Source organism: Lacerta agilis, chromosome 15 (assembly GCF_009819535.1).
Source record: "Lacerta agilis isolate rLacAgi1 chromosome 15, rLacAgi1.pri, whole genome shotgun sequence".
Lineage (NCBI taxonomy): Eukaryota > Metazoa > Chordata > Lepidosauria > Squamata > Lacertidae > Lacerta > Lacerta agilis.
In genome coordinates this window covers 29655228-29943585 of record NC_046326.1, presented here as the reverse complement: position 1 = coordinate 29943585, position 288358 = coordinate 29655228, and the positions used below count along the sequence as shown (strand labels likewise).

At 47.7% G+C, this 288358-nt stretch overlaps 1 protein-coding gene across 1 annotated transcript; it reads right to left on the bottom strand.

Annotated features, from left to right (window-relative positions):
- Positions 1–108585: 108585 nt before the first annotated feature.
- Positions 108586–228414, bottom strand: TMEM132E (transmembrane protein 132E). Its single transcript, XM_033171623.1, has 9 exons — positions 228058–228414; positions 139783–140683; positions 135360–135500; positions 122367–122559; positions 121287–121430; positions 117428–117633; positions 116554–116833; positions 113511–113702; positions 108586–109734 (listed from the first exon to the last, which is right to left on the bottom strand). Exons 1-9 carry the CDS (start codon positions 228131–228133, stop codon positions 108700–108702), a joined length of 3168 nt encoding a protein of 1055 aa, XP_033027514.1. The 5' UTR covers positions 228134–228414; the 3' UTR covers positions 108586–108699.
- Positions 228415–288358: the final 59944 nt, after the last annotated feature.

The following is a 288358-nucleotide window of genomic DNA, read 5'->3' as shown; positions in this document are numbered from 1 at the left end:
CTTCATTCAGTCCTCACATCAACCCTGTGAGGCAGGTTAGGTCAGCACCGCCAGCAGGACCGGCGGCCTAGGCGAGATCACCTTCTGGCGCCCCCCACTGCCAGCCCCCCCCCAAAGCCTGCTTTAGCAGGAGGTGGGGGTGGTGGAGAGGCAAGCAGCAGTTTCTCCACTGTAGCGGAGAAGCTGCCGCTCACCTGCACCGCCCCCCCGCCCAAGCCTGGCCAGCGCCCCCTCCATTTTGGTGCCCTAGGCAATTGCCTAGTTTGCCTTAATGGACCCACCGGCCCTGACTGCCAGTGCCGAGGGGGGACGAGGAGCCGGCATTTCACCCAAGCAGCAGCAGAAGTGGCAGTGGCAGCTGCAAAGGAGCACCCTGTTGCCTCTCCGTGGCTGTTGCTGCCGGCCTCATCCCTTGGGCAACTCATAGTGGCTGCTGGAGAGTGGGTGAGGAGGAGAGGCTGCCCCTGCTAAGGCCCAACCCCTCATGATGGGCTGGCTCTGAGTGGCAGGCAGAGGGCCGGGCTGCCCTGGGCAGGAAGAAAGGGGGAGCAGAGATTTAAAATAAATTTTAAAAAAGTTTAATTTTGCTCCATTCTAAAATTTCTTTATTGGTGTGTGTTTCTCTTTTTGTAAATCTACTGAAGAATAAAACACAGTGGTATCTTGGGTTCATAGTGCTCAACTTTTCCCTTTTCTTGCGAGGAATCCTATTCGGAATAAGGAAATTTCCCTTTTTTTTAAAAAAAAAGGGAAAAGTTGACAGCCATGCTTGGGTTACAAACACCTCGGGTTACAAAAACTTCATGTTACAGACTCCGATAACCCGTAAGTAGTACCTCGGGTTAAAAACTTTACCTCAGGATGAGAACAGAAATCGCGCGGCAGCAGCGGGAGGCCCCATTAGCCAAAATGGTACTGTACCTCAGGTTAAGAACGGTTTCAGGTTAAGAACGGGCCTCCAGAACGGATTAAGTTCGTAACCAGAGGTACCATTGTAAAATAAAATCGGGATTAAGGGGTTTTCTCAGGGTAGTGGAGGGTGTGTGTGGCGGCACTTGCCCTTCTTCTGAAAGGAAATGTTCTATGTCGGGGACAGGGGCAAAAATGGGCAGTCGAGGAGGGTCAGTTTGGGGAGGAGTGAGAAATGTCCCTGTTTTGGAGATGCAATGAGACTGAGGGTACGTTCTGTCATATGTGGTGCACTTGTAAAAGGGTAAAAGAGTATTGGGAAATAATTTATAATGAATTGGGGGGGTGTTTAAAAGTACTTTTCAAAAAAAACAAAAGAGTCCTTTTTGTTTGGGGATAATTCAGATGGAAATTCGTCAGTGTCAAAAAAATGTTATTTATGTATGCCACCACTGCAGCCCGTGTTTTGTCAGTTCAAAAAGGGAAAAGGAGCGAGGTCCCAACCAAAGCAGAATGGCAACTTAAACTGATGGAATATGCACAGCTTGCTGACTTAACAAATAGAATAAGAGAACAAGAAGAATGTACGTTTAAAGATTGGAATAATGTTTATTGAATATATGGGGGGGGACTGTGTACGCATACTTGAAAACATTGGCAGCATTAAGATGAATTCAATAAGTTTTGATGGATGCATCAATGGAATACTGAATGGCTTTGTTTATATAAAATATGCAGGGATTTATGTTATGCAAAACAAACCATTGGGAAGAAAAGAAGGGAAATCATTGATATTTTAAGGTTGTTTAAATTAATATTCTAAAATGTAAAACAGAAAAATTATTATATATAAAAAAGAGAAAGGTCCCTATTTTCATCTGAGGAACATTGGAAGGTATGCTTTCTATGTATGGTGTAAATGTGGCACAGATTTCTCCAGAGGTTTCCGTGCCCTTAGTTACCCACTCTCGTTTCTGAAGAGTACTGATGCGTTCAGATTTCCCCATTGTTCTTTTCTTCCCATCGCCAAATGTTCTAGCGGAGCAACATATGCTCAGGTTGACACAGCTATCAGTTCCTTCCCATACCCCCCCTTTCTGTTAAGAATAGGTGCTTGTGTACATTGATACATGCTGCAAAAAGTGGCGGAGGGGGAGGGCGTGATAAGGACAGCTATCTGCAGGGAATCATATGCATGAGATTGTACAAAGACTCAAATGAGCTGAAGGAACAAGAAGCCTACTCTGGCAAACAGCGCGTGCCCTAATTACAAAAATCGGTTTCAGGAGTTCTCTCGTTGACTCTGAATTCAAGAGCAGTGGATCTCCGGGCAGAGCAAACCCAGGGGGAAATAAAGGAATGGGGTGATGGAAATTCATTCCATCCCTAACAGCACAGCTTAATTAACATGAGGTTTAAAAAAAAAAAGGATGTCTTGCTTGATCAAGCCAAAGGCCCATCTACTCCTGTAATGCTCTCTCCATGAAGCTGCCTTTGAAAAGTGTTCAGAAATGCCAACTGGCTCAAAGAATTGCAGCCAGACTGTTGGCCAGGAATGCAGACCCGCCAAGCCTCCCTATTTTCCAAGGAGAGTCCCGGTTTCTGATTTGATCCTGAAATGTCCTACCCTTCCTTAAAGGTAAAGGTACCCCTGACCGTTAGGTCCAGTCGCGGACGACTCTGGGGTTGCGGCGCTCATCTCGCTCTATAGGCCGAGGGAGCCGGCGTTTGTCCGCAGACAGCTTCCGGGTGATGTGGCCAGCATGACTAAGCTGCTTCTGGCGAACCAGAGCAGCGCACGGAAAGGCCGTTTACCTTCCCACCAGAGCGGTACCTATTTATCTACTTGCACTTTGACATGCTTTCGAACTGCTAGGTTCTTATTTTCATCAGAGAAAAGTTGGAGGGTATGGAGTTTTGTGACCCCTTGGCCCAGGAGGTATAAATAATAAAATTATCTCAAGAGTCTCCTCCAGCACCATAATTCAAAAGCATCAATTCTTCGGTGATCAGTCTTCTTTATGGTCCAGCTCTCACTTCCATACATCACAAGCAGCAGGCGTCTTTCCATACATCTTTCCTCCCAAGAAGCAGGCGTCTTTTAATTTCGTGACTGCTGTCCCCATCTGCAGTGATCATGGAGCCCATATACATGTAAGAATAAGCAATCCAATGCATTAAACTCCATGAAAACTCTCCTCTGTGAAATGCATGCATATTAGTTAAACTACGGAACTCCCTCCCACAATAGGCAGTGAGGGCCACCAACCTAGATGACTTTCAATGAGGGCTGGAGAAAATCATGGAGTAGTTGGCTATCAGTGGCTACCAGCCACAATGGCTGTGCTTTGCCTTCACAGCCAGAGGCAGCAATGCCTCTGAATACCAGTTGCAGGAAACCCCAAGAGCGGAGGGGGCTCATGGGCTCAGGTCCTGCTTGCAGGTTTCCCATTGGGGCATCTGGCCGGCCGCTGTGAGAAAAAGGATGCTGGACTCGGTTGGCCGCTTGCCTGATCCAGCAAGCTCTTCCTATGTCCTTACGTTGGAACTGCATTAGATTCATGGGATGTTGCGATGGATGAAGGCACAAGCTTTTGGAAATCGGCAGATGCCTTGCAATGCAGTCTTTGCTCCCTGCGCATGTTGGAGAGCCCTAGGTGGGTGGGAGCACAATTATTACGGGATCAGAACTTTTCTTTCTAGATAAGTTCCGAGGTAATCGACAATGATGGAGGAAGGAAGCCGTGCCCAGGCGTCCGTGGATGACGGCATCCTCAACTTGGCCGCCTTCTGCCGGGGAGAGAATGTCAAGCTCCGGTTATCACGTTAGCCTGTTGCCTGTTGTCAGTCAGCTTTTGGGAGGAGAGAATATATCTCCCCCCTTCCAGGCAGATTTCTGACAAGCAGGAGCTAATGGAGGAGTTTTCTGCACACAGGGGTTACGCCAATTTAACAGCATCAATTTGCAGAGTGATTGAGGAGAAACCGGCTCACATTTTCCAATCAGAAGCTTCTGACACAGGAGGAGCCTGGCTTCGCTTCGCTTTCCTCTCTGTCCACTCAGCTCATGTGTACGTCCTTCTCGATATAACAAGGGTTGCAAATTTTAATGGGTTTAATGTAATGCTTAATCTGCTAAAGTCAATGCCATCTTGTTCTGATGGGGCTATTGTTTGCAGAGCAACAGAGATCACGCTGTCTCTACACACACACGTGCCACCCCAGTCTCCAAGCAGCAAGAGACTCCAGGGGTTCCTTATCCAGGGTTTGGTTCCTTTGGAGTGAATGTCATCAGAGACAGTGGTGTCTTTAGAATAATGGGTTTCATTTGCACATACAGCACGATCACGTCTTATGTTTAAACATTTCACTAATTTTATACATTTCACTAATTTTACATTCATTTTGACATTTCAAAACTTGACCTAATTTGCTCATTTATTCATCTTCTTTAAATATATACTCTTATGAAACAGCAGGTTGTTACAATAATCCTGCCAGTGTTCTTATCTGTTTACAATTTCCATATATACATATATATATATATATATATATATATATATATATATATATATATATAATCTTGATTTCTTATACTTCCGGTAGATTTCGACATTTCTGCATATTCCATAAGTTTTTGTATCCGTTCTTCCTCTGCTGGGACTTCTGCTTCTTTCCATTTTGGGGCAAGTAACATTCTTGCCGCTGTAGTTGCAAACATGAATAAATTTCTATAGAATTTAGGTAGTTCTTTCCCTATAATTCCCAAAACATTTTATGTGCATCTAATCTAATGTTTACAATTTCAACTGTACATGGTTGAAGGCAGGCTACTTGAAACTGTGTGTGTTTAATCCAAGCAAGTTTACCAAACTTGGGTTACCTAGTGTGAAAAGTGGCTTTAAGCTCTCCACCTCGCAAGGCCCGTTTTGTGGGAATGTTCAGGGAGGCAAGAGAGGATATATTGTTTAGTAATATCCTTCCTAACTTGTGCTAGCAAGTTCTCTAACTAAGCAGAGTTTTAACATTCCCCTTTTAAATGCACAGCGGCTAGCTTGTTGTAAGCTCGTTTGAGCTTCTCAATAAGGGATTCCTGGTAATTCCCTTTTCTCCCACTTATTAAAAGAATAGACATGACACAATCTTGTATAAAAAGTATAGAAGTAGAAATGTTAAATAGAAAACAAAATTGATGATGGATGTTAAATTAGAGTTAAAGATTTAAAAATCTGGAATTATATGATAATTTGGAAATCAGTAAGGGGGGGAATGAGGAAGCCATTGTAAGAAGTAAGGACTGGAATTTAATTGACTGGCCTAGGAAGAGGGCCAGCACCACACTATGATTCGCAAAATATGTGGTTAAATGTAAAATGATTTTTGCTACCTCTGTGAGGGGGGGGGGTTGGTATTTGTTGCTCCCCTCGGTGGGAGAGGGGGGAGTAAGGAGTGTCTAACCATGTATTGAATTGTAATGGCTTAAATTGGTTTTTTAATTGGAAAATCCAATAAATTCTTTTTTTAAAAAAAGTATAGAAGTAGTTTACTCATATTCATTCACTTCACAGGTGGATCCCTGAAGGCAGACTTAGGTCACCAAAGTATATACACGTGGAATCTATCCCATAAGGAGATAGTTCCTTTGTCCCAGCTAGGGCACCTCTAGCTGAAGAGCTGTTGCTTCTTCGAGGAATGGAGTCAGAGAGAGAGAGAGAGAGAGAGGGATTTGTTCCTGGTCCTTTTTCACCTGGCCAGGTAAGGTCACACCCATCTCTGGTCACATGTAGAGGAAGTTTGTCCCAGCCCAGGAGGAAACAGGAAGTTTTCTACTGGCTAGACCAAACATCCCTCCTCATGTCCACTCTAGGAACGTTGTACTTGACTGCTATGTGTTTCACATTTGACATGTAGGCTCTGGGAGTGCTTATTTTCTCCTGCTCCAGAAAGGAACGATCCAAACCAGAGGATTCAAACGGCAAGAACGACTAAACCCTAGGAAGAACTTTCTGAAAGTTAAGAGCTGTTTGACAGTGGAACTGTCTACCTCAGAATGTGGTGGACTCTCCTTCACTGCAGGTTTATCAACAGAGGTTGGATGGCCATCTGTCTTGGATTCTTCATCTGTGCTTCCTGCATTGCAGTGAGTTGGACTAGGTCACCCTTGAGGTCCCTTCGGACTCTACACTTCTATGATTCTATGAGCCTAGGTCTACGCTGTGTGTGAAAGAAGGAATAGGAAGCCACCCAGAGCCTCTCTGCTCATACACACGGGTTACACACCACCCTGCCCCCCTGGTCACATTCTTGATGCAAAGAAGCTATTAGTACTAGGACATTTGTTCCCTCTTCTCCCCCTGTTTTTTCTTTTATTTATTACCCATCCGCTATTGCAATTATACATCCATAACAGGCATTTAATATGCTGCCTAACTAATCTGGAAAGGGCTATGCTGCAAATTCTAACATAAATTAAGCAGTTCCATAAATCAACCCCCACATAGCTTTGATGCAGTGCATGAAGGCTACCAAAAGTTCTCCTTCTCTCTCTCAATGGCAAACATTTCCTTTGCAGCCTCTGAGAAGATCCTCCTCAGCAGTCACACAGAGGGTGAGCAGGAACGGAAGCAAAAAAGGGGGTCACTTCAGCTGAGGTTTTTCCTCTTACAAACCTTGGTGCCTTGGGAACAGCTTACCTGTAGGGTTGCTTTGGCCCTTATACCCCATATATCCCTGCCCGAGAATTGGACTTCTCAGATACAGATAGAAGAGAGACCTGCTGGATCAGGCCAATGGATCGGGCCAGCATCCTGTTCTCACAGGTGCCAATCAGATGAACCAAGGTGAAACCCCCAAGCAGGACCCAAGCACAAGAGCATTCTCCGCTCTTGTGGTTTTCAGCAACTGGAATTCAGAAGCATTAATAACTCTGGTCAAGGAAACAGAGCATGGCAACGAGGACTAATTAAGAGCCTTATCCTCCATGAATTTTTCCAGAGTTGGGGGAGGGGGGAGGCCAAGCCATCCAAGTTGGTTGCCATCACTGCCTCCTGAGCGTGCGAGTTCCATAATTTTAACTATCACTGCATAAAGGCTCACTTTCTTCTGCCTGTGTCCCTAATTTTCCAACATTCAGCTTCATTCGTGAGAGAGGAAAAACTTGTCTCTATCTGCTTTCTCCATGCCATGCACAAAATTCTATCATGTCACCTCTTAACTTGCCTTTTCTCTAATCTAAAAGCCCCAAACGTGGCACCCTTTCCTCCGTCCCCAATTCACCACCTGGAATCTCCTGGAGTTTCTCCTCCTGAAAGACAAATGGTTGCAATTTTCCCAGCAGCCTCTGGGCCACAGAGAGGGAGGCAAATCTGTTAGTGAGAGAATGGGCAGCTGCTCCCATCTCTCTCTCTCTCTCTCTCTCTCTCTCTCTCTCTCTCTCTCTCCACAATAAAAAACTAATGTGACTGTAGATCATAGTGGCATTATGCAAAGTACCATTTGCATAATCATTATGCAAATCGGGGCAGATATCCAGCTTAAGCCAGACCCAAGTTGCTTTTTCAAGTGTCTCTGTCTCTCCAAGGCAGTGCAGGATCCTTGCAGAACAATTGCTCCCAAAAAGGGTCATTAACCCACACACCCATCTGCTTGCACCTTGAGCTATCTTTCAGAGTTCCTCCTTGTGGGGAAGTTTGCACATAAGGCTAAATGAAAATGCCTCTCCTCAGATCCCTTTGGCAGAGATAGCATCTCTACAACCCCACTTTTCTTCCTGGCTGCGTTGCCCCACCCCCAATCCCAAAAGTTAGGCCACATTCGCATCATACACTCCAAGCACTAGGGTACCACTCTAAACCACCAAGGCTTCTCCCAAAGAATTATGGGGTTCATTAAGGATGCTGAAAGCTGTTAGGAGACCCTTGTTCCCATCCCAGATCTACAATTCCCAAAGCTCCCTGTGAAGAGGGATTGACTGTTAAACCACTACACTAGAGGTGGGAATCCCAGAAACCCAGATCAGGGCTGAACATCTTAGAGAAAGAAAGAAAGTGGTAAAGGGGAATCGAGGGGTGATGCTGTAGAACCACATAGCTAAGAGGGACAAAGTTCCGGAGAGCTAAGAACATAAGATCCTAAGAAGCGTCTGCTGGATTAGGCCAATGGTCCATCTAGTACTGCATCCTGTTCTCACAGTGGCCAACCAGATGCCTGTGGGAAACCTGCAAGCAGGATCCAAGCCTTCTCCCCTCCTGTGGTTTCCAGTGACTGGCATTCGGAAGCACTACTGCTTCCAGCTGAGGAGGCAGAGCATAGTGGTTGTGGCTAGTAGCCATTGAGAGCAAAGTGTCTCCTGCGCATTACGGTTTTTGGAGGGGTTATTCATCTTCTGCAGGTGCTCAGTGGTGACCACGAGCCCCGGTCTGCCCTGGCTGGCAGTGGCTCTCCAAGGTTTAATGCTGCTGGAGATCCTCTTTCGATGGATCGAACCCAGCCAGGGGGGATCCACTCAACCAATGAGCTGCTGCATCTCTTCATTTCATTTCTGAATCGCATCACATAAGGCATCCCAAAGCGATTTAGCAATAAGAAACCTACAGAAAAACAATTCGGAGTCCAACACAGAGTCTAAGTAAAAGACCCTTATGTATTGTAGAAAAGTGCATTTCAAGTGTCCAAATGCTTGGCAATTCTGTCTTTAATAATGATTCCCACTATTTCTAAAGGGCACCTCTAAGACAGGAGAAGTTCACCGCGCAGAATTTTGTACGGGTTTTCATATAGAGTTTGTTTTTCACAGGGGAAGCAAAAGAGGGGGAAAGGATTGGTATGAGACTTGAGGGGGTGAGAAATAGAGAGAAGCTGAAATTTACCGTGTTTTTTTGTCGTTCTCTAATGCCAGGTATATTTTGGAGGGAAGAAAATGGAAGTATAATTCCCTTTTCCATATATCCACAATTCAAGTTAGACTTGTGCCTTCCCCCTCCTACTGAGTTTCTTTTACTCACCTTTCAAAATGGAGTTGAAATATCTGGCATTAAAAGAAAATGATGCCTCATTATCTACCCCTGACCTGGTTTATATTCAACAACAACAAAATGTGCATTTTAATTGATTGAGTTTTTGATCGTGCAAAAACCATGATGAAAAATGATCTGGCCCACTCCTGCAATAAACCTTTTTCTCTGGAAGTCCATTGAGTCTTATTTTGTCTTACATGTGAACCTGGAAAGGGAGTAGTGAGAGTCAATAGGATTTAATAATGTGAAAGTGATGGATGGATTAAGAATGGGGGGGGGGAATGGTTGAGACTTAGAAGAAGAAAGAATAACAGTTTTTTAACAAAACGAAACAAAAATCAGATTTCTCCTAGTGGGAAATGGATTTCTTCTGTTTTTTCCATCAATAATTTTTAGATGCAGTGGGTGATTGTCACCCCCCAGAAAACATTAGACTTCCTAAAGAGACATTATAAAGTTCTTCCTAAAGTTTATTGGAATCTCTTTTCCTGTCATTTCAATCCATTGGTTCAGGTCCTACCCTTTGGAGCTGCAGAAAGCAAGCTTGCTGCATCTTCCACATGACAGCCATCCAGATATTTGAAAGTGGCAATCATATCTCCTCTCAGTCTCCTCTTTTCCAAGCTAAACATACCCAGCTCCCTCAACCTTTCCTCATAAGGCTTGGTTTCAGGGCCGGCGTGTCCATTAAGACGAACTAGGCAATTGCCTAGGGCGCAAAAATGGAGGGGGTGCTGGCCAGGCTTGGGCGGGGGGGCGAGGGGGCTAGCAGTAGCTTCTCCACTGTAGCGGAGAGGTGCTGCTTGCCCCCTACACCACCCCCTGGCTCCCACTAAAGCAGGCTTTGGTGGGGAGTGGGACAGGCGAGCAGCAGCTTCTCCGCTACAGCGGAGAAACTGCTGCTTGCCTCCCCCCCACCCCCCCACCTCCCGCTAAAGCAGGCTTTGGCGGGGGGCGGGCGGAAGGTGGTCTCGCCTAGGGTGCAAGAAACCCTAGCACCGGTCCTGCTTGGTTTCCAGATCCTTTATCACCTTGGTCACCCTCCTCTGTCCATGTTCCAGCCGTCAATATCCTTCTTAACCTGTGGTGCCCAGAACTGGACACAGTATTCCAGGTATGGTCCGTCCAAGGCAGAATAGAGTGCTACCATTAATTCCTTTCATCTGGACACTGTTATTCTGTTGATGTAGCCTAGAATATTTGCCACCATTTTAGCGCAGGTGTCTTAGACACCTTGAAATGAAGGCACTGACTTTAGCCATGTTCATTCAATGGGTCTTTTCTGAGCATGGCTGGCATGGGATACAACCCAACTCACTCTTGCAAGACTTGGCAAGGATGACTACCAACTTGGATAGGTGTAAAAGAGGATTGGACAAATTTCTGGAGAAAAGGACTATCAAAGGCCACTCATTGGCCATGATGGTTATACTCTGCAGCAATGCTTCTGAATATCAGTTTCTGGGAAACTGCAGGAGGGGAGAGGGCTCGGGTCCTGCTTGCTGGTTTCCCACAGGCATCTGGTTGGCCGCAGTGAGAAGAGGGTGCTGCACTAGATGGGCCATTGGCCTGATCCAGCAAGCTCTTCTTGCTTTCTGGCCATGACTCCTCCAGCACATTATGCAACATTACTAGGGCTGAAACAAATATACTTGAACCTAGACTTTTTAAAGCATCTCATGTCATACCTGTATCTCTCTTTTGTGTGTCTGATTCAGTTCAGCAGACCCTTTTTGTGATATTCAACTTTCTGAATCCTTACCACCTCTGCCACCACATTCAGAGGCTGGGTTTTGTTATCTAATGTGTTTGCTGCCTACTTGGACATTTCAGCTTCTGTAACAAAAGAGGTTGTTTATGGAACAATCTGACAAATTGTCTGCTAGATCAGAGCCTCCAGCCTAGTGCAAAACCCTAATAGCCGTGGATCCAGACAGCCCAGTTATCAGGTGTTTTGGACAACCATGGAGCAAATAATGGGCTTTCTGTCATAACCGGATAACCGTGAGGGTGGGTGGCGGGGGCACTTCTGTTTCCAGATTCAGGATCTTCATGAAACCAGAACTATTATTGCTCTGCAAAAAGAAATCCAATTAGCATTTGGTGGCCTAACTTCTGCTCATTACCACGCGTGAGATAAGAGGCCAAGGAGCCGTTCCTCTAAAGCATTTCACAGCCGAAACTGCCCACACATATTTCAAAAATAAATATGTAGGTGAGAAAAGAGCCGTGTGCTGATGAAAGCAATCTAAGGTCATGGTATTTTGACCAGGATGAATGTGCAGTAGCTTGTGGGTAGCTGGCCTTGAGAGTTGGGAGGTCTGTAGGCTTATGGTTGGATCAGTGATGGAGGACCCCTGTGGCTATGTAGATAGGCCACAACTGCCATCACCTAGATGCTCATCGGGTCTGAAGTGGCAGTGATGGACCAGCAATGAGACCTTGGAGTCATGGTGGATAGTTCAACGAAGATGTTACCCCTGGCTGCAGAAGCTGTGGAAAAGGTAAATTCCATGCTAGGGGTCATTGGGAAAGGAATTGAAATTAAAACTGCCAATATAATAAAAACCCATGGTGCAACCGCACTTGGAATACTGCAAACAGTTCTGGTGGCCCCACCTCAAAAAAAATATTGTACAGTTGGAAAAGGTTCAAAGGGGGGCAACTGCAACGATCAAGCAATGCCCCTATGAGGAAAATGTTGCAACATTTGGGTCTTTTTAGTTTAGAGAAAAGGCAAAGAAGGGTCTGCCCACACTTCTCTCGTCCCATGCCTAGAAAGTGTGAGTCCGAGCAGTCATTTTGGACTCACAGCTGTCCATGGAGGCGCAGGTCAATTCTGTGTCCTGGGGAGCTGTCTACCAGCTCCATCTGGTACGCAGGCTGAGACCCTACCTGTCCGTGGATTGTCTCGCCAGAATGGTGCATGCTCTAGTTATCTCTCGCTTGGATTACTGCAATGCATTCTATGTGGGGCTACCTTTGAAGTTGGAAACTACAACTAATCCAGAATGCGGCAGCTAGACTGGTGACTGGGAGCGGCCGCCGAGACCACATAACACCGGTCCTGAAAGACCTACATTGGTTCCCAGTACATTTCCGAGCACAATTCAAAGTGTTGGTGCTGACCTTTGAAGCCCTAAATGGCCTTGGCCCATTATACTTGAAGGAGCGTCTCCACCCCCATCGTTCAGCCCGGACACTGAGGTTCAGCTCCAAGGGCCTTCTGGCGGTTCCCTCACTGCGAGAAATGAAGTTACAGGGAACCAAGCAGAGGGCCTTCTCGGTAGTGGTGCCTGCCCTGTGGAACTCCCTCCCATCAGATATTCAAGGAAATAAACAACTATTTGACTTTTGAAAGACATCTGAAGGCAGCCCTGTTTGGGGAAGTTTTTAATGTCTGGTGTTTTGTCATGTTTTTAATATTCTGTTGGGAGCCGCCCAGAGTGGCTGGGGAAACCCAGCCAGATGGACGGGGTATAAATAATAAAATTGTTGTTGTTGTTGTTGTTGTTGTTGTTGTTGTTGTTGTTGTTGTTTTCTGCTTGTTTCATGCTTTCTAGGTCAGGGTCTGAGTGGTTTTCCACAGAAAATCCAATTGATGTTTGCTCCAATTCAGAGGTTAAAAAGTGGGTTTTCCCAGAATGGAAAGGGGAAGTGTGAACAAGCCCTAAGAGGTGACATGATAGAAGTTTTAAAAAAAAAGTGTGTGTGGAATGGAAGTGGATGGAGAAAAGACTTTCTCCCTCTCTCATTATGCCAGACATCACAGACCTCCAATGAAGCAGAATGTTGGAAGATTCAGGACAGAGAAAATATTTCTCCATGCAGCGCATAGTTAAACTATGGAACTCCCTCCGACAGGAGGCAGGGATGGCCACCGACTTGGATGGTTTTAAAGAGGAATGGAGAAATTCATGGAAGATAAGACTATCAATGTCTACTTAGCCATGACGACTGTGCTCTGCTTCCATGGTCAGAGGCTGTAATTGCATGGAAACAGACCCTTAGTTAGTGCTTGGAAGCCCTGGAGTCTCTCCCCACTCAGAGAGCCAAGCCGTCCACCTGCCATCTAGAGGGGGTCATCAAGCACAGATGCTTTAGGTCAAACCTGGAGTCCTGGCAAGTTCACCCCATATTTAATCATCAGCCCAGGTTTGGGGGGGAGTGCCTTCTATTGTGGGGCTACACCCTCTATGCCCCTCAACTGTCCCATTTAAATTGGGATAGTCTGTTTTGGGTGCCGCAATCTCATGTGCATCATGTGACTCACCCGGGAGCACGGCCCCGGAATCTGTGTGTCCTGGTTTTCCCCGGCAACATGTTGAACAGTATGCATCCACATCTGCCCCTTTGTCTCCCCATAATCCCTTTCTCGAATCCGCGACCCTGCCCTTTACTGGGAGCAGAGACGCAGGAGGCTTTTGGAGGTCACCCCATTTGCACGGAGCGGCTCGATACAGCTGCATTCAGCAGAAACAAAGGCACCACCAGAAAGATCAGTCCGGTCTGCCTCTAACCCGGCCCTCCCTGATGCAGTAATTGTGAGCCCCAGCTGGAGACTGCCCAAAGATCAGCAGCCGACAGAGACGTGGAGGGGTGGGGATGATGGCTGTGAGGAAATGGGGAGGCAAAATCCTGATAATTGTGGGCGATCAAGGCCTTTTAACCAGGCCATAAATCAATGGCAGCTGCTGAGACAATGGGAGACAGCATTGATTTTCCATTTGCAGGCCTTGGGGATGGAGAGAGGCATTCTGGCGGGCAGACTCCTGTTTGCAGAGCGGGCTTGGCTGCCTGCTGGCTGGCATGAGGACCTTGAGGGGAGAGCAGGAGAGGGTTCAGCGCATCTCAGCGACAGCTCTGGAGGGATGCAAGCAGAGGCTGACCAGAGGCTTTGATCATTGGCCTTGAGCTTGCAGTGGTGCAGCTAAATACCTGGCTGGTCTCCAGAGGTGGCTCTATGCTGGCAGAAGGGCTGCAGGAACTCAGTCCAGCATCCTGTGCTCACAGGGGCCGACGAGACGCTTGTGGGAAACCAGGAAGCAGGACCTGAGCGCAAGAGACCTCTCGCTCATGAGCTTTCCATCCACTGGTATTCAGAGCACAGCCATCATGGCTAGCAGCCACTAGCATTGCACCCACCCCTATAAAAACAGGATCACCGTGTTTTGGGTCAAAAGCTTCCTCTGTCCCATTTGGACTTCAAACAGGATGCATTTCCCCCCCCCCATATTCGATGTTGGCCAGCCCCAAATAGTTGCTGCATTGCTGTTGGTGCAGCTGATGAGCCCGTCACAGGACGAGCGGCAATAGAGAGAAGGGCGAAGGTGTGACCTCCTCTCCCTCCAGAATAAGGACATCAGAACATAAGAGCCTTGCTAAATCAGGCCAGTGGCCCATCTAGTTCAGCATCCTGTTCTCACAAGGGGCTGACCAGATACCCTAAAGGGGAGCCCAAATGCGGGACATGAGAGTAACAGCAATTGTGATTCTCCAGCAACTGGCATTCAGATGCATTACTGCCTCTGACTGTGGAGGCAGAGCATAGCCATCATGGCCAGTGGCCTTATTCTCCATGCACAGGAGCCAACTCTTACGGGCTGAGGTCCTTTTGCTCCCCCCAATAAAATATTTGAGGAGGCCACCCCAAAAAGATGAGCATTGCCATTCAAATGGTGTATGTTTGCCGCATCTTGTGATTATGTGGGATGGGGCTTCCCTGCCCCCCACAATATTTTATTCAAGTTGGCACTTGAATTTGCCCGATCCTCTCCTAAAGCCATCCAAGTTGGTGGCCACCGTACCTCCTGTGGCAGGGAGTTCCATCTATCTCTGTGCTGTGTGAAGAAGAACTTTCTTTTACCTGTCCCAAATGATCGTGGAGGATGCAAAATGGCAGCCAAGTTAAAGAAGCTGTGCTTCTAATGGTGAGCCTCTCACTGCCACCCAAGAAATGTTGGAGGGCAGTCTGGGGCTGATGGGAGTTGTAGGCCAATAGGCTCTAGAGGGCAGCAGCTTGGCCAAGGCTGAGCTAGGCAACAGAGAAGACGGCATCTCTACCAACTCTTAGAGAGGATAGCCATTTCCTTATGCGTTCTTTTGGCATTTTCTGGAACACATCCATTCATCAAGGAAATGGACCGGCATCCCTTCTTGGCTTGGCTGGAACTCAATATTTGAGCTGCCGAGTGTTGGGCACTCAAGATAATGATGTCAGGAAGTTCCATTAATGTTCTGCAGAGGTAAAGTCTCCAGCTACACCTGTTTGAATTAAGCATCTCTAATGAGAGGGGGACAGATCAGGCTAGTACCAGTCTGTTCCGCATTCATGCACAAATAATTTTATTTCACCTGCATGCATGCAGAATTTATCTATGCGCCGTAACCCATTTTTGAATGCATTTGGACACAAAACATATATTTATAAATACATTATCTCTTGCGGTGTGCATTTCTAAACCTATTTCCTCCCCCCCCCCAAAAAAAACCCAAATATTCATTTTGTGATGCATTTTGGCACATCTTTTGAGCCAAGAACTCTCTTGCAAAGCCCAGCAGAGTGCACTCCATAGGATAACTGCACTTTGGTCTAGGAGAGGTTTGCTTTATTCAGCTCATATTTGTCTGTAGCCAGTTAAGTCCTACTCAGAGTGCACCCATTGAAATTAATGGATATGGCTAACTGAGATTAACAGGGATCCATTAATTTCAATGGGTCTACACCAAGCAGGACTTGGTTGGCTACCACCTGTAAGGAATAAAATTCTAAGAATATTGTAATTTCATTGCGGGATCGAAAACTTCTCAGTTGCCAAGCCTTTTAATGGATTTGCATTCTTTCTGTAGTCGGTAGTTCCATTTTTTGCTTCTCTGCCAATTCCGTTGTTTCTGTCTGTGGGCCCTGTGTTGGCTTTTCCCTTTTAAAACAAAGAATTGTCACCATCTCGCTGTGAGAACAGCAATCATGTAGGCGATGCAGGTTTCAGAATAGGTATTCAAACCCTTTAAGTATGGGTTTGGGTGACAATTTCCCAGGGTTATCCACAGATAAGAGGGTTTTATTTTTGGAAAGCAGAAAAGTAAATTCATGCTTAACTGAATTCTCTGAAGAATGCGATCGGAAGGAGCAATCTCCTAAACCCACACCTTCTCACCCCACCCCACCCCAGATTATCCCTCCAGCCCCCTACCTTACCCACTGTCAAAATTGAGAGGCAGTGTGGCATAGTAGTTAGAGTGCTGGACCAGGACCTGAGAAAGACCGGGGTTCAAATCTATACCTAGCCATAAAGCTCACTGGGTGACCTTGGGCCAATCCTTGCCTTTCAGCCTAGCCTACCTCACAGGGTTGTTGTGAGGATAAAATGAGGATGGGGAGAAGAACTATTTACGCCACGTTGAGCTCATTGGAGGAAAAAGTGGAATATAAATACAATGAATGAATGAATGAAGTTTTCATCTCCCCAAGCTCTCTGTCCTTGATGTCTTTAACCCTTGTCACAACATTTCAGATTTCAAGCAATCTCCTCCCAGACTCTTAAAAAAATAAGCAAAGCATGTTATTTTATTGTCTGAGGTTTGGATCCAGACCAGGGCCATTTTCAAGGGTTCAGAAGAATGTGTGATAGACTCATCATGGCAAGAAAATGGAAATCAGATAAACCAGCTAACATTCTGCAAAGGTGTATGGTAAAATGTATTATAAAAGAAATATATTGACCGATATGCACCAGACACATGGACTGGAAAAACCAGAATCTGTTAATTATCAGAATCTAACATTCTAGGACAATGAAGAGCCTTGTCACTTGCAAAATCTCATATCCTGCTTAAAGTATAATACCAACCAAGGAAAGCTAAGAATTGTCCACGAAACTCTTCTAAAAGCATAACTGACTTTGTATGAATGCATATTGTGAAATTATATTTCATGTTTACATATATAGATAGTATGTTTTAGGTCTTTTGCAATGGTTGTTTGTTTTTGTTTTTGCATTTTTTAAACAAGAAAAGAATGCATGGAGCATGTGCAGAGGAGGGCGACCAAGGTCATGAAGGATCTGGAAACCAAGCCTGATGAGGAACAGTTGAGGGAGATGGGTATGTTTAGCCTGGAGAGGAGAAGACTGAGAGGTGATAAGATACCCATCTTCACATACCCAAAGGGTCATCACAGGGAAATCAAGCTAGCTCGATTTCTGCAGCTCCAGCAGGGATCAACTCAGGGGCATGCTCTAAACACAAGTAAGCTTGGATCCATCCTTGATTAGAATCATGGAACTGTGGTGTTTTGGAAGGGGCCCTGTCCAACCCTCTGCAATGCAGGAATCTGCAGCTTTCCCATATGGGGATCAAACCTGCAACCTTGGTGTTATCAGTACCATGCTCTAACCAACTGAGCTATCCGGTTGTCTTTAAACATGTTTGTGCATCACTTTTAAGGGGCTGAAAGCCCATGTATCCAAGGTCAGGCTGCTCTATGGAGCAATTGCAAGACGGATGTCTCCGACCCAATGGGCTTGCAACCTACAGTTTGCTTCTCTTCAGCTGCCCAGCATCCTCCAGAATGCTCTGACCCCTCAATGATGGTTCCTCCGCCCACCTGCACATACACACTATTTCCTTGCGCCTCCGAGAGGCTCCAAGCGAGTCAAATCTCTGTCATGCGGCTGGCAAAGAGAACCGAGGTTTAGTACCTGAGCGGCATAAGGAAATTAGTAAATGGAAGGATTAAATGGATGTAAATTGGAGACACTTCCCAATGTGAAGTATGATTTCTTTCTCCCCCTGCCCCGCTAAAAAGTACTTATTCCTCCCGCAATATAACTGTCAGAGAGAGCTTAATTCATTACCGTTTGAACAGCGCGGAGGTTCTGTAAATTTGGAGTTCAATTTAATTTTCTCCTGGGGTGGGGGGTGGGGGAAGACGTTTGCTAAAAGGGCCTGCTTTTTTAAAAGAGAGGTGTTGGGAGACATGTAGGCATGGAGACAGCGGCACGCACAGATTGTGCAAAATTGCAAAGCACTTTCCTTCCTTCTGCATGCTGCAATTCTGTTTCCCTGTAAGAAAGGCACTTTGCAGGTGCTCAGGGAAAGGTACCTGGCTCTGTATGATTCTTGCACCTACAGACCCGTGAGTCTGAATCGGTACCGGGCAAAACTCCTGTTTGCTCAGTTCAGAGTCAGCTCGGCCATTATGAATGTCGCTGGGGCGCACTTGGGGAAAAGCGGGGAATCTCCTGCTGCAGCAGAAGAACAGAAGAGATGGAGAGACAGGCCAAAGTGTCAGGGTGGCTGTCAAAGGGCTCCTCCACCACCACCATCAATGTCATTTTTAAAATTGCATTTATACCCCACCTTTTTCTCCAAAAAGCTGAAAGTGGCACACATGTTTCTCCTCTTCATTGAATCCCCATAACAACCCTGTGAGGTAGGTTAGGTTGAGAGAGAGTGACTGGCCCAAGGTCGCCCAGTGAGCTTCATGCACTTAGGCAGGAAAACCAGCCTCACAAATATAAGATGGGGGGCACCTGGCTTGTCAGCAGTACGTGTTTCACAAGAGTCAACAGTGTGATGCAGCAGCAAAAAAAGCTAATGCTATTCTAGACTGCATCACTACACACTAGACATACAGTGTCCAGATTTTATACATACTGTATAAAAGTAGAGTTGGCATATGTCTGCGATGTCCCAGAATCCAGCTGACTCTATCAGCGTCTGGGCAGAAATCGAAAAAATGTCTGCTGTTTTTGCTGATATTTTTTATTTTATATTTTTGCTTAAAAGTAATTAAACACTAATAGAATTTTTTTTTAAAAAAATGTTTTTAATCTATTAAAACAAAGATAATAAAAACGATGAAAAGCCCTTTAAAAGGCCCGTCAGAATGAAACAGTCTTCACCTGCTGACAAAAGGGCAGCAAGGAGGGAGCCAGTCTGGCTTCTCTAGGGAGGGAGTTCCAAAGCCTGGGAGCAGCCACCGAGAAGCCCTCTCCCAAACCCTACCAGACTGGCCTATGAAGGCGGAAGAACTGAGAGATGGGCCTCCCCGGACAATCCCAGAGCCTGGACAGGTTCATATAGGAGATTGTGGTCCTTCAGATAGTCTGGGGCTAAGCCGTATAGGGCTTTATAGGTCATAACCAGCCATATATCTAAACTATCTTCCCACAATCATTAGAATTGCACATACCACCACAACCTCCTCTCCAGAAGATCTCACTGTCAAATAAACCATACTTTTTTTTGTATATTATGCCTTGGGTAGAATGTTCTAATTTTCATGACTAATTCCTCCCCCCCCCCTTTTTTTTCCTTTTTCAGCTTGCTGGCCCTACACTTAAATTAGCCAGAGGTCAGGAGAGCTATTTCTTCAGCTGTGAAAAGCCTCGCTGGTAATTTTCTCTTATTTCTTTTCTTTCTTTTCTTTTTTCAAATAAACTCTCTTAACGGGTGCTGTGGGCAATGCTTTGTAGGAAAACACATCCTAATAGGCGTAATTGAATGCGCCACAGACAGTCTGAAGGAAGCAAATGAGTAGGAGAGCGAGGGAAGGAGATCTGCGCAAAAAAAAACACTCGCATGGACACAAGCGCATTTCGACAGGGGCCAGTCTTCAGTTGCAGCCGCATTTGAGGTGGGCAGAAATGTCTCAGTCATTTTTGCCAGCATCCCAAAAAATGCTCTGGGATGTGTGTATGTATCTCCACCCCACTCAGCCTAGCTTGTGGTGTTGGTGGGAAAGTATTTTGTTTATTTATCGAGCAAATTTATATCCGATGTGTTAATGGAAGACCTCAAAGGGATCTGCAATCTTTCCAAAATGCATGGATTACGTTCAAATACATCATATTGTATGTTAAAAAGGAAAAGGTAAAGGACCCCTGGCATTTAAGTCCAGTCGCAGATGACTCTAGGGTTGCGGCGCTCATCTCGCTTTACAGGCCAAGGGAGCTGGCGTTTGTCCGCAGACAGTTTTTCCGGGTTATGTGGCCAGCATGACTGAGCCGCTTCTGGTGAAACCAGAGCAGCACACGGAAATGCCATTTACCTTCCTGACAGAGTGGTACCTATTTATCTACTTGCATTTTTGGCATGCTTTCGAACTGCTAAATTCAGGAGCTCACCCCGTAGTGGGGATTCAAACCACCGACCTTCTGATTGGCAAACCCAAGAGGCTCAGTGCTTTAGACCACAGTGCCACCCACGTCCCTCATATTGTATGTTATCTACACCTATTTCCCTCTCTCTTCCATCTTCATATGGAAGATGGCGCAAGCTTGTTTTTCCTCCTTCTCCAGAGTGCAGGACCCAAACCAACACAGTCAAACAGATGTTTGATGGCCATCTGTCAGGGATTCTTTGGCTGCAATTCATTTATTGCAGGGGATTGTACTAGATGATCTTTGGGGTCCCTTCCAACTCTACAATCTGATGTTGTTGTTGTTGTTGTTGTTGTTGTTGTTGTTGATAATAATAATTTACTTATACCCCGCCAATCTCACTGGGTTTCCCCAGCCACTCTGGGCGGCTTCCAACAAAAGATTTAAAATACATTAAAACATCAGTCATTAAAAAACTAAGCCTTCAGATGTCTTCTAAACGTCAGATATTTGTTTATTTCCTTGACATCTGATGGGAGGGCGTTCCACTGGGCGGAGGCCACTGCCGAGAAGGCCCTCTGCCTTCTGTAACCTCACTTCTCACAGCCCTCGGAGCTGGACCTCAGTGTCCAGGCTGAACAATGGGGGTGGAGACGCTACTTCAGGTATACTCTTCCCCAAACCCACAACATACAGCTGAAGGATGCAGCTCTTTAGCCTGTCTTTAGACATTGAAGGTGTCTGTTTTTAAGACTCACCTTGTTTCTGTGATTGATTTCTAGTTTTCATATTGGGCTTTAATGTTGCAACGTGCAACTTAGAGTGAAGGGTGGGTAAATAAGAATAAAGAATAATGCAATAAATATATTCTGTTTATATCAAATATTCTATTTATATCTTAAGTCTTCTCCATGGCAGTGGGGGGACACCCTGGATATCGTATCCTCTGCTGTTGATAGCTAGCTTGGAAGTGAGTGGCTATCGGTGTCTGAGGGGTTGGTGGAAATCCCACATTCCTCCGTCGTTTGCTCAAATAGTTACACAGATAGCTTAGTTGCTAGAGCATGAAATTCTTGATCTCATGGCTGTTGGTTCGAGCCCCACCTTGGGCAAATGATTCCTGCCTTGCAGGGGGTTGGACTAGATGACCCTCGTGGTCCCTTCCAGCTCTACGAACCTGTGATTTTGAGAGTCCATGCAAGAGAAGCTATCATGCAGCTGGAGCTACCGTTCCATCTTCCAGCAGTGCATGAGCGGTTTGAGCATTACCGGCTTCCTGAGGCAAAAGGCAGTCCGCTGCCGTCAAAGCTCGCTCAGAACTCCCAAATCCCATGCATAAATCCATTAAAAACAGATCCCCGCTCCATCCCTATTCTTTGCATATGTGGGCACCATCTAGGCAAAAGGATGGGCGGGAGGATGGGGGGGGATAGAGAGAAGCCTACGGACGCAAGAGCGAAAAATGAAATATACGTAGCATCTTATTAGCAAAGGACATCTGAGCCTCTAATTAAAATTTGCCTAATGACCCAGCTTCTTCGTCATTTTCACTATCGCAGACATTAATTTGCAGTGACAAGTACTTAGGCAAAGGCAAAATTAATTCCTCTTTTGGAAAAAAAGGGGGGAAGAAAGCATTAAAGGGGCTCTGCATCCATTTCACATTTGGCTGGGAGGAAGATTTGCAGCGAGAATGAGGAGTTTGATGTTGTGGAAAGGGGCCCCTGGCTTATCCTTGGAGTCCTGCTACACCCAGACCGTGAAAATCCTGCTATAGCAGCATGGCTAGGTGGAGACAGGCTTGGGGGATGAGGGAAGGGCTGGAGGTCGTTGGTAAGGAGGAGAGAGGGGAGCGGATTCAGCTTGCAATTAAAAGTGAACTTTTGTGTGGCAGGAATATGCGCCTTGAACATGTGGCGCAACTGCATTTGGAGTACGCATTTGGTCATCTCACCTCAAAAGGGATATTCTAGAATTCGGAAAGGTTCAGAAAAGGGCAACCAAAATGATCGAGTGAGTGGAGCAACTCCCCTGCGAAGAATGGTTGCAGCGTTTGGGGCTTTAGAGAAAAGGCGAGTAAAGAGGCGAAACAGGATAGAAGTTTATAAAACGATGCATGGCACAGAGAGAAAGTGGATAGAGGAAAGTTTCTTTCCCTCTCTCATAACACTAGAAGTCGTGGACATCCGGTGAAGCTGAATTGTTGGGAGATTCAGGACAGGTGAAAGGAAGCCCTTCTTCACCCAGCACATAAACTACGGAACTCCCTGCCACAGGAGGCAGTGAGGGCCACTGACCTGGATGGCTTTAAAAAGAGGATTGGAGAAATTCATGGAGGAGGAGGAGAAGACTATTGATGGTATTAGCCCTGATGGCTGTGCTCTGCCTCCACAGTTGGAGGCGGGGATGCTTCTGAACACCAGTTGCTGGAAAACACAGGAAGGGAGAGGGCTCTTGTGCTTGGAATCTGTTTGTTGAGGGTTTCCCACAGGCATCTGGTTGGCCACTGGGAGAACAGGATGCTGGACTAGAGGAGCCAGTGGCCTGATCCAGGAGGCCCGTCTTACGTTCTTAAGAAGAAGTGCTTGGCCATATGGTCGCTACCGTTTATTCCAAGGCATGGATTTAGTGAAAGTATATTTAGGTAGTCATATGCTCTTTATAATTCTGCTGGACTAATAGTGATAGGAAAGTGAGGGGAACGATGATGTTAAAACTGCATCGTCGTTGTTGTTATTTTTAATTTGGCATGTCTGTGTGTGCATTGAAATTTGCAAATTTCTCCTGGAAAGCAGCAGGAGGCATAACTTTCTCTTGTTTGTGCCTTTCATTCCTATCAAGAAGTGCTTTGAAGGAGCTGCTCATTTGAAACCGGCCAGGATTCCGCCCATCGCTTCTGGGTCTCTCGTGCAATCCTGGCTCATTAAATGACTCTTTTGTTTGGGTCTGACGGCTGCTCCCTCTGACTCTTCCCTGAACCAGAAGCAAAAGTTAGCAACTTGAACCGGCTCAGCCAAGTAGAGCTTGAGATCCTCAATCTCAGGGTTGTGGGTTCAAACCCCACATTAGGCAAAAGATTCTTGCATTGCAGGGGTTTGGACTAGATGACTCTCGGGGCCCCTTCCAACTCGACAATTCTATGATTCTGTGAACCTCTCTCTGGGCGATGGCACCAAGTCCCCAGAAGGTCCCTGTCAACCTGTGCTAAGCCAGTAATCAGCACCTTCCTGCCAAAAGAAGTGGCTCAGATAATTCAGTCACCCAAGGCTCTGGTCAGACCCCACCTGGAATACTGTGTCCAGTTCTGGGCACCACAGTTCAAGAAGGATACTGAGAAGCTGGAATGTGTCCAGAGGAGGGCAACCAAAATGGTCAAAGGCCTGGAAACGATGCCTTATGAGGAACGGCTTAGGGAGCTGGGTATGTTTAGCCTGGAGAAGAGAAGGTTAAGGGGTGATATGATAGCCATCATATCAGACATCATAGACATCACCTTGCCAACAAAGGTCCGTATAGTTAAAGCTATGGTTTTCCCAGTAGTAATGTATGGAAGTGAGAGCTGGACCATCAAGAAGACTGATCACCGAAGAATTGATGCTTTTGAATTATGGTGCTGGAGGAGACTCTTGAGAGTCCCATGGACTGCAAAAAGATCAAACTTATCCATCCTTAAAGAAATCAGCCCCAAGTGCTCACTGGAAGGGCAGATCCTGAAGCTGAGGCTCCAGTACTTTGGCCACCTCATGAGAAGAGAAGACTCCCTGGAAAAGACCCTGATGTTGGGAAAGATGGAGGGCACAAGGAGAAGGGGGCGACTGAGGACGAGATGGTTGGACAGTGTTCTCAAAGCGACTGGCATGAGTTTGGCCAAACTGCAAGAGGCAGTGAAAGATAGGCATGCCTGGCGTGCTCTGGTCCTTGGGGTCACAAAGAGTCGGACATGACTGAACGACTGAACAACAACAAATGATAGCCATGTTCAAATATATAAAAGGATGTCATATAGAGGGGGGAGAAAGGTTGTTTTCTGCTGCTCCAGAGAAGTGGACGTGGAGCAATGGATTCAAACTACAAGGAAGAAGATTTCACCTAAACATTAGGAAGAACTTCCTGACAGTAAGAGCTGTTCGACAGTGGAATTTGCTGCCAAGGAGTGTGGTGGAGTCTCCTTCTTTGGAGGTCTTTAAGTGGAGGCTTGACAGCCATCTGTCAGGAATGCTTTGATGGTGTTTCCGGCTTGGCAGGGGGTTCGACTGGATGGCCCTTGTGGTCTCTTCCAACTCTATGATTCTATGATTCTAAGGCCCCCAATTTCTTCCATCATGGCTGGAGGCAGCAATGCTTCTGAACACCAGCTTCTGGAAGCCACAGAAGGGAAGAGGGCTCTAGGACCCAGATCCTGACTATCCAGTTGGCCACAGTGAGGATAGGATGCTAGACTAGATGGGCCATTGGCTTGATCCAGCAGGTTCTTATGAATATAATGGCTTTTGCTGGATTCAAGTAGGAGTCTGAATTTCATGATGTAGCCTGTGCTTTTGTTCATGTTTAAGGCTTATTGCAACAGCCTTCTTTGAACGCTCCATGCATCATCCCCGAAAGCAGTGGCCAAGCCGGGGCTGGCGGAGAGAGATCAGTGCATTATTAATGTTTATTTACAGAGGTCTTTGCAGGGAGCACGCTGGGAGAAACTCATAATCATCTTGGATGCTTTCCCCTCTGAAATGGGAAGACACTCAAAACATCAATAAGTGAGCACACTGTACATACAGACGCACTCTCTTGCATTACACAGAGCGACCCTTGGTGACTTCTGTCACTGAGCACTAGCAGCGCATGGTAAACATCTTTGTCCTCATTCAGCAAAGCACCGGCCTCTTATTCACACATGTGAAAATGGGAATCTGGAAGGGGAAAATACCTTGAACCATCCCTCAGACCTGGGTAGGGGGTACGGCTCATTTGCTTGGCAAGAGATGTGGAGCTCACTTACATCTCTCAGACCGAGTCAATGAACAAGTTGCGTTAGAGACAGGGAAGAAATCCCATCACGACACATTTTTATGTTTGAGCTTTATGGAATCATAGGGTGGTAGGGATACCAAGGGCCATCTAGTCCAACCAACTGCAGTGCAGGAATCGCAGCTAAGGAATCCCTGTGAAAGATACTCGGAGTCGAGTGTGAATTTCATGCTCTTTATTCAGCTCATAGTAGTGAGGAAAGCAGTTCCCCCAAAATGTTTGCTTTATATACACTATTTACACAATGGGCCCCACGTGATTGGCTAATTCCGGGATACTCCTGTATGCCAATCAGAATGCGGATTCACTTCCACCTGGAGCTGGATTGGGTGGCTCCTGCAGACCAATCAGACTCCTGCAATCTCAATCCTATTGTTCTGGGACCAGTCAGACTGCTGCAATCTCAATCCTATTGTTCTGGGACCAGTCAGACTGCTGCAATCTCAATCCTATTGTTCTGGGACCAGTCAGACTGCTGCAATCTCAATCCTATTGTTCTAGGACCAATCAGCCTGCTGCAGTTTGGATCCTATTCAACTCAGTACATAACACCCTGACAGATGGCCACCCAACCTCTGTTTTCAAGGAAGGAGAGTCCACCACCTTCTCGGGGAGTCCATTCCACGGTCAAACAGCTCTTACCATCGGAAAGTTCTTTCTAACATTTCGGCAGGATCTCCTTGCTTGTAACTGGAATCCACTGGTTCCCGTTCTCCACTCTGGAGCCAGCAGAAAACAATCCTGCTCCATATTCCACGTGACAGCCCTTCAGGTGTTTGAAGACGGCTCTCACATCACCTCTCAGTCTTCTCTTCTCCGGGATAAACATAGGCATCCCCTTCAGCCATTCCTAAGGCATGGGTCTGCAAACTGAGGCCCGGGGGCCGGATCCGGTCCAATCACATTCTAAATCCAGCCCACGGACGGTCTGGGAAACAATTTTTACATGAGTAGAATGTGTCCTTTTATTTAAAATGCATCTCTGGGTTATTTGTGGGGCATAGGAATTCGTTCTTTTTTTTCTTTCTTCCAAAATATAGTCCGGCCCCCCACAAGGTCTGAGGGACAGTGGACCGGCCCCCTGCTGAAAAAGTTTGCCGGCCCCTGTCTAAGGCTTGGTTTTGAGACCCTTCATCATCTTGGTTTCCTTTGTCTGCACACCTTCCAGCTTGTCAATATCCTTCTTAAACTGTGGTGCCCGGAAATGGATAGTGTACTGGATTTATCTTTTGCATTATATTGTAAGTCACTTTAAGGGGGGGAAAGTGGCAAATATAAGTCCAATTAATTAAAATAATCCTAATTCCCATTTGCACTTCCAAAATGTAAGCACAGCTATCCTTCAAAATGCACACAAAAGCTCTACGAAAACCTGTATATTCCTAGAGAAGTTTGCACAAAAATGCATATTAGCAAAACCTGGCTCAGGGTCACCCACCCATTCTGACTCTACAATTCTATTATTCTGCAGTGGTACCTTGGTTTACGAACTTAATCCATTCTGGAAGTCCGTTCTTAAACCAAAGCGATCTTAAACCAAGGCGTGCTTTCCCATAGCAGTGGGGGACTCAATTTACAAATGGAACAGGAAGTGAAACATGTTCTTATTCCAAGGCAAAGTTCACAAACCAAAACACCTACTTCCGGGTTTGCAGCATACTTAATCCAAGTTGTTCATAAACTAAGCTGTTCTAAAATCAAGGTACTACTGTATGTCTGTCCACAATGTTTTCTTCTAGTCTTCCCCTCTTTCCGTTTTCTTCTTACCGTCCAATACGCCAATGCCCTGGACTCAGCCTGGCTCACCTTTGGCCCAGGTGAACCCTCCTCAGGTCATATCAGTATAAAGGTAAAGGGACCCTGACCATTAGGTCCAGTCGTGTCCGACTCTGGGGTTGTGGCACTCATCTCGCTTTACTGGCCGAGGGAGCCGGCGTACAGCTTCCGGGTCATGTAGCCAGCATGACTAAGCCGCTTCTGGTGAACCAGAGCAGCGCGTGGAAACACCATTTACCTTCCTGCCAGAGCGGTACCTATTTATCTACTTGCACTTTCACATGCTTTCGAACTGCTAGGTGGGCAGGAGCTGGGACCGAGCAACGGGAGCTCACCCCGTGGTAGGGATTCGAACCGCTGACCTTCTGATCAGCAAGCCCTAGGCTCTGTGGTTTAACCCACAGCGCCACCCATGTCGTATCAGTATATCTGGCTGTATTTCACTGGTTGTCTGCCTGAAAAAGCACATAAATCCTACCAGCAATGAAAGAGGACCACAAAAAGATTGATAAAGATTATGCAAAATACGTCCTGGTTCCTTTCTCCCTCCCTCGTCTGCCTGTGCAAATTACCCCATTATTCTCTTCCCTTAGGATTCCTGATTGTCCTTATTTCTTCTTTTGAGCTAAAACCATCCATGCATTAAATTAGTTCTTGTCTTCAAAATAGCTTGATTGCCTCCTCCAAACTCCGGCTAATACAGGCTTCCCAGAGAGCACCAGGAAATAAAATTGGGGAATAAGGCAGGGGACCTGGGAGCAATGCAAGAGGGGGAAAGGGAACCCCGCTGTGAAGGAAATCAGTTCTGAAGAACAAGCCTCGCTTGGGTGAGGGATGGGAAAGCCAGTCGATTCAGTTCACTTTCAAAACCGAATTTATTGAATTTGTGCTTTCTGAAGCAATGCCGGAACTGAAGTGGACATGTGGTACCCAGAATGGGAACAGCACTCCCAGTTTCCCCTTTTCATAGAATCACAGAATTGTAGAGTTGGAAGGGATCCCCAAGGATCATCTCATCCAACCCCCTGCAGTGTAGGAATCACAGCTAAATAAGTCCTGGCAGATGGCCACCCAACCTCTGCTTTAAAACCTCCAGTGGAGGAGAGTCCGCCACCTTCTGAGGTGTCCCAGTGCCGAACAGTTTACCCCCCCCCCCCAGAAAATTCTTCCTAAGCTTTTGTTGGAACCTCCTTTCCTGTGGTTTTGTCTGGCCTGATTCGGCAACCCTGACAGGAGCTCAGTCCCACAGCTCCTACTGTAGCAAAGCCCTGACAACCCCTTCCCTCCTAAGCATTAGCTTGTGATGAAGAAATTATCAGTCAATCACTGCTAACTCCTTGAAAGCAATCCACTTAAAAGTCTGCCAAGGTTCCCCATTTACTTTTGTAGCTCAATCGACTGTGGGGACCCTTTACGCAGAGCAAAATCACAGCTCCCCTGCTGCAAGTTGCTTGCAATCCAGATTCGGGGGGGCTGGGGGGAAGTGACACAGCAGGGGGAGACAGAAAGGAGAAGGCCATGGAAACGAGGGGCGAATGTGCACAAATGCATTTATCCCCATTTAGATATTTAATCGGTCATGAAAATCATTCCTCGGTTAATCATACCCATTTGATACACTGCGGCCCTGGGTGGTGTGCATATCTGAGAGCGTACCCCCCCCCCCCGCACCCAACCCAGGAATTCCTCTTTTTAATTGGACGGGAGCTTGTTTGCCGACTGCGACATAAGGAAATGTGTGGGTATGTTCCTCATGGGGGCAACAGCAACCTGCTGGGTTGTTCGTTGTCACTGTTCCCCCACCCCCAGAATAGGAGCAAGTCTGCAAGGTGGGTGGACGCACAGCACAGGTGTGCTTTTGTGACAAGTCAGGTGCTTGCATTGACAGGATTTTGCTGGAGATGGAGAGAGGCCAGAAAACACTCTCAAATAAGGGGTGGGGGGGTGGGAACTCATAACGCTAACCTCAAAAAAGACGCTGCCTCGCCTCAAAAATGATGTTGTCGAGTTGGAAAATGTTCAGAAAAAGGGAAGCAAAATGATCAAGCAGTAACAGCCCTGTGAAGTTGGGTTGCAGCATTTGAGGATTTTTAGTTTAGAGAAAAGGCAAGAGGAGATATTATTATTATTATTATTATTATTATTATTATTATTATTATTATTCAACCATCATCTGAAAGACACAGGGTGGTTTATAGTATAAAAACACAAAATACATCGCATAACAGCAACAACAAAAGACACATTTAAAAGGTCATAGGTTGTTTAATCAGTCCCAATTTTATAAAATTATGTGTGGCACGGAGAAGGTGGACGGAGGAAAGTTTTTCTCCCTCTCTCTTAACACCAGAACTCATAGAGACCCAATAAAGTGGGATGTTCAGCTCATAGTCTGTGGAACTCACTTCCACATGAGGCAGTGATGGCCACCAACTCAACTGGCTTTAAAAGGAGAGGAGAGGGCTACCAAGGGCTACCAGCCATAGTGGCTATGCTGTTCAACCAGAGGCATTAACCACATGCCTGAGAGTTGATGGCGCTCTTCGGCTCATCAAGGGAGGGATGGACATCCAGCTCCTCTTGGTGTAGCAAGTATCTTTTTGTAGGGTGCATGCTTGCAGTTCACATGAGCCTCACTCTTTGCAGTGATAACAAGCTCCATGCCCTTTATTCTGGCCTCAGACCAGTCAGGGATCTGTTGCTCTCTTTTGCCAAAGGAAGACATAGCTGTGTTGTAGATCACCTCTTTGGTGTGGTTCCACCTTGCTTTGACACTGTCTCTGGGGCAGCTCAGTACAGGTTGTTCATTGGCAAAGCATTTCTTATTAAGCAATCCACAAGTTGATATAAACCTTTGGGACAGGTCTTTAGAGTTGTTGTTTTTTAGAGAATTTGTAAATGCAGTAAAACTCCACCATTCTCTTGCAAAGGTGTTCCTATGATTTGCCAGTCTGAATTTGAGAGTCAGTTTTTTCTTCAGAGAAATAAGTCACCCTGTCTTTTACCAATCATTCACATTCACACATTTTAAGTCCTTGTGGCTATAGCCATCCATACGGCCACTAAGAGAAATCCAGTTAGTGGTTTATCCACCAATACAGATTTAAATACAGATTCATTATTGCAAGCTCTGCAGACTTCGTCCCATGCCGATGACTGGTCTTATTTATCTCGTTAAACACTTGTTCTCCCAAATTTTCTACCTTTAGGCATGTCCACCACAAGTGCCTATAGCTGCCTCTGTCCCCACACCCTTGCCAGCACAGAGGTCAAGTATGTTTATGCATAGATGAAAGTTTAAAGGTAAAGGTAAAAGGACCCCTGACCATTAGGTCCAGTAGCGGATGACTCTGGGGTTGCGGCGCTCATCTCGCTTTACTGACCAAGGGAGCTGACATACAACAATCCAGGTCATGTGGCCAGCATGACTAAGCCACTTCTGGCAAACCAGAGCAGTGCACGGAAACGCCGTTTACCTTCCCGCTGGAGCGGTACCTATTTATTTACTTGCACTTTGTGCTTTCGAACTGCTAGGTTGGCAGGAGCAGGGACAGAGCAGCGGGAGCTCACCCCGTCGTGGGGATTCGAACCGCCGACCTTCTGATTGGCAAGCCCACCCACGTCCCTAAGATGAAATTTTAACTGGAGTTAAATGCCATTTCTGCATTATCTTCAATCTTTTCTTTCTTTCTTTTTGCTGTATACATTGGATCCCTCTTTGTACCTAATATGGAGTTGTTTTCCACTTTAACAATCAGCCATTCATTTCACCTTTGACTGGTTCTTACCAGTTTTATGGTCACATGGCATTCTTGTGTACGTGACAATGGCCTCACTAATAGTGGACTTAACAGTATTTGCACCTCACCTTCAAGGCCTTCCAGCTGATGCTGTTGAGAGCAGCTACAGCCTGCAGTGAGAGGAAAGGGGAGAGCTCTACCCCTCCCCTCCTGAGGCATGGTGCTGAGCAGGTAGTCATTGTTTCAGCACCATGGAGAGCTCCCAGGGAGAAACTGTATGAGAGCCAATAAACTAAAACTCAATCCAGACAAGAATGAGGCACTGCTGACAGGTGTTTCACTAGACCAGATCGGTGGAAGATGATCTGCTCTTAACTTTTTTTCTTGATCTATTTTTATTTCATAGAAATTATGTGCTGCTTGATTGTAAGACCAAAAATATAAAAAACATTGAAGGGGTTTACAAAAGAGAGGAAACAATAAAATTATCACCAAGGAAAATGAACAACAATAATTTAGACCTTCGGGAAGTTAAAATAACAATAGACTAAAAGCAGATTAGAACTCACATCTATTTTCTAAACATCTGGGGAGACTTGTATAAACAAAAATGTTTTTAGTACGTGCCAAAAAGAGTACAGGGAAGGCACCTGCCTGATATCAATAGGCAAGGCGTTGCAAAGTGTACGTGATGCCACACCTCCTCGCTTGGGGGCACTCCTGGATCCATCACTGGCTTATGTGACCCTCGGCGGCACAGAGTGCCTTCCACCAGCTTGGCTTGGTGCCCAGCTGCACCCCTATCTGGACAGGGGCGGCCTAACTTCTGTTGCCTGTGCTCTGATAACCTCTAGCTTAGATTACTGTGATGCATTAGATGTGGGGCTGCCCTTGAAGGGCGATCCAGAAACTGCAGCTGGTGCAGAATTCAGCAGACAGGTTTCTCACCAGGGCAAGATGGTCTGTCCGCACAACGCCCATCCTTGCCTGACTGTGGTGACTACCAATTAGTTTTCGGGCACAATTCAAAGTGCCAACTGCTGACTTAATACCTTCCTGGTGTTTCATTTCAACACAGCTGACCAAGCTGCAGTCACCGTCAGGTGTGTCCCCCCCCCCAGCAGCCAGCAGCTTTTCCTGAGAGCTAGCTGCTAATTCTGAACCCATTGGAGCGCATTTAGCTATTTCAGACATTACAGTGAGGGTTTTCCCCAACCCCCTTGTTTCATAACCCTCCGAAAGGTTCCGCACGTCGGCAAGTTTTCCGGTTTGTTTTCTTTGATTGTGCTGGGGCTGCTGCTTTTACGAAGCTACTCTCAATAATTTAGCATCATAGAGCATTTTTTTTTTATTTTTATTTTTTGCTGAGGCTGCCGTCTGATCCTCCTTGCATGACATTAATCCCATCCAGGTGTTAATCATTTGTTCTATCCCACCTTTTTCTCCAAGGAGCTCAAGGTGGTGTGTGTGCTTCTCTCCTCTCCTTATTTAATCCCCACAACAACCCTGTGAGGTAGGTTATGCTGAGAGGCAGTTGGCTGCTACTGATAACACCAAGATTGCAGGTTCGATTACCGTATCAGACATGCTGCATATTCCTGCATTTCAGGGGGTTGGACAAGATCCTCAGGGTCCCTTCCAGCTCTAAAATTCTATGATTCTAGGACTGACCACTGTCATGTGACAAAGACACATGTGAGCACGAGCAGCAAGGCAGGCTGGGAAGTTCTGGGACTGCACAATCATTCGGGCCTACTAAAGTTATTCAGGCCTAACTGCTGAGTCACTCTGACATGTGACTCATTCTCCAAAAGTAGCAGCCATTTTCTCTCTTGGGATATCTGCCCAAGTCTCAAATGTTTTTGAACATCTGCTTTCAGCCCCTCTCTTCTGACAGATGGAAATATGGCTGCCCCACACTGTTCCTTCTCACTAGGGGGCAGCATCTTGGCCAGTCTGCTTGGAAGCAAGGGTGGCCTCTCTGAGAGATAAAAAAGGGGCGATTTTATTGCATGCTCCTTCTTTTAATTAAAAATAAAATGTATCCACTAAAATATCATTAATTACTAATGACACCATTAGAAACAGAGAATAAGAGGAGTTCGCCCTCCAGCAGTTTTAGACATTGTAAAGAGTGTCAGTGAAGAGAAATTGCGATGGTGCGGGGCAGGGGGGTCATTTCTTGAGTTAAGCTTTCATCCTTTTTCTCCACACCTTGCCAGTTTGGGGTGGCATGTAGTGGAGGGGTGTGTGTGTTAGCTACCAAAACGATTTTGGGAGGGAGGGTGGCTCAGTTTCACCATTCAGAAAATTATGCAAGGCACGGACAAAGCGGACAAAGGAAGTTTTTCTTTCTCATAACACTAGAACTCGTGGGCATGCAGTGAAGCTGAATATTAGGCGATTCAGGACAGAGAAAACAATGGACTTCTTCTTCACACATGGCACAGTGGCCACCAACTTGGATGACTTTAAAAGAGGAAAAGACGTGGAGGAGAGGGCTGTGACTGTCAATGGCTACTTGCCACGATGGCTCTGCTCTGCATTCAGAGGCAGGAATACTTCTGAATTGCAATTGCTGGAAATCTCAGGAGGGGACAGGTCTCTTGGGCTTGGGCCCTGCTTGCCGGTTTCCATTAAGGGCAGCTGATTGGCCACTGTGAAAACAGGATGCCAGATGACGCTCGGGGCCCCTTCCAACTCTACAGTTCTATGATTCAATGAACCTCTCTCTGGGTGATGGCACCAAGTCCCCAGAATGTCCCTGTCAACCTGTGCTAAGCCAGTAATCAGCACCATCGTGCCAAAAGAAGTGGCTCAGATAATTCAGTCACCCAAGGCTCCCAATTCCTCCCATCATGGCTGGAGGCAGCAATGCTTCTGAACACCAGCTCCTGGAAGCCACAGAAGGGAAGAGGGCTCTTGGACCCAGATCCTGACTATCCAGTTGGCCACAGTGAGGATAGCATGCTAGACCAGATGGGCCTTTGGCCGGATCCAGCAGGCTCTTCTTACATTCTTATAGTGGACACACATACACCTCTGAAGCAGACCCCACCCCACCAAAGGACCGGTGGTCAGGGCTTCGTGGCAGTCGAAGTCCAGAAACATATTGAGGGCACCAGTATGCAAAGGCCTTTTTTCATTGGGAAGAACTGATTGCTATCCTTCAGATCTGCTGCTCTTCTTCAGCCACCAATCTTGCCATGCCCCTTTAAAGCCAGAGTGGGGAGCGTCGGGCCACTCTTGGCAACTCTCCCCAGGCCACGCTTCACATCCAGCCTTGCTTCACATCCTCCTTGAGATTTTTCTTCCTGGCTGGGATGTGTCACTGAATTCTGCTCGTGTTTCCTGCTTGCCTGCATGGAGGACAGAGTGCAGGGAGCAGGTGTAGAAACTAGTCTACTGAGCAAAGGTAAAACAGACATTCCTTGCTCCGCCCACTTTTGCCCTGCCCATCGCTACAGACCCTCCAAGTGTCCCTATTTTCCATGGACAGTCCCGGATTTACAGAAGCCGTCCCGGTTTCTGGTTTGATCCCAGAATGTCCCACTTAGGACATCCCTGTTTTTATCGGAGAAATACTGGAGGGTATGGAGTTATGCAACACACACACACACACACGAAGCCAAGGAGATAAGTACAGCCTTCAGAAAACATCTGAAGGCAGCCCTTTATAAGGAACTTTTTAAAAAAAGTTTAATGCTTTATTATGTTTTTATATACCGTATTGGCCTGAATATACGCCTCACTTTTTTCCAGTTTCCGACTGTGAAAAGTTAAAGTGCGGCTTAAATTCACAACCTTACAAAAATCGGTTTTTACGATATCGCTGCTGAAACAGAAGTACGGTAAAACGGAACGGGTGTGAGTGCCTGCGGAATTTTAAGGGAGCAGCTTATATTCAGGTATTGTCTTTTTCCCTCCCCCCCCCTTGAATTTTAAAGGTGCGGCTTACATTCGGGTGCGGCTTATATTCGGGACAATACAGTATGTTGGGAGCCGCCCAGAGTGGCTGTGGCAACCCAATCGGATGGGGCACATATAATAAAATTGTTGTTGTTGTTGTTGTTGTTGTTGTTTTCAGGGCGTACTCAAGGGTCTGTAGAAGTGGCACCTCTCTTTTTTGGTTAAGAAGTGTGACACTTACTGTAATGATGAGTACCGGGACCTCTTTTTCTATAAAAAAGCACTGATTATTATTATGAAATATGGCATCCCTATTTTCATTGGAAAAATGTTGGAGGGTATATCACTGACATATGTCCCTGGGAGATTGCCCATGTGAGAATGTGCCCCCCCAGGCCAAAAATGTCCCTCCCATCTCTGCTCAGAAGACAGGGGTGTGTGCGGCAGAGCCCAAGGCTGCCGGTAGGTGGTGGTGTTTGCTTTGAGGCCCAGGAAGACCTCATGCCTTGAGCTGGATGCCAAATCGCAGCCAGTTTTCTGGAAGCGCCGTCACCCAGAGGCAGCTTCCCATTCCTGACCGGGCCAGTTGTGGTAATTAAGATCCTGTGTCACTTCATGCCACCATGCCTTGGCACCGATCCAGCCAGCGTAATTATTCCGGCCTGCCCCGCACGCCTTCCTCGCAGCTGCTATTCTTATTTATGAGTTTATATTTAGCCCAGTAATGAGTCTAACATACGGTACATAATGGGGAGGACATGGAAACAAGGAGGAGAGACGGGAAAACAAGAGGCAGGAAGCAGGAGCAATCCTGGCTGGATGCTCACTTCCCCCGGGGCCCCCATCTTGAGGAGGAGGAGGGCAGACGAAGAACAAGCTGGAGCGTCCTCCAGCAATTAAGGAGAAATTGCTAATCACCAGGTCAGAAAAACCCATTAATTAGTCCCTGCAGGTTGCAGGAAAGATGGGTTTGGGTTCCCCCTCCCAACCGCAGTGGAGATGCACCTGCGGCAGGCTTTTCCGCATTAGTATGGGATGGAGAGGAGCTTTGGAGAGTTTGCCACTAGAATTCCACGTTCTGCTAATTCCCAGATTGGATTGTTGCAATGCCCTGTGTGGGGCTGCCCTCGAAGACGACTCGGAAACTTCAATTGACCCCAAACATAGCAGCCATATTACTGGCTGGGGTTCCCTTTAGTGGCAAGGGGAGAAGCCCTCTGCAATTTGGTGGTTCTCCTAGATTCAACACCCCACCCCCCACCCCCCAATGACTAGCAGTGCCTTTTTCTAGTCCACCTGGTTCTCCAACTACAGCCCCTTTTGGATAGAGGTGGCTTGGCTACTGTAACTCAATGCTCTAGTAACTTCTACATTGGACAACCATAACACGCTCTATGTAAGGCTGCCCTTCAAGATGGGTCGGAAACATCCAAAATGCAGCAGCCTGGTTACTGGCTGGGGTTCCTTTCAGATCTTACAACACCCCTGTTTTAAAACACCTGCGCTGGTTGCCTGTTCAATTCAAGCTGCTCACATCGGCATTTAAATAAAGTGTGGTGTAGTGGTTAAGAGCGGTAGACTCGTAATCTGGTGAACCGGGTTCGCGTCTCCACATGCAGCTGCTGGGTGACCTTGGGCTAGTCACACTTCTTTGAAGTCTCTCAACCCCACTGAGTGTTTGTTGTGGGAGAAGAAGCAGGGGCGTTGCAAGGGGAGCGTAGGGGGCAGGCCACCCCAAGTTCCATAATAGAGGGGGTGACAAATTATCACAGAACAATTACTGCCCTACTAGGGCGGTTCATAAAAAACTTTAAAAAAAAAAAAACCAAACGCCTGCTCCAAAGGTCTTATCTTACTATACTAGGGATTATATAGCTATATATGAAATTCCATGCATATCGGTTAATATCTTGACCCTCCTCCAACAAAATAGCTGTTTACTTGGCTGTTTTCCTATGTCGTGAAGGCTGAAATTTCAGTTCAGTGGAGCACTTACTGTTCCCAACCCTATCCCTGTGGAAAGCCATCTAATTAGACTTTAATTTGATTTTGAGATGTTTTAAGGAGGTAATTTAATTATTGTTTGATTTTATACCAATGTTATGTATCTGATCAAAATAGAAAATTCTTTCCAGTAGCACCTTAGAGACCAACTGAGTTTGTTGAAAGAATTTTCTATTTTGTTTCGACTATGGCAGACCAACACGGCTACCCACCTGTAACTGGAAATATGTATCTGATGTTAGCCACCCTGAGCCCAACTTCGGCCAGGGAAGGCGGGATTTAAACAAAAGTTTTTTATTATTATTACTTGTTATTATTCCTTTGTAAGAAAATATGAAATAACGTAAAACCATTTTTGCAGTGGGGGGAATCCATGGGGGGGGGGGGGTGTGACAAGAAATTTTCTGCACTGGGTACCACCTGACCTTCCTACGCCTCTGGGAGGAAGGGAAAGGAGAATGTTAGCCGCTTTGAGACTCCTTCAGGTAGTGATAAAGCGGGATATCAAATCCAAACTCCTCCTCCTCCTCCTCCTCCTCCTCCTCCTCCTCCTCCTCCTCCTCTTCTTCTTCTTCTTCTTCTTCTTCTTCTTCTTCTTCTTCTTCTTCTTCTTCTTCTTCATGACTCAGGCCTTCAGTACCCAGAAGGCCACGCATGTCCTTCCCTACAGACTTTCTTGGGAGCTGAGGCCAGTTCCTCCTCCTCCCTCAGAGGAATTTGTCCCATCCTCTTTCAAAGCAATCCAGCTTGGTGGCCATCACTGCCTCCTGAGGAAGGGAGTTCCATAGTTTAACTATGAGCCGTGTGAAGAAGTGGAATTCTTCCAACGCCTTCCCTGTGGCCAGTCCCAGCTTGCCACTGGTCTGATGCATCCTGGACCAGCTGCGATTTCCAGACGACCTCCAATGGCAGTGCCCCTCCCGCGAAGCCTAGCTCCTAACTTGCAAGGGTTAACCTTGGCAGGGCGGGTTCCTCTCTCAGCTGGGCAGTTGCTGCATCCGCCAGCTGAGAATCTTACACTGCTCTTCCGCAGTTTAAAAAAAGAACTAAATCACCCTAAATCTCCCCGAAAGAGCTTTAAGTCGTAATTCGCCGCTAAGCAGCCGTGATTGGGCTTAGGGTGGAAGCATTTGACGTTGGCGGCTGGGGATGTGCCTCTTGGGGAACGAGCAGGAGTCCTGGAGCACTATCACTTCCAGTCATCTAGACATCTCCTCCCATAAATCAATCGATTGAATCCATTTATATCTCCTGGGAGCTGGTACATACTTCTCTTCCTCATTTTATTCTCACAACAACCCTGCGAGGTAGGCTAGGCTGGGAGGCGGCGCTTTTTGCTGCTGCATCGCAGTGTTGACTCATGCTGAGCTTGTGCTCTACTGAGACCCCTAGAACCCTTTTCACTAGCAAGCCAGGTGCCCCCACCCGCACCCCCACCCTACACTTGGGCATTTGCTTATTCTTGCTAAGTGCGGAGACCTTACATTTGCTCCAGAGAGCCAGTGTGGTGTAGTGGTTAAGAGCGGTAGACTCGTTATCTGGGGAACCGGGTTCGCGTCTCCTCTCCTCCACATGCAGCTGCTGGGTGACCTTGGACTAGTCACACTTCTCTGAAGTCTCTCAGCCCCACTCACCTCACAGAGTGTTTGTTGTGGGGGAGGAAGGGAAAGGAGAATGTCAGCCGCTTTGAGACTCCTTCGGGCAGTGAAAAGCGGGATATCAAATCCAAACTCTTCTTCTTCTTCTTCCTATTGAAATTCATTCCGTGAGTTTGGGCTGAGTACTCCAATCTGTTAAATTCCTCTCGAATCTGAATGTGTAGAAAACTCTCTCTCCCCCCACTAAATCCTGAAATTTGGCTTTTGTGAACAGGATGCTGATTGGATGCCCATTGGCCTGGTCCAGCCCCCTTCTTATGTTCTTCTATCCTTAGCTCAGTGTAGGGTTGCCACCTGTCTCTAGAAAAACGCGATTGTCCACCCCGCCCCCTTTTTGGGGGGAGAAAAGGGGTCCTGTTATGTACTGAGTTGAATAGGATCCAAACTGCAGCAGTCTGATTGGTCCTAGAACAATAGGATTGAGATTGCAGCAGTCTGACTGGTCTCAGAACAATAGGATTGAGATTGCAGCAGTCTGACTGGTCCCAGAACAATAGGATTGAGATTGCAGGAGTCTGATTGGTCTGCAGGAGCCACCCAATCCAGCTCCAGGTGGAAGTGAATCCGCACTCTGATTGGCATACAGGAGTATCCCGGAATTAGCCAATCACGTGGGGCCCATTGTGTAAATAGTGTATATAAAGCAAACGTTTTGGGGGAACTCCATTCCTCACTACTATGAGCTGAATAAAGAGCATGAAAATCACACTGGACTCCGAGTATCTTTCACTGGCGACGAGGATGGGATCCCGCTGAGCTGACTGCCACACACAGCACCGCAGCAACGCCACCTGCCGCACAGCTGCCTCGCACCGCGTATCCAGGCTTCAGCTCCGGGTCCCAAGGAACTCAAGATGGCAACGGACAGCAGCTTCTCGCCATTCAACCCAGCATCAGGAGACTGGGAAGGATACGCCACCCGTTTCACCTTTCTTCTAGAAGCTAAAGGGGTCACCAACGATGCCAAGAAGAGGGCGATATTCTTCAGCGTCTGCGGAGAGGAGACATTCGAAATCGCCCGGGCTCTCCTTGCGCCTGATGATGTCGCTACCGTTCCTTACAAAACAATAGTGGAACGGCTGAAGGGGCACTTCTCGCCACAGCCCTCGGTGGTGGCTCGTCGAAATGCCTTCTATGCAAAGCGGCAAGCCCCTGGGGAAACCATAACGGGGTTTGTGACCTCCCTCCGCCAAGCCGCTCGGTTCTGCAACTTCTCAGAGTTGGAGAACATGCTGCGTGACCGCCTCGTCGGTGGCCTGAGGGATGAGAAGCTGCAACGACGCCTCTATGCCAAGAAGGACCTAACATTCCAGGTCGCTCTGGAGGAGGCCCTGGCAACAGAAGCCGCCGAGAGGTTGATGCAAGAGGCACGGCCGAGCGTGCCGTCCCAACCAAGGGTCCACCACGAGGACCTCATCGATGATTCAGGATCAGACAGGGAGGAGGTGCACAGAGTACAGCGGCGCACTCAAGCCGTGCACACACCACAGCTGCCTCGACCAGAAGGAGGGAACTGCGCAAGCTGCGGGGAGAATCACGAGAGGAGGACCTGCCGTTTCCGCAATGCCGAGTGCAGGCAGTGCAGAAAATCAGGCCACATCGCCCGGGTGTGTCGGGCTCGGCCCATCCGACGCCAGGCATCAGATGACCGCCCCAAGAGCCCCAGGTCCCGGGGCCCAACGCACCAAGGCAACTCGACGGAGACCACGGACTACCAGGTATACCAGTTGCCCCACCCCAACATAGAGAAAATTTATGTAGAGGTACAGATAGAGGGGGCCCCGTGCCGCATGGAGCTGGACACAGGTTCAACCCTATCCATAATCTCGGCACGGACTTTAAGGAAACTGTGCCCTAGTGGGGGTCCCAAACTCAGGCCAGCCCCATTCACCCTCCGGGACTTCCAGAAACGTAAGGTCCCCACAATGGGGGTGGGGACCTTCAGGGTGCAATATCGAGGGCGGACGCGGCAACTGGACTTGCTCGTGGTCAAGGGCTCCTACGTTAGCTTACTGGGATTGGCATGGTTTGGACCACTGGGGCTAGCCGTCACCGGGGTGAACCGCACTAGCTTACAAGTGGATGTGGACGCCATATGCAAGGAGTTTCCGGGGGTTTTCGATGGGAAATTGGGACAGTATACAGGCCCCCCATTGCCCTACAGCTGGACCCCACAGTACGACCTGTGAGGCTCAAGGCCCGCCGGGTCCCGTTTGCCCTGAAACCCCGCATAGACGAGGAATTGGACCGGCTCGTGGAGCAAGGAGTGCTGGAGCCTGTGCCTAATGCCACCTGGGAAACCCCGATCGTCACACCCATCAAGCCTAATGGTTCTATCCGCATCTGCGCAGACTACAAATGTACCATAAACAAGGCCCTCACGGCCCACGCATACCCAGTGCCAGTGGTCAGCCATGTCCTCGCCACCCTGGCTGGGTCAAAATTTTTTGGCAAGCTGGACTTGGCCCAAGCCTATCAACAGCTGCCAGTAGATGAAGCCACAGCAGAGGCACAGACGATTGTGACACACAGGGGAGCGTTCAAGGTAAAGCGGCTGCAATTCGGTGTCAGCGTGGCACCAGGCATATTCCAGAATCTAATGGACTCTCTCCTTAAAGGGATTCCTGGCGTCACCCCCTTCTTCGATGATGTGTTGATTGCCGGGCCCACGGCAGAGGAGTTTGAGGATCGCCTTCGCACCGTTCTGCACCGTTTCCAGACAGCGGGTCTCAAGGTGAAGCGGGAAAAGTGTCTACTGGGAGTGCCTCAGGTGGACTTTCTGGGATTTATGGTGGATGCAGAAGGGGTCCACCCGACTGGGGACAAGGTACGGGCCATTTGTGATGCCCCAGCGCCCAAGGGCAAGACTGAACTTCAGGCCTTCTTGGGGCTATTGAACTTTTACCATGCCTTCCTTCCCCATAAGGCAGCAGTAGCAGAGCCCCTACACAGACTCCTGGACAAGCGGGCCCCTTGGGTGTGGGGCCAGCGCCAGGAGGCCGCATTCCAGGCAGTCAAGGACTTGCTCGTCTCAAACTCGGTCTTGGCACACTTCGACGAGAGGCTGCCGGTGGTGTTAGCATGTGACGCCTCACCCTACGGCATCGGTGCTGTCCTTGGACACCAACTCCCAGATGGAAGAGAGGTGCCAGTGGCATACTTTTCCCAGACACTCACCACAGCTGAGCGGAACTACTCGCAAATCGACAAGGAAGGTCTGGCAATCGTGAAGGGAGTAAAAAAATTCCACGATTTCTTGTACGGGCGCCCCTTTACCGTGGTGACTGATCACAAGCCGTTGCTTGGTTTGTTTGCCCCCGAAAAGCAGACCCCCCAAGTGCTGTCTCCTCGCGTCCTCAGGTGGTCAATTTTCCTTGCCGGCTACCAGTATGCACTGATTCACCGCCCTGGGAAAGCGATGGGCCACGCAGACGCCCTCAGCAGGCTACCACTACCAGAAACAGGCCCCGACCCAGCACCCGCACAAGAGGTTATGAGCCTGGAGCTGCTTCCCGACCGCCCTATTCAGGCACAAGAAGTTGCACACCATTCCAAGAAAGATAGGGTCATCTCCCGGGTCCTGGACTGGGTGTGGAGGGGATGGCCCAGCAGCAGCCCCGGGCCAGAATTCGCTGGCTACACAACCCGTAAACATGAACTGTCGGCCCACAAGGGGTGCCTGTTATGGGGAAGCAGGGTCGTCGTTCCTGAGCCCCTTCGCAAAAGGGTCCTTGCAGCCCTACACGAGACACACCCAGGGGTAGTGAGAATGAAGGCCCTCGCCAGGAGTTATGTATGGTGGCCAGGGATTGACGGAGAGATAGAGACCTGGGTCAAACACTGCCAGGCCTGCCAAGAATCCCGCCCAGATCCCCCAAGGTCCCCAGTGCAGTCCTGGGAGTCCGCCCGAGCACCATGGTCACGCCTGCACATGGACTTTGCGGGCCCCTTCCAGGGGAAAACATTCTTCATAGTGGTGGACTCCTACACCAAATGGCTGGAAGTCGCACTGGTACCATCCACTTCTACGTCCGCAGCCATCCGGGTACTACGCAGGCTGTTTGCAACCCATGGACTCCCTGACACTCTCGTCTCAGACAATGGAACCGCATTTACGTCAGAAGAATTCCAGACCTTCACAGCGCAGAATGCCATCCGCCACATCCGCTCAGCACCATTCCACCCTGCCACCAATGGCCAAGCAGAGCGCATGGTGCGGACCACCAAGGACACCCTACGCCGTATGACGCAAGGGGACTGGGAGTACCGCCTTGCCACATTCCTTCTAGCACAGCACAGCACCCCCAGCTCAACGACTGGCCGGAGCCCCGCTGAACTACTAATGGGCCGGCGCCTCGCAATCAGACTGGACCGCCTCCACCCTGACAGAGCTCAGGATGAGGTAGTGGTGGGGGAAGGCAGGAACCCCCGGACCTTTGTGGCCCAGGATCCAGTGTACGCAAAGAATTTTGGGGCAGGCCCAGCATGGGTACCCGCCACAGTCACCAGGGTGACGGGCCCCGTCTCATACGAGGTGCTAACAGAGGGGGGGCAATGCTGGCGCCACCACTGCGACCAGCTACGGCGACGATTCCCAGGAGAAAACCAGGAGGAGGACAGGTCAGAGGAGTCCCAAGGGAACAGTGGGGCATTGAGACCCGTAGAACAGGAGGGGCCGGCAGGGGAGGCAGAATCAGTAAATACTGAGAGGACCCGTGAGGCCGAAAGGGCACCGGAACCAGAGCCACGACAGAGCGAGCTGGTTGCGCCAGACCAAACAGCCCCATCACAACCAGCAGCCTTGGAACACGAGCCTGAACCAGAACCCCTGACCATGGAACAGCCCAGGCCGCAACGCACACGTAGGCGGCCCGCGTACCTTGAGGACTATGGATGCAACCTCCCAGGCAGGACTGGAACTTAGAGGGGAGGGGTGTTATGTACTGAGTTGAATAGGATCCAAACTGCAGCAGTCTGATTGGTCCTAGAACAATAGGATTGAGATTGCAGCAGTCTGACTGGTCTCAGAACAATAGGATTGAGATTGCAGCAGTCTGACTGGTCCCAGAACAATAGGATTGAGATTGCAGGAGTCTGATTGGTCTGCAGGAGCCACCCAATCCAGCTCCAGGTGGAAGTGAATCCGCACTCTGATTGGCATACAGGAGTATCCCGGAATTAGCCAATCACGTGGGGCCCATTGTGTAAATAGTGTATATAAAGCAAACGTTTTGGGGGAACTCCATTCCTCACTACTATGAGCTGAATAAAGAGCATGAAAATCACACTGGACTCCGAGTATCTTTCAGGTCCCTTGTCCTGTTTGGACTTCAAACGGGACGCCTTTCCTACCGGCATTTTAGCTCCTCCTCCTCCTCCTTGAAACTGAGCGGGCAGAGGGTGGGAGCAGGAGTTTGTGAGCAAGAGTTATTGCAGGGCGCAGGCAGAGGGTGGAGTGAGCCCGGGAGAAGGCGTTTGAGAGAGGCAGAGGGCGGGTCGCGGAGAGAGAGCGGGGGGTTGCAGTGCACGGGCCTGCTATGGCGGAGTCTCAGATTTGGCATGAGCAATGAGGGGTTGGGGTGTCGAGGAGTGAGAGGGGGAGTTTCAGGGGCCTGATCTGGTAGAGGAGAGGAGAGCGGTGATGGGTTGGACTCGGAGAGTGAGAGAGGGGGTTTGCAAGACCCTGGTGGAAAAGGGGAGGAAAGAGAGTTTTTGCATGGGCAGAGGCGAGTTTGCATCGAACCAATTAGCATTTCAAAGCCCAGCTAAACATGCAATATGCAGTATTTTTCTTACGGTTGTAAATCATAGCGCTTTTGTTGGTTTCTTCATAGAATAAAACCACTGTGTAGACCCCATGTGCCATTGTAATGGATTGCTTGGAAGTCATTACTGCACCGGGCAAAGTAATTTTTAACCCCCCAATTCTCCACACACACCCCCACCTGTCCCATATTTTGCCCGGCCCAAAGCAGCAACCCTAGCTCTAACCAAATGGCGGGTGGGAAGTAAAGTGTAGGTGGGTTCCCACGAGGCAAGACACAGTGATAACAGCAAGAACTTTTATTGAACTAACAGAACTGGACAACAGGGGCAAAGCATCTGCTTATATACATTAGGCCTGGGCCACTCCCAACGTGATTGGCTGTCTAAACTTCCAAGCTGCGAATCATGACTCAGATTTTAAGGGCCAATGGCAGAGGCCCAAATCCTGAAATGTTCTGTGACTGGATATCATGTATCAAATCAGAACACAGGAGTCCAGTCTCAAGCTCAGCCAAACACGGACCACTGAATACTTAACACCAAGCGCATGGGGCAAGAGGACACCTAACCCTCTGCCCCATCCCCCTCTTGCAAGACCTCCTCTCACGGAATCTCACAGGAGCCCTGACAAGAAGGTGGCCCTCTGCCCTCTTCACCCCACTCTGGGCCATGCACTGCTGGGCAATGCTGCCCCATGCCGAGCATGCCCAGAATGAGACTCAGCCCAGAAGCACTTACAGGAGAAGCAACAGCAAAGGGAACGTGCCATTTTCAGTCGCCCAGAATTATCCTTAGCAATCAGAGGCTGATTGCTCTCCTTTCCTTGTGACCATCCCGCCAGGAGGCATTTATATAACTTGCCGGCAATTATTAAGTTTTGTGAACCTGCTCCGGTGGATGGCTGAGTGAAATCATTTAAGAAGCTGGTCGTTAGCCGCTGAATGTCACTGGGCCGCAGATCCCTCCACACTGCAATGTGCGAGCCTAGGAAAGAGGCAGTAAAATCCCCAAAAAGGTCAGGTGCTGGAGGAGGGAGGGGAGGGGGATAATTTCAGGCACAACAGCCTGAGGAAGCCCCCAGCCCAGCTGATTGCTCAAGGGTGCCCCTGACGAGTGTTATTACCCGATATCGGACTATGCGCATAGTCAGTTGCGTCTACATGTGGATCCCACAGCAGGGACCAAGAGAAACAAATGCCAGTGGTTTTGCCCTCTAACAATGGCATACAGGGCACAGGCAAAATATGCATTTTCTTACTGAGACCTCCAGGTATAGGGTGGTATGTAAATTAAATTAAATTAAATACATACTTATTTAGCCACCCAGAGTGGCTGGGGCAACTCAGGTAGATGGGCAGAGCACACAAAAATTATTATTATTATTATTATTATTATTATTATTATTATTACCATCATCATCTACCTGCAAATTTATAATCTGTAACGGGGGGGGGGGGGGGGTAAATGCAGCAAGGCAGAGTATGACATATAAGGATAAAATCATCAAAGGATCCATAGAACATCGTTAAAACATCAACATACCCTCCAACACTTTGAAGCCAAAATCTGGAACGCCATTTTCCCAGATGCCATCTTCCTGTTGTTGTTTTTATCATGAGAGCACAGTGGCCATTTTGGTTGTCACGATCTCGCTTGATTTCACGCTGCAGTCCCTCCCCCAAAAAGCACTTGGGGGAGGGGGCACTGTGCAAGATCATTTTTGAAGGGAAATAGCCCCAAACCCTTGTATGTGAGGCCTTTAAAACGCCCCAGCTCCTCCTCCACAGAGCCAGTGTGGTGTAGTGGTTATAGTGGTTAAGAGCGGTAGACTCGTAATCTGGTGAACCGGGTTCGCGTCCCTGCTCCTCCACATGCAGCTGCTGGGTGACCTTGGGGAAGTCTCTCAGCCCCACTCACCTCACAGAGTGTTTGTTGTGGGGGAGGAAGGGAAAGGAGAATGTTAGCCGCTTTGAGACTCCTTAGGGCAGTGATAAAGCGGGATATCAAATCCAAACTCTTCTTCCTCTTCTCTTCTCTTCTTCTTCTCAGTCACCCCACAGGATCATTCTGTCCCCTGAGAGCTCACGAGAGCCTGACAGGAACCACTCTCTGGGCAAAATTGCCCTGCGCATAGTGTTCCTTGAGCATAAAGCAAAAAAAATCTACGTGGGGCTTGCAGACTCTCTCTGCAGGGCAAAGTTGGTGGGTTAGAAGTGTGTGCCCGTTCCGATGCCAACCTGGTTAGCTTTTCCTCCCTGGGTACAAACTATCCCGAGCGTTCTCCTCGTGACAGCCTCTCTTTGCAAATGATTAAACAAAATAAGGCATGTTTCTAATTAGATGTTTGCCTCGTACCTGTCATAGCTCCTCGTTACCTTCTTTGCCATCTTATGTGTTACTTTGTGTCCTACATAACATTACTGGCACAGAAACACTTTCCCCTTCCCCGTGAGATAATTGCTGTCAGACCTCCTTAATATCATGTTTTTACAACCTGCCGGCTAGATCATTCGCTACGCCGTTGCCTTGGTGGAATTCTCATTTACGGACCGCAGTTAGGTGGGCTGTTTGGAGATGGTTTATTACACCTGGATCACAGCGGTCCACTTTGGAGTTGAACTAGGACCCAGCTTCTGAGGTGGAAAGGAAAATTGCCTTGCTATTTGCTCAGTATTAATAAGGCCATAAACAGAGGCTGCTGAATCAGGCCAGTGGCCCAGCTAGTCCAGCATCCTGTTCTCACAGGGGCTGACCAGATGCTTTTTTTCCTGGAAAACCCAAAAACAGGAGCTTACTCTCCCGTCCTGTGGTTTTACAGCAACTGGTATTCAGAAGCATGACTACCTCTGACTGTGGAGGCAGAGAGCATAGTCTCCATCCTGGCTGTGCTAGCATTCATCAATAGCTCCAAGCCATCCAAGTTGGTGGCCCTCACTGCATCCTGTGGGAGGGAGTTCCACAGTTTAACCATGTGTTTCCTTTTATGAGTCCTGAACAGGAGCATATGTGTCTTTTCGGGTGGGTGCCCCTGTGGGTCAGTGCTACCCCCACCCGTTTCTTGCCTTTACGTACTTCTGAGAAGCTCAAAATGAACATTTCAAGTCAAAACAGAAACTGACCAGCATGTGTGAATCCACTCTTTTTTTAAAGATCTATGACTCCACCTAGCTCCTAGACGCTCCTAGCCACGATTGGTCAAGCTATGGGGTGGGGCCAATTTGGATTTCCTTTTCTTCCAGTTCCATCCATATCCTGTGTGGTGAAGACAGGTTTGCTTTCCAGCCAGGCCTCTACCATTTCGCGCGCACGCACACACACACACAGACAGACGTTTGTACGAGGGCCCTTCTGAGCTGCCCTAGCTATCCGCCTGAATCTAAGAGAATGAGGGAGATGGGGGCGCATTTATTTGACCTGCACAAAAACCAGGGGTAACCCTCCCTGAAAGATACTCGGAGTCCAGTGTGATTTTCATGCTCTTTATTCAGCTCATAGTAGTGAGGAATGTAGTTCCCCCAAAACGTTTGCTTTATATACACTATTTACACAATGGGCCCCACGTGATTGGCTAATTCCGGGATACTCCTGTATGCCAATCAGAGTGCGGATTCACTTCCACCTGGAGCTGGATTGGGTGGCTCCTGCAGACCAATCAGACTCCTGCAATCTCAATCCTATTGTTCAGGGACCAGTCAGACTGCTGCAATCTCAATCCTATTGTTCTGAGACCAGTCAGACTGCTGCAATCTCAATCCTATTGTTCTAGGACCAATCAGACTGCTGCAGTTTGGATCCTATTCAACTCAGTACATAACACTCCCAAACAAGCTAGGAAGGCAGCTTGCTGTGGTTTTTACCACCTCCATGGGCAGTGAATGCTGTGTTATCAAACCAGCATCTGTTCAGGGCTGCCCAGAGACTCACGATAACAACTTCCGGCACCTATTTTTCTTGGGGGGAAAGCGCTGCCTGAACCTTCCAGCATTCAGCTTCATTGGGTGTCCATGAGTTCCTAGTCTTATGAGAGAGGGAAGAGAAAACATTTCCTCTTCCCACTCTCTCTATGCCATGTATCATTTTATAAACTTCTGTCGTGCCGTTTCATTCTCACCTTTCCCCTAACCTTCAAAGTCCCAAATGCTGCAGCATATTGTGGGTATGTGTTTGGTTTCCCTTTCCTTCCTTCCTTCCTTTTTTTTTTTTTAAAAAAAAAACAATTTTTTAAACATAAGCTTTGACTAGCCCCCACATAAGAGGCTTTGTGGCGAAAATTATTTATAGAGATTAATGGCTAATGTGTGCTCTGCCTCCGGGAATTGACTCACCATATGGCGGGGCTTCTTTCCAAATGTCTTCTCCCACCCTCTCTCCTTGGATTTCCTTGGCTTTCCCCACCCACCGCTCTCCGGGAGATTCCAACTCCAGCCACACCCCTCCTGCACACAGTCAGCTGTGGCTAGTGCCCGTTGAGGCTGGTAGGGTGGAAGGCAGGGAGCCCAGCAGTAGGTGGCGCCATTGCCAATGACAGGTAGGGCCTGATCTCATGCAGGCAGAGCCAAGCAAATCCTGCTCCCTGCGGAGTTATCCTAGGGCAACAGTGAGTGTAGAGTCACCCACTGGCTGGATGTAAGGCGGATAGGGGGCTGGCTGAGGGCAGACTGTTGTGGTGCGGCAAAGCCCATTTGGCCTTATGGACTAGCACCTATTGCTCACAATTTGCTGAGCTCGTATTCTCTCTCTCTCTCTCTCTCTCTCTCACACACACACACACACACACATACACCTGTTCATATAGCCTCTGAAATCCATAGCATAAAAATAAAAGCTGGCAAAATGACTGAGCGGCTATTCCAGGTGCCGAAAAGGCAGACCAGAAAGGGAGGGCATGGGATGCGAGAGTTGCCATGGCGATTGCCAGTAAAGAGCTATTTATGCTTTCAAGAGAGGGGCGTTTCGCTCCGTGCCTCTAAAGCAACGGAGGACTTAGACGCAGCAGCGCCAGAGCAGAGGGCGAACTCTCGCATTATGTTGATCTGAAGGGGGGGGGGGTGGTTTTATTCTCAGCGAGAGGAAGTAGGGAGAGGAGGGCAGACCGTTTTAAATGGATTTATATTCAGAATTTGATGGTTCTGATGCGATTGAGCTGCACCTGCATCAGAGCACCTCTTGCCTCAAGCACCCAACTACATCCATGTCCAAGCTGTTTGTGCACAGTCCTTATCTTTTTTTAAAAAAGGCCGACCAATTATATGCAAAATTATGCACAAAATTATAATATTATTGTGATTATTATATAATAGAATTGTAGAGTTGCAAGGTTTCCAAAGGAGCCTCTGCAATGATGCAGGAGGAATCACAGCTAAAGAATCCCTGACAGAAGGCTATCTAACCTCTGCTTAAAAACCTCCAGCAAAGGAGAGTCCACCACCTTCTGAGGAAGTCCGTTCCACTGTCAACCAGCTCTGACCAGCCTAGACAGCTCCATTGGTTAGAGCATGGTGCTGATCATACCAAGGTTGCAGGTTCGATGCCCATATGGGACAGCGTCAGCTTCCTGCATTGCAGGGGGTTGGACTAAGATGCCCCACAGGATATCTTCCATCTCAACAGTTCAATGATTCTATGACCATCAGAAAATTTCCCTGATGTTTATCATCATCATTATTTACCGCCCTCTCACCTTAAGGTCCCAGTGTTGGTTGCAATGCTCATCAGAAGCTGTATAATGAAAGTGCCAGGGAGCCCCACGACATAGGAGCCTCCATAGAGAAGGTCCTCTCCTGGGCCACCCCAACACCAAGCTTCTTGGCAGAGGAACAGCCAGGAGAGCACCCACCACCAACCTTAGCACCCAAGAAGTATGTAAGAATATTGAAAACTGACGTATACAGGGTCCAGTCTATTGATCCATCTAGCCCAGTGAAATTCCCTTATTCAGAATAGGATTCCTCGCAAGAAAAGGGAAAAGTTGACAGCTATGCTCCAGAGTTCCAGGCAAAGAACATTCCCAGTCTTACCTGGAGATGGCATTGGGGATTGAATCCTGGTCCTTCTCTGTGCAGAGTAGGTGCTGCTCTACCGCTGAGCTATGGCTCTTCCTGATATGGATTATATGCATAGTATGTGTAAAAGAGTCAATCGCTGTGCAGGGCTGTATTTCTGCAGATTGGTTTTAAACACATCCATGCATAAGGATTTTTGATACAGTTATATGCATTTATGCGCTGGTTACTTTAGGAAACCTGGAGTGTAAAGGCATGCAGTATTCATATATATATGCGTGATCATGCGTAAAAAAAGGTATAAAATATTGCATTACTTAGCGGGACCAAGTAGAAACCTCGCTTTTTATTGAGATCAAGGAGTGACGTAGGACATATATATATGAATAAACTTGACATTGAGATTTCTCCTTCATTTTCAGGCAGGAGTTGGATGGCCACCTGTCAGGGATCCTTTGGCTGTGATTCCTGCATTTGCAGGGGGTTGGGCTAGATGGCCCTTGGGGTTCTCCCCCCCCCCAACTCGACAGTTCTACGACTTTCAGAAAATTCTGTCCCAAATTGCTGTGGCTGATGTGCCTATGTCACTGATTGGCACCCACAGCACAGGTGAAAGATAGGGACAGACAGGTGCTCCACTCAGCAACCAGGCCACAGCTTTTGACCCAGTCTCAAGGGACATCCCCAACAGAGAGCATTACAGTAGTCTAGCTACTGAGGTCACTAATGCATGAATCATGGTAGCTGAGCTGTCCCTGTCAAGGAGAGGGTGTAGTTGGCACAGAAACCTAAGTTACGAAGGGCTTTTCATTGCCACAAAGAGGTTGTCTGGTGACAACGATGGATCTAGGAGCACCCCAGTGCCGGATTTATGTATAAGCTAAACAAGCTATATAGCTTAGGGCTCCACTCTCTTGGGGGCCCCAAAAAAAATTAAAGGAAAAAAACTGGATGTACGTTTCCAAAATATAAGATATAAACCAAATAAAATAAAACCTACATACAGAAACAGTGTTGTGTAGGCTCCTATGATGTAAGTAATGCTAGCCTGCTCCCTAAAATATCACTGGTTTGCTCATTTCTATATATAGGATGCCTACATTCTGTATGGACTGGTTGCATGGTAACATGTGCAAATGGCTTTAGATACCTATTAGGTCCATAAATAACCATATAGCATATATTCAACACGAAAAAACAGTGACAATTTGTTGTTGGCAATGGACAGCTGGGCGTATAAAGGGCCCCATTACTTTCAGTAGCTTAGGGCCTCCTCAGACCTAAATCTGGCCCTGGAGCACCCCCAAAACAGTGTGCCTGCTCCTCCAGAGGGAGCACGACCAAGTGCAGAACTGGGGAACTCCCCAAGCCTTGGACCTGTTGTAAACCAGGAATCAAAAGGGGAAAACATGGGAAATGATGGATCCGTGCTTTAATGGGATTCAGGAGCTGATTTGAATGGCAAACAAGGCCTTGATTCACCTTCCACTCTGCATCTCAAAACAGCCCACATCAAGTTGCTGACCAGGAACTAATCAAAAGACAAATCAGCCAACAGTTCCATTGAATAACGGTAGGGACCAATTCCAATCAATAACGGCCAATTTTCATCAGCAGCATGGAGATTTAAAGTACATGCTTGTTTATCTTTGTGGCTCCTTTGGTTTTTTTGGTGATGAAACATGGATGATTCCTTCTCTCTCAATCAATGCTCAGTCCTCCAAGACTGCTTCTCTGGAAAAGAAAAGAAAGAAAATGCCAAAATTGAAGATTCAGTTGTGTACCTATTGGTTCCAGTGCAAACAACCAATTAACCAATTAGTCAGTTAAAGGTAACTGATGGATCCATTAGAAATACTTTGCTCAGTTGAGAGACCGAGCACGTTTTTAACTCCCGACTGCATCGCTATTTTCTGTATGGTCAAGAGGTGGGTGAAGAAGACATGCCTACGGCCAGCAGAGGACAGTGATGAGACTAACAGGGGGAAATGCGTTTTGTGATTTCTCACCAAACTCCCAAGCTTGGAAGAGGGATTGATGGTGAAACCATTCTGGGAATTGTAGATCTGGGAGGGGAATCGGGGTCTCTTGTTAAAACTCCCAGCACCCATAACTGACTATAGCTCCGAGGATTCTTTGCGGGGAAGCCATGGTTGTTCAAAGTGGAATCATGGTACTTTAACAGTTGAGACAGCTCAGTTGGTAGAGCGTGAGATTCTTAATCTCAGGGTCGTGGGTTCGAGCCCCACATTGGGCAAACCATTCCTGTGTTGCAGGGGGTTGGACTAGATGATCCTCGTGGATCTCTATGTTTCTATGAAATGTGTTGTGTGAACCTGGCTTGAGTCTTGCCAGGTTCGCCTTCCCATTGTTTTCAAATGTTGTATGATGGATTTAGGGGTGTGAATTGCAGCCATGTTTTAGATAGGTCTTTATCATTCCTCCTCTTTGGCTCCAAACCTTTTCAAATTTGAGTAGAAACATTAATTTTGGAGCACATACATTTAGAGTTATTTTCGCTCTTGTGCTTCGGAGCAACTTCCAGCAAGTCTGTTCAAACACCCTCCATATGTGAGGGCATAATACACACATATGACACCTTAAAGACTGGCAGATTTATTGTGGCAAAATGCATTTGTGGATTAGATCCCACTTCATGAAATGGGCTCAGGTCCACGAAAAGCATCAACCATAATAAATCTGTTACTTTCCTCAGCTCCACAAGTCTATTCATTGCCTTCGAAGCACAGCTGAGCCAATATTTCTCCAATAGGCATCTCCCCTGCCCCCCGAAAACATTTATGAGATTTTCCTTTTCTCGCGCGCTCCTGGGGAGGAGGGCCGCTTTGCAGAATTCCCCCGAATATTCACTGCTGATTACGTGACGGCTTTTTCACACTCACACATGACTCCAGCATAACACTAGGTCAGATCTGTCTGTCTCATTTATATTCCAGCTTTTTCTCAAAGCAGCACATGGTCCTCCTCCTCCTCCTCCTCCTCCTCTTCCTCCTCCTACAGTCCCCACAACAACCCTGCGAAGTAGGCTAGGCCGGCTGGCCCAAGGTCACCCAGTGAACTTCATGGCTGGGTGGGGATTTGAACCCTGGTCTGCCAGATCCCAGTACAGCTCTCTAACCACTACACCGCACTGACCCTCATTGAGAATGTAGGGATTTGCACCCCAGTAAACATTTGGAGTATTTTCCTTCCTCCACGCCTTTATTGAATGTCCCCAGCCCAGCCCCAATTTCTCTGCACGCAAGTAGGGTGGAGAGTTCTGCAGACTTAATGGGGATATGGGGGAAATGGGACCAATGATGGAGAAAATGAGAGAGGAGCTTCTCATTTCATGGAGGATAAGGCTAGCAATAGCTACTAACACTAGAACTCATAGACATTCAATAAAGCCAAATGTCGGAAGATTTGGGAACTATGGAACTCTCTCCCCCAGGAGGCAGGGATGGCCAGGGACTTGAATGACTCTAAAGGAGAGTTGCACAAATTAATGAAAAACAAGGCTATCAATGGCCATGAGCCATGCTGGCTAGGCTCTACCTCCACATTTGGAAGTAATATGCCTCTGGGTGCCAGTTGCTGCTGTTGCACTCAGATCCTGCCTTCTAAGTTAAAATACTGCAATGAGTTATCCATAGGGCTGCCTCTGAAGACGGTTCAGAAACTTCAGCTGGTGCAGAATTCAGCTGCCATGATGCTCACTGGGGCTAGATGGTTTGAGCACGTAATGCCACTCCTGGCTTGATTGCACTGGCTGCCAATTAGTTGGCCCAATTCAAAGTACAGTCGTTCCTCGTGTTGCGTTCGCTGTGGGTTATGAACGGCGCGGGTTACAAATGTGCTGAACCCAGAAGTACCAAAACTGATTACTTCCGGGTTTGGTGGTTCGCGCATGCACAGACGTGTCAAATGACGTCACGCGCATGCGCCGAATTGCGACCCGTGCATGTGCAGAAGCGGCGCTGGGGGTTGCGGACTGCTCATGATGCGAATGGGGCTCTGGAATGGATCCCATTTGCATCCAGAGCTACCACTGTACTGGTTTTGACCTATAAAGCCTTAGTAGGCTCATGGCCACAGTACCTCAAGGACCACCTCTTCCCCCTATGAACTGACCCGGACCCTGCGATCGTCATCTGAGCCCTTTCTTTGTGTGCTTCCGCCATGAGAAGTCTGGAGGGCAGCAAAACGAGAACAGGCCTTTTCTGTGGTGGCTCCCTGCTTGTAGAATGCTCTCCCCAGGGAGGCTCACCTTGTGCCTTCGTTAAATGTATTTAGGTGCCAGGCAAAAACATTCCTCTTCTCCCAGGCCTTTGGCTAATTAAACAAGCTACGGCATTTTAAACTGTGGGTACAGATATTGTTTTTGTTTGTTACTTTGGCTTGTATTTGTGTTTTTATATCATTAACTGCCCAGTGAGCCTCGGATGAAGGGCAGTATAGAAATTTAATGAATAATAAATATGCGGGTAGACAAACAGCTTGTGTTCGCCCTGTACCTGTTTGTTCAATTTCCCTGTGCTGTCAGATTAAAAGGTCTCAGCCAAGGTGATGCCCTGCAGATGCTATGTTCCTCCAGCATCACTGCATCTGCCCCTCTCTCATTTGTCTGAGAAATAAGCGGATTAACCTGGGGATTTTTTTGTCGTTGCAAAGATCTAATAGGGAATCTCTGATGATGAAACAGTGACACCCCCAAGTCCCCTTATCATGATGAAATTAGTTGAAGAGTTGAAGAGTATCAAAAGGTGTTATCCCACCAAATACCAGCTTTTGCGGACAAACACGGGCTGCATTCAGGCATAAGAACAGCCTGCTGGATCAGGCCAATGGCTCATCTAGTCCAGCATCCTGTTCTCACAGCACACATGCAGGACCTGAGTTCAAGAGCCCTCTCCCCTCCTGTGGTTTCCAGCAACTGGTATTCAGAAGCACTGCTGCCTCTGACCATGAAGGCAAAGCATAGCCATCGCGGCTAGTAGCCATTGAGAGACTTACTGTTCATGAACGTGTCCAATCCTTGTTTACAGCCATCAAAATCGGTAACGATCGCTGCCTCCTGTGGGAGAGAGTTCCATTATTTAACAATGTACCGCGTGAAGAAATGGGGCTGCCTTTGAAGATGGTTTGGGGACTTCACCTAGCACAGAATTCGGTGGCCGGGTTGCTCCGCAGAACAAGATGGTCCGAGCAGTGTTGTGCAACATTTTTTGGAGGGGGGCAGTTAAGGCCAGAGGCGCCAGCTTGTGAGGGCGATGGGGGAGCCAACATTGCATGGGTGACGTCTCGACATCCTGATGTCTCATGTGTGTGAGCATGCCACCCTCTTCCCTGAGCCAGGCAGAAGCTTCCCAGGCTTTGGGAAGGAGGCTCCAGGGGAACATTTAGGGGACTAGTCTAGTCCCCCTAGTCCACTGACCGCATGCCACTGGTCTGAGCACATAGATAGCACCAATCCTGGCCCAATTGCACTGAACGTAAGAGGATGCTGGATCAGGCCACTGGCCCATCTAGTTTAATATCCTCTTCTCATGGCTGACTGGGTCTCCCCAAGCCCTAACCAAACACACTAACTACTACACCACACTGTCTCTCTCTGTCGCGTTAAGACATACAGTGGTACCTTCGTTGTTTAACTTAATCCGTTCCAGGAGTCCATTCGACTCCCGGAACCAGTCGAAAACAAAGGCGCAGCTTCCGGTTGGCTGCAGGAGCTTCCTGCACTCAGTCAGAAGCTACGGAAGCCGTGTTGGATGTTCGGCTTCCAAAAAATGTTCGCAAACCGGAACAGATACTTCCAGGTTTGTGGCGTTCGGGAGCCAATTTGTTCGGGAGCCAAGTCGTTCGAGAACCAAGGTACCACTGTATAGAAGGGACTTTCTGAGTCTGAACTGAATGCCGCCCCGAATCATTCATCAGTCCTGGCATGAAGTCCGACGCCCCACCTGCTTCAGAAGGTTAAAGCTGCTCCTTAGCATTCTGTAGCTACCGTTGCATCTCTTCTGAGAAGGGGTATTGATAAAGAAGATCAGGGCTTTGCCTCTGGCTTTTGTGGGTATTTACGATGGGAGATTAACAGCCCCATGTGCCTTCCAGCACCTGTTAAATGGGATATTGATGGTTGGCCCTAATTGTCTGGCTGGATGCAGGGCCCTCCAATGACTCCTAAACATCAGCCGGTATTCTCATCCCTTCGCCCGACAGCGGGTCATAACTCACTCCCAAGTTATTGCCACTTGCGCGATCCAATTGCCCATAAACAAGGAAGCCTTAAACCAATTCCATTAAGGAACAGCTCACCTTCAGGAGGCTGCCGCGGCTGCCCTTCCCATTTCCTGCCCATTAATTGGGGGGCCATCAGCCCAACAGCTGCCGGAAATGGTCTCCCGGGGCTCTCCATTGCCAAAGCCCATCTGGTAGGGGAACGATTGGCCAGCAAGTTTGGGCTGCAGCCAATCAGGGGCTGGGGAAGTGAAGCATTCTGGGAAGACTCTTCCTTCTGCCTGCCATGTGATGAATGCTGATGGGATGCAGGTTGGCAGATCCTTCTCTCTCACCCTCTCTCAATTACCTTTAATGCATTTTTTTTCAACCCTAATTTGCTTTCCGTTGGAACCTTTCCCTTTATGTGAGCATTTAAGATTTTCAAGAGCAATCCGTTTTTCATTCTTACCTTCAGCATGTAAATGTACATAGTGTGTGTGTGTGTGTGTGTGATACACACACACACACACACACACACACATATGGAAGATAAAGGCAGCAGAATTTGCAGGTAGCTTGGAAATTTTGAGAGCAAAGGGGAAATGTGTCAGGGTCCAACCCTGGCCTGACCACAAACCTGAGGTCTACTCAGAGGATGAGCAAATGGAACAGGACCCACACACACACACCATGTCATAGAATTGTAGGGCCGGAAGGTACTGGTTGCCTGAAAATATATAGGTACAAAAGGAGAATTCCTGGATACCAAGATCCAGGTTTAGGACAAGTAATCCTTGGTGAGGCAACCCCAGCAGAGATTTAAAATCACAAAACATGCAGTGGAATTATAGGCTGTTAGACCTTTAAAATATGCCCCATATATGAGTTCCAAATGTCCCCTTATAAAGGTTTCTTTCATAAATTCGCCACTTCCCCCAGCAAAGAAAAAGACCACACATTGGGTAAGTTAAAGTTTGTTTACTTACAAACTCTCCACAAGGTTTAGAGCAGGCATAGGCAAACTTGGGCCTCCATATGTTTTGGGACTACAACTCCCATCATCCCTAGCTAACAGGACCAGTGGTCAGGGATGATGGGAGTTGTGGTCCCAAAACATCTGGAGGGCTGAGTTTGTTTACGCCTGGTTTAGAGTCATATGCTTTTCCATACAACATTCAGAAAAATTGCCCAGACAGTAAAACTTGGTGGAAAATCCAAAATTATTGGTATAGGAACTCAAGAATGGCTTGCGAGAGTCATGCGATCTGAACTAGAGCAACCAGTTCAGACATCCTCACAGACTGAGGGCTGAACAAAGGCTTGATTATCTAGTTCCTCCCAAGGTGAGGGGAAGTGGACATACTAGCTAAGCATGACAAGACTCTGTGGTATTAACTCCTTAATGCATTAATTTGACTTCAGCATTTAGGTTATATGAGGCTGCTTATCCCACAGAAGGATCCTCAGTCTACAGAAGGATCTGCAGTAGTACAACCCCCTGCATTGCAGGAATCACAGCTAAAGAATCACGGACAGGTGGCCATCTGTTCCATGTCTAAAAAATTGCAATGGAGGAGAGTCCACCACCTTCCAAGGGAGACCGTTCCATTGTTGAATGGCTCTTGCCCTCAGAAAGTTCTTCCTGATGTTTGGTTGGAATCCCCTTTCTTGACATTTATCAATTCATCTCCCACCCATCCAAACACTTCAATTCTCCATCAATTAAAAAGAAAAGAAGCTGCACTTGCAGATTGTGGAAGCAGAAGGGAATGAAATTTGGTGAAATTTTCTGAGATGGGTTGAATCTGGGTTTTTTTGTGGGCTTACTTTACTTTTGAGGTGACCAATGAGTTTTGCACCTTGCTTTCATCCACTGGTGATCTGCGAAGGATAGTGTACAACTTTTACCTTCTAGTTAAATACCTGATTTAGGCTAAATGGGGATTAACTGCCATGAGTGGACGAGCAGGCATTTCCATTGAATTCTGATTTTATCAGAATTGCCCTTGGTTACTTGCATGCCACTTAGAGGTGATTGCAACCAAGGGGTATAGAAATTGTCAGAATAGAAAGAAACAAACAGAAGGGAAATCTCCTGCACAAGCATGACAGCATAAAACACGCTGTTCATATCAAAACACTGCTGCGGTTTCTATGTGTGATATATATTTATCATATTCCTTCATGTGTTTATATTTATTTAGACAGCTTCTGTCCTATGTTTGGGCTGAAGGATGTTCAAGGCAGTTTACACTAGATTGCAATTGCACACACAAGCCTCCAACCCACACAACCCATCAGTCCCAAGTCTCCAAGTAATTAAAAGTAGATGCAGTCTGCATTCTTGCTTTCCCCTCCCCTCCGCTGCTATTTGCAAAGGAAGGGAAATGAAGGAACATCCATCTTGCATCTGGAAGCTGCCTTGGACTGAGTGGGACCATTGGTCTGTCTAGCTCAGAGCTGCTGCCAGTCAGTGCGGACTGCATTGAGCTGGATGGTCTGACTTGGTGTAAATTGCCGGATTAGATTGGATGGATCCACCAGGGCATTTCACAGGGTTATAGAGTTGGAAGGTATCTCCAAGGGTCATTCAGTCCAACTTCCTGAATGGCAAGAATCACAGCTAATGGAGCCCTGACAGGTGGGCATCCAACCTCTGCTTAAAAACCTCCAATGCAGGAGAATCCACTGCCTTCCGACGGAGCCAGTTCCACTGTCGATTGACTCTTACCGTCAGAAGGTTCTCCCAAACATTTAGTCAGAATCTCCTTCCTTGTCATTTGAATCCACTAGTTCAGGTGTCCTGCCCTGAAAACAAGCTTGCTCCATCTTCCAAGCCCTTCGGATCTTTGGAGACGGAAGCAATTTCTTGTGCTCTTATCTGCAATCTGAATCAGGCTCAAGGCTCTGACCAGATATCAATATTTTCCTTACCACTGTGCTCAGGCCTTAAAACAGTTAGCAGCTAGCGTGGGTTGGTATTGGTCAGGAATGGGGACATACACCACAGCTCGTTGCTACGCTGGGCTTCTTTGAGAGGAAAGCAGGGATATCAATGTAATCAATCTATTGACTGCCTTCAGGGGCGCCAACTGGAATAAAATATGGGGGGGGGAGTAATCCCTGCCTTGCATAATGAAGCACATGACATGGTGCATGAACATCATTTGAATGGCAATGCCCAACAACTTGTGGGGTGTCCCCCTCAAATATTTTATTAGGGGGCCAAAGACCCCACGTCTCCTAGGAATTGGCTCCTATGATTGCCTTTCCTCTCCACGCCTTGCACCTTTTACTCTTTTGTTACATCCCAGCATCCACCAGTACCATCTGCCTGCAATAGTGAAACTCCCCACATGTTTTGGCAAGCAAATAGGTGAGCAATGGTTTCCAGTGCTCTGAGTCTCCTTGAATGGCAGCTGAGGGCTTCTTATCCCAGCTTGCCTTCACTTCCCCTGTCTCCTTTTTCTCCCATCTCAAATCTCCATGCAGTGGCAAATGTGACTCCCTTGTTTAAACACACACACACACACACACACACACCACAAACAGAGACAGAAGGGATTCCTGGAGTTTCTTTATTGCAGCGAGACCAATTAAAAAGCAATTTGTCAACACATCATTCAGAATCGTGCAACAAAGGAGGGGGTTGGAGAGCACATGGTTTGATTTAAAATTAAACCAGTGTGGTGGTGGTGGGGGGGGTTGCATCCTGGCTTCTATCAGGCTCTTCTCTTTCAATGTGCAACATGTTGGATCAGTGGCAAAGGCGATTTCATAGGATCCCATGGGATTGTTTGTGCCTTTTCCCACGCCTGCTTCGTTGCAACACAGCCTGGCGAAGATCCTTCAGCACCTTGGACAGGGAAAAATATGGTTAAAGGCAGTCCTTCCGTTTGAAATCAAACTGAGACCTAATTGTATGCCAGCCCTCATCCCCTTTAACCAATTCATATTATGCTTAAAACACAGTTTGGTAGAACTTCACACACACAAAGGTAAGAATGAGTTCCTCGTGCTTTGTGAGTGGGAATAGATTTAGGCAGCAGGTTGCAATGCAATAAATAGTTTTCTTATTTCCCACACAAGACTTACCTTACATTTATGGTTAACTCAAATTCAGCAAAGCCACTCTTACACCCTCATAAAAAATGCTGTTGCTGTTGTTAACATTTGTTTATTAATTGCAAGTGACTGGCCCCCAGTCACCAGGTGAGCTTCCAGGCTGAGTGGGGACTTGAACCCTGGTCTCCAAGGTCCTAGTTGGGTGATTGAACGATTACACCAGAATTTGCATTTTGCATACAGTAGAAACCTTCCCTGAGGTGTACCCCAGCCATTGACAGAATTGTTGTTGTTGTTCAGTCGTTCAGTCGTGTCCAACTCTTCATGACCCCATGGACCAGAGCACGCCAGGCACGCCTATCCTTCACTGCCTCCCACAGTTTGGCCAAACTCATGCTAGTCGCTTCGAGAACACTGTCCAACCATCTCATCCTCTGTCGTCCCCTTCTCCTTGTGCCCTCCATCTTTCCCAACATCAGGGTCTTTTCCAGGGAGTCTTCTCTTCTCATGAGGTGGCCAAAGTACTGGAGCCTCAACTTCATCACTTTATTTGTTTTGTTGTTGTTGTTTAGCATTTGTAAAGACAGTTGAAATGGTTTTATTGGTTTTCAGAACTTGTGTTTTCATGTTGGATCTTGTACTCTGTTTCAGTCTATAAGCTTGTTGAATAATAATGATGGCAGGTAACTGGGAACTGTGACACAGGGGACTTTGCTTACTGGGTGGTGCAGAAACATTGTAAATAACATACATGCATTCTTTTATTCGGCCGTCAGTCAGAAAAAATACATTTGTACAGAATTTAAAAAAAAACCTCTGAAGGAACTTCGAAGAAAAAAAAAGGAAAACATAACCCTCAATGGAATGGAGCTAAACAGATAGCCCCATATCAATACAATCAATTAAAATCTTACGGCGCTTAGAAGCTAAAAAAAAGAAATTTAGCCACCTGGGAGGCTATATTTCTAATGACATTGTTCAGTAAGGATAAAACCTGTCTTTCTCTGGATAGAAAGCTAGATTTGTGGGATGTAAACACAGAGCAGTCAAAACATACCATTGCTAGAGTGACATGAAGAGTATCTCAGTCCTCCAGCCAAAGCTTCCTGTTTACCTGGACTGAGATAACTTCCTGTGTAACTAGAGGTGGGTGTGGTCTCACCTGTATCATCTATCTCTCTTTTGGATTTGTCTCTTCAAGGAACAAGGATGCTCTCTTGGCTTCCAGCCAAGAGAGGCCAGGTGAAGCCTGCTCCCTTATGGAGATAGCTTCACACATGTAAATACATTTATCTAAGCTAGCCTGCCTTCTGAGACTGTACTGTAAATCAGGATGAAAACTGTGAGTAAACTCATTTTTATACTTTTAAAGAGCAGTGTTGTGTCTTTACTTTTAAGGGGAATATACCAGAAATATATATGTTACTCTGAGGCTTTGGCAAGCCTGTGCAACCATTTTCTGCTGTGGTTTAGAAAGGGAATGCAACTCTGTTAAGTTTGAAACTTGTTAACACAAGCTGGGATAGGGTATCTTAATCAATATATCCTCATCCACATTCCTAAGCATTCCCACAAGATTGACGTAAAAGTGGAGCTATAAGGTTTTGCCTGAGTTCTACATAGAGAGGACAAGTCAGAAGAATATGTTCGGTAGACTCAACCACGCCCATAGTACAATGACAGGTTCTCTGGGTGTATGGAACTCCCTTGTACTTTCCCCACAATACCGCGGAATCAAGGGCGTTTAGTCTAGCCGCTGTAAGGAGTCTGCAGTATTTCACGTAGTGGATTTCCGCGAGATAAGGGGCTGGTGTCATTTGATATATCTGGTCCCCTAGGAACATCCCTGGTTTCACTTGGGCTGTGTCCTCTTGTCTGGCAATATCGCTCAATCTCCGGGAAATTGCAGTTCTAGCTTGATTGTACGTCATAGACTCCAGGTAGAGGTGTGACAATCCACAGGACCAACTACCTGATTGGGACCCAGTAACATTGTAAATGAAATCCAGGGAGAAGTGTTTGTATGTGTGTAAAGAAATTCAGGAGCCTTCCCAGTTATCATTCCCACCTTCCTTTCATCCCCCACCCCCCAAATATATTGTTCCCCTATTACATCTGTCATATACCGAAAATAAGATCATAATAAGAGCCTGCTGCATCAGGCAAATGGGCGGTCTAGTCCAGCATCCTGATCTCACAGTGGCCGACCAGATGCTCCGATGGGAGGTCCATCTTGCTGTGAGTCCTGCTCCATGCCTCGCAAGCCTTTCCGACCTGGCCTAGGAGAGAATGAATAAATGAATGAATCTATATTTGCGTCAGCCATCAGCCATAGCAACAAAACAGCAATGCAATATACAAAGAACAGACATATAAAGTCGATTATATAAAACACACTTTAGGGTCCCGAATCAGCAGTCAAATAGTGGACCTTATTCTGATTGCCCCAGCTAAAAACCTTGCAACCTTTGCTGTCATCTGCTGCTCCTGCCTGGTCTGCCAGGAGAAAGGACACTGTGGCAGCGGTTGGGCAACCCGGAACAGACAACAAGAAAGGGGGGATAATCTCATTCCTGGGAAAGGAGTGCCTGCCTGACTCCAGCTCCAAAAGCTGAGGCTGCTGAACAGACACTTGGGTTGGGGTATCATTGTTGCTGTTATTGATATTAATTTTGGTACCTTTATTTTATATTATTATTATTATTATTATTATTATTATTATTATTATTATTATGGATATGGAACAATTGGGTTCTGGTGTTTTATTTATTGTTCGTGAGTACTTTTTTATGCTGTAGTTATGTATTTTATTCATGCTGTAAGCGGCTTGCGCATTGTTTGAACTGTGGGAAAGGAGCATACAAATAAGAGTCTGTATGTCCAAGCAGGATTTGAGCCCTCCCACACTTTCCAGCAACTGGTATTCGGAAGCAATGCCATCATAGCTAGCAGCCATCGATAGCCATATTCTCACCCATTAATTTGTCCCATCCTCTTTTAAAGCCATCCAAGTTGGTGGCCATTGCTGCCTCCTGTGGGAGGGAGTTCCATAGTTTAACTCTGCGCTGCAGGAAGGAGCGCTTCCTTTTGTCTGCCCCAAATCTTCCGAAAAGCTGCCTGCATTCCTCGACAATTCCTTTGGGGGTCTTCGAGATTGTTCCGTGGGAAGCTTCGCATTCTCTAGAATCTGCCCACCTGGCTTTGCCCAGTGCAATTTCCGCGATCGCTTCGTAATTGTCTGGCCCATTTCGCTGCCATCCTCCTTTGTCAGCTCCCCACCATCTCAGTCCATTTAGAAGCGTCGAGCATTTCATCAGCATTGTCTAACAAATGGCCTACATTCTGCCGAGTAGCGCCATGGTCCCGGGAGACCTCCATCAAAACTCCACTATTTCCTCTTAAGCTAATTTCCTCTGTGCTGCTTAACTCTTTGAAGTTTGATGACTGCTGCTTCTTCAACCGCAGGTACTGCTTCTTTACCACATTGCTCCAGACCTTCCAAATGCCCCTATTTCCCAGGGACAGTCCTGGATTTACCGAAGCCGTTCCAGTTTCTGATTTGATCCTGGAATGTCCTGCTTTTTCCTACGACATCCCTGTTTTCATTGGAGAAATGTTGTAGGGTATGGAGTTATGTGACCCCAGGAAATAAGTAACTATACAACCTTTAGAAGACATCTGAAGGCAGCCCTGTATAGGGAAGGTTTTTTTTCAGATGGGTGGAGAATCATCATCATAATACAACCCTATTTTCAACGGAGAAATGTTGGATGGTATGTTGCTCTCCTGTAGGGGATGAGGTCAGTGCTTGCATTGTAACAGCACCATTCCATCTTTAAGGGCTCTAATGGACAGGTGGCCAGTGAGCCACAGAAACTGCACATAGGCTGGGACATGGGCATTGCGAAGAAAGGCCCTGATCCGCCCCACCAGTTCTCCAAGCCACTCTGTCACATGACTCCAGCCACCTCTTCAAATGCAAAAAGATTACTTAAGATGCCTACCTGAGAGGCATGAGGTACCTGAGCAACTGGCTCTGGCCTCCCACTGGTCAGAAAGAGCCAGGGGTCACTCCTCCCAGGTGAGGGGAGAGATGCTTCAAAAACTGGGCTCCCCTTACAGCGCTGTTGCCTCCCACCATCAGGGGTCCTGACAAGACTTTCTATGAAGCTGACTAGACTGAAGCGTAGAATGGGGTTTTTTGTTTTTGTTTTTTCTGTAATACTGAATTTATTCCTTGTTTCCTGAATTGTTGGTTTTTTGTCATTTTTGAATTTTGAATGTTCTCTGCATTTTATGTTTGGAATTTCCAATGCTGTGTATTAGGATGTTTTGAATGTGAGCTGTAAGCCGCTTTGGGTGCAGCTCATTGTGGGAAAGTGGCATATAAGTGAACTCAATCCATCAATCAGCCGTAACACTGGAGTGGGGGGGGCGCTGTGGTCTAAACCACTGAGCCTCTTGGGCTTGCCAATCGGGAGGTCGGCAGTTCGAATCCCGCTGCTCTGTCCCAGCTCCTGCCAATTGTATGGAAAATGCATCCGGAAGACAAAACGTATCAAAGAGTTAAGTGGTCTGACAAAGAGTCCTTCCTGCCGCTGTTCCTTCTCCCTCCCTCGCTCTTGTTAAGTTTTTTGATGGTTTGAGAACAGTTTTTATTGTTCTAAGACTGTTGGGAGGAGGTGAAGCCCCACACACAGCTGCCTTAATCAGTTGTGGAGGATAATGCCGGGGACCTTCTTGGATGCTGGACAAAGTGAGGCATTGGGAGAGGGTGGCTAGTGGATGGCTATCTATAAAATTGGACAGTTTGGGCAGAGTTTCTTTGAAGCTCGTGCATGGACTGATCAGCCGCAGGGCCATGCAAACTGAGGCTACCTGGGGGAGTCACTTCGCCGCTTCTTGGGGGCTTCCAGGTGGCAGATTGAAGTGCTTGTTTGGTATGTATACGTCGCTTGCTTTTTTTTAGAGGAAAGTCATTAATCTTCTCACTCACTTGTGTATTTTGTATTGCTTCTGAACCTCATTTTAAAAGGACCACATTGCCTTTGGCAAGACACCAACCTAGCAGTTTGGAAGCACACCAGCGCAAGTAGATAAATAGGTACCACTGTGGCGGGAAGCTAAGCGGCGTTTCCATGCGCTCTGGCACTCGTTCCTGCTGGCCACATGACCCGGAATGCTGGCCGCAGATAAACACTGGCTCCCTTGGCCTGAAAAACAAGATGAGCGCTGCACCCCATAATCACCTTTGACTGGACTTAACCGTCCAGGGGTTCTTTGCCTCTACCTTTTTGCTTTCATTCCTCAGATTGTGCACTGAGACTTGGCGGAGGCCATATGGACTGTCCGCCTCTGAGGCATGGAGGCTAAGTGCCAGTTGTAAAAGAGACAGTCTGTGGCCAAGCCAGAATCGTGGCCCAGTAGCAGCCTCGTTCTCCTTCCCTGCTCCCCAAGGCATCTCAGGAAACGCTGTGGTGCTTCATTAAGTGCAGATCTACATTGCCATCGCAGAAGAACAGAGCAGCCGAATACTAGCGGGGCTCAGGGAAGGCCTTTTAACTGACACTTCCACTTAGATCTCTGCCTCCTCCCCATCCCTGCCAAGGGACAGAAACTCTCACGATGTCTTCGGCCTCTGAATATCATTTATTAAACCTCCGACTGAGGCAGAATCTTCCGTCTGAGAAGAAATACTTAGAGCCCTAAAAGAAAAAGAAAAAGAAAACATAATGGAAATACTGATTAGAAACATTTGGAAGCTAACGGGGGGTAGATTCTCCTTCCCCCTCTCTCTGAAACTTTAATCTCTCTGGTGGTCTTTTTCTGCTTAAAGCAATTTGTCTTAGAGCGGAGAGATTGCCTCTCTGCTCTTCCCAAACTCTTAAAGTCATGTCAAGTTAGCATTTCCAGCATCCTGTAACAGCATTTCAAAGGAGAGCCAGTTTAGTGCAATGAGTAGCGTGTCATACTAGGACCTGGGAGACCAGGGTTCGAATCCCCAATTGGCGATGAAGCTCACTGAGGGGCCAGTCCCTGCCTCTCGCCCTACCTACCTCACAGGGTTGTTGTGTGAATTAGGTGAGGAGGTGAGGACCAAGTACACCAGCTTGAGCCCCTTGGTAGGTGGGAAGGTGGGTGTAAATAAAATAAAAGTGAAATGAGCTAATCCTCAGATCAGAATGTGGTTCACCGTTGCATGGTGACTGTGTTGTTAAATAAGCTGCAAAGGACCACCAGGCAGCCACAAAGCCCTATAGGCCCCACTTCCCCTCTGAGAACCCACAATTGGTGAGTCACTTTCTCTGATGTGACTATAAATAAGGCTTTTTAAAAACCAGTTCATAACAGAGAACATAGAAGGTCCTTCCAGTTTTGAGCCACAACTAAACGGGTGGCTGATGGCAAATGAGTTATCAGTATCTTGTTCTGTTAATTGGAGTTACTTCCTACAAAACATGGAAAATTAACACAACCTGTGCTCTTTGGCCTGGACATGGTCCCCAGACTTGTTGACAGGCACACAATCCTGGCCTTGAGATTATGTGGAGATTGGAAAGAAGAGGTTTCAGACTCCTTTGGGGTAAGTAGAGAGGGTCCCAAAAACTGAGCGCATTCATTGCACACCCCTGTGTGTTTAGAGTCCGTTTCAATATTGTCAAATCGCCAGCTTCTCTGTGAAGCAACGGCCCTGTGAGATAGGATGGCTGTTGGTTTGTTTAAGGCCATACATTTCAGAGGTACGCCTGTTTCATCGAAAAGCAAACGGTGCCTCTATCCCCCCAAACAATGGGGAATCTGTCTTCAAGCCAACGTTGAGTTCTCTTTGTTGGGTAGAAAGACAGGGAGTCCGTTTTCACGGTAACCGAATGAAAACAGCTTCCCAACTTACAAAACAAGCAGGATAGTAACAAGCTCGTTCTGGCCATGGGGTGCAAGCCAGGGACTCCCAGGGGCCACGAACACAGACGGCTTCGTCTTGAATTTGCAATAAACCAGAATAAAAGATTGGGCACTTTTTTCTGTTTTAGCTCCTCTCATGTCTTATTTATGATTCTATTTGGGGGGGGGGGGGGAATACGTGGAGAGAATAATGCAGAGCCTGGCATGAGAAAGAAAGAATTAAGCAGGAGAAGAAATTCTGGGGAGTAGAGAAAGGGAAGTAGGAGACTTCAGAGGTTTCAACAATTGCTGGATCCGGTGTGAAGCCATGTGAAGTTCATGGGCAATCTCGCTGTTGAAAGAGAAGCTGTGAGCAGCAGAAGGTTGACAAAGAGCACACATTGGCTCTTTTTCAACGGCTCTATATGCACCCAAATTATCAATGGAAACCTAAAGTTAAAAACAAGTTGACCTACAAATCTCAAAATATAAATAAAATCACCTCTTAAAAATTATGTGTTATACAATATTACAATGCACGACAACTATACAAATCTGGGTAGGCTTGGGCAAAATGGACCCCTCCATCCCTGATGAAACTGAGCACATTCATTGCACAGGGTTGGGCTGGATGGCCCTTTGGGTCCCCTTTCAACTCTACAGTGTTACGATTCTAAAAGCTGTGTAACACTCTCTCCATTTGCATCTGGGGACAGGAAATGTTCCCTTTTTTTTCCTCACTCAAGGTTCAGGTGGCTCCACAGAAAATCATATTTGGGCCCGCTGCCAGAACTGCATTAGGGATTGCGTTCCAATGGCACGTGGGACAAACCCCAACATCGATCATGGCTTGCACATCGACACTCATTTCATTTAGTCCGTGTGGGGGGCTGTGGGCGAGATTTGGCTCCCTAGTCCCTGGGATTCAGAGTCACTTAGATGCAAGAGGCAAGAGTACCTAATTCAATTAAGGGCCTAATGATTTCAGAGCTACTGCCAAGGAAAGCTATCTTGCACGGTGATGGGCTGTCAGGCATGCAGGATGATAAAAGGAGCATCATACGAGGAGGAGACGGTCTATTTTGAGGGATGGTACTTGGGCACACCCTCCTTTTCATGGAGAGTTCAAAAACCAATCTCCAGTGGCAAAGCTGAATCCAATAATTGGTGAAGCAAGAAGGAAGTCCCACCGTGCAGAGGATCCTTGCTGGGACAGGACATGGGTGGCACTGTAGTCTAAACCACTGAGTCTCTTGGGTTTGCCGATCAGAAGGTTGGCAGTTCAAATCCCCACGACGGGATGAGCTCCTGTTGCTCTATCCCAGCTCCTGCCAACATAGCAGTTTGAAAGCATGCCAGTGCAAGTAGATAAATAGGTACAGCTGTGGCGGGAAGGTAAACAGAGTTCCTGCGCACTCTGGTTTCTGTCACACACGGTGTTCAGTTGCACCAGAAGTGGTTTAGTCATGCTGGCCACATGACTCAGAAAGCTGTCTGTGGGCAAATGCTGGCCCCTTCGGCCTGAAAACGAGATGAGAACCACTACCTCATCGTCTCCTTTGACTGGACTTAATTGTCCAGGGGTCCTTTACCATTTACCTTTACACAGGGGCGTAGGAAGGAGGGTGCAGGGGATGCGGTTGCCCCGGGTGCCATCTCTGAGGGGGTGACAAAATGGCACACCACAGGGGGCAGCACTTACCGCAGGGCCTAGTCTGCAGCGTGCCCGAGCCACAAGTCTCTCCTGGGAATGATGCGGTGGCTCAGGACCCCACACTGCCCAAAACGGCAGCGTGGGGCTTGTGTCCGCCAGGCGGACTCCGTGGGCAGCTCACTGGCCACCCCCCTGGGCAGATCGCCATGGCGCTCCCTTGGGCAGCTCTCCCCTCCCCCGTGGGTGGATCGCCCCGCTCCCACCGTTCTAGGTGCCGAAGCAGCTAGCTACACCCCTGCCTTTACCTTGCTGGATCATAGACTTTTCAAGTGTCCGTATTTTCCAGGGACAGTCCTGGATTTAGAGAAGCCGTCCCAGTTTCCAATTTGATCCCGGAATGTCCCGCTTTTCCTTAGAATGTCTCTATTTTCATCAGGGAAATGTTGGAGGAAATGGAGTTATAAGACCCCCTGAGCGAAGGAGTAACTATACAGACTTTAGAAGACATCTGAAAACAGCCCTGTATAGGGAAGTTTTTTAACGTTTAATGTTTTATTATGTTTTTATATCTGTTGGGAAATCCAACCCAGGGGCAACCCAGTCAGATGGGTGGAGTATAAATGTTGTTGTTGTTGAATAGGATGTCCCTGTTTTCATCAGAGAAATGTTGGAGGGCATGGGATCAGACCAACAGCCCATCTAGTACAGCATCCTGTTCTCACAGTGGCCAAGCAGATGCTTGTGGCAAACCCTCAAGGAGGACTCGGGCCCAATAGTCTTGTCCCCTCCTGTGGCTTCCAGCAAATAGCATTCAGGAGCATTGCTGCCTCTGACCATGGAGACAGAGCACAGCTGTCATTGCTGGTAGCCATTGGTAGCCTTGCCCTTAAGGCGAGGCACGAGGCCAGAAAAAACAACAACACAACACACATTGATATCTTAAGGGTGTAAAATGAGTTTTTTAAATTGTAAAACAGAAAATCTAATGAAAATTATATATAATAATAAAAAAAGAGCGAGGTCCCAACCAAATAAGAATCGCAACTTAAGTTGACAGAATATGCACAATTTGCAGACTTAACATACAGAATAAGAGAACAAGAAGAACATACATTTAAAGAAGACTGGCAAACGTTTATTGAATTTATGGGAAATAATTGTGTACAGCTGAAAACGCTGGCAGCATTAAGATAAATTAAACGGTGTAAATAAGTTTTGATGGATGCAGTAATGGAATACTGAATGGTATAGGGTTTTTTTGTAAAATATGCAGGGGTTTATAATATTTAAAATGAACCATGGAAAGAGAAGAAGAGAAGTCATTGATGTCTTAAGGATGTAAAATGAGTATTTTAAATTGTAAAACAAAAAACCGTGTGTGTGTGTGTGTGAAAACAACAATCAGAAGCAGAGAAGGTATTCAGATGCACCTAGGCAGGTCTGGAGCAGTTGGACTCTGGAAGGACGGCAGCCCTGGGATGAGTCAGCAGAAACCTTCAGAAGGGAAAGCTCCGACAAGAAGCTCAAAGGACGGCAATTCAGCTGGGATTTACCGCAATCAGCGTTGCAAGGGGGCAGTGAGCCAAGACAAGCCGCCACAGCCAGGGAGCAATGGAGCATCCCCTGTCTTGTACTGCCACGCTTGTCACTCAAGCGGCGGTCAGGTGGAGAGACGTTAACAGGGGTCTCCTGCACCTGAGATTGTGCAGCGACACAGAAAAGAGAATTTCTGGGGTCTGCTGCTTTGCTGACCTCTGCAGCACAATTCTGCAGGCTGGGAAAGAATTCTCCTGCGGTTCCCACCTGCTCCCAATCAATGAACGGGAGAAGAGGTTGCATTAGGAAGATATCAAAGGGGAGAGGAAATTTTGCTGGAAAATCCCATGGGTGGGTTTGCAGGGGTTTTGCTATTCGTCTGTTATTTTTGTCTTGGATGGTGGGTTATGTACTTTTGCTTCGTTTAACAAATCGTCTCCCATCACCATTTGTAGTGTGGAAGAGTGGTTAGAGGGCCCAGCTAGGGCCTGGAAGGCCTGGGTTCAAATGCCTTACTAGGCCTTGGAGCTCACTAGGTGATCTTGGGAGTCAGTCACTGCCTCTTCTGCTTAACTTACCTCACAGGGTTGTTGCAAAGATGAAATTTGGAGGGCAAGGACCACACACACACCACCTGGAGCTCCTTGGGGGAGAAAAGTGGGATAGGAATGTAATAATAAAATTAAAAATAAAACTCCCCTGTGGTGTGAGCTAAGCAGCCTACGTGGATTCTCACACTTCAGTTTAAACTTTGGAGAGGATTTAATGAGATGTTTCTCTCTCCATGAGGGTATCACAGGTCAGGCAGCGTGGGCAGATGGGGATGCAGAGAAGCTATCCAAGTTAGAGGCCATTACTGTCTCCTGTGAGAGGGAGTTTCACAGTTTATCCTTGCGTGAAGGGCTTTATTTTCTCTGTCCTGAATCTCCCAAAATTACATTATTTTTATTATTGTTGTTCTTTCATAGCATTCATTGTAGAAAACTTCAAAGCGGTTTTTAAAAAAGAATAAAACAACAGGATTACTAGTACAGCCGTACCTTGGATATCAAACACCTTGGCTCCTAAACAAATCAGCTTGAAACCTGGAAGTGAGTGTTCCGGTTTTCGAATGATTTTCGGAAGCTGAACATCCGGCGTGGCTTCCACAGCTTCCGATTGGCTGCAGGACACTCCTGCAGCCAATCAGAAGCTGTGGCTTGGTTTTTTAACAGTTCCGGGAGTCGAACAGACTCCCAGAACACATTCTGTTCAAGAACCAAGGTACGACTGTAAAATAAAAACAATTTAAAAGAGTTCAAAAATTTAAGAGCAGCAATGAACGAAGAATACATCGGTATTCTAAATACCTGCCTTGTCTAAACAATAATGTTTTTCACAAGTGCCGAAAGAGTACAGCAAAGGCGGATGCCTGGTGTCAATAGGCAGGGAGTTCCAAAGTACAGGTGCTGCCACACTAAAAGATCAATTTCTTATGAATACAGAATGGGTTTGATGTGGCAACCATAACAGTGCGAGTTGTGCAGATCGAAGGGGTGGAGTGGGCATATATGGGGTAAGACACTCTTCCAGTATTCCATCCTGGATAGCTCAGTTAACACCAATGTTGCAAGTTTGATTCCCGTATGGGACAGCTGCATATTCCTGCACTGCAGGGGGTTGGACTAGATGATCCTCAGAGTCCCTTCCAACTCTACAATTCTATGACGTTCAGCTTCATGGGATGTCCATGAGTTCTAGCATCATGAAGTTTCTTGCCTTTATGCCATACTTATGGGTGTCCCAATTTGCGGCTTTGGGAGTTCAACGGCCAGGTCTACAGGAGGATGTTCTTCTGTGCCATCCAGGGAATATCCTTGTGCTAAGCAGAGTTTGCGGCAAGATAACGGCAGATTTAACTCTGTGCCATTTTGAAGCGAGAGAGAAAGTAGCTCTCCTTTCTCCAGCACTATCTAATTGCAACTCAACCGCCATTACCTTCTGCCCCCAGTGGGATATAGTCTTTCAGATTCCTTTTGATGCAAACTCAGCTCTTCCAGACACTTAGTGGAAAATTGCCGGCAGGCCGTAGTCACTGGCTGGTAATTTCCATGCTGAAAGGAGCGTCCAGAGAACAAAGTGTCCCCTGGGAATACAGCTGTTGGCTGTTCCCGCTGGCCACGGCTGGGCATTGCTGCCTCATATTGAATCCAGCCATTGTTCTATCAAGTCCCTGCTGTCTCTTCAGATTATAAATAGCTTCAAAGCTTTCGGAAACTTGTTACTCAAAGAGAGAGCAGGAGATGGGGCCTGGGACCGTCTTCATCCCATGACTTGTTTCCAGGTGGGGTGAGAAGGTGCGCCCCCTGCTGATTGCTCAAGAGGGCCCTGATGAGTGGCATTACCTGGTGTCAGGCCGTGTGCAAAGTGAATTGGCCATAACTACAGACCCCTTAGCAGGGACCGAGAGAAACAAATCCTGGTAGTTTTGCCCTTTATCAGCGGAAGACAAAGCACAGCAAAATCCGCTGGTTTTTCCCTATTACATAGAATCAGAGAGTTGTCGAGTTGGAAGAGACCCTAAGAGTCACCTAGTCCAACCCCCTGCAATGCAGGAATCTCAACTAAAGCATCTATATGACAGGTGGCCATCCAACCTCTGCTTATACACCTCCAAGGAAGGAGAGTCCACAACCTCCCAAGGTAGTCCATTCTACTGTTGAATGGCTCTTACGATAAGAAAGTTATTGTCAGGAACTGGGCAGATGAGGAAGAATGGTGGGGCAGTTGAATGAGATGCTGTCCCTGGAGAGTATCCCAGAGCCCATACCCTCCCCCCAAAAAACCAGGTGTCTGCTGAGTATAGCAGAACAGAGAGCTCAGAGGCAACTGTCACGTACCTGCGATCATTAGAGGCAGGAGGAGGAGTCAGGTGAATAGGGAAGTAACGGAGAAGGGGGTGGAGCTTCTCTCGGGGCAACAGTGCATCTTGAATTTGTCTCTGTACATTGTATTAATAAACAGAACTGAAAAGCTTGCTGTTTCTCTATCTCACTGCCTGCCTGAGAATCGGCCAGCAGCTGCCAACAACACCCTGACAGTTATTCCTGATGTTTAGTCTTGTAACTTGAAGCTGTTGGCTCAGGTCCTTCCCTCCACAGCAGGAGAAAACAATCTAGTTCCAACTTCCATGTAACAGCCCTTTAGATATTTGAAAATGGCTATCATATCTCAGTCTCTTCCTTTCCAGGCTAAACATACCCAACTCCCTCAAATGTTCCTCATCAGGTGTTAGGGCGCCAACAAGTTGGCGTGCTGAAGTGCAGCAGTCAGTCAGATAAGCTGAGGTCGAACAGTCCGGGTCAGAAGCCAGCTGAAGTCAGGTATCAGCACAGGGTCAGGAGAAGCCGAAGTCAGAAACAGTCCAAGTCAGGAACCAGCCAAGTCAGTCAGGAACAAGCCAGGAGTCAGGAACACAGGAACAGAACAAGCAAGAGCAACCATGTTCTCAGCATAGCAGTTGCAGGTGCTAGCGAAGGGAGCAGCCGGCCTTTCTTAAGTAGCCGGCCTGTAACCACGTCTCTTATGAGTTGCAGCTGCCTCTAATTGTTCCCTGCGTCTCTCAGCTCTACGCTCTACAGCTGTGAAGGGAGGAGTGGAGGGGCCCTGCCGGATTCTCTCCTCACAAGGGCCTGATTCTGGCTCGACTTCTTCCTCCTCCTGTTCTGGTCTTTCCCCCTCTCCATCTGACTCTTCCTCTTCCAAGGAGTGCCGCCACCAGTCTTCTCCAGGTATGAACTCCTCCATTTCCCCAGGTTCTTCTGTGGGTGCAGCCTCGCCAGGGGGGGCTTGCCACCACTCCTCCTCATCTGGCTCAACCCTGACATCAGGCTTAGTTTCCAGACCCGTGAACATCTTGGTTGCCCTCCTCTACAAGCGTTCCAGCTTGTCAATATCATTCTTAAATTGTGGTGCCCAGAACAGGCCTGACCAATGCAGAACAGAGCAGTACTGCATCACACTGTTGATTCATGTTAAGCTTCTGGTACCTTAGATCCTTTTCACATGTACGACTGGCAAGCCAGGTGCCCCCCCCCCCGTCTTATATTTGTGCAGTAAGTGTAAAATCTTACATTTGTCCCTATTGAAATTCATTTTGTTTTGGCCCAGTTCTTCTGTCTGTTAAAGTCATATTGAATCCCGATTCTGCCTTCTGCGGAATTAGCTACCCCTCCCACTTTGGTGTCATCTGCAAATTTGATTAACTTCCCCTCAATTTCTTCATTCCAACATTCATAGAATCATAGCACCAGACCTGTAGGTAGACTCTGAGCAAGGACTCTCATCGGCCCTTAGTCTGAGGAGGCTAACACCTTCAACAGTGCACTGGGCACAGCAGGTAGGAGACCACGGAACATATGAAAGGGTGTCTGACTTCAGGTTGGACAACTGGCCCAGGTTGGACAACTCTCCTCAAGGAAGTATAGCCCAAGGATGTATCCTCTGGGCAGAGGCTTACAAAGGCCAAGTTTGCTTTCCACCCCTCTCTGAACAAATTGCTCTCTTGGAGCTGTCCTTGGTTCTGCAGTTCATAACTTCCCTTGCACGGTAGGTTATTAGCTGCAGTACCACGGAGAGCTCCTGTCGCACAACAATAAAATTTGTGGACATCCAGCGAAGCTGAATGTTGGGAGACTTGGGGCAGATAAAATAAAGTAATTCTTTATGCAGCACATGGTTGAACTATGGAACTCACTCCCACAGGAGGCAATGATGGCCACCAACGTAGGTGGCTTTAAAAGAAGTTTGAGCAAATTCATAGAGGAGACGGCTATCGTTGGCTACTAACCGTGATGGCTATGCTCTGCCTCCATTGTTGGAGGCAGCAATGGAAACCACAGGAGGGGAGGGGGCTCTTGTGCTCGAATCCAGCTTGCAGGTTCCACACAGGCATCTTCCTGGCTACTCTGAGAGCAGTATGCTGGACCAGATGGGTCACTGGCCTGATCCAGTAGGCTCCTGTTATGTTATATTCTTAGGATCTGGAACCAGGAACAGATCTAACTGATTCTTTAGTTGTGCTCCCTCCATTGCAGGATGCTGGACTAGATGGCAACTGGGATCCCTTGCAACTCTACGATTCTGTGATTCTATAGCAAGGTTGTGCTCTCTGTGGAGGTGCCTGAGAAATTGCTACAGATGCCCACCAGGCCAATTGAGCCATGCTGTTTTATTGCCCAGGGGTGGGAAGTCAAATGGAGGCTGATCAGCAAAATGTCAGTGCCATGAATGTTCATAACAAAGCAGGGCATAATGATTCCTGATTGAAATTACTTCTTTCTCCCTCACTCACCAAATCCGTTGTAGGGTTGAACTTTCCCTGTTGGAAATAAAGAGCTGTCTTGCTCTTCTCCAGCAATGAACAGAAACCTGCCCTCCAGAAATTGAACAAGCAAAGTCTTTTTCCTAGCATAGAGAGAAAACGAAGAGGGGAAAGTGGATTTTATTTCATTGCAGTGTCTGAATTTTGATGAATGCAGTTCTGTGCAAAATGGTTTTGGGAGTGACTGTGGTTAAAAGTACCCCTCCCTTTTTCTTATCCCCTTGCTTAATTTTTTATAAGGTTTTTCACCCTTGCTTTAACTCTCTGTACACTGCAGACAGAGAAGCGAACTATAAGGGTAATCAATAACGGCATCAACAGCAATAGGAATAATATTTCATCTGCTGAAAGTCTTCGCAGGGTTTTTTCAGGGGTTCAAAAAAAAATTTGACGAGGGTGTGGGAACAGAAAGGACAATGTGTCCCAGCCTCCAAGTAGCAGAAGCCGATGTGACTAAGGTCAGTCATTTTCCCACATTTTTGATTCATCAATCTGGCTCTCCACTCACTGCCCTGCTGTGATCCAGCATGGGATAACAGCCTAAGTCTCTCTAAATTGTTTATCAAAGACTGGGAGGTGAATCAATGGATTTAAATGGGGTTGCTGAGTAGAAGTTCCAAGCAAGATGACAGCAAGGAGAAGGAAGAAGGTTGAGGAACTATCTCCATCCAGCCCCCCAAGTGGACTCTTCTCCAGTGTGGTGTAGTGGTTAAGAGCGGTAGACTCATAATCTGGGGAACCGGGTTCGTGTCTCCGCTCCTCCACATGCAGCTGCTGGGTGACCTTGCGCTGGTCACACTTCTCTGAAGTCTCTCAGCCCCACTCACCCCACAGAGTGTTTGTTGTGGGGGAGGAAGGGAAAGGAGAATGTTAGCCGCTTTGAGACTCCTTCGGGTAGTGATAAAGCGGGATATCAAATCCACGCTCTTCTTCTTCTTCCCCGCCCCAACTCAACTGCCACCATATTGCCCTGAGGGGAAGTGAGAAGAAACACGAATAGGTTTTGCTAAACAAACACTTGTCTTTTCTTTTCTTTTTAAGTGATACTTGTAATAATCTTCTGTAAAATGCTTTGGGAGGTCTGCCTTAAAAGTAACATATAAATACAGCAAGTCAGTAATAAATAAACAATCAGGGCTAAAGAAAAATATGAGGGCTAAAGAAAAACATGGTTCTGGAGGAAACTGAGTGCATTTACAAATGTGATCTGTTGCACCCTGGTGTGGCGTATGCACCCGGGAAGCTGCCTTATTCAGAGTCCACAGGAGAGGAGAGGGCTCTTGTGCTCGAATCCTGCTTGTAGGTTTCCCCACGGGCAGCTGGCTGGCCACTGTGAGAACAGGATGCTGGACTAGATGGGCCATTGGCCTGATCCAGCAGGCTCTTCTTATGTTCTTAAAAATAGTTTGCTGCATCAGGGCAATGGCCCATCTAGTCCAGCATTCTTGTCTCACAGTGGCCAGGCAGATGCCTGTGGGGAACCTGTAAGCAGCAGCCAAGCGCCAGTGCAGTGGAACATGGCTGCCACTGTCTCAATGTGTGCATTAAATGTGTGCCTGCTGTCTGTCACTCCCAACCTTCTAGCTTTAAGCATCAAAACACTAGCCACAAACCCACATTTCTGGCTTTTTCACACACACACACACACACACACACAGAGAGAGAGAGAGAGAGAGAGAGAGAGAGAGAGAGAGAGAGAGAGAGAGCACCTGGCAATTGGCCCAGAGCCCCCCAAAGTCAGCCAGGGCAGTTTTCTGTTCTGGTTGGCTGGCAACTTGTGTCTCCTCGCCCCCATTCCCGCTGCAAATCAATGCGCCCCTGTCTCATCGATTCTACAGGCCGGCAGGCTGAGGCAACCTCCCGAGCCAGAAATACGAACTTCCTTCCTTCCCTTTTAATTTGTTCATTACACTGAGAGATTATGATCGCTGATTAGCTCATCTTCAATCAGCCTCACTGCCAGGCTGTGACCATGGAAATGCTAACGCCATTAAGTGAGGATGTCCGATGGGCAGCCAAGCCCTCCTTCCTCTGCCATATATCCCTGGTTCCTAAGAGCAAGGCCATTATTAGGCAGCAAAGTCTCAGACGGAGCTTTCGGTCCAAACCTACCAGTCTCCTTGGAGCCAGGATTGGAGGGATGAGAGATGACTCTGTCTGGGCTGAGGAAATTACCACCCCAGAGAGAGAGAGGGATCTCGGGCCAAGCAATCTCCACACCAGAGGAAAACAACAAGTTTCAAGTCTGCAACAAGGAAAGCTGGGCTCTGCAGAGTTTTGCATTGGGAGGGGGGAGGGTGATTTGGCACCAGCTTCTGTCCCATTCCCAACTTGACCACAGCAATCTCTCCAGCTGTGACAAGGGTGGGGAACCTCTATCCCAAAGGCCAAATGTGACCCGCTCACCAGGCCTCCCCATTTGGCTCACAAGGCTTTTTTCAAGAAGTCCCACCGATCCACCCCACACCTGGTGATTGACTGAGGAACTATCAAGGCTGTCAGTGGCTACCAGTCATGAGGGCTCTGCTCTGCACCCACAGTCGGAGGCAACCATGCTTCTGAATGGAAAAACGCAGGTTTCCCACAGGCATCTGGTTGGCCACTGTGAGAACAGGAAGCTAGAATAGATGGTCCTCCTTTGGCCTGATCCAGCAGGCTCTTCAGATTTTGGCACTGCACAGGGCGCCACTGAAATGTGAGATGCCAAGGTCCACCACTGACCCGAGGCCCAGAGTAACAATTTCCCTAGTGTCGCGTCCCTCATCAAGCCTTTCTCCCTGCAGCTGTTCCCTTGTGATGCAATCTGGGACCGGATGCTGGGAAAGAAGATTGATTGTGTCTCCCAAGTCCACTGAAAGTGCAGACCTCAGGATGAAGACCCTTGATGAGATCGCCTTACTGCTCTGCCGGCTCAGTGCTCCTTTCACCCGCGACGAGGGGAGAGTGCGGCTGCCTCTCTAATTGGTCCTTGCCTGCTGCGTCAGTCTCCATTTCCTCTCCACCTCGTCTCCTTCCATCTCTGGAGACGGGATGCTAACGAGATGGGACAAGCCTGACGAAACAGTTTCGATGCAAATTAACCAACGAGCCCTCTGGCGTGGAAATCTCTAGAGCGGGATTTCTCTGGATGGGGCCTGATCCACCTCGGAAACTGCCGTCCACGCTGGCTGGCAACAGCTCTCCAGGATTTTGAGCCCTACTTGGAGATACCACTGGGAATTAGAAGCCTGGGGCTTTCTGAATGGAAAGCAGGCGCCATTCAGGTTGGCAGCCATCGCTGCCTCTAGTGGGAGGGAGTTCCATAGTTTAATAAAGTGCTGTATTAAAAAGGTCCTTCATTTCATCTGTCCTGAATCTTCCAACATTCAGCTCCATGAGATATGCCAGAGTTCTAGTGCTAGGAGAGAGGGGAGTTAAAATTTCTATTTCCTGCATGCATGCCATGCATAATTTTATAAACTTTGTCATCTCGCTTCTTAGTCACCTTTCCTCTATAAGCTAAAAAGCTCCAAATGCTGCAAGCTCTCTTCATAGAGGAACTGCTCCATCCCCTTGATCATTTCATGGAATCAAAGAGTTGGAAGGGACCCTGAGGAACATCTAGTCCTGCAGTGCAGGAACATGCAGCCATCCCATATGGGGATTGAACCTGCAACCTTGGTATTATCAGCACCATGCTCTAACCAACTGAGCTATCCAGGCATGCTATATTTTGGTAGCCCTTTTCTGATCTACCCCGAGCTATAACTCCACTCCACAGGTCTTGTCCATTATGGGATACATCCCCCCCATTTTTTTAACTCTTGCCCAGGCTTATTCATATACACTTACAGTAATACCATAACATAAAATAATAAATGTGTGTGGGAGTCTTTTAGCAACCTGAACCTGAGAATTTCAAATTGGATTGCCTGATATATTCTTAAAGGTGGGCATCTCTTTTATGCTTTGTTATGGCCGACGGCTGGAAAAAATCAAGCACACTGAACTTAATAAGCATTTTAATAAAAGATGTTACCTTAATAAATGTGGTTTATTTCACTGTGATAAACATGGTACAATGATCTCACAAGCATGCGGGAGAGAGAGAGAGACAGAGAGACAGAGAGAGAGAGAGAGAGAGAGAAGCATATTAAATCTAAATACAATATTCTTATCAAATGCTGGCTGAGTCAGATGCTAGAACTGCATGTTCCAAAGATCAACAGAAGGAAAAGTTTGCAATACAAAAAATGGCTTGATCCCACCTGGAAATCTTTGCTATAGTTACAGGAATATAATGGAGAGGCGTATTTGTTTTTAAATTAATAGGCAAGTGGTGCACAATACTGTATTTGCTTTGGTTTTTTGGGGAAACATTAAGAAGCTGCTGCAGACTGAGTCAGACCACTGGTCCATCAATTGGCTCTCCAGGCCAGTGGCGTAGCGTCGGTTGCTGGAACCCGGGGCGGGCACGCACACACCAGGTGGGGGGATTGAAAGCCCAGCCCTTGCCGACGGAGTGACCCCCCACCACCAGAGCAAAGCAGGGTCATGCTGAGCCGCCTGACTGCCCAGGCAAGCATGAGCCCTGCTAGCCGAGGTGGCTCCTGGTGGGTAGAGAGGAGAACTGGGCCAGGACATGCTGGAGGTGCATGTGGGGAGGGGGCACCTGGTTAGTGCCTGCTCAAAAATTGTGCACCCGAGGCCATAGCACCCCTGCTCGAGGCTTCTGAATGCAAAGCAAAGGCTCTGCCGCCAAACTAAGATTCCAGTCCTCATGCGCCCAACTGAAGGGCTGAAACAGGGCTGGCCTTAAACTGAGCTGCCAGCCCTACCTGGAAGAAAAAGAAGAAGAAGAGTTTGGATTTGATAGCCCACTTTATCACTACCCAAAGGATACTCAAAGCAGATAACATTCTCCTTTCCCTTCCTCCCCCACAACTCTGTGAGGTGAGTGGGGCTGAGAGACTTCAAGAAGTGTGACTAGCCCAAGGTCACCCAGCAGCTGCATGTGGAGGAGCAGAGACGCGAACCTAGTTCACCAGATTACGAGTCAACCGCTCTTAACCACTACACCATGCTGGCTCTCCCACCTGGAGATGCCGGTGGGAACTGAATATGAGACCTTCTGTGTGAAAAGCAGATGCTCTATCACTGAGCTACAGCCCTTCCCAAAGGGCCTTTGCTTCCAATTTGCTATTTGACCTTTATTAATTGCAAACGACATGCCTCTCGGCAGGGCCAGCCCAAGACATTACGCTGCCTCGGGCAAAGGAAAGGATGGTGCTCCCTTTCTCATTCCGAATACAGAAGCCGGCTTTACCCACAATTGACTGTGGCATCAACATTTCTGAAGGGAAAGGGATCGCTGGGCCACCTGAGATCATCAGGCCAGAGCAGGCTATGTAACAGATACAGCTCTGTCCTCCAACACAGGAAGACCCAGGATGCTTAGAAGAAACACACACACACACACACACACAGAGAGAGAGAGAGAGAGAGAGAGAGAGAGAGGGGGGCATCTTGTCATGCCTCAGTCAAGGGATTCCTCTTCAGAGGAGGAATAGCAGCCCTGTTTAGGGAAGTTTTTAGTATTTAATGCTGTATTAACAGTTGATTGAGAGCCGCCCAGAGTGGCTGGGGAAACTCAGCCAGATGGGAGGGATATAAATAAATTATTATTATTATTATTATTATTATTATTATTATTATTATTATTAGCCCTGGTCTTACACCAGGTCCAGGGGCAGGTTCTGGGAATGAGGAGCAAGGAGCCAGGATCCTGCAATGAAGGCCAAGGACTCTGTCTGCATCCAGAGTGAGTTCAGACGGCTGTGTTTTGGTTCTCATGCCATTTTGGACAGAGCAAATTTTGCAGATTCATCTTTGAAGACTCAGCCCCCAAATACACAAGAGGCTGCCTTCTTCCTGACAGGCCCTCTCAGGTGCTGAGATAAGCAGAGGGGGCTCTCTTGGCAGTTCCTCCACCCTCAGAGGCTTGGGAGGTGGCAGCCCAGGACGGAGACGGCCTTCTCTGCGGCAGCCCCTAAACTGTGGGGAATTGTTTCCACAGCGGTGTATCTGGCACCTTCATTATGCTTCTGTCAGAGGGTGATGAACACACAGCCTCTTTAACCCTGGGGGTGTGTATTTCAAGCACCCACTTGATTTCTTTGCGGTTGGAAGTCGTTTTAAACTGTTTTTAATATTGCCATTTAATGTTGTCACCAGTCCTGGGACCTTAGGGTGAAAAGTGCGTAATTTATGAATTACCTAATTGTTGCTATTACTGTTTTTATATATTAGGGTTGTGCCAGAAATTCATGCTGCATCCTGCCAACTCCATCAACTGACAAGACAAGAAGTTGCATTAGCACATTTCAGGAACCACCTAATTTTTGTGGTCGTAAGTTGTTCTAAACTGTTTTCAATATTGTCTTTTAATGTTGTAATCCACCCTGTAACCTCCCCTGGGACCTTATTAGGGCAAAGGGCATGTGATTAAGAATAATAAATAAATGCATGCAAACTATATCAGATTTCTCCCCCACCTCCAGCAGATTCACCCAGTCAGGCTGTACTCCGAAAAACCCTAATTCTGGGTGGGAGTTGCGGGAATGTTTTGGGATGCAGGAGAGGATATATTGTTTAAGATACCCTATTCCAACTTGTGTTTACAAGTCCCAGAAATTAGCAGAGTTCTCATTCCCCTTTTAAACACACACACACACACAACGGAAAGCTTGCTCAGGTTCGTTAAAACCTCTATAATGAATGTCCTGGTATTTTCCCCATTAATCCCTCTCAAAATAAGACAATACACAGTCTTCTATGAAAGCATAAAATGTTTACTCACGAGAAATCATCTGTTCACAATTGGATCCCAGACAGCAGGCTTAAACTTAGTAAAAGTAACATTTACTCATAAGGGAAAAACAGCTCCTTTGTCCTCTCTTGGCTGAAAGCCAAGATAGCATCTTAGCAATACAGCTTGTTTGAAAGTGTCGTCCAAAAGAGAAAGATGGAGCCTGGTCCCTGTGGTTTTGTATTAACCTGCCCAGGTGAGACAACACCCATCTCCAGTTACATAGAGGAAGTCCATCCCAGCCCAGAATAAACAGGAAGTTCCGGCTGGTGGACTAAGATGCATTTTGTGTCCACTCTAGCAATGTTGTGTTTGACTGCTCCTGCGTTTTACATCCCACAGGAGTTAGTAAGCAAAGACTTCTGTTGTATTTTAAAGAGGAGTTTTCAGGAATCTACCCTGCACTCCAAAGGGAGGCTCTAGATTTAGCTGTGAATCCTGCATTGGGGGTTGGGCTAGATGACTGACAAGCTGGAACGTGTCCAGAGGAGGGCAACCAAAATGGTCAAAGGCCTGGAAACGATGCCTTATGAGGAACGGCTTAGGGAGCTGGGTATGTTTAGCCTGGAGAAGAGAAGGTTAAGGGGTGATATGATAGCCATGTTCAAATATATAAAAGGATGTCATATAGAGGAGGGAGAAAGGTTGTTTTCTGCTGCTCCAGAGAAGCGGACACGGGGCAATGGATTCAAACTACAAGAAAGAAGATTCCACCTAAACATTAGGAAGAACTTCCTGACCGTGAGAGCTGTTCGACAGTGGGATTTGCTGCCAAGGAGTGTGGTGGAGTCTCCTTCTTTGGAGGTCTTTAAGCGGAGGCTTGACAGCCATCTGTCAGGAATGCTTTGATGGTGTTTCCTGCTTGGCAGGGGGTTGGACTGGATGGCCCTTGTGGTCTCTTCCAACTCTAGGATTCTATGATTCTATGATTCTATGACCCTTGGGATCCCTTCCAACACTATTGTTCTATAACTCTGTGTGTTCATCCACTGTATCCCCCCCCTCCCTCCCCAAGCCTCCCAAGGATGCTGGCTTTTAAGAGCACCATCAGAAGACAAAACTGGGATGCATCCTCAGGCTTGTGAGCAGCTAGTTAAAATCCAAGGCTGTTAAGATCTACAACGGCACTCCAGAACCAATCCTTGCCTCTCCCTCCACTCGTCCTCAGGCAAAATTCGCCATCAGCTTGACATTACAGTGAAGTCTACTTACCCAATTAGACGCAGAGCACTTCCCCTCTGAGCAGGGCTGAGCCGGCACGAGTTTTTCAGGCTTATTTTTTAACAGATGCTGCATTCATCTGGAAGCATCGAGAGCAAAGGAGAGCAGGTCAGGAAAGGGGATGTTTGTAGAGAAATACAAAGGAAAGCTATTAAAGCCCATCTTCAGGACAGGGAGGCCGGCTGCTAGTCATCAACCGCTTCTTCTTCGCTCCAATTCATACGTGACCAATTTGGCACAACTGGCCAAGCTACCCCGATCCCTGCTCTGTGGACTCAGGCTCCACAATGCATGTGGCAAGTTGTGAAAGGACTACTGGCCTTTGATGGCCTATTTTTGTCTCCAATGTTGGAGCCAATCGGCCTCTGAAAACCAGTTTCTGGGGATCGCGAATGAGGAGAGCGCTCTGTTGCACTCAGGTGCTGCTTGCAGAGGCATCTGGTTGGCCACACTGAGCAGAGGATGATAGACTTGATGGTCTGCTTTGTGCCTGATCTAGCAGGGCTTTTTTTAAAGGAAGGAAGGAAGGAAGGAAGGAAGGAAGGAAGGAAGGAAGGAAGGAAGGAAGGAAGCTTTATTGTATTCAACCTCTCCGGGGAAAAATTTGATTCCATTCATGCCTAAAGGCAAACTTGCCAAATTCATGATTTCTGAAATGAGATCCAAACTGAAACAACACCACTCTCTAAAATTCGCACTGAATTCTGCATTGCGGTTCTCCAGCCAAGCGCGAAAATGCACCTGCTGTTGCAAACTGTGAAATCAGGTATGCAGAAATGCTTTGCAATTGGGAACTTGCTGTGCAAAAAATGTGTATCTTGGACAACATGGCATAGGGGAGGGAAAAAAAGTGTGCGAGAGAAGAAATGCAAACCAAAACGCGGGTGGATTTTCGCGAGGGCCAATTTCTTCAAAACGAACAGAAACAAATTGCAAACTGATGTGGGCATGTGGAGAATTGGACGGTAGAAAAGAGAAAGTGAGCGACACCCAAATCGCCATTTTTCTCCATCCCTGCTTTCTTGCCCTTCTAGCCAATTCCTTCCTGGAGCCAATCGCAGGATAAGGAACGAATATGCAAGCATGGAGGAGATGGGTCTGCATGGTCATGCGCTTGATTGACAAGGAGAAATCGATCCAGCCAGGGGACACTAAATCAATGGTGGCGTTGTTTGTGGAAGAGGTAGCAATAGACAGCTGAGCGAGTGGATTAATAGAAAGCAGGTTTGTTTACCAGACAGCTGTGCCATCACCTGCGATGCCCTCAGGGAGGGAAGGAGCTGCAGAGATTTTTGTTGTTGTTCCTAAAACAATTGTCACAAATTTCTATTGGGAAAGGGTTCCTCAGCCGTTCCACCGAGCGATGGCTCCTGCATTCTTATGTGAGCCTCCTGCTCTCCAGTTGACAGCAGTACATGGGGAACGGATCTAGGGTTCCTAGCAGACCACAAGCTGAACATGCGCCAACAGGGTATGCAGCAGCAAAAAAAGCTAATGCTATTCCACAGAAGTATATTGCCCAGATCAAGGGAAGTCACAGTGCCCCTCTATTCTGTCTTGGTGAGTCCTATGTCCAGTTCTGGGCACCACAGTTGAAAAAGGATATTGACAAACTGGAGGAAGTGTAGAGAAAGGCAACCAAGATGATCAAGATGATTATGAGGAATGGTTGATGGAATTGGGTGCATTTAGCCTGCAGAAGGGAAGACTGAGAGGTGATAGGGTACCCATCTTCAAATATCTGAAGGGCTGTTGTCACATGGAAGACGTAGCCAGATTGTTTTCTGCTTCTCCGAGAGGCAGGACCTGAACCAATGTGTGCAAATGATGAGAAAGAATTCTGACCGAACCTTAGGAAGAAGAACTTTCTGATATTGAGCCGTTTGAAAGCAGGATGGGCTGCCTCTGACGGTGGCGGACTCTCCTTTGTTTTTAAACTGAGGTTGGGTGGTCATCTGTCAGGGCTTCTTTAGCTGTGATTCCTAGAACTAGGTGACCCTTGAGGTCCCTTCCAGCTCAACAATTTTATGATGTTATATCAGTAAAAGGAAAGGATGGAAACGGAGTTTCTGAAACAGCAGTACAGCAAGATCGGAATTAGGCACTTTCTGTCATTTAACTGCTACGTTACAGTAAATATATCCAAACTCTCCAGTGCAGCGAAATCAATACTTGCAGCTGATAAAAGGAGGGGGTTTGCCCCCAGCAGCCCCTCCCCTGGAGCTGACCCTTCCACCATTCTTCCTCCCGCATCATGACCCCTTTCCGTTTGCTGTCATTCCTGAGCCACCCAGATCCTTTTGCCCATCTCTGAGCTCCGCCCCAGCATGCCTGATGCTCCCCGGAGGATGCTGGGTCCATAAACCGATGATTGGATTGCACCTCGACCCACAACGTTGCCTTTTCATCTGTGACAGTCACTGTGGCTGTAATATTCTTCATTTGCTAAGTAACTCTAGGTTCTTTTCAAGACTGGGGGTGGGGTGGGGGACTTCAGGGTGAGGGACAATTACTCTTGCTCCCGTGTAATGGCTTCGACATGACAGAGGCCAGGTGGGTCGGCCTTTTGCATTGAGGCCTGCCATATTAGATGGATCTCTCCTTTGGAACAGAAAAGAGAGGAGATCCATAAGAGCTAATATTATTTACCTCAAATCAATGGGCAATCCAGCTGCTGCTTGTTCAGCAGCTCAAACTGGCCTGTTTCGACTACAGAGTGCTTAACCCTGCTCTAATTGGATTTATGGCAGTCATCTCGAGTCCTCTAAGCTTGTTATTGTTGTTTCTAGGAGGTCAGGGGGCAGGAGGGAGAACCCAATGGGGATTTGGAGGGGAAAAAATCATAGAATTGTAGAGTTGGAAGTACCTTGAGGGTCATCTAGTCCAACCCCCTACAATGCAAGAGGGGAATATACGGCGATCGAACCCGCAACCGTGGCATTATCAGCGCCATGTATATAAATATACATTTCTACACTGCTATTCATGAAAAGGCTATCAGAACAGTCTGCAACAATTGTACGTTCAAAAAAACAAACCATAAAAACCGTATTTTTAAAAGTTAAAATCAGAAACCAGCTGACTATTGTGGAAGGGCGTATCCTAAATTGCCTGCTGTCAGGGGCTGGACTGAGGAGGAATGGTGGGGACCCCCCCCCCTTCTCCTGAACCTTCCCGAGAACAGGAGGACAGGATAGATTTAGAACAATGATTTGCAGAAGGTCATAGTTTAGATGCTGCAGAGGGCAGAAGCTGGGAAATACTGGAAGAGGAGCAGGAGGAGGAAGAAGAAGAAGCACGAGGGGAGAGACAGCTGACAGACTCATTGTCTTTGGAAAGTGTTCCTGACCCCACCCCACCCTCTCCCTGGACCTGGCAGGCATTGAACAGAGAGCTCAGAAGCAGAAAGTTCAGATTAGCCGGCGCAGGGGTGATAGGGACGACGTGGGGGGGGGGGGACTTTACTTGGAGCAACGCCATTACAGAGAGAGAGACCACGGTCCTTTGTCTCTCGCTGTGATTGTTGAATAAACTAATTATTAAGAACCCTTATTTGTTTTTCTCTGCTGCCACCGTGGGAGGGATAGAATTCCCCAAAGCCTGACACCTGCATAAGTAGGGTTGCCATATTCCAAAGAGCAAAAACCCGGAAACATTCTGGGAAGCACCTCACCATCCTGCATCTCTGTCGCTCACCCCCTCCCTGCCACTGACCCCTTCCTCATCTGCCTGCTTGCCCCCTCCTTCCCTTCCCTCCCCTCTCTTACCCCTGCTGTCTTTGGCTCAGGAGATGCTGCGTCTGCAGAGATGGGAGGCTGAGCGGCCCCAGGAAGGCCATGCAGGGCCTAGCAGGCACCGGAAACAGCACAAGGGCCCCCTCCCCATTTATTTATTTTTAAAACCCAAAACCCAGACGCTTCATGTAAAATGCAGAAATCCGCTCGTAATGGGCATGCTGGCCCCCAAAAAGAGGACATGTCCAGGAAATCCCGAACGTATGGCAACCCTACGCATAAGCCTGGTGGAATACAAAAGTTTTCTGCAGGCATTTTAAAGTTGAGGAGGAAGGTCCCTGCTGAATTTCTAGTGTCAGAGAGTTCCACAGGTTTGGGTCAATGACACCAAAGGCTTGGTTACTTCTTGTTGTCCAATGAGCTTCTAAGACTGTGACTAACCGAGAAGCCAGATCTGTTGGGGGCGTCAATGCTGTGAGCCTCTCCATCTTATGCTCAGTTGTATATATGTGATATGGGAGAGGCAGGAGGAATAAGCTCTTAAGGCACCAGGGACTGGAGAGGAAATCCAACCTCCCAGGTGAGAGCTGGGTGGGCCTGTCCTTTTCCGTGGATTAAAAACTACCATTGGACAGAAAGATTTGTATCTGTGCGCTGTTTTTGTTTTTTCCCTGTAGCTGAATTTCTTTTTATTTTTTATGCCGTTGTTGTTGTAATAACCTTTTTTATTATGCATTTTATTATGTTTTACATTTTTTTTCTTATTATAATTTTATGCATATAACGGTTTTGGTTCTTACCATGTGTAGAGATTTGTGTACTGATATTACCGTACGTCTCGATATTGATGCATTGCAAATCCTCGTAGGCCGTTTCCCCACAATAAGCTGTGCCCACAGCGGCTTACAATAAACATGAAAATCCGGAGCATTGGAAATACAAATATACAAAATACAGAATGCGCCAGTCAATTCAAAAGTGACAAAAATCAACCATTTGGCAATATTGGTGTGCTATGCTGTAGACTTGCCTGCCGTCTTTCGATGAGGGGCGGTGTATAGATTAAATAAACAAAGCGGAAAAGGACGTATGTGTAAATAAAGGCACAGATTCTAGCAGCACCACGGTCTCTGCTGGCCTTCATTCCACCGAAATGAAACTCTGAGTTTGCGCCTGGAACCCCTGGTGTCTCCCTAGCACCCCGGAGACTAGGGTGGCGTGCGAAAGCGCTGTCGACGGGGGGGGGGGGGGCTGTGTGCTCAACATATGCTCGAGAAGTGGAGACTGTGGTCCTCGTTCTCCCACTCTGAAACGACACCCGCTGAGTCTGGATGTCTGAAGCGCAAACATTAAACAGCCCCTGCAACCAATCGATGGATTGCTAATTAGCGTCTGGAAATAGCTCCGCGCGGCAGGAGGCTCTCGCCAAACAGAAGGGTATGAAAAGACTCCGTTTAGGCATGAGGAATAGCAACCTGCCTTGGAAATGGTGCCAAGGAGCGAACTGCAGTGGAGACAGAGGCTGGGCCAGCGTGGCCCACCGATCGCCCCTGGTGCCAAGCTGGTCCCAGGTAAGGCGCTCAGTTACAACAGAGACATCCCTTATGTTCAAAGCACATCCAAAGTCCTGGTCACCTTCATTCAAAAAGGAAATTGTAGAGTTCAGAAAGGTCCAGAGAAAGGCAGCTGAAAGGATCAAGGAGATGGAGTAGTAGGAGGAAGAAGAAGAAGAAGAAGAAGAAGAAGAAGAAGAAGAAGAAGAAGAAGAAGAGGAGGAGGAGGAGGAGGAGGAGGAGGAGGAGGAGGAGGAGGAGGAGGAGGAGGAGGAGGAGTAAGAAGAAGAAGAAGAAGAAGAAGAAGAAGAAGAAGAAGAAGAAGAAGAAGAAGAAGAAGAGGAGGAGGAGGAGGAGGAGGAGGAGGAGGAGGAGGAGGAGTACCCCGCCCATCTGACTAGGTTACTCCAGCCATTCTGGAGAGCTTCCAGGATACACAAAAACTTAATAAAGCATTTAAAAAAACTTCCCTATACAGGACTGCCTTCATCCATGACTACCCTATAAGAGAAAGTTGTAGAGTCTGGGACATTTTAATTTAATAAATCACTTCCTAATTCTTTATTATGCGAATCCAGATTATTGTCTTGAAATATATTTAATTAAACTAATTCTGACTTGACTTCCAATTGTTGTTTTGTTACTTTATTAATTTCTCCGGATACTGAATTCTAGAAAGGCTGGTTTTTTGTATATTCCCACCACATGTGGAGTTGCTTACCAGGTGTGGGACAGCCCCTCTAGCAATGTGGTGAGGCACCAGATTGGATCGGGGCCAGCTTCCTAGGGGTCAGGTACCACTTATATATGAATTTTTAGGGTTGATTCTCTATACACGGGCGACCAAATTTTATGTCCGGCTAGATTTGCAGAAATAAGGCCTCTGAAACACCGCCAGTGTCAGAAATGGTATGCCTATGAATGCCAGCTGGAGAGAATGTTCTTGCATTTGCATCCTCCAGGACGTGGGCTTAGAACCTTTTAAAGTCTGTTCCGACTCCTAGAAGTTGCATGCCTCTCTGCAGGAATCCTTCCACCAGGCCAGGCACCAACTCTGCTGTCTGTCTGGAGCTCATTACAAGCTGTCTCACGAAGCAAAGGCAGGAACAAAGTGCCTATGCTTAGATTTTAATAGCTAAAGGATAGCAGTGGACAAGACAGCCAATTTCCGTTTCCCACAGGTCCTAATCTGTCCAGCCTTAAATACACTTTGCCGTATTTCTGCATCAGTTTGCCATGATTATTTAAAGGCCTCACAGAAACCAGTCAGCATTTTGCTGTACATGTTGTGTCCAGTTGCACATTTTTCTATGCAGATATGCACATTTCCCATGAATTTTCCCTAACAGTGCATTTCTGCAATTTATTTTCACTATTGCATGCATTTTTTTATCCTGCCTTTGTTGGAAGTTTGGGGGCAGCTCAGCTTGCAGAAAGAGGCTTAAACAGACAGAGTAAGGGACCTCCAGATTCTCGGACTCATCTTTAACCTCTGCACTGACCTCTCTCTATCCTTTGAAATTTGCAATATCAAAACACAAAAATGCATAACATATTAGCAAACGAAACAACGACACCCCTCTGACACACACTGTTTAAAAGGTCATAGCTTGTTTAATTAGCCAGAGACCTGGGAAAAAAAGACTGTTTTCACATGGTGCATTCCAGTTCCTGGCAGTGGCGGAGCTTCATTCTCCGGCACCGGGGGCGGGGAGCAGGCGAGGTGGGGCACGAACACTGGGGGAGGGGTGCGTCGCCCACAGGGGCGTGGCGCATATTCTGGGGGTGGAGCATGCCGCCCGCAGGGGCGGGGTGCGTGTTCTGGGGCGGGGCACCCAGCGCAGGTGGGGAAGCAGCCGCAATGGAACCCCACCGGGATCGCGCTAATGGCGGCGGTGCACTCCCATCGCCCCCACCTTCCTCCGCCCCTGGTTCCTGGATCCAACAGGGACTGGCCAAAGTTCTTGGTAATGGCCCTCTAAGTATGGGCCGTTAAGGAAGCAAAGGAAGTGGCTCTGTGCCAGAGGACAAATGGGTAGCCCCTCTCCCTCAACTCTCTGGTAGATAGAAAGACAAAAGCCAGAGTGGTATGTGTGGAAGCTGGAAGCAAAGCAGCAGGTTAGGAAGACAGAGAGTCAGAGCCATGCCTGATTTCTGCTGGAATCCAAGGCTGTGGCTGTGGGAGAAGCAAGGCCCTCTTGGGGTGTTAATGCTGTGAGCCCCTCCATCGTAGGCTCAGGTTGTATATATGTGTAAATAAACATCATAAAGACACCACAGTCTCCACTGTGCCTTATTCCGAGGAAACCAAACCCTGGATAAGTACCTGAAGCACCTGGAATCTCACACTGCTCAGACGTTGGAGAAGCATGCAACAGCACGCATTCCAATTTGTAATAAATAGTGTGGCACTTTGGAACTCCCTGCCTATTGACATCAGGCAGGTGTCTTCACTGTACAGTTTTTGGCACCTGCTAAGAGCCTTTTTGTTTAGACAAGCCTACCCTGATGTTCAGAAAGTTATGCAAGTTTAAATCTGTTTTATTGTGGCAGAAGCGCTCTCTCTCTCTCTCTCTCTATATATATACATATATATATATATATAATTAAATTTCTAATTTGCATTTCAAAATATTCATTTAAACAACCTTAACTCAATGACTTCCCTTCTTCTCTTTCCATGGTTAATTTTGCATACCATACATTCCTGCATATTTTACATAAACCCAAACCATTCAGTATTCCATTGTTACATTCATCAAAACTTATTTACACTGTTGAATTTATCTTAATGCTACCAGTGATTTTATATGTGCACAATTTTATTTTTTGAATGTTTAAAAGAGTTGTTGTTTTTTGCTGATAATTTTATTGTTTTATTTTCTTTGAGGCTTTGTTTGGTTTTTAACAATCAAGAAGTGTATACATTTTATGAGATCAATAATAAAATAAACAAATCCCGAAGGATGCTTGGTATGCCTCTTGTTTTGGGGGTGTGAAAATTGGGTCTAGGTTCTCAGTGGAAAACCAACCCAATACTTCTCTCAGGCCCCCTTTCTCTACATTAAACCGCACCCCCCCCCCACACACACTATTGATCCCAGCTAAGAGCCGCACTCCCTATTACTCAGACCAATTTGGCTGGATAAATCTCCTCTCCTTCAGCTCATCAGGGCCCTGCTGAGTTGGAGAAATGTGCAAGTATTAGCGAGGCGGAAAGCTGACGGGACGCCGAGGCGACCAGGATCGCCTAAGGCGAAGCCGAGAGTGGAATCTGCCGACGTTAGGCCTTTCTCTCCTTTTTTTTTAAAGGTGTGTGTAAGCAGGGGGGTGCCAGGATTTGCTCGAGATGAGATGGGGCGGCTCATTTCTTGAAGCGCTGGTGGCTATTTTTTTCCCCTCGGATTACACAGGCTCATTTCCGCCCTGCCTTTGATGTGCCGTTTGTTCTTCGCTCCGCTGAGCGCAGCTTGGAAGAAATGGGGAAAGGACCTGTCTTTTTCTCCATCCACGGCCACCAGCTCGTCCATCGCATCCGATTAACTGTCTTCCATCAGGGCCTGCCTTTGTCCCGGCTTCTCTTGGGTGGGGTGGGGGGGGGGAAGCTGCGTTTTAAACCAGCGTGGCTGTCGAAAACCGGCCATGTAGACCGGGATGTCACACTGGCGCGCAGAGATTTACGCAAAGCACTTAATCAATGGCTGGCGATTGAATCGAGGAGGACTCCGCGGGGGGACGTCATCGGATGCGATTTGCTGGGGGAATAATAGCACGCGGGCTGCCCGGAGCATCTTTGCTCCTTTTCTCCATCCTGCCATTTCCTGCAGACCTGTCTTTCACGCCTGCCTTACGCCTGGCAAGAGGAGCAGCGGCAGAATCTCCTGCGGCAGTTGTTGAGGGAGGGGTTTGTGTGCGTGCAAGGGAGCGGGAAACGTCCAGCCTCCTCCTCCCCGCCCACAACTGCGTTCAGTCCAGCAGTGCAGTGCAGTGGTCAGAGTGTCAGGCTAGGACGTGGGAGAGACCAGGGTTCGAATCTCCCACTCTGCCACGAAGGTTTCGCCGGATGTGGCCTTCGATCAGTCACTGCCTCTCAACCTTAATAATAATAATAATAATAATACAGAGAAAATATGCTCTTGAATTTTATTTTATTTTTCCAATTCATCAGTATCAGTCTTTTTGCTGTGGTAAAGGCACGGACTGGGTTCCATGATCACTGCAGATGGTGACAGCAGTCATGAAATTAAAAGACGCCTGCTTCTTGGGAGAAAAGCAATGACAAACCTAGACAGCATCTTAAAAAGCAAAGACATCACCTTGCCGACAAAGGTCCGTTTGGTTAAAGCTATGGTTTTCCCAGTAGTAATGTACGGAAGTGAGAGCTGGACCATAAAGAAGACTGATCGCCGAAGAATTGATGCTTTTGAATTATGGTGCTGGAGGAGACTCTTGAGAGTCCCATGGACTGCAAAAAGATCAAACCTATCCATTCTCAAGGAAATCAGCCCTGAGTGCTCACTGGAAGGACAGATCCTGAAGCTGAGGCTCCAGTACTTTGGCCACCTCATGAGAAGAGAAGACTCCCTGGAAAAGACCCTGATGTTGGGAAAGATGGAGGGCACAAGGAGAAGGGGACGACAGAGGATGAGATGGTTGGACAGTGTTCTCGAAGCTACTAACATGAGTTTGGCCAAACTGCGGGAGGCAGTGGAGGATAGGCGTGCCTGGCGTGCTCTGGTCTATGGGGTCACGAAGAGTCGGACGCGACTGAACGACTGAACAACAACAACAACAACAACAAAGGCACAGAGCGTCCACTCCTATTGTCCTTTTCAAGGCCAAACTTGGCAGGCCAGCTGTTTTGGGATTACAGTTCCCATCATCTCTGACCACTGGTCCTGTTAGCTAGGGATGATGGGAACTGTAGTCCCAAAACATCTGGAGGGCCAAGTTTGGCCATACCTGCTCTAACCACTACTCCGCACTGTCTCTCAATCCCAATTGGCCTTCGAGAAACCCCCTGAAAGCCCTGCTTCTCTCTCCACCGCCCACCCACCCACCCCACCCCGCAAAAAAACAACCCTCTGGCTTTGTTTGTTTTCAGCCTCCGCAGCAAGAGAAAACACTTCCAATCTCATTTAAAAAGGCACCGAGGAAAATAATTAAAAAGTGCCCCATGCTCCGTCGCGGGCCTGCCTGCCTCTCTTGCGAAAGAGAAGCCTCCTGCCTCTTTAGCGTTTTACTATCTGCTCCCAGCAGGCAGAGAGAAATTTGCATTTTAATGCAGTCTCCGCAAGCAGCGCAAAGTACCTGCCGCCATCCACGAGGGCCGTCTGGGCTCTCTTCCCCGGCCCTCCCCATCTTAGGAGTCCACCAGGCTTGCTTCCCCCCCTTTTTTTCTTCTTTTTGGATGTGATGCTTTCTTCTCCCCCACCACGATCTTAATACCGGAGCTCATAAAACATTCAAAGCCTCCGTCTAATAAAGAGAGAAAACAATATTTGCTGGCCAAATAAATTTGTCTGTCTCACTTGCCCTGTTAGATGGAGATGGAGAGACGGAGATCTAACACGCTGCTCGAGGGGGCTTGGGGGAAAGAGACGGGAGGGGAGCACCTCCAAGTTAGCAAGCTTATTTTGTTGGAATCCTCCGGAGAGGCCGAGTCTAACATCCTGCAGCCTGTTCGGCCTTATCTGTCAGTTGTATCCAAATCAAATACTCAGCTATCCCTCTGTGGGGCGAGGCAGCAGTTACCTGCAGGTGGAGATGCGTGGAAATCTGTCTTCCTGCTGCTGCTTGGGGAACGCTGACATCCTAGGGCCCTGCTGGATGGTCCCTTTGGTGTGCGCAAAAAACCCAGAAACTGCAATAATAGGTCCTCTTCCCTAAGGACTAGTGAAGTTGCCAACGTGGCGCCCGTGAGCACCAGTGTGCCCACCAGAATTTCCTGTGGCATCAGTGAGGCAGTGTAGTGCAGTGGTTAGAGTCACTGCTTTTTTCCGGGGGTATTCACAGGTAAGCAACTTTGGCACCTCCCCCCCCATGTTAAAAGTGTAACAAGGTGAGTAAAGGTAAAGAGACCCCTGACCATTAGGTCCAGTTGTGTCCGACTCTGGGGTTGCAGCGCTCATCTTGCGTTACTGGCCGAGGGAGCCGGCGTACAGCTTCCGGGTCATGTGGCCAGCATGACAAAGCCGCTTCTGGCGAACCAGAGCAGCGCACGGAAACACCATTTACCTTCTCGCCGGAGCGGTACCTATTTATCTACTTGCACTTTTGACGTGCTTTCGAACTGCTAGGTTGGCAGGAGCAGGGACCGAGCAATGGGAGCTCACGCCGTCGCGGGGATTCGAACCGCCAACCTTCTGATCGGCAAGCCCTAGGCTCTGTGGTTTAACCTTATTTACTAAAATTAAACCCCTGGTTAGAATGTTGGACCAGGACCTAGGAGAGACCAGAGTTCAAATCCCCACTTGGCCATGAAGCCATGGCAGTTTCAACCTGGGGCTCCCAGCACTCAAACTCATCTCCTTCGCTGCCGCTACCCTATTTCCCACCTGCAGACGGAGCCCCTGCTGCCAGGGTGCCATCTAGACTGCAGTACCATGCTTTCCTGGCATCCTGTCAGCTGGTCTCCCAGCAGCCAGTCCCTGCCCACCAACCCCTAGGAAAGCCTACCTGCAGGGTTCTTTGTGACATCACAGCCTGAATCGCCTTTTCCTATTGCTGTCTTGGATCTGGACCTCTGCCCAGTTTTAATTACACACCTGCTTCTGTTCCCGATTTGCTCCTCTTGAGCTTCACCTCTATCTTTCCAAGAGGCTATCTGCTTCTGGTCTCTTGGGACACAACAGCTGGCCTGGAGCGTGGCGTTTGCTAAGGATTGGCTCTATTCGGAACCAGGTGCTATTGGCAAGAGAGAGCAGGCAGCAGCGCAGTACAAGGAGGCTGTTTCCAGCTGTAATCCTGAATATGATGTGACATGCAGTTACAGATGATCTATCATTATTCTTTTTAGCAACAGCAGTAGTATATTTGTTTATATCCCGGCCTTTTTTCTAGACTGGGACTCAAGGTGGCTGTCAGGAGCCAGAGTCACGTGAAGGTCAGCAGTAATTATTATTATTATTATTATTATTATTATTATTATTATTATTATTATTATTTATACCCTGCCCATCTGGCTGGGTTTCCCCAGCCACTCTGGGCGGCTCTCAACAGAATATTAATATTAATAATAAAAAAGCGACAAAATATCAAACATTAAAAACTTCCCTAAACAGGGCTGCCTTCAGATGTCTTCTAAAAGTCAGATAGTTGTTTATTTCCTTGACATCTGGTGGGAGGGCGTTCCACAGGGTGGGCGCCACTACTGAGAAGGCCCTCTGCCTGGTGTCAGTGAAGTTAACTCTTTATTTAAAGAAACCAAAACATTAATCACAGCAACTCTTACCAGTTGGCCTTGCCCCAATGAGGCAGTTGCAGGGACTGAAAGTCACTACTTTCCCAAGGCTGCCTAAGTCCCTTCCTCTCCAGGGTTTTTCCAAGCAGTCATAGGCCGTGTCTGCGTACAGTGGTACCTCGGGTTACAGACGCTTCAGGTTACAGACTCCGCTAACCCAGAAATAGTACCTCGGGTTAAGAACTTTGCTTCAGGATGAGAACAGAAATTGCGCGGCGGCAGCGGGAGGCCCCATTAGCTAAAGTGGTACCTCAGGTTAAGAACAGTTTCAGGATAAGAACGGACCTCCAGAATGAATTAAGTTCTTAACCCGAGGTACCACCATACAACCAATCTCTGCTCTGCTCTTTTCATTTCTCTGCAACTTCTAGGAGACCAGTGGGGAGGGGAGCTGGTCACAGCAGGAGGGGGAAACTCTCTGGATTCTTCTGCAACCTGCTTCATCTCTCTTCTGGCCTCCCTCCTCTCCTCCCTCCAGGTCTGAATTGCTCTCTGTCACAGTCTCTTCCTGCTCACTTAATCCTGTTGCCTCTTCAGCTTCTGACATCTCTTCCTCCCAGTCTGCTCCTTCTCCCTCTGACTACTCATTGCCATCCCACCAACAACCCCCAGGCTCTGAGCCTTCTTCCCCTGGGGGTTCCCTTGGGGGTTCCCCAGCTGGTGCCTCACACCACACCTCTGTATCCTGCCATTCCGTGGCAGCGCCTTTCCAAAATTAAAACACAAGTAAAATATGAAAACTTAAAAAACATATGAAAGATTCAAAGGTAATTAAACTCAAATATAATTAAAGCAACAAATTAAAACAACAGACAAATCTGTCCGTTTACAAATGATAAAAGCAGCACAGCACTATTAAAAGCCCTTTCTTTAAAAACCAGTCCGTTCTACCTGCTGGCCGAAGGACAAGGAGGGAGCCAGTCTGGTTTCTCAAGAGAGGGAGTTCCAATGCCTGGAAACCAGAAGGCTCCCTGATTTACAGTGTAGTTGTTAAGAGTGTCAGGATAGGACCCAGGTTCAAACCCCCACTCAGCCATGAAGCTCGCAGGGTGACCTTGGGCTGGTCACTGCCTCTCAGCATGACCTACCTCACAGTGCTGTTGTGATGGTGGAATGGGGAGACGGAGAACCATGTATGCCACCTCGAGTCCCTGGGAGGAAATCTGAGGTGTAAATGTATAGATAGATAGATAGATAGATAGATAGATAGATAGATAGATAGATAGATAGATAGATAGGTAAATGTGGTGCAAAGTTCTTCCTTGGCTTTAATATGCTCACTGGTGATCATCCACCTTCACCAAACCAGATTTAAAAAATAAGAAAATGGGCCGTTTTCCTATGCTACAATACTATATTGTTCAGGTTCAAGCAGGAGGTTGGGCATGAGATAGTCTTCACTACCTGCTCCAAAAATGACTTGGCTGCTGGCAAGCATCCTTTCATAATAAACAGCAAGTTTCAAAGCAGCAACTGGTGTTTTTCAAGAAGTGGGGGAACGTGGTTTCTTTCTTCTGGGTTTTCTCTCTCTCTCTCTCAGCTTGCTGGGTCTCTTAGCTGCCTTCCCACACTGTTTTTAGAAGTCATTCAGTGCCTCGGATTGTCACCCCAGGAAAGCCCTTGAACGCCAAAGCGCCGCCAACTTTCTAATCTTTTGATCCGCTGAACAGATTGACAACCCTTAAGCCCCTCTCGTTTGGAACTTGGTGTCCCAGCTGTTGCTGGAGGCTGCCCCATCTCCTAGGCAGCGTCCCTGGGAGACTGGGGGAATCTCTCTGCATCAGGCAGCTGCCAACTGGGGAACTTGCAGAGGCGCAAACAGCACATCACAATGGTGTCCTTTTCCGCAATTATGTTCGAAGCAGGGCCGGCCCTGTCATTTGGCACGGCACATCGTGTTTTACAGCTCGAGGCGAAACGGGAAGTGCCGCCCTACCCTGCTGCTGCCTCCGTGGCCCCCAACAAAACCCCAATACCTGCCGCTGCCGCTGCCTGTGCCACTTGCACTGCCATCTCCAGCGCTGGCAGAGAAGCAGTGCCAGCATTGGCACCATTTTCAGGTGAGATCTCAACCCAAATCGGTGCTGTGTCAGCCCTGCTTCTCTGCCACAGGTAAAGGCGGCAGGACTTGTAGGGTTGGCACATCAGGGGCTTTCACTGCCTGAAGAGGCGGCCTCACCCTGCCTAACGGCTTGGTTGGCCCTGCATTTGAATATCATAGGGTCGGAGAAGGTTGCCTTATGAGGAAAGATTGCAGAGTCTGGGAGTTTTTTTTTTTTTTAGAAGAGACCCCAAGCATCAACTAGCCCAACCCCTGCAATTTAGTTTAGTGCGGGGTCAGCAAACATTTTCAGCAGGGGGCCGGTCCACTGTCCCCCAGACCTTGTGGGGGGCCAGATTATAGTGGGGGGGAATGAACGAATTCCTATGCCCCACAAATAACCCAGAGATGCATTGTAAATAAAAACACACATTCTAATCATGTAAAAACACACTGATTCCCGGACCATCTGTGGGCTGGATTTAGAAGGCAATTGGGCTGGATCTGGCCCCCAGGCCTTAGTTTGCCTACCCATGGTTTAGAGAAAAGGCAAGGCAGAGGAGACTCTGGGGTTGCGGCGCTCATCTTGCTTTACTGGCCGAGGGAGCTGGTGTACAGCTTCCAAGTCATGTGACCAGCATGACAAAGCTGCTTCTGGCAAAACCAGAGCAGCACACAGAAACACCGTTTACCTTCCCGCCGGAGTGGTACGTATTTATCTACTTGCACTTTGACGTGCTTTCGAACTGCTAGGGTGGCAGGAGCAGGGACCGAGCAACAGGAGCTCACCCTGTCGCGGGGATTCGAACCGCCAACCTTCTGATCAGCAAGCCCTAGGCTCTGTGGTTTAACCCACAGCGTCACCCGTGTCCCTGGAAACATGATAGAAACCATGCATGGCATGGAGGCAATGGGTAGAGAAAAGTGTTTCTTCAAGCACTAGAACTCACAGACATCCCATGAATGTTGGAGGGAAATTACCATACCTGCATTAGGTCAGGAGCACTTTGTAAATTGGGGTTGCTATGTGTTCAAACTGAAAGGGACCACATTTTTAAAATAAATAAATAAATAGATTTGGAACTGACTCCATTGCAAATGAATTCTGGACGATCTGACCCTCAGCTGAAAATTGTTCCAAGCATAGAGAGGCTAAAAAACAGATTTTTGCTGTTGCTATGACAAACCAAATTTGCCCCTTTCTGTGCTTGTGAAGAGAGAAATATGCGACCATGCAAAAGAGGCCTTTTCCAGCTGAGAATCATAGAATTGCAGAGTTGAACCCCAAGAGTCATCCAGTCCCACCCCCTCCAATGCAAGAACCACAGCTAAAAAATAAATAAATCCCTAACTAACGGCCATCCAAGTTCCCAACCTCTGTTTTTGTTTTTTAATATATTTTTATTAAAGATTTCTTAGTGTACAAAAACACATGCATTGTCTCTTTTTTCAAGTTGTGTTTTCTACAATTCAGTTTCATTTGTTGTGAGACGTTAGTGTTACATACAATGTTAGGTTAGGGAGAAAAGGGGGGAGGGGGGAATGGTGAGCGGGGTGGGGTGGGGTTATGTTTCTATTCTTCTAAATAATAATAATAATAATAATAATAATAATAATAAATTTTATTTATACCCTGCCCTCCCCAGCCAAAACCGGGCTCAGAGCGGCTAACAACAATTATATAACACATCAAGATAAAATCAAGGTGTATTTAGTGTGTTCTCTTACTATTGGCTTGTTGTGTTTCCTTGGTGGTGAGAGAGGTTGGGGGTGGCCTAAGGTGTGGTTGGTTGTCTTTGGTTGGCTGTAGTGAGATTTGTTTTTGCACCTCCACAGGCACATACCTCCACATGTGGTGGGAATGTCCCAAAATCCAACCTCTGTTTAAAAACTACCAACAAGAGAGCCTACCACCTTCCGATACAATCCCTTCCACTGCCAAACAGCTCTTGTAGCCAGAAAGCTCTTCTTAGAGTCATAATCTCCTTGTCACTCAGCTCCACTGGTTTGAGTCCTACCCTCTGGAGCAGCACGAAAGTTTATAAAGAAAGATTCCCTTCCCTTCCCTTGTGTAAGGGGTCACATGTCAGCAGTGGGTGGGGCCAAAGTCAAGAGGGGTGGAGCAATGAATAATTTCCCACCTTTCCTTTAGTAGAACACATGTCCAGCCACTCCTCTCCATCCTCCATCCAAGCAGGGGATGGGGTGGGGACTCAAGGAAGATGAGGGGGTGTGGCCTGGGAAGGGGCGTGGCCTGGGGAGAACTTCATAGGCCACGAGGTTTCGCCTCACCCAGGTTATACATGTTTACTCAGAAGGGAACTTCATTGTGTTCAGTGGGTCTTACCCCCAGGCAAGGAAGTATAAGATTGCAGCCACATCCCTAAATCCTTTCATCAGACTGAATTAAAATATGGAAGGAATAATGGGAATAGACAGAAGGGAGGGGGAGGCAACTGCCCCCCATCAGGTAAATAAATAAAAATACTTAACTAAAAGTAGAAATTGGACACGACTGAACGACTGAACAACAACAAAGTTTGTTCTTGGTATGAGCTTTCATGTGCATGCACACTTCTTCAGATACACTGAAACAGAAGTCACCAGATCCTTAAATATAGTGAGGGAGTGGGGAGGGGTATTACTCAGAGGGTGGTGGGAATGGGTGATCAGCTGATAGGTGTGGAAAACCTGTTGACGACTCTTAACGGCTGCAATTAGTCTTGCAGGGAAAGGCAAGGGGTGAGATGGCCAAGAACAAACTTAGTTGGTCTCTAAGGTACTACTGGAAAGAAATTTTTATTTTGTTTTGACTATGGCAGACCAACACGGCTACCCACCTGTAACTGGAACTGTTGTTGAGACATTTCATTCCAAATCTGCTAGACAGAGCCAGAGGATGATCTGCTAGACAGAGCCAGAAGGGGTGTCCTGCCCCCCTTAACATAAATCCTGAGTACACCCATGGGAGGAATTTAACACAGTGTCTGTTTGTGGTTTGCTTTCAGCTCTCCAAAAAAGAATTGACAGTTCCAAACAAAATATTGTCCCAAGGTTTGCCCTCCCCACATTCAGGAGCAGCCAGCTGCTCTGTGCAAAGGGTGCTTGGTGTTGCTGCCGATATTGTCAGCATGGGACATAGAATCATAGAATCGTAGAGTTGGAGGTGCCCCGAGGGTCATCTAGTCCAACCCCTGCAAAGCAGGAATCTCAACTAAAGCATCCATGACAGATGGCCATCCAACCTCTGTTTAAAAACCTCCAAAGAAGGAGAGTCAACCACCTCTCATGGGACTCTGTTCCAATTCTGAACAGCTCTTACTGTCAGAAAGTTTTTCCGAATGTTTAGTTGGAATCTCCTTTCTTGCAATTTGAAGCCATTGGTTCAAGTCCTACCCTCCGGAGCAGGAGAAAACAAGCTTGTTCCCTCTTCCATGTGACAGCCCTTGAGATATTTGAAGATGGCTATCATATCTCCTTTCAGCCTCCTCTTTTCCAGGCTAAACATACCAAACTCCTTCAACCGTTCCTCATAAGGCTTCGTTTCCAGACCCTTGACCATCTTGGCTGCCATCCTCTGCACACATTCCAGCATGTTCATCATCCTTCTTAAATTGTGGTACCCAGAATTGGACACAGTATTCCAAGTGTGGTCTGACTAAGGGAGTGGTGCTATTACTTCCCTTGATCTGGACACTATACTTCTGTCAGGCCAGCGGCTCTTTCAATTATCCGGCAGTGAATGTGGCATGTTTTCGCGGCAGGCATGGAATCTGAAGCCATTCTGGTGTCGATCTGAGCCAGATTGTCCCCACCTGCCCCCACGCCCGGCCGTGCCTTGGGAAAACGAATGTAATTACCACAATCGTGCACCGGGAGGGAACCGGGGGAGACTTTTAAGTGATGCTCACGGCCGTCTCGAAACATGAGGCCTATTTCAAACCGAGTTCTAAAATAAAGATATATTCCACACATTAGAAATCAGGCACCCGGGGGAAATCTCCAGGCAGTGCTGTGGAAACGCCAGTCGTTTCCAGAAGTTACGGGAAGCAGAAGCTGTGAGATTGGGGAAAACCTCACGGGATCTGGTCACTTTTCAGCATTAAACCTGTCCAAGAATTTTTTTTTTGAGGGGGTGGGGATGCATTCCTTTTGCAAGCAGCCAAGTCTCCAGATGGCTCTCAGATCTGGGAACTGCCCAAATTCCAGAGTGCACTTCTTGGCTTGCATGCCTGTGGGAAATCCAATCTATTTATTTATCTGTCCTTGCATAAGAAGAGCCTGCTGGATCAGACCAATGGCCCATCTAGTCCAGCATCCTGTTCTCACAGAGGACAACCAGATGCTCCATCTCGGAAAACCAGCAAGCAGGACCGAAGTGCCACAGCACTCTCCTCTTCTGTGGTTTCCAGATACTCAGAAGCATTGCTGCCTCCAACCATGAAGGCAGACATGCACGCCGAGTTGCTCCCAACATTGTTGGGGCCCGATGCGTGTGTGTGATGTCACACGTGCACCGCCGCCCAAAATCCAGCCAGGTTGACTTGGCCCACCACCTCCCCACTGTGAGCCGCCTTATCTTTGCCGCATCCCTGGTGGAGGAGGCACCAGTGTAAATATGCTTTCAGCTGATGCGTCCTTTTGAGGACTGCAGTGGATTTTTAGGAGGCCCAGGGCCCACCTTGGAAATATTGGGTGTGGCTCCCACAGCCCCCCATAGATGGCACCAGTGGAAGCAACGCTTCATTGGTAACTCTCTCTTCCATCTTGGTATCTGAAGAAGTGTGCATGCACACGAAAGCTCATACCAAGAACAAACTTAGTTGGTCTCTAAGGTGCTACTGGAAAGAAATTTTTATTTTGTTTTGACTATGGCAGACCCACACGGCTACCCACCTGTAACTCTCTCTTCCATGAATTTGTCCAATCTTCTTTGAAAGCCATCCAAGTTGGCGGCCATCTCTGGCTCCTGTGGCAGAGAGTTCCACAGTTTAACTACATGCTGCATGAAGAAAGGTGTTCTTTTCTCTGTCCTGAATCTTCCAACACTCGGCTTAATTGGATGTCCGTGCATCCAAAGTCCGCAGTTCTGGGGACTGCCCAGCTTCCAGGATGCACTGCTTGGCTAGCATTTATGTGAGAAATCCAAATTACCGCATATTATTCATTTATCTATCCTCGCAAGCATGGCATAAAAAAAACATTTGTAAGTAACCTTGCAATTTTTGAAGAAAATTACCCACAACCTACATTTCCTGCAGGGTAAAGAACAGCCACAGTCTTCTGGGGTGCTACGGTTGTACTTTATATTCTATACCTCTGAATCACACAGATAAGAACATCTGTCAGAAACTGCCAGGACAATTGAGGCTTGCCTGATGTTCTCCTGATCTTCTGCCGGGGTCCAGCTCCTATTCTTGAATTTGCACCTGCTTTTCCTTCTCATTGATGAATTCTTTCCTTATATGCTGTGAATGCTTCTGCTCTCCTGTTTTGTCACGGGGGGGGGGGCATAGGAGCCAACTCCTAGGGGCTGAGGGGTCTTTGCACCCTCCCAATGAAATATTGAGGGGGCCACACACACACCCCAAAGTGGATGGGCATCACCATTCAAATGGTGTGTGTGCACCATGTCGTGTGATCGATTATGTGGAGCAGGGCTTAACTACCCCCCAGTACTATATTCAAGTTGGCACCCGGGGGAGGTGTTTTATGTTGACTTTAAAATTTCTGTTTCTTCTCTGTGCAACTGAAAATCCCATATATATCCCACCTTCTTCTCCAAGGAGCTCAATGTGGGGTACGCGGTTCTAGGTAAAAGTAAAGGGACCCCTGGCCATCAGCTCCAGTCGTCATCTCGCTCTATAGGCCGAGGGACCCAGCGTCTGTCCGCAGACAGCTTCCGGGTCATGTGGCCAGCATGACAAAGTCGCTTCTGGCAAACCAGAGCAGCGCACGGAAATGCCGTTTACCTTCCCGCTGGAGCGGTCCCTATTTATCTACTTGCACTTTTATGTGCTTTTGAACTGCTAGGTGGGCAGGAGCTAGGACCGAGCAACGGGAGCTCACCCTGCGGCAGGGATTCGAACCGCCGACCTTCTGATCAGCAAGCCCTAGACTCTGTGGTTTAACCCACAGCGCCACCTGGGTCCCTACCCCTCCTCAAATTAATCCCCACAACAACTTTGTGAGGTAGGCAAGGCTGAGAAGCAGTGACTGTCCCCTAAGGTCAACTAGGGGGGATTCGAACCTTGGTCTACTTCCAGCTGCTAGTCTGACACTCTCGCAACTGGCTCTCACGAAATTGGACTTTGGCCAATGTGAGACCTGTCTTCCTTTCCCTGGAGAACTGCTGCAATTCAACTGTCGGCTGAATATTTGGCAGCAGCGGCAGCAGACCTCACACTTTCTGGAGAAAAACTACAGCCTAGACCACATTCAGTGAACAGGAAGAAATGTGATAGGCGAGCTCCATTATCTCATTCCACACAGTGGGATTTACAGAGCTCAAACTGTTTAATACAATCACGGAGACCATCCAGAGAAGGCTGCTGGGTCGTCCCCCCCCCCCCCGTGCTTCAAAACTGCCTGGCCGACTTCAGCTGGAAGTCAGGCATTCTGCGCCGCTGGTCCCATGCTGTGGAGCAGAGTTAACAACTGACATCCCTGCTGCTAACCTGCAGGCATCTCTAGAAAGCCAATTCGGTCTAGCGGCTGGAGTGCTGGACTAAGGCCTCCGAGACACCAGGGTTCGAATCCCCACTCAGCCATGAAAGCTCACTGGGTGTCTCTGGGCCGGTTGCCGCCTCTCGGCCTAATCTACCTCGCAGGGTTGTTGTGGGGATTAATTGACGGAGCGGAAGAACAATGCATAGCTCGAGCTCCGGGGAGAAAAGGGTGGGGAATAAATGCAATAACCCAAGCAGTAGTTTGATATTTCATCACGTTCAAACTTAGGCCGGAACTTCATCTTAAGAGAGCCAGCGGTTAGTGCGTCAGACTAGGGCCTGGGAAACAATGGCCTGAATGAATCTCACTGGGTGACCTTGGGCCAGTCCCTGCCTCTATGCCTAACCTACCCCACAGGGTTGCTGCAAGGATAAAATGGGGAGGAGAACCATGTACTCCGTGGAGAAAGGGTGGAATGTGTAAATGGACTAAATCAAGAAAATAAATAGGAGCTTTTTTTGCGCTAACAGGACAATTCGGTGATTTACATTTTCTTAAGATGAGCCAATCGTTGTTGCTGTTTCGTTTTGTTTTTTTAAATAGGTGTCTTACATTTGATTGTATTGGCATATGTTGCTATACACCACCTTGGAAGTGTTATATGAGCAGTTGGTTTATAAATATTTATATAAATAAATAGCAACAGTACAAGGGTGGGCGACTTCACGCCTATGGCCAAATGTGGCCCTCTAGACTGGCTGCCAGGACTCTTTCAGACCACTTCCTGCTCCATCTCTGAATGCTTTTGCCTGGCTGGAAACCTTCCTTGAACTCTGAGGCTGATTTTACCTCTCCTGGATGAAGGATAGAGAAATGTCTGTGCGAACACTTCCGAGTGGCTGAAATGTAGCTAGTTATAACCTAGAAGGCCCTATGTGGCCTAGGCCAAGCCTATCTGAAATACCATATTCGCCCCTACAAACCTGCTTGGGCTCTGGGATCTCCGAGGGAGGCCCATCTCAGTCCCATCCCCCTCACAGGCATACTTGGTCCAGGGCAGGGCCTTCTCGGTGGCTGCTCCCAGGCAACTCCCTCCCTAGAGAAGCCAGTCTGGCTCCCTCCCTGCCAGGAGTACCAACTTGAATAAAATATGGGGGGGGGCAGGTAAGCACCATCCCACATAATCAATTACATGACGGGGGACATCCACACTATTTGAATGGCAATCCCTATCAACTTGGGGGGGACAGCCCCCTCAAATATTTTATTGGGGGCCTGAAGGGACCGTGGCCTCTAGGTGGAGTTGGCTTCTATGCTCCTTGCTGTCCTTTGGGAGCTCTTTTTAAGGGGGGGGGGCTTTTAATTATGCTGTGCTCTTTTTACTAGCTGAATTTTAATATATTTATTTCACATTGCTTTAATGTAAAATGGGTGGGGGCTGTGTGGGGGGGGGAATATCCAAGGCCATGAGACTCCCCTTCGCTCCCCCTTCAGTGGTACTGTCCAGGACAAGTGACATCATAGAGTTCTACTCCATGGACTGCCACCATTGGCTATTGTCCATCATTGGGCTTCAGTTCCCAGTTTTTCTTTCAAACATGTGACGGCAACAAAGTCCCAATGGAGAGGGGGGAATCATGTTTTTTTTTTCATTCTGAGATTCCACCCCCCCCCCGGCAACCTGGGTCCACCTAGCAACCATACCATGTGATTCTCCTGCATGAGTAGACTGGTTCTGATCCAAAGGAAAGGGGACCTTTTGGAATGGCTGACATACCACTCCGAACAAGATATCCCCTTGGTGCCTAAACCCCCTCTGAGTCTCGGAGGGTCAATCAGCCTTGTGATGTGCGCTGCCAGACTCTCAGATTTCATCGAAAGGCGCCACCCCTATCAGCAACACTTGAGTTCCAAATCCTTTTTGGAGTTTTGTCCAAATGAATGTTTTTACCTGTGGGGAACAACATCCCTGCCTCCTCACCCCCACCCCAAACCAAGGGAAAGGAGGAGCAGATCAACCCAAGGAGAAATGAAGGGGGGAAATGAGAATCCTGCACCCAAGAGTAGCTTGTTTTTTTAACCAAAACGTGAAATCCAGCCCTCCTCCCACACTGACCCACTGGACCATAGGAAGCTGCCTTATAACACTGGTCCATGTAGCTCAGTATTGTATACACTAACTGGCAGCCGCTTCCCAGGGTATCAGGCAGGGGAGATTCCCAGCCCTACCTGAGGATGCTGTTGGGGATTAAATGTGGGACTTTCTGCGTGCAAAGAGATGCCCTGCCGCTAAGCTACGGCCCTTGCCCCAAACAGCACAGCCACGGCTATCCCGATGCCCTGTTTAAACCTTGCTTCCTAGCCTGCCTCCCCCTTGTGCAAGCCCTCCTTCCTTGGGGCACACTGAGGAGCTCCCTTCCCAGAAGCTCAGCCGGCGACCAGAGGAATCAAAGAGAGTTTACAGGAAAGGGAGAGCATGTCCACCACCCCCCTCTCTGTAAGGTGTGTTGCATTGCCTCACTAGGGACTAGAAGCACTGCTGAGCAGAAGGTTGCAACCACCATTATCGCTGCTGGTTGGGCTGCAAGGCCCACCCAGTCGGCCCACCAAGCAAGCCACGTGTAAATACTGGGAGGCTGTCCCAGACTGGGAACCAGACAGTCTCTTCCCGAGACTTATTCCACTGTTATTTGGTGCAAGGATGTGCATGCCCACGAGGCTCCTGGCTTCCAACTTTGTTCCACAACGCACACATACCCTCCCCTCATTGGGAAAACCAGATTGCATATCAGGTAAACAAACCCAGTCTCGGGAGAATGGGGACCAGGTGTATGGGCAGGGCAATGCAGGAATCAGGTTACGGCTTGGGCAGGCAGCACCACTCCACACGGGTCCCACCCGATCAGACAGAATCCCTGAATATTATCTGTTTTATTTTTATTTTTTTATATATATAAAAAACAGTCAACATTTATTGTGCAAAAAAAAAAAAAATGAAGAAGAAAAGCCGAGGGGAGGATTGCCTTTCAGAGACGGGCGGCAGCAAAGGCAGCAGTGGTCGTTTTGGGGAGGCCAGGAGCAAGCTTCCCCTCTCCCCCGACAAACCGAAATCAGGTGCAAGGACTTATCCCCTCTGTGGGGCAATTCCATATGGTGGCTCCTGAGCTCTCCACTCCTTTCGGCCTGCTTGGCGGCGCCACCCCCCCCCACCCCCCTTTAAATACTTGGCTATGGGCAGAAGCACCAACTGGCCGCAGCTGGCCAAGTCTTCCCCACTCAATCCCAGCGCATCGCCTGGCACTTCCACAGTTGCGGCAGAAGCTGCTTTCTGCACATCCGGCTCCTCCTCTGAGCAAAAGGATCCACCCCCCTCCTAGGGGGCTGCCCTCCTTCTCTCTGAACATAGCGGGGCCAGCGGCGGGCTGGTCCACTTGGAGGAGGGCCGTAGAGGAGCCCAGCGAATGCCGGAGGGCGATGCGGCCGATCCATTCCGATTCTCCAAAGGGAACCCCCTCTGCCTCCGGTAAGCGTGGGGCTCAAGCCTGCTATGCAATCTCCTTGATCTTGTGGATGTAGTTGTGCAGTTCCTCGGGTCCCTGGAGACCCATGTCCTGGCAGACCCACTCCAAGTCCTCCTCGTCAGCGATGGGGATGGAGTTGTACGCCAGCTCCTCAGAGGGCATGGTGGCGAAGGTGGTGAACTTGACCCGCTTCCGCTTGGAGGTGGGCGAGTTGAGCGGGTCCTCGCTCTGGTCCCTGGTGGAGCCCCCCGAGGAGCCGTCCCCCCGCCCGTGCACTTGGCTCTGCACGCTGGTCTGCGAGGAGCCGCTGCTGTGGTGGTCGGCGTGGCAGCAGGTCTGGACGTTCTCCAGAGGGTTGCCCAAGCTCTCCGGCTGCGGCGAGAGGTCGTTTTGGGCCCGCAAGGGCTGCCCGTTGCCCAGGAAAACCCAGTGGTGAGAGTGGTCCATGTTGGTCTGCCCTTCCGGCGGGATCCGCTTGTGACGGTACTTGAGGACGAAGACGATGCAGTTGATGAGGAAGACGAGGATGGCGAGGCAGAAGACGCCCAGCAGGGCGTACATGCCGATCTCCAGGTCCGTCAGGCCCCGCGTCACCTGCACATAACCTGTGGGGATGGTTGGGAAGTCCTCGGTCGGGAGGGCAGCACTGGGCGGCCGGCTTTCCGGGCTGGGCGGCAAGTGCCAGTCGCCTTCCACCCGGGGCGTGGTGCCAGGGCTCCCCTTGTCCCGCTCGGGCCTGCTGGGTGTTTGGACAGGCTCGTAGTCGTAGGTGGGCTCCTCCTCGGAGCTGAAATGCACTCGGACGCTAGCCAGGGCGGTGGCTAGCACGCTCTTCCTCTTGGTCTTCTGACAGCTCTCGCAGATCATGAGCTCGGCCCTGATCAGTTCGCCAGCCCCCTCGCCTTCGGCCATCACCAGCGGAAAGGCTCTCTCAGGCATCACTGACACCACCGCCCTGTCCTGGCTGGTCACCACCAGCGTGTAGTCCTTGGGGTCGTACAAGGAGAGCGGGGCGGTCGTGCCGTCGCTGTATGACACCCAGAGGCTCAGCAAGGCCTCCTGCGAAAGAAGGAGAAATGAAAGGTGGGAAACAAATTGTGCAGGAAACCCCCCCCCAATCCCTTTCACACCAGGGGCAAGAAACCTCGAGACCATGGGCTGAATGTGGCCCCCATGAGTTTCTCTGCCTGGCCCTTCAAACTCTCCCCAGGCAACGTCTCTTGGCCAGGCCACACACCCTCTTCTGAAGCCACTCCCCCTTCTGAGGTCACACCCTTTCACTGGACGAGATCCCCATTCTCTTCCATAAGATGAGTTTACGGGAACAGGGCAATGGCCTACCCAATCCATCATCCCGTTCTCACAGTCGCCAACCTGATGCCTGCAGAAACCCTGCAAGGAAGACCCGATCACAAGAGCCCTCTCCCCTCCTGTGGCATTCAGAAGCATCTATGGGGGCAGAGCACAGCTGCCGTGGCTGGCAGCCATCAATAGCCCTCCATGAATTTGTCCAATCCTGTTTTAAACCCATCAGGGTTGGCGGCCTTCACTGCCTCCTGTGGGAGTGAGATCCACAGTTCTGCATTTATCTTTCGTTTATCCGTCTTGAATCTGCCAACGTTCAGCTTTGTTGGATGTCCACAAGTTCTAGTGTTATGAGAGAGGAGAACTTCTATCTTCTTTCTCTGTGCCATGCCTAACTGTATATGCTCCATCTTACTAGTAAACCCCAAATGTGACAATCTTTCTTCATAAGGGACCCGCTCCATCAGAAAAAAATTCCTGACAGTAAGAGCTGTCTGACAGTGGAATGGGCTCCCCTTGAGAAGTTGTGGACTCTCCTTCCATGGAGCCTGGATGACCATCTGCCATGGATGCTTTAGTTGAGAGTCCTGCATGGCAAGGGGTTGGACTAGATGACCCTCAGGGGTCCCTCCCAACTCTACGATTTTATGATTCTATTATTCCATCCCCTGAATCATTTTAGGTGCCCTTTGCTGGACAGTTTATGTAAACAGAAGAGCCAGACATGAATTGTTGCCCTCTGCAGTTGTTGCCCTTTCCTTTTTCTAATATGTATTGAATCGTTAGCGGTCCTAATAAGATCAACAGAAGATGCGGCGGGGATGAAGGTTTGGTCTACAAAATCTGTTTGTACATTGATGATGTAATGCTTCCCTTAACTCATCCCTTAAAATCTGCAAAAGAATTTCCTTGAAATCATAGGGAAGTTTGGCGACGGCACTTGGCTACAAAAATGAGCTCATCCAAACCTGAATTAAATGTGTCACAATCAATTAAAGCAAATTTGATGAAAGGGAGAGCAATTAATCGGGCAGTAATGCCGATAACATATCTAGGAACTGGGTTGTCTTCAACCATATATTTTAAATTAAATTGAAGTTATGAAGGTTGAAGCGGCAAAAGAGTTTTTAAACTGGACGCAGGTTGCACTCACATGGTTATGTAACGTTGCGGCTTTAGAAATTCCTAGGCTACTTTATCTATTTGAAAACGTAATGACCAAGAGTGACAAAAGGGTATGATTGAACCTGCAAAAACTACTTACAAACTTTGTGTGGCACAAAAAAAAGCTAGCATTCCCATGGCAACCTTGGAGAAAAGCTACACCAAAGGAGGAATAAAATGTCTCAATATAGTAGATTAATATAAAGCTACACATCTAAAAGTAATAGCCCAATGGCTGAATGTCTCAAAGGTAATTCCATGGTATAAGTGAAAGCAGACCTCACAGTAACATGGTTACTATAGAAAGAGGGGAAAGGACTCTTCTTCAGTTGAGGTTTTGAAGCAGACGTTGGCTGGACCATCTGTTATGGATGCTTTAGCTGAAATTCCTGCATTGCAGGGGGTTGGACTGGATGGCCCCTGGGTGTCCCTTCAAACTCTACGGTTCTAGGATCCTGTGACAACGAATTTTTCTTCAAATACAAAATCCGTGTACAGATGCAGTCTGAGAAGTTTGGAATAGCTTAAATACCTAAATATATCCTTGCTCACATCTTTTCTTTTCTTTTAAACCAAGAGTGGTTCTGGTGAAAGCTTTTCTATTCTGTCAGGCCTATGCAGGCAACTGAGCACACACCTTTCCTCGGCGCTTAACTGACGTCTGTTTAAAACCTTTTAAAAACATATTTTTATGTATTTTGTTGCAAACCGCTTTGAATTTTTTAAAAATGAAATAGCAGTCTAATAAAGATTTTTAATATATATAAAATAAATAAATAAACAAGGTAGGAGGCCAAACGGCTAACTGGGTAAATCACAATGTAAATTACATATCAAGGAATTGTAAATAATGGCAATTTCAAAATGATGGTGGGAAATGGACCCAGTTCCGCAATGCTTTCAATGCAGACAATGGATAAGTTTTGTAGAAGAAAATATAACGGATGAATAAGATGGTGTGAGTTTTGAGGTAAAATGTCAAGTCTTGAGGTAATAATTTATAAGAAGGGAAACTTGAGCAGTTCTATTCAAAATATCTCTCTCTCTCTTTTTCCCCCTTAATCGCATCTGCGTACAAACTTTAAAGGGAAATAATAGGGGTTCTAATTTCTCATCCGACAGGACCTTTTGTGTTAACGTTACGGAAAAACATTACAAGCTGCTCTCTCAATGGTCTATGACTCCACAAAGCTTGAGTAAAATTTATCCTGTATGCAATGGGAAGTTTTGGACACATTTGGTAGATCCATCCAATGACTGAAATCTTTTGGGTTATGTATGTTCACTAATCTACACGTTGCTATACCTCATTTTCATATCTGTAATAATTGCAATAATTTGGGTACGTGCACTTCTGACACAACTTTGCTAATAATACATTCAGGAAACGATTATCTGAGTGTTTATTGTTGGGTTATTTTTAATTTCATGTAATTGTTGTGTGCCATATGCTCTAATGTAAACAAAGATACATCTCTGTGCAGGCATGCTAAACAGTTTGAAGATGAAAATTAATACGATGAATAAAAACATTTTTTTTAAAAAGACATCTTTCAGGGCAAGACAGTAAAGATTGTATCGTCACGGACATCATACGAGTTGCCATTGGATGCTCTGATAACTGCCTCAGAAGGGATTTAGACCCTGGAGGAAAACATAAAAACTTAATATGGAATTTGATAGCAGCTGATCAGACAATCGTTTCGTGACAAATTGGGGGAGGGGGGAGAGGGAAATAGGTCACCACCCACAGCGCAGGAACGGTTAGCAAAAATAACGGTAGCAGCAACGACATGTAAACTTATGGAAATGATTAGAGTGAGAGAAGGCATGCAAGAGGCAGTGTTGTGTAGTGGTTAGAGCATAGGTAGACAAACTAAGGCCCAGGGGCCAGGGCCGGCCCAATCGCCTTCTAAATCTGGCCTGCGGACGGTCCGGGAATAGGCATATTTTTACATGAGTAGAATGTGTCCTTTTATTTAAAATGCATCTCTGAGTTATTTGTGGGGCAAATTCATTCATTATTTTTTTTCAAAATATAGTCCGGCCCACCACATGGTCTGAGGGACAGTGGAGCGGCCCCCTGCTGAAAAAGTTTGCTGACCCCTTATATAAATCTGCCAAACCATCACCACCACCATCCCAGTCAGCCACGAAATTCACCGGGTGACCTGGGGCTTGTCATTATTGCTCCGCCGAACCTACCTCACAGGGTTGTTGTGAGGGTAAAATGGGGAGGGGGGAAAGTGCGGTCAGCCCCTAGAGTTCCTTGGAGAAAAAGTGGGTTCTAAATGAAAGAATGAGACAATTAATTAATTAAATCTACCCCTGCCCCCAATCCATGAGGGCTGCCCCAGAAGAAGTACCTGCTTGGAGAAGTTCAGAGTCTGCTGGGCTGTCGTCTTGGCCACGATGGTGTGGCTGTTCCCAGGGCTGGGGTGGAGGGAGAGGGAGAGGTTTGAGATGACCTGGGCCTTCAGTTCGGTGATGCTGACCTTCTCGTCGGCCACCGTCACCAGGGTCTCCCCAAGGACCGCCTCCATGAGCGGAGAGACCACCTACGGGAAGAGAAGTGGGCCGTAAGAAACATCTCCCCTGGTTGGGATTAGGAGGAACGCCCAGTCTCATTCCTCATCACCACCAGCGCTGGAAATTCGCCAGGTGAATTTTGCACTTGGCTACTGGCCACATGCGGCCAAGTGAAGATGCCCGGGTGCCAACAACAACAACAACAACAACAACAACTTATTACTTATACCCCGCCCATCTGGCTGGGCCTCCCCAGCCACTCTGGGCGGCTTCTAACAGATATTAAAAACACAACAAAACATCAAACATTAAAATCTTCACTGAGCACACTAGCGACACACCCTGCAGAATTCTATCGGGTATATTTTATCTGCACAATCAGAACGAATTTCAGGAGCCCAAAAGTCGTCTTGCCCCCAAATGGCAACCAGGCCTTCTGCTTTGGTGACTGTAGCCCTGGTTCAAGGAGCCATTTGGCACCTAGCTTATACAGGTGAAACTCGAAAAATTAGAATATCGTGGAAAGGTTCGTTTCTTTCAGTAATTCAACTTAAAAGGTGAAACTAATATATGAGATAGACTCATGACATGCAAAGCGAGATATGCCAAGCCTTTGTTTGTTATAATTGTGATGATTACGGCGTACAGCTGGTGAGAACCCAAAATTAACAATTTCAACTTTGGGGTTTTCATCAGCTGTATGCCATAATCATCACAATTATAACAAACAAAGGCTTGACATATCTCGCTTTGCATGTCATGAGTCTACTTCATATATTAAACTCCAATAGTTAATGAAAACAATTGCTTACATAAATGGACTTTTCCACGATATTCTAATTTTTCGAGTTTCACCTGTATATCTGAGTTTCTAACACTGCGCATCACCCTTGTGGATTGCTGTAATGCGCTCTCTGTGGGGCTGCTCTTGACCGGCTCCTAGAATCGAAGCTCAAAAAGGAAGTCTGGATGAGCACCGTGTGCTGTGTGTAAAACAAACAAACAAACACGGTTATATATTAAAGGGAGGAATGCCCTGGAATGGAAAAGGGTCACCCCATGCCCCGAGTTGGGAGATCCTTTTACAAAGAAACAAGCCAGAGGATAGCTCAATCGGTAGAGCGTGAGACTCTTAATCCCAGGGTTGTGGGTTCAAGTCCCACACTGAGCGAAAGTTGATCCCCGTGGGCCCTTCCAATTCTGTGATTCTTGATGGGAGAAATTGCCTGCTGAGGTCTCTAGCTAAGCATTTCTTCTCTCCCTCCATCCCAGGCCTGCGATGCTAATGAGCCAAGCCAGAGAACAGCACCACTCCATGGCCTACCCTTCATGCACTCGCCCTGCAAACACACACACACACACACACAGAGAGAGAGAGAGACAGACAGACAGACAGACAATTCTCCAAAGCACATTTCACCGGGGGAAGACACTCCGACCTTGAACTGCTCAAATCTTTGAAGGCAGCATCTGGGAGCCTGGCAATTTCTGCTTAGGAAGGCAATACAGTGCCCAGGCTTGGAACTAATTGTAGTTAAGAGATGCTTGGCTCAGGCTCAAGAGGAGCTGGTTCAGGGAGAAGATGCAAGAGAGGGAGAGAGAGAGAGAGAGAGAGAGAGAGAGAGAGAGAGAGAGAGAGAGAGAGAGAAAGGAAGGAAGGAAGGAAGGAAGGAAGGAAGGAAGGAAGGAGGAAGGGTTGTAGGGGTGTGCAGCCGAGGAGGAAGGGGAATGTAGAGGCAGGAAAATGCAGATGAGTCCCCCTCCCCCCCCCCACACACCACACCAAGGAAAACAGATCTGTTTTCTTAGCCCTGGGATGTGTGAAGCGAGAATGAAAAGAGGGCCTCTGTTGAGGGTGTTGGGTATATTCAGCCTGGAGGAGACTGAGAGGTGAGATAACAGCCGCCTTCAAAAATCTTAAGGGCTATCACATGGAAGACGGAGCGAGCTTGCTTTCTGCTGCTTCAGGGCGGAGGACCCGAAATGATGACTTTCAGTGGCAAGAAAGGGGATTCTGACGAAACTTTAGGAAGAACTTGCAGACGGCCAGAGCCGTTCGGCCATGGAATGGATTCCCGTGGAAGGTGGTTGGCTCTCCTTTGCATGAGGTTGGATGACCTTTGGGGGTCCGCTTCAGCTCTACAATTCTATGAGCATGTGGGAAAGGGGCCTCCGATATGAGGAGTATCTAGTGCCAGGGGAGGGGAGGGGAGCTGCAAATCTAAAGGTGCTCAGATTGTTGGGGAAACTGATGTTTACAGCTGCACCTCCTTTGCCTCCCCTAACGGAGGCAGATAACCCCTGTTCCTTAATATAGGACGTTGCCTTATATAGAACAAGGCAATTGTGTGTATCTATCTACCTGGTGGAAGCTCTCCAGGTCTTTTCCCAACCTGTAGCTGCCATTGGGGATTAAGCCTGGGACCTTTTCTCCAACTCTGAATTTTTACTTAAAAGCAAGCCAAGATTCTAGTCCTCACTATTCCAAATAAAGGGCTAATTTTAAGAGGAACATTCATTATACTGACGATTGGCTCGTCCATCTCAGTATTGTCTACATGGAATGGAATTGGCTTTCCAGGAGATTCTAGGAATGGTACCTTAAGACATTCTGCCTGCAAAGCAGAGGCTCCATCCCTAAGCTCAGATTCCAGTCCTTGTGGTTCCCAATCAAGGGCTGATTTAAATAGGAACCACTGGTCCATCTAGCTCTGTACAGTCTACACTGACTGGCAGCAGCTCTCCAGGGTTTCAGGCAAGGAGTCTCTCTAATGCCTTACCTGGAGATGCCACTAGGGATTGAACCTGGAACCTTCTGCATAAAAAGCATGTGAACAGAGCTATGGTCCTTTCCTTGCTGGGTACGTGTTACGCTCTTACCTTGAAGAGGGTGGTGCCAGGCTCCCGGCCAGCGAGGGTGTTGGTGTCCACCATGTGTGCCACCCGAGGGTCGTCGACCTTCATGAAGTCGCTGACCAGGTCCGTGACCTCAACCATCCACTCCGGGCCCAGCATGGTGACCACCTGGTCCGTGCCCTCCGAGGAGGTGGTGTGGAACTGGGTGAAGACCTGCAGGGTGGCATGCTGGTACTGGAGGGTGCAGCCCCGGCTCTGCCGCCGCTCTTCCTCTTCTTCGTCATCCTCGCTCTCCCGGACAGACCTGTGGGCGATTGGGAGCCAAAGCAGTTGGGTCAGCCAGCAGCTGCTGTGGCGCTTCCCCCCTTTTTTTTACTAAAAAGGAGTTTTTCCACTAACCAGCCAATCAGGGATCATGCATCTAGCGTAATGACACCACGTAGCCAATCGGATTTCACGTGACATAACATCGCAAAGTCAAATCTGAGTGATGGGTGTGCTGCCTGCCCTCACTCTAAATGGATGGATATTTCCAACCCATTGTTATTATTTTTATTATTTTGCTGTTATTATCATTATTATTATTAACTCTTCAACACAAAGGCCTATGATAGGCTACAACAATTTAAAAACATGCTATTAAAATTAGTTAATATCAATGTCTGCAAAAAGATGATGCTCTTTGTAGCAGATGGGTTTCTCAAAAAAAGAGAGTTGCACGTCCTAGTGTGTTCTAAGGAGGTGAGCACCTAGAGGAGAATTCTGGCATGAGCAGAAGCTTCTGGGCAATGGGATCAAGAATGGCCACTAGTCTTCACTGTGCATGCCTAGAGGCTCTCAAACACAACCCCAGAGCGGACTTCCAACCATCCCACTCCCTCCCCGACTCCTGGCTTACCTCCTATCGGGTAAGACTGGAACTCGCCACCCTTTCACCTGGCTGAGCCGGGAGTCAGAGAGCTCGATGTGCAGCGGGAGTTTGGGGACCCAGACGGTCATCTCCAGGAGGGCGGTGAGGTGCTCGTAGCTGAAGGACACCCCGGCATTCATGGAGCCCCTCGATTCTTTGCCACTCACGAAGACATAGTCGCAGCTGCTGGAAACCTGCAGACAAAACTGGTGGGTTAGGGTAACGAGGAAGAGGAAGCGGTGGGACCCAGGGTGCTTTGGCCATGACGAAGCTGAATTCCCATGCTAGAGGTCACAAACTGCCTCTCACGAACTACCGGTGGTTTGTGGACCACTGTTTGGGAAAACCTTTCCTCTCATCTATGAAGCTGGCTGGTTGTTCTGGCGTCAGGGATACGTGGTGTGTGTGTGAGTGTGTTAGACATTAGCTGGGGTCTATTTCTTCTTATTCCCCTGGGGCTACTTAAGCTTGCCTTCAACATCCAAGAGACACCAGCTCAGCATGTCTGCAAAGGCAATCTCAGCTCGGCATCGGAATAAAAATGAGCCCTGAAATGCATCTCTGGATATTGTGTCGTTCATCAAAATAAAGACGACGCCACGGCGCTCGCCTCCTCTGCGCTAATAAACACACCCAGCAACACAGTCCGGAGCAGGCTCGCTCCCAGCCCTTCCAGGGACGACAAATAATAGCATCTGTCTTGAAACGCTGCTGGAGAAAAACTCCCCAGTGCCTCGTGCTGTACACTAGCTACACTTTGGGTAACATCCATCCCTGGACGGGGAAGAAAATCAGGTTCGGGAGAGGGAAAAGAAAACCCTCCCTCTTCTTTTTAAATTTTATTTTTGCATTTTTGCCAACAGAAAACAACAACAACAACAACAACAACAACAACAACATAAACATATAATCCCCTTTGACTCCCCCCACCCCCTGTGGCTCTTAATATGATGATTTCCTCCTCTGCATCTCTTCCAGAGCTCTATTTTTATAAATCCTTTATCACTCCATAGATTTCCGTCCATCCTACCAATGTTAGTAAATGTTTACAGTAATTTTTAAAAATAAATTATAAACTTTCCCCATTCTTTATTAAAGTCAGTCTCTTCCTGGTTTCTAATTCTCCCTGTAGGTTTTGCCATCTCGGCATAGTGCATCCATTTTCTTCATGCAGCGCATAGTTCAACTGTGGAACTCCCTCCCACAGGAGGCAAGCTATGGCCAACAACTTGGATGGCTTTAAAAGAGGATTGAACAAATACATGGAGGGGAAGGCAATCGATTACTGTCCGCTGTGATGACTGCAGTTGGAGGCAGCAATGCTTCTGAAAACCAGTTGCTGGAAGGCACAAGAAGGGAGAGGGCTCTTGTGCTCGGATCCTGCTTGTAGGCTTCCCAGCAGAGGCATCTGGTTGGCCACTGTGAGAACAGGATGCTGGACTAGCTGGGCCACTGGCCTGATCCAGCAGGCTCTCAGGTCCCAGGTTTGATCCCCGGCATTGCCAGATCGCAGGATCAAGGAGGAAGCCGGCTGGGCCGGGCTGCTGCTGGTCTGCATTTGAGCCATCCCTAGATGGATCAAACTGTCACGTCTCGAGATAAGGCAGCCTAACACGACTCTGTGGGAGGTGTCAGACGTGAAGAAGCAACAGGGCTTAGTGAGCTGGGAGAGTCCGCGGCAGAGAGAAGTCCAGAATCAGAGACAGAAGCTGAAGCAGGAGAGGAGGGAGGCCAAGAGGCAGAGAGATCTGGCTGGTGAAGAGGCACAGATGTCTCCCCTTCCTGCTGCAACCAGCTCCCCTCCTTTCTGGTCTCCCAGAACAAGAAGAGGCATGAAGAGGGCAGAGATTGGCGACGCGCAGACACATCTCTGATTGCTTGGGGATTGCTTCAGTCTCGGCAACTGCTTCATGTGGGCAACACCTACCGGAGACAAGTTTCTGTGCTTATTAGGCCTGGCATTCCTGCTGCTGATCATATTTTCGCTAATAAGGAGTTAACTCCGACTTGCACTACGTGATTTACGGCTGGCTAGCTCCTGTTCACTGGATGCCCACGAGTTCTCATGTTCTCCTGAGCGCAGGGCGCTCGCTCCGCAAGGAATCCGTGCCGCTCTGAGCCAGACGGGCCGCGGCATCCGTCAGCCTCTCGCCGCACAGATAACTGGAGGCTTGTTCCTCCGCGCTCCTCAAACCCGGAGATCGATAGAGCTACTCCTGTTGTTTATGCCCCCTCTTTGCAATACACACCCGGGGAGTGGAGCCACCGACGACGCCACAGCTCTCCTTAATGCTGAATTATTTACAGTAACAGATAGCGGGTTGCCTGATGGATGGTGCAGGTTTATAGTCCTGACAGAGCAATCGCCCTCCTTCCAGTCTCTCCAGGTACGCAAGAGTTCCTGCCAAGCATACCTCGTTCGGAGCAATGTCAACATAACTCAGTAGGTTGGGGGGGACGGACAGAGAAGGAATAGAGGAAGGTAAGTCAGAAGAGGAGGCAAAGGGGCAGTGACTTGATCAATTATTCAACCCGGCTCGCAGGCTCAGTCCCGTCCCTGGATTCGAGGGCCGGCAACCGGAGAGATTTACGAGCGGGGAAGGAGCACATTAGCCCCATCAGAGTGTCTCGGAGCCTGTCCAGAAATGCAGGATTGCTAGCGTGCTCGCTCAGGCTGAAAGGGAACCATTAAAACCTGGCAATGGTAAATCAAACTTGATTGTTTTCAACCCAGGCAGTGGGCGAGGGGTGTAAGAATAGAAGAAGAGCCTGCCGGATCAGGCCAGTGGCTCTGTCTAGTCCAGCATCCTGTTCTCACGTTGGCCAGCCAGATGCCTCTGGGAAAAACGCAAGCAGCATTCGAGCGCAAGAGCAGCCCTCTCCCCTCCTGCAGCTTCCAGCAACTGGTATCCAGAAGCATCACTGCCTCTGACCATGGAAGCAGAAAACAGCCATCATAGCTAGTAGCCATTGAGAGCCTTCTCCTCCACAGATTTGTCCAATCCTCTTTTAAAACCATCCAAGTTGGTGGCCATCACTGCCTCCAGTGGGAGGGAGTTCCATATGCACTGTGAGGAATTTGGCAGGGAGTGGGCTGGCTGCTGCCGTCTCTGGAGCAGGGAGTATGTGAAAGTGGTGGAAGGGTGTATCATATATGGGTAGAGAAGCTGCAGGAAGGTCAGAGCACCTTTCATACAAGGAATTGGGACTTTTGGCTTAGAACAAAATAATAATAATAATAATAATAATAATAATAATAATAATAATGATGATTACTGTCATTTTCCCAGACTGGGACTCAAAGTGGCTTACAGAAATCAAAACACCACAGATAAAATACCAAAAGCTAACCAGAAGTGGACCTAACAAGAAGAACATACGTTTAAAGAAGATTGGAAAATGTTTATTGAATACATGGGGGGGGGGAGTGTGCACACTTGAAAACGTTGGCAACATTAAGATAAATTCAACAGTGTAAATAAGTTTTGATGGATGTAATAATGGAATACTGAATGGTTTAGTTTATATAAAAGATGCAGGGATTTGTGTTATGCAAAATGAACCATGGAAAGAGAAGCAGGGAAGTCATTGATATTTTACGGTTGTTTAAAGGAATATTTTAAATTGTAAAACATATATATTTACACACACACACACACACACACACATCGTTAAAAAGTAATTAAACTCTAATTGAATTAAAACAATACAAAAAACAAATGTAATAAAATGCAGGTACCTCCGGTCAGTCATGTTGGGATGGATCTTACAAATGCAGTTGGTGCCTCTCATATACCCACACAGCCTGGTTCCCCATCACCCACCTTGATTTCCCCCCCACACCTACCTTGATGATGTCCTCATTAGTGGACTTGCATTCTGCGTCGGTCGAGATGTCCACAATGACGCCCGTCATCTCAATGGCAATGACCTTGACTGGGATGGCCACCGTCCGACCTGTTAGGATGGCCGTATTGATGATCTCCGTGTCCTTGAGGGGACAAAGGAGGCTGTGGTAGTTATAGTGCCTGGATCCTACACTGCAGGGAGGGCGGGAGCCTTTCTGGCCTTCCTCACCCTCTGCCTCCTGTGGGCCAGTTTTGATAAGTGGACTGGCCAAAAGTCCCTTGTGCTGCTGGCTCCAGTTTTCATGAGGGGATAGAAAAAGGTTAAAAGGTAAGTGTTATGTATTGGGTTTAACACATGTTATGATTCTACTGAATATTTAATAGTAAGAGACCCCTGGACGGTTAAGTCCAGTCAAAGGCAACTATGGGGTTGCACACTCATCTCGTTTTCAGGCCGAGGGAGCCGGCGTTTGTCCACAGACAGCTTTCCGGGTCACGTGGCCAGCATGACTAAACCACTTCTGGCGCAACGGAACCCCGTGACGGAAACCAGAGCGCATGGGAATGCTGTTTACCTTCCCGCCACAGCAATATCTATTTATCTACTTGCACTGGTATGCTTTCGAACTGCTAAGTTGGCAGGAGCTGGGACAGAGCAACAGGAACTCACTCCGTCGCGGGGATTCGAACCACCGACCTTCTGGTCGGCAAGCCCAAGAGGCTCAGTGGTTTAGACCTCAGCGCCACCTGCACCTGTGATAGAACTACACTCCAGGCCCCAGAGGCGTGGGAAACACAGGCTTATTTACTTGAGTTGGGGGAATGAGATCATGCAATGGGTCCGGTGGGCCAGTTTCGGGATATGGGCAGGTCAGGAAACAGAAGGGTTTTTTCTCAGCCAGAACTCACTGGAACTCAGTTCCAGCACTCAGTTCCGGCACCTCTCAGGTGGGCACCATTGCCGTTCTTAGAGAACAAGGGAGGCATTCATGGTGAGTTCCAGCAACTCTTTTTCTAGAAAAATAGCACTGGGCGCACAGACACAAACCAACTTCCAGCCTGACTACTGGGGCCCTCACCATGGCCAGTGGCAGGATGGCACGAATGTCCCTCTGGATGACGGCCAGCTCCGTGACAGCCTTCTCTAAGTCGGGCGGAGGGTTTCGGCCTCGGTAGTCTATATGCCACATGATGCGGCGGGTCACCGACTGGCTGGTGAAGTTCTCCATTTCAAAGTCCAGCTGCATGACCTCATAGGGGGAATCCTCAGCCCTGCAAAGAGAGAGAGAGAGAGAGAGAGAGAGAGAGAGAGAGAGAGAGAGAGAGAGAGAAAGGTGGATGCCAGCAGTGGAAGAACACAGAGATGGTTTCTTTACACAGATTGGAAAACTCCGAGCTGGTCATTTCCACATCCAGATCTCCGGAAAGATTTAACTTACTTATTTGACGACACTTAAATACTGCTTGACCGTATTAACACCTCTGAGCATGTTAGGAAACCTCTATGTCAGAAGGCGGGTGTCATCGGTGTGGTGGTTACAGAGTGTTGGGACCTGGGAGACGCGAGTTCGAATCCCCACCTGGCCAAGAAGCTCACTGGGTGACCTTGAACTAAGCACTCCATCTCAGTCTAACATACTAATTATAGCTCAGTAGGTTAAAGCACAGGGCTGATAGCACCAAGGTTGCAGGTTCGCTCCCCTTAGGAGACAGCTGCATATTCCTGCATTGCAGGGGGTTGGTCTAGATAATCCTCAGGGTCCCTTCCAACTCTATGATTCTTTGATACTTTGTAGGGTTCTTGTGAGGATAAAATGTGGGGAAGGAGAACTACGTAGGCCACCATGAGCTCTTTGGAGGAAGGGTAGGAAAGAAATAGTAATAAAATAAGTAAATAAATGGAGGTGGAAAGTGAGGTGGTTTCTTTACACAGATTGGAAGATTCCAAGGTGGCCATTTTTATCACCTGCATCTAAGTCATTGAAGAGTTTTACCTGTTTGTTTGACAACATTTATATACTGCTTGATGGTAACAAAACCTCTAAGCGTTTTACCAAACAAAGAAACAAAAAACCGCATTAAATTGATCGGCGTAAAACATTCATTTATTTCACAAATTTTATATACTACGGGATTGTAAGAAAGAAGCCTCAAAGCGATTTACAAAAAGAATAAAAATTATTGGTAAATACCAGTTTGAAAGCTATTTAAAACATTCGCACGGAAATAAAATCAATGATAAGCTAAAAACCAGATTAAAGGGCACAGCAGAGTTCTATGTGTCAGCGTAGCCTTGCCTAACCAAAAGCGCTTGTCCAATGTCAATAGGCAGGGAGTTCCAAAGTGCAGGAGCTGCCGCACTAATAGATCCGACTTCTTACAAATTACCTGGACGTTGGCTTCCCTTACTTAAATGAGGTGCTGAAGATCTGAAAGTGTGGGAGGGGGAGTCCGAGAGAGAGAGACAGACAAGGCAGACTCTCTGCGCCTCTTTTATGTAACGTAAGCTAAACCCTCCCTCCTCCCTCCAAAAGAGTCCACTGAAATTTCCCCAGCCATCTTCACAGGCTTTTGAATTTCCACCTGCCACGAATGGACGAAAAAGCAGCCTGGGTACCACATTTATTGCACTGTAGGAGCATCTTAGTGTGTGAGGCCCCACCTGCCGTCTCAAGTGTTGCAGCTTCAATGGGAACGAGGCCTCACTTATAGAGACTTCTGTGTGGGTGGAGATGAGCATTAAGAGGTTTAAGGCAGAAGCTTAATGAGAAATAGGGGCTCTTTAGAAGATAAGATTTTAAGGAGGGGCGGGGACACACACACACACACAGAGAGAGAGAGAGAGAGAGAGAGAAGGGAGAGTTATTTACTAGGAGGCTATTGAGGAATGGCATGTCTGGTCATCAGAAGTCAAGTGTCTTGGCAGCGCTATTCTTCTAGAAAAAGAAGTGCCGGAACTCACCACGTTCTGTTCTAATGGCAATAGCACCCACCTGAGAGATGTCAGAACTGAGTTCCAGCGAGTTCCAGCTATATAAAAAAAATCCCTGGGTCTTGGAACCGAGAAAATGGATAGAGAAATATCCCCCTCCTCTCCAGAATTCATAGGCACCCCGTAAAGCTGAATATGAATGAAGCATAGCTATCAAACAGAAACCAACCCAAAGGCCAGGTGGAACAGCTCTGTCTTGCAGATCCTCAAATAATAATCTTTTGGAGGTCCTGAGCAACAAAGATGCTAGGTTGGCCTCAACTAGGGCCAGGGCTTTCTCGGTATTGGCACCGACTTGGTGGAACAGTCTATCACAAGAGACCAGGGCCCTGCGGGATTTGGCATCTTTCCGCAGGGCCTGCAAGACAGAGCTGTTCCACCTGGCCTTTGGGTTAGTTTCTGTTTGATAGTTATGCTTCATTCTTTTATTGGTGGGCTATTTGAAAAAGAGACTGCAGTTTTAATTTTGAATTTTTAAATTTGTATTTTAATCTGTATTTTTAAATTGATTGTTTTTATGTTTTTGCTGTGATTTTAATTAGTGTTAGCCGCCCTGAGCCCGGTTTTTGGCTGGGAAGGGCGGGATAAAAATAAAAATTTATTATATTATTATTATTACTATAAATGTTGGAAGATTCCAGGGAGATGAAAAGGAGGACTTATTCGCACAGTTAACATGTGGAACTCCCTCCCACAGGAGGCAGCGATGGCCACCGACTTGGATGGCTTTAGAAGAGGATTGGGCAAATTCCTCGAGGATAATAAGGAATATCCATGGCTACTAGGCATGGTTCCTACGTCCCGCCTCAGTTATTGGAGGCACTATGCCTCTGAGTAGCGGAATCAAAAGTAACACTGTTCATCTGCTATCCCATTTAAAAACCTCTTATCCTCGATGCCGGTCCATAAAGAGTAAGGAATCTAGAATATGAATTGTCTCACTGCAGTTAGTGTAGAACTAGGTTTCTGTTTTGGGCACTGCCTTCTTATACATGTCAAAGTGCCGTTTATTTGTTTTATTTTTAAACCGAAATCAAGTGATAATGTGGGTGTCTCCTCCAATTCCACAGCACCCCCTACAGCCCATCCGCTCTCGTCACGCCACAGCCCCAAAGCTCCCTCCCAACCCTTCTGCACCCTCTCACCCAGAAAACTCTCACCCACAGACTCCGCAGAGGCCTCGGATGTCAAGGAGTCAAAATGCCAAGGCAAATGAAAGCCTTTGATATCCAAATCCCCGAGAGCGGTGAGGACCGAGACGTTTCACTCCCCAGCTGCAGTATTTGATCCAGGGGCATGTTTTTTTTTTTCCTTCTTAAAAGGTGGCTGTAATCACTTTGAATTCATCACCCGCCTCCAATCTTCCAAGGCTGAGTTTAATCTGCAGCCCGGGAAGGAGCCAGTCAGCCAGTCCCCCTCTGGTGCCTTGGCCAGCCCCTTCATCTCGTTACAGCTAAAAATATATAAATTGAGCAGCGTGGTGGTGGACTGGCATCTCTGCAAAACTGCAGACCTCCCCATGTTGCAGGAGCAGAGAGTTATTTGGAAGTCATCTCCAGGAAACTCAAGATGGGGTAGATGGCAAAACGGCCCACCAACAAAAACTCATTGCCACCATTTTGTACAAGCCACTGGAATAGGGGCATAAGTTTAGAAAGGTGCCCGGGATCAGAACCCGCAACCCTCCCTGAAGACACAGTGAGAACAGGATGCTGGACTAGGTTGGCCACAGGTCTGATCCAGCAAGGTTGTTCTTATGCTTTTATGAAGGGCGGGGGGGGGCAGAGGTGCTGGGCTGCTCCCAAGATTAGGGGGGCTGGTGTGCACTGTGAGCATGTGATGTCACACGCGTGACATCACACATGTCTCCCAATGCTGTGCAGGGCAGCCTTCTGCTAGGCTGCTCCAGGCCCCCTCAATACTGTTGGGGAGGTGGCTGAAAACACCTCCACCCCCTAGAGTTGGCGCACCTGGGTGGGGGGCAGCAACATTAACCAGAATGACTGCTTTTGGTTCTGCTTTTGTGTAAACCACTAAACCGGATTAATGAGATTCAGGTGCGACCATCTCTGCAGTTCAAGTTCATCCCATGAAAGCACAGACCAACAGACCCCCCGTGTGACACTGCTGTCCCCAAACCTGAGAGCCAGCCTGCTGTCTGATGCTCGCCAGCTTCCGATTCTGGGCTGGGAGCTTTTGATGTTCGCCTTGCTCGCTGCTGGAACCTCCCAGCCGTCTCCCCCGCCTGCTCCTCCGCTTTCTTCCCAATTTATCTTGGAGTGTAAGAAATCTCAGCCAAGCATCTGAGCTGTTCCCTTCCTCGAGGAGCTCGGTTTAAAACAAGCCCACTACAAAGGCTTATCAGGAGCTCTGCAGGAAGCCTCCGCGGGGCAACGGAGCCGGGCCTTTGATCCTTGCCTTTGGTTTCCGAGATGGCTGTATTATTTTTGTAATTCTCCGCTCTCTCCGTGCATTTTTCAACCTTCCCTTAATGGCAGAGCCGGGTCTTGTGGGAGTTCAATTTGAGCCCCTCCTCACCACGCGGCAGGGACCTCCTTGCCCCCTGCATAGGTGGGCTTTACCTTGAGGAGAGGAGAGGAAAAGGGAGGTCGAAGGAGCTACGCAGATCTGACTCTCTGTATCCTGGCCCACACTGCCAGGGTAGAATCATAGAATCGTAGCATTGTAGAGTTAGAAGGGAACCCAAGAGTCCTCTAGTCCAAACCCCTGCAATGCAGGAATCGCAGCTAGAGAATGCTTGGCAGAGGAACATCCAACCTCTGCTTAAGTTCCTCCAATGAAAGAGAGTCCACCATCTTCTAAGAAGAACTTTCTGACAGTCAACAATGTTCAACAGTGGAATAGACTTCCTCAGGAGGTGGTGGACTTTCCTTCATTGGAGGTATTTAAGCTGAGGCTAGACGGCCATCTGTCATGGATCCTTCAGTAATTCCTGTATCACTTGGGAAGACAGGTGAACTAATGCCAGCGTACAGGAAGAAGCAAAGATCACCAGTGTCGAAGCAATTATTCTTCAACATCAACTTTGTTGGACGGGTCATGTTGTTCAGATGCCTGATTATCATCTTCCAAAGGAACTACTCTATTCCGAACTTAAAAATGGAAAGTGTAATGCTGGTGATCAACAAGAGGTTTAAAGACTCTCTCAAGGCAAATCTTTAAAAATGTAGTATAAACACTAACAACTGGGAAACACTGGCCTGCGACCGCCCCAAAGGTGTCATGGACTTTGAAGACGCCCAAATTCAGGATGAAAGGGAGAAACATGCACACTTGGCAAACACTCAATGTGATAGACTCCCATCCGGAAACCTGTGTCCCCACTGTGGAAGGACGTGTGGATCCAGAATTGGCCTACACAGTCACTTACGGAAGACAACTGCTTTGATTGTTGTTGTTTTTTCTTTGTATTACAGCATACCAATTTTTAAAAAAAACATAAATAAAATATTTCTATTACACCCATTTTACAGGTAATGGCATCAAGGCCAGAAGGGAGCTCTTCACACAATGACTCCATGTCCAGTACTCTGTGCATGGATGCTGGGGAAAAAGAGCCAGTGGGCCAAGCATGTGGCCTTTAAGGTTGGGTTGCCAACTTGTTCTCCTGGAAAGATTTCTGTGCATTTAATAATTACATGGTGAGCAGGAATGCAAACAAGGCAAACCCTCTCCCCTTGAGCACCTGTTACACAGATGTTACAGGCATAGAGAGGATGGGGATGGGGATGGGAGGGAGTTGGGTAGAAAGATCTTTTGTCTTCTCCTTCCTTCACCCCCACCTCCTTAATGATTTCCCTGAACTCAGGTGCATTCCCAAATCTGGAGACTCTGGCAGGGACGTGTTTCAGTGCTACCTCTGAAGCCACAAGCCTCAAGGAAGAGAGATCTCTGGGCTTCTGGACTAAAAAGAAGTCTGTCTGGTGGAGATAACCATATTCCCTGCTGGGGGTGGGCAATCGGCTCAGGATGGGGGACAAGAGTTATCAGTCGCAGCCAGAACATCTGGCCGATCAGAGGCTCTGCCAGGCTGTGGCGTCGTCGGAAGATCTCGAGGAAGGGAGCCAAAACCAAGGTGGAACAGGATGAAAGGAGGAAGGGTGGATTTGTGAGGGGCTTCAGAAAGCTGAGCAGAAGTTGAATGCAGCAATCAGACAAAGATAAAGGGGTAGCTGTGCAAAGGGTGAGATGAAGAACGAGGAAGAACCCATCTGACTGCAAATGTGGGTGTAGGGCATGGTCCAAAGATGTATGATGCAGCCACTTTGCTGAAGGAAAGCAGCTCAGAGTGACTCAGGTAAGGGGAAAACTGGATTAAGTTCACATGTATAAGTGAACCAGCCTCATCTGCAGTTTCCGTAACAATATGCAAACTGAACCACCCTTCAGATGTACCCTTCCCAGTACGTTTCCGAGCACAATTCAAACTGTTGGTGCTGACCTTTAAAGTTCTAAACAGCCGAGGCCCAGTATACCTGAAGGAGCGTCTCCATCCCCATCATTCAGCCCGGACACTGAAGTCCAGTGCCGAGGTCCTTCTGACGGTTCCCTCACTGCAAGAAGTGAGGTTACAGGGAACCAGGCAGAGGGTCTTCTCAGTAGTGGCACCCGCCCTGTGGAACGCCCTCCCACCAGATGTCAAGGAAATAAACAACTATCTGACTTTTAGAAGACAGCCCTGTTTAGGGATGTTTTTAATGTTTGATGTTTATTGTGCTTTTAATTCTGTTGGGAGCAGCCCAGAGTGGCTGGGGAAACCTAGCCAGACGGGTGGGGTATAAACAATAAATTATTATTATTATTATTATTATTATTATTATTATTATTATTATTCGCCTCTCCTAATTTTGCAGCGCTGTGCTCCAATCAAGGAATGTGAATGAGAACATTCTGAAATCAAGCGTGCATGTAAATGTCCATGTTAGTGAACAGAAATGTGCAAAGATGTTTTGCAAAATGCATATGAGACGAAATTGCATGCAAGGATGAGTGTATCAGGAGAAATTTGCACCAGAATGTTGGGAGAATTTTCATGAGGGTTTAAAAAAAGGAAAAAAGCATACTGAACTCTGGAAAAATGAGAAGCTGGAATTTCATCCATCCCTAGCTGAGTCTGCTCAGTTTGTGCATGGGAGACCACTTGGGAACTATTCAGAAACCTGCTTCCTTGAGTTATACCGGGACAGAAATGCAGGATCAAAATGTAACCAATAAATAAGGGAAGTAGGAGAAGCCCAAAATAATATCGAAAAGCCCTGTATTAATATCATCATTATCTTCATCAATAATATTTATACACTTAATATGCAAAACTCCTAAGCGGTTTACATAAAACACAGTAAGATAATTTTAAAAGGGGAAAGGAAAATGTGTACACAACATTTGGAACCCAGAACACAAAGAAACACATCAGTGAAAACAGAGAGGCCATCCACAGAACATTCAGTTACATATCAATAAATAATCAAACAGAATACAGTGGTAGCTTGGGTTAAGAACTTAATTCGTTCTGGGGGTCCGTTCTTAACCTGAAACTGTTCTTAACCTGAGGTACCACTTTAGCTAATGGGACCTCCCTCTGCCGCTGCGCCGCCAGAGCACGATTTCTGTTCTTATCCTGAAGCAAAGTTCTTAAGCTGAAGCATCATTTCTGGGTTAGCGGAGTCTGTAACCTGAAGCGTCTGTAACCTGAGGTACCACTGTACAGGTAATGGGATGAATCTCATGCAGCCCTCTAGAGCATTTGATACAATGCCTTCTTGCAATCCCTACAACCATCATCTGAGGGAGGCCGGTATTATGATTATTTCCCCCATTTTGCAGACAGTGTAAGGAGCTAAGGCTGAGTGAAAGAGGCTTGTCGGAGGCCACATGTTGGAGGCAAGAATTGAAGCAGAGCTGCTATCAGGCCTGGGCAGCAGTGCCAACACTCAGGCATTATGAAGGACATCATCATCATTATTATTATTATTATTATTATTATTATCATCATCACCATCACCACAATTCAAAAGCGCTGTTGTATCAATCTTTTAAATTATCTCCCATCAAATAGCATTCAAACAACTTCACAGAAGGGCACAAACGTCAAGAGACCAAGCCTACCAAACCATTTAATCATCTGTTTTGCCTGGCTGGTAAATCCCAACCTTAATTTTGATGTGATTTCACCTTTTCCACCAACCAAATAATAGGAACAGGGAAGGGGGACTTGAACAGATTAATTAATCTTTCTTTTTTCCTCTTTCCCCCCTTTGGGATGTTTTTCTTACTTTCCCCTTCTTTCCTTGAGTTTCTGGCAAGAGTTAAGCAACGCGAGAGTTTACATTCGAATTAATTTTGCCGACAGAATTGACGCATGAAAACCGTGTACATGCCAACCTGATGCTTAGTAAATAAACATATAAGTAAACAAATAAGCAAGTCACCAACTTGGGTGTCTTTACAAGAGGATTTGGCAAATTTGTGGAGGAAAGGGATATCGATGGCTACCAGCCCTGATGGCTATTATTTGCCTCCCTGGTCAGAGGCAGCAATGCTTCTGAATTCCAGTTGCTGGAAACCACAGGAGGGGAGTGTGTTCTTGTTGGTGGCCATCTTGTGGGAGGGAGTTCCACGGTTTAACTATGCGCTGTGCACAGAAATACTTTCATTTGTCCTTAATCTGCCACATTGCATCTGGCAGTGGAGGCAGAACAGAAACATCGTGGCTAGTAGCTGTTGGTACCCTCCTTATCCTCCATGAATTTGCCTCATCCAAGTGAGCGGCTCTCACCATAATCATGTGGGAGCGAGTTCCACAGTTTAATTCTGCAGAATCGCGTGAAGAAGGGCTTTCCATGCCCTGCCTTTTACAGACCAAGACCCCCACCCACCCTGGCGAGGCCTTCTAACGCCCGAAACGATTGGTTTGCCGAGCAGGTAAACACCTTTCCTCCCTGCTCGGGAAAGTCTTTTTGATTCCTGTACATTCTCGTCTCCAGCTTTCTTTCATGTTTCCTCTTGGATTGTAAGCCTGCAGGCAGAGTCCTTTGTCTGGCTCACCTACTTTGTACAGTAGTGAGTGGTTTTAGGTGCCAGATGAATAATCGACGAGAGCCCTGCAGCCAAAAAGACCTTACACAGGGTGAATTCGGGTCACCAGTTACCATTCAGGTCGGCGGGTATCAGTTGCCGGAAACCACAGGAGGGGAGAGGGCTCTGGTGCTTGAATTCTGCTTTCTGCCACTGTTCTGCTCCTTTGAGAACAGGATGCTCAACTAGACGGGTCTTCCTCAGGTGTCCATCAATCTTGCTCCAGCCCCCCTCTGCTCCTAACTTCCTTACCTCTTCCTAGGCCTCTCTGCCTCCTCCAAAAGTTACTCTCGGCCCCCATAGGAAGCTGCCTTATGCCAAGGCACACCTTTGCTACCTCTAGCTCACGTTTGCCAACACTGACTAGTAGCATATCTCCAGGGTTTTAAGCAAGGGATAGTCCCTTTTCTACCTGCAGACTGGACTTGAGACCTTCGCAAAGCAAAATTCCTACCACTGACCGACAACCCTTCTCCTAACAGTAGAAGCCGTCCCAGACCCCTGGTCCATTTAGCCCAGCATCGCCTGCCTTGACTGGCAGCAGTGGTTCTCCAGGGTTTTGTATGAGAAACGTTCCCTGTCCTATCTGGAGACTGAACAGAGATCTTGCTCTGCCCCTGAGCTATGAACCTCCTTTTCTTTTTAGGATTATAGACCTTATGGTTCTGAATAAAGAATTACTTTGGAATAAAATGCTCTGGGATAACTCAGCACGGGGCTCTTAATCTCAGGGTTGTGGGTTCAAGCCCATAGAGCGGTTGACAATGATGGGGCTGAAACCATTTCTTGGGGAGTGGAATTTGGCTCCCCCACCCCACCCCGAGATAAAGGGCAAGATACAAGTTCTACGAATAAATGCTAGCTAACATACTTCTTTCTATGTTCAGGCAAGGCTCCGCAGAAATGTAATTTGAAAAAAACAACAACTGCCCCCCAGTCTGCAAGACTCCAAAGCACCGCAGTTGTAAACAATCAAGAGATTAAAAGAACAAAGACAGAATGAATCCGTTCTAAGAAAATCTCATTAACATTAATCACTAGCATACAGACCAGTTCACAGGAGTTCATCCACACTAAACCATTATGCCTGTATCTTAAGCCACTTTTTAATTACTGCTGGATACGACAAGTTTATTAAAAAACGTTGCAAAACTGTAGCTCACAGAATCATAGAAGGATAGAGATGGAAGGAACCCTGAAGGTTATCTGGTCCAACCCCCTGCAATGCAGGAATCTTGACTAAAGCATCCATGAAGGTCTTATCTTACTATACTAGGGATTATATAGCTATATATGAAATTTCATGCATATCGGTTAATATCTTGACCCTCCCCCACCAAAATAGCTGTTCACTTGGCTGTTTTCCTGTGTCATGAAGGCTGACATTTCAGTTCAGAGAACACTTACTGTTCCCAACCCTAACCCTGTGGAAAGCCATCTAATTAGACTTTAATTTGATTTTGAGATGTTTTTAGGAGGTAATTTAATTATTGTTTGATTTTATACCAATGTTATGTATCTGATGTTAGCCACCCTGAGCCCGACTTCGGCAGGGAAGGGTGGGATATAAATAAAAGTTTATTATTATTATTATTACTTGTTATTATTCCTTTGTAAGGAAATATGAAATGACGTAAAACCATTTTTGCGGGGGGGGGGATCAATGGGGGGAGTTTGACAAGAAATTTTCCACACCAGGTACCACCTGACCTTCCCATGCCTGGGGGTACCAATTTACCTTGCTACGCCCCTGGCTCTGACTGCCAGAAAGTTCTTCCTGAAGTTTAGACAGAATCTCCTTTCTCGTTATTTGATACCATTGGTTTGAGTCCTATCCTCCAGAGCAGGAGAAAACAAGCTTGCTCCAACTTACATTTGGCTGCCCTTTAGATCAGGCATAGGCAAACTCTGGCCCTCCAGATGTTTTGGAACTACAATTCCCATCATCCCTAGCTAACAGGAGCAGTGGTCAGGGATGATGGGAACTGTAGTCTCAAAACATCTGGAGGGCCGGAGTTTGCTTTAGATACTAGTAGATGGCTCTCCTATCTCCTCTCAGTCTCCTCTTTTCCAGACTAAACATACCCAACTCCCTCAACTGTCCCAAATAAATCCTGCCAATTTATCAATCTCCACTTCCCTTATCAACATTTCATTCGGTATACGTGTTTTTAAAACACGTATAGATTTTATCTATAGTCACTTGATTGCCTTATGTCTGCTGTTTGCTGCTGTTTTGAAAGTGCTTTTGCTGCAGTTTTGAATGAATGCTTTTATGTAAACTGCTTAGAGGTTTTTTCTTTTTCTTTTTAATTAAGCAGAATATAAATCTTGCTAAATACAATAAGGACACAAGCATAAACCACTTAGGAACAGGAAAAGAAAGGGTTTAAATCAATTCAACAAGAATACAGGGCAATAAATACAGTACGACTGCACCTTACATGGGGGTTCAGATACATGAGTTCTGTACATACATGAAAATCACATACACCCAAATCTTTAGAACTGCCCCACATCTAGAAGCTAAAGAGGAGAGAGAGTTTCCCCGATGTTCCTAGAAACAAGGCAGAGAGCTTAAAAGTTCTTTCTGCGCTGGGAAACCCTAAATGGAAATGGAGCAGAAAGATCTTTTAAGCTCTTCGCCTTGCTTGGATTGAACCCGAGCTACCTAAAGAAAAAGAAAAAAGAAAAACCTGTTTATGTATGCGTCAGGATCCTTCCCAGGGTTGCTCTTGAGTAACAACAGAGCCTTCAGTTACTAAGATTATTTATTGTGCATTTCTATTTACAGCGTAGAGCTAGTTCCAAACATGACCGCTCAGTCACTTGAAGAATCCAGAAGTGCCGCTCTCCTGTTTCCCGCCCAGCACCAAAGTTTCGGCACCCTAAAACGACGTCTGCGGTGCCTCCTGACCCCCCCCCCATGGTGAGCTGGCGCTGGAAGCGGCAGCTCTTCCTCAGATCCTCTCTGGCTGGCGTTGCTGGGGTTCCCTGTAACTTAGAGAGACTTCCTCTCATGAAGGGCTGCTCTCCCAGTCCTCCTCCAGAGAAGGACATCTTTCCCTGCCCTCCTCATGAGCAGGACCTCCTCCCAGCCCTTCCTCTCGAGTAGTCCTTCTGCCCCCCTCCTCCTCAGGAGGAGGACCTCTCTCCCCTGGCTCCTCACAAGGAATACCTCTGCCCCGGCTCTCCTCCCGAGTAGGACCTCCCCTCGCCCTCTCCTTGCGAGGAGCCAGGCAATCCCTGACAGTATGCTACAACTGCAGCCAGAATAATTCATGCTCTGAGACGGGAAGAAGACTCTGTCCCAAACAAGAAGGAGTGGCAGATTAAATTAATGGACTACTATGCCGAAATGGCAAAACTTACTGGAACAATAAGAAACCAAGAAGAAAGAAACTCTATTAAAGGACAGGGAAAATTTGTGGAATATCTGAAAAGTTTTTGTACGCATGTAATAAGTTCATTAGCAGCATTGACCTAAAACAAGCAGCTAAATGTAATGTGAAAAAATAGGGAGTAATTAATAATTGGAATAAGGTGGGAAATGCAGTGTTAAGAATTGAAAATATAAGAAACCGCAAAAGGGGTGGGGAGTCAAAATATATATGTTTACTGGGAAATCGTTGGATTTGTATGTTTGTAAAAAATGTAGAACTGAAAAATAAAATTTGTTTTTTAAAAAAATGCAAAACAAACAAACAAGAACATGCAACAGTATTATGCAATAAAACAGTTCCCGGCAATCCAGTAATCTCTCTGCACCCAAAAATATAAAAAATAAAAAATCTGCTGGAAAAGGAAAGTCTTCAGCTGGTATCCAACGCTAACCAAACTTGGTGCCAGTAAGTGGGACAGTCTACCTGACAAGCACACGGTGGACACCACGTGAAAGACAGCCATTGTGTCTAGTAACCGCTGAATTAAAAAATTTAAAAGCGCATGGGCAATGCTGGCCAAAAATCTCAGAAGTGCATCCTACCTGGGTTGAGCACCTCCGATCCAGGCCACGTCGACGGTTGAGGTGGAGTGTTTGCTGCCCGTCTGGAACTCCGAATTCACGAGCCACTTGGGGTGCCTGGATCTGGTTGTGAGGAGATTCACCCCTTTCTTGGCCTTCACTCTGCCAAGCAGGGAGAGACAGAGGAGACCAACACCCGTTTCTGAAGGAACCTCAAGTTTGACTCCCACACCTCCTCATGCACCCTCGGGCAAGTCGCTTAAACCTTCCCAAACTTGTTTGAATGAACTGAAATGGCATTCTTGGCCTTTATTGGAGGGGAGCAGCCATAATGGAGCAGCCATAATGGTGAAGTCGGAAGGGATCCTCAGAGGTCCTCTATCCCAACCCCCTTGCAGTGCGGGAATCACAGCTAAAGAACCCCTGACAGATGGCCACCCAACCTCTTAAAAAAAAAAAAAACATCCAATGAAGGAGAGCCCACCACCTTCTGAAATAGCCATTCCACAGTTGAACAGCTCTTACCCTCAGAAAGTTCTTCCTAATCTTTAATCTCCTTTCTTGCCATTTGAATAGTCATTTGAGTCCTACCCTCTGGAGCAGCAAAAAACAAGCAACTGGTATTCAGAAGCATTACTGCCTCCAACCATGGAGGCAGAGAATGGTGACCAGGAATAGCAGCCATGGATTGCCTTATCTTCCATGAATCTGTCCATTTTTATTTTTTAAAAATAGTTTTTATCAAAGTTTTTCTTGTGTTACAAACCAAACAAACAAACAACCAGGGAAAAGGGTGTCTGTCATCTCCACTTTCAATTCACAGAGTCTTTTTCACATTTCACATTTTTCAAAGTGAGAGACACTTTTGTCGTAGACATCTTGCGGTTGGAGGAAAAGAGAGGGAGGAAGAGAGACGGGAGGGTGTTGTTCTTTCGGCCCTGTTGCATAGTGTTAGCGCAGGGGTTTGTGTCAGCATCACTTGGGCAAGTCCATTGTTTATATATATATATATATTTATTTATCGTTAGTGACAATTGTGATAGATTAGCGGGCACACAGCTTGGTTGCTTGCATTCAGTTGACTGCAGTGGGGCTTGTTTGTTATATAGCGGGGTTGGAGCAGGCAGGTTAGCCACATTGTGTCCAATCCTCTTTTAAAGTCATTTGCGTTGGGAGACCAACACTGCATCCTGTGGCAGTGAGTTCCATAGTTTCATTATGCTTCACATGGATTTCATTTCACCTGTCCTGTCTCAGCTTCTCCCCTTGCAGAACTCAGCGGAGCGGGGGGAGGATAGGGGCAAAGCGAGAATGAGTTGACTCTGCTTTCTAATGACTCCAGCTCCCATTACTGTTTGGGCTACCTGCTTTCTCACCACCGGCCCCAAAGAGCACCAGCAACCACTGGCTGGAATGTAGCCTAAAAGGTAAAGGTAAAGGGATCCCTGACCATTAGGTCCAGTTGCGGATGACTCTGGGACTGCGGTACCCATCTCACTTTACTGGCCGAGGGAGCCGGTGTACAGCTTCTGGGTCATGTGGCCAGCATGACTAAGCCGCTTCTGGCGAACCAGAGCAGCGCACGTAAACGCCGTTTACCTTCCAGCTGGAGTGGTACCTATTTATCTACTTGCACTTTGACGTGCTTTCGAACTGCTAGGTGGGCAGGAGCAGGGATGGAACAATGGGAGCTCACCCCTTCGCGGGGATTCAAACCGCCGACCTTCTGATCGGCAAGCCCTAGGCTCTGTGGTTTAACCCACAGCAACACCCGTGTCCCCTAGGAATGCAGCCTACTGTACAGTAAATGTGAAAATGAACAGTCTTCTTTGGGAGGTTTTCAAGCAGAGCTTGGATGGCCATCTGTCACGGATGCTTTAGCTGGGATTCAGCAGAGGGTTGGACTAAATGACCCTTGAGGGGGTCCCTTCTGACTCTACAATTCTATGATATATTTTGCCACCTGCTTTTGGCCTCAGGCCCGGCCTACCAACAGCATGTGGCTCTCAAGGAGTTGCTCACAAGGGATTGTTGCGCTTGATCTGACAAGGGTTTCCTTTCCATGTTCCAATTGTTGTTGCAACGCTAGCTTTCTGCCAATTCTAGAAGCTCATATTGTCTTGTTTTTGATTTGTGAGGCAAGTCGAACTTTCATCTCCAGGGTGGGTGGGTGGGAATAAAGAAATAACAAATGGACTGAATAGACGGAAAGAAATGCAGAGGGCCCAACAGGGGCTCTGGATCCCTGGGAGCTGGAAAACCTTGCCGCTTGATCGTTAGATCCCAGGGAAAACATTCAACTCTGCAATGAGAACAACGATGAATAAATAATACAACCTATTTGCATCTATTTGCAATGCGGGTTGCTTTTTAGTGAATGATGCCGTTTCGCAAAAAGTCAAGAACCTTCCAGCTCCATAGTTCTACAATTCTGTGATTCATGGGAGGTTTTCAAAACAGAGGATGGAAGGCCATCTGTAAGGGATTCTTTATCTCTCATTCTTGCATTGCAGGGGGTTGGTCTAGATGACCTTAGGTGTCCTTTCCAACTCTACAATTCTACAAGCGTTTGCCAGCTTGGATAGCTCCCTGAGCCGACGAGCAAAAAAAACCAGAAGTGATGCAAACAGTTGATGCAAAATGAAATAAATTATGCAAATGTCCCCCACTTTGCCTAATTGACATAAGGCGCCGAAATCAGCTGTTCCTGGCACTGAACACAGATTTCCAGGGTGTGTAGAACGTGGCTGCTTTCTAACACCACCCGGCGTAAATCCATAAATATTGAGAGGGTCTCACTGAAATCCAGAAGGGTCGTTGCTGGGTTTCCAGATACAAACAAGACATGGAGGTGGATTTTAAACTCACAGCTCAAGGGTGATAAGGGGAAAAAATCAAGTCTCCAAGCAACTACGTTAGAAAGCTGCCTTACGTTAGAAAGCTGGAGGCAGACCAGAGCTCCAGCGTAGATCATCTCCAGGCAAGGCTCTGGCAGAGACTCGCTCCTGAAACCCTGGTGATCTGCTGCCATTCAGTGCTGACAATATTGAGGTAGGTGGACCAATGGCCAGATTCAGTATAAATATGTTCCTATTTAAATCAGTCTCTTCCCCCCCCCCCCGCCCCGACCCATGAGGACTGCAATCTTGCCTTAGGGGAAGGGCAACAGCTCAGGAGCAGAACATCTGATTTGCAAGCAAAAGGTCACAGGTTCAATCCCCCTAGGTTCTCCAAAGGTAGGGCTGAGAGAGACTCATGTGTGATGCCCAGGAAAACCATTGGCAGTCAGTGTAGACCAGGGGTCAGCAACCTTTTTCAGCCGTGGGCCAGTCCACCATCCATCAGACCATGTGGTGGGCCAGATCATTTTTTATTTTTTTTTGGTGGGTGGGTGGGGGGAATGAATGAATTCCTATGCCCCACAAATAACCCAGAGATGCATTTTAAATAAAAGCACACATTCTATTCATGTAAAAACACCAGGCAGGCCACACAAATAACCCAGAGATGCATTTTAAATAAAAGGATACATTCTACTCATGTAAAAACATGCTGATTCTCGGACCATCTGTGGGCCGGATTGAGAAGGCGATTAGGCCGCATCCCTGGTGTAGACAAAGCTGTGCTGGATAGGCCAATGGGCTTGGAATGAAGAGGCTTGCTAATACTATTGTAGGCTGCATCAGCAGTATATGTCCTGATCAAGGGAAGTACCGGTAATAGGACCACTCTATTCTGCCTTGGTCAGACCCCACCTGGAATACTGTGTCCGATTCTGGGCACCACAATTTAAGAAGGATGTTGACAAGCTGAAACATGTCCAGAGGAGGGCAACCAAGATGATCAAGGGTCTGGAAACTGAGCCTTATGTGGAGCGCTTGAAGGAGCTGGGCATGTTTAGCCTGGAAAAGAGAAGACTGAGAGGCGATATGACAGCCATCTTCGAATATCTAAAGGAGGAGCAAGCATGCTTGTTTTCTCCTGCACTGGAGGACAGGACTCGAACCAATGGCTTCCAATGACAAAAAAAGGAGATTCAGTCTAAACACCAGGAAGAACTTTCTGACAGTCAGAGCTGTTTGACAGTGGAATGGTCTCCCTCGGGAGGTTGTGGACTCTCCTTACTTGGAGGCTTTAAGGCAGAGGTTGGATGGCTTTAGTTGAGATTCCTGCATTGCAAGGGGGTTGGACTAGATGACCCTTGGGATACCTTCCAACTCTATGATTCCTGGTTATTATTCAGAACCATGAGGACTAGAACCTTGCTTTCAGAGACCTCCTTGGAAGCCAGCTTCCTGCAGGTAAAGACGTTTCCCTCTCCTTCCCTCATGCATTACTGCCAGTGAGTCCTAACCAAGCAACACTCCCACCTAGAGAGCGACACCAGAGATTTGGACACTGCAGCAACCATCCCGTCCAACCCGCCACCTGAGGCACTGCTTACCTGAGGGTGAAGTGCTCGACCGTTGAGTTGTTCATCAGGTAAAGGACGATGCTCAGCACCTCCCCGGGCTTGAGGGGCTTCTCTGGGAGCTGAATGAAGACGTTGTCGTCTAGCCGCTGCTCCTGGAAGACTGGGGCGGGGGGCGGCTGCACCAGCCTCAGGCTGCCAATGCGGAGCAGCGGGTGCTGCGTGGGACCCTCCGCCCGTGCCCCTCCGCCCCCCCTCCGCCCGGCCCCCTCTCCCCCACAGTCCCCAGCCCCGTCAGGCGCGTGGAGGGTGTAGTACAGCTCCACCTGCTGGGCGTCCCCGGAAAGGTCCATCCCCTCCGGCGCTTTCCTCCGCCCCAGGGGCACAGCCGAGGGTCCAAACCAGGCCTGGGGCAGCTCAGCCTGGGCTAGGCAGGAGGCCAGGACCCCCCGCAGGCGGCAGGAGGCACGCAGCTCACGGGCCTCGCGGAAAGCGTGCAGCCTCACGCAGGGCAGCCGCTCGGTGACGCCGAAGTCGTCCCAGTCCCTGCCGGCGACGTAGAAAAGAACCTGCGCCGTGGGCTGGGTGGCCGGCACCCGCGTTCGGACAATGAAGGCGCGCACCTTCCAGTTGACCGTCAGCCGCTCGGGGATCTCCAGGGTGCTGGAAGGCTGGAGGAGTTCTTTGGGCAAGGCCAGGCTGGCACCAAAAGGTCCCAGGGAGACGTTCAGGACAGGCAACTCCTTGGTCTGGAAGACGACAAAGGGCTCCGAGCGTGTCAGGCTAGCGTTCCAGCCTGGAGGCCGCATCTCCCGTAGGAAGAAGGCCAGACGGGTGTTGGACAGGCGGTAGCTTACCGGGAGAGTGGCAGGAGCTGAGGGAGGCTGGGAGGTCTCTGGGGGCTCTGAGCTGGTGGGGAGGACCTTGGCATGAGCTGGAGAAAAGGAGAGAGAGAGAGGGAGAGAGAGAGTCAAAGGAGGTCAGGCCAGTCCCACTGCGGCGCACCTTCCGGACACTAGGGGATGCCGCTGCAGTAACATCAGCTTTCCCGGAAATAGGGTTGTCCGCTTCATGAAATCTATATCCCACTTGGTTGCAAAAACGAAAAACCTCAAAGCGGTTTGCAAAAAAGATAAAGCAATATAATTATCAATAAGAAGAATGGGCCACAATAATTCAAGGCTTTCAAAAATTACTCCTGCGTTCTCTCCCCCGCCCCCCAGCACATTATACTTTATTAAATGTTCAAATTTCACCTGTTTTGCTGACTTCCCACCCCTTTTCCATTGTGTTTCTTATTTCTCCTCCCTTTCCTTCCATCGCTTATACCACAACAACAATACAATAATCTCCAATTCCTTCTGTTGTTCATTGTTCAAATCCAGCTCATGAGTTCATCATACAATAGTATTTCTTTACGTAATCTAAAAAGGCTTCCGTGACAAAACAATCTTCATGAGTTTCTCTTATTTGGCTGCTAACTTTGCCAATTCCACATAGTCCTTCACCTTACCTATCCATTCTTCTTTGATGGGAACTATTTCTTCCTTCCATTTTTGTATATAGATAATTCTAGCTGCTGTCGTTACATACATAAAGAGCTTAATCAACATCTTTTTTTCCTTTTTTACTTCTGTCCCTAAAACCCCTGAGAGAAAAGCTTCAGAGTTGCGTTGTTGTTCTTTGGTATAAAACATCTCCCCCCCCCCAAATCATATATCATTTCCCAAAATACCTTCGCTTTCTTACAAGTCCAACACGCATGAAAAAAATTACTCTTGCATCCTCCGCCGATTAACAGAAAGAACATTTGAAACAGGGGAGAGGACACTGTGAAATCCTCACAGGCAGAAAGCATGGATTCCCCATGGCAGTTCCTTACTTTCGAGGAAGCCAAGAGTTTTGCAAAAGTCCTTTCTTTCATGAGAACATTAAAAAGAGGTTGGTGGATCAGGCCCATGGCCCATCTAGTCCATTTATATTCAACATTTCCTCCAAGGAGCTTGAGGTGATTCACACAGTTTTCTCCCTGTTCCCATTTTATCCCCTCAACAACCCTGTGAGGTTAGGTTAGGTCAGGCCGAGGGACAGTGACTGGTCCCTGGTCACCCAAAGGAGCCATATGCCCGAGTAGGGATTTGAACCCATGTCTCCCACTTCCTAGCAAGGAACGCTAACCATTATACTACACTGCCTGTCTGTTTTAGGGGAAAGCAATACTTTTTTGCAGCCAGGGCCTAATATGGAATGCATTCGAAACTGGCATGGAAACTGAGATGCACTCTTACTCATGGATGCACTCATGGAATTCATGAATTTGGCTAAGATGACGGCAGTAATTCAAAATATATCCAAACAAAGATCTAAGGCTGAGTGGAAATATGTGGAAGAATATCTGAAAAAAGAAGGTATAAGAACGGATCTGGTGATTTGCTTAGATTGAGATATATGTGGGGAGACTTGTATTAAAATGTGAGCTATTTATTTAGTTATATATTTTTCAATTATTGTATAAAGTATAGCAAGTCTTGTTTTATTATTAAGGGAAGCGATGTACAGACAACTGGAAGTCAATTTTTAATTGTTATTTATAAGTCTTTGCTTTTTTCTGTGTGTTTTGTTTTTTCATATATTATTTTTTGTGGTTTACTATGTCTAGATTATATGCTTTTTGGAGGTTTTTTTTTGGTTTTTGTTTATTTGTTTCTATTGGTTGATTTGATATGGATGTATTTTATAAGTTTGAAATTAAATAAAGCTATTTTAAAATTCAAAAAAAGAGAGAGATGCACTCTTACTGATCAGGAAAGGGATTTTCTGGTGGTGGTGAGTTCCACAAAATGTCAACCCAGCTGACCAAACATGCTAGGAAAGCTGTTAAAGACAACGAAAAAAAAGAACAACGGAATAAGAGTGCATAGCCATTTCTTTTATCCTCCCTTTTTGTATTGTTGCCAGCTCTGGTTTGCTCCCTTTGGAACCGGGTACCAAAATATTATGACTCATTTCTACAGATTGCGTCCCTTCCAAACGCTTCCGCCTGGGGTTAAGACACACTGACACCACCCCATCCTCGCCCCCTTTTTCTGACACAAGCAACACCCCCCTTCCACCCCCATCTCCCTGACAGACATTTTGGCTGTGAACCATAAATACTTTGTGGAGGCATCTCCGCTCTGCCAAGAGCTGCTGATTGAAGGACACAATCTGCATGCAATTAAGTGGGTTAATGAAGGTGATTGCTTATTAATAACTCTGACTCCGTCTAGCAGCTCGGGAGATCAGAGGGCAGCTGGGACCCACCCACTCCCGGCTGCTGCTGCTCGGAGGTGCAATGCAGAGGTCCCAATGTCCTGCTAAAATGGCAGAACGCCTGCCAGTCCAAGGAAAGACCTGACCTGTCCCACTGAAATACCATAAGTTGCATTTCAGGACATAACAAATAACAGTCGCTATGGTACTTAGGCAGGAACGGAGAACCGCAGGCCCAGCAGCAAAGAACCCCAACATTAAAGAACCATTGGGAAAGAGATACCTCCCCCCCCAATGCAGAACTGGCAAAATTAACAGCAAAATTAAGAGAATGTATTGATGAATGTTTTTTGGAAGAACAGGTGCCTTTTTTCGGACCACTTGAAGAAAGATTATAGTACGACGATCCCGCAAGCAGGATTTGAGCTGTGAGCAACAGAAGTAATTAGAATATAATATTGCGGTTGTGCTTTAATAGATAGAAGATAGAGTGAAGCAGAAGGAGAGAAACAAATCCATGGAAAACGGGGTGGAAAGTTGACAAAAATGTTGAGACTTAATAAAATACAATGGAAAAGAAAAAAGCATTGGGAGAGAGACGTGGGCAACCCTGTTAATGTTAACAGCTGGAATAATGTTTGGGACAAGAGCCCTTTCCGATCGTCCTCTGTGAGAACAAGGGGGGAAATGTGCCCTCAAATAATGGACAGGTGGTAATCTACATCCTTCTTTGGTCAATAAATTTCACAAAAGATAAGAGTCTGCTGAGTCTGGCCAATGGCTCATGCAGCCCAGCATCCTGTTCTCACAGTAGCCAACCAGATTCCCCTTATGGGGAGCCCACAAGCAGAATTCGAACACAGGAGTGCTCTCCCCTCCTGTGGTTTCCAACAACTGTGGAGGCACGGCACAGCTTCCATAATGGCTTCTAGCCATTAATAGCCCTCTCCAACTCCATGAATTTCTCCAAGGGGGTGCCATCACTGCCTCCTGTGGGAGGGAGTTCCGTAGGCTAACTATGCACCGAGTGAAGAAAGACTTTTTCTTTTCTCTGTCCTGAATCTTCCAACATTCAGCTTCATTGGATGTCCACGAATTTTATTGTTATGATTCAGATCCACAGAGATGGCTGTATGTGTATGAAGCCCTCCTCTACCCAGCCCTGCTGCTCAGTCACTGCCAGCTCAGAAGATGGCTCCCTTCCCCCTCGGCTATTCAGATAGGCCGCTTCTGAACATGGAGGTTCTACTTCGCTAGCAAAGCTAATAGTCATGGACACACTTTGGGCAGAGGCACACAGTACACTTAAAGCAGTACACTTTCCCCCTCAAAGTACACTTTCCCCCTCAAAGAGATATCACTCCTAGCACCTTTAACAAACTACAGCTAAATGGCAAGCTCACAAGTTACACTATCCGTTTAAAAACTGTATTGTTTACTGGTTTCTAAAAATTCCTGGGCAGTTCCGAGCACACCCCGCTAGTAATATACAAAGAACAAATGGTCTGTGCATTGCCCCGGGAAACCTTTCAGTTGAAGAGCAGAATCATTATCCTCATCTTTTAATCTGATGATGGTAAAACTGTGCAAATTCAAGAGGACCCATTTTAATTCTGCTGGATCCAATTTTTACTCGGACGCCATGGAAAAAGCAAACTATTGTCGGGGTGTATCTCTGCTTTCTGTCTCTGTCTGTCTGAAGAGTGTGACGGGGGGGCAGGGCTGGAAAAGCAACCTGTGTCAATCTCCCCAAATTCCAAATTTGTGCACGGACAGCCCCTCCCCAATAAAAAATGGTGCCCCCTGCTGGCTCTCTGGTGCAGTTTTGGCACCAAGCAAAGATGTGCTTAATTTTCTCAGGCCTTTTAATTCAATTTGTTCTGTTTTATCTTGGCTGGGATTGTATGGGGGTATTTTTTATGCTACTGCTATTGCTTTTTTATTGCTTTTTTGTATGTTTTCAATTTGTTTTATTGCGCCCTGAAATTTTGTAAGCCATCCTGGGGGTTTTATTGGACGGGGTATAAATCCCGAAAACAAAACAAGCAAACAAACAAATGAATCATTTTCTTTTCTTTTCATTCTCCTGTTACGCCACGCAAGCCAACATCATACAGAAATCAGAGATCAGACGAGACATCCCACCTGCCAGCTTGCAATAGATGCCGCAACAATTAGGGTGTCACCCAAACCATGATTGATGGACAGAGATGAATTACATTCTTTGGGGGAAAGCAAGAGAAATGAATCATTTTTAATGCATCTGCTGGTTTTGGTCTCCTTCTGTGAACTTTTCAAATCAGTAGTCGCCAACGCAGCGCCCGCGGGCAGCAGAGTGCACATCAGTACCTTGTATGGTACCTGCGAAAATCTCAATAAATATCTCTTCAAAAATCCAGGATGCATGAGGGTCTATTTACTCTTCCTTCTTGGTACCCTAACCCTTCTCCTCATTTAATTCCCACAACAACGCGGTGAGGTAGTTTAAGCTGGCCCAAAGTCACCCAGTGAGCTTCTTGGGCCAAGTGAGGTTTGAAACTCTGGTCTCCCAGCTCCTAGTCCGACACTCTAACCACTGCACCAGGCTGCCTCACCCACCCACCCACATTTCATTGGAGATGAGGATGGGACACCCAGCCACTTTCTGAACAGAGGACAAGGGCAAACAGCTGCTTCTCCCTGTGAGGAAGCACAGCAGTGGCTGGTGCAGGTGTCTTTTTCCAATAAACTGGGGCATTCCCGAACTACTTGGTGAGCCTCTCTATTTTCATGCTTTTTTAGAAGAAGCAGCCATTTTGTGTTACGCCCCACCTCAGGCAGCCATTTTGCATTATGCTCCACTCACATGGCAGCCATTTTAGAGGAAGGGGCACCCACAGGCCCCAAAGCATTGGCAGCCACTGCTGCAAAGCAGATTTTCAACAGTCTTTTCCCTCTACATATGAGAATGTTTGTGCAGCTCGTATTGCCTATTACCGTCTTCACCAACCTAGTTCTGTCCAGAGGTTGTCCGACTACAACTCCCGTCAACCCTAGACCACGGTTGTTATCTGTGGGATTCAGAGTTCCCTACTGTGTTTTTTTTTTAAGCAGAAGGTAACACATGACCCATTTTACTCCACATAAAACTACGACCTTGCATCCCAATTTTGTGACACTGCACAGAGAGTCTGGGTGGAGAGAGCTGTCGGGTGGCCAAATTTTAAAAAATACAGTTGGGGAAAGGCTGAGATACGGAGGTTTAAAGCCCGGCGGGGGTGTCTTTTCCAGCCTGAGGGCCACATTTGCTTTTGGACAGCCTTCTGGGGGCCACATGCTAGTGGTGGCCAGGGACAGAGGCAAAAGTAGGTGAAGCAATCCTTTGGAAAAGTCAGATTGATAACTCAGTCGACAGAGCATGAGGCTCTTAAGCCCAGGTTGGTGGGTTTGAGCCCCACACTGGTCAAAAGATTCCTGCATTGCAGGGAGTTGGACCAGATGATCCTCATGGTCCCTTCCAGCTCTATGATGCGCACCCCTACTGGGTTCTGGAATGATGGCGGGGGGGGGGGGGGCAAAACGTCTCACTGACTATCCAAGGGACAAGCTTGCTGGGCCTCTGTGGATAAACATGTGAGAAACCAGGACTTCACTAGCTCCTTGCAGCAATGTCCAACCACTGGCTGCAGGTCATATCCTCCAGAGACACACCCTTAAATAACATGAGATAAATCAGAAATGGAGTGATTTTGCTGCTACCGCCCTCCCCTCCACAAGCAATCTGTGCATTGCCCCCACATGATCCAAAGCGCCCTGCAAAACTACTTGCAATCTGTCTCGCAATTAGCATCTGGAAATTAAGGCACAGAGATTCCCAGCTTAGCCTGGTGTTAATAGGTAGACAGCTTTGCTGAGGGGGTGGGGGTGGGGGGAGGCAGGTGCAAGAGTTGAATCCGCAGAGAGTTGCCAGCCAGCCAGCTACAGAACAGTAGCTTTCAAAGCCCAGCGACTGCTCCCCTAAAAGAAGGCCTGCTACGGGATTGGGTAGAGGAAACAGAACAGAATTCTCCCATGGATCCTTACAGAAAAGATCCTACGAATTTCACAGAGACAGGATGGCTGCCTCTCTCCATTTGGCTTAGAATCGCAGAATTAAAAGCCCCCCCCCCTTGAGGGTTATCCAGTCCACCGCTCCAGAATCCCTGGCAGGTGGCCATCCAAACTCCGTTTCAAAACCATGCAGGCCAGTCGCAGCATCTCAGACTAACCTACCTCACAGGGTTGTTGTGAGGATAAAATGGGGAGGAAGAGACTGGTGTGTGTCACCTTGAGCTCCTTGGAGGGAAAGGTGGGATACAAAGGCAATAAACAAAGATGTGGTACAGTCCATTCTGCCTCCCCAGGACTCTACCATCTCCTTCGGCTGTGTGCATCAATCCAGCATGTTCTCACAACCCCCCGCCCCAAACCTCACTTCTTCTCCCCCACCCCAATCTTTCCCTTCTCCTCTGTGCAGTTTTATCTGACCCGTGCCAGCTCCATTCTGCCTTCAGAGCCTGGCTGCAGCTCCTATCAATTTGTCTCAGCCTAATATCTCAGCGGAGAGTCGTAGCTAATGTCCAGATATTCTTGGCTCTTGTAGGAGCAACCGCAAAAGGCTTCCCTGTTGCCACCACACTCTCCGCAGCATACTGAAGCCAGGAGTTATTTTGCGTCCTGCAGAGCAACAGAGCTATGAAGCAGGCTAGAGATGGCTGGCGCCCTGCCCAGTATGTGTGGGAGAGGCCCAGGCTCTCTCTTTCTCTTTCTGTGTGTGGAAAGAGGTTGTAATGAAAACGGGAGCTTGGTGGACACACAGTAAGCTCTGGGGTGGACTAGGGGTACACTGTTCATGTAGCCAACAATCAGAAGAACAGAATTTCTTGGAAGTACCGTATTTACTCATTTTTTGGCCAAATTAAGGTGCACATTAGATTTGATGGCGCATTTACATTCGCCAGCAAATACTGTTTTGGTTTCAAGGTTTTGAAAAACTGAGGTGTGCATTAGATTCGAAGGCACATTAAAATCGCGTAGATACGGCAATCGAATTATAGAGTGGATTTGCAGAAATGGGGAGTTGCCTGTACTTACGTTATGTTGCACTTAGGTGTTTTTTATGCTGTAATTATTCATTTTTAATTTCATAAGCCACCTTGAGCATGGTTTGAACTGTGGAACGGCAGCATACAAATGAAACAACAACAACAAACAAACAAACAAACAACATTTATACCCCGCCCACCTGGCTGGGTTTCCTCAGCCATTCTGGGTGTGTTCCAGCACATATAAAAACATAACATGTATGTATGTATGTATGTATGTATGTATGTATGCAAACCCCCAGGACCAACTGTTCTCTTATATCCCTGCCTGATCACTGAGCTCTTAAGGGGAGTCCCTGTTACATGTCCCCCATAACTCTGACCCATGGCTCAGTTCCTCCAGGAGCCATGCTGCATTGAGTACTGTGGCCCACATTTTGGAGAACTCCCTTGCAGTTGAGGTGAGGCAGCCCCCTCCCTGTTGAACTTCCGCCACCTACTGAAGACTGTTTCGCTCAAGAGGGTATTTTAATTTCACTTTGATTATACAGATATAACAGGTTCTTATTTTTCCTGTGTGTTGTATCTTTGTAAACTGCTCAGAGGCTCTTGTAGTTAAGCGGTGTATATATTGTTTTAATGGTAATAATAAATGTTCTGTCTGTAAGCACCCAATAACATGAGCAAAACAAAAACACACAGCATCATATTAAGTCCTTTATGTTTCGTTTCTTATTTTTTGCTTTTATGTAGAGAGTGTTCTATATTTATGCATGCTTTCCATACATGCTTTTGAATTCTTATCAAATGTGCATATTTCAGGCAATGGATTTGATGGTGCTTACTCAAGAAGCTGTTAATGGCATTCCAATATTTAGATTATTTATGCACTTCAATATTATTATTTTGGAAGATATATATAGCACTATAGTGAGATGTGATAATTATTTACACCCACTTTTCAAACTGGCCTGTTTATACCCGTTTTTCAAATATTCAAAGCTTTCCTTCTTTTTGACTACTATAGTGGAACGCCATAAAGCATGATGAAAGAAAGAGGGAAATACTTTTTAAAGGGTTTTAACGCATAATCAATAGAAGCAGCCCCTCCTCTCATAGGAACATAGCAAGGTGCCTTACACTGTTATTGGTTTGTCTAGCTCAGTACTGTCTACACTGACTGGCAGCAGCTCTCCAAGATTTCAGGCAAGGGACAGTCCAAGCCCTACCTAGGATCTTCTGCTCTAACCACTGGTCACTACCACTGTTAACTACTACTATGGGATATAAATGCAACGAATAAGCTCTTCTGCTTGCCTGCATAAGAAAGCTGGAGGAGCCAGTCAGGTGCAGAGGTCAGTTACCAACCTGGCATCCAGAGATCTCCACAGGGTCGCAATTGGACCCACACCAGTCGCAAAACACACCTGGTGCCTGGGGAATTCGAAAAACTGTTGTCAAGGGCAGCTGTCTCCAGAATTTTGCCGTATATTAAGCTCCCCGTGGCAGCCATTTAATGTGATGCCATGCCCACCCGTGGCAGTCATTTTGTACTGTACCAGGCCCAACCATGGCCAGCAATTTTGTCAGATGCCATGCCTATCCAGGGCAGCCATTTTGCGACTGGCACCCACAGCTCTCTTCCTAAAACTTAGAAGTGTGGCCCCTGGTTCAAAAGACGCTGTCTCCGCCCCAATCACTTTCTGTCAGGGCTGAATTTTAGACTGCAGGCTCCTCCACGGCAGGGATCTATGGTTGGAGTCGGGAATCGGATACCCCTTGTCCATAATAGGCCTAACTTTGCCTTGCATTAACATGTGTGATTGTGTGTGTCGGGCTTCTTGTGGCTCGGGGATCAAATCTCACCCACACCACACACACACAGGGGCCAAATGCAGCCTTTCAGGGCTATATTTCTGGCCCTTGGGATTTCACTAGGTCACACCCCTCTCCCCAAGCCACATATCATGTCCTCCGTGAGGCTAGAAGGTCTACTTCAACTCTCTCAGTTCCCTGAATGTTGGAAAGAGAATGAGGAGGGAGGGGGTACAGAAAAACCAGACTACGGTATCAAAGGTGAAATTCACGTTCATTGTTCCGCCTGCTTTTGCCTCTGACCCCAAAAGTATTGCCCCCAAAGGGAGCAAGTCCCTTGGGCTGGAAGGGGCGCCCCCACCCCCGAGGCAGAGGCAGAAATCCGGCGCCAGCCTTCCATCAATCCCATGGAATACCCAGTAGTGTGATAGCGTCTTTTCATTATTCCCGAGAGCCTGCTAGTAATTCAATTAAAAGCTTCAGAAGAAAGCAGCCCTCGACGCTACCTGTTTATATCGCAGCAAGCAGCCGGGAATTCTCAATAAACCATCTGAATACACTTGAAATTTATAGCCATGATATACAGCTCCGGAGAAGAGATGGGAAAGCAACAATGGCAACAGGAAACTTTTGCTCTGATTTAGATAGATGAACTGGCCAGCAGTGAGTCAAGGCCATTTCTCCATCTGACCTAGTGATGTCTGCTCCCACGGAGATGGCCACTGTGGTGCCCTCCAAATGCGGTGGACTACAACTCCCATCATCCACAGCCATTGCAGTGGATGATGGGAGTTGGAGTCCCCCCCCCCAAAAAAATCTATTTATTGTATTTATATCCTGCTTTTTTCTCTGAGAAACTCAAGGTGGCATACATAGTTCTCCCCCTCCTCAATCAGTTCCCACAACAACCCTGTGAGGTCGGTTAGGCTGAGAGGCAGGGACTGGCCCAAGGTCAAAACCAATGAGCTTCCTGGCCAAGTGGGGATTCAAACCCTGGCCTACCGGTTCCCAGTCCAACCATTATGCCACACTAGCTCTATATGGAAGTCATCAAACTGGCTATCCCTGGTCTGCCGCTGTCCAGAGTCTCAGTAGGGAGGGGTGACTCTCTCTCAGAAAGATGCACACAGGGCATGGAGAAAGTGGACGGAGGGAAGTTTTTCTCCTTAACGCTAGAACTCATGGACACATCCAATAAAGCTGAGAGAATCGAGACGGGACTTCTTCGTGCATAGTTAAACTATGGAACTCCCAGCCATAGGAGGGCAACCAAAATGGTCAAAGGCCTGGAAACAATGCCTTATGAGGAACGGCTTAGGGAGCTGGGTATGTTTAGCCTGGAGAAGAGAAGGTTAAGGGGTGATATGATAGCCATGTTCAAATATATAAAAGGATGTCATATAGAGGAGGGTGAAAGGTTGTTTTCTGCTGCTCCAGAGAAGCGGACACGGGGCAATGGATTCAAACTACAAGAAAGAAGATTCCACCTAAACATTAGGAAGAACTTCCTGACAGTGAGAGCTGTTCGGCAGTGGAATTTGCTGCCAAGGAGTGTGGTGGAGTCTCCTTCTTTGGAGGTCTTTAAGCAGAGGCTTGACAGCCATCTGTCAGGAATGCTTTGATGGTGTTTCCTGCTTGCCAGGGGGTTGGACTGGATGGCCTTTGTGGTCTCTTCCAACTCTAGGATTCTAAGATTCTAAGGAGGCAGTGATGCACCAGCTTAGATGACTTTAATAAAAGGGGATTAGCAAATTCATGGAGGAGGAGAAACTATCACCGGCTACTAGCCATGAGAGTTCTGCTGTACCTTCACAGTCAAAGCTTGTATGCTTATGGATACCAGTTGCTGGAAACCACAGGAGGGGAGAGGGCTGCTCTTATGCTCAGATCCTGCTTGCGGGCTTCCCACAGGCATTTGGCTAGCCACTGCGAGAACAGGATGCTGGACTCGATGGGCCATCGGCCTGATCCGGCAGGCTCTCCTCGCATCCTTAGATGCTGGGAGCCTCTCTGGAGATGCTGGGGACTGAACTTGGAACTTCTGCGGGCAACAAGATGCTCTGCAGCCGAGCTGTGGCGGCCCATTCACCGAGGCCACCGGATTGCGCCGGGTCTATGAATTATTCATCTCCATTACGCCCAGACTCGGGGACGTTTTCCTCCGGCGCCCATGAGATTAAAGAGCCCTCCGCTATCTCTGATCTCCTCCCTGCGACAGAGAGAGAGAGAACGTCGCCTCCGCGTCCCTGCTAAGCTTTCCGTTCGATTAGCTGAATCAATGGAATCCCCTCGGTGGTTTGTAAGTAAAGGCGCGGGGTCTCCTCTGCAGGGTCGTGGGAAACCAAGAAAAGGAGAGAGAGAGAGAGAGAAAGAGAGAGAGAGAGAGAGAGAGAGAGAGAGAGAGAGAGAGACGCCCTGCTGATCTTGCAGCTGCTGGAAAGCAGAACAGAAGTCGAAGGCGGTAGCTGTCTCTCCCCCTCTGTACCGGCTCATCTCCAGCCAAGCAGAGCCAAAGAGCCAATTTGGGGGGGGGAGCAATAACTGGCCGAGGGTACCCCCCCTCCCTGCCTGCATTTATATGGATGGATGGAGCCACTCCGGCTGAGTGTTTAAGGTTGAGCGATAAGCCCATTATGAGCAGGGCTAATGGCAGCGTGTGGGAAACCTTTGTGACATGGGCAAAGCGGTGTGATAATCAGATGCTCCCACTCCGGCGTATGCCAGGGCCCATCCATCACAGGGAGGCTGCCACGGGCCTCATCCTGCCACCTAAGTGAAGAGACACACACACACACCCCTTTAACGTGTCAGCAACCCTCAGGCACTATCCACAAGAAGGTCTGAGATGGGAGAAAGCAGCTCTGGGGTCACCGATGGCCATTAACTTGATAGATAGATGTTTATTTGGCATTTGCGCCCATCATACAATACAAAACAAGCAGTCAACCAAAATCAGGTAAAATCAAATAAAACGACGACCCAATACAAGCTGCGGATATAATAACACAGGGACCAATATTATAAAACATATCTAAAAAAAATAAAAATAAAAAGGTTAAAATTTAGGCACTCAAAACTAAAACCAATGTCTAATTCTATTTTTGAAAAACATATCTAATTATCAGTAATCGACTGACATCCCATTTTGTGGTCATGAACTTGGATGGCTTTAAATGAGTACTAGACAAAATCACGGAGGGCTATCGATTGGACAAAATGGGCACGTGGTCTGAACCAGCAGGCTCTCCTTATGTCCTTACGGTGTGTTCGCTGGACGGAGCAGTGTTCGAAATTAGCCAGGCGCCAGACACGTTTTGCGACTGGCGCATAGGTCCAATTGCGACCACCTGGAGATCTCCGGATGCCAGGGTGGCGACTGGGAAAAGCAAAATGTCACTTAGAGAAGGATCTGAGATATTGCCATTGAAGCTTGAATGTGTTTTATTCTGGATTGCTTTAATTGACGTTCTATAAAAACAAACAAAAATGGGGCCTAGACATTGCATTGAACCATCTCAGACAGTAACGCAGGTTTAAGGCACCTTTTGGTGATTAGATTATACAGTGGAACTTTGGTTTTTGAACATCTCGGAAGCCGAACGCCAAAAACCCGGAAGTGAATGCTTCCGTTTTTTAACGTGCCTCGGAAGTAGAACGGCTCTGCAGCGCGTTTTTCCATTTTCACCATTCACTCTGCCGACAGCTCTTTCATTTTCGGTTTTCAAACATTTCGGAAGTCAAACAGGCTTATGTTCGAAAACCGAGGTTCCACTGTATATGAGTTTTTAAGACTGGTCCAGAGGTAGGCAGCTGAGATGGTGAAGGAAAAACCTTATTTGGCCTCTTCTTACTCGTTTCGTTATAATTTTATTACTGATCATACACTGCCCTGGGAGCCTAGGAATTATCTTAAGAAGTAAACTGGGCTCAGCTGGATTTTTGTCACTGGTGTAAAGTGGAACACCTCAGGGGTCAATATGGTTTTTCTTCACCCCACCCCTCCCCACTTCCAAAGTCAATTCCAAAGTCAACTGCTGCTAAGCATGTGAATAAACACACACGAACACACACACACACACACACACACACACACACCAGCTACTTGCTTCAGATGCTGCAGGTGAATTGGCCACTCGGAAAAACGTCCACCGCCATTATAGATAATTCATTTCCTTTCTGTGTCAAACCCACTCCCAGTCCCTATCCAAAGCCACTCTGGGCAAAACCGTAAGCAACAGGCGCACTCTCCATAATTGGATAGCAAAATTGCAACGTAATACGTTTCAAGTGTACATGCTCTGCATCCATTTATTCCTACTTGAACTCATTCTTTAGAAGAAGCCGAGCTGGGTAACTGGGAGGCTTATTTGCCCACACTGCTGCCTTTCGAGATTTCTGTCAGGCATGGCTTATGATGCATTTGCAAAACTGTCCGCCCAGCCAAGAGGACTGGAAACTTAATTCACGAGAATGTAAGACAAGATTATTAGGTTGCCGACCGTCACATGGAGTATCAAAGTCCACACATGCGCAGAACTCTAGAATGCACAGTCATATGCTTTGGTTGTTAGTGAATGGAAAGGCGCTCTGCACATCCTCAGAGGAAGATGGACCCTGCATTATTGCTTCAAATGCTTCAGAGTCCTGGTACCGAAAGCATGAATGCCATCTTCTAAATTTTGAAAATTCATTAATTGTATACCATTTCTTTCCCGCCCACCCCTCAGATAAGTAAACAAATAAATCCCTGCAGGTGATCCACTTCCAACTATGCTCATATTGCAATTTAGGTGAAAATAGTTGGCAATTATAGAGATGTACAACCCACGAAGTCCTTCACACACTTGAGAAATGCTGCTCATCTGCTCGCCAATGTTCTTTTAAGACCCTTCAAAAGCTCTTGGAGAGAGACTCTCAAGATCAGCCTTTGATTTTGTTTCTTAGGGGAATGTCTGTTGAAATCCTACGCATTCAACATAATGGGACTTGCTTCCAGGACATCTGGGAAATGTAGTTTTCCCTGGGTACCCAAATCCTCAGTAGGACATGGGCACCTTAGGAACTATACTTCTTTTGTTTTAAATATTTTGCCACACTAGCTGAAAAGGTGCCCAGGACAGCTTACACAGCTCAGTACTGAGAGAGACCCTGCCTTCCATGCCCACCCCCCCCCCCAGCTTCCATTCTAAAAAGGCACATCACACAAGGAAAAGGCAATGGGGAGGGAGGAGAAAAACAGGCTCAGGCACCCATTCTTAAAATCACAGTCCTTATGACAACGCGCTGGGTTTTATTTCCCATGGTTCCTGGAACCTGAGGCCCTGTTGGTGCAACATTTGTGGATCCAGGGAAGGAAGCTGATCAAGAAGAAAGATCACTTAATTCCAAGGTGATATTCTAGGGCAAATAATACTCAATTCAAAATGCAGCCCAACACTGCAGGCAAGACAAACCTGGTATTCAGAAGCAAGTCGTTTCATCATCATTCATTTGTTTATCTATTTCCTAAGATTTGCATACTGCTTGATTCTTAAAAAAAAAAAAAACCTCAAAGCTGTTTTTTTTGGGGGGGGGAAGTTAAACAAAAACATCACTAATAAGAAGAATTAATAGCAAATTGAAATTTTCAAAAAGTTAAAGTAGCAATAGACTGAAAACAGCATTAAAACTCGTACCAACTTTCTAAGCATCTCGGTTTTCTTGCCTAAACAAAAATGTTTTTAACAGGCACCGAAAAGAGTACAGTGAAGGCACCTGCCTGATGTCAAGAGGCAGGGAGTTCCACAGAGTGGGTGCTGACACACTTACAATGCGGCACCTGTAACAGAGCCAGTTCTGCAGATTGAGGCAGTTGGGTATATGGGGGTATATGGCAATCTCACAGGTCACCTTCAAAAGGAGGAGAGGAGACACCATCCTGGGCTGACTCTGATTGGCTGATTCAGCTCCCCACCCCACCCCCATAGCCAATATGTCTACAAGCAACCAAGCAGATAGAGAAGAAGCTGTAGAAAGGGGCGGGGGGAGAAAGAGAGAGTCATTCATTTGCATATTCATTTAGCCATTAATTTGAAGTTGGAGCCTGCCCTGACTTGAAAGCAAACGGTGGGGAACGATAGATGGAGAGGCGCAGATAACGTTATCTCGTTAAATTTCTACTCAAATCCAATTAAAATGGCTAAATGCATAACCATTATAGAAAAACGTGGCCTCTCCGCTTAAGTGCCTCTGCCTCCACCCCACCTCCTGCTCAAAGAGGATTCCTGGGCAATTCTTCAAAGGGAACCCTAAATCAGGTGCTCTACCACTGAGCTATGCGCCTTTCGCTAAAAAAAATAAAATAAACTTAAGACTCTAGTCCTCATGATTCTAAATGTCAGGATGGGTTTAAATAGAAAGGCAAGAATCTGCCTCATGCAAAGTCAGATTACTGGTCCACGTAGCTTAGTATTGTCTACACTGACTGGCAGCAGCTCTACCTGGAGATGCTACTGGGGGTTGAACCCGAGACCTCCCCCGTGCAAATCAGCCACTCAGCCACTGAGCTATGGCCTTTCCTCCAAGCTCCTATTAACCACATGCTGCCATTAAAAGCACAAGACCATTTGTATCCCTGGTCCGTTGGCAACGCTAGCTTTGAACTGCACAGTAGCATCCCCTGGGGAGAAAAAAAACAAGATGGCAACTGCAGACTTGGGCCCCCACCCCTCACGCAGGGCCACCTTCCCAGGAGCAGAGGGAGGCCGGGCAGGCCTGCAGTCTATTTATGATCCAGTCCATTACGCGGCTTGTGAATAAACATGGCTCATTGACACCACTGTGAAGTCAGCATTTAAGGGAGCGCGAGGAAAATGGCCGCCCTGGGAGACGGCATAAATCAGGGGCGTTAATTGGAGGCCTCTGCATTTCTTCCTTCCGGTGGGATGTGATCGTGACTGATGGGAACTCGTGGGTGGGAGGGTCCTTAGTTGCTTGCCAGCTGTCACTGTCAATCTCTTCCCCCACTCAGCCACCACTACCCCATCTCCCTCTAAGCAATAGGGTGCTGCAGTTAAGAGGTTAGGAAATTCTACAGCAAGGTATAAGGAACCTCGGAAGATGGAGGACTCTCCTCCCTTGGAGGTTTTTAAGCAGAGGTTGGATGGCCCATCTGTCAGGGATTCTTGAGCTGCAATTCCTACATTGCAGGGGGTTGGACTTGATGACCCTTGGGGATCCCTTCCAACTGTACAATTTTATGATTCCGCTGAGCTCCTGCACCATAGATCTGTCCAACACTGACCGGCAGCAGCTCTTCAGGGTTTCATTCAGGGATCTTTCTTCCTCTAAATACTCCTTGGGGGTGTTGGGGTTGAACCTGAGAATTTCTGCATGGAAATCAGATGCTCTATCACTCGAGCTACAACCCTCAAGACACAAGAAGCTGCCTTATGCTGAATCAGAGCGTTGGTCCAGCTACCAGGCATGTCCCCACCCCCTCAAAAAATGATTGACTCCCAGGGAATACTGGAGGGTTAGGTGCTGTACCCATGCCCGAAAAGCTAGCTAATAATTTGATTTGGTTCCACAGTATTTAAAGGTATTGTTTTTTAATTGTGGGGTTGGTGCTGTGGTCTAAACCACTGAGCCTAGGGCTTGCTGATCAGAAGGTTGGCAGTTCGAATCCCTGCTGATAGGGTGAGCTCCCATTGCTCAGGCCCCTGCTCCTGCCAACCTAGCAGTTCGAAAGCACATCAAAGTGCAAGTAGATAAATAGGTACCGCTCCAGCAGGAAGGTAAACAGTGTTTGCGTGCGCTGCTCTGGTTCGCCAGAAGCAGCTTAGTCATGCTGGCCACATGACCCGGAAGCTGTACGCTGGCTCCCTCGGCCAGTAAAGTGAGATGTGTGCCGCAATCCCAGAGTCGGCCACGACCGGACCTAATGGTCAGGGGTCCCTTTACCTTTTAATAAAAATAAAAATTGGGGGGGGGGAATCCCAGTTGAGGACGCTGTTGAAGAAATATGCTCTTGATGCAGCAGTGGGCATATATGGTGTCCAGATCAAGGGAAGTACTGCTCCATTGTGCCTTAGTCAGACCCCCACCTGGAGTTCTGTGACCAGTTCTGGGCACCTCAGTATGAAAAAGATACTGAACAACTGGAGCTACCAAGATGATCAAGGGCCTGGAAACCAAACCTTAGGAGGAAAGGTTGAGGGAGTTGCATATGTTTAGCCTGGAGAAGATAAGATGCAGTGGGGACATGATCGCCATCTTCAAATATCCGAAGGGTTGCCACATGGAGGATGGAGCAAGCTTCTTTTCTGCTGCTCCAGAGAGGAGGACCTGAACCAATGGATTCAAATGACCAGAAATGTCAGGAAGAACTTTTTGACAGAAAGAGCTGTGGTTCTTTTTTAAAATTAGATAGATAGATAGATAGATAGATAGATAGATAGATAGACAGATGATAGATTTTTTTTCCACACAAAAACAATCCTTTAGCTGAGATTCATTCATTTCAGGGGGTTGGACAAATGACCCTTGGGTATCTTCCAACTCTACAGTTCTTTGATTCTATGATTCTGCTCACTCCCCCACAACGAACACTCTGTGAGGTGAGTGGGGCTGAGAGACTTCAAAGAAGTGTGACTAGCCCAAGGTCACCCAGCAGCTGCATGTGGAGGAGCGGAGACACGAACCCGGTTCACCAGATAACGAGTCTACCGCTCTTAACCACTACACCACACTGGTTCTCATTGACACACTCTTCATTACAGCCCAGCATTCAGGGCTAGGTCCTGCCCACAAAAATAGGTTTGGAAGACTAATAAGCGTTGGGGAATCCTAACTCGAAGTTAAACTCTCTTTATTCCACTCACAAATTCACTGCACATCTTTTTGGAAAATGCGTTTTGCACCTTGTTTTGAAAGCAGTGGCTTAATCCAAATCTCTGTGATTACTAACCAAGAAGAAAAAAAGCTCCAAGGATTCAGGGCCTCACCCAAATGGGATGCCTTTCTCTCCCCCTTCTGCTGCTGCTCCTGATCTCATCCTGCACATCAGATGGTCCCAGATTCCCCGGCAACCAACACAGCGGGGGGGGGGCCTAGATTACGGAACTGGCCAAGATTAGTTGAGCAAAATCTGGATCACGGCACCAAACGGGCTTGATTTCCTCTTAAGAAGAAAATGCATTTAAAGCGCCCCTGTAATCTCTCGCCCAAAAGAGGGCAGCTGGCCAAAGGGTGGAGGGAGGAAGGTGGAGGGAGAGCACAAAGGGGACACAATGCTAATCCTGCGGGGAAAGCTATCTAATCTTCCCACACAGAGCTATATAGATGGTGCGCTGACAGAGGCTGAATGTCGGTACGTAAAATGGGATGTGCGACAGGAATCTTGTTTAGCCCTGTTTTGTTGCATGATGCGATTTCCACCTGAAACGGAGCGGGCTTTTGAGTTTTGTTGTTGTTGTTCAGTTGTGTCCGACTCTTCGTGACCCCATAGACCAGAGCACGCCAGGCACCCCTATCCTCCACTGCCTCCCGCAGTTTGGCCAAACTCATGTTAGTAGCTTCGAGAACACTGTCCAACCATCTCATCCTCTGTCGCCCCCTTCTCCTTGTGCCCTCCATCTTTCCCAACATCAGGGTCTTTTCCAGGGAGTCTTCTCTTCTCATGAGTTGGCCAAAGTACTGGAGCCTCAACTTCAGGATCTGCCCTTCCAGTGAGCACTCAGGGCTGATTTCTTTAAGGGTGGATAAGTTTGAGTTTAGGAGAGTGAAATTACAAATGGGAGGACCTAACAAGAGCCTGCAGGGTCAGGCCAATAGCCCATCTAGTCCAGCATCCTTTTTCTCACAGTGGCCAACCAGATGCAACAGGGGAACACGACAGACTTGCAAAAGATGGTGCACAGTGTAGAGAAAGCAGGCAGGGACATTTTCTCCCTCTCTCCCAACACTACAACTAGTGGACATCCAATGAAGCTGAATATTGGAAGTTAAGCTGGCATCCACCTGTCTCAGGAGACAATGGAGGGGTGTGCCTCTGGGGGCGAAGTCAAGCTGTTGGACGGTTGCAGCGCCTGCTGTGGCTGCAGAGACCAATACTGGAGAGAAATGTTTTGTTGCAGCTGGGGCAGATGAAGGCATCCGGTTGTGCTGCTGCAGATGCACCACGGCATTTCTTCTCTCTTCACTCCACCCAGAGGCTATTCCTCCTCTGGTCACTGCTACGGATACACAACTTTACTGCCTGTCTCCAGGCACTGCGGTCGTCTGCAAGGGATTCCCACATAGCGGAGCTGATGTCGTCAGCCTTCATGTCCCGTTTGCAGACATCTTTGTAACGCCAACGGGCCTGGAGCCTGAAGCCAGTTCCCCCCATAGAGCACCTCCTCGGGGAACCTGCCCTCTTCCATTCTGCGGACATGACCGAGCCAGCGTAGAAGTTGCCGAGACAGGAGTGCGAAACACGCTGCGGATGTGGGCTTGGGAAGATCCAGGGCAGGCAAAATGAAGACCTCCTTCGTGGACTTCACAACCGCAAGAAGCCGCGATGACCACCAACTTGGGTGGCTCCAACAGAGGGTTAGATGCATTCACAAAGGATAGCACTACCAACAGCTACCAGCCAACATGTCAGAGGACGGAATGCTCCTGAATGCCAGCTGTGGGGAATTCCAGCGGGGATAGTGTTGCTCTTGCACGTGGGTCCTGCATGCAGGTTTCCTACAGGCATCTGGTTGGACAAGGTGAGAGCAGGATGCTGCCCTAGATGCCCCCCACCTCCATGGCCTGATCCACCTGCAGTGCTCTTCTGATTTTCTTAAGGGACTCACTAGACCAGAGATTTTCAACCTTTTTGAGTCCATGGCTCCGTTGGCCAACTACATTCTTTCTGCGGCAGGAGCCCAGTTATGCCACCTGTTTCCTGCAGAGCTGGCAGCCTCTCACCCCTTTTCCAAACACCCTCCCTTGTGGAGTGCTCCCTCAGCCTCCTCTCCTCTCGAGTCCTCTGGCCAGCTGTTGCTGCTGCTGCTGCCAGCCCTGGTCTCTGAGCTGCCCCCCTGCCCCAAAGAGAGGTGCCTCCTCCCACTGCCCCACAGGGGACTGGGAAACACACCTTGGCTAGCCCTAAAGGCACCATTTGCCTGGGGAGCTGGTAGCCAGGGCTACTGCAACAAACAGCTGTGCAAGCCTTTCAATGGCAGATACGCGAAAGGGCATCAGAGGAGGGAGAGAAGAGAAGAGGGACAGAGGCCAGTGTTGCCTGTGGCACCCCTGACCATCATTCAAGGCACCCCAGGGTGCCACGGCACACTGGTTGAAAACCACTGCACTAGACCATCGGCCACTGCCTAGGGGTGGATGGAATTGTCGCCCAAAGCATTTTGAAGGCACCAGGCTGGAGAAAGGCTTGCTCAAAATGGGAAAGATTAAGTTGTGATTTCAGCTTGCCACTTAGCCTTTTTACTTCAAAAAATAAAAGATTAACTACCCGAAGGGTGATAAACTCAAACTGAACAGGTATATCCTAGAAAGCAGCTATTTCAGACTCCAGCTTCCATCAGCCCCATCAGCCAGCAGGACCAATGGTCAGAGACAGTGGGAGTTGTATAGAATGAATGGAGGGCACCAGCTTGTGGGAAGCTGTGATAAAGCTTCTAGGTTGAAGGGAAGCAGAGCACCGCCTTCCCAAGTCGTATCCTACACAGGAAGCTGCCTTATACTGAGCCAGACCTTTGGTCCATCGAGCTCAGTGTTGTCTACACTGGCTGGCAGCCGCTCTCTGGGATTCAGGCAGGCAAGTCTCTCCCAACCCTACCTGGGGATTGAACCCAGGACCTTCTGTTTGCAAGATGGGTGCTCTATCACGGAGCCACGAGTCAGTTAGGCGTGACTGCCCTCCTTTTGACAAACCTATCTTGACTGATATCCAGGACTCCTTTGGGGCTGAAGGCATAGGCTCGCTTCCTTCCCAGCACACAGCCTCCATGGCAGGCAGCCTTTTGCTGCTCCGCTGTGAACTGAGCCACCCTCCTCTCTGCTCGCCCCCTCCCCGTCCCAGCCTGCCCCAGAATGTACGCAATGTACCAGCTGCCTTCCAAACAGCTCTTTAAAGCCACTTGGCTGTCTGAGTGGCGGACACAGCAGACCCGGCCTGAATGCTAATGACGGCACAGCACTCCCAGGCACAGCGAACCTGCCAGCTCCAAGCAACGGAGCCTCGTTGGCCAGGCCTCTCTCCTGCCTGCCATTCACATCTGGCTGTGGAATTGCTATCCCCCAACCCCCTCAGAGGAGGCACCCTCATTTGCTAGGGAGAGGCACTCTATGGTTAGAGTCTTGGACCGGGACCTGGGATGGGGAAAGAGCTGAAAATTTCAAAAGATAACATCTTAAACCAGGGGTCAGCAAACTTTTTCAGCAGGGGGCCAGTCCACCGTCCCTCAGACCTTGTGGAGGGCCGGACTATTTTGGGGGGAGGGGGAGGGAAATGAACGAATTCCTACGCCCCACAAATACAGTAACCCAGAGATGCATTTTAAATAAAAGGACACATTCTACTCATGTAAAAACACGCTGATTCCCGGACTGTCCGCGGACCAGATTTAGAAGGTGATTGGGCCGGATTCGGCCCCCAGGCCTTAGTTTGCCTACCCATGTCTTAAACAATATACAGTGGATGCTCGGGTTGCGAAAGCATGTGATGCAATTTGGCGCTTCTGCGCATGCGGAAAGCACAATTTAGTGTTTCTGCGCATGCACGAGCGCCAAAACCCAGAAGTAACCCGTTCCGTTACTTCTGGGCTCAGCGCGGTGCACAACCCGAAATCGCCCCACCTGAAGCAGCTGTAACCCGAGGTATGACTGTACCCAATACTGGTATCACTCTACGTAAAGAGATTCTCTGTGCCCTCACATCTGCAAAAAGATTGATAATTGATACATTGGAAGGACAAAAAATATCCCCCCCCAATTGATCAATGGACAGGTGACAACACTCGCAACCCAAGAACAGATCACCTTCAGATGAAGATTATGCATGGACAAATGTAATGATATTTGGAATGTATTTATCGAAAGCATGGTGACACATGGATTGACATATACTTGAGGGAAACAATAAGTTTATCCATCTACATATATATTTTATGGTTATTTTGTTATTGCTGTTTTCCTCTGCTTTTTAGTTTTTTTATGTATTCCATCTCCCCGCCCCTTTTCTATTCTTTCTTTCTCCTTCTTTCTTCTTTAGTTTCATTTACAGTACTATAATAAGCTCAATAAAATTTTAAATAAAAAAGACCAGAAACTAGGAGAGACCAGGGTTCAAATCCCCACTCAGCCATGATACTCACTGGCTGTGGCCTTGAGCCAATCACCGCCCCTCAGCCTAACCTACCTCACAGGGTTGTTGTGGGGATTAAATGAGAAGGGGGAGAACCATGAGGAATGTGGAGCTCCTTAGAGAAAAAGGTGGGATATAAATGAAGTAAGACAGACAGACAGACAGACAGACGGATAGATAGGGCTGAGGTTTCCCGAAAAGCCTCCCAATCCCACATTCACCCCAAAGCACTCGCTTTTTTCCCCAACAGTCAATTTTGGCAATCTTTGGGTGAGTGCTTGGAAAGCACCTGTCCATTCAGAAATGCTGCCCTCATTCTGAACCAAATTTGTTTGCTGTCAGCATCGTCACCCCATAGCCAAGCCTGATTGGCTAGAGAGCCCAGCCCAGTGTCACCCCTGGCAATCAGCTGCGACTCCTGCACCGCAAGAGGGTTGGACTAGATGACCCCTGGGATCCCTTCCAACCCTTCAGTTCTATGATTGCAGAAATGATTCCCACCCACCACCACCACCACCCCGGGCAAACCTCCAACTTTGCCACCTGCAAACAAAGTGGAAAATTTGTTTTGGGTTGGGTTTTTTGGGAGTGTAGAGGGCTGGGGAGCCCCATATATGATGAGAAGGGCCGTAGCTCAGGGGCAAAGCACCTGGTTTGATCCTTGACAACCTCTCCAGGTAGCCTCCAGACTAGCAGCCCATTCCAGGTGTTCAATCTTGGGTGCTGCAACCATCTCTCTCGCTTCCACCTGCCTCAATCCAACACTCTCGGGAAGAGGGGATAAAAAGACATCAGCGTTCTGACAGACTGAATTCCCACCAGCACCTCGGAGAGCTGACCCCTTCCCCGCTGCACCTGCCAGCCAGTCCCCCAGCCAGCCAGCCCTCTCCATTACACCCCGCGGGAAATCCGCTTAGCTCCCTTACCCCCATATGATCGGCATCGGATGATCCGATTACAGGCGCTAATGCCTTGAAAGAACCCCCTGCCTCCCCCAACAGATATTTCCTATCATAACACACACACACCCCAGCATTTGACAATACCACACAGGGTATTTGAGCTAGTTTAAGAGCACCCTCCAGAGATCACTGAACTACAATGCCCATCAACCCTGACCACTGGACATGCTGCCTGGAGTGGATGGGGGAGTCCGGCAACATCTGGAGGTCACTACATTGGCCATGCCTGCGCTTGCCAAACTAACACATATCTTGGGGTCGCTGTGGCCCGCTAAGGCAATGAGGGGTATTTTATAAGGCTTCATGACAGCATGTTGTTGTTCAGTCATTCAGTCGTGTCCGACTCTTCGTGACCCCATGGACCAGAGCACGCCAGGCACGCCTATCCTTCACTGCCTCCCACAGTTTGGCCAAACTCATGTTAGTAGCTTCGAGAACACTGTCCAACCATCTCATCCTCTGCTGTCCCCTTCTCCTTGTGCCCTCCATCTTTCCCAACATCAGGGTCTTTTCCAGGGAGTCTTCTCTTCTCTTGAGGTGGCCAAAGTACTGGAGCCTCAACTTCAGGATCTGTCCTTCTAGTGAGCACTCTGGGCTGATTTACTTTAGAATGGATAGGTTTGATCTTCTTGCAGTCCATGGGACTCTCAAGAGTCTCCTCCAGCACCATAATTCAAAAGCATCAATTCTTCGGCGATCAGCCTTCTTGATGGTCCAGCTCTCACTTCCGTCACATTTTTGGTCTGCCATTTTGATTCAAAATTATGCCTGGCATTCAAACATCAACAAAGACCACCACCTTCACACAAGGAACCCTCATGCCAAGTTTGGCAACCAAGAGAGGCAGCTAAACCAACGCTGAAAAGCAGGTGAAGTCACACCAAAGTTGCATTTCGGGCAGCCATCTTGATTCAAAATGGCACCTGGAATCCAAGCATCAATGAAGAGCTCTTGGGAACCCTCTTGCCAAGTTTGGCAATATCTCAAGAAGCATCTGAACGTGCAGAGAACAAACAAATGGATGGACAAACCAAAGTAAATAGCAGATTCATTCAATCGAATTTGTTTGCAGGGAAGCAAAACGATATTGCGGAGAAGTTAGACGATGTTGCATCGAGACAAAGGTCTACCCCAAACCTACAAGTGCCTATCACTTTTCCTTATTGCAAGAAATATTTGGGGGGACTGAGGATATATATATATATATTTTACACAAGACCTCCCAATAAACTATCATTGCAATACCTGAACTTGCTGGTAGGTGGTTGAATCGTACCCCAAACCAGTGGCAATCTGGAACAGGCAAAGAGAGCGGAATCAGGGGACTTTGTGGTACAAAATAGAGTAGGTCTGGGGCTCAGACCCGCCGCCCACCCCCTTTTCACCCTGGAGACAATCCTTTCTTAGATGGTCTGGGGGAAAACAAGAGAAATTCTGAGGAGAGGAAAAATAAATCAGACATGCACACACACTCCCAGCAGACACTAGACAAACAGATGAGACAAGATGGCATCCTTTTGATCCCTCTCAGGGGGGATAACGTCCCCCTCCTCAAATTCAGTGGGGATAGAGAATCCTTGCAGGGGAAAACATCTGGGTGAGGGATAAAACTTTAGCTCTTGATTATGGTGGTCTTATAATGGGGGTGGGGGCTTAAATCCCCAGGTCCTCATGGCCTCAATCAAGTTCCTATTGGGAGGGAGTATTTAAGGGGAGAAAACAGGGGCTTGTGGGGCAGGGAAGACGTAGGTTGGCTCTGGTTAAGCAAGATGTGGTTCTCAAAGGGGATATTGCAGAGTAGGAAAAGGTTCAAGAAAATGGCAACCGAAATTATCCAGGGAAGAGAGTGACTCCCCAATTGAGAAAGGATGAGGTATTTCAGGCTTCCTGGTTTAGAGAAAAGGCGAGTAAGTGGGGGCATGGTGGAAGTTTATACCCTCACGCACGGAACTCGTGGGGATCCCTTGAAGCCGATTGGCGGAAGATGCGGGTGGAGGAAAGAGCAGAGGTAAACTGTGGAACTCCCTGCCACAGGAGGCAGTAACGGCTACCATCTTGGATGGCTTTAAAAGAAGACTGGGTGAATTCATGGAAAAGAGGGTTATCAACGGCTACTAGCCAGGATGGCTATGTTCTACCTCCACAGTTGGAGGCAGCAATCCTTAGGAATACCAGTTTTTGGCTCGGAGTCTCCTACAGGCGTGTAGGACAACAGCCTGATTCAGCAGGCTCTTCTTATGTTAACAGCAGACTGCTGGGCTTGATGGGCCATTGGCCTGATCCAGCACTCTCATCTTACGTTCTTGTGTTGTGAACCTGTGGAGCGCACAGCTCTCTTGCATGGTCTGAGGATGGTCTGATGAAGACCAGGGCAATAAATGGAGAAGGAAGGCCAAGGGGGTCAGAGGGGCTGAGAAGGGATGGATAGGAAGCCTAATGTTTGCACATTTTACTCATTCATTCATTCATTCATTCAGTTATTCATAGAAGTATTTATATACCACCCTCCCACAAAAGATATCTCAAGGGCTGGCACATGGAAGATGGAGCAAGCTTGTTTTCTCCTGCTCTGGAAGGTTAGGACTCGAACCAATGGCTTCAAGTTACAAGAAAGGAGATTCCATCAAAACATCAGGAAGAACTTTCTATAGCAGTAAGAGCTGTTTGAAAGTGGAACTGTGTCCCTTGGGGGGTTGTGGACTCTCCTTCTTTGGAGGTTTTAAGCAGCGGTTGGAGGGCCATCTGTCATGAATGCTTTAGCAGATTCCTGCCTAGCAGGGGGGTGGACTGGATGACCCTCAGGGACACCCTCCCGAATTCTACCATTCTATATTACAAACATGGCCCAGTAGCAACCATTTCACGAGGAAATTCAAACTGGGTGGGTTCGGGGAGGAATCTGTGTCAGCCAAATGCATCCCCATGTTAACTTTGAGTCTCCCAGACAGCATTCACCTCCTTTCTGCACTTGAGGAATGGAGAGGGACGTCTGCCCCATATATCTTAGTCTGCAGCTGGAAGGAACATCTGCTCCCCTAATGCAGCTTCCAGACTATTGCCTGGCGGGTGGGGGGAAATCCACAGGATCATTCCCTGGCAATCCCCGTGAATCAGATTGGAGCAATAATCCCCTTGTTGACGCAGCCCAAATCATTAATCCTCACCCCTCCAGGCTCTCCCACTGGGTGGGAAATGTTGGAGCCTGGGAAAGAATGGGAATTCTATTTTTTTTTTATAAGATTTTATTATTTTCCAATAAAACAAAGAGAAAACAAGGTACAACATCAACACAAAGCATAAGCAACAATAAAAAACAAAATCAACATTGAACATAATCAACAATAAACATAATCAACATTCGAAACAATAACAGCAATAAAAACATAAAGATAACATATACAAACCTTAACCAATATCTATCTTTGTATATTTCTTGTTTCTAACTTCTCTGTTTGGGGACTTCCCCCGTTCCCTCCACTGTCTTCAAAAAAAAACAAATACTTCTTCAAGGTAGCTTTATATATTGTTCGATTCACATTTACCCAAATTTTAATATACTTAGCTTTTACTTAGTCAAATATCTCAATAACTATGTATCTTATCTTGACGACCTATCTTAACATATTTTGACCCATACATCTTTCACATAGCAACAATTCCTCTTACCATTTATATCTGACACATATCTACCAAAGCCGATGTTCTGTCTAATTCTGCTCAAATATTCAGTTTAACTGATTTAACTAAATAGTCTTTAAATTTTTTCCACTCCTGCGACGCCTTCCCCTCCCTCTGGTCCCGGACTCTGACGGTCAGTTCTGCGAGTTCCATGTATTCCATCATCTTCATCTGCCATTCCTCCACCGTTGGTATCTCTTCACCTTTCCATGTTCTTGCCAATAGAATTCTGGCTGCTGTTGTGGCATACATAAAAAACACTCTATCCTGACTGGGTATCTCTTCATTGGTTATGCTCAGAAGAAATGCCTCTGGTTTCTTACAAAAGGTAACTTTCATTACCTTCTTAAGCTCATTGTAAATCTTATCCCAGAAAGCACTTACCGCTGGGCACAACCACCACATATGAAAAAAGGTACCTTTCGCATGTTTACATTTCCAACATACATCTGACATTTTGGTATTCATCTTAGCAATCTTAACTGGTGTCAAATACCATCTATAAACCATTTTCATTATGTTTTCTCTTAAACCATGACAAGCAGTAAATTTGATACCTTTTTGCCACAATCTCTCCCAGTCATCCATCATAATATTATGTCCTACATCTTTTGCCCAATCTATCATTGAGGATTTAACCAGTTCATCTTTTGTATGCCACTCTAGCAGAAGATTATACATTTTGGAAAGGTTTTTAAAGTTCGATTCTATCAGTTCTGTTTCCAGTTTTGATTTTTCTACTTGAAAACCAACTTTTTTGTCCATTTTAGATATTTCATAAACCTGATAATAGTGCAGCCAGTCGGGGACCTGACTTTTTACTTGATCATAGCTTTTTAGCTTAAAGGAGTCCCCTTCCTGCTGCAATATGTCCATATATCTTAACCAGTTTGCAGACATATTCGGTCTCTTATATGCCTTGGCCTCCACTGGAGAGATCCATCTAGGAGTCTTTCTCTCAAACAAGTCTTTGTATCTAGTCCAAACCTGATATAGGGATTTTCTAACAATATGAGACTTAAAAGTTCTGTGGATTTTAACCTTGTCATACCAAAGGTATGCATGCCAGCCAAACATATTATCATGTCCCTCCAAGTCCAACACATCAACGTTCTCTAGTTTAAACCAATCCTTTAACCAGCAAAAGGCCGCAGCTTCAAAATAAAGCCTTAAGTCCGGCAGGGCGAAGCCTCCTCTGTCTTTAGAGTCTGTTAAAATCTTGAATTTTATTCTTGGCTTTTTGCCCTGCCATATAAATTTCGATAGGTCCTTTTGCCATTTCTTAAAACAGTCTAGTTTGTCCAAAATTGGTATGGCTTGGAATAAAAACAGCATCCTTGGTAGGACATTCATTTTAACCACTGCTATTCTTCCCATTAACGACAATTTAAGTCTTATCCAGATCTCCATATCTTTTTTTATCTCCATCCACAATTTTTCATAGTTATCCTTATACAGGTTCAAGTTCTTATTTGTGAGATTGATACCTAGATATTTTACAGATTTAACAAAATTGAGGCCTGTGGCTTCTTGAATTCTTTGGATCTGTTCTGCACTCAAATTTTTACCTAAAACTTTGGTTTTCTGCTTATTTAATTTGAAGCCAGCTACAAGTCCAAATTGTTCAATTAATTCCAAGGCTCTGGGGACACTGCCTTCTGGTTCTTGCAGGGATAGCATCAAATCGTCCGCGAAGGCACGTAATTTGTATTCCTTCTCTCCCACTTTAATTCCTTTTGTCTGTTTATCTTTCCGAATAATATTTAGAAGGACTTCCAGGACCGTAATAAAAAGTAAAGGGGAGATAGGGCACCCTTGTCTTGTTCCTTTCTCTACTTCGATCTCCTCCGATATCACACTGTTTACAATGACTTTTGCTCTTTGTTCTGTGTAAATGGCCTTAATGCCATTTAAGAATTTTTCTCCAACTCCCATCTTTTCCAAATTCTTTTTCATAAATATCCAGGATACTTTGTCAAAAGCTTTCTCTGCATCAACAAACAATAGTGCTGCATCTGTGTTTATGTCTCTCTCCAGTTTTTCTAAAATGTCCACAATAATTCTCGTGTTATTACTTATTTGTCTTCCTGGCAAGAAACCTGCTTGGTCTCTATGTATATGGTCTTTCAACACTCTTTTCAACCTTGTAGCCAAAACATTTGCAAAAATTTTATAGTCCACATTCAAAAGGGATATTGGACGATAATTTTTCATTAGGGTCTTATCAGTATCTGGTTTTAAAATCAGTGTGATAAAGGCTTCTTTCCACGTCTCTGGTGCCCTATCTCCTTCTAGTATTCTATTGCAAATTTCTCTTAACGGCTGTGATAGCCAATCTTTCAATGTCTTATAATATTTTGCTGTTAATCCATCCGGTCCTGGAGCCTTCCCCAATTGCATGTTGTTTATTGCATCTTCTATTTCTTGTGTCGTTATTGGGTGGTTGAGAGTTGTTAATTTTTCCTCTGGGACTTTTTGCAATCCGTTCTTTTCCAGAAATCGGTCTATCTCTACTTCATCTATCTTCTCCTCCTTGTACAGTTGCTTATAGAATCTCTGAAAGCACCATCTGATTTCCTCCGGTTTCTCTACATTTTTTCCATTTACTACCAATTTACTGATGACATTTGCCTTTTGTCTTTTCTTTAATTGCCAAGCTAGTAGTTTTCCACATTTATTTGCAGATTCAAATGTTCTTTGTTTCATCATTTTCACTTTCCATTCAATATCTTGATTCATGATATTCGCATATTGGGATTGCAAGTATTTAATTTCTTTTTGGATTTTGACACATCTGGGATGTCCTTAGTTCTTTTTCCTTTCCTTTGATTAATTTCAACAGTCTCTCCATTTCTGCCCTTTGTTGTTTCTTCTTTTTTGCCTTTTCACTAATGAGGAATCCTCTCATTACCGCTTTACTTGCATCCCAAGCAATCCTTTTCTCCACTTCTGAGTTCCAATTAATTTGAAAATATTCTTTCATCTTTTTCGCCGCTCTTTCTACTAGCTTGGTATCTCTCATCAATGCATCATCCATTCTCCACCTGAAAGAATCCTTGGAAATCATTTTTAGGTTTACCTGCACCGGATTGTGGTCTGAAAGCGTTTTAGGACCGATTTCTGCTTTTTGTAATTTTGGAGCCAATTCATTCGAGATCCAGATATAATCTATCCTCGACCATGACTGCTGAGATTCACTGAAATACGTTGCCTCTGTTTCTGTGGGGTTTTTTAATCTCCAAGAGTCCACCAAATTCAAATTGTCCACCATTTCAAAAAAAGTCTTTGGGAGTTTCCCATCATTTGTTAGTTTTGTTCTTTGAGATCTATCCATTAATGTGGAAACTGCCCCATTAAAGTCTCCAAGGCAAACTACCTTATAGTCCAAATAATCCAGCAGCAAATCATGTATTTTTTTGTAAAAAATCGACTTTCCATCATTTGGTGCATAAAGTCCCAGAATCAAAAATTTTTCGCCTTGTACATTAATTTCAATTGCGATGTATCTCCCTTCTTCATCTTTAAATAGCTGTCTTGGGCTATATTTCTCCTTTGCATAAATCACTACTCCTCTCTTCTTGACCTTGTCCGATGATATGAACTCTTGGCCTAATTTTTTGTTCTGTAGCAATCTTCTGTGACGCCGGACTATGTGGGTTTCCTGTAGACATATTATATCCAAATTCTTCTTTTCTATGCTGTAAAACACTCTGCGTCTCTTTGGTCTCTGATTTAATCCCCGAACATTCCAAGTCATTAACTTGAGCGCCATTTCTTTGTTTATTCCTCTCCTCCAGTTGCCTGTCCTTTCTTATCTTGTTCTGGATCTTGGCTTGGTCCTGGTAGTCCCGGCGGTGGTGGGAATACTTCTGGGAACTTGTAGAGCTGTGCTGGGTCCAGTGGAGTTCCTTTGAAATGTTCCAGATGCTTGTCCAAAAACTTTTGCTTTTCCGCCAAGGACCTTATTCTTATCTTTTTCCCTTCAAACGTAAATGCCAGGCCTTCTGGGAATTCCCAACTGAAGGAGATTTTTCTTCTTCTTAACTCCGTCACCAGGTCGTTATAAGGAGCTCTTTTATCTAAAAAGAATCTGGGGATATCCTTGTAAAAAATTACTTTATTCTGCTGTACCACCAGGTTGTTTCTGTAGTGTAAATCCAGAAAGTAGTCTCTGTCGTGTCTATCGTGCAGCACAATCAAACAGTCACTGACTGTTTTAGTGCTTTTCTTTCCTCTGGAGCCTCTTGGTCCAAATCTGAAGGCCTTCACTATGCGTGCTGAGACGTTTACCTCTTCTAACTCCCAAAAAGTTGAGAATAGTTCCACAATATAGGCTTTCAGGTCTTCCCCCTCCAATTCTGGAAGACCCCTCAAACGGATGTTTCCTTCTCTCTGATGTAGTTGCAGAAAAGCAAGAGACTCTTCCACAGTCCTCTGTCGTGTTCCAATATTTTCTATCTGCTCCAAATCTAAATTGTCCAATTTTTCCTCCACCTTTTTTATTTTTTCTCTGACCACTTTAATTTCCTCAGAGTCCTTTTTTAACGTAGTCACCTCCTGCCCAATTTTATTAATTTCGTCTCTGTTCTTTCTTACATTTTCCTCAATTTGACCAATCGATTTTTCTAATGTCTGGGTGGAGGCTTTAATATCGGCCTTAATATCCACTTGGAGCTTTTCTATTGCAGAGTTAACTGTTGTATTCACTGATGCACCAATAGCATTCACCGATTCTTGTGTTTGCTTCAACCCTTCGGTGACACTTTTCAAACCTGCTGCAATTTCTGCCACACTTGCAGCCAGTTTCTCCATTTGTTCCTGAAGAGTTAAGGAAACAGAGCCTTTCCTTTTTTCAGAGCCAGTTCCTTTAGATCTAGTTTCCATTCCCTGTGGGCTCTGCAACTGTAATCTCAAGGTCACTCCAGTTGCTATAGTAACTATCTCAGACATTCACAGCAGAAGACCAACAGTCCCAAAAGTAAACACCAGGTGGCCTGCAGCTAGCTTTCTGAGAACAAAGAGGCTGCTGAGCCAGGAGTCCACAACAGTCCATTTATCCAGCTTTTAGGCAAAGAGTTCAGATTTTTCAAAATTGTAAATTCCTTAAAGCCAAGAAGAGTCTATTTTAAATAGCCCAAGCCAGTAACTGTTTCTCACTTGCAATGTAACCACCAAGTCTTTAAAATAGCTTGTATCTGGCTGTAAAAGAGTCAAAGTATCTCCACTGGTAAACAGTCACTGTAACACTAGAGTCCCAACAAAGAAAAAATGGCAACAATATATTGCAGCCCGCTACTGACCCGGAATCCTAGTCCAGAGGGGGAGCGGTGTCTTCTTTTGCCATATCAACTATTTTTAAGTCTTTAAACAACCTTTAAACAACTTTTAAGTAACTTTTAAAAAGTTTGGCAGAGTTCGCAAAACTTTCCCGTTAGCCGCGGCTTTGATCTTTTAGCGCTACCAAGCTCACGCAAACAGTTCAAAGGGAACAGGCTTCCTTTTGAAGTTTCCTCTGCAAGCAGTGCTCTTTAAACTTGTAAAATAATCCAGTATTTTAACTTACAGAGTTTCTTTGAAAGTTTCTATGTAGGAAGTGCCGGGTGCTCAGGTCTGGCGGGATCGCTGCTTTGATCCTCCGCAGGCAGTCGCTTCTTCAGTCCCGTGCTGGGGCTCCGCTCGCCCGATTCTCCCCCTTACGAGGGTAAATCAGGAGCGGAGACAGCACGTCTGGGACCCACGAAGCCGTCGGTCCACGGGACGCTCTTCCCGTGGCTTTAAGGGACCCGTGGCGCAGGCACGGAGCTCCCTATCGCCTAACGGAGGACGGAGCCGTCGGACTCCCGTCCGCCATTGACTCGGCACCTAACCGGAAGTGCAAGAATGGGAATTCTAGATTCCCCAGGGAAGAGGGATTGGCTGGTAAACCACTCTGGGCACGAGGGCACAAGGCCACCCTAGTGAACAGAACTCTCCCCACTTGTGATTCCCAGTAACCAGTGGCCAGTAGCCTTCAATAGCCTTGTCCTAGAAGTCTAGGCCAAACACAATTTCCTGATGAGCTAAGCTTTCTGCATGCAAGGGTTTTGTCATAGTCAAAGATGCCTCCTAAATCCTTCCACACAGAGCTGGTACCAATGTCGTATGCTGCAGCAGAACGAGTTTGCATTGTATTCTTGGGGGATGTGGTTGCCTTAGGCCAGGGCCAGGGAATTATCAGACTCAGGGAGCCAAGACATTGGCTGGTTGGTTGATTTGTACATTTATAGCGCAAGGAGCTGAAAGCGGCATACAGAGTTCTCCTCCCTCTCCATTTTATCCTCATGACAAGCCTGCAAGGTAGGTTAGGCTGAGAGGCATTGACTGGCCCAAGGTCACCGTGCCCCCCATCACGGGAATGCGGCCCCCAGATTTGCTACCAACAAGGGATTGCGGCCCTCACGCTGGAACAATCTCCCCTCTCTGAGGGAAGCCATTGCGCTAGAAAGAAAGAGCGAAGTGAAATACAGCTAGAATATGTTCCATGATGCACCTTAACTGTGCTGAGCCACCACCGCAGGGAGGAAATAAGTTATGTGCCTTTAAAAAGTTTTATTTGCCTTTTTATACCTTGGCACCGTTCTAGCGGCGCAGAAGTAACCAAGGACAATTTCCTGGAGTTTTATTAAGAGGCTTAAATCAGGGTCTTCCCGGCGTTCCGAACCAACACCCGGCTTTACGGCACACAGGTTTACAGCCTGCGTGACTTTATCTGCCTATGGCTCCAGTTAGGAAAAAGAAGGGTCTCTCAGGTCCTTTCCTGGGGGGGGGGGGGTCGGCAGCAGAGGAACACACCCAAGTCTTGAACAGAGATGAGCCGATTAAGAGCCGGAGTTTCTGAACTCCAGTAAGAGCTGTTCGGCAGTGAATCAGACTCCTTCGGAAGGTGGTAAGACTCTCCTTCCTATGAGGTTTTTAAGCAGAGGTTAAGGGGACCGATGTGTCAGGGATTCTTTAGTTGAGCTGCACGGGGCTGGTCTGGATGAACACCGGGGTCGCTTCCAACTCTTCAGTTCTATGATAAATCTCACTGCCACGCTGGGCTGCAGCTGGGCACGGAGGAGATTCAGTTTGCGATAAAGCGGCAAACCAACTTAATCTCCACTTTCCCAAACGAAACGTGGGCATCCTTTGAAAGCCAGCCTCCTCCGAATTTTGCAATGCGATTCTCCAGCCAAGTAATGTGTAAAAAATTGGATATTGCAGGGAACAGTGTGCATGGAAATGCATGTATCAGTGAAAGTGGCAAACCAAAACGCATTATTTCAGAGAACATTGCTTTGCCAAATAGTGTAAAAGATGTCAGGAAAGATGTCATACAAACAGTTTACCTGCGAGATAGTCTTAGACCATCTATGACCTTCAGCACCGTTACAAGAACCACATTATACCTGTTCCTTGTTTAAATCAAGCCTACTCAGATACCGGTATTTAGAAATTTGATGCACTGTCTGATCTACTTTTAGCCTACTGCTTTTTTAACTTTTCAACTGTCTTAAATTTTGGGGCTGATCATTTTTATTATTGATTTGTATTTTTTTGTAAACCACCTTTTAAAAATAATAAAGCTGTGTATAAATGTGATGAAATAATAAACAAATGAATGAATGAATGAATGAATGAATGTGGGCAGAGCAGCAAATGTAACCTTAAACTCTGCACTGCGCGCACACAAATGCTCTCGCACACCCTCCTCTATCTTCCATCCAGACAATCAAGAGGCATGGATGGCTCAGTCAGTAGAGCATGAGAGTCTTAATCCCAGGGTTGTGGGTTCGAGCCCCACATTGTGCAAAAGATTCCTGCAATGCAGGGGGTTGGACTGGACGACCCTTGTGGTCCTTTTCGAAGTCTACAGCATCTGCTTTGTAAAGGGGCAACCTCTCCGAAGTGTGCGAATGGGCGGCAAGATGGCAAATGCAATGTAAACAAGTGTGATGTGGCCAAAAAAATTCTACAATTCTATGATCAGAGTTCAATGACAAATCCGAGCAAGGCAAAGGCAGTTTGCAAGGAGTTTGCAGAGTGAAGGCCATGCCTCACTATAAAGAACTTTTGGCTCTGATGTGCTCCTACCTGAAATCCACAGCAAAGCTCATATACTCAATTGTGTTCATCACAATATGCCTAAATTGCCTTTCCTCCAATGGATTCCAGGGTGGTGCACACACAATGAACATTAAAACAAAACAAAAAATTATACAAGATTCCAATATAATCAAACCACATTCTTCATGTCCGAGATGCAGCAAAAGCTGTTTTTTTAAAATAAATAAATATATTAAAAGACCTAAAAGCAGACTAAGGCAGCATAAGCCTTTCAAATGACTGGGATGATGATAAGCAGACTCTGTGAGGAAAAGAGCAAAAGTTCACTGGCACAGCATCTGCTTTGTAAAGGGAGCAACCTCTCCGAAGTACGCGAATGGGCGGCAAAATGGCAAATGCAATGTAAACAAGTGTGATGTGGCCAAAAAAAGTCTTCCTTTCACAAATGCACTCCCGGAGCCTGAACTGGCAGAGATGGACTGGGTACAAGACCCCGGGGGTCTTAGTGGATAGCTCAGAAACAAGATGTTGACCCAGTGTGGAAAAGGCAAAACCCATGCTAGGGATTGTTAGGAAAGTAATTGAAAATAAAACTGCCGGTATTCATAATGCCGTTCTACAAATCTATGGTGCAACCACATTTGGAATACGGTGTAGAGTTCTGGGCGCCTCTCCTCTAAAAGGATATTCAGGAAAGGGAAACCAAAATGATGGAGAGGGTGGAGGGCCTCTCCTACAAGGAAGGGTTGCAGCGTCTGGGATTTTTAGTTGAGAGAAAAGCCAAGTAAGTGGTGATACGGTAGAAGTTTATAAAGCTATGCCTGGCATCAAGAAAGTAGGAAGAGAAAAGCTTTCTTCCTTCTCTCTCATAATGCTAGAACTCCTTCACATCCAATGAAGCCGAGCGACGGAAGATTCAAGACAGATAAAAGAAAGGACTTCTTCATTCAATGCAAAGCTGTGGAACTCCCTGCCACAGGAGGCAGTGATGGCCACCAACTTCCATGGCTTTAAAAGATGATTAGACAAATTCATGGAGTATAAGGCTATCAATGGCCACCAGCCAAAATAGCTATGCTCTGCATCCATGGTTGGAGGCAGTAATGCTTCTGAATACCAATGGCTATAAGCCACAGGAGGGGAGAGGGATCTTGTGCTTGGATCCTTCTTGCAGATTTCCCACAGGCATCTGGTTGGCTGCTGTGAGAACAGGATGTCGAACTATGCAGGCCATGGGCATAAAATGAAATTCTGAATGCACAGGGTGGGGAATGGTTAGGCTTCGGTTCATTATTCCCCTCCCCCCACGAAAAAGATGCCTATTTAAACCTCCAGTGGGCATGAGTTCCAAAGGTCACCACAGAACAAGCTCTGCTTTTCTCAGGAAAGCTGGACGTACAACTGGAAGGCCACCCCAGAGGTTCTCAGGTTGCAGACCAGCCTTCCCCAGCCTTCCAGAGGTTGTTTGACACCAATTCCCATCGGGAATGTTAGAAACTCAGGTATATAAGCTAAGTGCCAAATGGTTCTTTAAACCAAGCTTACAGTCGCCAGAACAGAATACCGGGTATCTAGTTGCCATTTGGGGGTCTTATTTTTCCAATAATGGGACTGACTGTGATTAATTCTCAGTTAAACATCTGGCTAGTTCAGGTGACAATCTTGAGCTCAGTGAAGCAGGCAGGGGTCAGCAAACTTTTAGAGCAGGGGGCCGGTCCACAGTCCCTCAGACATTGTTGGGGGGCAGACTATACGGGGGGGATGAATGAATTCCTATGCCCCACAAATAACCCAGAGATGCATTTTAAATAAAAGGACACATTCTACTCATGTAAAAACACGCTGATTCCTGGACCATCTGCGGGCCAGATTTAGAAGGCGATTAGAACCGGATGCGACCCCCCAGGCCTTAGTTTGCCTACCCATGGTTAAGAGCTATGAGAACTTAGAAAAGGCACTCGATCCAGGGACAGTCAACATATATACTGGCCTATTCCTGCCTCTTTTTCCTAACGGTGACTGCTCCTGCTCAGGCTGCACAGAAAAAGCAATTTGGTTCCAGAAATTCATTCCAGTTGTGCAGAGAAAACATAACTGATGTAATTCAACAGGATGGGACATTAGTGTGTGAAAGGAGTCCAGATCCAATGATTCCCACATGGTGAAGATGGCAGGTGCCATCCCAGCGCCCAGGCATCTTCACTTGGTCGCAAAATGAGCCTGGCGAAATTATCCAGGCGCCAGGCTCATTTTGCGACCCTGCACCTCCAATGACTACGGTGGATATGGGCAAGGGATGTAGCTCAGTGGAAGAGCACCTGCCTTGCAACATCTGGAATACACAAAGAACATTTGGCATGTCACAGCATCCAAGCTAAAAAAAATTGGGGGATAAGGTTGGCTTCAAGAGGCCTATTGGAAGGTCCTCAAAGGGTCAATTCAGACCCTTTGTGGATCTAAAGTCTGCAGGTTTTATCAGATGGGAGATAGGCCTAGTTGTTTTTTTCTCCACGCTCCCCTTGACTTAAGAGCATTAAGTGTCTGGGGAGATTTCTGAGATAAAAACTTTCCTGCCTATAAATTCCCAGGGCTGTGAAGGAGAAATGGTACGGGCACTGGCAAGGCAACCCTAGCTGATGGATGGCTTCAATTTCTTCTTTCCTCCAAAGTAAATGTGCTTGATGGATCTGTCCCGGGTCCCGCCAAGACACTTTGCTGTGATAAGTATTGTTTTCTCTGCACTGCTATGCCGGTCGCTCACAGACAACCTTCAAGTGATGCTTTTATCAGCTTGTCAACATCGAAGCCGCTCACCTGTCGATTTCTGCTTCCCTCTCCCAAGGTTTCCCTCCCCCTCCCCAAAATATAAAACCCTGCAATCTCAAAACAGGCTGTTATTTTTTCCTTTACCTGGAAAATACTGGGGGGCAGATCCCATCCCTGTTAGAACAGCCTTCTAACATCTCATCTCTAACGCAACAATTTCCTGTCTATCACTCCTACTACTACCAGAAAATTGGAACGGGGGGGGGGGGGGGAGGGGAATCAGACTTCTTTGCCGACAAGGGCATTGTGGACAACCTCAGCAAGACAACTGTAAAGGCCACTACCCAGCCTCCCCAAAACTCTGACAAGCCTGACAAGTTTTCGGCTGTGCAAAAAGAAATAAAAAATTCAGTGGCACTTTGTTTTGTGAATTTGGAAAAGAAAATGCCAAAGGGATATGCTTCTCAGAGAGACTTTTTTTTCCCTTTTACAAGTGTATGGCGGGGAAAATCCCAACCATGTTAAGAGTCCTGCTGGATTAGCCCTATGGCCCATCTAGTCCAGGATCCTGTTATCAGAATCACCAAAAAGGTGCCCCAAAGGGAAACACACAAGCAAGACTGGAGGGCAACAGAGCTCTCTCTCTCTCTCTCTCTCTCTCTCTCTCTCTCAACAATAACTTGTATTCAAAGGCCGACCACCTCTAATATTGGAGGTGGCACACAGCCTCATGGCTTGTAGCCATTGTTCGCCTTCTCCTGCTCAACAAATTTGTCTGTTCCCTTTCAAAGTCACCGATGGATCTTGTGGGGTTGGACTGGATGACCTTTGGGTGCCCTCCCTCTCGACCAATTCTACAAACTACATGTGCAACTTCCAAGAGCACCCCCCAAAATAGACGTAGGAGAACATAGCTCCCCAGCAAGGATCCCCCTTTCCCCACCCTAAGATGATAATTACAACAGGCTTTCCCTACCTAGCAGGATGGTGGTTGGAAGGGTTCCGCTTCCCAGAGAAACCGGCATATGCGACAGCGCCAATCAATTCCTCCAGGCTTCCTCTTTGATGCCTGGCTCCTGCCACATCAAATCCAGAGAGCTGCCTGCAGCGAGAGTGTGACGTCTCGTCAAATGCCAACCTGCGCTTGATTCATGCTAATTGTACCATGTGGGAAGAAGGACTCCTTTGGTCCATCCACCGCCAATCAATGTTGTTTGTTCTACTGCTGGAGCAGGAAAGGAAAAGGCCAACGAGTCAACCCTACACAAATCTAGAGCGGAGATCCTAAGACTGCTGGATGGGGTCTTGTATGCCTCCTTCCAGCAACTCCCACAGCCAGGATAGTGCTGAATGTATTGCTCTGCTTTCCTTTGGACCACATCAGTAAGGCCAAAAGCAGGCATAGGCAACCTTCGGCTCTCCAGATGTTTTGGCCTACAACTCCCATGATCCCTAGCTAACAAGACCAGTGGTCAGGGATGGTGGGAATTGTAGTCCAAAACATCTGGAGAGCCGAAGGTTGCCTATGCCTGGCCAAAAGGGAGATCTTGTTGTCTGGGCAGCACAGGACCTACATATACTGTACACTGCCCAGTCTTGCACCCCGGAAAAGAGGTACGCTCCATCTCTTGAGACAGAAGAATGCCAACAGCTGCCGCAGAGACCTTCCACCTGCCTCTTGGCTTCACATCATTCACTCTTTGATGAACCTCACTTAGAATCGTAGTTGGAAGGGACCCTGAGGGTCATCAAGTCCAACCCCCGGCAATGCAGGAATCTTTTGCCCGACATGGGGCTTGAACCCGCAACCCTGAGGTTAAGGAGTCTATGCTTTACTGAAAGAGCTATCCCAGCATTACTCTCTTTCCTGCCGTTGCCCTATAAGGACGTGAAGCTGAATGTTGATTAAAGATTCCGGGCAGAGAAAACAAACTACTTCCAATCACACACCGTGTAGTTAAAATATGGAACTCCCTGCCACAGGAGGCACTGATGTTCGTCAACTTGGATAGCTTTAAAAGAGGATTCGATAAATTCATGGAGGAGGAAGAAGGCTGTCAAAGGCTACTAGCCAGGATAGCTATGCTCCACCTCCATGTATAGAGGCAGCAAAGCTTCTGAATCCTATTTGCTGTAAGCTGCAGGATGAAACCATGCTGCTCTCATTATTTATTACTGTTGTTAATATTATTATTTCTGAAGATGTGTTTGGGCCACTGAGAGTAGAGGATGCTGGACCAGATGGCCCTCTGGCCTGAACCAGCAGGGGTGCTCTCATCTCTGTCTCTTCCCCATGGCAAGTCCAGCCTCCCCCCAGCCCCACAAATCCTGAGCCGCAGCCAGCAATAAGAGAGTCCCAGGCGCTGGGGCTCTAAATCAGTCGGGAGCCAGCTGTTTGCAGGTGACGGATAATAAAGTAACTCCCTCCCGACGCACACAACGCGGCTCTCTCTCCCAGCGGCCCCTTCCTGATGAATTTATTGGGGATTTTCATCATCGTGTCAGCTCCAGTAATTGCTTTACAGACAACTTTCCCAAGCTGGGCCAGCTGTTGCCTGGGGGAGGAAGAAGAGGGAGAGGGAGGGAGTCCACTGTCCTTCAGGAATCACTGGAGGGTGTCGGGCAGAGGTCCCCAAACTGACACCCACAGGCGTCATGGCCCCTGACTTTCATTTTTTGAGGGGGTGGCAATTCTCTAGCTCTCCTAGAAAGAACGGGTAAGGGGGAAATCGTCAAAGCTCAGAGATTCCTCTCTACCCTCTTGAACCCCTTTAACTCAAGAATCTTGCTCCTTGACTCACCCAAGGTTGTCTCCAGCTAAATTTTACAGGGCGTAAACCAACTGATGTTAATGGACCCAAGTATTTATTTATTTAGTTCATCAAATCTGTACTCCATTTGACTGTAAAAAAAAGAATAAACATAAACAACAATAGCAACAACTTCAAAGCAGTTTACCAAGAGAATAAAATAATAAGTTTATCTGCAAAAACAGTCAAGACAGCTTCTTAAAATCAGCAATGAGCTAGAAAGAGATTAAAATGTACATCAATATTCCACATGTCTGGGTAGACTTGCCTTAAAAAAAATGTTTTAGCAGGTGCTAAAAAAGAGTACAGGGAAGGTGGCTGGCTGATCTCAAGAGGCAGGGAGTTCCAAAGTGGAGGTGCTGCCACACTAAAAGATTGCTTTCTTGCAGACGCAGAACATGTATTTTGTGGCAGTGCCGGTTCCACAGACCAAAGTGGTAGAGTAAGGTTCATTAATGTCAACAGGTCTGCTCTGAGTAAGACTAAGGCTGAGTGCAACTCACTGTTCCAGCAGTTGACCCAATAAACCTGGGGTGTGGAATCTCAGGTCTGCAGGCAAAACTTTGGCCCTCCAAGCCTCTCAATTTGGTCCTCGGTAGTCAGTCCAGGCCACACCCATCCTCAGGCCACACGCCCTCTGAACACCCCTGCTCTGCACCTTCCATGTGTACTTTTGACTGTCTGGAAGTATCCTTGAAATGTGATAATGCCCCTTGCTAGCCTGGGTGGAGAAAGATGTCTGTGAGTGGCAGGGTCTTAAGACCCCTGACTTTTTCTCTTAGATTCCACCTACCTGCTAGAAACCCTGAGCCTTATGGGGATAAATAGTGATAAATATCACTAAACTATTGTTCGTTGTCCACACTTAACATTACTGATTTTTAAATGATATATACAATCTTGGCAGCTCAAACAGTAATTGCAGCTCAAGTGGAAAGCAGCCCAAAATCTTACACTGGGTGCTTGGTTCCACTCACTCTGGAATATAGCTATAATGGAGAAAATTGCACACCATTTGAGATTTTGACAAGGACCGGAAACCTCCAGACACATTTTATATGATTTGGCATTCCTTGGTGACATATACAGCGGAACCATCATTCTCAAGACAGTCCTTGTCACCAGACTGGAAAATCTGGAACAAGACTTGATGATCTGATAACTTTGATAGCCTTTTACTTGGTTGTTTTGATCCGTGTACAACTGTACTCAGTCTACATGCCTCTATTACGGCACTGTTTTTCATCATTTAATTTGAATCTGTTGTTAATAACTGTTCTCTCTGTTTTAGGTGCATTACAAAACGATTAATTTTTTTTTTTTTTTTTACAAAAGGGGGTGTTGCCTTTTGGCCAACACACCCAAAGATTTACACACACACACAAAAACACCACTTTTACACCAGGCTGTGGGCTGCCCGTGCAGTTGTGAGAGAGAGAAAGATTCCATCTCACTTCGGCTGCCGGTAAATGATTTAATTCCTCGGGTGGAAGAAGCAGCTGAAGTGGAATTGAGGGATGGTGTTGCCTCGCTAACAGATATTAAGTGCACCCTTGTCTACCCCTTGAGTGAAGCAATGTTCTATGAAATCAAAGAATCGCTACATCGAAATGTTAACAATCTCTTGTGGCAAAAAGGAGGAAGACGTCCTTTCTCATCCCCCCCTCCCCCCGCCCACCAATCGCAGGCTTTCCGTCTTGTCAAAAAATAAAATACGTCTCATGTCTCATAGGCTGCCCACATCTTTCATACAGAAATAATTTGCTTCCTTTCCCCCGTCTTTTTGTGGTTCATAATCAAGGAATAACTTTGCATTTTTCACGGGCGGGAATAGCAGTGTTTCCTTTGCCGGGTTCTTGGGTCCCAGAGACAGCTTCATCACTGATCGCCTGAGGGCAGCGGGAAGATCCATGAGGAAGATCAGGCTTCTGGTGCTCATCGCAAACTGCCAACCCAAAAGCTACAGGGTCAAAAATCCAGACCCAATTGCAGACTCTAAGAGGGAGCCACTGGATCTGAGGCAGGATCCCACAAAGCCAGATTCCACAGCACGGGTCCCATGGAAAGAGAGCCAGGACACTCCTGCACATTTGACCCTGGACTTTAGGAAATGAATGCCACTCACATTGCCCTGCAATACAGCAATGAGGAGTGCATATAGGAACAAAGCAAGCTGCCTTATGAGTCAGCCCAGTATTGTCTACACTGAACGACAGCGGCGCTCTGGGGTCTGAGCAGTGTTAGAAACTCGGATATGTAATCTAACCACCAAGGTAAAGGGCAAAGGGCACCCTGAGCATCAGGTCCAGTCGTGTCCAACTCTGGGGTTGCGGCACTCATCTCGCTCTATAGGCCGAGGGAGCCGGCGTTTGTCCGCAGACAGCTTCCGGGCCATGTGGCCAGCATGACTAAGCCACTTCTGGTGAACCAGAGCAGCGCACGGAAACACTGTTTACCTTCCCACCAGAGCAGTACCTATTTATCTACTTGCACTCTGGGGTGCTTTCGAACTGCTAGGTTGGCAGGAGCAGGGACTGAACAACGGGAGCTCACCCCGTCGCGGGGATTTGAACCGCCGACCTTCTGATCGGCAAGCCCTAGTCTCAGTGGTTTAACCCACAGCACCACCCGCCAAATGGCACCTTAAATCTAGGTTACAGTCGCCACAACGGAATGTTTTAGCACTGCGTTTTGTTCTTTGCTTTGCTCTACCACTGAGTTATGGCCCTGAACCCCTGGCCCATGAAAGATAGGAGACCATGAAGTGCAGGAGACATGCTCAGGTGAGGCCAGAGGGTTGAACTTGACTCCAGTTCTCCAGCAGCCTGGGAAAGGCAGGCTGAAGACAGAGGCTCAAAACAGCTACCCATCTAGCTCTGGTCAGAACACATTGCTTACCAGGAGCTCTCCATGGTGCTGAAGCGACCATCTCTCCCTGTCTTGCTGCCCTGGGTCCCTCCATAGGAACAAAAGAAGAGCTTGCTGCGTCAGGTCAATGGCCCATCTAGTCCAGCATCCTGTTCTCACAAAGGTTGGCTAGATGCCTGTGGGAAACTCTCAAGCCTGATCTTCCACCACTAGCATGTGGTCCCTGGAGAGCTGCCCACAAGCCAATAGATAGCTCAGTTGGTTAGAGCATGGTGCTGATAACACCAAGGTTGCAGGTTCGATCCAGATATGGGACAGCTGCATGTTCCTGCATTGCAGGGGGTTGGACTAAATCAGGCATCCCCAAACTCGGCCCTCCAAATGTTTTGGAACTACAATTCCCATCATCCCTGACCACTGGTCCTGTTAGCTAGGGATGATGGGAGTTGTAGTCCCAAAACATCTGGAGGGCCAAGTTTGGGGATGCCTGGACTAAATGGTCCCTTCCAGTTCTACAATTCTATGATGCTATATGCGGCCCTAACATACAGTTATCAGAGATGCTTGGATGAAGCAAAAAGTGGGCAGCTTTCATGTTCTGCTTGAGGGCTTCTCAGTGGCCTCTGATTGATCACACAGCAGAGGAACAGGGGCTTTGCTCTGATCCAGCAAACAGGTTTTATCAGGCATGGTATCTCAGTGGAACCTTCATGTTCAGGGGCAGTATAGCACCAAATACCAGTTTGTGCTGTTCCCTTCTTGCCCCACATGAGGTGGTACTAGAAGAAGCATCCGTTTGGCCACTGTGAGAAACTGGATGCTGGACTAGAGGGGCCTGATCTGGCACTGATGCTTTCTGATGTCTTCCAATCATCCAATCACTGAGAGAGTTGTGGACGTTTAGCCTGGAGAAGAGAAGAGGTGACTCAATCGCCATCTTCAAACAGCTGCAGAGCTGTCACACAGAAGGACGAGACAGCTTGTTTTCTTTTGCTCTAGAAGGCAGGGCCCAAACCAATGACAAGAGTAGAGGCTCTGACTGAAACTTAGGAAGAGCTGTCTGGTAATGAGACACCCTCAGAAAGTGGTGAACTCTCCTTCACTGGAGGTTTCAAAGCAGAGGTTGGACAGCCATCTGTCAGGGATCCTTCAGCTGTGATTTCTGCATTTACAGTGGGTCGGACAAAATGACCGGGGGGGGCACCCTAAAACTCTACAGTTCTATGATAATTCATTCCAGTCCTGACCGTGCAAGCCATGCCAGCAAGAAGAGGTCCCTCTCAGGCTGCCTTCTAAAACAATCATAGATGTTGAACTGTGAAGTTGGAAGGTACCCAGGGGTCATCTAGTCCAACCCGCAGCAACGCAGCAATCACAGGTAACGAATCCCTGACAGATGGCCATCCAACCTCTGTTTAAAAATTCCAAAGAAGCAGAAGCTACCACCTCCCATGTAATCTGTTCCACTGTCGAAAAGTTTTCACTGTCAGAGTTCTTCCTAATGTTTAGATGGAATCTCCTTCCCCTCTCTTGCATCTTGTGTTGGGGGTGGTGCAGAAAGAGCTGCGGGAACACCCTTGGCAACTTCGCCGCCTTCCTCTTTCTCGCTCGCTAGCTTATTTTAGCCAGTGTGACCCGGCATCTGCCCTCGAGGCTGCTTGGCGCAGTTCAGCGGTAGCAGCCCCCGCTGCAGGGGACAGCTGACATCACACCTCTCCGTCAAGCTTGGAGAAAACTGCCAGCAGTTAGCATGTCAGCGCAGCTCGCTAATGCGCTGTACATGAGGAGAATGGACTTCGCACAAAGCAGGCGTGAAGATACAGCACAGTCTCTCTTCGGAGGCAAAATAAGCATTTGGAAGACCCCCGAGGTGGTGGGATTCGGAAGGCGGGACTCCTTGCAACGTTACGTGGTTGGTGGGTAGGCATACAGACCTAAGAACAGCCAGCTGGACCAGGTCAATAGTCCATCCAGTCCAGCATCCTTTTTCTCACAGTGGCCAACCAGAAACCAGGACCTGAGCACAACAACCTACAATTCTGAAGCTTCCCGTCATGAAGGCAGAACATAATCATCACGGCTAGTGGGCTTTGATAGCCTTATTCTCCAATTGTCTTTTAAAGTCATCCAGGTTGGTGTTCATCACTGCTTCCCATAGACGTCAGGTTCTGCCCAACTTTGGGGGGGGCATCGCGAGTGCGTGACATCATGCGCACGACATGCATGTGTGACAACACACGGCGGGAGGAGGACACGAGGCCCACTGCAGCCACCAGGAGGCCCAACGAGGCCCGGACTCTTAAGATTGCGGGGGGCTCAGCCCCGTCCCAATATATTTTGGGGGGCTGAGGTGTGCTCAGCCCCACAGAGTAGGCGCCAGTCCTGCCTCCTGTGGGAGCAAGTTCTACAGTTGAGTAAGGTGGTGCGTGAAAGGCTTCCTTTCATCTGCCCCCGAATCGTCCGACATTCAGCTTCATTTTACAACTACAGTGGTACCTCGGGTTAAGAACTTAATTCATTCTGGAGGTCCGTTCTCAACCTGAAACTGTTCTTAACCTGAAGCTAATGGGCCTCCCACTGCCTCTGCGCCGCCAGAGCACAATTTCTGTTCTTATCCTGAAGCAAAGTTAATAACCTGAAGCGTTATTTCTGGGTTAGTGGAGTCTGTAACCGGAAGCGTATGTAACCTGAGGTACCACTGTTACATTCCTTTTAGCACACACAGACACATTCAACCCCTGCCCATGCCTCAGTTAGCTCTAATCCTCCTGGCAACATGTCTGTTGGGTTTCTCTCTCTCTCTCTCTCTCTCTCTCTCTCTCTCTCTCTCTCTCTCTCTCTGCAAAGCGCTTCAATGGAGCTCAAACAGTTGATTAACTCCAGGCAGGAGTCCTTTGGTGACTCAGCTGCTGCACACATCGGCCTCATTCATCCATCCCGGCCTTTCCGAAACGGCGTCGGAAAAACCCCCAGAGACCCTTCGCCAGTCGGCAGGATCAACTCCGCCGTTCGCCTGGCTGGGTCCAGAGTGGAGTGGCAACATCTGGAAGGCAGCCTGCTCACTGAGGTACCTAAGTGGAACAGGGCAGCCAAGGAGCCATGCAAAGGGCAGAAGAATCCATCTCTCCGCATTTAGCAGGGGCAGGAAGGAAGGCCTTCCGGATATTCTCCGGACTGGGGGGGGGGGGCGTGCGTTTCAAAATAAGGGGGGGGGTGAGAGATGGTTGCCAAGTGACAGGGAAAACGCAATCTGCTCATAGATGAAAGAAGCAATCTGCTCGCTGGACACAATTACTGCGCGCTGCCTCGATAACACGAGAATTCGGCACAAAACACCAGATCAGACAAAACGCCTAGCTCATGGAAACATGAAATTGTAGTGTTGGAAGGTAACCCCAAAGGTCTTCTAGTGCAACACCCTACAATGCAGGAATCGCAGCACAAGAATCCCTGCAAGATGGCCAACCAGCTTCTGTTTAAAAACCTCCATTGAAGGAGGGACCTCCATCTTCCGAGAAAGAACTGTCACAGCCCACAAGAATCTCCCTGCTTGTCATTTGAGCCCATTGGTTTGGGTCTTCCCTTCTGGAGCAGCAGGGGACAAGCTTGCTCCATCTTTCATGTGACAACCCTTCAGGTATTTATAGATTGCTCTCGTATCTATCACCTCTCAGTCTCCACTTTTCAAGGCTAAACATACCCAAATCCCTCTTACCATTCTTCCTAAGGCTTCGTTTCCAGACCCTCGGTCATCTTGGTCCCCCTCCTCTGCGCTCCTTCCAGCTTGTCCATATCCTTCTTAGACTGTGATGCTCGGAACGGGACACAGGACCCGAGGTGGAGTCTGACCAAGTCGGAATAGAGTGGAAAAACTGATACACGGCAGGCAAGGGAGAGCTTTTTCAGACCAGAGGCCACATTCCCTGCTCTTTGCCCAAACATCACAGGGCAGCTCAACAGGCATATTGTCCAGCAATACGATAAGTATATCTGTTAGCAATTTCACTCCTCTGATGCTGCAGACTGAGACTGCTAACATCCTCCCCCATTTCAGGTAACCGATGCGGCATGGGCCAACGCAGCACTAAGTGTAGTACCCATTCCACCTTTGGAACTACCTGCAACTGGACAGTCCACTTTCTCTCCATCATTGGTTCCCTAAGTCACTTCCTTCAAGTTTCTTGAAGGCATAAAAGCGTAACAAGGGCCTGCTGGATCAGGTCAATGGCCCATCTAGTCCAGCATGCTGTTCTCACCGTGGCCAACCAGATGCCCATTACAGGAAACCAGCAAACAGGATCCAAGCACAAGAGCCCTCTCCCCTCCTCTGGTCTCCAACAACTGGCATTCAGAAGCATTGTTGCCTCTGACCGTGAAGGCAGGGCATAGCCACCATGACTAGTAACCATTGATAGCCTTCTCCTCCATGAATCTGTCCAATCTTCTTTCAAAGCCATCCAAGTCGGCCATCGCTGCCTCCTGTGGCAGTGAGTTCCACAGTTTAACAAGCACATATGAGCACATATTCCAGGAACCTGGCAGCGGGCCTACTCAATAGTGGTCCCCTCCCTGTGGAACACCCTCCCTTCAGATGTCAAGGAGATAAAGAATTACACAACTTTTAGAAGACATCTGAAGGCACCCCTGTATCAGGATGTTTTTAATGCTTGATGTTTTTATTATATTTTTAGATATGCCATGAGCCGCCCAGATGGCCAAGGTATAAATAATAGAATTATTATTATTATTATTATTATTATTATTATTATTATTATTATTATTGATTAATCAGTTAAGAGGCAGATGAACAACCAGCCAATAATTCTTATCTCATTTGGCGGCTTTTACATTCTCCTTGTTTTGGTGCAGAACAGTCAGGAAATATGACTATCTCATAGTTCCTCGCATTTAAAAAAAATTTTTTTTTGAAGTCTTTGCTTTAATAGTCCTCAGGACTAAATGGGAGGCTGGATGTCTGCCATGTGTTATGATTAAGTTGCAGGAACTGCACCAGCAGGCTCAGAATTAAGGGTTCTGGTTGGATGGGGGAGAAAAGTTTGTCCACAACACACCTGAATGCAAACCCGTCAGATTCTCCCTTCCCAAAATGATAAGTGAACTGAAAAAGCAGCTGTACTTCAAAATTCACATATCACTTAATTCTGCAGTATGGCTGGTTCTCCAAATAGCACGTGTGTCAAAAGATGCACTCAAAAATGTGCGTTTCTGCCAATAACGTACAAAAAATGTATCATATCAGGGGAAAGTGCTTGGGGGGAATATACACATTAGGGGAAAGAGTGTGCGAGAATGTGTATATATTGGGGAAAATGGACGTGAAAATTAAAACCAATTTTCATAGGGACCTATTAAAAAAAAGATATAGATATGGAGCAAACTGCATTGCAGGGGATTGGACTGAATGACTTTTGGAGCCTCTATAATTAAATGAAAAAGAGAGAGACATTGACAGTATCGGAGAATTTAGCTCTTTGAGGGCCTGTTTTTTGTTTTTAAACCAGCAATGTTCCTGATTATTTTATTATTATGCTGTCTGTTACTATGCTTTTGATCATGTTTTAATTGCTGGTGCTCTGCAGAATGTATTCTTTATGTGGGATCTTTTCATAAAGGGCGGTATATAAATTGAACAAGTCATAATAAAAAAAATAATAAGTCTTCATGGCAGCAAATCTAAGCCTGGAAGTGTAGGGGGGAAACTTGCAAGATAAAATCATAGAATCATAGAATCATAGAGTTGGAAGAGACCACAAGGGCCATCCAGTCCAACCCCCTGCCAAGCAGGAAACAACATCAAAGCATTCCTGACAGATGGCTGTCAAGCCTCCGCTTAAAGACCTCCAAAGAAGGAGACTCCACCACACTCCTTGGCAGCAAATTCCACTGTCGAACAGCTCTTACTGTCAGGAAATTCTTCCTAATGTTTAGGTGGAATCTTCTTTCTTGTAGTTTGAATCCATTGCCCCGTGTCTGCTTCTCTGGAGCAGCAGAAAACAACCTTTCTCCCTCCTCTATATGACATCCTTTTATATCTTTGAACATGGCTATCATATCACCCCTTAACCTTCTCTTCTCCAGGCTAAACATACCCAGCTCCCTAACCTGTTTCTCATAAGGCATCGTTTCCAGGCCTTTGACCATTTTGGTTGCCCTCCTCTGGACACGTTCCAGCTTGTCAGTATCCTTCTTGAACTGTGGGGCCCAGAACTGGACACAGTATTCCAGGTGAGGTCTGACCAGAGCGGAATACAGTGGTACTATTACTTCCCTTGATCTAGATGCTATACTCCTATTGATGCAGCCCAGAATTGCATTGGCTTTTTTAGCTGCTGCATCACCATCATTATCCAGAAGTCAGAGAACTGGTAACCCCGGCTGTTCAATGGACAAGTCTTATACTTCAATGCCCTTCATGGCACCTATGTGGTGCAGTGGTTAGAGTAAAAAAAAAATTTTTTTAAAAAAACTGTCCAGTAGCACCTTAGAGACCAACTAAGTTTGTTCTGGGTATGAGCTTCCGTGTGCATGCATACACTGAAACAGAAGTCACCAGACCATAATATATAGTGGGAAGGTGAGGTGGGGATTTTCTCAAAAGGGTAGTGGGAGATGGGTGATTGACTCAGTGGGTGTGGTAAACCTGTTAACAACTGCAATTAGGGGTTAGTATGCAGATGACCAAAATTAGCTTTAGCATACGTAATGAGACAAGAATCCAATATCTGTATTCAGACCAGGTCTCTCCGTAGTTTTCAGTTAATAATAAGCTGTAATTCAGCAAGTGGTTAGTGTGTTAGGCTAGGGCCTGGGAGACCACAGTTCAAATCCCCCCTCAGCTATAAAGCTCACTGGATGGCCTTGGGCCAGTCACTGCCTCTCAGCCTAACCTACCTCACAGGGTTGTTGTAGGGGGAGAACTGTGTGTGCTACGTTGACTTCCTTGGAAGAAAGGTTTACAGGGAGCACCACATTCATAGCCCAGTCAATGGTGTCACCTCAGTAGGGCTTAGGGGTCAGACGTCCAGGTCCCCCACTCAGCAGAATGGGCAGCGGCAGGGGTCCAATCCAGCAGAGCTGGCTCCTCATAATTTGAAGTAAGTGAAATCGTACGGCGGACACATTGCCATATCAAGAGCCCCAGCTCCACTTGCTCTGAAGTCCAGACTCACAAACTCCCTAAATGAATCCTGGGTGGCAACTTGCCAGTTTTAAAATTTGAAGAAAAGGAAAGCGTTGCCCTGACCTCTTCCATTTTGCTGGTGGCGCCATTTGAGTCTGGGCCTCATCCAAGCGGCCTTTGTGAAAGGTACAAGCGAACCTCTCTCCGTTTTGCTTGGCTTGCAGTTCAGATCCTCTTTGGATCTCTGGCCCTCTGGGCTGCCTTCTCCCCTCATCAGCTTCATAGTTTGGATGCTGCAAGGAGAGCAGGAAAGGTCTGTAGCTCAGTGGGGAGAGCCCCAGCCTTACATGCAGGAAGTCCCAGGTTCTATGCCCAGCATCTCCAGGTTGGGATAATCCCCTGCCCAGAAAGCCATTGCTGCCAGCCAGTGTAGTGTTTACCTTGAGCTCATTGGCGAAAAAGGTGGGATGATGATGATAATAATAATGATAATGATAATATAAAGTTCAGCTGTGGCTGTGAAGAAAGGTGAAATATTCTCACTGATTTTTAACTGTTATTACAAATGTTTCTCGTATTTTTTAAATATTGTGTTTCGCTATTTATCACTGTGTATCGGTGGGCCATAAATGCATTAAATACGTAAATATAGCCTCAGTGTTGCCAGTGACTGCACCCTCCTCATCAACCCCGCTGAAAATTGCAGCACACAATTCACCTAACCAGAAGTTTATTTATGTACACTGCTACAGCGGGAAGAATATTACTTGCCCAAAAGTGGAAAGAAGCAATAAGTCCCAGAAAAATAGGAATGGGTACAAAAATTTATGGAATATGCAGAAATGGCGAAACTTACCGGAAGAATAAGAAATCAAGATAGCAAACTTTTTTAAAAAAAAAGAATGGAAATGGTTTATTGAATATTTAGAGATGAATTGTAAAACAGATAAAAACATTAGCAGGATTAATGTAACAACCTCCGGTCTTGGAAGAGTATATATTTAAAGAAGATGAATAAATGAACAGATTAGGTTAATTTGGATATGCAGAAGAGATTTTTTTAAAATAATAATAATAATTTAAGGAACCGCAGAAAGGGGGGGAAAGGAAGTCAAAATTTGGAAATGTTAAACTGATTGTAAAACTTATGAAATGTATAAATTTGAAAAATATATATTAAAAAAGCTTTTTTAAAATGGAGCTCACATTTTTGCCTCTCCCACCATGGAAGCCATGGATCAAGGGCCACTCCCTGAGGATTGGTCCACCGGGTCCCTCAAGTAAGAAGGCAGTAACACCAACTTTGTTTTCTGCCAATCTGCCCACTGATGAGTCAGGGAACACAAAAAGGGGAGTTTCGCTGGCCAGCCACTTTCCCTTTCTGCTTTGTCTGCTCCTTCCATTCAAGCTGGAGCTAATTTGAATATCAATGACAGGCTCTGCTTTGAAGACAGTAATTCGCAAGCCTGCTGCTGTGCACTGCTTTCCCTCTCCCCTTCCCCATGCAAATTTATTAACTTTCTTGGCTGAGGCTGTGCAAAAGGAGTCTCTGCTCTGAAACTAACAAAGAAGGTAATAGGAATAAGGCATTATCTGCATCAGGGTGGGAAGTGAGGCACAGGTCAGGGCCTTGAGAGGCGGATCCATGCTTCTGTAACTTCCAGGCTTGGCTACTGCAATACGCTGGGCATGGGGCTGCCCTTGAACAGAACTCCAACAGTTACTCACCTGTGCATCTCCTATCAGGGAAGGGGAGCTGTGTTCAAGTTCAAGCTGATTTGCACCTCTTGGTAACTAATTGGCTTTGGAGTTCAAGGTGCTGGCTTCAACCTTTAAAGTCCTCTAGGGCAGGGGTGGGGAACAATTTGGAGGCGGGGGGGGCAGTTTATATTTTCATTTCATAAAATTGTATATACTGCTTGACCGTAAAGAAGAAGAAGAAGGCTCAAAGTGGTTTACAAAAAGAATAAAAGGATGAAATTATCAGTAAAAACAGCTAATGACAACATTAAAAAAATAAATGAAATCAATACAGGGTTACAGACGCTTCAGGTTACAGACTCCGCTAACCTAGAAATAGTACCTCGGGTTAAGAACTTTGCTTCAGGATGAGAACAGAAACTGCGCGGTGGCAGTTGGAGGCCCCATTAGCTAAAGTGGTACCCCAGGTTAAGAACAGTTTCAGCTTGAATTAAGTTCTTAACCCAAGGTACCACTATAATAAGCTAAGACCCAATTAAAACACACATCAACATTCTAGATATTTGGGCAGGCTTCTCTAAACAAAAACGTTTTCATCAGGTGCCGAAAAGAATACAGTGTAGGTGCTTGCCTGGTCTCAAGCGGCAGGGAGTTCCAAAGTGAAGGAGCTGCCGCAGTATGAGTTGGATTTCTTACAGATGTGACATGGGTATCATGTGTCATCTGTAACAGTGCTAGTTCCACAGATTGAAGCATCTGAGTGGGCATTAACGGGGTAAGGCAATCTCACAGTTTTAGCCCAGTGGAAAGCTGGCAGGGGCTTTACTTACAAACTGTAATAATAATGATGATAACAACAACACCCATAATACAGGAGGAGGAGGAGATTCTCCAATATTCTCACAGTGCAAAAGGTAAAACCTCAGCTGGGAATTGCAAATGAGGTCAATGTGCAACTGAACTGCAAGACCTACCTTGTGGCCACTTGAAGCCTCAAACTATTTTAAAAAAAACGCTTTCTGAAAATCACAGGCATGCAATTGCAAAATGCATGGACTACACTTTGCGTAAGGAGCTAGAGTCTACCTCTCTTTCAATACATTCTCCCCTCTGCGTGGAAATTATTGCAGCAGATGTTCCTGCAGAGGACGGGAGCTGCAGTGACACCCTTTGCTCAGTGTCAGAGCCCTTTCCTCTCTCACCTGCTGCCCACTGAACAACTGGCAGAGAGAGGGGACCCAGAGGACAGGACAAAATCCAGCTGTGAGCCACATCTGGCCCGCAGGCCGGAGGGGCAGCTGACAAACTCCCTCTCCCTAGATGAGTCCACTTGCGAGCTGAGATAGGATCAGCTGCTACATATCTTCTCTGGGTGGCTAAAGAAATTAAACTACAAGCCCCACACTGTTGTGACTCCTGAACCCAGCAGTGGTCCAGGCCCTCAGATGCTAACGAAACTTCATAAGCATCTTTTATCTCTTGTTGTTGTTGTTGTTGTTGTTTTTAATCATGAGGTGATGTGGAAATGTACTGAACTGAACTTCAGATTAGAAAAATAGAGAAACTGAGAGAAACTGACACATTTGTTCATACCCGACAATCACACTATACAGAACACATACATACACAACACAGAAGTGGGTTTTGATGACTGAATTCCCAAGAGGGGAAACAAGGCAAAAATGTGGTATTTTTCCCCCTATGTGAGTTTCCCCTGCACAGGAAACATATTCCATCTGCAAAGGAAACATTAGCTCACTGCGGTGTAGCACTTCCTTTGAAGGCAGAAGGTCTCAGGTTGACTCTCTGCAGACAAGTCAGGACCATGCCTGAAATCCTGGAGAGATGCTGCCAGTCAGTGTGGGCAATACTGAGCTAGATGAACCAGCGGCTTCCCTGAGCAGAGCGAAGGGGTGTCGCTCAGTAGCAGAGGCTCTGCTTTGCATGCAGAGGTCTCCATGTCACTCCCTGGTGTCTTCAGACAGGACTAGGAGAGAGCCACGCCTGAAATCCCAGAGGGCACTGCCGGTCAGAGTCGACAGCACTGATCTAGATGGACTCTGCCTTCCTATGTTCCTAAGCACATGGCCGAGGAAGGGCCTCAGTTCAGCGGCAGAACATCTGCTGGGCATTCAGAAGGCCCCAATCCACTGTGTTTGCAGGTAGGGCCCCTGCCTAAGACCCTGGAGAACCTCTGCCAGCCAGTGTAGAAAACACTGAGATCTATGGACTCAGTATAAGGCAGCTGCTATCCAAACTTACCTCGCCAGTGCTAGATTCTGCCTCTGCACTGACGTCAGCAAAGAAGATCTTGAGGAGAGGAGAAAAGAGAGTGGTTCGGACATGAGCAAACGCCTCTGATTATTGAGAAGAGCGTCTGGGGGATTCCTTTCAACCCATGTCATCTCCTGCTCCTTTCTAAGGCCCCAAGACAAGCGTTCCCCCTGGAGCGAGTTCAAAAGGCGCCCGGTATCATGTGGCATAAATGATAGACTTTGTCAGGGGTGGGGGCAAGCCTTTTGTGGTGGCTGGTGCTGCGGGGGCAAAGGAGCATAGGAAGGTGCTTTACACAGAGTCAGACCATGCAGGCAGTCCAGGTTGCGACCTCCTGGTAGGGTTGGGAGCGTCCCCTGTCTGAAACCCTGGAGATCTGCTGCCAGTCATTGTTGACAATACTGAGCTAATGGATCAAAGGTCTGACTCAACAAAAATCAGTTTCCTGGGTTACTAATATGGGAAGAGCCATAGCTTAGTGGTAGAGCTCCTGCATTTCACTCAGGGGGTCCCAGGTTCGATCCCCTGCAGCTCTGGTTGGGAAATTTCGTTTTCCCTCCCCCCTCTTTTTTTAAAAATTCATATACCGCTTTCTATATTGCTATATTCAATTAAAAGCTGGCGGGGGGAGGGCAACAAAATATACAACGAAGACCACACACCTTATAGTCATAATAAAAACATAAATTTAAAATAACCAAACCTCCTTCCTGAACCCCAGGAAGGCCACTGCTAGTCAGGGAAGGCAATACTGAGCTAGAAAGACCCCCCAATGGTCTGACCCTGTATAAGAACATAAGAAGAGCTTGCTGGATCAGGCCAATAGCCCACCTGGTCCAGCATTCTGTTCTCACAGGGGCCAACCAGATGCCCTAATGGGAAACCAACAAGCAGGATTCGAGCGTTTGATGTCTGTGAACATTCCGTGACCATGCTGAAATCTAGCCAATGGCTAGCATGGCTCAGGATATGGGAGGGGCTTGCTAGGATCACGGGGCAATCCCCAGCTGAGATTTCAGAAGCCAGAGATCTGAATGGGATTTGATGTGGTTAGACAGCAGGGTGTCGAGGTCCTCTTGTTATTTCATTCATCCATTCAAAGGTTTCCACCCTGCTTTTCAGAGGAAAAAGTTCCCAGGACGGCTTACATAAATCACTTCTTGCTCTCCATGGGGGGCCAAGCCACACAGAAAGAATGACAGAAGAGAACGTACAAACTAGAATTACAAGAGTAAATGCAGAACAAATTAAGCTAAATACAAAAAACCTGCTATATCATCAAATGCACACCTTTTCATAGAGTCACAAAATCCAGCTATTGTTTCAGATTACTTTTTCTCAGCCAGAACCACAACGAAGTACACACACACAGCTTTCCAAGCTTCAATCAAGCTTAATTCAACTTTTCCTCTTCTATCAAAATCCAAGAGCAGCTTAAAGGTAAAGGGACCCCTGACCGTTAGGTCCAGTCACAGACGAATCTAGGGCTGCAGTGCTCATCTCGCTTTACTGGCCGAGGGAGCTGGCATACAGCTTCCAGGCCATGTGGCCAGCATGACTAAGCCACTTCTGGCGAACCAGAGCAGCGCATGGAAACACCGTTTACCTTCCTGCCGGAACATAGCTATCAACCCTCCCTGCTGTTCCCCACTGCTATATACATAGCTGTCAACCCTCCCTGCTGTTCCCCACTGCTATATACATAGCTGTCAACCCTCCCTGCTGTTTCCTAATGCTATAAGGGAATTTCCCGCAAAAAAGGGGGAAAAGGTTGACAGCTATGCGCCGGAGCGGTCCCTATTTATCTACTTGCACTTTGACGTGCTTTCAAACTGCTAGGTTGGCAGGAGCAGGGATCGAGCAATGGGAGCTCACCCATCTCGGGGATTTGAACCGCCAACCTTCTGATCACCAAGCCCTAGGCTCAGTGGTTTAACCCACAGCGCCACCTGCGTCCCAAGAGCAGCTTACAGATGTGTAAAAAAAAACATGTTTCTTTGCTTTATTTTTAAAAAAGTCAGTAATTAAAAACTGTTAAGACAAAGCACAAAGGAGACTCAGAGCCTTATGTATTTATGTAGCAGAAACACATTATAAAGGTCATGTGTGTGTTTTTTTCCAGAAGCAGGCTGCTAGACCAAAATTAGTTCTATTCCAGCAACACCTGCATTGGTCTCGCCCAGGGTTTCCCAAACTTGGTTCTCCAGCTGTTTCCGGAATACAATTCCCAACATCCCTTACCACAAGTCTTGCTAGCTAGGGATGATGGGAGTTGTAGTCCAACAGCAGCTGGAGACCCAAGTCTGGGAAACCCTTGGCCTGGACACTGGAAGAACCAGAGGCAAACGTGGAAGCTTTTCCCTTTGTAGGAGTAGGCCAGTTTCTACATGCATCTCTCTATCCATCATCCAGGAAATCAAAGAGACAAAATGAGGGTTCGAGGACAAATCCCAGCCAGGCAAAAACACGCAAGCAGGGTATGAAGCAGTGATGGTGAGGGGTGTGGCCTGGGGACTGGGTGTGGCTTAGGTAGAGCCTCAGGGACCACATAGAAAGGCCTGGAGGGCTACATTTGGGCTGCAAAACTGAACTCCCTCACCCCTCTCTTCCAGGACCAGTGGGAGCCCAATTAATGTCTGCAAGGTCCCCTTACGCATATATCCCACTCAACCACTTGGGGAACTGGCACTGTTCCAGGTGCTACATCATACCTGTTCCACACTTGCAAGAAAACTGCAACACCTACACTCTGGAACTCCCTGCCTATTGACACCAGGCAGGCATGTCAGCCGTACTCTTTTAGGCACCTACTAAAAAAAATCTTAGTTTAGACAAGTCTACCAAACCACATACCGGTAGAATGTTGATGTGTGTTTTAACTACTTTTTATTTGATTGCTGATTTTATCTTTTGAATGTTTGGAAGAGTGGTTTCTACTGGTAATTCTCCTGTTTTATTCTCTTTGTAAATGGTTTTGAATGGTGTGTGGTTTTTTTCAATCAAGTGGTGTAGAATCACAGAATCATAGAGTTGGAAGAGACCACAAGGGCCATCCAGTCCAGTTCTCTAATCTGTTAAGGTCATTTTGAAGTGTGATCATGTCCTCTGGGGTATTAGCCACCCCTCCTAATTTGGTGTCATCTGCAAACTTGATCAGGATGCCCTCAAGCCCATCATCCAAGTCATTGATGAAGATGTTGAATAAGACTGGGCCCAAGACAGAACCCTGTGGCACCCCACTAGAGGATGACCGAGATGATAAAAAGTCTGGACCCCATGTCTTCTGAGGAACAGTCGAGGGAATTGGGTATCTTTAGCCTGCAGAAGAGAAGACTAAGAAGTGATATGAGAGCCATCTTCAAATACCTGAAGGGCTGTCGCATGGAAGATGCAACAACGTTCTTTTCTGCTGCTCTGGAGGGGAGGACCTGAACTTCAAATGATGAGAAAGGAGATTCCAACTAAACATCAAGGAAGAACTCTCTGATGGTAAGAGCTGTTTGACCGAGGAACGGATTCCCTTGGAAGGTGGTTGGCTCCCCTTCACTGGAGTTGAATGTTGGGTGGCCATCTGCAGAGAGTCTTCAGCTGTGATTCCTGCATTGCCAAGGGCTGGACAGATGGCCCTTGGGGTTCCTTTCCAACTCCACAATTCTATGAAGAGCTCAGTCCCCACCAAACCAGCCATGTCGCAGGAAAGCACATCTGATGGAGAGAAGTCTCTCTCGGCTGCCAAGATCAGAGACCTCCCTGCCCTGTGATAAGGCCACTGCTCCTGCCCGGGGACCCTCGGGGGAGACATCACCGCAGCCGACCGAGCAGCCGATACGAACGGGCCTGATCTGGTCTGATGGGATGAGCTCTCAAGGCCTCGAGTCGTCTGCAACCACTCACCTCCCCCAAGGCTGCAGGGTCAGCTCAGGGCGCTCAAGAGGCAAGAGGGGTCTAAGGGGGAAGAGAGGGGGGCTCACACTGGCGTTGAGTCAGGTCAATGCTCCACCTGCCCCAGAGTGGCTGATCCCTGCTGACAGCCACCCTCCGGCTGTGATCTGCTGAGGCCCTTACATCAGAGAAACCTCCCCAAGGGAGTGTCAGGCGCCTCTGCGTGCGAAACAGGCCACTCTGAACTGGCCTAGCAGAAGAAAAGGGGAAAAGGCAGTATCCTACGCCAGGAAAAAAAAGGCCGTGTTCTGCAAGCTGCAGAAATCTCTTTCTAATGTCTGCTCCAGAAACTCCTTGGGGGAATCGAGGGAGCCCTGGGGAGAGATTCCCCCACAGCTGGAAATCCAGTTGGAAATGTCATTTGGCAAAAGAACTTAAAAACGTAAAAAAAGAGCCTGCTGGATCAGCATCCTAATCTCACAGTGGCCAACCAGATCATAGAATTGTAGAGTTGGAAGAGACTAGAGATGTGAAGGCCCGGGAAAAAACCGGAAAAATTCAGAAAAAAACAGTTTTTTCCAGTTTTTTCTGAAAAATTGGAAAAATAAAAAATAAGATTATGGAATGTTTTATTTTAACATGATGAATAAAATATTTTAAGATAAGGGGTTCAAATATTTTATAAATCATTTCTAAAAAAAAAAATGTATGGTATATCAGATTATTCTAATTTCTGTGAGGACAAGCAAGTCCTAGGTTACAAACTGAACTCTCCAATGCAAGAACAAGATATATTTCTTCCTTTAGGAGGTGCTGTTGTCACCAGAAAAGAAAAAGGTTTCAGTTTTGTTTTTGCATGTGTGTGGTACGCATCGGTTCTGTTCCTCTTCCCTAGGCCTCAAAGCACTGGAAGAAAATATAGAGCAACAAAAAGGGCCTGAAAGTATATACTTAATTACAGCTCAGAAAATGATTGTGATTAAATTTCATGCCCATTCACTGAAACTTAGTCCCACTTCCTTCTTCAGTTCTTTTTATGAGAATGTTTTTTTAAATACTGTGGAGAGGAAATATGAATAATTGTTACTTCTGGATTTTTAAAAATTGTTTTGTGGAGGGGGTTTTTCCCACATAAACTAGTAAACAGTTCAGGAGATTGTTGCTCCATTTGTTACAAATACAAATAAATATTATTTTTAAAGTAAATTCTGTTTGTAATACCAGGTAATTGTTTGGATACACTATATTTTTAATATGCTAGTTGTGATAATTTTTTGCCCATTAAAATTGTCCATAGTTATATTTAACAATGACTTTCAATCTGGAAAAGAAAAAAGAAGTGGTAATGTAGTATTTTTTTCAATTTTTCCAAAAATTACTGTTTTCCGCCGGAAAACCCCCCCGGAAAAAAACAGGTTTCAAAATTTCCGGAAATTTTACATCTCTAGAAGAGACCCCAAGGGGCTTCTAGTCCAAGGCCCTGCAATGCAGGAAACGATGCCCCTCACACAGGATGTGAGTGCAAAAGCATTCTCCCCTCCTGCAGTTTCCAGCACAGGCATTCAGAAGCATTAATGTCTCCAACCAAGGAGGGAAGGCATAGCAATCATGGCCAGTAGTCACCAATAGCTCTCTCTTACATAGATTTGCACAGCCCTCTTGTAAAGCTTTCTAGATTGATGCCCATCACTGCCTCCTGTGGGCAGGAGTTCCACAGTTTAACCGTGCACTGTGTAAAGAAGGACTTCCTTTTTCTCTGTTCTGAGTCTTCCCACATTCAGCTTCACTAGGCTCTAGTGTTCTGAGAGAGAGGTAGGAAAACCATTTCTCTATTTGCTTTCTCCATGCCATGCATAATTTCACTCCTATCCGGTTGATTCTTACTCTCCTTTTCTCTAAACAACCAAACATTGAAACCTTTCTTCATAAGCCTTGATCATTTTGCTTTCCATTTTTTAAAACTTTTCCAACTCTACAATATCCATTTTGAGGGGAGGAAACCAGAACGGTATATAGTGTTCCAAATGTGGTTGTAAGCTAGCGGGAAGGCCCATAGCTCAGAGCATAGGGCATCTGCCTTGCATTCAGAAGGTCCCTGGTTCAATCCCCAGCCTCTCCAGGTAGGGCTGAGAGAGACTCCTGCCAGAATTCCCAGGCAGCCTCTGCCAATCAGTGCAGACAATACTGAGCATAGTGGACCGATGCCCTGACTGAGCATAAGACAGCTCCTATTTTTGTAACGGTATTGGATAGACCTGGCACACCTCACCCAGCTTCAAGGACAGGCTGCCTCCGGGAAGGGATAAAAAGAACCAGCCCTGGGACCCTTCCAAGGCACTCCGAGATGCCCTTTAAACAAGAAAGAGCAAATTACAGTGACAAATTAGATAAAAGGGACAACAAGGCAAAGAGCTCCCTTTGACGTGCAGAAAAACTCCTCTTTAATTGGAACTCAATTAAGTGAATAATTGTTACAAATGTAATAATTACCTTCCACCCTGGCATAGAGGAGAACGGGTTCCTCTGAATTCCAGATGACTCAGAGCTGGGGGAGGGCTTGGGGGGGTGTATTCTGTCCCGTGACCCCTCCCACCCCCACTGGTGAACTCTGGCAGGGAAGGGGAACAGGTGACGTCCTGGAGCAGGTTCACCAATTACCTCGACTTCACAGCTTCTGAGCAGGTGAGCAATGGCCAAGAGGGAAGAGAAATCTCATTCAGTGTTTAAAATATGGCACTTTTGAAAGTGGAGTGCAGGAATCTGCTTTATACTGAATTGGACCTTTGATCCACCCAGCTCCATATTGTCTACACTGACCGGCAGCAGCTATCGGGGGGGGGGGTTCTGAAGGGGGCGATTCCCAGATCTACCTGCAGAAGCTGCAGGGATTGACCCTGGAACCTTCTGCATGCAAAGAGACTCCCCTTTCCCCAAATTTCCTGTAGACCACATCCTATGTTGGAAGCGGGGGTGTTGTTCCCTCTCTGGCTGGGGATTGAACCTGGGAACCCAGTACGTTTCCGAGCACAATTCAAAGTGTTGCTGCTGACCTTTAAAGCCCTAAACGGCCTCGGTCCTGTATACCTGAAGGAGCGTCTCCACCCCCACCGTTCAGCCCGGAAACTGAGGTCCAGCGCCAAGGGCCTTCTGGCGGTTCCCTCACTGCGAGAAGCAAAGCTACAGGGAACCAGGCAGAGGGCCTTCTCGGTAGTGGCGCCCGCCCTGTGGAACTCCCTCCCATCAGAGGTCAAAGAGATAAACAACTACCTGACATTCAGAAAATACCTGAAGGCAGCCCTGTTTAGGGAAGTTTTTAATCTGTGATATTTTAATGTATTTTAATATTTGTTGGAAGCCGCCCAGGGCAGCTAGGGAGACCCAGCCAGATGGGGGGTACAAATAAATTATTATTATTATTATTATTATTATTATTATTATTATTAGAACGTAAGAGCCAAATGGATCAGGCCAACGGCCCCTTTAAGTCAGCATCCTGTTCTCCCAGTGGCCAACCAGATGCCTGTGCGAAACCCTCAAACAGATTCCAAGCACAAGAGCCCCCTCCCTTCCTGTGGTTTCCAGCAACTGGTATTCAGAAGTATTGCTGCCTCCAACTGTGGAAGCAGAGCATAGCCACTATAGCTAATAAACAACAACAACAACAACAACAACAACAACAACAACAGCATAATAATAAAATAATCATAATGACAGTCCCTTCCCCCCCCCCCCCAAGCTTTAACAGGTCATAGATTATTTAATGGCCAAAAGGTAAAGAGGAATATTTTTGCCAGGCACCTAAAGACTTGGAATGATGGCACCAGGCGAGCCTCTATGGGGGAGAGCATTCCACAGCAGGGAAGCCACCACAGGAAATACCTTCTCTCATGTTGCCACCCTCCGAACCTCTCGAGGAGGGGAAACACAGAAGAGGGCTTCAGGTGACAAGTGCAGAGTCCAGGGGAGGCAGTTTGCATGGGGAAAGGCAGTCCTTAAGGTACTGAAGTCCTGAGTCATGTAAGGCTTTATAGGTCAACACCCGCTGGTTATAGGAAGCACATGGCTCACTTGCAGAGACACCAGCTCCTGGGGGCCGAGCCTTTTGGAGGGTCCTGAATATTTCTGGGGTGGGGGGGAAGGAGGGTCAAAGCAGCCTCCTGCCAGTGGTGCTGCCAGAAGGAGGAGGAGGAGCCGACACCCATTGAAGCTGCACAGCCAGTGTGGTGTAGTGGTTAAGAGCGGTAGACTCATAATCTGGCGAACCAGGTTCGCGTCTCCACTCCTCCACATGCAGCTGCTGGGTGACCTTGGGCTAGTCACACTTTTTTGAAGTCTCTCAGCCCCACTCACCTCACAGAGTGTTTGTTGTGGGGGAGGAAGGGAAAGGAGAATGTTAGCCGCTTTGAGACTCCTTCGGGTAGTGAAAAGCGGGGTATCAAATCCAAACTCTTCTTCTTCTTCTTCTTCTATATGGCTCCGCCTCTGGCTCCTCCCAACGTCATGATGTCACGCATACGACGTTGGCCCCCGCAATCGCCCTTGGAAGCTGAAGCCTCCGCTCCCTTGCGACAACAGCTCCACTAGCTACAAGTCTCTTTCCAGGCACAATTCCAAGTGCTGGTTATGACCTGCAAAGCCCTATACAGCTTTGGACCAGGCTATCTGAAAGACCATCTTCTGCCACACAAACCTGTTTGGGCTCTCAGGGGAGGACCTTCTCTCAGCCCTGCCCCCCTCACAGGCATGTTTGGCGGGGACGCGGGGCAGGGCCTTCTCGGTGGCTGCTCCCAGGCTTTGCAACTCCCTCCCTAGAGTAGCCAGACTGGCTCCCTTCTTGCTTTCCTTCCGCTTCTTCCAACAGGCTTTTGGGAACTGACTGTTTTGTTTTTCGTTTTAATGGAAAGGGCTTTTAAGTAGCGCTCTCACCATCTGTATTTTAACAGATTTGGGGTTGGTTTTTTGTTGTTGTAATTCTGTTAGAGCTTAATTACTTTATAGCAATTATATTTAATACGTTTTTTAGCCTTTTGCATATTATCTATGTTGTTTTAATTTTTGCGCGAGTCACCTTGAGTCCCAGTCTGGAGGAAAGGCAGGATATTAATAAAAATATAAATAGAAAATCACCACGGCAGTTTTGCTGAGATTTCACACACACATTACGTATCACGCTGAGCTGGCAAAGAAACACGCTTTGGTCAGAGAGGAAGCCCATCAGCTAAGCTAAGTGGAGGAAGAGGCAGGGTATACTCTCCTTGGTGGGAGGCGTCTGAGCAGCAGAGGCTGGGTACCCATCAGTCAAGGACTCTCTTACTGTGGCTCCTCCACTGCAGGGGTTGCGTCCCAGTTTTTTTGTTGCAGCGCATCTCTCGCGCAAAACAATGCATGAAGAGACACTCAGAATAAGCAATCCAGAAGTACTTCTTCTATGGAGCGGCTCTATAAATTAAGCAGGCAAATAAGTATGGGGAGAAGCGAAAGGTCAATTAGAGAAGGATCTGAAATATTTTCCTTGAAGCTTGAATTTGCTTTATTCTGGATTGTTTCATTTAATGTGTTGCGAACCGCTTTGAGAATTTTTCTTTTAAAACACAAAGCAGTATAGAAATTAATAATAATAATACATTTTACTGTAAAAAAATGGCACCTAGACATTCCGAGGTGGCGACCGTGGCCTAGTTTAAGGTGCCCTTTGGCGATTAGCTAATAGATCTGAGTTTCTAGCACTGGGACAGACTCCTGCCTGAAATCCTGGAAAACCACTGCCAGTCAGTGTAGGAAATAGTGGGTTCAATGGGCCAATGGTCTGACTGAATATAAGGCAGCTTCCTATGTTCCTATTGGCCAGCACTCATTAACAAGAGGGGATGCCAGAAGGATTTTTCACCCAAAGCGACAAAGGGTTTCTTGGAGCCGGCTTCCCATCCATCCTACATCCAGAGCCGAGAACACCCTTCTCCTCCTCCCTGTCCTCAGATCCCCTGAGAAAAGACATGACTCCTGCTGGAAGCGGTGCCACCCTTGCGGAAGTCGACCCGAGGAAACTCCGCTAACGAGGCCCCGGATCAAATGCCCCGCCGACAAAGAGACAGCTTTGCGCTGGCACTGGGGACTTGAAAAAGCAGCAGCCGAGGCCCAAACGCTGTCTTCTCCGGAGAAAAGGAGCGTCGTCTCAGCAAACCGTCTTCAGATCCTCTCATTTGGAGTGCAGAAGAGAAAGCCAGAAACAGGCTCTCTCTCTCCAGGAGGGGAATGCCGTGAGGACTGCCTTGGGAACAGTTAACTCAAAGCGTCGGCAAACACACCAAGCAGCGCTTAAATTTCTTTACAAAGTCAAGTGCAGGGCGGCTCAGCACAGCCCACAAGGCTGGCCCTCTCATTTCTGCCTCTTTGATGGCCTGGTCTCAAAAAAGATATTGCAGAGCTGGGGAAAGGTTCAGAAATGGGCAGGAGAAACGATCATGGGGATGGAGTGACTCCCATTAACCATTAACCACTGTGGAACCATGCGTTCTTAATAAAAATTGCTGAAATGCACAAAAAAGTACAGTCGTACCTCGGAAGTCGAACGGAATCCGTTCCGGGAGTCTGTTCAATTTCCAAAACGTTCGGGAACCAAAGTGCAGCTTCTGATTGGCTGCAGGAAGCTGCTGCAGCCAATCAGAAGCTGCAGAAGCCCCATTGGACATTTGGCTTCCAAAAATAGTTCACAAAGTGGAACAGTCACTTCCAGGTTTGTGGCATTCGGGAGCCAAAACGTTCAGGAACTAAGATGTTCAAAAACCAAGGTATGACTGTGTACATTTCCTACCAAGGAGACACAAAAACGTTGATTCCCAAGGATGCTAAAGTTATCCCATGTTAGAAGCACTGGGGAAGGCTGCAGTGGGCCTGGAGGAACAGGAATGTTTTCAGCAGGCATTCAAAGGTTGGCCTAGAAGGCGCCCGCTGAATCTCCAGTGGGAGAATGTTCCACAGGACCGGGCCAATGACACTGAAGGCTCGATTCCTTGCTTTTGTCAAATGAGCCTCACCAACTCGAGGAACAGCCAGCAGATCTCAGTGATCAAGCAAGGGAAGAAGGGTTCAGGCGATCCCTGGGCCTAAGTCGTTCAGGGCTTTGTAAATCAATGCAAGAATCTTGAACCCAGCTCAGTAGCAAGTGGGGGGGGCACTGACCGATGATCTCTAGGATCCCCTTCCAACTCTAAAACCGTGCTTCGTCTGTATTTCATATGCCCTGCTACGCTCCTCCCCAGAACTAGCTGCATTTCCACCCTCGACAGATCACAGCGGACTCGTCTCCAGCTACAAGCCCAGATCATAGAAGCAAATGATTTTCCCTGACACCCGTCACCGCTAAAGGATTTGATATTTCCGCCACATATCCGCTCGCGTGGCAACCGAGGCAGGGGGAGAAGCAGGCGCTTTGTAATAGCTCTCTCCCCCCACCCCCATCTTTCCAATTTCATGCTTTTTTGGTGATGCGATTACCAACGCCGAAATCGAGTTATGCCATGTAAACATCCCAAGAGCCAAAGCATTCCCCCCAACCATTCATCCTCAGATGCAGCCGCACTGGGAGGGGTGGTGCCCCCCCCTTACTGTGTGCTCATCTAATCCTATTTCAGGTGTCAGAACTATAATCCTGGGAGGCAGAACTGGCCTTTCAAGAGAGGAGATGCTAACAGGGCTATTGTGACAAGTTGAAGGCGAAGCAGTTCAAGGCCCAAGCTTGGTTTGCACAGCCCCCTAAAACAAACAAACAAAAAACAACAACAGCCTCTGTCTTGCACCAACTTCCCCCGTCCTCTACCTTGCATCTGAATCCTGTCACCAGGTGGATGGGAAGATAACGCTATTCTAGGCATTTTAAAAATATAGTGTCCAGGTCAAGGGAAGTAATAGTCCCACTCTATTCTGCCTTGGTCAAAACAAACCTGGTGTTTTCTGTGTCCATTTCTGGCCGCCACAATTTAAAAAGGATAGTGACAAGCTGGAATGTGGGCAGAGGCAGGCGACCAAGATGGTCAAGGGTCTGGAAACCAAGCCTGATGAGGAGCACTTGAAGGAGTTGGGTATGTTTGATCTGGAGAAGAGACTACTGAGAGGTATGATAGATAGCCAACGTCCAATTTCTGAAGATGGAGCTAGTCTGTTTTCTGCTGCTCGAGAGGGAGGGACCCGAACGCACAGATTCTGATTTCAAGAAAGGAGATTCTGACCAAACATTAGAAAGAACTTTCTGATGGTGAGGGGTGTTCCAACAGTGGAACGGACTCCCTCAGAAGGTGGTGAGATCTCCCTCCTTGGAGGCTTTCAAACAGAGGTCACACGGCCATCTGTGAGGGATTCATTAGCTGTGATTCCTGGCATTGCAGGGGGCTTGGACAAGATGAGCCCTTCCAATTTTACAGTTCTATGATTAGCAACCCATCCTCACACATCGACTCCTAACCCTTAAAAAGAGAGAGAGAGAGAGATTTGGTGGGTCCCTCTTGGATCTCCAACGATAACAGTCTGTCCCAAACGAAAGAGCATCACATTCCGTCAGGGGAACCCACCATTCCTGGGTGATCAGGTTTAGGGCATTGGGACTCCCTGTTGGGGAAAGGAGGGACTCCCACCCCCAGCAATCCTTTGGGGGAAAGTCACATGCAAACACACACACACACACCACACACACACACACACACACACCATTCCCCACAGAGGAAATCAATGGGCCTGCCAGAGCTTTTTAAAAAGAATCGCTGGAAAACAAACGGCTTGCTTGATGTCCCTTTTCTCCTTCAAAAGAGAACAACTTGTTGCTAGGAGGCAGAAAGGAACCTTCACATCAGGCAGCTGCTCAGGAAAGGATTTAAGCCTGCATTAAAATTCAAACTTCTCTCTCTCACTCACACACACACACACACACACACACACCCCTCCAGTGCTACGTTTCTATAAAAAAAGAGGTGCTGGAGCTCACCATGAACTTTTCTCTTGTTCTCTTAGAATGGCAATGGTGCCCACCTGAGAGGGGGCAGCGAGCTCTGCCAAAAAATGCCCTGTTCTCTCGCCAGTGTGGTTTAGTGGTTAAGAGCGGTAGACTCGTAATCTGGTGAACCGGGTTCGGGTCTCCACTCCTCCACATGCAGCTGCTGGGTGACCTTGGACTAGTCACACTTCTCTGAAGTCTCTCAGCCCCACTCACCTCACAGAGTGTTTGTTGTGGGGAGGAAGGGAAAGGAGAATGTTAGCCGCTTTGAGACTCCTTCAGAAAGCGGGATATCAAATCCAAACTCTCCTTCTCCTCCTCCTCCTCCTTCTTCTTCTTCTTCCTCACTCACGCACACACCTCTCTCTTGCACACCCACACCCCTTCCCTCTCTCACAAACACACTCCCCTCTCCCTCAAATGCACCCAACAATTATTGCTGTGTTTCAACCAACCACCTGAACCAGCTGGGAATCTCCTTGTACCTGCCACATATTCCCACACCTTATTTTGCATTATTTCCCCTATTATGATGCCAGTGCTTCTGTCCCATCTTCTAACGTTCCTTCCACACCACAGTACCTGTTGCATTACACAACCACCTCTGTGCCAGGATGTCACGCGAATTTCATTCGCACCGTTGGGCGCGCAGGGGGGGGGCACAACTACAAACGCAATTGGACAACATCCTGACTCCTCCCGCCCTTTCTACGCATCCCCGCTTCTGTTCCTCCCCCCCCCCCAATGATTCTTCCATGGAGACGGCAGGAAAGATTTGCAAACTGCCCCAAAATTTATCACTTTGCTCCTGCAATTTTCTGAGCTAATGGGTCTGCAGACAGATTTTCCTTTTCTGGAAGCAATTAGCGCAGACAATTAGCCATATTACTGAATGTGTGGGCCAGCAATACTGCTGAAGAACCTTTGACCTGGGTTTCAGGGGCAGCTAGGATTTCAACAGCCCAGCAATGGAAAACCTTGAAAAAAAATATGCACTTGTCTTTGTGTTCTGAGAATGTGTGGACTTTGGTTATTGCTTGCTTTATATGTGATATGATAAAATATCCTGCTACTGCACTTTTGGTTTGTTAGCAACAGTTAAAATCTATATACATAAAAATGTAAAAGGTGGTTGTTTGTGACCGATCACCTTTCTCCATAACCGCTTGACCGATTCCGTTGAAATTTGGACACAACTTTCCATGGCCATATGGGAGTGTTTGTGCGTACTTACATTGTACAGATAGCACACCTTTCACTGGTAAAAACCTGATTTTTATGCAAAACAATATAGCGCCCTCCAGTGGACGTCAAAACCGCAGACGTCATCTCATTTCACCAGCACACCCCACCCGCACCCGCACCCTCCTCCTCCTACAAACCACTGTAGTCGATGCCCCCACTGCCTCCAGCCTGCACCGCCTCCTCCAGAGCCAGGCCAGGTGTAAGAGCCGACTCCGCTGACTCCCACGCCGCCTCGAGAGCCAGGCCAGCCCAAAAAGCCACCTCTGCCATCACCTCGAGAGCAAGCCCGGCCAGGAAAGCTGCCTCCACTGACTCCACCACTGCCTCCACAGCCAGTCAACCCCAAAAGCCGACTCCGCTGACTCCACTGCCACCTCAAGAGGCACCCCAGCCCCAAAATCCGCCTCTGATGCCTTTGCCCCCGCCTCGAAAGCCAGGCCGGGCCCAAAAGCCGACTCCGCCGACTCCGCTGCCGCCTCGAGACCCAGGCCGGGCCCAAAAGCCGCCTCCGACACCGAGACAGGCCGCATCCAGAACCTTTCACACACTAAGCCACAGCAACGCGTGGCCGGGTACAGCTAGTAATATAATATAATTTAAATATAATATAATATAAATGTGGAAGTTAACAGTAGGGAAATGTCAGAGAAACAGACAGCTGTGTGAATGCAGTCTATGTTAATTTGCTCTGAAATGTGCCCAGAACGACACTCTCCTCCGTTCCTGGGATTGAATTTGTTATCTTCTGTCACGGCAGCATCACTGTGTTACTTATTTTCTTGTTTATCGGTTGTATTTGTATCCCACCTTTTCCTCCAAGGAGCTCAAGGTGGCAATACATGGCTATCCCCTCCCTCATTTCACCTCCACACAACCCTGCGAGGCGGACTAGGCTGAGAGGCAGGGGCTGTCCCAAGATCACCCAGCTAGATTCATGGCTGAGTGGGGATTTGAACCCTGGTCTCCCAGGCTCCAAGGGTTGCCGTGGCGATTAAATGAGGAAGGGGGAGACCCATGTACACCACATTCCGCTCCTTGGAGGAAAAAGCAGGATATAAATCATAGGATAATAGAGTTGCAAGGGACCGCAAGGGTCATCCAGCCCAACCCCAATGTAATGCAGGAATCCTTCCCACAGCCATCCCTGGGTGGGCTCAAACCACCAACATTTTGCTTGGAGAAAAGTCGGGTGCGCAAGAGGGTTGGGGGGGGGACAGCTGTCAGGCAGTCCTGCTGCAATGTTATGGAATATAGCCCCTATGTGTACTGCACATGTATATCATTAAAATACACCCCAGATTCCTCTGCATCAGGACTAGCAGGTGCTCAGTGTCCTCTCTGTAGACAAATCCGGTTGGAAGGGATTCCCCAAAGACAGGAAAGTTGGGAGAAACTACAGAGTTCCTCAATTAAACTGAAACCAAAAAAAATAAAATAAAATGTGAATACCCGTCTGCGAAAAGCGCTACACACACACACACACACACACACACACACACAGAGGAGCTTGCTATATCACCAAACTGTGGAGAAGGACGAAAATAGCAGCTCCAAAGCCCCCACAGAAGTTCCATTTTTAGAGAGCTTCAAGGAGGTGTGAGGGAATGTGCGACTGAAGGAATCCAAGCTGCCAGGAGGAAAGGACAGCTTGCGCAATTTCGGCTCTCCTTAAGAACATATGAGGAGCCCTGATGGGTCAGGTCGATGGATCGTCTTGTCCAGCATCCCGTGCTCTCAGGAGGCACAAGGGCACAGGCCCGTCTCCTCGCCCGCCAACCCGTGTTCGAAATTAGCCAGGCGCTAAGTGCATTTTGCACCTGATTATCAGCCCCTTGCGACCATGTGAAGATGCCCGGGGGGGGGGGGGGCCAGGATGGCGTCTGATGTCTCCACCATCTGGAGATGCATGCCGGGGGGGGGGATCATTGGATCTGGACTGTTTCCGCACACCAAGACCACGTCCTGCAGAATTCCACCAGGTATATTTTATCTGCACCATCAGAACGAATTCCAGGAAGCAAAAACGCTTTTTTGGTGCAGCCTGTGCAGGAGCAGCGATCAACGTTATAGTTAATTGTTGTTGCTTGCCTTCAGTGACCCCACCCCACTGCCCTGCTCAGAGTTGTGAAGAATATCCCTACATTATGAATGGTGGGCGTCACCATTAAGAAAAAAGAGGTAGGAATAGACCATTTTATATATCTGGACTGGATCAAGCAACTTTTCTTCTTTTAAGTTCTCAAAGCTCTTAACCTAGCTCAGGATTGTCATCTGAAATAGCCAGGTGTTTAACCGAGAATCAATCGCAGTCAGTCCATCGTTTGAAAAATGAGACTTGCTCCCAAATGGCAACCAGACGTTCCATTTTGGCGACTGTAACCTTGGTTTAAGGAGCCATTTGGCGCCTAGCTTAAATACCTGAGTTTCTAAACACTGCCGCCAACGTCCCTCCCCCAGAAGAGGCTGCAGTTCTGCCAGGCAGCTCAACCTTCCAGGCAGCCAAGGGCATCGCTGCAATGCTTTGCCATCTGGATCACTGCCCAGCGTGGCAATCCCTGCTGGAATGGAGAAGCTGTGGCTACTCTGCCAAGCAGCTCAGGGGGGGCGGAGGCTTTCCTTCCCCGTGCCAAGCTTCGGGGACTGAAGCTGCGAAATGAGCCGAGGTGAAGAAAGCGTCCCTCCTTTCCCCTTCCTTTTCAAGGGGAGCTGCCACTGTGGGGTCGCCGAAGGGCATGCAAGAGGTCCCCCGGAGGCCAGAGCCTGGGGGGGGACCCCCTGAACCCAGCCCCCTCCCATTGCCAGAGCCTTTTCCATCCTTCTGCTCAGGAGTTTAATTGCTCCCAACGACACACGGAATATAAAACGTAACAGCATGCCAAGATAATGCAGGAACAGGTGCAGAGCAGGGCACCATTTAAACAAAAACTCACACTAATATCAAGAAGGCAAGCAAGCATCTCATGTTACTAGACACTGAAACAATGCCTAACAACAACGCAGTGTTAGAAACTCTTGAAATATTAGGGTAATGGCCAAATGGCACCTTAAACCTAGGTGGCAGTCACCACAACAAAATGTCTAGGCGCCATTCCGCCCGTCCCCCCATATGATTTTTTTTATTAGTATTATTATCTTTCATTTCTATACAACTTCATATTTTAAAGGGGGGAAATCTCAAAGCTGTTTACAGCACATCAGAACATAAAATAAAACAATCCAATAGAACAAATTCAAGCTTCAAGGAAAATATTTCAGATCCTTCTCAAAGTGACATTTGGCTTCACCCATATTTATTTATTTGCTTGCTTTATTTATATAGCTTGCCCACAACAGACGTAGTCTAGGAAGCCAGTGTAGTGCAGTGGTTAGAGTGTCAGACTAGGACCCAGGAGATCAGGGTTCAAATCCCCACTCAGTCAGGTAGCTCACTGGGTGACCTTGGAGTCAGTCACAGCCTCCTAACGTACCTCACAGGGTCGTTGTAGGGATTAACTGAAGAGAAGGGTGAACCATGCACTCCTTGGAAGAAAAGGTGGGATATAAATGCAAGGATCAAGCTCTTCCGCTGACCTGAGCAGTGGCGTAGGAAGGGCGGGGCGTAGGGGGCGGGGTGCCCCGGGTTCCAGGAGAGGGGGTGACACTCCCCGGCCACTCCCCCGCCACCCGGCACCCCGTCCGTGCTTCTTTACAGACGGACGGGGCAGCCCCAAAAGCCGCCGCTCGCTCGCCGGCTCACCGCGGGAACAGCAGCACCAGCCCAGTTGCACCAAGTCGGTGCTGCTGCTCCCGTGGCGACCAAGCAAGCCAGCGAGCGAGCGGTGGGTTGTGGGGCTGCCCCATCTGTAAAGCAGCATGGACGGGGCAGCCCCACGAGCCGGCAAGTGAGCCGACTCGCCGCGGGTGCAGCAGCGCCCGCTGGGATGCACTATGCATGCCCGGAAATTCTGGGCATGCACAGTGCCGACGTGCGTCGTGACGCCCCGCGCCCAGGGGGTTGCCTCCGCTCTGCCGCCCCAGGCAGCGAAGAGGCTTCCTCCGCCACTGCTTAAGAGAGCCAACCAGATGGAGATGTCTCTCGCCAACCTGGCATCCAGAGATCTCCACATAGTTGCAGTTGGACCCACGCCAGTTGCAAAACGTGCCTGGCCCCGGGGGGATTTCTAATGCTGCAAGAAAATGCTAAGCATCCGAAGACCGGCAAAATAAGTAACACCACCCAGGCAGCAAGTGGGGCAAGGCAGGTGGGAAAGCTTCCCCATGATGGTTCCAGAAAACTCTCCCATGCCAGGAGGCAAAGTCCCCCACTGAACAGCTACTGAGCTGCTCAAAGGCTGTAGCTCAGTGGCAGAGCAACTGCTTTGAATGCAGAAGGTCCCAGGTTCAATCCCCAGCAGCCTCTACAGCTACAGCTGGCGGAAGAACCCTGCACTGCTGGACTACGATTCCCATCATCCCTGGCCACTGGCTGATGGGCGTTGTAGTCCAACAGCACCTTGAGAGAGCACCACATTGGCTACGCCTGGCTTATATGTTGGTTGGTAAAAGCTCAGCGGTTGTGCCTGCGTATTCCTCAATCTCGATTAAGGCATCAGCTGGGGAAGAATCCTACATGCAGCTTCTAAACTCGTTGCAGCAATAGACAAACAGGCTCGTCTCCTTTGCTCTCTCACTTTGGCACATTCCCACATCATTTAGCCACTGTTTTTAATTTTAAAAAAAAGAAAGGCTTCACGGATATTAATCAGCCATTAGCAAGCATTCCTCCTGAAGACATTCTTGCATGCGGTTTCACCTAATAAGATGCAATTTGGGGTATAGAATCATAGAATTGTACAGTTGCAAGGCCTCACAAGGGTCATCTAGCACAATGCAGGAATCTTTTGGCCAAGGTGGGGCTCAAACCCCGGGACCCTGAAATTAAGAGTCTCGTGCTCTACCAACTGAGCTATCCCAGCTATCACTTGCTGATGCAATTTGGAGCACCACTTTTTTCTTCCACACACATACAATGTTCAGAAAGATAGCTATGCTTTCGGTCCATGGCCTATTTCAAGAAGTGTAAATAAGCAAGCCTAGCTGGATTTAAGATCGTAAGACAAGTCTGCTGGATCAGGCCAGTGGCCCATCTAGCTGAGCATCACAATGGCCGCTCAGTTGCCTGTGGGAAACCCATAAGCAGGAATCGTGCACAAGATCCCTCTCCTTTCCTGTGGTTTCTAGCAACCTCCAACCTCATTGCTGCCTTCAACTATGGAGGCAGAACAGAACCATTGACAGCCCTATCCTCCATTAATCTGTCCAATCCTCTTTTAAAACCATCCAAGTTGGTGGCCACCCCTGCCTCCTGCGGGTGAGAGTTCCACAGTTTAACTCTGCACCGCGTGAAGAAGGACTTTCTTCTATCGCTGCTGAATCTTCCTACGTTCTGCTTCCTACATTCTGCGCACAATGTTCTAATGCTCCCCCGCCGTTAACTGCAATTAAGGAAGTGCTAGTGGTTCTGTCTCTGGCTGATTTTAATGAGGAGTGGGCTGCAATTGGTAGAAGTTGAAATTAAAAGGCTTGACTCATGAGCCTGGGCTGGCTGGCTGCAGAGTGACGTCTGCAACCAAGGTCTGGGATTGTTGCTGCTGGTGCTAACAAGCAGGAACACATCTAGCCTTCCCCTAAATATTAATATTATTACACGCCACCCCAATTTCCAAGTGAAGAGAGACTATCGGGGTTCCGGGCATTTGCCCAGGTCTGGATTCCTTGGATGAAGGTCGGTGGAGACTGTGGTGTCTTTAGGATACATGACTTTATTTACACACATACACACACACACACACACACACACACACATATATATATATATACACCAGTGTCGAAGTGATGATTCTTCAACATCAACTTCGTTGGACTGGTCATGTTGTTCGGATGCCTAATTATCATCTTCCAAAGCAACTACAGTGGTGCCTCGAAAGACGAAATTAATTCGTTCCGCGAGTCGCTTCGCCTTGCGAGGATTCGTCTTGCGAAGCACGGCTTGCATGGAAACGGCTGTGCGAAAAAGAGGGGGGGAAATCGCAAAACATTTTCGTCTTGCGAAAAACGGCCATAGAAAAATTCGTCTTGCGAGTCACCACTGCGATTGCAAAACCCTTTCGTCTAGCGAGTTTTTGCGAGGTACCACTGTACTCTATTCCAAACTTAAAAATGGAAAGCGTAATGCTGGTGGTCAACAAAAGAGGCTTCAAGACTCTCTCAAGGCAAATCTTTTTTTTAAAATGTAGTTTAAAGACCAGCAACTGGGAAACACCGGCCTGCGAGTGCTCCAACTGGAGAACCGCCTTTACCAAAGGTGTCATGGGCTTTGAAGACGCTTGAACTCAGGATGAAAGGGAGAAATGTGCTAAGAGGAAGGCATGCTTGGCATATCCACACCGTGATCAACTCGGAAACCTATGTCCCCACTATGGAAGGGCGTGTGGATCCAGAATTGGTCTCCACAGTCACTTATGGACTCACCGTTAAAACCGTGGTCATGGAACACCATCTTCCTCGGCTACGAGGGATCGCCAAAGAAGAAGAAGAAGAAGATATACAACACCAGCATAAGACGGAGGGGCTCGCAACATCAGCACCCCAACAGATCTTGCTTTTCCATTAGAAACAGTTTTAGATCCAACACACAGGAAGCAGGGCTCTGTGTCTCCAGCTTCCAGGTTGTCTCCAGCTCAGCTCACACACACCCCATGCCGACGCTTGGTCTCCTACCTAGCAGCTAAGGTGAGGAGGGTGAAGGAAATGCGCACTCCTTAGCCTGAGGGGCACCACCACTTGGGTGCAACTCTTTCAGCTGACCTCATTCTTTTGGGGTGCTGATGAGGACGCTGAAGTGGCCAGCCACCCTCTTACAAAGAAACTTGCCTGAACATTTCAGTGACAGTATCCTCTATCACAGTCTAACCCTCACCGGGTACAGGGCCCAGAGGATTGGAGGGGGCTCAGGGCATCATCCAGACTGACCCTCCCAAAAAAAACCCAGAAGAATATCCTCTGCGGATGACCATTAGTGACAACATAGGGGGGGGGCAGGGAGAGAATATGCAGAGACCAGCATCTGGCCACCAAGTTTAATACACAACCCCATCTACTGGCCTTCTCAAACAGATGCTGGTTTTCTCTCCGGCTGAAATCAGGCCCAGTTCCCAGCATGCATACAGCCTGCGGCGGTGATGGTGGTGGTGGTGGAAACTAGCGAAAAGCAGTGGGCTGGGGAGGTGGGGGGAAGCAACACATATATTTTTTCCTGACCAATTGCTCCAACAAATAACATCCCTGCAAATTACCTCTCCCCGTGTTCTATATCTGTTCCTCTTCCTCGCTTCTCCTCCCTCCTTCCCAGCCCCCCAGGTGCAGAAAGAGCCGCAGGGCTGACAGGAAATAAAAGTGGGCATCTGGAATATTTTAGCGTCAGGCTCTCGGAGGGGGAGGGGGAGGTGATATATGGCCCTGGCGATCTCATCAGAGGAGAGCGGGGAGCTGGCAAGGCGCCTGTGTTTTATGATGCTCCCGCTTGATAAAGATGGCAGGTCAGTCCATTTCCCCAGCAGCCAGCAAGTGCCATATTCTCACCTACGCAGGAGGGAGGGAGGGAGGAGGAGGAGGAGAAGGAAGGGAAGAGAGGGTTGTTGTTGTTTTACCAGCCACTACAAGGCTAGATTTACCCACCATTTTGGCCTCCAGCAATGCCCAGAGATGTGGCGGCAAATCAATGAATGGTGTCCTCGATTTGCCTTCTTGTCCGCACCTCGCAGCTATACTGCCCTTGAATGTGGAGGCTCCACCAGGCAGAGCGCAGCTCCGCCAAAGGAACTGTGTTTTGGTTTTTGAGCTTCTTTTGTTTTTCATGTGGCTCTTATCCGAAAGGGCTATTCTGCAGCATATGTGCAGCAGCAGGCTTGCTGCACATATGGGCAGAGGGAACAGAAGCGAGTATCGGCAGAGCGTTGGGAGAAATGGTCCTCACAGCAAACACTGTTTGACCGTGACACGGGATGCCCTGAGAGGCTGCAGGATTTCCTCCGCAGGAGCAAGGACTTGATGGCCGTTTGCTGGAGTTGCATCTTGCATTGACTAGGAGGGTTGCATTAGATCAGTGTTTTTCAACCACTGTTCCGCGGCACACTAGTGTGCCGCAAGATGTTGCCTGGTGTGCCGTGGGAAAAATTGAAAAATTACTTTATATATAGTCAATATAGGCACAGAGTTAAAAATTTTTAACATTTTCTAATGGTGGTGTGCCTCGTGATTTTTTTCATGAAACAAGTGTGCCTTTGCCCAAAAAAGGTTGAAAAACACTGCATTAGATGACCTGCAGGGTGTCTTCCAACTACAAGGCCTCTATGTTTCATATGTTTGTGCAATACAAATGCATCCGAATCCCTGTCATCTGAAGTGGTACATTGCAGGATCCCACCACTCCATTCAAAACCGCATGCAGAAGGACACAAACTTAACTAGTGTCCACCACCACATCTTGTGGCAGTGAGTTCCGTAGGTTTGCCTTTGTCCGGTGTGAGGGAGTATTCAGTACTCCCTCCCTTTCTGTGAGTTCGGAACATAAGGCCCACATTTCATCAGCTTCCCCTCAAGTTTTAGTATTATGAGGAACGGGGCAGGGGGGAAGAAGTCCCGCTTTCCATATGATTCGTAAGAACTTAAGAAGAGCCTGCTGGGTCCATAGCTGTCAACTTTTCCCTTTTCTTGCGAGGAATCCTATTCGGAATAAGGGAATTTCCCTTAAAAAAGGGGGAAAGTTGACAGCTATGGCTGGGTCAGACCAATGGCCCATCTAGCCCAGCACCCTGCTCTCACAGAGACCGATCAGATGCCCCAATGGGGAGGCCAAAAGCAGGATCCGTGCCCAAGAGCGCTCTCTCCTCCTGCGGCTTCCAGCAACTGGCATTCAGAGGCATCCCTGCAGCCGACTGCGGAAGCAGAGCGCAGCCGTTCAGAATTTTATGATCAGCTATCATGTCCTTCCTTGGGCCCAAGACACATGTATATTTTAATACACTTTAATGAGCATTCGGGAACCTTCACCCATTCAGTTAACGTCCATCGTCACTGTTTATAGGTTTTGATTTTGCTTCTTTCAAGATCACCAAGCTCCTTCTCTAGGTGGCACAAAATATTTCCTCACCAGCCCAGATACCAGCCGGCACAGCTATATTCAGATGCAACCATCCCCGTCCCCCCACCATGACACAGCTGGCAATACTATGGCAGTGTGAAAACTCCTTCCTGCACCCCTCTACTCTCTGCATCATCTTCCTCCTCCTGCTCCCCTCATACACACACACCCCACACCATTATTTCCACCCCCTTCCCCCATCTCTGCCCTCCAGTGAAACCGAAATTGATTGTCAGCATTCTTAACCAGGTAAGCAGAAGAGCTTATTTACTGCATCTTTATCCAACTTCTTTCTCCAAGGGGTACATGGTTCACCCCCTCCTCAGTTAATCCAGACAACGACCCTGTGAGGGAGGTTCAGGGGCTGTGAGTGACTCCAAGGTCACCCAGTGAGCTTCATGGCTGGATGGGGATTTGAACCCTGATCTCCCAGGTCTTAGTCTGATACTCTAACCCAGGGGACCCCAAACTAAGGCCCAGGGGCCGGATACTGCCCAATCAGCGTGTTTTTACATGAGCAGAATGTGTCCTTTTATTTAAAATGCATCTCTGGGTTATTTGTGGGGCCTGCCTGGTGTTTTTACTTGAGTAGAATGTGTGCTTTTATTTAAAATGCATCTCTGGGGTATTTGTGGGGCAAAATTCCAAAATATAGTCCGGCCCCCCCACAAGGTCTGAGGGACAGTGGACCAGCCCCCTGCTGAAAACGTTTGCTGACCCCTGCTTTAACCACTACACCACACTGGCTTCCTAGAGTACCTCTGCTACGTGGCAGCTCTATAGGTAAATAAATATGGGGAAGCCAAATGTCCCTTAGAGAAGGATCTGAAATGTTTTCCTTGAAACTTGAATTCCTTTTATTCTGGATGGCTTGGTTGGATGTTTCAATGTGTCGTCAACCACTTTGTGATTTTTTCCCCTTTAAAATATAAAGCGATATAGAAATGAAAATAATAATCATCTTGATAAATGGCACCTAGACGTTCTGTGGTGATGACCGTAATGGAGGTTTAAGGCAGCATTTGGAAATTAGCTTATACTGCATGTCTGAGTTTCTAACTCTGGCTAGCAGCCATCAACAACCCTCTCCTCCCTGAATGCAAGAGCATTTTAAGCTAGTTTGTTTCTATAACTTGGCATTTTATACTGCTGCAAGCCACCTTGAATCTCAAGTTGGGACAATGGCAGGATATAAATACATATAATAACAACAACAACAACAACAACAACAACAACCTTTATCAGTTTCACCATAGACAAGAGGGGAGACTATGAACTCCGATGGGAATCATAGAATTGTAGAGTTGGAAGGGACCACAAGGGTCATTTAGTCCAACCCCCTGCAACGCAGCAATCTTTTGCCCAAGATGGGGCTCGAACCCAGGACTCTGAGATTAAGAGTCTCATGCTCTACTCAACAACTAAGGCAGGGAGGGAGGAGTCCATGGCCTTCCTCCAGACGCTGCTTCAGGACTCAAACAACACCCAGCCCAACAACACCCAGAGGGCGCCAGGTTAGGGGGGTGAAAGAAAGCCATTTCCAAATGTGGACGACTCTTTGGAGGATGAGGAACAGACTTCAGATCGAGCGCATCTGATCGCTTATGACACGCAACACGAGGAAGCTGGCAGGGGCTGCACTTACAACTCTATTTTTCCTGGAGGGCCATCAATTGATTTTAAGAACCTGCTACAAATGCATTTGAAGACCTGAGCCTTCGCCTTTCGCAAAGGTGCACAGCTAACAGGATAGAGCCCCAAAAAGCACTCTGAGACAAAATTTCACACAGGCCATCAAGCTGTCAGTCAGAAACCCAAAATATGTCAGAAGCAGGTTGCTGGAAACCACAGGAAGGGAGAAAGCTTGTGCTCCAATCCTGCTTGGAGGTTTCCCACTGCAAGAACGGGACGCTGCACTAGCTGGGCCATTGGCCTGATCCAGCAGGACCCTTCTTAAGTTCTGAGGTTCTTAAGAGTGAAGGACAATGTCAACAGGGAATCTCCTAGGTCACTTTGGAAGCAACTTCACTCTCGCACTTGTATGGGAAAGATCTGTGCGCTTCCGAATATTGTTGGATTCCAACTCCCATCAGTCCCCAGCCAACATACCCAATGGTCCAGAGACGATGGAAGTTGGGTGCCAAAAACATCTGGAGGGCTGCAGGTGTTCTCCCCTCCCTGGTGTAGGGACCAAAACCTTCCCAAACCCTGTTAGAGGTTTGTTTGCTTATTTCTGTACCCTTGCAGCCATTGCAGCAGTGGTGAGTTCTATAAAACAGAGTGCGCCAGTTGAAACTTTAATGGCTAGGGAAGTCAGCATAGAGGTGAAGGGCACAGGGAGTCTGGGAATCTGGAGGTCCCTTGCTTTATCAGTTTAAACCCCATGCAAACCCCATTTCTGCACCCAAACGTCAACCAATGTCACATTATGTTCCCTCTTAGAGCTGCGGCATGCCCATTTCCACGGATGACTTCATGTTTGTTTATCATTCATGCCATAGGTTGACACTCTAAAAGAGGATTAGACAAATTAATAGAGGAGAGAGCTACTGGGGGTTACTAGTCATGATGGCGCAGCTCTACCTCCACAGTTGGGAGAATGCTCTTGTGTTGGGGTCTTGCTTACGGGGTTTTGCAGAAAGAGGCCACGGTGAGAACAGGATGCTGGACAATATGGGTCACTGGCCTGATCTTATGTTCCTATGCACTTAAACCAGCTTCTCATTTTATTTTATTTTATTTTAGCCTCAAGGGAAGGCCACATCTGCAGGAGTCTGGAGGAGGGGGCAGGATTATAGCTTCATTTCATCTGACTTCACCCCACGCTCCCTACCAGCCCCATCCTGAATCCTGACAAATGGGAGCAGGTTCACAGGTTGTCAACCCAGCCTAAAGGAATGTGTAAACAGGATGTTGCAGTGATTCAGCTTAAGCCCCAAGGCAAATTCTTTGGAGATGCATAAGAGGAGGAGAAAATTGTTTCCAGGAATCAGAGGCAAGTCTCCTCTCTCTCTCTCTCTCTCTCCCTCTCTCCTTCAAGCCCCCACCCCACATGCCCCACATGCCCCATGGGAAAATAAAGCCCTCCAGCAATAAAGAGGGTGGGGAGTACAGGCTTCTCCCCCCCCCCATGAAAGTTGCTCCAACACAGCTTGAACTGGTTCACAAGAGAGGCTGGTTATGCCTCTTGCCACTAAATTCTAGGTCCTTCATTCACAGATATAGAATCACAGAATCGTAGAGTTGGAAGGGGGAACAAGGGTCATCTAGCCCAAACCCCACCCCACCCCCGCCATGCAGGAATCACAGCTAAGGAATCCCTGGCAGGCAGGTGGTCCACCCAACCTCTGTTGAAAAACCTCCAGTAAAGCAGAGTCCATCATCTTCCCAGGTAGTCTGTGCACTGTCAAACATGCTTAGTCAGAATCTCCTTTCTTGTCATTTGGAACAGCAGAAAACAAGCTTGCTCCATCTTCCACGGGACAGCCCTTCAGGTAGTTAGCTACCAAATCACCTCTCCGTCTTCTCTTATCTGGACTAAACACAGCCAACTTCATCTAGCACTCCTCATAAGGCTTGGTTCTCAAGCCCTTTCATCACCTTGCTCGCCCTCCTCTGCACACTATCAAACTTGTCGATATCTTTCTTAAACTGAGGTGCCCAGAACTGGACACAGCACTCCAGGCAGGAGAACAGAGTGGTACTATATATATATATATATATATATATATATATATATATCCCGTTCCCTGTCATTTACAAGATGGTTGCCATGCCACGAGCCACGATTTGTACTGGATATTAATATAATACTCAAAATTGCTATTTTGGTCCCAAAACTGAGGCCTCCCCATCAAGGGACTAGAGAGAGGGGGGGAGGAGAGAATATTTGTGCTTCATTAAAGCTAATATAATTGCTAATGTGGACGACCATCTGCATCATCCGACACAAGATGCTGGTCCTTTCATCTGACGAAATGGACGAGAGCCTGCAAAAGCTGGTGCCGTAATTAAAGGGTCGACGTTCGAGGATCTACAGCAGGGCTGGGGATCTTCTGTGGGTCCAAGAAGGGCTACATCCCCTTCTGGGAAGCCTTATAGGAAGGCCAAATGCCAGCAGTGAGCACAGCCGAGGAGGAGAAAGAGGAGCAGCAACAAATCCAGATGTAATCCAAGCGAGTTTCTACACACCCCTCTTGATCCTCCAGCCAGACAAGTGAGAGGCTTTGTCAAGAGTTCAAGGACATAGTCCAGCCAGGCAAAAACATTGGGACCAGTGAGAGGCGTGGCTGGGAAAAGGGTGGGCGGCTGGGGTGCATTTGGCCCCTTGGCTTCAGGTTCCCCACCTGGGTCTTAGGATTCTGCTGCTGATTCTTCTGTAACACATAGCCAGTGAAAGTCTGGAACGGGAAGCGAACGAGGAGGGTGCGGCTGCAGAGGCAGATTTAGAGGAGTGCAACCAGTTCACTGGGCGCCAAGCCGAGAGGGCATCGCAGGGGGCGCCACGAAAACGCTGAACTACGGAAGGCAAGAGGCGGCAGGGTGCTGAATTTTGGCAGTACACAGGGCGCCGCTGAAACTTTAAGGCCCAAAGTCTGCCAACAGCGGCTGGTTCACAGGAGCCCGGAACATTATCTGCAAGTTCCCCACCCTAATAACCCCCTCCCCACTCGTAGGTAGCTACCCCAGTGGACCAGACTGAAACCCTCTTTGGCATTTCAGCAGGTTTCATGCGAAAGGACTCTTCTTCGCAGACAAACCAGCTACATCCATGACCACTAAAGGCATCCTGCTCGCTGCCCGCCTTGTTTGTCCCCGCAAATATCTGGTATACTGCATCTGGACAGGGGGGTTCCATTAAGCCTCCACAGTTTCTGGATGAGGAGTCACTTCCTGGCCAATTGCTGTGGCTGGGTTGGTCCTCCACGAATTTGTCAAACTCATCTTTTTCAAAGCTGTCTATTCTTTCGGCCATCCTCACACACTTGGGGTGGCAGATTCCAGTTGACCACCAGGACAGAGAGAGAGAAAGCAAGAAAGAAAGCCATTTCTTCATGCAGCACATAGCTAAACTATGGAACTCACTTCCACAGGAGGCAGTGACAGCCACCAACTTGGATGGTTTTAAAAGAGGATGGGACAAATTCATGGAAGAGGAAAAGGCTATGCTGAGCCTCCACAGTTAGACGCAGCAATGCTTCTGAATACCACTTGCTGCAAACCACAGGAGGCAAGAGGGCTCTTGTGCTTGAATCCTGCTTGTTGGTTTCACAGAAGAGGCATGTGGTTCACTGCTGCCAGAACAGGATGCTGGACTAGATGGTCCCTTGGCCTGATCCAGTAGACTCTTCTGTTTTTTACCAGTGGCCACCAACAAGGAACCAGTTGCAGCTCAGGAAAAAAGCCTTCCTTTTCAGTTGCTCTCAATTTTCAAGGGCTGAGATTCGGAGCAGGGTGGGGAGTGGGGTGGGGTGGGGGAGAGATGGATGATTCATATGAAAGCATACAAGTGGAGAGAAGAAGAGCAGGAGCATTTATTTGTGGGGTGGGTCCCCAAGCACACATACACACCGATTCCGACCTAAAGCAATCGCAGCTCGAAAACATTAAATATAGCAACCCTCTCCAATGAACACACATCACCGCAGCCAAGAAGGAGAGTCCGCTGCAATTTGCAGCCAGCTCCTGTCCCCACCATCATCCCCAGACTCATCTGCCATCTGCTCGCCGAGGGAGGGGGGGGAGGAAAGGAGGCCCCCACCAATGAGCTCCCAGCCTACTTGTAAACTTAAGCGCGTAGAAAGCGACGCAGGCAGTAAAGCCCCGCGATCCGACCCAGAGCTTTTGAACGCTGCGCCGTGATATATTATTAATCGTTTTTATAATGCGATGCCATAGATTGCTGTCGCTCGGGGCTCCGTTCCCATTCCTGGGGTTTGGCTGGAGGGGGCGGAGGAAAGGGGTCTGCAAACTGATTCCCCCACACACACAAACACACACCCTTCCACAGTGCAAGGAGAGGAGGCAGCTGCTGGAATAGCTAACTGTACACACATAGCAGACACACTACAGGGCTGTGCACAGGAGGGGTGATGCGGGAACAGGAGGAAAACTGGAAGGCAGGGGGAGCTAAAAGGGGAAAGTTACCACCCCCACCAAGACTGGGGCACAGTTTCGGTTCTGGTCCGCAGGGACAAAACACTGGGTCCTCTCCAACGTTAGAGAAATGGGCAAATGAGAGACCAAGGCACGTCCCTTCATTCCTATGGCTGGATGCAACCCATCGCCAGCCTCTTCTGGCAAAGCGACTTTGACTGATGAGCGTTTCCCCCCCCCCCCAGACCTGTGATAAATTCAGATTCCCTTGAAATGCACAGAATGGGAATGAGGGGGATGGATGGAAGCTCAGCCCCACTGACAACTTCACCAGCGCCCCACCCCCCCACCCCCCACGAGTAAAGCCCTCTCCCCACCTCAAATCTCTCCCCTTCCCTCCTCCAAAAAAGGATGAGTAAAAAAGAAGGCAGGCAGTCTCCTCGTCTTCCTTGATTGCTGTTTACAAGACCAGACTTTCCCAACGGAGAGGTGCAAAGATTTGTATAGTGAGCCACTGTTAAACGACAGGAAATGTCTTCATGTGTTTGTGTTGGGGTGGAATCGTTGCTTCCAAGAAGTCCCACATGCACGAACACCCCCTGACGTTGTGCCTCCCAGAGAGCCCTTTGCAAAAAAAAAAATTACAATGGGGGAGGGAGGAAATTGGGTGCCATGCACCTGCCCCAGATCTGCCAGAAATATTAAACACACAGCAATATTTCTGTTTTCCTTTGCTCCATACATAGGTCCTGAAATTGCACCCGGTATTATAAGCACCACAGAGAAAGAAGTGTTTCTCATTGAATCCAACCTGCCTCTGACTGACACACACACACACCTAGCACAGTGAACCCCCCCCCCAAAAAAAAATGTCAGTTTGCAAAGAGGAAAAGTGAGGGGGTGTTGAATACATAGCATTGTCCGTGGTCCACTGCAGACAGATCAGGGAATCCACTCCCTGGGCAAAATGATGGTGCCAAAATCCCTAGCGGCTACTAGCAGTTTTGCAGTTCTAGAGGGAAGGGGTGACTCAGGTGCAAGGTTGCAGGAGACACCCACAAACTCTCTGTTGTTGTCGTTGTTGTATCGTCGCCCCCCCCCCAAAGAAAACCCCAACACAAATTAAGCTGGGGTCTCAGTGTAAATGCATGCAAGCCCAGGGTGAGGTAGTGCTTAGAGTGTCAGAGAAGGCCTGGGCAGATCCAGATTGAAATCCATACCAGGAACGCACAGTTGCTGTCCTCAGCCTACCTCGCAGGGTTGGTTTGAGGGTAGGGGCAGCTTGAGCACTTTAGTGGTGGAAAAGGGGGACACACAACGGAAGTGGATAAGAGAAGGTGCCAGTCCAAGCTCAAGAAGCCAGGTGCCATTGTACACTCCAAATGACACACCGCCATGTACCGATTCCTTCCCCTGAAACCCCACAACACAACACAACACAGCCTCTAGGCATGTGGAGAGTGCCTTGTCCTCAGCGAGCCTCCACACACAAACATCCTGGGCAGGGGGATTCCAGACAGCTGAACCCCTGGACCTATCTGCTAGGAACTTCTCTGCCAATGAACCACTTTGAGGACCCTGCCACACCATCAAGGGGGTGTTTAAATGGGATGGGGGGGTCTTTTTGGTGCTGCAGGAAGTCAGGAGAAGGTTCAGAACCACTCCAGCAATTATCACAGAGAAGCCAGGGGAGGAAGCTTGTTTCACAGCCATTAATCCTTGAGCAGGAGGGTGTGATCTCAGATTCAACTGTGTCTACATGGTATCTCCCCACCTCAACCCCCAGCACTGACAATTCTTCCCTTCCCTCTTCCAATCAGAGGAAGAAATAACATGCCACTATATTAAGCTTTTTTTTAAAAAAAATGCACATATTCACAAACCTCTTCCATTGAGACAGGATGTGATAGCAAAAGTTGTACAGTATCAGGGAAGAGTAAAGAGGCAAGACCCTCTTTCTCCTAATGATCGGGAGCATCCCACTCCCAAGAATGAAATAACGCCCCCCTCAAAAGGAAGGGAAATGGAAGTCTGGTTGGGGAGGGGGTTAATAAAGGTATGTAGAACCTTCAGGTCCAGAAGTAGTCTATCTGTAAAGATAAGCTGCTCCAGGGACCAGCAGCAAGGGGAGAGCTGTGTTGCTTCTTGTGCCCCCCCCCCATGGGCGAAGGCTTCAAAAGGGGCATCTGCTAGGCACAAACCAGAGAAACCTTTGGGATTTTTCCATACCTGCTAAGAAGAGAGCCAGTCAAGAGTTAATTTCAACCCAGGGAGGGGAAGCTGCTCTGCATCCCCAGAAAGGGGGGGGGGGCTAACATATGGACAGCAGGATGGTTGGAGTGAGGGAAAGCCCTCTGCTTATGCTCAGAGGCTCTGCTTCATGGAAGGAGGCTGAGACCCAACATTAAAATCAAGGAGTTGATATAGGCCTCGGCTTGCTCTCAACATTGATGTGAGGAGAGGATGGAACTCTGTACATGCTCCGTGCTCCTTTCTTTGTTAGCCTCAAACCATTCCAAATGTTTTCAGAGTTGTGTCGCTGTGTCCCAGATCTGAGCCCCACTCCTTCAGAACAAGCCTGGAGTTCCAGCTTAAATGAAAGGGAGGGAGGAGAGAGGGAGAGAAACGCCTGAATTAGGGGTTCATGGACGCCACCCCACTCCTCTGAGAAAGACTCACGTCAAGTCCAGTAGTTACACCAACTGACCCAAGAAGTCCATTCATCAGCTTCACATTTCTGCAGGCAGCAGTAATCGAAATGCACTCTGCAAATGCTCAGATGCCCAGGGGAAATTGAAATACTTCTCTGGTTCCCCAGGCAACATCCAACATGATACTTGGTCTGCTCAAGGGGGGCGGATTTACGGATGCTTGTTGGGCTGGCTCCAAAATGCACTCTGCACATACCCCGAGGTATATCCGCCCCCCCACACACACACACACCTTTCTCCTACATTTCCGGACCACGAAAGAACAGCTCGCTTGTCTGCTAGCGCCTAGCCCACCGCCCCCCAAAAAGCAATCCAAGTTGGGCCGGGGTGCTCTCTGCACAGGCCCAGAGACACTCTCGTCTTTCCAAATTGTTTCTGGTTTCCAAAAGCATGCTCCGGAGCCAAGGAACGAAACCCGCCCCGTCCTCCCTCCGCATCCGGCATAGGGGGGAAACTCACCATGGCTGATCAGAGCCCCGATGCAGCAGAAAAGGGCGGCGGGTCCGGAGCGAGCCCTCCCCGCCGAGGCGGCCATGGCGGAATCCGGGTCGAGGCGTGGAGCGGGCAGAAGCGAAATCCAAGCACGTGCGAACGGAAAGACGAGCCCAAGCCGAGATGTGGGAACGGGGGGGCGAGGTAAGGGGCGGGGCCACCCCGGAGACAAAGGTGGGGGGTCCAGAGGGAGATGGGCCAAGGAGGGGGGGTCCCACCTGCTCCTTCCTCGAGCCACCCCAGATTTCCACCCAAGGGGGGGAGGGTCCCCCCTTTTTGTCTACCCCCACCAAAAAAAATAATATTCAAGAAGCTTGGGGCGAGAGGGAGCGAATCCCACGTGCAAACCTTGGCGAAATTGGTTCGAAAGAATCAAAGGAAAGGCGATTGGCGGTGTGTGTGGGGGGGGGGGGGTGTTAGGCAGCAATAATGGCAGGAGGGGAATCTGGGCGGGGGGGGATACAAACGGATGGATGGGAGGGAGAGAACAGGGCAGCCGGCGAAGTCTTGATGCAAAGCCCCTTTTTAAAAAAAATATCAGAGCGCCCCCCCCCAAATAAAAATGGCAAAGCCCCCAATAAAAAAATCAAATCCCCTCCCCAATTAAAATTGGGGGGGGCAGAGAAAAAAGTAGAGAGGACAGAAAATAAGAGAGCCCCACCACACGCACACACAAAAAAGTGTTGGGGGCGATTTGGGGGGTGGCGCTGCTATAATCCAAAGCGCTCCTTCTTCTCCTCCGGGGCGTCCGAGGAGGCGATCCGAAGGCCCGGCCTGCGAAGGGGCGTCCGAGGCAGGAGCCGGCCCGGGCGAGCGCCGAGCCGAGCCCGGGGAGAAGCGCCGCTCCGGCTGGCTCCTGCCTCGCCTCCCGGGTCCTCCTCCGCGGCGAGGCTGCGCCGATCTGAGCTCTCTGCCGGGAACGGCAAGCGCCAGAGAAACTCCCCCCCGCCCCCCTCCAGCCGCCCACCCCCTCCTCCTCCTGGCCCCCGCTTTTCCTTCCATCACGTGTTTTCCCCAGAGTTTCTGCCGCCGTGTGCACGGCCTCCCCCCCTTTCCAGGGTCAGGATGCGTTTGCACACACGCGTACACATTTTGGAGCGGGGGGGGGGCGAGGTATAAGGCTGTGTATACGGTCTCCGGGGGAGGGTTTGCGCTCGGTGGCAGAGCGCGCGTGCTTTGAATGCAGAGGGACCCGCTTGCAATCCCCGGCGTCTCCAGGCAGGGATCCAGAAAACACCCCTGCCTGCCTCGGAAAGCCTGGGGAGCAGCTGCCAGCCCGTGTACGGGGCTGGACGCGTCACTGCTCTAGGCTTTAATGGGAAAGGGCGGTAACTCAGAGGTAAGGAACACCTGCTTGGCACGCAGAATGCCCCTGGCAGCATCTCTGGGTAGGGTGCCCTGTCCGAAACCCTGGCGAGCCTCTGCCAGTCAGAGTAGACCTAGCCAGCATGGCATAGTCAAGTGGCTAAAGTGTTGGACGAGGGAGACCAGGGTGGAAGCAGATGGAACCCTGGAGAGCTGCAACCATAGAATTGTAGAGTGAGAAGGGACCTTGAGGGTCATCTAGTCCAACCCCCTGCAATGCAGGAATCTTTTGTTCAACATGAGACTCGAACCCATGACCCTGAAAGTAAGTCACGTGCTCTACCGACCAAGCTAAAGCTCAGTGTCCAGTCACTGTAAGAGAGTACACAATGCTAACAAAGGTCTGACTCAGCACCTTTTCCTACCTTCCCATTTATTTCATCCCATTATGCAGAGCAATGAGGACTAGAATCTTGCATTATTTCTTAGGGGTAGGGGCCAAAGCGTGACGGGCAGAGCAACTGCTTTGCATGCAGAAGGTCCCCAGGTCAATCCAGGCAGCACCTCCATGTAGGGCTGGGAACGTCCCCTGCCTTAAATCCCAGAGCTGCTGCCAGTCCGTGTAGACAACACTGAAGCAGATAGACCGAAGTTATAAGGTTATAGGTTTGATCCCCAGGGGCACATTCAGTTTGGGCTGTGAATGCCACACCCACCCACACCAGACTTTATTTAACAAGATGTAAATATTGCTTCAAGGGGCGCGGGTGGCGCTGTGGGTTAAACCACAGAGCCTAGGGCTTGCCAATCAGAAGGTCGGCAGTTCAGATCCCCGCAACAGGGTGAGCTCCCGTTGCTCTGTCCCAGCTCCTGCCAACCTAGCAGTTCGAAAGCACATCAAAGTGCAAGTAGATAAATAGGTACCGCTCTGGCGGGAAGGTAAACGGCATTTCCGTGCGCTGCTCTGGTTCGCCAGAAGCGCCTTAGTCATGCTGGCCACATGACCCAGAAGCTGTACGCTGGCTCCCTTGGCCAGTAAAGCGAGATGAGCACCGCAACCCCAGATTCGTACGCGAATGGACCGAATGGCCAGGGGTCCCTTTACCTTTACCTTTAAATGTTGCTTGATGCAAAAATATGATATAAAATATGATGTAGAATATTCACTTTAAAATTGCTATAAAAATAGACTTTAAGAATGTAAATGCAATAAATTCATTGAAATGTAAGGCGGAAATCAATAGGTTTATTATGTGCTTGCTGGGGAGGGGGAGTTTGTTTAACAGAGATTGAAAGCTGTACAGCAGAGGTGCCTGTCTAATATCAAGAGGCAGACAGTTCCAGGGGATAGATGCTGCCGCACTAAAAGATTCATTTCTCCCATGTGCGGAAAGATCAGTAGTACACATTATTTCCTTTTAAAGGGGAGGGCATAAAGACATTAAAAGTCCAGAGTAAAAAATGACAACTGCTCCAGTACTGAATATTATCTTTATTAGTTGTATTAGCAGTAGTATTAATATTTTATTAATATTAGCAGTAGTATTAATATTTCTTACCAGCTCTTCATCTAAGATGTGGGTGACACCAATCTAAAAATACAGTATTAAAATAAACTACGGGGTATAAATGTTATAACAATGATAGCCCTGTTGCACAAAGGTAACGTTCTCCATTTTTTTTCTCTCTGCGCATTTTTGCTTCTGGCCCTGCTCACTGCCTGCATGTGGCCCCCGGAAAATTTCCCAGAAGCGAATGCGGCCCTCGGGCTGGAAATGCTTCCCTATCACAGAGAGAGAGAGAGAGAGACCTCCATCAGACTTACTAGGCTGGTTGGACAGTGTGGCCTTTTCTGACCCACTCATCAGTTTGAGAGATGGTCATGAGGTGGGGGGGGGTCCTCAGGTGGCAGAATGGACAGCACCATTTCATAGGGGGCAGAATTGCAGTTTTGAATGCTCCTTTGTGGAAAAATTCTCCCTGTTAAGTATGAAACAGAGCCTGATGGCCTAAACGGAACCCTTTTCTCCCTTGTGCTGTTCGCCTTACCCCCATCTGCAAGGATTAATTGCAGGGAGGTGCTTTTTACAAAAAATGACATCACCCACCTGCAGTCTGAAGTGGTATGGTCCATTCTATCACCTCATTCATGCCTCCTGCTAGGTTTCAATCCTTCACAATAACAGGTTTTTGTTTTGTTTTGTTTTTGCTAAATTGCTGCACTGTGGGGAGGCCTGTGCATGACCTCTTTGGACTCCCCGTTCTGCTCTTAACTCTCTTGTTGTTGCTGGGTTTGATGATAAATTGCAGTTTTATTACAATTCAATCCATCACATCCCAGACCACAGCTATTCTGAACGAAGTGCAGGATGGGGAATCTTCTAAATAAAGAGAAATAAAGATGAGTGATTCAAACTTATTGAAGTGTGTGTGTGTGTGTGTGTGTGTTATTATGATCCAGCTGCAGGCAGATTTATCTTGATGCGCAAATGGCTTTCACTGACAGGTAAGTGTCGTGTGAATGATCCAGAGATCCTGTCCTCTGCGCTGACAGTTTCGCACATTTATTTATTTTTATCTTCAGAAGCATTTCTGAACCTCCTGTTTTTGTTTTGTTTTTTGGTTTTTAAAGGTTCTTAAGTGGTGCAGGGAAATGCTTGCACGAAAATAGTGAAACAATAGTCATTGGAAAAAACAAAAACAAAACCCAGAAATCTGGTAAGAACAGAGTCCATCCTTATGGGTCAGGGAAAGCATGACCAAAAATAATAATAATATGCATGCCTTTAAAAATGTTTGAAGCCACTGATGGATGATGCTTTATATATAGCAGAGGGAAGGGCACTCCATAGAACAGGGGCAATAGGAAAAAATTGGATCCCCACCCTGTGCTGTTTCGTAGGGTGCAGAGCTATGAGTAACATTCCCCCCAGATGTTCCACTAAGATGATTAAGGAAGTTCATTCAGTGGGAGAGCATCTGCTTTGCATCCAGAAGGTCCTGGGTTCAATCTTCATATAGCGCATAATCAAACTGTGGAACTCCTTTCCACAAGAGATGGTGATGGACACCAACTTAGTTGGCTTTAAAAGATTAGGATTTTGATGGCTACTAGCCACAATGACTGTGCTCTGCCTCCATGGTTGGAGGCAGTGATGCTTATGAATACCAGTTGCTGGAAGCCACAGGAGGGGATCTTGTGTTTGGGTCCTGCTTGTGGATTTCCCTCAGGCATCTGGTTGGCCACTGTGAGAACAGGATTCTGGAGTAGAATGGCCCATTGGCCCATTTTGAAAATGGAAGCCATGGTTGAACTGAGGTGTGTACATTTCAGGCAGCCATTGAGCATGCTCAGATGACATCTTCACTGAATGTGTGTGTGTGTGTGTGTGTGTGTGTGTGTGTAGGTGTGAGGAAATAAATCAGGTAATTCTAATCAAATGAAGACATCCCCACCCTCACTCTGGTCTGTACAACAATATGCAAATGACTTGAAACCCCCTGGGGCTCAGAAATGTCCCCAAACAGCTGAGCAGACTAAGGTGTGTCAGGAAGTCTATCACAATTATTTTGGAGGGAGAACTAACCAGGAAGGAAAAGACTCACCCATCAGACTCATCAAATTTCTCTCATCCTGAAATTTGGAACCATGAACTAGATAGATAATACCTGCTCCATCTCAGTAGCAAGCGAGAAGCAAACACTGAATCCATGAACAGGGAATTTCAATAAGCATCCCGAGTATAATTTTGTAAATGTCAGGGCTTGTGAAAACTCTCTTCTGTGTTAAGAGCATAGCACAGAAATGTCCCCTGGCAAGGAACGAGTTCCGTCTCAGAAACTGTTTTTAGGGACAAGGAGAGAGTCTACGAATCTGCAATGAAAACGGAGGGCCTTCTCGGTAGTGGCGCCCTCCCTGCAGAGCACCCTCCCACCAGATGTCAAGGAGACAAAGAACTACGCAACTTTTAGAAGACATCTGAAGCCAGCCCTGTATTGAGCAGCTTTTAATGTTTGACGTCTTGTTATGTTTTTATATGTGCTGAAAGCTGCCCAGATGTAGATTATTAACTTTTTATCCTATCAATAATCTAAGGAACTCGGGGTGGCTTCTCTGAACAATCTCCAGACAAACAGCTTTTTTATTTCTTTTAGATTTAAGTTTCTGCCAACTGCAGAACCTGAGATTGGGGTAAAATCTACACTGACCATATTCTTCTCCTTTTCTGTGAGAAACCAGCCTGCTCGCCACTTTCAATGTTTTGGTTTAGCCCACCCTACCCCACACTCATTGAAAAATCCCTGTCATCTCTCCTTTCTTTTTTAGCCTCACAACGACCCTGCAAGACTGGCTGAGCTGAGACATAGTGCAGGATCAATCTGGCTGAGTGAGGATTCAGACCAGGGTCTTCTCAGCCCCAGCCTGATGCTCCTAACCACAATAGCATGTTCAACGCACACAGTTCCTGCTGCTCACCCGTGTGATTTTCTGCCTGTTGAAGGGATGTTGGTTGCTGGGCATGCAAACTGGGCTGAGAGGAGGGGACTGGTGCAACAGATTAAATAATTTTTATTGCAAGGCAAGTATGGTGCCACTGGCATTGGAAATTGACCTTAGTCACGTTGTTGTTTTCATAAAAGTTCCGTCATTTATCTTCGATGCAATTCCCACTGTGGCCTTATAATTTGAATCCCCACTGACAGATCTCAGTCAATACGGCAGTGAGCTCTGGCTCTACCTTTTTTGGTGTCAGGACGGCTCCAGGCCATAAATAACGACCGAATCTGGGGACGGTGTATGCGTTTGTGTGTGAAATGGTAGTTTATCAGAGGAATAGAAAAAATAATCAAGCTACCCTTTAGGCATTGCCAGCACCCGCAGAAGATAAACGTCCAGGAAAGCGAAGGAGAATTGGAACCCCACAGCAGAATTTAAAACTTCCAATTGAGTATAATTCCAGTCACTGCCCAGGCTGCTAAATCAAATCCTGTGGTGGGAGGGGGAAGGGGCAGAAAATCAATGCTGGACACTGAGGACCACTGTGCTGAATCGGATTTAGAGACATTTTACGAGGGAGGCGCTGAGTTCAAATCCCTGAAGAGCTCTAAAGGACAACGGGTGACCTTGGAAAAGTCCCATTTTACTTTGCTTGTTAATTGCAATAATATCCCACATTTCTTTGCACCAGTAAGTTCCATGCAGGGTGCCAGGGCTCTCCGTCTCATTTTATCCTAACAGCAACCCTGCAATGTAAGGCTTGTCATAACTTCTTGTAAGGATGACTACATGTCTCCTCCTGCTTTCTGTGGGAACCAGGAAGCATTGTTTTTTTGGTTAAAGGAAAATAGGTATGGTAAATAAAAGAGAGAGAATTTCCTGGATGCCTAGATCCAGGTTTGGGGAAAGTACTCTTTGGCGAGAGAGTGCCCTGGCAAAGATTTAAAATCACAAAATATGCAGTAAAATAAAGAGTGAGGCAGAGTGGCCTAGCTAAGCCTGGCAGGACAGCTGACTCTATGGTCTTAACCCCTTCATGCATTAATTAGACTTAAGCATGTTGGTTATATGTGGCTGGCTGTCCTACAGGAAGGAATTTAACTATGTGCTGCATGAAGAAGGACATTTTAAAATCTGTCCTGAGTCTTACAACGTTCAGCTTCATGGGAAAGTGAGAAACTTTCCTCTGTCTACTTTCTCCATGCAATGAGGAATTGTGTGAACTTTATAGTGCTCCTTTATAGTGGCAACAGCTTTGCTGGGAGCTCACTTGGCGTGGCTTCAGGAACCACCTTTAGGTACTGACTCACTGGTTGAAAACCTATGCTGTAGCACATCAGGAAAAGTCAAGCAATTGCTACCCCACACTTCCCGGGGCATCTCCCTGCCATTCTCCTTTCTGCAAAAAGTTCCATGGGATTGGGGAGAATCTCTTGTGCATAGTTCAACCAAGGGAGTAGAGTGTGTCCAAAAAGACACCAAGCTTTTATTTAAGTGATACATATAATTATTCAGCTAATACAGAAATGATCTGTCCCCATGCATTATGCTGTCCAAAGGTGGACTAATTTTGCTAAAAGTGCATATAAGAATTCCAGGGGAGGGAAATCCAAACTTGATTGCTGAACTACAAACTGGAAAACAATAATAAAAATAAAAATATTTGACTTGTACCAAAAAAAAAACCCCTTATGGAACTCCCAGCCACAAGAGGCAGTGATGGCCACCAGCTTGGATGGCTTTAAAAGAAGATTGGACAGATATATGGAAGAGAGGGCTCTTCATGGCATCTAGTCAGAGGCAGCAATGCTTCTGAATACCACTTACAGGAAACCACAGGAGGGGAGAGGGCTTTTGTGCTCGAATCCTGCTTGCTGGTTTCCTACTGTGGGAGCAGGATGCTGGACTAGATGGGTCATTGGCCTGATCCAGCAGGCTCTTCCGATGCCCTTAGGAGCACCAGATCAAATGCAATTGCACAACTTGAATTCGCTGAGCAATGCCCAGAAACTAGCGCCACAAGCATAGAAGAAAATGATTCCTAGCCACAGCCCCCCCCCCCCCCCCGTTCAAGCGAAGAGCCCTGAGGCTCACTCGCTGCTAATCTCTGTGTGGGGGCGCGAGGGGCGGGTCCCTCCTGCCACTTCCCCACCCCACCCCCAGGCATGCCCTCTGTCTGGCTCATGGCTTAATTGCTACCTCCAGCGCCTCCCTAGACAACTGTTTGCAAATTTCACCCAGACACTTCTCCCAAGCAGAGGAGGAGCGCGGCACCCTCTGGCTCCCGCTGGAAGCACTGCAAGGGAACGGCTCCCCTCGCTTTGCTGGGTGCTCTGCCTCTTGGAAAAGCTTGGAAGTTCACCGGAAGAGAACGGAAAACGTAAAAAAAAAAACTCAAATCCTTTTCAGTTCTAAATCTTTCCCAAGTCTTGGTGAAATGATAGGGATGAATATTACGTCTTCCCTTTCAACCTATTCTCAACGGGGTTCCGAATAGCTTCCTTCTGCACGCCACCCCGATCTCCGAGCAGGGCGAGAATCCAGGGGTTTCAGGTTTGATTTCATAGAATCCTAGAGTTGGAAGAGACCACAAGGGCCATCCAGTCCAACCCCCTGCCAAGCAGGAAACACCATCAAAGCATTCCTGACAGATGGCTGTCAAGCCTCCGCTTAAAGACCTCCAAAGAAGGAGACTCCACCACACTCCTTGGCAGCAAATTCCACTGTCGAACAGCTCTTACTGTCAGGAAGTTCTTCCTAATGTTTAGGTGGAATCTTCTTTCTTATAGTTTGAATCCATTGCTCCGTGTCCGCTTCTCTGGAGCAGCAGAAAACAACCTTTCTCCCTCCTCTATATTATGACATCCTTTTATATATTTAAACATGGCTATCATATTACCCCTTAACCTTCTCTTCTCCAGGCTAAACATACCCAGCTCCCTAAGCCGTTCCTCATTGTTTTATTGTATTTCTGTGACGATTTCAATTCAAATGAATCCCAAAGTGGCTTACAAGCAATAAATAGCACAACAGAACATCCCAAATGCAGCACAAATGATATAAAAACAATTAACAAATCATCAATAGAACAATTATAAGCTATAAAACACTATAGGCCTGCCTGCTGGAGCAACCTTCCCAAATGTGGTGCCTTCCAAATATTTCCAACTACTAATCCCAGTGTCCCTTGTCTATTGGCTATGCCTAAGTGAGGGCAGCAGCTTAGAGAAGGTTGTTATGGAGCTACAGAGAATGTCCACTCAGTTCCTGCATGAGCGTTGTTCAGATATTTGAAGACCATTATCACATCTCCCAGACAAAGATCCTCATAGGGCTTGGTTTCCTGACCCCAGGGTCTGTGTTTCCTTTTGGAAACGAGGCACGGCAGAGACTGTGGTGTCTTTGTGATATATGGTTTATACACATATATACAACCTGAGCCTACAGTGGATGGGCTCACAGCATCAACATCCCAAAAGGGCCTTGCTTCTCTCATAGCTGTAGCCCTGGATTCAAGCAGAAATCTGCCATGGCTCTCTCTCTGCCTTTCCAGCCCACAGTCCCCCATCCTGTCCCGTCCCGTCCCTGCAAGCAAATTCTGCCCTCAATCTCTCTGTCCATCATTGAGGGCACCTTAAAGGAGACGAGTGGAGTCCTCCATTCATGAGATGGGCTGGAGTACACTTGGTGCTTAATTTCTGTCCTTTATGCCATCAGAGGGAGGGGGAGATGCCCATCCCAATCCTTTTGGTGTTGCTGGACGAACATGGCCAGTCGTACACCCAAGGTGCGGTCAGATCTTTCCACCATGCTGCCTGACTGAGGGGTCATATAGGTATCCCATGTTTTGTGAATTCCCAGAATTTCACACACTTTCTGGAGTACTCTTGGCTCAAACTCCCTGCCTTGATCAGAGTGTAAATCCCCCAGGCACCCCGAATTTGCAGAGGGTGGGGAGAGAGAGTTGTCAACCAAGGCGTTTGCCACTGTCACAGCTTCAAGAGCGGTAGACTCGTTATCTGGGGAACCGGGTTCGCATCTCCGCTCCTCCACATGCAGCTGCTGGGTGACCTTGGGCTAGTCACACTTCTCTGAAGTCTCTCAGCCCCACTCACCTCACAGAGTGTTTGTTGTGGAGGAGGAAGGGAAAGGAAAATGTTAGCTGCTTTGAGACTCCTTCGGGTAGTGAAAAGCGGGATATCAAATCCAAACTCTTCTTCTTCTTCTTCTTCCTGGGTTTTTTTTTATAGCATAAGCCTCTGGCCACCGTGTGAAATAATCCATGGCAACCAAGACGTAGCGGTTGTCAGCTCCTGTTTCTGGCAAGGGCCCCAGCAGAGTTTGCTGCGATGTGACCTAGAAGGGAAAAGCTGCAGGCAGGGTGGAAAGGCAGAGAGAGAGGGGGGGGGGGAGAGAGAGAGGGAGAGGGAGCGCCATGGCTGTTTTCTGCCTGGAATCCAAGGCTGAGGCAATGAGAAAAGCAAGGCCCTCTTGGGGTGTTGATTCTGTGAACCCTTCCATCATAGGCTCAGGTTGTATATATGTGTAAATAAACCATATAGTGTAAAGCCAGCACAGTCTCCACTGCACCTCATTTCTAAAACACAGATCCCACTTCTTACACCAGTGTTGCATGCCACCCCGATCTCCAAGTAGCATGAGGTTCCAGGGATTTCAGGCACAGCAGAGACCGTGATGTCTTTATGATATATGGTTTATTTACACACATATACAACCTGAGCCTATCACAGCATTGTAGAGTTGGAAGGTATCCTCAAAGCCATCTAGTCCAATCCGCTGCAATGCAGGAATCACAACTAAAGAATCCCCTGAAAGAGGACCATCCAACCCCTGTTAAAAAAACTTCAAAGGAAAGAGAGCCCTTCACCTCTCGTGGGAGTCTGTTCCACTGCTGAACAGCTCTTACCCTCAGAGAGTTCTTCCTGATGTTTAGACGGAATCTCTTTTCTTGTAACTTTGGAGCAGCAGAAATCAAGCTGGCCCCATTTTCCATGGGACAGGCGCTCCTTGACATCCCCCCAACACACACAAAACAATTACAAGGCAACTATAATACATTTGAAACACACGATGATATGGAAGTGTTTGGAGGGGTGGGGGTGACTTCAGAAGAGTCCTGCAGCTGGATCAGGCCAATGACCCATATAATCCATCATCCTGTTCTCACAGAGGCCAACCAGATGCCTCTTCTGAGAAGCCCACAAGCAGGACCCGAGCACAATTCCAATTCCCAGCAAATACTATTCCAAAGACATCCTGGGCCAAAGGCATAAGGCAGCTTCCTGTTTTCATAGAACCACAGAACTGTAGAGTTGGAAGAGACCACCGGGGTCATCTAGTCCAACCCCCTGCAATACAGAAATATTTTGCCCAGTGTAGGGCTCGAACCCACGACCCTGGGATTAAGAGTCCCATGCTCTACCGACTGAGCTGTTCCAGTTTTCATCATAGCTCAGTGGCAGAGCATCTGCCTTGCATTCAGAATGTCCCGGGTTCAAATCCCCAGCATCTCCAGGTAGGACTGAGAGTATCCGAAGCCCACAAAGCCACTGCCAGTCAGTGTAGACAATACTGAGCTAGATAGACCAAGGCCCTGGCTGCTTCCTGTGACCCTAACATCTGGAGGGCCACAGATTCCCCATCTATGTCAAGGGCTACGCCCTGGGGTGCCCCACTACAACGGGAGAAGGTGTGTCCAGGCTGCCTGTCTTTCACAAAAGAAACCCAAATCGCAAGGACTCTTCCAGCAAAACAGGTTTCCTTCCAGACGGGGGTTTCCGATGCCATTCGGCAAACCCCAAAGAGCCCTCGAGGAGCAGATGGCTGGCTGTGTCTTGGCTTTGACAGAGCCACCCCACGTCCTTCCACCTGCTGCTTAGAAAGAGGCCCCAGCCAAGTTTGGGTTGGAATCATCACGTCGTCTGCTTGCCTGGAAAAGGGGGGAACGGTTTTCTTTTCTTCTCCCGAGCTCCTCACAATTGCACATTTGGAAGCGGAGCCAGAGCCGAAGGCAGCGTTCCCAACGCAGCTGCCACTTCTGCTGGAAGCGGAAAAGAAATTTCGGCAGAAAAGGCCAAGCACAACTATTCAGGGGGTGGAGCGACTCTCCTATGGAGACAGGTTGCAGTGTCTGGGGCTTTTTGGTTTGGAGGAAAGGAGAGTAAGAGGTGACTTGGAGGGAAATGATGCACGGCCTGGAGAAAGCGGGGAGGGGAAAGTTTGTCCACTAAAACCTGTGGACATCCCAGGAAGCCAAACGCTAGAAGATTCAGGACAGAGAAAAGGAAGCCCATCTTCATGCGGCACATGAAGAACTGTGGAACTCCCTCTGGCAGGAGGCAATGAGGGCCACTAACCTAGACGGCTTAACAAGAGTGGAGGGAATCAAGTGCATTCTCCAAGTGTCACTCTTGCTCCCACTCTAAAAGGAAACCATCTGTGGCACCAGAACAAAGTGCTTAAATTAATGTAACACGTTTACTCCTCTTGTCTTAAAGGTGTGCCCTGGCAAACGGTTTGTGAATTATGGGTCTATGCTTTGTTTGTTTGTTTGCTTGCTTGCTTGCTTGCTTGCAGTATTTATAGCTCACTCTTCATGGAATGTTTTCATTCAGAAAGAAAGAAAGAAAGAAAGAAAGAAAGAAAGAAAGAAAGAAAGAAAGAAAGAAAGAAAGAAAGAAAGACCAATACATTTGACTCGCATCTGCGCTGGGGTTACGTCCCGGGGATGGCCATAGACGCAAAAAAAGGCATATATTCAAAACACTCCCTTGGAACCACCTCTGCACAAGCAATCTTACCTTCCACGGGATGGGTTTTAACCCACACACAAACACAAGCTGGATCTGGATGCATCAAAAAAACCGTTTAAGGAAAATGCGTCATGATGGGAAATCACGTTGCCAAAAGATGGAACTCTACAGCGCCATCTGGTGTCACAGTGTTATAACACATCTAAAACACATTTAAAAAACAACAACTCATGTAGCTGAGTCTGCACACACCCCAGTAGCAAGGCAGAACAATTCTAAGCTCTCTGCCTTGCTTATCAAAGTCTGTGAGCAGGGGTCCCCAAACTAAGGCCCGGGGTCCGGATGCGGCCCAATCGCTTTCTAAATCCGGCCAGCAGACGGTCCAGGAATCAGCGTGTTTTTAGATGAGTAGAATGTGTCCTTTTATTTAAAATGCTTCTCTGGGTTATTTGTGGGGCATAGGAATTAGTTCATTTTTTTTCTCTTCAAAATATAGTCCGGCCCCCCACAAGGTCTGAGGGACAGTGGACCGGCCCCCTGCTGAAAAAGTTTGCTGATGCCTGGTCTGTGAGGCTCTTGTGAGATGTTACTGGCCTTCTGAATTTCCGCGACATCTCTCTCGCCAGAGCCCAGTAAGCATGTCCGAGAGCTTAAAAGCTCTTTCTATGCCAGGAGAACCCAGCGCAGAAAGAGCTTTTAAGCTCTCGGACATGCGTGCAATTAATTTGAGCAATTTCAACAGGCCAGCCGCACAAAGTTGAAATCGCGCAAGTTAAACACGTGCAAGATGCAAGTCGACTTTATACAAAAATTGCAAAATCATGTAAAGAGGACCGATAAACAATGGAACAATAAGCAAAATTACGACAACATAAATTAATATTTCCTATTTAACCAAATACGAGCTCAGCCGGGCTGACGCTACCAGGTAGTGATGTTCAGATGGATTCGCTGGCTTCCTGCATCTCCCTGGACAGACCAGCCATTGTTGTTGTTTTTCTGCTGCAATGTCTCTTGTGGACTTGCACATGTGGACTTGCACGATTTCGTCAGAGGGGCATCCCAGGTACACAGTCAGGGTCACCCCCAATAGCCTCTGGCTATTCGGTGTCAGATTCACACTCGATAGACCTCCACCAAGCAAAGTGTCCCTTAAAAGCTTCAAAACACAATCCTAATTCACACTCGATGGGATTCCCAGCGGCAAACATATCAAGGCTCTGGGCGGACACTGGCTGGTCTTTTCTGGAGGAGGGGGACACATCCAAGAGGCCTGTCAAAAGGGCATGAAGCAATTGTGGGGAAAGCGTTCAGTGTTGGGAGACTCTGGAGGTTAGTTTTAGTGGGAAAATTAATAATAATAATAATAATAATAATAATAATAATAATAATATACTTTATTTATACCCCTGCCATCTGGCTGGGTTTCCCTAGCCACTCTGAGTGGCTTCCAACATAATATTAAAAATACAATAAAACATCAAACATTAAAAAACTTCCCTGAACAGGGCTGCCTTCAGATGTCTTCTAAAAGTCAGGTAGTTGTTTATTCCCTTGACATCTGATGGGAGGGCGTTCCACAGAGCGGGTGCCACTACCGAGAAGGCCCTCTGCCTGGTTCCCTGTAGCTTCGCTTCTCGCAGGGAGGGAACCGCCAGAAGGCCCTTGGAGCAGGACCTCAGTCTCTGGGCTGAATGATGGGGGTCGAGACGCTCGCTAAACTGGGCTGAGGCTGTTTAGGGCTTTAAAGGTCAGCACCAACACTTTGAATTGTGCTCGGAAACGTACTGGGAGCCAATGTAGGTCTTTCAGGACCGGTGTTATGTGGTCTCAGCAGCCACTCCCAGTCACCAGTCTGGCAGCCACATTCTGGATTAAGTGTAGTTTCCGGGTCACCTTCAAAAGTAACCACACGTAGAGCGCATTGCAGTAGTCCAAGCGGGAGATAACTAGAGCATGCACCATGAAAACTGTAGGAGGAAAACTTACATCAAGACAAGCTAAAGGAGCTCCACAAGTCCAACCAGAATTGTGGAGGTTTCTGAATGGCACCGATTGCATCTCCAGCCTTGATTCTGCAACTCCATTGATGAGCCCCAGATTCTGATCCCCTGCCTTCTCTTGTTGGATACCCTCTCCAAAAACAGGCTGCTTTGAGAGCTGATGGGTCTGAGCCATGCACACACCATGCATTTAAAGTGCATGCCCCTCCTCCCAGGAATCCTGGGAAATGTAGTTCACCCTTCACAGAGCTACTATTTCCCAAGCCCTTAACAAACTATAGTTCCCGGGGGTTTTCAGCGGGCTTGCTTTAAATGTACAATGTGTGCAGAGCCTTGGAGATGTCTGTTCTGGGTGTGGGGCTGGCAGGTGCACCCTTCTCTTTGCACAGGTGTCCAGCGCCCCCCCCCCCCCACCCACATATTCCAGGCCCCTGACTGCTCCCAGGCACAGACATTTTTGGTGTTGGGAGATGGGAGGCTCACAGGGGCCCCTGAGGGCCAGTGATTTTATTTATTTATTTACTGCATTCTTTGACCTCCTCTCCTCCAAGAAACTGAAGGTGGTATACCTAGTTCTCTTCCTCCCTATTTAATCCTCACAACAACCCTGTGAGGTAGGTGAGACTGAGAGACAGTGACTGGCCCAAAGTCTCACCCAGTGAGCTTCATATGGCCCAGTGGGCATTCAAACCACGGTTTCCTATGTCCTAGTAGTTCAACGCTCACACCACCAAACCACACTCCCTTTTTTTTTTTTTGCTCAGTGCCACTCCGTTTTCAGCTGACAAGAGCCTGAGCTGTAGAAATCCTCTGCATCGCAGGCTTTCCCTGGGATTTCATTTCCTTTGCGTATTCTAAGTGGATCCTGTTTGCAAATCCTTCTTTGATACTCCAAGGCTTTATCCCTTGTTACTCGGAGAGGGAAGAGAGAGAGAGAGAGAATTGTCGCCCGGAGCAATCGATTGTTCTTTTTGCACTGTTGTCTCCTTTGATAGGAAAACCCGAAGGATTTGCGGTTTCCCCTTTCCTTGTGATTGTTAAGGGGGGTGGAGGGAATGGGAGGAGGGTACTTAATTCCTAAAATTATGGGCACTGGAGTTCAAAGACTTTGGGATTTGTGGTGTGAAAGTTGCTTTCACTAAGTTGTGCAGAGTCTGGCTGCAGCTCACGCCACTAGGACAGGAAGCCACTCTGCTTATGCTCAGAGGTACCATGCTTTGTCATTCCTTTGCAAATATCAGCTTTCAGTCCTGGATGCATTCAGTGTGGCACGGTGCCACTGCATCAAATGCAACAATATTGGAACCCCGAGACATGGAAGTCACAAAAGCTCTGTTCTCCAGAAGGTGTCTAGGCTATGCCCCTTTAGATGGGAGTTTGCCAGAATGAACCCTCCTCTCTGAGGGTAGCCCCTGCCTACAGAAAACAAGCCTTTTTCATGGGAAAGAGTTCTGGCCTAGCTGTTTCCTTGCCATACCAGCTTTCCATGTGCAAGGATTAATTCCCACGAAGGAGCAGTCTATGCCCCCACCTGCATCCTGAAGCATACCCTCCAATATTTCTCCAATGAAAATAGGGTTGTCCTATCCCAGTAGCAGCAGTATTACCACGCCCATCCGACTGGGTTGCCCCAGCCACCCTGGGCGGCTTCCAACATATATAAAAACTTAATAAAACATCAAACATTAAAAAAATTTCCCTATTCAGGGCTGCCTTCAGATGTCTTCTAAAGGATGTATAGTTACTTATTTCCTTTGCTCAGGGGTCACATAACTCCATACCCTCCAACATTTCTCCAGTGGACATAGGGACGTCCTAAGGAAAAGAGAGACATTCCTGGATTAAATCAGGAACTGGTACGGCTTCTGTAAATCTGGGACTGTCCCCGGAACAGTGCTGTCAAGTATCCCGTTTTCCCCGGGATTCTCCCTTATTTCAAGCAGTTTCCCGCTGCTCTCCCTTATTTTTATTTCCCTTAAATTTCCCGTTTTTAATGGAAGCAGCTCCTCCCCTGCTGGCCAGGGACTGGGTGGGAAGACCTCGCCTACTTGGAGAGAAAAGCCTCAGCCCTCAAAGCAAGTGGGAGCCGTTTCCCGTGCTTACAGGGGGGTGTATTCCTCCCCCTGCATCAGCCCCTATCCGTTGCTGCCGAGCCCCTCAGCCGGCCAATAGGATTAGCTGGCAGGCGGAGCCTGGCTGCCTTTGAGCAGCTGCTGCTTCCTGTCCTGTTTTGACAGACAAGAAGACAATGGGGCTCCATCGTACGGAGCACATGGCTGCCCTCCTCTTTGCTGGCTGCCCTCCTCTTTGCTCTGCTCCGAGCCCGAGGCCGCTTGGAGTTTACATTGCTGCTCCGGCCACTTTTGCTTCTGGCTCCGCCCACCACTGACATGTGACTGTCCCCGGGATAGGTGAGACTGCTGATCCCTTATTTTCAAATCCGAAACTTGACAGCTATGCCCTGGAAAATAGGGACACTTGGAAGGTCTGCTGAAGTCACACAGTCCATACATGGAGGGGACTTATACTGAGTCAGAACATCGGTCAGACAGAATATGGAAGTTCACAGTTCAGGAAATGCCAGGGAAACAGAATAAATTGCTGTGGGGACATAGCTTCCATCTTGCCAGATCGCAGAGAGCAAGGCTCAGTTTAAGCTGCGTCTCGGCAGCCCGCTTTGAAAGCCAGGCCGCAGCCCTGGAAGAGTAATGGGCAATGAGCTTGAGCATGTGCAGAAGGCCTTTCCCCTTGGCCATGGTTGGCACATCTGAGACAAGCCACCAGGGCATGGAGTTATTCTATTGCTTCAGCAGCACTGACAACTGACAAGCCGACCGCCCCCAGGACACTCATACAGAACCCAGGCGTTTTGTGTACAAAAAGTATCCATCCGCTCTGTCCCACCTGAGCAATATGTGAGGAGGCAAAATTTTGCGAAATGTTTGCTGCTGTGCCCTGGTGAAAAATGGAGCACCGTTTGCAACCCACAGCGGGATGCACTGGCAGCACGAACCCCCTCGCCCCTGTGATAAATGCCGGGTCTTTTGCAATTCGCCTTCAGAGATGGTGTTCACAGGCATCTCTGATACAAACGACACACAGAGAGCGCGACGGGTCTCTGAAGACCAGCCTGTACTCGCGACGGTGCTAAAAGGCAGTAAATAAAAGATCATGGCTGAGCTGGGAGCGCCAGAATTAAGGAGCATCAAAAGCCAAGCGTGAGGAATGAGCTTGGATCCTGGACTGCTTTAAGCAAAATATGCCATTTGGTTATTATTTTATTTTTAAAGGAAAGCAAATCCAGGTTCAATCCATTCCATAAATGTACCACGCTTTCAAATATGCAACTCCCCCCCTTCCGAATGATCTGTATTCTTCTGAGTTTCTGGCCATTTCCTCACTTGTGTTATTTTAAACCTCCTTTGCCAAGGCATCTTTCAAAACATCCATGTATGGGGACGTAAGAACATAACGAAGAGCCTGCTGGATCAGGCCAGGGACCCATCTCACAGTGGCCGAAGTCCACCACTGCTGAGTGGGGAATTGAACCCTGGTCCAGCCCTCGAACCACTAGGTCACACTGGTGGCAGCAGAGGACAGGAGCAGAAGAAGAATACTCTTGGGAGGAAATGTCTCCACTGCTCAGAAGCAGGGAGGTCGCATTCTTCTTGAGTTTTCTCCATTTATGCCTGGTTGAAACGGAGCCACCAGGTCCCCCTCGGATAAGCCACACTGAGGGAGGAACCACAGGGCATTCCGGAACATTCTGCTCTGTATCGGGTGCCGACTCCTGGCAAGGGGAAAGCCTTGCTCACCCAAGAGAAGGCTCTCCTTGGGGGCATGGACAAAAGCCAGGAGACAGCGCCAAGGCTTCCCTGGGTGCCAACATCAGTCACAGCCTGATATCCACTCGGCATGTGGCCTCAAGCAGGCTGTCTCAGCGCCTTCGAGATGCCTGCTTGTTTGTTTAAAGTATGCCTCTCCCACCTTCCTCCCCAATTAGGATTCGCAGCGTTTAGAAACGCCACTGTAAAATACAAAGTGATAGAAAAACGAGCTCGTAGGAAGCAATAATTAAAAGACATAGTGAGAACCAGAAACTAAAGTGCCGTTTGCTCTGACAGCAGCCCAGTGGCCAGCATTGCCTGCACTTTAGCTTCCAAAGGCCTGGAATTATTATTATTGTTATTATCATTTAAGGCAGCACGATGATGTTCATAAAATTATGCAAGACATGGAGAAAGTGAATGCCAGTTTCCGGAAACCACAGGACTAGAGAGTGATCTTATGCCTGTCCGGTTGTCCATGAGAGTGTTGGACATCCTTGCTCAAGGAATGCAGCTAATCTCAGGCCTTGTTCTTTATGAGATGGTCCAACTGCATCACTTCAGTATTTTCTGTACCACTGCAGACTACAGGCAGGATTCTCTATCTGTAACATCTCGAGAAGGACAGCCTTCCTCCTGACATGCTAGTTTTCTGAGTGCAGGGATGTTTTTGTGCAAGTGGAAACATTCGGGTCTATGAAGCACTCATCCCAGCCACAGAATGAGGTGGTACAGTCCTGGCTCCCTATTGGGACTGTACCACTGAGATCTGTACCACACAGGCTGCAAAGAGCCACAAGATCTAAAAGGGGGTACCATCAGGGGTGCTGCATACCCTGAAACGCCTGCCATGGTTCGCAGAGCCGCTTCAAAACCATCTTCACTTCCAGCTAATATTATCCTATTTGTTCAAGCCTTCAAACAATCTTGAAGCCAGTTTTCCCCACTGGGTATTTAATTGGGATTTATTGCCGGCTGTTATTGTATGTTAAATAAATTCCCGGCGATTATTAAACATGGAAATATTGAGGTTTATTGCCGTTGATAAGCCATCGCTGGAGGAACGCCATGGGAGTCTGCCGAAGGCCACAGATCTGCCTGACACCCTCGGCTGTCTTGTTGCAATGCATCGTTTGAGTAGTGCTGAAATAATTGAGAGGTCTTTAATGAAATTCAAGCACTGTACCCACTGATCACCACCACCTTTAGCCAAATCACAACCCCGCTGTAGCCTTCTAAAAATGAAGAGGAGCTAAGGGGGTGGTGAATCCTAGAATTGTGGAATTGGAAGGGACGCCAAGGGTCATCTAGCCAAACCCCCCACAATCTCAACACGTGGTCCCCCATCCAATTTGAAACCAGACCAGACCCTGCTTAGCTTTGCAAACGTGCTAGCAGCTTCATTGCTGCAAATGGTAGGAACTGTTACCACCCCCTGTGCACAGTGGCATTCAGAAGCATTACTGCCTCCAGTTGTGGAGGCTGAGCATAACTATTGTGGCTAGTAGACTTCAACAGCCCTCTCCTCCAAGAATTTGCCCAATCATCTTTTAGAGTTCCATCCCCTCGAACATTTTGGTGGCTCCTTTCTGAACCTTTTCCAACTCTACAATATCCTTTTTGAGGTGAGGCGACCAGAACACAGTATTCCAATTGTAGATCTTCTTACAATCTTACATGCCTCTCAAGGGCACCCAGTTTTCTTTGAATCGGGGCCTTAGCAGTCTTTCCTGCTCTGCTGGGGTTTGAGAATGTTGTTGTTGTTGTTGTTGTTGTTGTTGTTGTTGTTGTTGTTATACTCTTTATCAAAAGATCCCAGGGTGGGGTACAACATTAAGAACACATTTTATGCAGCATGATAATAAAAACATATTAAAAAGCAAAGGAGCCAACTCCTAGGGACTGAGATGCCTTCACACACACCCCATATTGTCATGTGGGGCCATCCACCCCACCAGTTGATGGGCATTGCCATTCAAATGGTGTGCATGTGCAAATTATGTGGGGCGGGGCTCACCTGCCCCCCCCATATTTTGTTCAAGTTGGCACAGTTGATAGACAGCGTAATAATAAAATGATCTTAATAACAGCCCCGCCCTCAGTTTTAACAAGCCATAGATAATTTAATGGCCAAAGGGCCTGGTGAAGAAAAATGATTTTGCCTAGACTAGTGATGGTCAGAGGCTCTTCCAGAGTCTGGTCAAACTCAGCAGGTTCTGTTCCAAGCCAGGTGAAGACAGATCAGGACCCTGGACAGATCTCAGGGAGCCATGCTATGGATGAAGCTGGAAGATGGTTTAGAAAAAGGAAAGGGGCAGAATCTGGTAGAGGAAGGTGAACAAAACAGATGTCTCAACGGAAGGAGAAGCCACGGTAGCCAGAGGAGAGCCCTCTGCAAAGGATCGCTTTAGCTCTCCAATGGATCCAAATGACAAGAAACAAGATTCCGACTGAACATTAGGAAGAACTTTCTGGTGTTTGACAGTGGAACACACTCCCTCTTCCACTGGCAGCAGCAGCCTCTCCTTCGCTGAAGGTTTTTCAACAGAGGTTGGATGACCGCCTGTCAGTGATTCTTTAGCTGCGATTCTTACATTGCAGGGGGTTGGACTAGATGACCCTCAGGGTACCTTCCAACTCCCCGATTCTATGATTAGCAGCTGGGGGCAGGGAGAACATGCTGAATTAGATGGGACTTTGCCCTGACCAAGTGGGGCTGCACCTGGGCTCTCTTCCTGGTGCCGTTCCCCGACCAAGTCATTTAAAGCCTTTGCGTATGCGTGTGCTGAAAAGCACAATAAATGAGAAAATCAAAAGCCTTCCAGCTCCAGAATTGGCCTGGCAGTTTGTCCAAGAGCATCGATCATTTGCTGATTCAATCAGGAGGATTCCCAGGAGGGCAGGAGAAGGCCAGAGCTTCTTGGGGGAACCACCTAATGATCCAGGTGCAGGGATTACGTTAACTTGGGGCTCTGAGGAGATGCAGGTCTTGGGCCTGCCAGAGAGCCAAGCACTTGCAAAGCTGTCTCCGTTGGAGCCACAATGATGAGGTCGACAAAGAGATGGCAGGGTTCCAAAGCGGGCAGTGGGGGGCACAGCTGGTGGGCTAAGATGCTATTGGCAGCAGAGACAAATCATGAGGCAGCCTGGGAGTGGATAAGGAACTCTGTTGAAAGATAATGGAACTGAAACAGTCAACATTCCCTTCCATGGGGTGGGAGAGAAAGAGATTGATGGGCGATCTACAGCCATATTTGCTTTGGACCACTTCTATAAATATTGTTCAACCAGGTGATTTTTCAATAAAATGCATTGCCATGGGATGGCAGGGTTGAGCTGGATGACCTCAAGGTTCATTCCAAGGCAGTGATCCTATGATTGGCTGGTTGGTTTATTGCACGTGTTGTGTTCCAGAGAGTGGAAGGACTACTTTAAGTGTTCAAGCCTACCAGAGCAGTCTGGCTTTGTTATGTGAAGGAGTCGGACACGTACAGGTGATTTGTTGCCATAGGAGCTAATCACTGGGCAGCCTTCTTGGATAGCAGGATTACCTTCTCCCAGCTGTGGAATACACCAATTCTGTGTCCATGATAAAGAGAAGCACGCAGAGAAGAGACCAGATGCTAGATAGCCAAAATCAGCTGCCTGAGGCGGCTGCCTCACCCCACCTAAGGATAGGGCTGGCACCACCACCGGGGAGCAAAGTGAGAGTGGAGGAATGCAAGATGTTCCAAGAGCTGGGATTGGTCACTAGCGGGTCAGCATCTTCTAAAACAGCCCAATGAGGACTAGAATGCTGACCGACTCTTGCAGAAACTTCAGATGGGGTAGGAAGGGGAATGCAATGGAGTGTGTGGAACCATGAAGAGGAGGACTGGATGAGACCAGTGGCCCATCTAGTCCAACATCATAAGAACCTAGGAAGAGCTTCCTGGATCAGGCCAGTCACTCATCCTGTTCTCATACTGAACACCTAGAGGCCTGTTATGGGAAACATACAAGCACGTAATATCTTTCAGTGCCCAACTGTAGCTGTGTGGTTGGGGAGGGTAGCAATTACCCAGCTGACCCTCCTGAGCGGATGGGGACCATTCGCCCTCGCTCGCTCCGAGTTCCCTTCGGGGGCGGCTACAACCAGCCAGCTCAAAATGCATCAGATAGGAATGTTGATCCATCCTGAAATGGCTCCTTCTGGAAGGACTAAAATGCCGGTGCAATTGGATTACCGCCTTAATGGCTTTTCAGCGTCTGCATCAGATTCCCTGGCTCTGTTCCAGATGGTGGAAACTCAAGGGAGGATGGCTGGAGCAACAAGAAGCCCCTTCTCTTCTCTTCTCTTCTCTTCTCTTCCTCCCCCTCCCCAAACCCATTCGTTTCATCTCTTCTTTCTGGAGGAATCAAAAGCAGTCAAACATAGAATCACAGAACTGTAGAGTTGGAAGGGACCCCTAGAGTCATTTAGCCCACCCCCTTGCAATGCAAGAATCACAGCTAAAGACTCATTGGCAGATGGCCATTCTGTTCAGAAACCTCCAACCAAGGAGAGCCCACCACCTTCCGAGGGAATCCGTCCCACTGCCAGATGGCTCTTGCTCCCACAAATTTCTTCCCAAGGTTCCATCGGAAGAACAGGATTTGCTTTATGTGATGTGCAGGGAGATTTAAGAACAGAAGAGGTTCCTTTGCTGGATCTAACCACTGAGTCCAGCATCCTTCTCTGCAAAGGATGGGAAAATGCGGACGTATGGCTACCCTACTGGAAACAAAGTATCTATCTATCAATTCACTGAACCACTCAGCAGACCTCGCACTGAGACTTATACGTCCATCAGCATGCAAAAATGAGATGCAACATCAAAGAACTCTACTGACAGGTAGGGAAATGTGGTTACATTTATTTGGATAAAAAATATTGGCTCACATCTTCATTCTTCATTCCCATTCTAGTCCAACCCCCTGAAATGCAGGAATCACAGCTATAATATAATCTGATTTGTATCAGAGAGAAGAAGAAGAAGAAGAAGAAGAAGAAGAAGAAGAAGAAGAAGAAGAAGAAGAAGAAGGCAGGGCAGGTAAATCTAGGATATGCCAGCATTTTCCAACCACTGCTCCCCAGAGATGAGAATTTGGAGGTACAGTGCCCCTGATGAGGGATGCTTTACTTAGTTCTTTTCTTTTGCACCACTGTGGCATCTCCTCTAATGGATCAACCAGCTTTTGGGGGGAAAGGCTGCCAAAACTGATTTGTGAACAAATGTTCAATGAGATAAGTAAAATTACTCATCAGCATATCGTGAAATCTCCAGAGCTTTCATGAACGAATCTGTATTTAAATGAGAATCGGGAATTGATGGATAAGCGATTAATTGGATTTCTTGTAGTGGCAGCATGTGTGGTTGTAGCGACATTCTGGAAGGACTTAGAAGGTCCTCTTGGCACAGGAGAGGATGACGTGTTGCCCTTAGGGGAAAATTGACTCACAACTTCAGACTGGCAAGAGGAAGAAAGCACAAAGACACCTTTGCGGGATGATGTTGGAGTACTATTTCATTTACAAATTCTCCCCCCCAAAAAAAAAAAACTCACCAAAGACCAGTCCCAAACGTTTATACTGGATCAGGGCTGCTGGATGAGGCCAGTGACCCATCTAGTCCAGCATCCTGTTCCCACAGTGGCCAACCAGATGCCTGTAGGAAGCCAGAAAGCAGGATTCGGGCCCAAGAGCCCTTTCTGCGGTTTCCAGCAACTGGTATTCAGAAGCATCCCTGCCTCTGATCATAGAGGCAGGGGCACAGCCACCATGGCTAGTAGCCATCGATAGCCCTATCCTCCATGAGAATCACGTAATAAGAACATGTTTCCCAGATGTATACATTGTGTGATCTGGATTGCTTAGTGCTCCTGTCTCTGCTCTTAGCTCACCTGCCTTACTCAAAAAAATTACGGGTGTCAACCTACCATATATACTTGAGTATAAGCCTAGTTTTTCAGCACATTTTTTGTGCTGAAAAAGCTGCCCTCGGCTTATACTCGAGTGAGGCGGGTGGTGGGGGTGGCGAGAAAGAAGCCCTTTCTCTCCGCTCGTGCCGCCACCCGCTCTCCCCAGTCAACCATTCCTTAAGAAGTGTACAAGAACGGCGGTTCTTTACTCTCCCTAGGCAGCTTGTTCCATTCCTGAACTGCTCGCATAAATGCAAACTTGGCAAAGGAAGAAGAGGAAGGAGCAGCCCAAAGGGTTGCTTTCGGGCTGCTCGTTCCTCCTCCTCCTCCACAGCGGCAAAGGTGAACCGGCTTATACTCGAGTCAATAAGCTTTCCCAGGTTTTTGTAGGAAAATTAGGTGCCTCGGTTTATATTCGGGTCGGCTTATACTCGGGTATATACGGTAATTCATTTACATCCTGTTTTAATAAGATATCTCAATCCCATCTATTCCCTTTGTTTTCCATGGAAGATAACAGTATTTGCCAAAGTAATTTTTTCCCCTCATGGCTCACTGCTTTTGGATGGCTAGTAAAGGGTTATTTAATTCTGCTGCGGGAAGGGATAAATAGGTTTTATTGTTTAAATCCATTTTATTTTTATTTGCAACATCATACTTGCTGGATTTACAGCGAGTCCTATTGAATCGAACACGACAAGTAGCGTGCCTACAGTTTTGTTGCTTTATATCTTGGTGTATCCATTTGGTAAATTTTTATTATTTTTGAAAATTAATAATAATAATAATAATAATAATAATAATAATAATAATGGTGTGTGTGGATGGGAATACAGGTTCTCATAAGGCGTTTCACGGGGTGTCCGGGGATAATATAAATTAATTGTTAGAAAACCTGATGAACTGACTTCTGCTCACGGCAACCACCTTAAACAGACTGAAGCAACTGGGTTTGTTTGCAGCATCAGTGTGTGGAATAAGCCCCGTCTGATGCCCACACAGGCCTTTCTCCGTCCCGAATCCCTCTGGCACAGCTTCCACCCCATCCGCAGATGCTGAGACTGAATAATTTATCAGCTAATGAGCTTTTAGTGCCACTTAATAGCGCCCCCTCCTATCTCCCTCTCTCCCCGCAGTGCCTGGCACCCAGGACCCTTTCTCAATTATGCAGGAGCCATCTCTCCGGCATTAGCAGAAACAGACAGCCATCGACTCGCCTTTCCAGCCGCGCCAAATCCCGTCTGCTCAACTGGGCCCTCTCCGGCCCCAGATGGCAACCATTTAGCAAGACCCGACGCACTCTCGCCCCCGTGAATCCACGAGGGAATAGAGGGGGCCAAGTGCCCAGAGACCCTGCGCCCGCTACCTCGTCACATTCAGAAGAACCTTTCCCTAATTGTCGGGATGTGTTTTGTTTTGACGTAGGGAGTTGCCTTCTGCCACAATAATTTGCCCACCTATACCGACTGGCAGTGACTGTCAGACCAATATCTGAGTGATTTAAGAAAAAACAGAGATGGTGGGGATCAAATCAGGAGACCTGCAGCTGGAACAGGCCAAGGGATTCTTTGGCTGTGATTCGTGCATTGCAGGGGGGCGGAACAGATGACCCTATGGGCCCCTTCCAACTCTACAGTTGGATGATTCTGTGGTCCATCTGTAGTCCAGGACTCTAATCTCACAGTGGCCAACCTGACTTCCCCAACTGGAAGCCACCAACCTCTTGTACTGGCTTTAAAAGGGGATTGAGCAAAGTCATGGAGGAGGAGGAGGAGGAGGCTATAAATGGCTACTAGCCATTATGGCTATGCTCTGCCTCCGGGATCAGAGACAGAAATGCTTCTGAATGCCAGTTGCTGGAAACCACAGGAGGGGAGAGGGCTCTAATAATAATAATAATAATAATAATAATAATAATAATAATAATAATAATTTATTATTTATACCCCGCCCATCTGGCTGGGTTTCCCCAGCCACTCTGGGCAGCTTCCAACAGAATATTAAAATACAACAATCTATTAAACATTAAAAGCTTCCCTACTTTACTCATGTTATGTGCAGAGATGCCCCTAACCTATTCCCACCTAGAGAGCCTGTTAACCCATTCCTACCTAAAGAGCCCCCTAACCTATTCCTGCCTGGAAAGCCCCCTAACCTATTTTCGCCTAGAGAGCCCCTTAACCCATTCCCACCTAAACAGCCCCCTAACCTACTCCCGCCTAAAGAGCCCCCTAACCTATTCCTGCCTAGAAAGCCCCCTAACCTATTCCAGTTACATCCGGGGACTGCATCCCCCGTCCCGCCAGTGCTCAGGTGCTGCTGGCTGGCCACTGCGAGAACAGGATGCTGGACTAGATGAGCCATTGGCCTGATCCAGCAGGCTCTTCTCAGGTTCTTATGCTCTTAGGTACCGAAATCTTGCCGGGGACCACACACAGCCTCCTTGTAAGGAAATACTGGTGTCATTGACAAAACGCCTGGAGAGTACGGAATCTTGCACAAAGATCAGAAACAGAGAGAGAGAGAGAGAGAGAGAGAGAGAGAGGAATCTTCTCCTGCACTTCTTAATGGATCCAGGGCTCATTCACTCTGGCGTCCCTTATGAACCATGGTTGTCCATGTGTCTCAGCTGCTCGGTAGCTGGGCAGAATCAGGACTGGGACCCAGCAGCTCAACATGGTCCACCATGTTCAGCTGCACTGTGAGAAATTGTAAAGAGCAGGGAAAAGCTGCAATCTGATATCTCACTGACCACCCTGAAAGCATGCTTGAGTTATTCCAAGCTGAGAAGAAATTTAAAAGCTGCCAATATATTAAATTTAAGAGCCATCAATATATATTAGATCTGGGGTGAGGAACTTTCTTTCTGTCAAGGGAAGCATTTCCTTGGAGGTAATCTGTGGAGGGAAGCATGCCAGGAATGAATGGGGTCATTCTCTCCCTCTGTGTCTCCCTCCCTTCTTCCCTTTCTCTGTCTATCTGTCTTGCTTTCTTCCTGCTGCCCCTTATCTTCTCCCTGTGTCAGGCCAATGGCCCATCTAGCCCAGCATCCTGTTCTCCCAGTGTCCGCCCAAGTGCTTGCAGGATCTGAGCACAAGAGCACTTTCCCCACCTGTCATTCCAGCAACTGGTACTGAGAAAGCTGGTACCAAGTGGAGGTAGATCATAGCCTTTGGGGTTGGAAGTCATGTCTAATCCTCTGTTAAAACCATCCAAACTGTGGGCCATCCCTGCGTCCTGCGGAAATGAGTTCCATAGTTTAACCATGTGCTTCGTGAAGGACTTTCTTTTCTCTGTCCTGAATTACCCAACATGAGTTCTAGTGGGGTAGCCCTTTTCTGAATCTTTTCCTGCTCGTCATTTTGAGATGAGGTGACCAGAACGGTACACAATATTCCAAGTGTGGTCTCACCTTAGATTTGTGTAATGGTATTTTGATACTGGAACTTTTATTTTCAATACCTTCCATAATGTTTCCTTGCATGAAATTTGCCCTTGGGAGCTCTTCGCAAGGCTTTTTTTTTTTTTATTTGACCACCCGGAACAATCAAGTATCATCAGCAAACCTAGCTACCTCACTGCTCACCCCAAATCCTAGATCATTTATGAACAAGTTTAAAAGCACAAGTCCCAATACCGATCCTTGAGGGATTCCACTTTCTACATCCCTCCATCGGAAGAACTGTCAAATTATTCCTGCTCTTTGCTTCCTGTTTCTTAACCAATTCATGATCCACAAGATCCCATGACTGCTAAGCTTACTCGGAAATCTTTGGTGAGGTACCTTGTCAAAAGCTTTGTGAAAGTCCAAGTAAACAATGCCAACTGGATCACCTTTATCTATAGGCTTGTTGACACTCTCTAAGAATGCTACTAGGTTTGCGAGGCAGTACTTGACCTTGCAGAAGCCATGCTGACTCTGCTTCAGCAAGGCTTTTTCTTCCCTTCACAATACTTCTCAACCAGTTTTCTTTCAACCACCCCTGCTTTCTCACCCATTTCTGTTTCTTTCTGCTGCCCCCTCTCTTTCTGCCAGTGCCACTGCTTCTCTTTTCTCTTCCTCCCTCTTCCATTCAAACCAAATAAGCCACCAAGAGAGCAACACATCTCTCTCGTCAGAGGCCCGAGTTGATCACTTGCAGAGGACTTTTTTTCATAGGTAGAGCATGAGGCTTTTAATCTCAGGGTTGTGGGCCCCATGTTGGGTGAAAGATTCCTGCATTGCAGGGGGTTGAACTAGATGACTCTTGTGGTCCCTTCCTGCTCTACAATTCTATGATTCTATTATTCTTCCATCACTGCCCATTTCGTCCTCAACCTCTGTCTCTCCCTTTGGTCTCCCACCACCCACATGAAAGAAGAGTCTGCTGTGAACCTGTGTTTGGTCCCCCATGTCTAGGTCATGCCTGGACCACTAATGGCCCTCCTGGCTACCAAACCCTGACATTCTGTGGCCCAAGGGGAACAGCTCCACCATTTGTGGCATTATCCAATCAGATTCACCATGTTGCATTTGCGAACCTCATCGAAACACATTTGACAAACGAACCGCATCTAGATCTGGGGCAGAATAGGGGGGCGTTGAAGGGATGCAAAGGAGGTGGGATCGCAGATGGAGTGTTCTTCCTCCATCCCTCGCCCAGGTTCACCACCATTGCCTCCACCACTCAAGTCTCGCCCGGAAGCTCATTGTAGCCCGTAATGAGAACTGACGTTTGGACAGCTGAGCTAACGAGAGCCGGATGCTTTGGGGCTTCCTGTTTCTCTCTCGGAATGTCACTTTTGCAGTCGGAACAATTTCCCTAACATTAGCATCTCATTAGCATGACACTGCGCCCAGGGTGTGGGACAGGGAGAGAGGGGGCAGTGCAGGAGGACCAGGCACAAACAGTGGTGTTCAATCCTTCTCCCTCCACCTCGGGTTTTGTTTTGTTTTTTTGCATCATGGAAAAACAGAGGACTGTTTCCCATGATTCAGAAGCTTGTGGCTTTCTCACTCAGTGCACCAGCTTGTGGAATTTCCTGCCACATGTGTACAATTCCAGTCGCCTCCCTTAAAAAGGGATGCTACAGGGTTTGAAATGTTCAGAAACGGGCAGCTGAAATGATCAGGGGATGGAGCAACTCCGCTATGAAGAAAAGTTGTAGGGTCTGGGACTTTTTAGTCTAGAGAAAAGGCAAGACGTGACGTGACAGAAGTTTGTAAAATTATGTGGATGGAGAAAAGCTTTTCTCCCTCCCTCGTAACACTAGAACTCATGAAGCTGAATGCTGGGAGATGTAGGAGGACGGGCAACATGAAGTCCTTCTTCACGCAGTGCAGAGTTAAACTATGGAACTCCCTCCCACTGGAGGCAGTGATGGCCACCAACTTGGATGGCTTTCCAAGAGGATTAGACATATTCATGGAGGAGGAGAGGGCTATTGATGGCTGCTAACCATGATGGCTATGCTCTGCCTCCAAAGCTGGAGGCAGCAATGTTTCTGAACATCAGTCGCTGGAATCCGCAGGAGGGGAGAGGGCCCTTCTGCCTGAATCCTGCTTGCAGGTTTCCCACATGCATCTGGCTGGCAACTATGAGAAGATCATGCCAGGCTAGATGGACCCTTGATCTGATCCAGCAGGCACTTTTTTTTAATTAAGAATTTATAAGATTTTCCAATTAAAAAAGACACAAATCAATACACGGTTAAACTCTCCATACTCCCCCCTCTCCCACCGAAGGGAGCAGCAAATACAAAACCCCCCTCTCACACAGGTAGCAAAAATCATTTCACGTTTAACCTCATATTTTCTAAATCATATCTTAGTCCTGACCCTCTTCCTGGGTCAGTTAATTAAATTCCCATCATTACTTCCTAAGGTGACTTCCTCATTCCCCCCCCCCCGCTGATTTCCAAATTATCACATAATTCCAGTTTTCTTCACATCTTTAAATCTAATTTAAAAAATATTCCGCTCATTTTTATTAACATTTCTCTACTTCCGCCTCATAATACTTCTGTACTTCCTTAATCTCTTAACCAATTTTTTTCCACATTACTCATATTCCCAAAACCATTTCCCTTATCTTATTCCTCCCTCCCTTTTGGTCTCGAAATTTTGTCTCTCATAATGTTTTTCCATTGTTGCAGTGTCCATGTCCAATTGTCAAAACCATAATAAAATGAAATATCGTTTTTAATTCCAATATTTTACCTTATGCCCACCCTTTCAAAAAACCCGCCCCATGAGTCAAAAATGACGAAGTCCTATGTCTGTCCATCTTCTCGCAGCCGTGTAGCCTTCTCACAATGCAGTGGCAGCAACCTAAGTAAGTTCACTTGTTTATCATCCTCCTGGATCGGATCTTTAACGTTGTCAAAGTGGCACTTCTTATGTTCCTATGACCACTCACTTCTATGACATTTTTTAAATAATATTTATTCAGTTTACATTTTTATCCTATAGTTATTCATATTACCAAAAACATTACTCATAATGAGCTCTGACTTCCCTCCTTCCCATTCTCTGGCTTTCCTAAGTATTCACTTGAGTATTAGCATTCCACTTGCAACTTATTTACCTTCTTTCTATCTTAATAAATCTAACCATTCTAATTGTAAATTAGCTCCTTAATTTATCATTACCAAATGTTTTAACTCAGTCCTACAAACGTGTTCAAATGTTTACAATGGTTTTCCATATATTGTATAAATTTGCTCCAGTCCCTTTAAAACAGTTCATCACGCTGGTTTCGGATCTTGCCCGTCAGCTTAGCCAGTTCTGCATATTCCATCATTTTAACTTGCCATTCTTCCACTGTTGGTACTTCCTGCCAATCTATGACATTTTAAAACAGTTAGCCCTCTTCTCTGTGACTTTGCCTTGGAACCTCCATGGACAGGGGCAGTATATCTTTGGTTACCAGATGCTTGGGACCAGCGGAAAGTCACACCAGCTCTTCAAGCCCATCCTTTCAAAGCCATCTAAGCTGACAGTCAACGCCACATCCCAATCCATGAGTTATCTTTATATATATATATATATATATATATATATATATATATATATATATATAAATTTTTATTAATTTTTCCAAATATACAACCAATCAATTCAATATCTAACACAAATTATCTTCAACCATTGCTCCACCGAGCTATGACTTCCCTCCCCCACGTCAGTTGGTTTTCTAGTCCAATCTTATCACACAGTTTTTATTCCTCCATATTAACCTATGTCAAAGGTTTATTCCAATCCTACCAGTGTTTTCAAACTTCCTCTATTCAATCTTAAGTACTCCACAAATTTACTCCATTCTTTTCGAAACCTCGAGTCGTCCTGGTTTCTGACCCTGCCGGTCAGTTTTGCAAGTTCAGCATATTCCGCCATCTTCGTCTGCCACTCATCAATCGTTGGTAATTCCTGTAATTTCCATTTTTGGGCAAGCAGTATTCTCGCTGCAGTTGTTGCATACATGAACAGTCTTTTGTCCCTTTTGGCTATTTCATCTCCTATCAAGCCCAATAAGAAGGCCTCAGGTCTTTTTGGAAAAGTATATTTAAGCATCTTCTTAAGTTCATTGTAAATAGATTCCCAAAAGGCCTTGACCTTACCACAAGTCCACCACATGTGATAAAAACTCCCTTCCTCCTGTCTACATTTCCAACACATCTTATCATGCATTCTATACATTTTTGACAATTTTACTGGAGTCAAATACCATCTGTACATCATCTTATAAAGATTTTCCTTCAAAGCTGCACATGCAGTAAATTTCATCGTCTCTTTCCATAATTTTGTCCATGCATCATATTCTATATTATGCCCAAAGTCTATGGCCCATTTTATCATCACTTCTTTCGTCAACTCATCTTTAGTATACCATTCTAACAACAAATCATACATTTTTGTCAGAAATTTGCCTTTACCTTCTAATAGCTCGGTTTGTAATCTAGATTTTTTCTCCTCGAAACCAATTTCGAGGAGAAGCGATGCAATCCATGAGTTATCTTATGTGGTGACAGAGTAGATAGGTTTGGTTTGTGCTCACAGGGTCTAGCGACTTGCTATAGTTTGGGTCCATGAAAAGATATTGCTCCCTCCCTGATCCTACTGATTAGCAACCATGAGAGGGGATTTCAAGTAGTGGGTTGGTAGGAATACTCCATTTTCATCCTACCTTCCTTCCAAGGAGCACAAGGTGGTAAACACTCTTCCCTCCCTCACGGTTTCGTCATTTTAACAACAACCTTGTGAGGTTGGCTAGGCTGAGAGATAGCGACTGGCCAAGAGTCACCCACGAGCCCTGATTGCAGAGCCAGGATTCAGGCTCCCTAGTCGAATGCTCTAACCACAGCACCACGCTGCCACTCTGCTTCAGGGGAGAAAGCAAGTGTGACAACGAGTACAATTTAAATGTGGGTTTTCTGTGAATTTAAAAGCACGCCACAGTAAACAGGACCACAGGGACTTATTATTGAATATTATCTGATAAAGATCTGTCGGTGTGGTGCTTATGAGCATATTCATTAGTTTCCTTTCTTTATTAAATTGGTTTTATGGAGCATCCTTCATCACATCAGGACAGTTTCCTGCTTAGAAAACAACTCGATTAAAAACAAATCTAAACTGAAAAAACCAATAAGAAACTTGGGAGGAAAAACCTACCCAAAAACCAGGATTGCAGCAGTCCATGGACCAGTAAGAAGCTCAGCTCTCAAAGATTAGCCCCTCCAGTGCCTGGGAGAAGAGAAATGATTCCTGTGTGATTCCTGCATTTCAGGGGTTTAGACTAGATGTCCCTTGGGGTCCCTTCCAACTCTACCATTCTATAATTCTACGTACACTTTGGCAAGACTCTGTCCTGGGACAGTACTTCATTTGCATTGTTTTGTCGTCTATAAAATCAAACAAATACATTTGAGAAATGTGTATATTCGGGGGGAGGGGGAATTGCACTCAAATACTGATGAATTTTCATGAGGACTTTCTTAAGTGAGAAATGATGTTTAAATCTGAAGAATTGAACTTCCGTTGTCGGGGGGGGGGGGACCTGTGAAAACTGTTCAGGGTGGTGATTATTTCTTAAGTCTGTTTTTCCTCTTATTGGAGCCCAGGGCGGTTTACAGCGTGATAAATTGCGATTGCAGCAAAGCGATTAAAAAATATTAAAAACTGCAGATCTAAACCAATGAAACCTAAGGCAGCCGAGCAGATAGGGCATTGGGGTTGCCTAGGGGTGGGGTGCTAAGAGGCTAAGGGGGCAGCAGGGGAACGCAGGGGGTATAGAGGACTTTGAAAGACGTTGGGGGGAAAATCTGGTCTCACTAGATCGTGTTCATCCGTTTTGTTGAATTAGTTAAACGAAACTGGGCTGTGAATATATGTGCAATTCATTGCTACTCTTCCGAATTTCATTGTGTCGTTCTCTTCTTTAGTGGTTTGTGCAAACCGCTATTCTGAATAATGTTTTTTTTTAATAGGGTAGGGGGCACTGGAGTTAAGTTTATGGAAACAAAGGGGTGGGGACCCAAAAATGTTTCGGAATATTTACAAATAAACTAAACAGATAAGAACATTGCCAGGATTGTCGTAATAGCCTGCAGTTTTATAAGAGTACATACTTAAAGTAGATGAGTAAATTAAGTTAATTTTGAATGTGCAGAATTTTTTTAAAAAAGCAACAACAACACAAATTTAAGAAACTGCAGGAAGAGGGGGAAGGAAGTTGAGTTTTTAAAATGTTGAAATGACTGTAAAATTATTGGAATGTATAAAACTGAAAATCATAAATAAAAATAAAATAAAATAAATGTTTCGGAGCCACTGACTTATAGGGTATCTTGTCCCCTTCCCCAGTCAAATGGACAATGAGCACCACCACCTAGTCCACACAACGGATCCAGGAAATCTGGCCGGATGGTGACTCAATGGCCACCTCCAATCTGCTTGCCTTCAATGCATTGAGGTGGAACGGTTGCCTACTGAGAAAGGAGGAGGATGGAAGACATTCCCGCAGCCCCATCTGCTTCTCAGGCTTAATGGAACCATCAGCCCCCACCCCACCCCCAAATTATGCCCACCCCGAGAAGGCAATCTGCCCCCATGCATTTTTAACTAGCTCATTAAACTTTCAGAGGAATCCATCAGCTTTAGGGACAATATTTGGCCTCTCCGTTGTTGCTGTTTTTTGCACTGCCCTTAGGTCATCGTGGACAGATTGCATGACGAGGAAAAGAGGGTCGTCAAAGGAAGGAAGCAGATGCCTGAATGAAGAAGAGAAGGGATAATAAGGGGTCCTGGAAGGGTAAGGAGATTAGCAGCCAAACCGAGGGAAGCTAGTGGTGTGTTGTGGTCAGAGTGTTGGGCTAGGACCTGGGAGCCTAACCTACCCCACAGGGTTGTTGTGGGGAATTAAATAGGGGGGGCAACCATGCAAGCCACCCTGAGCTCCCTGGAGGAAAAAGTGGGGCATAAAAGCAATGATAATTGCATTTATGCACCAACATAGAACCATGGAATCAGAGAGTTGGAAGGGACCCCAAGGGTCATCAAGTCCAACCCCCTGCAATGCAGGAAACACAGCTAAAAAATCCCTGACAGATGGGCACCCAACCTCTGCTTAAAAAGCTCCAGTGAAGAGAGTCCACTACTTTCTGGCTTAGTTTGTTCCACTGTCAAACTGCCCTCAATGTCTGAATTTTCCTGGGCATTTCTGCAATTTCCGCCCGGACTCTTCTAAAGGGGGTTGAATACCAGCTATGTCCGAAAAATTCTGGACGTACATGTTAGTGAAATAAAACGATGCATTTATATGGGGTTGGAAGTAAATGTGAAAACCAGGAAACATTGTAGAGGAAACCCCTTATAGCAGGAGATATTTGCACACAAGTGCTGGCAAATCTTCATGGGGACATTAAAAAAAAAAAAAAAACACCTGTGCGGAACAACCTTACATTTACAGAGCAAAATATCCTCTTGAATTATATACCCAGCACATGGAACCTTATAAAAGGACAGTATGAGTGGACTCTCCGTGCCTTTAAAGGTAAAGGTAAAGGTACCCCTGACCATTAGGTCCAGTCGCGGACGACTCTGGGGTTGCGGTGCTCATCTCGCTTTATTGGCTGAGGGAGCCGGCGTACAGCTTCTGGGTCATGTGGCCAGCATGACAAAGCCCCTACTGGCGAACCAGAGCAGCGCACAGAAACGCCGTCTACCTTCACACCAGAGCAGTACCTATTTATCTACTTGCACTTTGATGTGTTTTCGAACTGCTAGGTTGGCAGGATCAGGGACCGAGCAACAGGAGCTCACCCCGTCGTGGGGATTCGAACCACCAACCTTCTGATTGGCAAGCCCTAGGCTCTGTGGTTTAACCCACAGCGCCACCTGCGTCCCTTCTCCATGCCTTTACCACAGCAAGAAGACTGATACTGATGAATTGGAAAAATAAAAATGCGGCTCCCTTCTACGATTGGATTGAAGACTTAAACAAACTCGCAACATATGAACAACTTGCATATAAATGCAGACTTGCCATGGACAAATTCAATGATATTTGGAAGCTATTTGGATTCTGTAAATACTGTAATAGGTTAAGATCTGGTGAAGTTCAATGACAACTTTGTAAAAGTATACAGTTTTGTGTTTCCCCCCCTTTATTTTCCCTTCTACAGGGGTGCTGTTTCTCTTTTCTTTCTCTCTCTTTTATTTACGTCTCATCATTTTTCGCGCACATATAATTGCATATTTTTTGAACTTTCAATAAACATGCCTGGGGGTGGGGAGAGAAATCTCAAACCGATGTACAAAAGTGGAGAACTACACTTAAGGTTGGAAAAACAAGGACCTGAAATCAACATGATCTCCCAGCCCTGACTTCAGCAGAGTCTGTTGATATCAAGGACCTTGAGCTCCATTCAATTAGATCCAAATGGCTGGCGATGGCTGCGTTAGGCGTGGGGGGTGTAGGCAATTAACTCTTAATTACGGTACAAATTAATGGCCAGAAACCCAGAGTCTATTAGCACCTGGTGACTGACAGCGGGTGAGGCCGCCTCCCGCCTCCTCGCCCGCCACCCACACAGCTGCGGCGGAAATGGAACGGAGAGCAACTATCCTGACATGCACCTCTACACCAAGAACTGCACGGAGGAAGGTCAAACATGCCATCTGAGAGGGAAACAGCTCCCTCAAGTTGTGCTTGGCATCAGCCTAACATTGACCCTGAGAATAAGCTTCCAGGCTGAGGGAAGAGGTGCTTGCCTCAGGCGGCAGATTGCGTAGGACAGCAGAATGAGGGTGACCCTCAGTTGTGGCTCCTGTTGCTTCGAAAGCCTCTCTGTGACACCTAAGGGAAGTGAGTAGGAAGCTGCTTGGCTGTCAGGAGCCAGCCAGCAGAAAATCACACTGGGCAAGTAGGACTGGCTGCTGGGACTGAACATCCTCGCCTCCCCACAGCTGTCCAAGTCCTCTCCTCTCCAGGACTTTTCCCAAGCAATCTAAGACTGCGCCTGCGTGAAGCCAACCTCTCCTCCGCCCTTTTCATGCCTCTTCTGGTTCTGGGAGAACAGAGAGGAGGAGACACAGCAGCAGGAGGAGACACCTGCGACTCTTCAGTGGCCTGACTCATCTCTGCCTCTTAGCCTCGCTCCTCCCCAGCGTCAGTTTCTGCCTCTGATTCTGGGCTTCTCTCTGCCACAGACTCTCCCAAATCACTAGGTCCTGTACCTCTACAACGTCCGACACTTCCTCTTCCCAGTCTTCTCCCTCTTCTCCCTCTGACCACTTATTGTTGTCCTACCACAACTCCCTGGTTTCTGAGCCTTCTTCCCTTAGTGGTTCCCCAGCTCCTTCTTCCCACCACTCCTCTGTGTCCTCTGTGACATTTGCAGCAGATGTCCACACTTGGGATATTCCCTGCCCTACCTTGAGGTGCTCGGAAGCACAGCCAGGAACTCCTGTAAGCAAAGTAGCTGCTCTACCACTGAGCTAGAATGTGCCAAATGGACCTGTGGGCCTAGGGCAATATATAAATTTAATTAATACTAAAAAAATTCGGGAGCTGCTTTATGCTGAGTCAGCCCTAAACCAAATGCAGCCCTCCAAGCTTCTCTCTAACTGGCCCTCATGCTTCTCCCCAGGCCACACCCCTTGCTGGCCTTGCATTGCCTCCTTAGTGGGAACAGACTGGGAGGAGGTGGTGTCGGAAACAGAAGAGGCAACATTGTTTAGTGAGCAGGAAGAGGCTGTGGCAGAGAGCAGTTCAGAATCAGAGCAGAAGCTGAGGACAAAAGGCAGAGGTGAGGCAGGCTGCTGAAGAAGCCGGGGGGAGGGGGTTTCCCTTCCCTCTACTCTCCCAGAACCAGAAGAGGCATGAAAAGGGCGGAGAAGAGACAGACAAGATAACAAAGTCTCTCATTGTTTGGGAAGGACCCGGGGGAGGAGGAGACTTAGGGAGCTGTGGGAAAGCAGGGACCTCCAGTCCCCACAACTGCCTCAGTGGGGTAAAATCTACCAGGAAGAGTTTCTGTGCTCATTAGGCCTGGCCTCCTGAGCTGTCTTGTTTCTTTGAATAAAGAGTTAACTTCACTGACACCGTGTGAGTTCTTGCTGACCCACTCCGGACGTCAGATGAAGGGAGGGCTGTAGCTCAGTGGTAGAGGATCCGCTTTGCACGCAGAAGGTCTCAAGTTCAGTCGCTGGCATCCACCCGACAGGGAGACACCCACTATCTGAATCCCTGGAGTGAGGCTGCCAGTCAGAGTAGGCCATACTGAGCAAGGTAGAACAAGGGCCTGATTCAGAATGCAGGAACTTAGGAAGCTGGATCAGGCTATTGGTCCATCTAGCTCGGTACCGTCTGCACTGACCGGCAGCAGCTCTCCAAGCTTCCAGACAGGGGTCTCTCCCCCAGCCCTCCCTGGAGATGCCATTGGGGATTGGATGGGGGACCTTCCCAATGGCCCAATGCACTATAAGCGCATTCCTGCAGAGGGGGTTGAACTAGATGACCCTTGGAACCCCTTCCAATTCTACAGTTCAATGATTCATTGCGTAGGGGGTCTTGTCTGGATGGGAGAGCATCAGCGTTTGCAGGCAGAAAGGCCCAGGCCTCCCTAGTTAAACAAGAACTCTGAGAAAAGGCTTGTCCCCACCTGAGAGTGTCCACTAGGATCCTGGAATGCCAAACCGGCACACTGAGAAGCATCTGAACTGGCTTCACTCGCCTCCTCCCTGCCGTGCCCTAATTTCAGGGTAATCTGTGCGCAGCCCACCTTTCCTGCCAGCCAGTGTCTGTTTGCCAAGACTGGGGGTGGCTGAGGCTACGGAGAGGAGAGAGAGGAGAAAACTGTCTGTTTCTGCGCCTGATTGTTCTTATCAGCACAGACACACAGCCCTCCTCCTCCTCCAACCGAAAAAGAACACGCGATGGCCCTCGGATAGCTTGGCATATGGGAAGGAAAGCTCTTGGCTCCCAGGCAGAGAGAGAGAGAGAGAGAGACCCTCTCCATGTCACAACAGGAGTCTGCTCGTCCTTTAGGAATGGCCTTTTCCTCTCTCGTCATTTTGTCACGGGCGGTGCGAAATCTGGGCTGCATCAAGGCCACCGTGAGCTTTGCAGGTTAAGAGGGCGAGCCTGCTATTTATACAGCTTTCACACAGACGGCGGAGTAGTTAGAAGGTCAGACTGGAGCTCGGGAGAGCAGAGTTCGAATCCCCATGCGGCCATGAAGCTCGTTGGATGCGACCTCTCAGCCTAACCTACCTTGCAGGGCTGTTTGGGGGATTAAATAAGGAAGGAAAGAACCACGTGTGCCACATTTGAGCTCTTTGGAGGAAAAGGAAGGATTGTCTACTCCAATACCCTGCAAGGCAGGAATATGCAGTCATCCCATACAGAGATCGAACTTGCAACCTTGGCCTGATCAGCACCACGCTCTAACCAAGTGAGCTAAATAAATACATAAATGCACATAGGAGTGAATATGTCTATCTCTGTGTGTGTGTGTGTGTGTGTGTGTGCTCACTGTGTATGTTTATACATTTCACACCCACGTGGAGACTGAGCAGCATCTGTGAAATGTGGGTGGTTATTTGTCAATTTCGCACACATATGCACAGGTCCCAGAAATTAAAATGGATAAAAGTGCCATCAGCTTCCTCTCTTGGCAAAGGGGTCCCTGATTAGCACCCAAAAGCAGTGAACTGGCTGGCAGAGGCGAAGACCATTCCCCACCCCCCAGCTGCCTCTAGCCCAGGGGTCAGCAAACCTTTTCAGCAGGGGGCCGATCAACTGTCCCTCAGACCCTGTGGGGAGGCTGTATATATATGTCCCCACTATATTGGGGGGGAGTGTGAATGAATTCTTATGCCCCACAAATAACCCAGAGTTTCATTTTAAATAAAAGCACACATTCCACTCATGTAAAAACAGCAAGCAGGCACCACAAATAACCCAGAGATGCATTTTAAATAAAAGAGCACATTCTACTCATGTAAAAATCCACGGGCTGGATTGAGAAGGTGATTGGGCCACATCTGGCCCCCAGGCCTTAGTTTGCCTACCCATGCTCTAGCCCCAGCCCCGGACAACACCCCCCCCCTTTTTTCACTTCCAGAATCCTGCATCCTCCCAGGCAAACATAGGGGATGCTGAGCCTCAGGGAACAGGGCTAGAGCATGTGCTGGCAGTGAGTCATCTAGAGTTCTGGAGAATCTTAAAAAAAGGTATTTCTGGGCTAATTTCATTTCATGTCTTGCTTACATTCTGCTCTGCCTTCCTGGGGGAAGCCTGGAGCAGCGAACATCAAACGGAAGAGCAGCTCCATTCACACAAAATATTCAGAGTTTTGTCAGCCGCACCAAAAAACACAGCGCAGATTAAAACGGAAAGGAAGCCAAGGCCATGTTCATTGTTGGAACAAGCAGGCGATGGAATCAGCTGAATCAGGAAAAAGCACGGCGTGTTCAGGCATGTCTGGGGATCAGAGGAACATTGCAGGGTGCCCATTTCACAGAAGGAAATACTAGTGCTTCTCAAGGTGGACAGATTGCCCTCCCCCACACAAAAAAATAGATAATACATCTATATGTACGCCAAAACAAATAAACACAGACACACAAAAAGACAACTTTCCCCCACAAAGAAACCAGGGGGGGGAAACATATTCAAAAACAAGGAACGAAAAAAATCCTCGTCTCCAAACAAATACACAAAAAGATAAGCAAAATACCTCCATTCAAGTCCAGAGGCATTGTGGGGAAGGAAAGTAAGAATGACTGCAATTGGGGGGAAAGGGGGGCCTCAGTGGGTGTCTGGGGGCACTAAGGCACAGATAGTGGAGACCCCAGTATAAAATATAAAATGGGTAAACTCAGCCTTAACTGCCAATGGGCCAAACTAACCACCTCTTAAGTGAGAATCAACTCAGTCCTAATGCAGAACGCACATGGCTTCTTGCTTCCTGCTCCTGAGTAGGGGGCCCTGTGTGGCCAAACAAGCTCTATACATCCTGCTCTGGCTTTCAGCTCAGATTTATCCCTTTCTCTAGGCCTGGGGGTGATAGTAAGAACATGAGAAGAGCCTGCTGGATCAGGCCAAGGGACCATCCCATCCAGCATCCTGTTCTCACAGTGGACAACCAGGTGCCCTTAATGGGAAACCCCCAAGCAGAACCTGAGCACAAGAGCAGCCCTCTCCCCTCCTGAAGCTCCCAGCAACTGGTATTCAGGAGCATTGCTGTCCCTGACTTTGCACAGCCACTGTGACTAGCAGCCATGGCTAGCCCACTGCAACATGAATTTATCGAATCCTCTTTTAAAAGTCATCCAAGTCGGGGGCCATCACTGCCTCCTTGGGAGAGTGAGTTCCACCGTTTAACTGCGCTGCGTTGAGAAGTTCTTTATTTCGTCTGCCCCAAATCTTCCAAGATTCAACTTCCATACCCTCCAACATTTCCCTGATGAAAATATGGATGTCCTATTTAACAACAACAACAACAACAACAACAACAACAACAACAACAACAACAACAACAACAACAACAGCTTTACTATTTATACCCCTCCCATCCGACTGGGTTGTCGCAGCCACTCTGGGAGGCTTCCATCAGAAGAAGAAGAAGAAGAAGAGGAGAAGGAGGAGGAGGAGGAGGACGAGGAGGAGGAGGACGAGGAGGAGGAGTTTGGATTTGATATCCCGCTTTTCACTACCCGAAGGAGTCTCAAAGCAGCTAACATTCTCCTTTCCCTTCCTCCCCCACAACAAGCACTCTGTGAGGTGCGTGGAGCTGAGAGACTCCAGAGAAGTGTGACTAGCCCAAGGTCACCCAGCAGCTGCATGTGGAGGAGGGGAGACGCGAACCCGGTTCACCAGATTAAGAGTCTACCGCTCTTAACCACTACACCACATTTAACATTTAAAAACGTCTGCCTTCAGATGACTTCTAAAGGTTGGATAGTTACTTCTCTGCTTGGCTCGAGGGTCGTATAACTACCCTCCAACATTTCTGCGATGAAAACAGGGATGTCCTAAAGAAATGCAGGACATTACGGAGTCAAATCAGAAACCGGGACAGCTTCTGTAAAGCCATGACCATCCCTGGAAGAAAGGGACACATGGAGGGTCAGAACTTTATGGGATGTCCACAAGTTCTTGCATTACAGGAGGGGAAGGGGGGAAAAAACCCTTTTCTCTATCCACTTCCTCCATGCAGTAGATAAATTTATAAACTTCTGTCATGTCTCCACCCCCATCATTCAGCCCAGACACTGAGGTCCAGCTCCAAGGGCCTTCTGGCGGTTCCCTCACTGCGAAAAGTGAGGTCACAGGGAACCAGGCAGAGGGCCTTCTCGGTAGTGGCGCCCGCCCTGTGGAACGCCCTCCCATCAGATGCCAAGGAAATAAAGAACTATCTGACTTTTAGAAGACATCTGAAGGCAACCCTATTTAGGGAAGCTTTAATGTTTGATGTTTTATTGTGTTTTAATATTCTGTTGGGAGCTGCCCAGAGTGGCTGGGGAACCCAGCCACATGGGCAGGATATAATGATAAAATTATTATTATTATTATTATTATTATTATTATTATTATTATTATTCCTTGCCTTTTCTCTAAACTAAAAGTCCTAAATGCTGTAGCCTTTCCTCACCGGGTAGCTGCTTCTGCCCCCAGGTTCAATTTGGTTGCCCTTTTCTTAACCTTTTCCATCTCTACAATAACTTCTGTTACACTGTGAACAAATAATAATAATAATAATAATAATAATAATAATTTATACCACACCCATCTGGCTGGGTTTCCCCAGCCACTCTGGGCAGCTTCCAACAGAATATTAAAATGCAATGGTCTATTAAACATTAAAAGCTTCCCTAAACAGTTATATAGTTTGGAAAACAGCAAAAACAGCACTGCCGACAGGGGCTGCCATACGTCTGGATTTCCCCGGTTTCCGCCCTGATAATGCAGAAAATCTGAATGGATGGCAACCCTAACCCCACCCCTTAAGTGAGAACCAACTGAGTCCTAATCCAGAACACATGCTGCTTTTTGCTTCCTGCTCCTGAGTAAAAGTCATGTGAGACCAGATAAGTTCTGGTACCTTCTGGTAGAAATACTCTAGCCTTCGGCTCAGATTCATTGCTATCTCCTGAGGTTCTCAGTGGAGGTTCTGGAACTGGGGCTGTGTGTCCAATGACGGCTATCAGGTCCCTTGAAACTGCAGGTGCTACAGATAGAAGGGATCTTCCTGAGGTGTCCATCAACTACGACCACGCTGGCACGCTGCTAGGGCTGATGGGAGTTGGAGTCCAATGACAGCTGTACCCCTGGCCAGCCTCGTGGTCCTTCTGCATGGCTAACCAGTGCAGAAATGAATTATGCATCCTGAATGCAAATTTGCTCTGGTTGCGTAATTTATAAGGGAATGAAGTGCAGGGCATGCAGTCTGTTTTCAAAGGAGAGGGTTTGAACAGATTTGCCGGTGGAAGCTCACTTCTGCTGAAATCCACCCTGCCACTCCCTGCAAGAAAACCTCCTTATATCGTCTGCTTTCTCAACGCCCCCCCTTCCCACTTCCTCGTCAGGCAAAATAAACCGCACATGCCATGACACCCGGATACACAGACTGAAAATTAACCACCCACTGAGCCCCGACGTTGCTTCTCAGGGTTGCCTTCACTGCAAACGCAAACACGTTCCTGACATCGAACATGACAAGGTCTGTTGTTTCTCTCTACACCAAATTCAGCTGCTGACTGCCCAGCCTGAATCTCCCAGTGCGCCAGCAGCCAGAGACTGAGAAGCCAAAGACTCAAGGGCTATATAGGATGGAGATCTATATATCCAGTGCCAATGTCTCTTGTTCCAATACGTGAGTTTCCAAAAACAGAGAAAGGTTATTGCAAATATCTCTTTCTTCCCTACAACGTCTTGATAAGGCTCAACGACACTGAGGAATTGCTGGTTCTTTTCATTTTTGTGGCAAAGGGAGATAACTTTCATCAACAGACATGCAAAAGGAATCAACTCTATCAGATGCTGCCCCACACTGCATTGTTTGGGGGTGCATATAGGGGGGATGGGACATGGGTGGCACTGTGGTCTAAACCACAGAGCCTAGGGCTTGCCAATCAGAAGGTTGGCGATTCGAATCCCCGCAACGGGGTGAGCTCCCGTTGCTCGGTCCCTGCTCCTGCCCACCTAGCAGTTCGAAAGCACATCAAGTGCAAGTAGATAAATAGGTACCGCTCCAGCAAGAAGATAAAAGGTGTTTCTGTGCGCTGCTCTGGTTCGCCAGAAGTGGCTTAGTCATTGCTGGCCACGTGACCGGAAGCGGTCTGCGGACAAACGCAGACTCCCTCAGCCTATAGAGCGAGATGAGCGCCGCAAACCCCCAGAGTCATCCGTGACTGGACCTAATGGTCAGGGGTACCTTTACCTTTTATAGAGGGGGGGGGTAAAGGACCCCTGGACAGTTAAGTCCAGTCAAATGCGACAATCAGACTTGGAAAAGACAGTCTCACTGGATCAAGTCCATAACCACGTTGGTGAGTTAATTAAATGAAATACTTTCAACTGGATTTTGAATAAATGCGCACTTAATTGTTACTGGGGGTTTTATTGTTTTATTATCTTCCTCAGCAAATAGTAAACTGCTGTTTTAAGTAATACTTTTCATAGGGGGCAAAGGGGATGCATTTATCGGACCAAGGGGACAGCGGCACAAAAGGTTTTGGGAGCCACTGCTGTAGATCAAGGAGAAGAAACGCAAGCCTGTGGGCCAATGTGGCCCCCCCAGAACACTCCATCTGGCCCTCAGCTCAGGTTATACCCCTTACTGGTTCCACGAGGGTGTCGGGAATATATGTGTATGTCCCTCCCAGGCTTCACCGCCTTTCATATGCTATCAGAAGGCAACAAGCACAGAAACAGTAAAGGCAGGTTATTATATCAAGGAAACCTGGAGCAGCAGTGGGGACCCCCCAGGTCCTGGTGGCTGCCTGGAGTTGTACTTCAACCACTTCTGGAGGGCCACAGGGTCGCCACTCCTGATCACAATGCAGCATACAGTATTGTATTTGTTTGAATTCCACCAGGCCCTATTTTCCTAGGCTGAAAATGTAAGGGGGGGGCGGGCATCAGAGAGAAGCCATAATCTAGAGACCACATCCTGTCCTGGGTTTAACATACATCAGCCTCGGGCCGTTCTGCAAGGTAATCATAAAAATAAATAAAGAATGCAGGAGACAGATACAGGCTCTGACAGGTGCGAAGATATAAACAGCAATAAATGTCCAGGGTGATAAAGTAGGGAGGAGAGAGTTTTCCGTTCTCTTATTTTTTAAAAAAATGTCATTTTAACAAATATAAGAAAAGAAGAAAAACCCAGCGACAACAATAAGCTCCGTAAAAGGAGCACCTTAAAACCTCTCTGAGGCATAAAAGTCACCAGCTACGACGATCTGAAAAGTGGTACCTATGAATCACCAGCGCGTCACAAAGCTGAGAGCGACAGAAGGCATCCGTGTTAAAAAATCAGTATATTAATAGAAAACCTTCTGAACCCGCGAATCTCTGATACTGGTCTGTGAGTCATTGTCAGGCCTTCCTCTAGCTCCAAGTGTCAAACGCAGCCCCCTAGGGCTAGCTAATCTTCTCCCATGGACTGCAAGAAGATGAGACCTATCCATTCTTAAAGAAATCAGCCCTGAGTGCTCACTGGAAGGACAGATCCTGAAGCTGAGGCTCCAATACTTTGGCCACCTCATGAGAAGAGAAGACTCCCTGGAAAAGACCCTGATGTTGGGAAAGATGGAGGGCACAAGGAGAAGGGGACGACAGAGGATGAGATGGTTGGACAGTGTTCTCGAAGCTACCAACATGAGTCTGACCAAACTGCGGGAGGCAGTGGAAGACAGGAGTGCCTGGCGTGCTATGGTCCATGGGGTCACGAAGAGTCGGACACAACTAAACGACTAAACAACAAGGGCTAACTGACCCCTGGACTGTCCTCATGCCACCCCCTCTCCCCAGTCACACCCCTTCTTCCTAGGCTAAACCCCTCACTTCAAGCCTGTCTATTTGACCTACAGATAGATAGGCTTTCTCCAAACCAGAAACCGGACTCTCTCTCTCTCTCTCCTCTCCTCTCTCTCTCTCTCTCTCTCTCTCTCTCCAGCTTGATGCACTGTGCAAAACAAGGTTGGAACGGCAAGTTACTTTCCAGCTACAAAAAATTAAAAGGCCCACCTTTTCCCAGAATTGCCACTTCACTGTCCTGGGCACGAATTCAGACCCTACTCTGCACCCTCAGGCAAACAGAGGACCGACCGCACTCCTCAAACCACCTCCTTCATTCCTCTCTGCCAAGTTTGCTTTCAAGCGCTCCCGCCGTGCCGTTAACGGGAACTGCCTCTCAGTCCGGCCACCTCCCAGCCTCAGGCACCTTCCATTATGCTCACCGGTGCTTTCCTCTTTAATAAGCCGTTAATATCTTAATAAACTTTTATTGAATGCATTAAAGGGAGAAGCCGAGGAGCACTTGCCTCTCGTTCCTCTGCTAAATCTTCCTCGGTGAGTGCTCTATAATTGTTCCAAAGTTTATCATTTATTCAGGCCGGGAATTGCTCACGCAGCAAAGAGACGGCTGAGGCATGCAGACGTTGTTCCGCTGCGTCCTGTGGAACGGGGAGAGGCCTCTCTTTGTGGAACTGAGTTTGGCTTGTTACCCTCAGAGCCTTCCAGAGGCGAACAGCCCAAATCAGAAGTGAACAGGGACCACTTCCAGTACATGGCCAACTCTACCGTTGGGCAGAGTGAGACAACAGTCTTGGGTGGCAGGTATTGGGGGCCCTTCTGTTGGACAACAGGGTTGTAAGAACATCAGAAGAGCCTGCTGGATCAGGCCAGTGGCCCATAGAGGCCAGCATCCTGTTCCCACAGCGGCCAACCAGAAGCACAAGAGCCGTCTCCCCTCCTGCGGTTTCCAGCAAGTTGTATCCAGAGGCATTGCGGCTTCTGATATTGGAGGCAGAACATGAGCCATAACGGCTAGTAGCCACTGATAGCCCTCTCCTCCGTGATCTTGTCAGATCCTCTTTTAAAGCCATCCAAGCTGGTGGCCATCTCTGCCTCCTGTGGGAGGGAGTTCCACAGTCCCGCAAGTTCCGTGCATGCCCCTGGGCATTTACTGCCACCTCATAACTAGCTTACCCCTGTTAGGCGCAGCAGGGGACACTCTCCCGTCACCAGTATTGATAAAATATTAACCCTCCAGCCCAGTCCACTTCCGTACTTTGAATGGGGAGGAGGCTGTCTTGTGCTTCGCCTCATGCGGCCAAAATGTCTGGAGCTGGCCCTTCTCACCCAGCTCAGATGGAGAATCAACATACATCCATGGACACAAGCAACTCTCCCCTCTGAGACCTCCCCCCCCCCGGAGACATGTCACTGCGCAATATTAATCTCTGCAACAGAAAACAGTATAGTATCGTATTGAGTATCGTACAGTCTTAGAAGGTTGTACAGTGGTACCTCGGTTGTCGAACGTAATCCATTCCGGAAGACCGTTCGACTTCCAAAACATTCGAGAACCGAAACGCAATGGGCAGTCATCAAACTCCATTCGACTTCTGAGGTGCGTTTGAAAACGAAAGTCTTCACTTCCAACGTTCAGTTTCCAAAGCGTTCGACAACCGAGGTACCACTGTATCATCTTTGAAGGCGATGTTGCTGTGACTACCATAGAGAGGCCCTGGCCTTCTGAATTTGCCATTACCCTACTGTTTATGGGCTGCCGTAAGTACAAGATATTAACACTCCTTCCTTCAAAAAAGACCCCGCCATCAGGGACAGCCCTGACTTCCGCACTGTTCAGGGAAAGGGCACCAGAAACACTTTGCTGAAAAACTCATCCCATTTTTAAGGAACCCAGAACTCCCCAGCATTCTCATCTCTGGCCCAACAGCGGTGAAGAGACTGAGCCACAAATGAATGCTCTCAGTGTCCTGGATCAACCCACACTCTCAGACCCAGTTTTCCTATCTGTGCTATGAGGGAAGAACTCAGAATTGTAGAGCTGGGAGGCACCCCGAGGTATCATCTAGTCCAACCTCCTGCGATGCTGGAAATGTGAGATGTAATCCATTGGAACAGTCAAATGCAACATTCCTTATTTCCTTAGAGTGGGCACGGGCAAGGGGATGTTACTCCAGTCAGTGTAATTTCCTCTTCCACTGGTCTGGAGCGTCCTCCCCCTGCATGTGACCTGGGAGATGGATGTGGCCTTGCTGACTCCATAAAAGAGCTGAGTCACGTAACCACTTTCTTTCTCTTGGCTCTTGCTTGCTGCTCTCCTGCAGCCATTTTGTTCTCTTAATGTAATTTTGCTGTCTGCTGGCTCTCAGCCAGCAGCACCTGAGCTCAATCTCCATATGAGATGAACTCCCAGTTTGTTATGTAACTACTAGTTAAAGTCTGCCTTTCAGGGATCAAATCGTGAACTGAAATGTGAGTAAACCTCTTGTTACTTTTAAGGAAAGACTCTTGTGTCTTTATTCTTTCAAGAGGGATCAAAGGGGACACCAGGAATAACCCATCTGAGCAAGGCAGATTGGGTTACTTAACCAAAGATATTCAAATGAATCTGCAAACTAGCTTCCTGCTATATTGAGGGGAATCTGCTCTGCTACATCACTCACTAGTGTGAGTAAAGGAAGGATAATACTTATTCAATATATCCTTTCCTAAAATCCTTAACGTTCCCACATGAAACTCAGCTAAAGAATCCCTGGTGGGTGGCCATCCAACCTCTGTCCCAAATCTTCCAATGCTAGAGAACTCACCACACCTTCCAAGATAGTCCCTTCCTTGCGGTCAGAAGAGCTGATCTGCCTTACATGGTTGTCATAAAGGTGACAAGATAATTTCCATAAAGTGCCTTGAAAAGGGTTTTCTTTTTTTCCTCTTCCCCTCATTTTTATCTGGCAACAGCTCCTCTGAAGGGACTCGGATGGGATCTCCGTTTCTCTTCCCTACTGTATCGTGAAACCGGCCTGCTTCCCCAGGAGTGACACAAGACACTAGTCCTGAGGAAGGTCACAGGCAGACGGCGCTGAGCTCACCAGGCTCCGAGAGGCCTTTGGAGGATTCTCCTCGGCGGAGATCGGTTACCGACAAGGGCCGGCCGTGCCAAGGTGGAACCTGAGCCACTGAGAGAGGGCACAAGCCACAGCGCCGAAGTTCCCAGCGCACATTAAGGAGATTAAATAATTCATTGCTGGGAAGCCCTGGCAGGAAATCAAATGTGGGAAGGGGGAATCAAAGCAGGGGGCTTGAGTCTGGGGGTGGCTGGGGTATCAGAATTGGCTCCTGTGCAGCTGAGAGCGAGAGGAAACTGAATTTTTGCACAATGCAGTCCAGAGATGGCTTCCTGGAAGCAAGCCCCGCGGGTTCAATGGGATACTCAAAGCAGCATCGTTGGAGATGCATCATTATGATTCTTTATTTCAGTTATGAACCGTTTCCCCAGAGGCACCCCAAAACATTTTACAAGACAATGAAGGCATATAGAGCGCTATTGCATATATAAAAGAGGTTTAAACCTTTGCATATATAAAAACGATCACATATATATGCCATTTAAAACAACAATGTCTATATAAAAAATCAATTCAATTCAGGTATCGGCTGGGATTTATTTTTATTTTTTAAATCCTGTCTTTCTGCATGGAACAGTCTACCTCAGAAGGTGATGGAGTCTCTGTCACTGTAGGGTTTTAGACAGAGGTTGGATGGCCATTCATCAGGGGTTCTTTAGCTGTGGTTCCTGAGCTTCGGGGGGTTGGACTAGATGACCCCTGGGGTACCTTCCAACTCTACAGTTCTAGAACTTTTGGTAAATCAGGATTCAAAACTGTCACCCAGTCTTAGTCAATTCATTGTATGCGTTTGAATGCCTTCATTAATCAATTAAATCTGCATGAATCTGCAAATAAAGAAAACAATCATTCTGAAAGAAAATGCATTCATATTTCTTTTCCCCTTTGCTTTTTAGAACACCAGCATGGGCATAATGGAGCAAACTCTCCCTTACAAGATCTGTAGAAGGAAGTGGCTCCTGACAACCCTCATTTTTCTAATTACGGTTTTAAAATAATTAATGTTTAAGGGGGAGGAGAGACCTGCCACTCAGCTAACGGGGAGCGCCTTTTGAATTGATGCCAAGGTTTTTTGACTGATTCTTCTTAAGGATTCATTGACGCAAGACTACATTCTAGGAATTCAGATCCAAACCAACTGTTTAGGTCAGGGGTCTGCAACCTTTAAGACACAAAGAGCCGCTTGGACCCGTTTCCAAAGGAAAAAAAAAAAACCTGGGAGCCGCAAAACCATTGCGACATTTAAAACAAATATAACGCTGCATATATTGTTTCTTACCTCAATGCAATAATAATAAATAACGTATAGGAGCCAATGCAAAGTATAATTAGTAAAAACAACAAGAATAAGTTCTTACTTTTTTGCATTGACTCAGGGGCGTACCCAGGATCAAAACTGGGGGGGGGGGGCAAGCCATGGTCCTTCAGGTTGTGACATTTCAGCACGGAAAGGCGAATGAAACCAAAATTTTAGGGAAATTATATATAATTATAGCAGTGCTTTATTACAGTAGTTATTACAATTATTTGCTTGGTTTTTTTTAAATTTTATTCTAGTTACATGTCTTATACCAGGGGTGGCCAACTCCCAAGAAACTGTGATCTACTTTCAGCAGTGATCTACCCCCGTTTTTGGGGGTTCAGCTCAAAGTTGTTTTGGGGGGGGTGTGGTGGGTGGGAGAGAGGGCTTCCCCCTCTAAGATAGGTTGGCAAGCGAACTAAGAAAGAAAGAAAAAGGGGGTGGGAATGGAAAAGTGGGGTGGAAAAATATAAATTGGGGGTGGGGTGGGTGGGAGAGAGGGCTTCCCCCTCTAAGATAGGTTGGCAAGCGAATTAATAAAGAAAGAAAAAGGGGGGTGGGAATGGAAAAGTGGGGTGGAAAAATATAAATTGGGGGTGGGGTGGGGTGGGGAGAATATCTATTAAAAATATGTAGTAGTTTAAAAAATAAAAATAAAGGGGGGAAATCTTTTCTTCTTTTTCCTTTTTTTGAAAACAAAAACAAAAGGGGAAGAGAAAAGAAAAAGGGGGGATAGAGGGAGAAAAGGGTAATAATAAAAATTCAAATAGAGTGGCTGCAGCAGCTGTGGGGGGTGTTTGTTTATTTTTCGTTCGTTTGTTTGTTTTAAAAATGGGATTTCTCCCCTTGGATTAAAAAAGGAGGGGAGGAAAAAAAAGAGAGGGGGGGTGGGAGAGCAAGGCAAAAAGCCAAAAAGCAAAAAACAGGTTTTTTTTGGGGGGGGGAATCGCGCCAGGCTCTGCAGCGCGCCGGCCTCGGGGCTCCGGGCCCCCGAGCCGCCCTTGGGGCCATCGTTGAGCATGTACACCGCCCGCAGCGAGCGCTGGCGAAGCACCGGTTGGCGGAGGTTTCAGAAGCAGCCCGGACGTTTTCGCCGCCGCCGCCCGGCCTTCCTGTTGCACAGCGGCGCAGGAAGGCTCCGAGTCCCGGCCGGGCCCCCGGGCGCCCCCCGGATCCCGCTGCCAAAGAGGCGCCGGACGGCGAGGCGGAGCAGCAAAGCCAGGCGGAGGCGGCAGCAGCACCATCCGGCGACCGACGCCGGGAAGGTCCCCCGCCCGCCCGCCTCTCCGGGGAGCGGGGAAGGCGCAACGGAGCCAAGCCCCACAAGGACACCCCAGCCGCCCGCCGGGCCCGACACTCCAAGGAGGGAAGCGGGCAGGCGCGGCGGGTCAGGAGGATGGCGCGGCGGGCGCAGCCCAGGCGGGCCAGGAGCGCAGCGCAGTGCCCCCACCACTCCGCGCCACCTCCGCGCCCCAGGCAGCCGCCCCGGAGCCGAAGGAGGAGCGCCTGTTGCGCGCTCACAGTGGCGGGCCACGGCGGGGACGGCCCCGCTCCGCTCCGCCAACTGCGCTGCCGCCGTCGCACCAGGCCCTGCCCCCCGCGCCTCCCCCCGGCTGCCCCCTCCCTCCCTCTCTCTCTGCCCCCTGCAAACCGCCCCTCCATCGCGGGCAGGGCTGGCGCGTCTTCCCTCCGGCCGAGGAGTTCTCAGGCGCAGTGCCCCCACCACTCCGCGCCACCTCCGCGCCCCAGGCAGCCGCCCCGGAGCCGAAGGAGGAGCGCCTATTGCGCGCTCACAGTGGCGGGCCGCGGCGGGGACGGCCCCGCTCCGCTCCGCCAACTGCGCTGCCGCCGTCGCACCAGGCCCCGCCCCCCGCGCCTCCCCCCGGCTGCCCCCTCCCTCCCTCTCTCTCTCCCCCCTGCAAACCGCCCCTCCATCGCTGGCAGGGCTGGCGCGTCTTCCCTCCGGCCGAGGAGTTCTCAGGCGCAGTGCCCCCACCACTCCGTGCCACCTCCGCGCCCCAGGCAGCCGCCCCGGAGCCGCGGCAGGGCCGCGAAAGAGCCGCATGCGGCTCCAGAGCCGCAGGTTCCCTACCCCCGGTTTAGGTGATAGGGTTGTCGTCAACCAAGCCCTACTCAGAGTAGGCCCATTGTGATTACTGGACCTGAGTTAGGATGCAATCCCAAGCAATCCAATGTGACTTAAGCTGGCGTAAAGTTACACCAGATCCAAACCCCCTTTGGCTGCAGGGTTGCTGCTGTTCCTCTGCCTAGTCATTTATTGGTTTATTCATTGCATTTCTATTCCTGCTTTTTCTCTACGGAGCTCAAGGTGGCACACGTGGTTCTTCCCGCCCCTCCTCATTTATTCCCCACAACAACCCTGAGAGGTAGGCAAGGCTGAGAGGCCGGGACTGGCCCCCAAGGACACCCCGTGAGCTTCATGGCTGAGCAGGGATTTAAACCCTGGTCTCTCCCAGGTCCTACTCCAACTCTCTAACCACTACACCACACTGTCTTTCCCCTTGAGCGCCTGCATGTGAAAAAGTGTGTGGTGGATCGGGCCCCTGGGCCAGCAACTCGGCACCTTCACCGAGTGAGGCTGGCAGACATGCCAGTGTTCCTGTTCTTCTCTCCTCACCCTTACTTTGCAGAATCTTTTCCTCCTGCTCCCCACCCCACACCCCACACAGAGATTCTAGGTCACTGGGTTGCCACTTCTGCTCATCGAAGCCCCGGGATATGAAGCAAGGAGAAAAAGAAAAAGAAAAACAGAATCCATCCTAGAGCACCACATTACTTTTACAAGCTGGGAAAACAAAACACAAAGGAATAGTTGTGACTTAATCTGCATACTCTCATTCAAATATAAATGGATCCCTAAAACTGTCTACTAGATTTATTTTATTAACCTCTTTGAGCCAGGCATGTCAACCCTTCCTTGCTTGTAAGCCATGCGGAATGAGGGGTTGGCCACATCCACACTGTGCGTGGGACAAGGCAGCTCAGGAAGTTCAGGACCATGGAGAGCTCTGGCGGAGCAACGTGATCCGACAGGCTGAAAGCAAACTGAGCCTACATCTACACTGCATATCATACCACTTTAAACCGTCATGGCTTTCCCCGAAGAATTTTGGGAGCTGTAGTTTGTTAAGGGCACTGAGAGTTGTTAGAAGATCTCCTATTCCCCTCATGGAGCTACAACTCCCAAAATTCCCTGGGAAGAGGGATTGATTGTTCAACCACTCTGAGAATTAGTTACAGGTAGGTAGCCGTGTTGGTCTGCTGTAATCAAAACAAAATAGGGGGGGGGGATTCCTTCCAGTAGCACCTTAGAGACCAACTAAGTTTGTTCTTGGTGTGAGCTTTCGAAAGCTCATGCCAAGAACAAACTTAGTTGGTCTCTAAGGTGCTACTAGAAGGATTTTTATTATTTTTTATTTTGTTTTCACTCTGAGAATTGTAGCTCTAGAAGGGACAGAGGAGTCTGCTAGCAACTCTAAGCCCCCTCAACAAACTACAGCTCCCATGATTCTTTGGGGAAGCCATGACTGTTCAAAGTAGCATGTGTATAAACCAACTTCTTGACCACTGGGCCCACTATTGGTCTTGTTCACTCAATTCACCGGAGCCTGTCTTCTCTCATGCAGGGAAAGTCCCTCATAACTCACCAAAGGACCGTTTCAACTTTCACCACCACGGCCACCCTTCTCCCGCCCCCAAACAGCTTTTGTCTTTTAAAAATGCAGTTGCTGGAGTTTATGCCAGAAACGTCATCTGGAAACTCCAAATTAGGGACATGAAGGATATCCTGGCTGATATGAACTGGCCGGCTTTAGAGCAGGCCGATTCAGGTTAGACCAGGCACTGATTTTGCAGCATTTGGTGGAGAAACAGACCTATAAACTCAGAACATCTCTGCTCAATCCTATCATTGCATGTTACAAGAGAGCCAGTTTGGTGTAGTGGTTAGGAGCGGCAGACTCGTAATCTGGGGAACCGGGTTCGTGTCTGCACTCCTCCACATGCAGCTGCTGGGTGACCTTGGGCTAGTCACACTTCTCTGAAGTCTCTCAGCCCCACTCACCTCACAGAGTGTTTGTTGTGGGGGAGGAAGGGAAAGGAGAATGTTAGCCGCTTTGAGACTCCTTCGGGTAGTAAAAAGTGGGATATCAAATCCAAACTCTTCTTCTTCTTCTTCTTACGTGTTGCAATGATTTGTACTGCTCTTTCCCTACCTGCATCAAGTTTTAAAGTCATGAGGAAGAGGTTGGCTGTTTACGGCCTGGCATTTCCCTCCCCTCGCCTCCTTGCCTTCTGCTCCTTATTATCTTGCCGTATGACGCTGTGGCTCCAAAGGACCCATTAGAGATTCCTTGATGGACTCGCAGCTCCAGGGGCCTTCCTAAGGCTCTTTTCAAAATCATTAAGCTGTTAGCTGTTTGAATGCCGAATTAGGGACTCCATTAGCTCCAAAAATAGCTGCCAACACGGGAAACCACACTTAGGCTGCGGTCCTGCCGTGCGCACGCTTATGAGCCCCGTCAGAGGCAAAAGGGCTTACTTCTGAGTAGACCTACCTAGGATTGTGTTGTTTACAGATGCAGTCCTAGGCACACTTACGGATGAGATGAGGCCTACTGTACATAATGTGACTTACTTCTGAGTAGACATGTATAGGGTTGTGCATGGACTTGCATACTTTGTCAATTGCTTGGCATTGGATTAGATAACCCTCGGGGGTCCCTTCTAACTCTGTGATTATGTGATTCTATCCAACTTTGGATAGCTTAACTTCAGGCTGTTTGCCTTCATCCATCCGAAAACCATATCCAATAAGCAGTTCAGGATTTTTGCATCCTCCATGGGATCAGAAGGTGCAAAAGGGAGACAAAGCTGGGCATCATCATTCTAGCCTGCACCCCAAACCTCAGGACACTTTCCCTCTGCAGTTTCATGTAAATGTTTGAAGAGCCTGGGTGACAGTGAAGAAGAGGCAGAAGGGATCGACCTTAGCTCAGGTGCAGAGCCCATGCCTCGCATGCAGAAGGGCTCTTGTTTAATAATAATAACAAACAATTATTATTATTATTATTATTATTATTATTATTATTATTATTATTATTATTAATACCCTGCCCATCTGGCTGGGTTTCCCTGGCCACTCCAGGCAGCTACCAACAGAATATTAAAATCACAATAAAACATCAAACATTAAAAACTTCCCTAAACAGGGCTGCCTTCAGATGTTGTCAGATAGTTGTTTATTTCCTTGACATCTGATGGGAGGGCATTCCACAGGGTGGGCGCCACCACCAAGAAGGCCCTCTGCCTGGTTCTCTGTAACCTCGCATCTCGCAGTGAGGGAACCGCCAGAAAGCTCTCAGTGTCCGGGCTGAATGATGGGGGTGGAGATGCTTCTTCAATCCCTGGCCCTTCTGTGTAGGACAGGAAATGCCCCTGAGCACCCTGGAGATCTGCTGCCAGTCAGTGCAAACATTACTGAGCAAGATGGACCAAAGGTCTGTCTGTGACTGGGAAGCTTCCTAGGCTGGCCGCCCCCAGTCCATCTTTGCTCTCGTGGCAATTAAGCCTCTCCGATAAGTGGAGGCACAGCTGTCCAAGGGTGTGTGTGCGCAAAAGGGCCCCCTCTCTCCTCCAAAACCGAGGATTATGCAAAGGCGTTCATGTATAAAATTGCTTCTTGTACCAAGAGGCGAGCAGGGACGCCAAAAATCAGCCACTCCGGGGGGTTCCAGGCGCTGCGGCGGACAGAGACCTGCCGGGCCCGCTCCGCTGCACCGCCGCTCTATCTGGGCCATCCACCACTCGAGACTTTACATGCCTCCAGCAAGCGGCGTGTAGCACTGAGCACGTTCTTTCTGCTCCAGTAACTGCGGGGAAAGATTTGTCGGAAACGAGCTGGGAGGGAGGGGTTGAGAAAGAGAGAAGGAGCAAGGAGGGACCGCCTGAATTTCGCAGCCGTTTTTTTTTTTTTACCCAGGGTGCCCAAAAAGTCATTAGTTGGACTAAAATTAAGTGAAAAGGAAAACTGAGGCCCGGCCAAGGCTTGCAAGGATGGGACTGAATCTCTCCGGAGCCTCATCTTCTTTTTTTAAGGATATTGAAGAGTTGAAAAAGATCCCAGAAATGGCCCACCCAAATAGTCAAGGGGATGGAGTTTAGAGAAAAGGCAAATGGGAAAAAAGGTAAAGCAAGTGGATGGGAGCTTGTAAAATTGTGGGTGGAGAAAAGCTTTTCTTCCTCTCTTGTAATGCTGGAAGTTATGGGCATTCAACGAAGCTGGATGTTGGGAGATTCGGGACATGCAGCACAGAGTTAAACTTTGGAACTCATTCCCACATGAGTCTAATGACTAGAAAGTAATAATAATCTGCTCTGATCTCCCCCCCTCCCAATTTTGTCAGTCACTTGTGCAACTCAGAGCAGGGCCTTAAGTGTGATTGCCCCTGTTCTGTGGAACAGCATTCCCATCAAGGTGTGACAAGCGCCCCCTAGTGGCACTTTCTGGAAACAGTTGAAGGCACTTTTGTTCCAACAGTCAGTCTTTCTTTCCCAGCTGGATAATTGCCAGGAATGTCTGCTTGTTAGGGTATACTTGCTGTATACGAGTGGTGGGGGGAGGGGGTTTAACGGTTTTTAATTATTCTTATAGTACAACACATTGTATAAAAGGTAAATAATAAATCAGTGATAGCAATAATAAGACTCCCCAGATCTTGCACCTGCTCCAAATAATTAGGATAGCACTGTAGAGCGTATTTGCTGCTGCAGAATGTCTGTATAGCTGTTTGCAAAAATGATTTGAGGGAAGTCTAGCTTAGCAATACCATCACCCACATTTTAAGTGTGGGGGTTAGAGTGTCGGACTGTGGGACCTGGGAGACCAGGGTTCAAATCCCCAAATGGCCATGAAGCTCATGAAGCAACGATGACCTTGGGGGGCCAATCGCTGCCTCTCAGCCTAACCTACCACGCAGGGTTGTTGTGGGGAATAAATGAGAGGGGGCAGAACCTGTTCCCTGCATTGCAGAGGGTTGGGCTAGATGGCCATTGGAGTCCCTTCCAACTCGACACCTTCAGCTGCATGGAGAAAAAGGTGGGATTTAAAGGGAATAGACATGATGGCACAGTGGGTTATTTTGCTGCCATTTCCAGGTTAAAAGCATCAGATAACTCCCCTTGAATGAGAACCCAGAACTGGTGTCAGTCAATGTGAACCACATTGATCTGGATGGGCCAATGGTTTGATTCAGATTCCTTCTCTGCAAGGAGGTTTTAATATAATTGTAACATATTTTTGCATACCACCTTGCAGGGGTGGCTGGTGCCTCAGATAGCACAGAAGGCAGGGAGCCCAGCAGCAGGTGGCGCCAGAGCCAAGGAAAGGCAAATACAAGCCCTGATTGGCTGCAAGTAAGACTATAGGCAGGTGGCGGTTCATAGAATGCAATGCAGGAATCTTTTGCCCAGCATGGAACTCGAACCCATGACCCTGGGATTAAGTCTCATGCTCTACAGACTGAGCTATCTGCCTGAGGTCAGGCTGGGCTGGGTTGGTGGGGCGGTGGGCTCATTGTTGTGAGGATTCCCTGAAAGGCGGTCTACAAATAATTTAAACGAAAAATGGAACAAAGTATAAAAACACATCTCTCCACCATATGCCGTGCCAATTAGAAGAAAGAAGATGTCTCTGTGCATGTGCTGAGTGCCATAACTGCAGCCGCCTCCCGTGGATCTCAGGCACTGGAGAAGTGGGTGGGGGCGTCTCTGAGCCCCACAAACCCCACCATTTCAGAAACGAAGCCTGAAGCAACCGCTTTGGAGGCAGCAGCCTCCAGCTGTGTGTTAATTGGATTACGGCACTTAGGCCTTGCGGAGAAGTTGACAAAGGGCCCTCCGGGGCTCCGCAGTTTAGTGAGAAATACGAGGTCTCTGGGAATAGAAGAACCCGAAAATTCCGCGGATGTTTCTCTGCCAAGAACCCGACAATACCTTGTACTCTACCGCCCCCTACAGGGGCTGAAGCTGCAGTACAGTTTAACATCATAGAATCATAGAGTTGGAAGGGACCCCAAGAGTCATCTAGTCCAACCCCCTGCAATGCAGGAATTCTGCCCCCAACCACCCCTGGGTGGGCTCAAACCACTGGTGGAAGAAGAATAGAATTCTAGAGTTGGAAGAGACCCAAGGGTCACCCAGTCCTACCCCCTGCAGGTGCAATGAGGAAGCATGACTCCCTAGTAACACCATGAACGAAAGAGGCATTGAAAGGAGACCCAGTGGAGGGTGGTTCCTTAGGGCAAAGGGGCACCACCTCCCCATTCTCAGTCTGTCCTCATCCAGCCCTGATCTGCCTGCCTTCTTACTGTCAACCATTCCAAGGGGTGGCCTAGTTGTCAACCTCCTCCTCCTCAGTTTCGCCCATGTAGGACTCAGCAAGGAGGGGGATGGAAACAAATCTGGAATGAGTTGGTTCTGCCTGTCGTTTGTTCTGGTGCCACCTACTGCTGGCCTCCTCCTTTGGATGAAAAAGAACAAAATGAATTTCAGTAGGAACAAATGTAAGGTTCTGCATTTAGGCAGGAATAGCCAGACACACAAATATAAGATAGGGGACACCTGGCTTTGCAGCAGTACATGGCAAAAAGGACCCAGGGGCCTTAGCAGACTACATGCCAGTGTGGTGTAGTGGTTAAGAGCGGTAGACTCGTAATCTGGGGAACCGGGTTTGTGTCTCCGCTCCTCCACATGCAGCTGCTGGGTGACCTTGGACTAGTCACACTTCTCTGAAGTCTCTCAGCCCCACTCACCTCACAGAATGTTTGTTGTGGGGGAGGAAGGGAAAGGAGAATGTTAGCCGCTTTGAGACTCCTTCGGGTAGGGATAAAGCGGGATATCAAATCCAAACTCTTCTTCTTCTTCTTCTACATGCTTAACATGAGGCAACAGTGTGATGCAGCAGCAAAAAAATAAAGCTACCGTAATGCTATTCCAGGCTGCATCCACAGAAGTCTAGTGTCCTGATCAAGGGGAAGTCATTGCACTGTTCTATTTTGTCTTAGTCTGACCCTCACCTGGAGTGCTGTGTCCAGTTCAGGGCGCCACTGTTTAAGAAGGATATTGACAAGCTGGAAGGAGTGCAGAGGAGGGCAGCCAAGATGATCAAGGGTCAAGCCTTTTGAAGAACTGTTGATGGAGTTTGGGGTGTTCAGAGACAAGAAGACTGAGAGGTAATATGCTAGCCACCTTCAAGTATCTGAAGGTCTTCTCCATGGAAGATGATGCAAGCTTGTTTTCTGCTGCTCCGGAGATTAGGACCCAACCAATAGATTGAATGGCAAGAAAGGAGAGCCTCACAAAAACTTACAAAGAACTTTGTGAAAGCAAGTGTTGTTCAAACAGTGGAACGGACTCCCTCAGAAGGTGGCGGACTGTCCTTTGTGGGAGCTTTTTGCACAGAGGTTGGATGGAGCATCTGCCAGGGATTCTTTAGCTGATCGTTTACTGAGGGGGTTAGACTAGATGACCCTTGGCGCCCTTCCAACTCTGTAGTTCTATGGTCCTAACACATTGCCAGTGTGATATATAACAATTCTGCTGTGCTTGATGGCACCATGCTGGTTTTGTTGTTGTTGTTGTTGCTATTGATTTTTGTAGGGCTCTTTGGGGACATAAAACGGGCTCAGAAATAGATCAGAAAAAACTTTCGTCCAAAATAGTGACACACATCCAATTCCTTTCCACCTCTTGCAAAAACAACACAATATCCACATCAATGATGTAGATGTGAAGGACAAATATTGGAGGGTGGGGAGATTTTGCCAGGTTCTGAGCATCGCCACCACTTTAAAGTTTAAAGCTTAGAAATTAGGTGCCCAATGTCACCACTTTTCAAGTTGCGCAGAGTCTCTTTTTCTCTGTAATCAGTGCAGCTGCAGTTCCCTGATGCAAA

Bases quoted from the DNA above. Each gene is read 5' to 3' on its own strand.
- TMEM132E (XM_033171623.1), bottom strand. From the start codon at position 228,133: ATGGCCGCCTCGGCGGGGAGGGCTCGCTCCGGACCCGCCGCCCTTTTC. The intron at 140,684-228,057 runs GTGAGTTTCCCC...CCTTTTCTCCAG, and splicing joins CGGGGCTCTGATCAGCCATG to CTCATGCCAAGGTCCTCCCC. The intron at 121,431-122,366 runs GTGAGGGCCCCA...TGTCCCCTCAAG, and splicing joins CCATCCTGCCACTGGCCATG to GACACGGAGATCATCAATAC.